This window comes from Gouania willdenowi, chromosome 16 (genome assembly GCF_900634775.1).
Source record: "Gouania willdenowi chromosome 16, fGouWil2.1, whole genome shotgun sequence".
In the NCBI taxonomy this organism is placed as follows: Eukaryota; Metazoa; Chordata; class Actinopteri; order Blenniiformes; family Gobiesocidae; genus Gouania; species Gouania willdenowi.
In genome coordinates, this window is record NC_041059.1 from 21,736,677 (window position 1) to 22,025,034 (window position 288,358).

The 288,358-nt window shown below is 37.2% G+C and overlaps 5 protein-coding genes across 5 annotated transcripts; 4 read left to right on the forward strand and 1 right to left on the reverse strand.

Moving 5' to 3' along the window:
* The first annotated feature begins 25,622 nt into the window (after positions 1-25,622).
* irx4a (iroquois homeobox 4a) lies at positions 25,623-31,477 on the forward strand. Its single transcript, XM_028471107.1, has 5 exons — positions 25,623-25,816; positions 26,494-26,742; positions 27,774-27,880; positions 29,424-29,734; positions 30,746-31,477. Exons 1-5 carry the CDS (start codon positions 25,772-25,774, stop codon positions 31,456-31,458), a joined length of 1,425 nt encoding a protein of 474 aa, XP_028326908.1. The 5' UTR covers positions 25,623-25,771; the 3' UTR covers positions 31,459-31,477.
* Positions 31,478-98,521: 67,044 nt separating this feature from the next.
* Positions 98,522-119,552, forward strand: LOC114477946 (lysophosphatidylcholine acyltransferase 1). The gene is made up of 14 exons (XM_028470680.1): positions 98,522-99,120; positions 104,580-104,719; positions 106,691-106,905; positions 111,413-111,525; positions 111,864-111,924; positions 112,277-112,335; positions 113,690-113,724; positions 114,314-114,368; positions 114,518-114,600; positions 114,851-114,976; positions 116,861-117,014; positions 117,186-117,284; positions 117,658-117,799; positions 119,177-119,552. Exons 1-14 carry the CDS (start codon positions 98,983-98,985, stop codon positions 119,404-119,406), a joined length of 1,650 nt encoding a protein of 549 aa, XP_028326481.1. The 5' UTR covers positions 98,522-98,982; the 3' UTR covers positions 119,407-119,552.
* Positions 119,553-134,444: 14,892 nt separating this feature from the next.
* slc6a3 (solute carrier family 6 member 3) lies at positions 134,445-160,341 on the forward strand. The gene is made up of 16 exons (XM_028470411.1): positions 134,445-134,751; positions 135,325-135,446; positions 137,198-137,408; positions 139,288-139,419; positions 140,836-141,052; positions 141,703-141,841; positions 142,030-142,164; positions 144,075-144,178; positions 144,702-144,826; positions 146,266-146,378; positions 146,544-146,672; positions 147,382-147,481; positions 149,216-149,316; positions 156,061-156,228; positions 156,324-156,395; positions 159,475-160,341. The coding sequence occupies exons 2-16, from the start codon at positions 135,390-135,392 to the stop codon at positions 159,496-159,498; spliced, it is 1,827 nt and encodes a 608-aa protein (XP_028326212.1). The 5' UTR covers positions 134,445-134,751; positions 135,325-135,389; the 3' UTR covers positions 159,499-160,341.
* Positions 160,342-166,759: 6,418 nt separating this feature from the next.
* LOC114478504 (doublecortin domain-containing protein 2-like) lies at positions 166,760-190,390 on the forward strand. The gene is made up of 9 exons (XM_028471612.1): positions 166,760-167,675; positions 171,578-171,632; positions 174,765-174,841; positions 175,047-175,181; positions 175,421-175,570; positions 176,098-176,152; positions 176,298-176,481; positions 188,576-188,646; positions 189,243-190,390. The coding sequence occupies exons 1-9, from the start codon at positions 167,389-167,391 to the stop codon at positions 189,924-189,926; spliced, it is 1,698 nt and encodes a 565-aa protein (XP_028327413.1). The 5' UTR covers positions 166,760-167,388; the 3' UTR covers positions 189,927-190,390.
* Positions 190,391-192,616: 2,226 nt separating this feature from the next.
* On the reverse strand, positions 192,617-202,757 carry nrsn1 (neurensin 1). Its single transcript, XM_028470920.1, has 6 exons — positions 202,650-202,757; positions 199,136-199,250; positions 198,956-199,048; positions 198,741-198,859; positions 195,194-195,381; positions 192,617-194,993 (listed from the first exon to the last, which is right to left on the reverse strand). The coding sequence occupies exons 2-6, from the start codon at positions 199,232-199,234 to the stop codon at positions 194,890-194,892; spliced, it is 603 nt and encodes a 200-aa protein (XP_028326721.1). The 5' UTR covers positions 199,235-199,250; positions 202,650-202,757; the 3' UTR covers positions 192,617-194,889.
* Positions 202,758-288,358: the final 85,601 nt, after the last annotated feature.

Genomic DNA, 288,358 nt, shown 5'->3' on the forward strand with positions numbered 1-288,358 from the left:
TTTTCAAATCCACTTAAACTTTTTCAGTGACACAAGACAAAAGGCCAGGTGCTATATGGCTCTGAGCAATGTAGCAACAAAAAAATCAAATAAATAAAGATACAAAAAAAAATTAAAAAAATATATAAATATAAAACAAAAAAAAACATACACTGTCAACTTACCATCATATTTCAATGTTACACCCAACTTTTTTACTGACTGGATCACAATTGAATAACATATTGTTGAGGCGTTGTGTTTTGGCAGTTTTATGTAAACTACAATGTTCTCCGGACTCATGTTGAGTAACACATGCTGTAGACATTATAACTCCCAATGGAAAAAGTTCTTGATAAGAGAAAAAATATTGCCAACTTGTATGTGTGCATGTAAAAGGGGGGGGTTAGCATTGTAAAGATAAAGCTGTCAACTGTATGGAAAATGGGTAATGTTTTTGAGTCTGCATGGGTAAAAGATAATTAATGAATCTAACGCTTGTACAAACTGTCAAATAACAAATGACCCTTTATTCCTTTAATACCTCAACCACAATGTGGATTGCTGTAAGAACAGAGTTGATTAAGTTAAATACAAAGTTAATATGTAGTCATAGTGCAACCATATTTCTCACAACACATTGATTGATGTCTTTAATTTCAAAAAACAATAAAAGAACAGTTTAGAGAAAAAAAGAAAAATGATGAAATATAACAGCAAAAATAGACCGATGATATGATCCACCAACACTTAAACATGAAGGAAGACACACACACACACACACACCCTTTCACACCAATGGTCAGTTTACATAAAGCTAGTATATACGTTTTTGGACTGTTGTGGGAAACCGGAGTACCTTGAAAAAAACACAGTCAAACTTCATACTGAAAAGCCATAAGTCATCACCTCAGGATTCAAACACAGCTCCATAACTCTGCTCAAAGTGCAGCATTACAAAATATAAAGAAAAATATCACCCATCCTGCTGGCTTATGTTTATGCTCTACAGAGTAGATTTGGTTGTTTAATTGTTCTCAGAATTATTCTATAAATATAATTAGGTTTTGAAAGGATTAGCAAATGATAGTTTTTAATTTCTATAAAATAGCATTTTTTTTTGTATATTCAATGTTTACAAAATAAGTTAGGCTGTTAATAATGATTTCACATCCAATTGACTATCAATCCCCTTATAATAATGATAGTAATAACAATGCAAATGTATTTGAGCCTTCCTATTCAGCATTTTGAATGTTACTTCAAGGCTTCGGATCATCTCATTTGAAAGCAGCCTAAAAATCAAATTGAATAAATCTCTTCCCCCAACATGGCCTTCATAAAGGGATTATAAAGTTAAACCAAAGACCCTTCTTACTGAGGCGACTCATGTATGAATATGATTATTGTTGTGCATCTTTGTGAAGTAGGGAGAGACTTCCTTGCCATCTTTATTGCGGGGTGTTAAGGCGAAGGTAATGTCTCAGAATAATGCATGATAAGGCAAACATCGGCACTCCTCTCAAAATATTCAAATGTGATCGCTGGGGTGGAAAATAAAGGAGCGTGGATGGGTGGAATGACTTCCCTTCTCTCCCTACGCCTTCATAATATTCATATCACCACTCATTTTCTTCTTTACTTTGTTTTTCAGAGTGACGCTGACACAGGAGGAAAAAAGTGATGGTTTGGATTGTTAATTAAGTGATAGAAGGACCCCAACCCCCATCCCTGTTGCTTACAGCATGATTGCAACGAACACATTATTTATTTTACTAATTATTACGATAATTCAATATACCTGAAGTAAAAGTAGTGAAATTAATTAATTTAGTTAAACTTAATTACAAAATCATTTTCAGACAATGATAAAAAAAAAAAGTGCTTTAATTTCTCTTGTTTCCTTTCAGAACATGCATATAGCCCTGTTAGAAGAAAATTTAAATACAATATAAAGGTCTGTGTAATGTTCTTGTTCAGAAGAACACTATCGCTAATTTATTCCAATAAGCTATCGAGATGTGTCTTATGGTATGCTTTATATGGTCTTTTTGAAAATCTAATAACTGTTGCCCACCATACACTTGTTTTCCCAATTACTGTGTGTGTGTGTGTGTGTGTGTGTGTGTGTGTGTGTGTGTGTGTGTGTGTGTGTGTGTGTGTGTGTGTGTGTGTGTGTGTGTGTGTGTGTGTGTGTTGGATTGTCAACCCAGCTGGGGCAACCACCATCCAGCAAAAGTCCTTAGGTATAACACACCTAATGCTACCCGCCTAACACAAAAATACAAAAAATGACAGAGCCACACTGGCTCAGACATCATCCAGCTTAACAAGGTCCATAATGGTGTTGGGGAACCAAAACACCTTGATGACAAATGGGCTGCTGGAACAAAATTTACATGAATGGTGGCTGAAAACATGGAACTGAAGGAATACTACTACACCAGCAATCCCAGAGAGACAGGATATAGCCAAAGAATGTGGGACATTGAACTTTGAAATCCATCAACGAAGCGAACCAAGAAACATCTAGTAGTACAGTTTTTCAACATCGGTAGCCGCCAGCTGCTATCACAGCTAGAGATCAATGAAATGCAACAATAATGCTATGGCAAGGGGAAGCCAGTAAGCCAGGTTAGCAGGAGAATGTCATCATCTCCCTCACAACAAGAGATTTGGTACCAAGCCCCAGATACAAACAGCCTCAATGAAAGAGCTGCTGACTTCAGAAGGCAAACCATTATAACAACGGAGTCCTGGCACTCCTGTAAACTACCGAAGCTGAGTTGTTGTGTACTATCAGATCTTCTAGATGATGTGAAAAGCTGCATTTCTATTACAATTGGAAATGCGCAAAATCTAAATAGCGCAATAAAAACTGGTATTGGAAACACTCAAATATTGCTAAAAAGATTTACCCTTTCATGAGGAGGTATTTCAGAGGTTTTGATATTGAAATGTGTCGCAAAAGCGGTATGGAAACACCTTTTTTGCAAATACACATCACAGGACTTGACGTACCTGGCCACATGACCACTTCTGTCTGAGTAAACATGATGCGGTACGTGTAAACAGAAGAAGAGACCGTGACATTTCTTAGCATTTATACTTATAAATTATTACTGCCACATTAGGCGTGAAACAATAAAGGAATACGGAGTGTTGTAAGGAGGTTTGGAGCATCCGTCTTACTGCAGTCTCATGGTATGAGATTTCACGGGAGTTGGGAGGCTCCTGCCCAAAACAACCTTCAATGGAAACACGTTCAACTTTGTTGACTTTTATGTTGCAAAAATCTGTAATGGAATCCCAGCTACTGCTGCCTTAAGTACCATCCTGACAGGTCTGAGACTAACAAGCTGATCTACAGTACAGCAACGGTGATCCTACAGATGCTTGGATATAAAATGGGAATGGTACATAAGAACCAGTACCCTCCATGGTAGAGCAGGTTAGAGGCTAAGATAAAGGCTACATGGAGAAAGGTCAGCCAGTTAGCAGAACTGCACAGGGGCAGCATAGTGAATAAAAAGTACAACAATCTCTCCCTTCCTGAAGTACTTGAAACTGCCAATGGCTCTGTCCATGCAGGGTCCACTTACTGTACATGGAGAGGCACAACCAAGTGGCTGGTATAGTGTACTGGAATATCTGTATCAATTATGGACTGAAACACCCAAATTACGATGAGACGCACCACTATAGGTGGTTGAGAACAGCAGGGCTAAGATTCTGTGGAACTCCATCTTCAAGACGGACAAACAGCGGCTTGCTAGCCAGCTGGTCATAATGGGTGGTTGACAAACACCAGCAGAGGGCAAGAGGGCAGGGGTCATAGATTTGGCAATACCAGCTGACTGCTAGCCTGGCAATAAGCCACACCCACTTCCCTAGTTTTTGTAAGAAAGTTGCCGTTGCCGTATCTGCTCACTTCATCGGCTCGAAAAACACTGAGCCAGTCAGAGCCGTACAGAAAGAACGTCCCATCTCCTGCAGTGTCAAAACAAATATGGCGCCCGCTACAGAGAAGACATTCAGAGCTACAGTATGTTCTGCTCTGTTTTAAAGAAAAGTCTTTACCGTCCTACACAGCATTTTCCTCTGCCGGCTCTGTTTAGGGAAAAAGATGCTTGTTGTGCTTTTGTCCTGAGGTCCACTCATCGTGTGTTTGTCCCACCTCAGAACTCAAACGCCTTCTGAGTGCTTCCAGAGTAATTGCCTATATTAAACATTGAATAATACAAGGAGATTAGTATGGATTCCAGGCTAGCTGACTGCAACATCAAGAAGAAGGAACATGAGAAAGTGGAAAAGTACCAAGGCTCAAAAAACAAATTGAATAGATGTGGAAGGTCAAAGCCCATGTGGTCCCTGTGGTAGTAGGAGCACTCAGGGCAGTGACCCCCAAACTGGGAGAGTGGCTCCAACAGATTCCTCGAGCAATATCAAACCAGTGGAATGCTGTTGAGTAATGACGGTATCAACATAGTAATGTCACTGCCAAGATGGTGAAACAATGTAGAGTTTATGGGGCAGATTCACTAGAAGTTTAGGGAATCAGGACTGCTCGTGTTCTGTGCGTCACAGAAAATGGGAGGGGGAAATGCAAATAAATTGATGCAGTGGACGCAATGCAATTGATTAAATCTACAACCCACAGGCAAATGCAAACAGACAAAGAGATCATGGCTGCAGTAAATGTTGACAATACACAGTGGAGATGGAAAAAAGGCTTCAGTTAACCTTTCTAATGTAAGAAAACAATTCAATTAAAACAATAGGCAATATCAACAGCCACTGAATGAGAAAATGCAAAGTGTGTGTGAGGAAGAGAAACATCTGAATGGCTGGCAGCCCGTGTGGAGTCCGGTACGTGTGTCCGCTGTGGTGCAGATGGTCGCTGTGTGCGGAGCTCCATGGATGTCGCTCCGGATGCACCGCTCCAGTAGGCTCCTGTGTCTTTCTCTCCATATTTTGACCATCAAACTCTCGTGTCACGTCGATGTCAGGCCAGAATCAACTGATCAGCTGCGCACTTTACGCAGTGATGGAACAAAGTTCACATCTGAGTGTGCGTGACACAGCACTGCTCAGGAGCTCAGGGCGGTCTCAACCACATCTATACGCGCAGCTATTAGTCCCGCAATGTTAGTACATCCCCCACAGCAGATGAGGAAACAGCACTACCAAATGATTTAGGGATGCACCTGGTTAGTGAATCCGCCCCAAATGTGGTAAACGCAAAGTAAATTATGGATATTTTCATTTAAAATAAACTTATTATAATGCACATAATGTACAACAAAGGCTCCAATAGACTTTATCCTTTATCCTTTAAATGTGTTGAAACAAAGCTAAAACTCAAATATGCAGGACTGCAGTGGACAACTGTACAAAATTATAGATGCTTTATTTACAAACAGATGTTTGTGACCATGGAGTACAATATGTTACTTTGCAAAGGAATAATTTTGTATCAGTTAGTTTTGGCCACATCAGATAGTCTAATTAGGTAATACTTTGTTACCAAAGGATTAGGGATGTAACGATTAATCGTAAAGCAGTTAAAAATCGATTCATAGGTACCACGGTTCACATCGATGCTCTGAAAATTGAATCGCAGTACTTTTTTTAACCAGCAGAGGGCGCTATATATTAATCCTTCCAGAAGCGGACGTGGCGGGCGGAATCTGCTACTACTTTTTTTCTGGCCGCCATTTACTGTTAAACATGCTCATGAATGATTCTTTAACCCTTTAGCACCGAAAGAATATCTAATAATACGTGAAAATCTGTAAAAATCACGTTTTTCTATTAGCTCTGTCTGCTAGCATAGCATCTCTTCTTCACTGGTGGAATAACTGCATGCCACTGGGTTACCAGCTCCCTCTGCTGGTCCAAACAAATATCTGCCGTAAATACAGTAAAATGACTGTTTTTTTTTTTTTTTTTTTAAGTCTAATTGTTAAGGCACAAAATACATTTTCAGTTGCACTTTTAAAAAGAAAAAGAACTATTATGTAGTTTTGAATTGTTTACTATAGAACCAGAATTTAAATTAATAGGCTTCTTCTTCATTTGTAGTATTCCTTTATTTATTTCATTCAAGATTTATTTTTAGTTAAATTGCATTGTTTTGAATAGTTTATCAAGGGATTCTTTTGAAAATGAAAAATAAAAGGAAAATAGTATAGTATTTTCCCCAAAAAAATAAAGGAATATTTCTCAGTCATCATTTGTCTACAGTCCCATTTTGTAAAATAAATCGTGAGAAAATGGTATCGTGAACCCAGTATCGTGAATCGAATCGTATCGGGAGTTGAGTGAATCGTTACATCCCTACAAAGGATGCATCATAGTGTATAAAATATTGTTTCCCCCCACATTGTTTTCTGCTGTTGTGATAAAATTGTAATTAATTCTGGGATTCCACATTAATATAAAACAGAAGACTAGCATCTGTTAATGCAGATTAATGGAAAACAGAGAGTACTCAACATAAATATAGAAATTCATCAGTATTGTTGGATTGAAGAAATGTTAATTTCATCAAAGTTGGGTGAGCAAAAACCTGTGCTATTTTCCCAAAAATTGGAACTACTTTAATTTGAACTACCAACATTGGGCAAAAGTGAAACTTAGCATCATGAAGTGCTGAATTATGGAGACCAAAGTACTTATCCCTGGCCCAATTTCTTGAGCACATTGAAGACAACAACAACAAAAAAGGAAAGTAAGCTTCCCCTGAATGAAAATAACAGTCCACTCTGCCAGTAAGATCTTGATGCAACGTTTAAAGTCAGGAAATACATCAGACATGTCTGGTTGAAAAACCATGTTATCTCCACAGCTGCCACAGTTACTCTTGCATTACCTGGCAGCTTTTTATGCAGAACTGCAAAAATGTGAGGCACAGAAAGCAGGCGCATGTTAAATAGGTATTAAAATTGTATTGTTTTAATATGTCCAGGTAGGGGAAATATTCATATGCACCCATTCCATCTTGTACTGGATTTGAGTGATTGAAGGAACTTGTGATTGGGTTTCCACATTGTGCTTCCATCTGCACATAGCAGCCCTTATCTGCCTTGATATTAACATGGCTATTTCATTAGAAACCCAACCCATTTTCTGGTTTAAGGGTAAAATAAGATGCACAATGAGACAATAAAGTGCATTTGTGTTTTAGTGGATGCATTATGAATAAATGATTGTAAGTGCCTGCCTAGGCTGCGTTGTCTTGAGGAAGATAATCACTGCATATAACACATTCTGTGCCCCTTAACGCAGCTATACTCAGTGTACTAGTTCTACTATGAAGGTGAATATTGAAAGAAGATCATGACTTTATAATAGCCATGTACACCACTAACAGCAACAGATGGAAGAATGAGATACTTCACAATGGTCCTTGGTTATTTCTAACCAATGAGATGGTAAAAAAGGGCAAATGTGATATAAATATCTTTATTAAAAAGGTATAGTTCTATACTGCACTTGCTAACACTAATACATGTCAATGACAGTTGGACATATTAAAGTTATCCAACTTATTTAAAACAATTGACCAGGAGACAAACTACATTTCCCAAAGAAAATGCAAGTGAAAATCCCTAAACTGAACCCCTCATACTCAGCACATTCAGTACAGTAAACAGTGTACAGTCAGTATAATCCCTCAGAGACAGTATTTTTCCAATATTTTCTATGCATTTTTTCCATCTAGGCCTTCAATGACATCAAACCTAAATTATCTATTCACCAATATCTTCATTATTCCATCAGTTTTTGACTTTCCTCTGCAGGCAACAGAACTTTAATGACCTGACCATTTTTCTCATTGATCACCAGTGGGGTTTAGCTGGTATCAATCCTTGGTAAGTCCCTTTGACTTCAAAACTACCATAATTTCCGGACTAAAAGCCGCTACTTTTTTCTCATGCTTTGAACCCTGTGGCTTAAACAATGACGCGGCAAAATTGTGGATTTTTCCCGGTTGTATAAGCTTCATGCCGTCACAAAGACCAGGTGGAACAATGACATTGTTAACATTAAATCATTTTTGCTCGTACAGAATCATTCTGATCACTCATTGTCATGATGCACACTGCCTCATCATAGAACATGCGCGGCTCCTAGGACCAGCGGACGCAGAGAAATGTTCTCAGAGAGAGAGAGAAAGTGAGCGCCCGCTGCAGAAGTAACATTTTTTCTTAAAAAATGACTAAATTAATGTAATGCGGCGAATAAAACAGTGCACTTTATAGCCCGGAAATGACAGTAAAAAATGAAATGGAAAAGAGCCCAGCATGGGAAATGCAGCTAAGTCCTTTCTCTCCTACTGCACAGCTTTGCCACCTGCCTTAATTAGCTTGAGTGTACTAGGTTGCTTACACCTGGAAAATGGAGGACTGTTTCCCACACCACACGTTCACCCATTCATTTTCTGACCCACTTGCTCTTTTGTTTGTTTCTCACATATTCACCCAAAATATACAGCAATAAGAAGCCATCACCAATCTGGTAATCACAATAAAGATAACTGGCAAAACTCTGACCCCTCTCACTTTCTACCAAATTGGTATTGTCCAATCAGATCATTGGAATCAGGTGCTTTCAGAGTCTCTCAAGTGGCCAATCCCTGAGGAAGCAGAGCAGGAAGTCAAGTCCCAGGGATTAAGGCCATCTGAATTTCAAAGTAAAACAACAAATCAAACTTCCTGTGCAAGTGTTTTTCTGTTCTTCTTCGGTGAGTAGGAAGCTCACACCATCGAACCAGAGGCTGAGAGTCATCAGCTGATGTGTATGCCAAAATCTGATTAGTTAAAGCAACAGGCTCATTGCCATTTTTACCATGTTTACCTATGTTTAACACTATGAGAAGTGCAGTATTTATGCAACATCTATGCATGTTTTGTTCTTGCAAAAAGATAATGCATGTTTTAGAAAAACATCTAATTTTAAAAAAAAAAAAAAAAAAAAAAAGGGGAGGTCAGTCTTACACCTGAGTGAAGGGGAAAATTCAAGGGAACGGGAGTTTGGGAGGGTCACAAAAAGAGGCGTAGCATCAGAACCATATTATGTTGTTGTCATGTTACTGCAGTTGTATTTATATCACAGTACATTGTGAATAAAATCTAACAGTGAACACTACTTTATATACAATGTATATATATGTATATAAATTGTATATTTGTATTATTATTTTACAACTGTAATATGTGTGTGTATCTGATCCTTATTTTTAAGTCTTTTACTTAATTATACACTTATTTAATGTTTATTCTTTCTTTTGTCTTTGTTAAATGTATTATTCTTTTATTTGTGATTTTTTTTTCTCAAGTGGGATTAATAAAGGAATTCTGATTCTGAAAACTTAGTATTTCTATACTAAGCTAATTGCTTGTTAATCACAGTAGATCATGTGAATAATCGGTTCATAAATTATAGTATTCACTGCACGATTAATTATTATTAATTATTGGTCCAAAATGTATGTGCACAAAGGTTGGAACTAAACACCAAACACAAATAAGTAAGTAAGCATGTAAACAAGTAACAGCATTTTATTGCTTGTCCAGAAGTCTGCGTGCACTGCGTGCTACATTTATTCAGTGCAAATTCAATTTGTTCAGTGAAAATTCAGTTTGTTTAGTGCAAATTCAGTAGGGTAAAAATGTATTCTTGTGGTTGTCGCACATGGCTGCAGCTGGGTGGGCTGCACCCTGATGGTCGCAGGTGTCAGAGGAAGACAGTTTCCTTTGCTGTGGTCTGTTGTGAGAAGGACAGCTGCCACCTTGTGTGTGTATGTGTCTGCGTGCGTCCATGTATGGTTGGTACATTCAGCCTGATTCCAGTGTTTGACATGATGACCTGCTGTTTGTGACACATAAAGGACAAGGTTACCAGATCTAATTGAAATATTCCAGCCCAAACATGGCGCACAACCCCTCCCAACAAAAAACCAGTACAAATCTCAACCTCTTTACAAATGCTAAATGTACAACAAAATAAACATATATTCAACATCAGTATAACACAAACAACTACCAGTTAAACAAAGAAAATAGGCTGTGTGCTTTGTAGCTGTTCAATTTAAATAACCAAAAAAGCCTCGTTAAAAAGAGTGCATTCAGACAGTGACACACTGATTGATGATGCCAAGTTGGACATATTCCCTCCATTTCAAAATAAAAGAACTCATCAGCAGTGTCCGCCAGCAGAGGAGACATAAACGGTGTGATCAGATGCAGAAGCGGGGATGCCGAGCAGGGCTAGCAACCAAGCTAAGTCTAAGTATTTTGTTTTCAGGTTGGATGACAAGGGGGTTCACCCTCAGCACCTGAACATGTTTGTTCTATAGCGGAATGAACAGAGTAAACTAGAAACTATTTGGTCCATTCTGTATGGTTTAACACTGAATGAAAACAGAACAGAATGAAACAGGGGGAGGCGGGGCCGCGAGCATTTTTGTTTACAAAGTTTCTAACTGGATTGGAAGTGTTACCTGTTACAGAATGTACAAGTATATACCTCTGTGCCTCAATGTTTAATATTTATTGTAAGTGCAATTTTGTTTTTGAGAGAGACTTAAATTTGATTTTTTGCTTTGGTTGTGTGAGGTTTTGCATTTGAGGAGTTGTTTTTCTTAACTTATTTTATTGTTTTTGTTTGTAATGTTTATTTAAGTGCAATTTTTTCCTAACAAAGACTGAGTCAATTTTATTTTAATTGTTTTATTTGTTTAAAATATTTAAAAGCTATTGACAATCCAATTACTATGGTAAAAAATACTAACGAGAAATACAAGTTGATTGCATTAGTCGTTAATTTGATCTAAAAAAAATGTAGACATTAATATCGATTATCAGCCATAATTTGTGAGACAATATGTCCCAGGCCTTACAATTTACAAAAACCAAATTACTATATTTCCTTCAATGTAAAACTTATTGTCCAGTATATCTCATCTCACTCCTCTTTGATAGCTTTGCTGTTAGTATCTCACCATTAAAACAGCTTGTATTGTTGAAGAAAGTAAATATATTTCACCCTTGCTTAATCCAGGGTTGGATTTGTACAAACATGGTGTCCAACAAAGTCAATTGAGATGTTAAACTAACTCGGTGTTGCCAACATCACTGTGAAAAGTCGTCGTTAACGGTCCAGGAAGTTGCTAGATGGCATTGCATATCTTTAAGGCGAGCCGATTTCTAATGGTTAATTTGTCACTTTTCACTTTAAAAAAAAAGTCTCTAGGAGTTTCTGAAAAGTTGCTAAATGTAGCAACAAATTGGCTAATTTAGTAAAACTGCTTTTACTTTTAGAGATTATACCATTTTTCTATTTTGAAATTTTACCTTACAGCATTAAAAACCTTTAGGAATTTGCTTTATTTGTCAATTTAACATGATGGCTGCATTTGAGTTAAAGTGGGATTCAAACTGTCAAAATCATAATTAGTATGACTTTGAGACAAAGTGTTCAATAAGCATCATTTAGTGAAAAATTTGCACAATGCAAACATAATACTGATGAGTGATTACAGACTCTCTCCTGGTCAGTTCTAGTCAAACTGCCCAAAGCAATCCAGATACTATCGTACTGATAACATTTACCAAGGTCTCTTTTCAAAGGCTCCTTCATTGTTATGGCTACTGCTATCAGCAACATACACAAATCCTGACAGCACAGAACAGCTACAGATTCATTGGACACACACACTGAAACCCTTGAATCTCAGACCAGTCTGTCCCAAAAACTCTTTGACCAAATTAATGCTGTGTCCGCATTTGACCCGTAACCCTTTAACTTGACTATCTCATTTCAATCAAAACCGCCACAACAAATACAATATATGGCAATAACCCGACCTACACCTATTTAGTTTAAACAATGATCATGGCGGATTAGGTCCAACCTCCAGTGTACCAAGTTGTATGGCATGTCATATCAAAGTCTGTATAATAGATTGACAATGCTTAGACATGCATACAGTCCAAATTACAACCAGAGAACAAGGCCCAGACACCAGAATTCACAAGACACATTGGGTTTAGGTTTTTTGGAGCTTGTAAGACTACATAGAGTATTCCAGTGCTTCGGTCCCTGGCTAGTTGCTAGGGGAACACCTGCAGATAGCTAGTTAACTAAGTGCAGCAAAGATGCGCCCGTTGTGGTAATCAATTATGGATGAGGCGAGAGAACTTTGACATGTTAAACCTCTTAGAGCGGCTGAATGAGAGTAACACCAAGAAAAGGGAGCAAGAAGAAGACTCGTAGAGAGGGAAGGACAACATAGAATTATATCAAGCATATTGTCATGGTATTGTTACAAACCAAAAGTTAATTTAAATAGTAATATATTATTTTGGCACTCTATTTGCATAACATGGATAATGAACATGTAATAATCGGTGTGGTTTTCCTTCTCTGCGTTGTGACTTGTGAAATAAAGACAATCTCAGAGCCAGGTCTGTCCTCTGGATCACTTATTTTATGTTTGAATGAAAAACCACACAGTACAGTAAGCTGGTGTGCTCGCAGCAGCATGTCTCCTCTTCCCCTCTGGCCATGTACATCAGTGGTTTCCAAACTTTTTGTGTCCAAGGCACATCAAAGGACAAGTAAAAACCTTAAGGCACACTTAATGTGCAAAAAAACCTTTATAACACGTGTTATCACTCAATATCACGGGCAACCGTACAAGAAAGCGTTCCCTTTTCCCTCTCGCTGTTTCTGTTTTAATGTTGTCCTACAGGCTTTGTCAGTCTTCTAATTCCCGCCAGTGAAATATTGTGTTCTCTTTTTTATTTTTCTAATTGTTTTTAGGAACAGTAGTCCCTCGCTATAACCTGGTTCACCTTTCGCAGCCTCTGTGTTTCGCGGATTTTTTTACAGTGCAATTTTGGATGCATTTTTTACAGCGTATGAACGCGCATTGTGTTCTGCGTCCTGATTGGCTAATGCAGCGTTCACCCACCACCGACACATCCAACTCCGTGAGTTTCACTGCCTGCTGAAGCGAGGAGCTGCGCTCCTTTTTCTCCTCTCATAAACATAAACCACCAGTGAAAAAAGCCGGTGTGATTAGCTGCTAATGCTATCCTAGCTCAGTGCTACAGAGATAACTTTTACCTCTGAAGTGCTGTATGTTTGAAAACAAGTTCATGTTTTGAAATCTACTAAGGTTTGAACTTTGAGAGTGTTTAAACAAGAGAGAAATGTTAATTCCTGTCTGAGAAAAGTGTATTAAGTGTGTGGTGAGGGATTTTACAGCCTTAAAACATGCATAATAATTGTAAAAAATAAAGCCAACTACTTCACAAATTTTGCCTATTGCGGGTTATTTATAGAATTTAACCCCTGTGATAAACAAGGGACTACTCTATAGAGTTTGCCTCTGTATTATGAAATGAGTGCATACAAAGTAGTAAATTAAAATATAATTATTTTTGTGTACTTGTATATTGCAATAATAATGTATGTGTTAAGTGTCTTCATAACATCATGGCTTCCCACTCTTTAAAAAGGAAGGACTTGAACAGACTCAGGATTTCACTCGTTCTTACTTTTATTCTTTGCAGTGACAAGAAAGAAGAAAAACCTTTGAACACAAAACATAAAGCAAATAAGTTCATAATTTTTCATCAAACAAGGTAAGTACAAAAAAAAACACAATTTCAGGTAAGTGCACTTGATTTTGTAAAAGTACATTTTAAAGTTTTTTTATGAAATCAATGCAGGTAAGTAATCTGTAAAATGAGGCATTAACCAAACAGCAAACTGGTTTCCTTATGTTTATATCAATTACAGATATTACAATTTTAATTTAACAATTTCTCAACAGAAATATTTTTAGATTATACAATTTTCATACACAAATGAAATATTTTCACTTTGAATTGTATTAAAGAGAAATTTTAAATTCTAAATTATTTTAGCCCTTAAATACATAAACAAGTTTCTAAGCAAATTTTAAGTCTTTTCCTATTCTCATATAAACAACTTAAAGGTGCAATCTGCAACTCTCAGATCCCTCTCTCTCCCTCTCTCCCCGCTGCTCTCTTGCCCTGCCTCTAAACTTTCCAAAGTCCCTCCCTCAGAGGAGCTAACAAGCTAACGTTAGTCCGACAGCAACATCACAGCAATATAACATGCTCTGTTAAAAGCATATTATTGCAGCACTTCTCTCTCAATGTGCACACACCTCAGCAGCAGCAACAACACAGTGTCACTTACAGCTGCCCACATGGAGGCTGCTGCGCACACATGAACACATGCACTACAGAGTTCTAGTGTAACAATTACAAATCAAACATAATGTAAATCAAGCAGCAGTAATTACCTTTCAAGCAGAAAAGTCACCAATGCCATCTTCTACTCCTTCAGACCATGCACAGTAAAAAAAAAAGACGGCGCTCTAGCTCCGGGAAAGGGGCGGGGCCTGTGAGCAACAGCTGTCAGACAGCCCATCAAGCACAATCCTGGCTCTGATTGGTTCTTTTTGCTCGGTCGCGTTGCATTCTAGGAATCTGCCAAAGGCTTCAGGAGCAGCAGGGGGGACTCAATGAGTCTGTTTTTATCACATAAACTACTAGTTTGATGTAAAGCTGTCCTTACATAGTGACAGCTTTAGCAAATATGACAAAAAGTCACTTTTATAAGAGTTACAAACTGCACCTTTATACAACTCAGCAAATAAATTGAGCAAATGAATTATACAATGAGTTCACATTTTAACAGTCCAGTCATTATGAGCTCACCAGGAGCCCTTCAACTGGTTTCAGTGCTTTTCCAATGCGTAATGTGCGGTGCACGTTTCAGTTGTTCTCAGCTCCGTTGCATACAGCCAAAGGCCGTTTATATGGTGACTTTCTTATCAGTGCGATTGCGTTCACCCGTTGAAGTGCGCCGCGAAGAATCATGCCCACACACGGAACAGCATGAGCACATGCCGGCATTTGGCATGGAGCGCCACATGCACCCAGCTGGTTTATGCTTGACGGGCGCGGGACGTCGCAAGGTGGGCGCGCCAAAAATGACGTCAACGTGCACCCCGCGCTCGGAGCACTCAGGCAGATCGCTGCAACAGTATAGTTGTCACAAAATCTCAAGGCACACCTGGACTTGCCTCACGGTACACCAGTGTGCCATGTGGGAACCACTGATGCAGATTACAGCTCGCCATACAATTATACATGTACGAAAATAACCAATGTCTTACAAAAAACACAATTATAAAACATAATAATCAAAGTAAATTGAGACAAATATAAATGCAAACATAATACTTGGAAAAATAATTTGAAAGCACCCAGAAAAGTTATGTTGTACACATTACTGAACAAGACAAGTAACATAAACAGCTATTCTTGTACTTGTTTGAATGAAAAACCATAGAGGGTTTTCACGGCGCCTCAACCCGGTAGTGGCCATTTTGGAGATAAGCAGCAGGTTTACAAACAGCAAAACAGCAACAAAAATCCCCAATTTTGAGAGGAAATGGTGAACTATTGCCATGTTTTTGGCTGTACTAATCTGTGAGACTGTGAAGAACATGTGGACTTTTATAGATTGCCAAAAGTTGTAACATATATACCAGAATCCACTGCTTCCTAGGCCACTGGATGTAGCCGGCGTAGCTAACCGAGTCTCGAGGTCCGGAGTACTCACATCTAACGGACTATGTTTGATTTCCCTAAATCTAAGATTGCCTGGCGGTCGTATACTATTTTAGAGTAACTACGCTGCAGGTTCACTGTGAAATTATTAGAACTGACTGAGTTATCTGCCGATATACAATATATCCGTTGCTAATGCAAGCCTCTACAGCTGCAGCCAACCTCCAAACTTCTAGAAGATTTAAGGTCTTCTGCTGTGTATGGGCTTGGTGAAATCCAGGTAGTTGACGATATCAAGATACATAATTGACAGAAGACTCTCCGGGTTGTCATTGATCCGAGACGAGGGAGCCGACTCGTATGGATCTGCACCACTAATAAACCATATTTTTTCCAAAGATCGTGTCCTATCCTGCGGCCTTTGCATCTATAATGCATTTTGAGAAGCTCTTCTGTCGCAGAGTACACCACTGTGAGCCTCCAACATGTAGTGCCAACATCCGCTTACCTCCAACATGGCCGCGCATCCGGGTAACTGCCCAGAAAGTGACGTCGGTGAAAACCCTCTATACAGTACAGTGAGCTGGTGTGCTCACAGTAGGTCTTCTCCTCTTCCTCTGTAAAAATACGCAACACATCCTGTACTGTCCTCGCTAAGACGTCTGTGCTTAGTCTGAGCTAGACGGCAAGCTAAACTCAGTCTGAATTGATGATGAAAGACATGTCCTCATGGTCATCAGCTTTAATGTACACACTTGACATCACTGTAGAAATAGTGAAACTGAAATAAAGACAAATAAACTTTCATCAGCTATATCTAGGGATGTAACGATTAATCGTAAGGCAGGTAAAAAATCGATTCATAGGTAACACGATTGACATCGATATTTTGAAAATTGAATCGCAGTACTATTTTTTTATATATTTATTTATATTTATCCCTTCTCTTGTCCAGCAGTGTACGCGGCGGGCAGAATCTGCTACTACTTTCTTTCTGGCCGTATTCTACTGTTAAACATGTTAATAAATGATTCCTTACTCCTTTAGCACCGAAAGAATATCTGTAATATTACGTGAATATCTGTAAAAGTCATGTTTTTCTATTAGCTCTGTCTGCTAGCATAGCATCTCTTCTTCACTGCAAGAATTTCTGCATGCCAACCAACCACTGGGTTACCAGCACCCTCTGCTGGTCAAAACTAATATCTGATGTAAATCAGTGAAATGACTGTTTTTGTTTTTTTTTTTAAGTCCAATTGTTAAGGCACAAAATAAATTTTCAGTTGCACTTTTAAAAAGAAAAAGAACTATTGTGCAGTTTTGCATTGTTTACTATAGAACCAGAATTTAAATTAATAGGCTTCTTCTTCATTTGTATTATTCCTTTATTTATTTCATTCAAGATTTATTTTTAGTTAAATTGTATTGTTTTGAATAGTTTATCAAGGGATTCTTTTGACAAAGAAAAAAAAAAAAGGAAAATAGAATATTTTTCAGTCATCATTTGTCTACAGTTCCATTTTGTAAAATAAATCGTGAGAGAATTGTATCGTGAACCCAGTATCGTGAATCAAATCTTATCAGGAGTTGAGTGAATCGTTACATCCCTAGCTATATCCATTGACAACATAAAAGGCCAAATATAGAAATGTTATTTAGCTGCTACTAAACATTACCAAACACAATGTTCTAAATAGTGTAACTCTATAAACTTGTCTTGCACAAAGTTTCATATGATAGCGGTTGGAAACCTTGTTTTACTTTCTACTCTCACTTCATTCAAAATGTAGCTGCTGCACTTCCCATTATGAGCCACTAGTTGTGTCAAATTAAGAATATGGTTTTCAAAATAAAAGTCTAAACCAAAGTAAAGCTTGCCTGAAATACACAACACACCCATTCAGACTGGTGGAAGAAGCTGGCTGCTATGCTAGCGTAGCAGTTAGCTTTAAACCCATCCCTGCCGTAAAAATACATATTAAACCGACAAAACCCTGCTAAACTGGGGTGAAATAATGTTCACACTGGTTAGAATCACCAACAACACTTAACGCCATCCTTAAGACACAAATAATAACTTGTAAAACTTTTATCAGAGCGCTCACACTGACTTACCTCCGGCCATGTGGATTACACCTCTGATCAGAGTACGCATGCGCGGAGCACATTGACGTGGCAACACGCGTACAGACCCTTAAAGGGACAGGCACGAGAATAGGGCACATGAACAGGAAACATAACAAACGGGGGATTTTAGTGAAATACAATCGTTATGTATGACAATCTGTTACACACTTATAATTTTAGATGCTAATTTTGCAAGACAAGGTTAAGGCTAAATGTTTTGATGGATATGAAATATGGAATTAGTTGTAAAAAAAATATATATATAAAGTTTTTTTGGGTATACCTGTTTTTTGCTAATACAAATTTACTACTAAAAGCCTACATTTCAGTAACTTAGTAGATTTGTCAATAGGGAAATCCCTGCCCTCTTGCCTACCTTTAATTTTAAAATACCTTTAATTTATTCTATATGCTCCTGTTCCCGTTTATATAATATATATATAAGTAACTTTTGTCACGACTCAACTTTTGCACATTGAAGTGCAAGTCTAAGTTTAAGTTTTTCCTTTTTTTATTTCCGATTTTAGTTTATATTCAACATTATCTATTTGGTATTGTTTTTTATGACTTTCCATATCAAGTAATTTATTTGCAACTTTTCTTCCAAACACACATTCCATCACTTTTTAGACAACGTTGTACTGCTGACGCATCCAGTAAAACAATGTACACAAAACAAAATAATGTTTTCGCTTTCACTATCTGTTCTTATCAGTTTGATATCTGATACGTGATACCATCTATTAAATTAATTTTTCGAACAGGAGAAAAGAAGAAAAAAAAAAAGCAAAACTAAAATAAACAATGCTAATACATTAGCAAGGCAAAGCAATGCAAATTTATTTGTATAGCGCATTTCATACACAAGGCCACTGAATGTGCTTCACATGATCAAATACTGTATGTACCATACACTAAGTCAAGCAGAATTAACAACTCAGCAGTCTGCACACAGTCAAGAACTGGAGGACAATAATCAGACCATAGAGCAATGAAATATTGCATTGATTATGATCAATGAGCAATATGTAAAAAAAAACTGGAGTCTCACAGAAATTTTAAATAAATCATAAAATTTAAATCATATTTCTCCTTCATTTTTTGATTCCATGTGTATAAAAGCACTTTAAAAGTACAGCCTATGAATTTAACGATGTAATGATTATGAATACTATACAACTTACATTACGGAATTGAAAAGTCAATTGATGTACAGCAAACGGAGGAATAATAACTTGTTCTCTTCTTTGAATATCCCGATGATGCTGCCACAACAGTTTTGTCCAAATTCCGTCGCATCATCTGTCCTGCTTTTCTGATTGTCAGCCTATTAAAATGTGGACAAAATGTGAAGAATAGCTACATGGATAGCATCTGTTCCATATACTCTGCCACTCAAGTTTCAGTCCATTGTAGATGGATGTGCCACTGGTGCAGTATGTAATGACTTTTATGTTGCACAGTTCATCACATCAGCAGAGGATGAGTTATTATGTACAACTGTGAAAATACTGGAGGAGATATGTTAACATTTTATTGCCAGTATTTTGCATCACAACTTTCATCAGAATTTTAAATGTGATAGTAATTAGTAGTGTTTTAGCAATTCAACAAAAGTATGATATCATTATGAAAGAATTAAAACACAGTTTTCGTGTCCAAAATGTTGTTTTCATTTTTACAAACAGAGTTTAAAGGAGACAAGTAAGAACCATTAGGGCTATAGAGCCGCAAGAAAGGAAACAAGCAGAAAAATCTTGTTCAAGAAAACATCTACGAAATACTTTGAGACGACACCCAAGGATCAATATTCCATCAATATTCCATTTGAACTCCAAGACTAGATTAGACAGTAGACTGGATAATGTAGTGCTGGATAAGCAGTTTGCTGTGTCTGCACATGTGTGTGTGTGTGTGTGTGTGTGTGTGTGTGTGTGTGTGAGTGTGTGTGTGTGTGTGTGTGTGTGTGTGTGTGTGTGTGTGTGTGTCTGGGTGTGTGTGTGTGTGTGTGTGTGTGTGTGTGTGTGTGTGTGTGTGTGTGTGTGTGTGTGTGTGTGTGTGTGTGTGTAACTACAGAAACAGAAACATTGTAGCTATTGGCAAGCTTGGAAGCTGCTTGGGGCTTCTTGTCACAGACATATTTGGTCTGTTCGGCTGTCTACAACTATTGAGGTCAGCCTTTGTTTTCCCGCTGTTGGCACTAAAAGCATGACCATAAAACAGTAGAGTGCCCAAGCATTATTTTTAAAACTTTGACCAAATAAAGGTTTAAATATATTGAAGATAAGATGAAAATAGAGGAAGAATAAGCACTCAAGTCAGGGCAAGGCAAGGCAAATGTATTTGTGCAGTGCATTTCAAACACAAGGCAATTCATTGTGCTTTACATGATTAAAAAGTGCAACAGAAAACATTTAACAGTTTAAAAAGCAATAAGAACTTTTAAATCATCAGTAAAAACATTAAATTAACAATTATATGATTAAAAATCTCCCTCTCAATCATAAGCAGTAGAGAAAAAAAGAGCCTTTAACTTTTATTTAAAAATGTTCACATGTGATGCTGACTTTAGCTCTGTGTTCCACTTCTTTGCAGCATAACAACTAAAAGCAGCATCACCAGGATTGCTGTGAACTCTGGGCTCCACTATCTGACCTGTGTTCATATATTTGAGAGACCTGCTTGGTTCATACCTGACTAACATGTCACTGATGTATTCTGGACCAAACCCATTCACAGATTTATACACCAGCAGCAGAACTTTAAAGTTTATTCTGAGGCTGACTGGGAGCCAGTGTAAAGACTTTAAAACTGGAGTAATGCGTTCTGACCTCTTTGTTCTGGTGCGTTCTGAACCAGCAATAGCTGTTTGATGAAGACCATTATAATAGTCCAGTCTGCTGGAAATAAAAGCATGGACCAGCATCTCCTGATCTTTCTGAGTCATTAAACACTTCACTCTAGAGATGTTCTTTAGGTGGTAGAAAGAGCAAACCTTTGCAAAGTGCCAAATATCATTTTTTCCAGAGTGATCCTCATCATGGTACCATGATCATTCACACTTTAAAGGCTTGTAAGAAATTTCTATCCTCAATAATAATGATACAGTACATCCAAATGGATGGGCAAACCCATTATTTATTTTTTTTAAATTGCAATGAAATGCGCAATCCGTAACTTATCTGGATGAAAGCTAGTGGGGTAACTGAGGAGCCAACCACACATAACTGAGTCAATTTTCATAAAATCGGTCAATTAGTAAAAAAGATAAAAATGTTTTTATATTTCCATGTTTGAAACTGATCCACAATGGGTATATTGGTCAAGACACACTCCAAGAATTTTCCCTGAAGTAAGATTTATCTTTGGTAAAAAAAAAAAAATTTGAAAAAAAATGTCAAAATCCTTTAGTACTTTTTACGTAATCCTGAGAACAGGCAATCATTATAAATAAAAGCCAGTGAATACATAACTTCATTGGTATGAAAGAAGGAAAATGAACAAGGGACAACTTTTATCTACTGGAATGGAGTCTCAAAATATTTGTGTGACCTGATGTGTTAGCCTTGTCATGGCCTGCTGCACAACAAGCCTAAACAAGATAAGAAGGTGATGGATGGATGAAGATGAATGGATGGATGGATGAATGAAATGATGGACGTTGGTGTTGTTGTAATATATAATTAAATGTATAACTCATCTAAATCTAATATGTTGTAATTAATAGAGTAAAACAAAATGCCACACGTTTTTCTTAGTTCAATAAATCCCACCCAAATGACTGTAACTAGTCATAATGCTGTGGCTGTTTGCTTTTGCAGCTTGTTTAAGCTTGAGTGCAACTACATTGTAATTTCCAGGATTGCCTTAGGTGTCCATTTAATATTCTGTTAAACTGTGTTTAAAGCAGCAGAATAAACACTCCTGGTTAACATATAATTAAAAACACATCTTTTAACACCCTGTTGTTGTCCAACAAAAGGCTTGGCTGATACAAACCTTCCCAATATGTCACTTTGATTATGACTAAAAACAATTGGGGGATGCATACTGTATATCCCATCACCAATTCAATCTCACTGTGTTATTCTATTGTTCCATCCCACACAAACGCACACATAAGCTCACACTCATTTACCCCCTCCTTCCCATACGTGGGTCATTATTCAAAGGCAGATTATCAGGAAAGTGACACTTCCATGATTACAATGTTCTCGGGGAAGTTTGTAGTTTAAAAAAAAGAGTTGAAAATGCAAATTAACCTGCTCGCTTTAAAGTGCAACTCACCGATGAATCTCATTAAAGGAGTTTAAGCATTGTGTCACTTTAGAAATAGTAAAAAGATCATAATCATTAAGGCATCTTTTATGCAAACTGGGGCATATGGGGATACGGTGGTATAAAGTTGGCGCTGATTGATGTTGCTCATTGAACATGATAGATGATATGGTAACAGATTACCACTCCGTATAGCAATCTATCCTAATCTCTACTCTAAAACCACTGTCAAATCAAATCACACATGAATCTGCGTTATCAGAGAGGAAATATTCTGGCTGATTATTTTATTTGCTTGCCTCGGAGTCAGGGTGAACCAAAAATATGTCCTTTCCGCTCATGTGGAATAGTTTCTTATCACTCATTTAGTTCTCTGGAGACACAGAGCAATCCCATCATCTCCACATCTGTCCAAAGGAAAAAAATAAAAAAAAGCAGCTCTTCTTTTAATCTTTAAACGCTAAACAAGCGTGAACTCCTGCTGTCGCCTTCGTTTTCTGTCTAAAAGCATACACTAGTGCACCTAAATATTTTAGTACAGGCGCCTGATAACACTGGGTAACCCAATGGATAATGAAAAGGTATGAACCAAGAAGGGGGAGCGAGAGATATGAGTCTTGTAGTTCGATGAACATGTCGATCACATCTTACCTATACTCACATCATTTCTTATAGCTACATGAGGATGGGAATGGCATAGGCCTCCACTTAAGAAAAATAACATGAAGGATTGATTGTATGGGTTCATTTTAGTTGGTACGTTTGTAACTTGGTAATTGCATCACTATATCAATCTCTGATTTTAAATTTCTTCAAAGGGTTCCTTTAAGAATGGTTTTTGTGATACTAGGGATATTGGTCATCAAAAGCATTGAGTACAGCTAGTTTGTTTCTATACACTCACAAGATTTGAATCCTACTACATCAGGAATTACAATATGTTGTCTCCATGGTTCCCATGAGTGGCGAGTTAGCAAACTTTTCTTATAAGGTCAGTGACCTCGCTGAAAACACTGCAGACTCGCATGAAACGGCTCAAAGACGTGCAGAGTCAATGGAATAAATGCTGATGAAGGTCTTTTGCTTCCTCGATGCTCAATGCCTCACCTGCTCTTGCTTCTTCATCAACATCTAACTTCCCCAAAATATCAGAAAAATGTTGGGCCAGGGATCTAATAGGATCCAGAGCAAACAAACAGTAAATCCATATAACTTTTTGATTTCATGGTTATTTGGTTTTAATCACATGTCCCTTGTCTTTACACACACACACACACACACACACACACACACACACATATATATATATATATATATATATATATATATAGATATATTATTTCTAATATAATTGCATCTTAAAATATTATTAAAAAAAGAAGACAAAATGAATTTGCTGGAATTAGAATAGCATCTCCTTTATTTTAATTTCCTTTGGTTCTATTTTTGCTGTTGTGTTGAATTATGATGAACAGAATTTTTTCTGGGCTTTAAAACATTAGTTACATGCATCCCTGCAATGGATGAATTTTCTTTATTTGGTGGGGGGCGGAGAAACAACCCTGACTTAAGTAACAGGATTACTTTAGTGAGTGACTGAGAGTTTCAAACTTGGTTTTGAAGGAGGGATTACAGTAACAATATATTTTTTATGTTACACATGACAAATAAAAAAATACAACAAAAACTTAAGAGTTACTTTAACGATTCTTTTATAAGCCAACATTTTCTACCAGTAAGCGTATCAGAAACCCAGATTAGTCTATATATCTGTCCACAGCCAAACACACACACATACACATACACACTGTCTGTGTGTGTGTGTGTGTGTGTGTGAGTGTGTGTGTGTGTGTGTGTGTGTGTGTGTGTGTGTGTGTGTGTGTGTGTGTGTGTGTGTGTGTGTGTGTGTTGTGTGTGTGTGTATGTGTGTGTGTGTGTGTGTGTGACATGCTTCAGTGGTTCAGTTGTTAATAGTAAGGTGGCATTAGAGTTGATGCAAATTAAAATGGGGCGGGTTGATCTTCTTTGACCCAGTGTTAATGCAGCCATTTGCTCAAAGGAACTAAACCCCCAATAATTCAATTTGTCAAAAAGAATGAGACAAGCAACATTTTTTGTAAACCCGCTGCACAGCACAGGCTTAGGTTCCTCAACAAAGTGATAAAAAAAAAAAAAAAAAGACTTAAGTCACTTATCCAAAACACGATGATCAGTGACTTTTTACCTCTTCATTATGGCTTTCATCTTTAAATGAAAGTAAGCAATTATTGCAAGGTGCCAGAATCATATTATTATGTTGGCCCTGGTCCCCTAGATAGTCATCAATCACTCTCAATCGACCTGTCACCGGCAGGCAGAGATCCAGCTGGAGTGCAAAGGGGGGCAAAAGGGAGGCGGAGGAGAAGGGAGGAGAAGAAGGAGGAGGAGAACATCATCATTAATTTGGGGAGTGACCCCTCAGGCTATCCACATGTCTCGACCCGGGATTCTCCAAGCAAGGCAAAACGCACCAGCACCACCAGCCCTCAGAGACAAATTTGGGGGAATCTGCCTCTTTTTTTTTTTTTTTTTTTTTTTTTTTTTTACACACAAACTGAAAAATAGACAGCCGGACAGTTAGATAGATAGATAGATAGATAGATAGATAGATAGATAGATAGATAGATAGATAGATAGATAGATAGATAGATAGATAGATAGATAGATAGATAGATAGATATTTAAAATCTATTTATTTTAACTTATATAAGTTCAAATCTATATTATATTAAATATATCATGTTTATGTATTTATTGATTTAAATTATTATTATTATTATTATTATTATTATTATTATTATTATTATTATTATTATTATTATTATTATTATTATTATTATCTAAACAAATAAACCGGATAGTTTGGAGATGGACCTATAGAAAACTAGTGTGTGTGTGTGTGTGTGTGTGTGTGTGTGTGTAGGTGTGTGTGTGTGTGTGTGTGTGTGTGTGTGTGTGTGTGTGTGTGTGTGTTATTAAATATAATTACACTGTTCATGCAGTTTAATGGGAGTTAGTTTTAAACTATTCAAGCAAACTTGCTGTTTTCATGCTGAATGTTTTCTATTTGATCTTTACTAATTCATTTTATATCTATTGCTCCCCAGTGTGATGAGCATCATTGTGAAGGAATGATGTGAATGTGACTAATTAGGACTAATGCATTTAACTGACGGACATCCTGCGTTTGCATATTGATGACACTGATTGGCCATGGTGGATTGGATGGCATTGATTAGGAGAAAAGTGACCTGCTCTTTCTTTGCACAAACCCTTTAAAACAGCCTTTCTCCTCGGAATATTCCTTAACTTTTTGTCGTCATCCTCAGAAAGAAATACATATTAAAGTTACAGTGACTGGGGAAACTTCTGACGTCACAGCCTCCGTCGTTTAAAACAACCAGCCCCATGCTGCTGACGTCTTTTAAACTACTTTTTTTAAAGGCAAAAATATGTTTCTGACATCAAAGTGATCGTTTCGTCCATAGATATTTCTACCACAGATTGGAAAAGAATAGATAGGCATCTGCTTTGTTTTGAAGGGGGTTTTTTTTCCCCTGTTGGGGGCATTTTACACAAATTAAACATGCTACTCTGCTTCGCCCTATAAGCATCCTGGGAGCCTGTGCTTACCAATCAATTGGTACAGTCAAACAGAGCCGCCAGCCTCAGAGTGGAGACCTGCAGTCTCGCTTTATTTCTGGACATTGGGGGACCTCTCTACCATGTCATATCCACAATTTGGATATCCTTATTCGTCTGCTCCACAAGTAAGTTCATATTCATTTTTTAAAAAAAACTTTTTCTCGATTAAATTGTTCTCTTTCAATTGATTTTCTCATCCTTTAACCCATATCACGCGTCCTTGCGGGTATCGGGGCGGTATCAGGTTTCAGTGAGTGTACCTGTGTTTCCACAGCAAAGGGAGGAAAAGCGATTAAAAGGAGAAGAAGAGAGGGGGAAACATAAACCACCGCGCTCCGACCTCTCGTTCATAGATTTCTGTGAGATAATAACCGCGCTGTATAATGTCAACCATGTGTTTATCTGCTGTGGAGCGCACATGGCAACCTGTTCGGCGCGCACTGAGCAATAATGTTCTACTGCTGTTTAGCTTTGGCTTTGAGCCATAAAATATCTTTGGACGTCACTTTGCTTACTGGAACGTTTCTGTGGGACATGTGTTTGCTTTTGGGTCATGGGGATGAGGAATGACACGTTTTTGGAGACCTTTTGGTTTTACGCACCAGCATCAGCACTGCTACAAGCATTTGATAGTGTTTATATTGTTTGATACCGAGTAACCTCTGAAAAATATTTCATCAAAATGATTTGTAAAAATTGCACTAATAATTTTGAAGATCACCTGTGAATATATTTGGTATCTCATCTAATTAAATACCTTTTAAAAATAAATAAATAAATAAAAAGTGTTTTTTCCCTGCAGTTCCTGATGACCACCAACTCTTTGACCACTTGCTACGAGTCCACAGGCAGATCCATAGCCGACTCCGGGGTCGGGTCCGGACAGACACCGGTCTACTGTCCCGTGTATGAGAGCCGACTGCTGGCCACGGCCAGGCACGAGCTGAGCTCCGCCGCCGCGCTGGGTGTGTACGGGAGCCCCTACACCGGCGGACAGGGCTACGGGAACTACGTTACATACGGCACGGACGCCTCCGCCTTCTACTCGCTGGTAAGCGCTTCATCTGATCCTTCTTGGCATTGATTTATGGACTCAGGAATATCTCCTGCTTCTTCTTTCAATACACTGCAGTGGTTACATGCGAGCCTATATGCTCCATTTCCAAAATAAACCTCACATTTTTTTTTTTACCAGCAATTCAGACTGTAATCATAATTTTGGTTATCTCACACCATGCATTTTAAACATTTACTTTTTTTTATTTTCAAATCCACAATATTAGCTACATATATGTAGATAAAGTATGAAGTCTTTACAAACAGGCTCCTTAAAATGAGTTATTTCTTATGATCAGATCTGACCTTATAGTATATTTATGCTTTATTTTTCAAACAATATGTCAAACTTTTTTTGACGAGGTACAAAATACATTTTAAAACTTGGCCCAAAGTTTGTAAAACGTCAACACTGTTAAAGTTTTATGTTGATTTTTATTTCATGAAGTATATTGCTGTTGTTCATGATGTCACTTTTGTACTGTTGCTGAGAAACTTGACTGTACTGTGCATAACATGTATTAATAATAATAATAATAATAATAATAATAATAATAATAATAATAATAATAATAATAATAATAATAATAATAATAATAAAATATTCCATTAAGTCACATTGTTTTAAATATGTTCTTTTTAAACATGTCTGTATAACTTTGGACTACTTTGCTAAATCTTGCACACAAAAAAAAGAGAAAAGAAAAAGAAAAATACTTGCCTTTACAATTTTTTAAAGTTTAAATTATAAAAAGTAATACATTAGTTGTAGTTTTTTTTTTTTTAAAAAAAAAAAAAAAAAGACTTGCTACTTTGTTAAATGTTTTAGCATTATCTAACAATTTTCTACATTCATTTTACATCAAGAATATGCATTTCTTGTAAAAAAATATAAACAAAAAAGATTAAAAAAAGAAGAAAAAAAAACAAGAATATATATGTGCACTCACTTCAACTTTAAGAAAACCTTTGCTGGACTGCTTTCAATGTTTGTTCTCAGTGCTTTGTCCTGATGTGTGACTACAGGGTGCGTTTGATACTAAAGAAGCCACAGCCTCTGCACATGCAGGAATAACACCAGCAACAGCCTACTACCCCTATGACCCAACACTGGGACAGTACCAATATGACAGGTTGGTTTTTTTTGTCATTCTAAGAAGTTTGTCACCAAATCCAACATCCAAATTTTAAAATTGTGAGACAGCATTCACAACAAAAATCATTGGCAGCATAGGAAGTTAAACTCAGAAGTTGGTAAGTGGCAATTCTTAAAGTGTTTTGCTGTATTAAAAGCTCAGCTCTCTGGCATAAAATCAATCATTCCCAGAGGTCAAAGCTCTTCTCGTCACGTCTGGCAACATTAGTTGATCACCTTCATCTCATGACACATTTCTTCTCTGATGAGGTGAGTTGCTGTAGAAGACCTCTCCTTCTCTCATCACAACATGAGGCTTTTTCCACTGCTGTGAAGAGCATGCCTGCCATGTTAAAAGGTCTTCCCAATACTCATGACATCAGATTATTGGCTATTCAACATGGTGAAAATAAAAGAGTGTGAATGATAGTTCTGCCTGACTTAAAACTTAAAACTGTCGTATAGATCCCCAATGGATAGAAACAAAATCTGGCTTTTAGCGTATTAGGGAGCGATTTAATCTGTAAAAAAAAAAAAAAAAAAAGACAAAATATTCTTTCTCATGATGAAATTATGATGTTTTCCTTTCCCTGTCTTTTGGAATTAAACCTAGGAGGTTAATCTCTGTTGATCCTAAAATGGCCATAAGCAATCTTCGTCAGCGCACACACAGCAAAAGACTAAACTTGTGGCACTCAGATATACAAGAAAGACCTACAGGAGTACTTTGCTGTCTGCACCCGACTTTTACCTGAGGGCTCTTCATTACACTCAATAAAGCAATTTTACAGTCTATTTTATCTGTGAGGGAACAACGTGGGGGAAGGAAAGGTACCAGCGATCCTCTCCTTTGGATTCCCTTAACAGTGTTTGACCCACACTATAGGAGCAATAAAGGCCTCGTAAAAGCCTCCCCTGAGGACTTTTAAAGCCAACTGCTGACTGAAAATCAACATCATGCATTTTAAATGTAGGTTTATGGTTGATATTTGTGGGGAACCTACGAGTGGTGAAAAAGCAATGTGTGCCCATTTACAGAAATATTTTTGAATCAGAATCGCAGAGAAAGGTAAACATTATGTAATCATTGCAAAAAAAAAAATGTTGATGAACTTGGAAAATGTGCACAGTGCCGGTGTTAGTTAGAAGTTTGAAGAAAGTTTCCTTTACCTTCATTATTGTTCGTTATAAAAAATAAATAAAAAAAATGTCTGCAGTTACAATACTACAGCTCTAGCTAAAAACTACAGTTTGGGACACTTTATTTATTTATGCAAGTTTATTTAGTTCTACACTTTCTTCTTTGAGCGAAAACCTCACAGTTTACACCTTTTTATTAAGCTTACTACTGTCTCTCAATATTTCCCCTTTATTCTTGACATAATTCTACAGTAATTTGTTGCGTATAACTGTGTGTGTAAAGTTTGACATTAAACAAATAGGTTGTCCGTGATTAGATGCTGTTAGCAAATTAAAAACAATATTAACTTTGGCTAGACCAGGTTTTCTCATTTTCCTTTTAATGTGCTCCTCTCTATCAGGTATAGTTCAATGGATGGAGGGACAAGGAGAAAGAATGCAACTCGTGAGACAACCAGCACACTGAAGGCCTGGCTGCAAGAACACAGGAAGAACCCGTACCCGACCAAAGGAGAGAAGATCATGCTGGCCATCATCACCAAAATGACCCTGACACAAGTTTCCACCTGGTTCGCTAACGCCAGGAGGAGGCTTAAGAAGGAGAACAAGATGACATGGCCGCCCAGAAACAAGGGCTCCGAGGAGAAAAGATATGACGATGACGAGGATGGGCCTCAGGAAGAGCAGATAAAAAGTGAAAACAATGATGACGGTTAGTTTAAAGACGTTTTAAGTTTTTCAATATATCCAACATAAAAGCTGGTTATACTGTATATAACTTGTTCCAACTGTATTTAACTCAAACTGTATTTATTATTATTTTTTTTGTATTACTATCTATTGCACAGTGATCACACCTGTCTATTCACATTTACATATTTGCAAAGATGCTAATTCCAAGCCTCATCATCTGTTATCTCTTGACCACAATCAAACTTAAAAAGTTTATATTGTTCTAATGTTAATATACTGTAACATTTGGAAAAACAAAAACCAGAAGAGTTTTAACGCAATAAGATTATGTATGGTTCAATCTTTTTTTTTTTTTTTTAACTTACTAAAAAAATGCACACTAAAGTGGTACAAGTTGTCTTTAAATAAACTATTCATGGGCGCTAAAATAACTTGTTTAGAATAACTTATAAGGTGTAATGAAAATGCAACATGGGGAAAACATTAATGTCTTGTTTTAGATAAAGTTCAGCAACAATTTAAAGTTTTAAATTGCATTGCACTGTACGAATGTGGGATACGAGTGCTCCCAAACTGGACCTTTTTTATACACTGTGTGCAATTCCTGCAATGCCCAAAAAACAAACTTGCATAATAACTATGAACAAGAAATAAATAAAAACATCATTATTATTATCATTATCAATAGTTATAATTATTTAAAAATTAATATATTCAAAACAAAACAAACAGAAAATAAGCCTGAATGTGCACTGTGGATGTGTCCTCCCATCACTGCAATACCTATGTACGACCATGGGATGCGCCCCACAGTTTGGTTACAATTTATGTGATCAAGTTCCTTTCTTACATAATAAACATGGGTGTGATAGTCACTGTTTTATATTTCTAATATCACTTTTTAAAAGAAGAAATAATCAAAATAAATAAAGCTGCAGCTGTATTTTCACGTCTATATTTTTGTATATCTCCATGATAATCCATAATTCCATAATGTAATTCTACAATATTGTATTTTTTTCTCTCATAGACACCAGAAGTCGGGCTGACAAAGACCTCCAGTTAAGTGACTTGGACGATTTCGACCCTCTTGAGTCTGAAAACTCGGAGTGTGAGCTCAAACATCGATACCACATGAACACACACATGACATTGTCGACGACAACAGCAGAGTGTCCCCCCGGGCACCTCATCAAGGACACGTCCCTGAAAATCCCCATCCCGGTGTCTCTGGGAGGGGAACAGGACTTGAGCAAAAGTTGTCTCAAATCAAACCCGGAGGACTTTGAGGCGGACATCAGACATCACGCAAAGGTGTGTTATAACCCCCAGCAGCAGCAGCAGCAGCAGATTCTAGACGGTAAGCCTCGCATCTGGTCCTTGGCTCAGACCGCCACGTCTCTGAACCAGACTGAGTATCCGTCCTGTATGCTGAGGTGCCAGCCCCCACCATCGCTCACCCCGTCCCCCGCTGCTACCTCTCCCGTCCCCGGGCCGGACAACCGGCAGGACTCGCCCGTCACCACCCTGAGAAACTGGGTGGACGGGGTTTTTCACGACCCCTTGTTCAGGCACAGCACTTTGAGCCAGGCTCTGACCAACACGACCGTCTCTTGGACCGCGAACACCAAAGGCGGCCTCATGGAGGCTGAGCGCGGCGCTGCGGCCTCGCAGCTGCAGGACTCTCCCAAAGACAGTAGCATGGCTTTCCCCAAAAACATCAACAAACTCTTCTGTTCCTAACAAAGCCAAAAGACATTCACATGCAAAAAGAGAAAGACAGTGCCATGTCCGTTCTCTTTATGTTCTTTCTTTCTTTCTTTCTTTCTTTCTTTCTTTCTTTCTTTCTTTCTTTCTTTCTTTCTTTCTTTACTTAAGGCCTATTGCCACAAATAACCAGAGCAGCTGGACTTATTTCAACGCACGCACAGAACTAATCGAAATGTAAAAGTTTACAAATTTGGAGAAATATAGACTGGCAAGTTTACGTGATTTCCCTCTTTTTTTTTTTTTTTTTTTTTTTTTTTTTTTTTTAAAAAAAAGGTTTTTCTTTATTTTTTATTTTATATGCGCATGCAAATGTAATTGAATATCATTTTGAGGTCTCAGCAGTCGAATATCACCATTGAAGAAGGAGGAAAACAAAACAAAACAAAAAAAAAAACCCTCACAAATGCACAGCTCTCTTGTTCACTGAAAATAAAAGCAGTCGGTTTCAGAAGTGGGGAGAGTCGCTGTCTGTGGTGCTGAAACGCTCCGCACGGGCCTTCGTTTCACCGCGTTGGACGGTTTACAGCCCACATGCAGGCACAACTCTTTATACCACTCGAAATTTAAGGCAGTTTTGATGTCAACATTTAATTTCCATCCATTAAAATGCACAATCTAACATTCCCTGCACTCTTTTTTCCTGAGAGCATTCACTCTTATTTAGTGACAGCGAGAAAATGAGGCAAATCAAGCCCCAAGACAGAACAATATCAGTGTCTAAGATCTGCCTCATTAATCCCCTCTAAACAGGCTGTAATTGGGATGTCCACAGTCATATTTCATGTCAGGCTATTGATTTCCCCTATCCTCTCTCTGATAATATTATCGAAGCCTCTCTTACCATCAGCCATGATGCAGCTGTCAAAAGGCTAAGTTATTCACTACGTCCATTAAACGGGTTCAAAACCAAGGGCCCCGCTGCGAAATAATGTGAAGTGAGGAGTTTAGGTTTTGACACCCAACCCTTCAATTTCCACCCCACCACAAAACAGGCTGGATGCGGATAACCTGTGTGAAAAGAGAGAGGGCTTTACCAGAGAGGCACTCGTCTAAAAGTGAAAAGGGCAAAGGAACTCGAATTAGTTGTTGTAGATAAAAGGGCAAAAGAAAGAAGTCAAGGGTACTTGACAGTAATGGCGAAAGTGGAACTCTCGGGGGACTCTGTCCTGCGAGAGAGGTGGGAAAGAGTGCATGGGAGGGGGTTCTGTGATGAATTTTAATGGGTAAAATAACCAACGATTGAGACCCACCTTTAAAAAAAAAGGGCTTTAGTGGACATAAGGGAATTTCTATACATCGATAGGATGTATGTTTTTATTTCCCACCTTTGATCAGGAAAACCTTGCCTGAAGCATGTTGGTGTTGGGTGAGAAAAATTGCTACATAATAAAATGAAAGTACATGGCACATTGGGTTGCTTTTTTATAGACTTGTGCATTTTTATACTGAGGCTTGTGTTGCTCGCATTCAAAATTGCGCAATAAATTTTTAATAGCTATTGATAGAGAACTGGCGCAGAGTTAAAGTCCCAGTAGATAAGATAGCCTCGACATTTAATTAATTTAGCGTGAAGACAGATATTATTCAACCTCTGAACCAAGTGGCTTTTATTTGAGAGAAAGCGACGTAAAGTGGAAGAGGAGAGAGAGAGAGGAGCCCAGTTTAACTAAGTCATTCAGCCATGGCAAATACGAACACACAGAGGGAGCGAGATGGTAAATTAACAGGGGCTTTTTACATGCAGACCAAATAAAAGTGTAATCGGCCACGCGTTACTTTTCATTAAGCGGCTCTGACAGCAGCATATTCAGCTATTCCGACACAAGTGCAGGAGCGCGGTCCGGCCAGAAATAAACCGCTCTCAAACACAGAGTCATAAGATAATTCCTTAAGCTCCATTAACAACTCTTAGCCGCAGGAAATGGGCTCCCACTGAAAACATCTCCAAATCTAAAAGCTTTATCGACCTGGCAAACCTCAGCTGATGGCTTCTCCTCTTTCTCCCCCATACCCCCCACCTCTCTCTCTCTCTCTCTTTCTCCCTCTCTCTCTCCATCACCCCCTCCTCTTTTCCTTTTTTCAACTTAAGGGACAGAAACCTCCAACTGAGGTAATAGACTTTGACACAACACATTAAATGGGAAATGAGAAAAGAGAGAAGAAAGGGCACTCTTAAATGCCTTTTAAACGTTACCAATTAGGTGTTTAAAACTTGAATAAGATGTAGGCCTTTGGCATATGTCTGGCTGATGGGACATTTAACTCAACGCCTTTCCCTGCTTGGTAAAAGCAGCACTTATCTGAACACAGTATAGAGCTTTCCTGTGAGACAGCACAGTCAAGGGGATTAATACAATGCTTTATCTTAGGCATGGGAGATAAGATCCATTGTTTTTTTTGTGTGTGTGAAAGACTCACTTTATAATAGTTTTTTAGAGCTACATCCCATAAACAAAGCATCCTTCTTTTAGATTGTTTGTTCTTTAAACAAAAGTCCCTTCCTGAGCTTCTAAAAGCTGACAAAAACTCCCAACAATGAGCAGCGTTGGCACTTCCCAAGAGAGAAAGCCAGCCACGGTCAGGTTAATACCACTGTGACCCTGAGCCATAAATATATTTACACATCATTACACATCAACATACACACACTTAAACTCTGTCTCACCCACTATACAGAGACACGCAGCCCCACTCCTAAACCAAAAGGCACACATGCGTGTGTCTGGCTTAATTGAATATTTAAACTATTCATTGACTAACATTAATGTGGTGAGAATAGCAGTGTGGTGATCAAAGCTCAAATGAAAATGTGAAGCATGACCACACACAAAGGGCATGTATATGTACATCCCTCCCTCTCATTGTAGCAACCGGCGTTTGAAGAATCAATGGAATGGCCTTTTATTCTAATTAAAGTGAAGCATAACTATTATGAGAAAAAGGGACTTTCAAAGTCACATTAACAACACAGCCTGTAGGTGTGTGGTGGTATTATTTCAAAAACATATTTTTTTATGAGAATTAAATCGCAGCTAAATGTCAGTTGATGCCTGGATATGTCTGAACCCAACAAATTAATATATTGATGTAAAGTCAGAACATAATATAAATAAAACTGAAGTTGAACACAGTCCGATATCTCAAACTTTGGTGACTGCTGGCTAATTTAAATCCAAGCTTCTCTATCTTGTCATCATTCATCTCCCATCACTCTGAGGTCAAGAAGCACTTACCTCACACTTGAAGATCTGAAGCGCCTCCTGTTATTCTTCCTGCTGTGTTTGCCTGCATGTGTATTGGTGTCTGTGTTGAGAATCCAGCTGTCAAAAGGTCACGTCTAGGATGTGCCTTCAGGCCCATTGACTGGCCTTTATCAGCCCCCTGCTGCCATCACCTCCCTGCCGTCCGTCTTCAGGTCAAGAGATTTTTGCTGGAGACACATTGCTCTTCATGATCCCTGATGGTTTTCATCTCACAGTACGAGGATAGAAAATGAATCTAGTGTTTTGCCATCTTAAAAATAGTCACTGATATTTTGTATTAATAAAAACAACAACAATTTCAAACCTTCTAATGATCAAAGTAATACGTTCAGGTTTGTATACTGTTGCCCTCAGAAAGGAGGTCAGCACGACCTAATCATGAGCCATCACTCTACACTCACACATGTCAGACAGTTTCAGCTAAGTCAAGCTTTGAACAAGATAGCTAGAATTTTTTGATCAGGCACTTGACTCCATTACTGTCTGCGGCAAACTAAAGATAATAATCAACTCATGTAGAGCATAATCCAAAGTATTTTGTTGCCTACATGGATAAATCCTCTCTTTTGCATTCATTGCTTGACAACTATTTATTCCGTACTGTTAAGCAATGCAGTTTTCCAAAGTGGCAAGCCTGACAGTTTCTTTTCTCTTCTTACAAGCAATGTTACCGTGTAGTACATGAATTAAGTTTACTGTGGCTAAAACTGACCAAGGTCTGGTAGAATTTGCATTATTGACTTAAATACAGAACATATCAGTATCAAAACTCATAATAAGGATAAGTCTAAAGTTCAGTGCATCCATTCATCCATCTATTCAGTACACCTTGGACACACCTCTAGTGATTCACAGGTCTAACTTTCAAGAGACACTCAATAAAAGACACATGACATCAACTTACATATCAATTTTAAACTGTAAAAACTTGATGTACATGGAAACACACAAAGGAAACACACATTGCTCAGATAAAACCCAAGTATGCCCGAGAGGGAACATGTAAACGTCATTTTATTTTTTTTAAAAATTTATTTAACATGAAATCCATCCATTTTCGGACCCGCTTGCTCCTCTTTTTTCTAGGGTCACGAGGGTCTACTGGTGTTTATGGTAAATGGTAAATGGACTTGATTTTATATAGCGCTTTATCCCCACACTGAAGCAGTCTCAAAGCGCTTTACATATCAGCTCATTCACCCAATCACTCTCACATTCACACACCAGTGGGACAGGACTACCAGGCAAGGTGCTAGTCGACCACTGGGAGCAACTTAGGGTTCAGTGTCTTGCTCAAGGACACTTCGACACATAGTCAGGTACTGGGATTGAACCCCCAACCTCTCGATCAGAAGATGACCCACTACCACCTGAGCCACGGTCGCCCATCTCCATCTCTCATTGGGCATTAGGCGGGGGTACACCCTGGACAGGGCGCCAGTCCATTGCAGGGCAGCACACACACACACACACACACACACACACACACACACACACACACACACACACACACACACACACACACACACACAACCACTCACACAACCACTCACTACTACGGGCAATCTAGAGACTTGAATCAACCTAACAATGATCATGTTTTTAAATTGTGGGAGAAAGCCGGAGTACCCGGAGAGAACCCATTAAAGCACGGGGAGAACATGTAAACACCACACAGAAAGAACCCAAGTGTCCACCCCAGGGCTTTAACCCAGGACCTTCTTACTATGAGACGGACATGCTAACCACAACCCCACCCTGCGCCCCTTAACATGAAATCAACATGTTTACTGTTTATGCATAAAAACATACAAAAAACTAAAATCAATACCATGTAAAAGTCAGTTTCTTTTTAATTCCTGTACACCTAAATAACACTTATACTTACTTTAAATGCTGTATATTCACACATATTGTAGTTTGGCATCTTGTTAATTGTCTTAGATTATCATCAATCTGATCTGCAGTGACTCTGTGGTATAGAGGAAATTGGGTCTTTTAACAAGATGCAGTCTGTAAGCACAGTTCTGAAATTTGTCTATCCCAGCTCCCACTGGGTGAAAGGTGAAGGAACTCCCTGTGCATGACGCAAGTCCATTTTGGCTTGGATATATATCAGACCATCACTTCTATGGGCAAATTATTTATCCCAATTTAAAAGCAGACAAAGTAATTTTGCTGGAATTACTATGCGGAAGTAAAAAAAAAAAAAAACTCCAAAGGTAACATCAAAGAGCTCAACAGACGCCTCTGACAAAGACTGGCAGTTATCAGTCAAAACTTGTCAGGAGATCAAAGGATTTCTTTAAGCTGATATCTGGAGTTTCTGAGAAATCTATGTATAAGTATGAGTAATGTATTTAAAAAGCGCTATTTGTAGATAAAATCACAAAGTGCTGTACAGAGCTGTGGTGAAAATACAAGTGCAACATCATAATAGAATGATAAAACATGGGTGCATATACATCATAACAGCAGCATCATAAAAGGATAAAAAAAAAAAAAAAAAACATTTAAAATCCAGTTAACTAAAAGCTTTGCTGAAAAGCAAAGTCTTCAACAGTTTTTTAAAAGTGTCCGTAGTTAAGCTCCCGGAGAGACTGGTGCAGATTATTCCAGAGTCTGGGGGCCACAGCCTGGAACGCCAGGCCTCCTCAGGTTTTAAATTTAGTTTTTAGGATCTTTAGTAGACCCTGATCTGAAGACCGAAGGCTTCGCCCTGAAGTAGGGGCACAACAAGTCTGAGAAATATTGAGGGGCCTGACCATGCAACGCTCGGAAAGTAAGAACTAAGATTTTGTATTCTATTCGAGACTTAACTGGGAGCCAGTGCAGAGTAGAAAGAATGGGGGTGATGTGGGATGTTTATGTATGATTCTTTTGAAATGTGAAAAAATACCTAACTAGTCTTTTGCTATGATCTACTGCCAGTGGTCATTCATATACATTAATGTATATAAGTCCCTCCTTCGTCCTATAGACCCCTTTACAAATGGAAACGATCGCCGAGTGCACCCAGCCAATAGACTTTGACTTCCACTTTTTGAGACTGTCAATCAAAGTGAATGCGGAACTGTGCACGGAAACAAGGCCGCGCATCACAACAGCAAACAGCAAACTTACCTGACCCATAGACCTATATCAATGCGACCCGATGCGACCTTGTTATGTTCCGCGATGCACATGCAGTAAAGTAGAGGGCGGGACATCGAGACGTTTCTCAGAAACTGCAGATAGCATCTTTAAGGACCAGTTGTCTGAATAAATGAAGCTTTAACATATTATTATAAGATCCTATTTAAAATAACATTAGGAGAATACTTCACATATCCTTTAACAGCACTAATACTGGTGGCTATTACTGAACAAAAAAAAAGTTCTGTGCATTCAATGATCATTTTCTAATTAAAATCATAAGAATTATCCTTGTAAAGAGCAGCTTCTCTGAAATTTACCAGAGGCCGAATATTGTCAAGGCCAAAGTGGGATAAAAGAAAACAATTTGGTGAACACTTTTCCATCTACGGTTGTGCTAAAGCCATGGTATAGTAATTGCTAAAGGTCAAAAGTGACTGTGTTTTACCAACACATTTGTGTTTATATCATTTGGGACAGATCAATAAGATATTGTTGTTTTAGAGAACAAAAGCTCGGCGAGACATAACACTGACCTTTGGTTCCATTTCCAATTGTGCTTCAAAGGTCCAACAAAACATACAAATGAGGTCCTGAGGTTTCTGTGAAAACAGAAGGTTTTTGACATTACACGGTCAAGGCTTAACAGCAAAGGGTATGACACCACATTTATTCATCCAATCCCTTTAAAAGTACAACAGGATACAACTTTTAACTGTGCCAGCAGATGACAATTCATACGGTGAGAGCAAGGTGAAGGCATACTAAAGCACAAACAAAGAAAAACAGTTTTACCTCTCGTCACGCTTGACTAAATATTTAGAAAAAGCAAAATGACAGATGCTGTTATTAAACAGAAAGATAACACTTACATAACATCTGATCTTCATCCTTCAAAGCTCATTTTATATACATATTCTTAGTTTTAAGTACATTTTCATTTCAACTGTAATCATAACATCATTATAAAAATGCTTTATGCTTTTGTATTGGCAGTTAAAGATTTAGGTAAAAGTTGTTATTTACAAGTGTAGTTAAACATACAAAAAATATTTATTTTTCTCTGCAAATATTATATTTTTGGTATTTGACTTATCCAAAGCTCAACCCCAATATTTGTCCCATCTTGTTTTACATGATTGATTAACAGCAACGTTACTGGAAGTGTCATGATCCAAAATACTCAGATTACCAGTAACCAACCTGATCCTTAAACTTGGATGGTGTTGCATACCGTTCCTGCAGAATCAAAATCTGGATATATGTTTACGCCACCAAGGAGTTCATTACCAAAAGTTGCATGGGTCAATAATGTGCCATTGTCCTTATTTTAACCTGTGTGCGGTGAACTTTGTAAAATCACTTTGAGTTGCATTTTTTTGTATGAAAAGTGCTTTTTTTGAATAAAGATTGATTTGATTTGATAATGTACTGTATGTCAGCCCTTCAGTGAACAGGTTACTTGTTCAGGATGTGTAATGCCTTGCCTTTAGGTGGGATTATAGGTTATAACAACTGTAGAAATTCAAGGGATTAATGAATGCAGTCAGTAGATGCTCCTAATTTTCAAATAAGCCTTGTTTGTTTAATATGTATTTATCGTTCTTGTGTTGATTGGCAGTTGTGTTACTGTTACTACAGTATATCCAGTAAAAAAAGAAAAGAGTGCTTTCTAGTACATGCTTTGTGTGCATGTAGTGCCAAGAGTGGATCAATCTGGGTATAAAGAGATAGAGAATATATGCAGAAGTCCAGCTATTTGCCTCGTATAAGATCTACATATCTTGTAGTCTAATGCTAGAATGTAAGATGGTCTGCATTGGTGCTGTGCAGAAGGGAAATGAAGGCAGAAGTATTTCAAAATAGCTTCTCTAACAAGTCCCGTAGAGAGGGAGAGGAGACACTGTTCTGGGCCCATTGCTCTTGGGCTACAACATGTAGTGTGACGACTCAGTAACTCCACCAGGTCGACTTTGGACTATTTGGAGAGTTTTGAGAGACAGCTCGGCCAACTGTGAGGATGTGCTCTGACGCGCTACGTGATTCCGCTTCTGCCATGCGTCTCAATCAACCCTAATGTCGGCTGCTTTGCCTCTCTATTTTCACCCTTCTCTGCTTTTTCTCACTAGATTTTCCCTTTGGCTCGCATTTCCTCAGATGGAAGAGAGGAGATTTACTTTTCAACCAAATTGTGATGAGTCAGCCAAGCGGTGTGTTTTCTACCTACCTTAGAAAAAACCAACTGCAGGTACAAGTTGTACAGTTCCTCTTCACGACCTAATGGGAAAAGTGAGAGACAGGGCCTTTGTTCATGAACTTGTAACTGCACTGGACTGGTTGTGACTTGTTGCATGAGTTTACAGTGTCTACAGGCTGTCGGGCTAACTGGGGCTCAACATTGGACAAAGTGAGCTTTTACAATGTGTATTTTTTCGTTTGAAAAAAAAAAAAAAAATCAGGTAACGCTGAGGGATTTCAAGATTGAAGGGCTAGTTTTTTGGCTGAACCTATGAATTTCACCACTTTTAAAATGTGTAAAAATGTAAAAAAAAAATCAATGTTTTTTTTAGTGCTGTCAAGAGATTAAAAAATGGTACGATTAATTAGTTATGCTCTGGAATTAATTAATTAATATATTTTTTAATCACACCTAAAAATAGCTGAGTAACGCTATAAACTTGAGGTATTTTCATTTAAATCACTTTATTGTGGCAGATCAAAAGATTGGTATATAACAAAGTGTTTTTATAAAGTCATATATTGTTTTTAACATACTTGTAGATATTTACATTCCACTGTATGTGCTCTGAGTCCGAAGGGCTACTGCCACCTTCAGTTTAGACCGACAGGGGGAATTGCTGTGTACTCATGTCAAATAATAGGAAATACAAATGAAATAAAACATGAGGACTTATTTAATTTGGGCTCTGAACCCTGTCATCTTGTTCAGTTTTGGCAACATGGCATGCTCGGAGCATGTCTGAGTGTTTGTAATTTTTGAAATGAACGCATATAAAGTTGAGAATCTCGGTATTCTCAGGGTGGTCTCCCGTCTTGTATTGTAGCCTGTGCCTCAGTATTATGGGTATACCGGGAACTTTGGAAATGAGAGGTTCTGCACTGTTTGGAGTGCAAAAAAAAGGCGTTCTTTTTTAGCGCGTTATTTTTTCCTGTAATCAATCAGTTAAAGTGACAGCCCTAGTTATTTTTACACCTTAAGTATCCTTTTTATTTTTCCCAGGAAATTAGTTTATCAGACACATGAGAATTAGACCTAAATATAGTCATGCAATATTCACATTTATGAAATAAAAAACATATAAATTACAAAGTGAGTAGTTTTAGCAGTGTGATGATTTGACTGACCACGTAAAGTTACTTTTTCCTACAATAAAAAAAAAGCAATGTAATGGTAGTATATTAAATGATTATAAAATATGTTGGTCTGAAACTGAAGCAACTAAAAGTTGCCCGATGTCTCAGTGACTCAATAAATCCACATGATAAACTCTTATAGGAACTTAAGAGTCTTGTAAAAAAAAGCAGCAAAAAAAATCACTATCTGTTTCTTTGTGTGTCTGGTCAAGGGTGTTGAGGTTCTCCCTGCATAAGCAGCATGTGGGACTGGTACAGTGGCTGCGGTTGACTGATCTGCCTGCTCATTAAAGCCCTGCCAAGGCCATTTGGCCTGCTCCTGTAATGGGAGCCTGTACAGTGTCAGAAACACTTATTTGGTCCACAGCCATCGCAGAACATTAACATTCACGACAGCCCATCACATGTACGAGGGTGAGGCGTGGGTCACGGGGGTGCCTGGGAGGGTGTGCCTGCTGCCATTGCCAAGTCAAACACACACACACACACACATAAGGCTCTCCCACATTTCATAGAAACACACGGTATCAGCACGTGTGTGAAAACTTAACACACAGAAGATATCATGGAGTTTTCATGCAGGCAGCTGTTATGTACAAACCCTTGCATGTTTGCATGTGTCTGCAAGCATAGTCATTGTTTCAATTTCAACACCTTTCAGGAGATCAGACTGTCTCAGACTTCAAAACCTTTCGTTTTCTCACAAACTCAAGGAAACAAGCAATCAGCCTTCTAAGTAAAGGTCACATTTGCAATGCAGGTGACTGAAGCAGTAGGAGAAGGTAATTGGCTGACGAGACGGGGCGCGCGAATGCCTTGTCTAAAAAAGATTATGTGATGGATGGGAAATGCTTGGCTTTGGCGTAATTAGATGTGTTTGGAGACGATGAGAGCAGGCCAAGGCCTCCACTTAAAACTCACTCACTTAAAGAGAGGAAAAGTGAGAGAAGGAGGGGACAGTAAGAGAGGATAAAACGGAGATGGGGTAGCAACGGTCATAAAAGGTCTAGGCTGAACTAATGTTCTTAAGAAGAGACTATAGGAACAAAATCTGGAACTGAAACAAAAGTTAACTGAGTTTTGAAGATTTTTCAAGAGTGTCGAGTTACTTAAGAATGAATCATATCTCCTGCTTCAAATTCTTGTAGAAATATAGACTAAATGTTTTTATGTTCATGATTTGCTCCTTTCTTACTGCAGGGCGAGTCCAAACACCTCCCTCCAATTTGATGACACGTTCCCACTTTGATGACGAATTTGATGTGGCACTGAGCTGGAGAAGCCACGCCTCCAGGAAGCTCTCAGCCGTGATTGACATGTAAACAGACACGCCCACAAAGGTGGGCATTTCAGCATTCTTCGTGCAGTGCTATGTATGTATTTTCTACAGTCTATGTATGTACCGGTGAATGCCCCGCCCCCACGCTCTGTCTCGTGTTTATAAAGCGGCATGAGCTGCAGCTACGGAGTGGGTGGGAGGAGGGCGGGTCGTCCTCTGGCCCTACGTCACCGTGGGGGGAGGAGGAAGTCAGTGTCCCGTCACGCCCACTCATGAATATGCAAAAGTAGGCCGCAAATCAGCCTGTTTGTGTAGAGTTGCTCAGAAAGTGACTTTTTAGAGGCTAAAACTCTGGAAAACAGGCGAGTTTAGGAAAATAAACCTCAAATACTATGTTTTTAGAGTCCTTAGAACAAATGGAGATGGGTGAAAAATAGCCTGACATGGGACCTTTAAGGAAAAACATAAAAATATACAGAAACAGGGCAGGAAATGAAAATATGAAGAATACAACATACAAAAAGTAACCATGAAAGGAGGTTAATAAAATAAGAAAATTATTGATTAATAATTGAATATTCAAATTGTACTGCATTAATAGATGATGAAGGCATGCTTATTCAAAACGTATTATACTATATATAAAACATATATTATCATTATATCATTAGCGTTCAAATATGGAAAGATCTTAAGGATCAATCTCAGTCATGAGAAGTCAACAGCTTCATTGAGGAGGGGCCGCGTATCCATCAAGGAGGATAAAACCGAGACTATGGAGCTATTGGTTGAAAAGTGACTGCATTGTGCAGCAGTTGCAGGCAGCTGATGTTGGATGGGGGGACCTCAACATAGAGTGTATCGCAGTAGTCAAGTTTCCAGCTGATGAAGTGGGAATAGCTTTACTAAGTTATAGCAAATGATGCCATTAGCCAAAAGGCAAAGATGAAAATAACAAATGCTTTGTCAAATGGATCAATTTGTCAGATCGAGAGTTTATGGTGTATGTCTATAACAGTAAAGTTTTACATGCATTGATGTCAAATGTTATGCAGATGTGCAGAAATAAAGATCCATATCATACACCCTAATGGACTTTTTAGATTAATGAAATTTACTGGGAAAGCAGAAAAAGGCGACGCGGGAAAAAATGAGACTGAAGAAGAAGAGAAATGGAGGAGGAGCACAAAGCATTCTAATTGAAGTGGGCCAGCTGTGGTGGGGTGAAACCCTTTAAGAGACATGCATTATTTACATAGTGTGTGTGGCTGCATACTGTACATCTATGTGTGTGTGAGAGTGTGTGTGCGTGTGTGAGAGATAGTCTGCATTATAAGGGATATATTCTATTATAGTGTATCCAAGTGGAAACAGAGACTGTGCTGTTAAATCATATGGAATGACCAAAATAGAAGTATCGCCATTCACACTACTATAGAGAAAGAATAGATCATGTGTATTCTATTGTCACCTTGTATAAGACAACAAACTACGTAAGCCTGCAGAGTTGAGAAGGAACAGTTTGGTACCACCTGCCTGTAAGCATCAGCGTTAGAGACACTGGTTGAATGGGACTGAATGGTCATTATGGAATTTGATAGGGCTGCCTAAAAAACAAATCTCTGATTTTTTAAAGAAAAAATCGAGTTTTGATTTGAATTTTTTTTTTTTTTTTTTTTTTTAATGCACTTAAAAATGACTGCAGACATCAGATATATTGATATATTGTCAAAAGTGCAACTTTATTGCTGTGATTGTCCTCAAGAGTTAAAATGCATAGAACAATCCAATAATAAAAAGTAAATGAGACTGTCGTTCAACAATTTCAAGCTTTAACCCATGTTTAAGCAGAAGTTCAACAGCAACTTCACAGTGGCTTAAATTTTCTGATTAAGAAATCAGATAAATACAGATTCTATAACATATAACATTACAATAAAAAAAATAATAAACTCTTCCCTCACCATAGTCTGAATAAAAAATTAAACATGCCTGCGGCACACATATAGCCAACTCAAAGGGTAAACAAATGTAAACAAAGAGGGGGCTGGCTCACATCGGAATGCAAAAAAGTAAAAAAAAACTGTGGTAAAAAAAAAAAAAAAAATTTCAAAACAAATTTGCAAAATCAAAATCGTTTTTTCCTACAATTTTTGATTTTTTTTTGCCCAGCCCTAGAATTTGAGTAAAAACACACCTTTGGTAGCAACCCATTGCCATCTTTAGAATATAAATTATCTACAGTGACTGTCATTGAAGTAATAGGTAAAATAGCCTTTCAATGCCAAGGCAAATGTGCAATGCATAGGAATTTGCTTTTGATTGTGTGTGTGTGTGTGTGTGTGTGTGTGTGTGTGTGTGTGTGTGTGTGTGTGTGTGTGTGTGTGTGTGTGTGTGTGTGTGTGTGGTTTTCCTGGTTATTACAAGTTAGTTGTATAGAAAACTCTCAATTAAAAAGCACTAGGCATTATTTTTAATAAGAACTGTCATGGAATGAGCAGTGACGTTCATTATATATATATATATATATATATATATATATATATATATATATATATATATATATATATATATACTTTTGCATACTGATTTTAAAAAATAAAGTTACAGTAGGTTAACTGTTTTTTTACTGCAAAATAAATTATTTATGTTTGAATGGAGTTTTATTATAATCATGTTTTTTTTTTCCAACATGTGCTTTATATTTATCCAATAATATAAAAAACTGCACAGAATAAATCATAAAACATTTGCTTTGAACCTCAGCTTTGAAATTCAATTTTTTTTTTTTATTTCAGCACGGCAGAAGTAGCATAAAGTAATTTTCCGGGAGTGCGCATGCTCATAACCGATCTCAGACCAATGTGAACTCAGACCGTGACACAGTAACTATGTTCGCAATGGGCGCTCCTCAGTCACAGACTGAGACTGAACACTGATCACTCCTCCATGTAATAATTCACCTACTTTTTGCCACCCTAAACTCTTAATTCCATGATGAGGTGCCATGATGAATTCATGTTGGGTGTGGGATACACATGTATGTGTATATACGTATATATGCATATGTGTGTATCCATAAAATGAAGAGTCCGTCCTTAAGACTGCTCTACTGTAAAGTGCCTTGAGATACCATTGGTTATGATTTGGCGCTATACAAATAAAGATTGATTGATTGATTGATTGAGTGAGCAGAACTGATAAAGCTGGCAGCAAAGCAAACAGAGGGGAAAGTAGATATGTTCAGGATTTGTAAAATGTAGCCTGGCAATGCCCTTTTCTTTTGTGTTTACTCAGTTTTTGATTTCCTGTTTTACTGTAAATATGTTACACCAGCCAAAGAAGAAAAATAAATTTAAAAAAAAAGTTTAAACTGAATTCGGCTCTCAAGTCTGTCTGTCCCCTCCGCTACCAGTCATCCTACCACAAGATGAATGTTTCTATTCATAAAATATTCAAAACTAAGAGGCATTCACTGTTTAAGTTATCTGGATGCACACACACAGAGAGAACATGCAATCTTCACTTAAGCCAAACTAGACATTTGGTTACAAACATAGTGCAGACACAATCAAAGCTGTCTCGATAGCCCAGGTTATTGCCTTTTAATCCAAAGATATGCAGTTCACTTCCAGGCCATCCTGGTCCATTTCCCTCAGCAGCTCAGTTGTACTTGGTGTGTGAATCTGTGAGTGAATGGCTGAATGCGGTCTTCAGTTTAGAGTACTTTGGATGGAGATGATTGTCTTTGATAACTGGGAAAAGAGGACTGCTGTGAGAGAGTATACCTTGAGTCTCGCTCTCTAAAAGTCAAGGCCAAGTTCTGATTGACTCATATCTGACATTCAGCAGTCAGATTAGATCCATTAAAAAACAGCCTTCTACCACCTAAAGAACATCTCCAGAGTGAAAGGTTTAATGACTCAGAAAGATCAGGAGAACCTGCTCCATGCTTTTATCTCCAGCAGTCTGGACTATTGTAATGGTCTTCATCAAACAGCTACAGCTGGTTCAGAACACTGCAGCTCAAGTCTTAACCAGAACAAAGTTTTAAAGTTTCTAAATTGGTTCACAGTCATCCTCAGAATAGACTCTAAAGTTCTGCTGCTAGTGTATAAATCTGTGAATGGGTTTGGTCCAGAATACATCAGTGATATGTTAATCAGGTATGAACCCTGCAGGTCTCTCAGATCTATGGAGCCCAGAGTTCACAGTAAACATGGTGACGCTGCTTTTAGTTGTTATGCTGCAAAGAAGTGGAACACACTGCCAGCAGAGCTGAAGTCAGCATCCACTGTGAAAATTTTTAAATCCAAGTTAAAGGCACTTTTTTTCTCTCCTGTGTATGAAGGAGTGGGAGATTTTTACCTCCGCCAAGAGCAAAGCACAGAGCGGTGAGGTTATGTTTACCCTCCGTTTGTCTGTCTGTCTGTCTGTTAGCAAGATAACTTGAAAAGTTATGAATTGATTTGGATGAAATTCTCATAAAAAAATGATAAATGGGAAAAGGAACATGTGATTAAATTTTGGTGCAGTTCTGCCTCCCAAAAGAAAAACAGCTCAATGTTGACAGATAGTCATGGTAACACAGCTCAATGTTGACAAGTAGTCATGTTAATCCTGAGTTTACCATGTTACTGTGACCGGAGCGTGTTAGTTGAGCTTGAGCTGCTTGGCCGAGGTCTACATGCGCTCTCCGAGTGCTTTTCTAGTTAATTATGTTATTCTTGATGTAATTTTTTTTTTTTTTTGTTGATCTTAAACCCTGTTTAATCATTTAATGTTTTTATTGATTTTTTTTAAATGTTTAATGTTTTCTGTTGCACTTTTTAATCATGTAAAGCACATTGAATTGCCTTGTGTATGAAGCGTGTAGTATGAATAAATTGGCCTTGCCTTGCCTTTAAAACTGCATGTGTGACATAAAGCGTCATACAAGTGAAATCAGTGTTTATTGTCTGAAAAAATCTCTAAAAAACAGAAAAGCAGTTGGACAGTTTTACTACAAACATAAATTTGTAAATGCTCAGTAATTACAAAATGGACGTTTACAACCTAATGAGAAGGAGACAGGAGTGTGTGTTTTGTTCTCCTCTCCTGCATAACCTCTCCTCTTTCAGCAGGATCGTCCTGCTGTGTGTAAATAAGATTAGCAGGTCATATTTTCTCAGGTCTCTGCGCTGAAACAGTAAGCCTGCCTGTGTATATAATTAGAGAGAGATTATGGCCACGCCACCACCAGCGACCATGGCCAGCTGACAATTTGTGCCCGTGTGTGTATGCTGGGGTAAACTGGCAGTGATTGTTTTGCTGTGGCCTCTCCGTAATCTCTGTGTGTATCAGTGTGTGTGTACAGGACCACAGGTGATGTTTGAGTTGTGGTGGAGGCGCCAGGACAGCAAAAAGGAATAATGAGAATCAGCACATCTAAGTTTCTATTGTGAGACTTGATTACTTCATCAAAATGGTGTAAAAGCTATAGTATAAACGGAAATGTCATCACTCTCCATCCCAATAAAAGACATGTGTCTGTTAGTGGTTGCCTTTGATAATGCAGGCTTCAAATTGGAGCACATAAGGCAAACATGCCGCCATCTAAACTTGGCTGATGTGTGCGTTGAGTTCCCTACTGATTGCCCCACTATATTTGACCATGATTTCATCAATATCCTGTTTGTTCAGTCTGCATAGGAATAATCACTTCAGTAAATGAATGCATTTTTGCAGGATTTATATGTTTGTAGGTCAAAACCTACATTTGCACAAACAATAAAACCTGTAAAAGAAGTCCATAAAATTATCCACTTTTTTATTTTTAGAATATAAAAATTATCATTTTATTCAACTGAATAATTTCTAATCAGAATCAGAAACCCTTTGTTAATCCCAGGGGGAAATTGCTTTTGTTACAGCCACTTAAGAAAAAAAAATCACAAATAAAAGAATAAAACGTTAAACAAAGACGAATAATAAACGTTAAATAAGTCTATGATTAAGTAAAAGTAATCTTTTTTTTTTCTTCTTAAATTTCTGTACACATGCTGTTCAAAATGAATTTCTTTCACTAACATTTTAAATTCCGACTTAATGGTTCCTGTTTTTATTTCTTCCCATCTGCTTCCCATCACTCCATGTTGCCTTGAAGTTACTAAATAATAGAAGATTTATGGGTATTTTATTCAGCCATTTTTCATACACAGTTTCACACAAATTTGCGCTCAGAGCGCTTTTCTAAGTGACTGAAGAATCACTGTGGTGTGCCGAGGCCTTCGCTGGCAAACTCTCTTTCCCTGCAATTAGTTTTCTTGAATACTATCGATTTTCACCCTTTTTCAATTACATGCACAAAAGTCAACCACCTAGGTGTTTGTAGTCATTAGGAGCTACTCTTTGTGTCTTCTTCAATACTAATTATGTCTAGCTCCTGGTGGCTGTTATCTCTCAGCTCTGCTTGGGGAAAAGAAAAAAAATCCAAGGGAAAGGAAAAAAAAAAAAATACAATCACTACATGCACCAGTGGAGATCTGGGGTCCTGTCGCATGTGTGTATGTGAGCAAGTGTCTGAGCACATGGCAATCCTTCCACCATGAAACCTTAGGAGAATACATCTAATAAAATAAATATGACTTGGATAAAAGAAAAAAAAGTGAAAGTGTTTGTCCCTTGGCACATCTCTCTCCGAGTGTGTAATGTTTTGTATTTTCTAGGTGGCCTGACATCTCTCCTTCTTTGTTAAAAGAATGTTTCCAGAAATGTCTCTTTGTGCTTAATTCTAAATAAACCCTCACAATTAAAGGGTCTTTTGTTTGAAATACTTTTTTCGGCCCTATGTGATAAAACTATTTGTGTATGATACGAACAGAAATAAAATGAAACAAAGGGAAGGAGAAAAAACTACTGGTTCATTTTGGCACAACAGTACATTTTTTTCAACAATGGATTTTGCTGACAGGTAACAACAATTATCCTTTGATTGCGATTACCTCCACTTGGTAGTTTGCCTTTTTCACCTGCTTTGTTGAGTAAAATTGTTGCAGATTATAGTAAAGGTTGCACAGATCTCTATGTTTGCATTTCCCTCAATCCCATATTTGCACATTCTCGACACAGACAGGCCATGCATATATACAGAACAGATTTGGATGGCATATCCACGTCCAACTACAATGCCCTTTCCTCTGAATGGTAGCAGTTCAATAATATAGCTCTGACAACAGGAATAGGAAGGGGTGCAAACGTGCGACCAAAATGATCAATGGATACATAGAAGTAAATAATGGAAGTCGGTTCCTGTTGGGGAACAAATTTGTTTTGGTTTTTCAGCATGTGGCTCCGTCTGGCTGCATCTTGGAGTAGAAAGGGGTGGGGCTACAGACACTGGACGGTGCACTGGCTGCACACAAAACAAGAAGGAGGGAGAAATGGAAGTGAACAATACAAGTTATATAGAGGTGAGGGAAATGAGTAAAAGAAAACCGAGTAAAGTTTGGACATATTTGAATATCATGTTTAGTTCCAGAGCAGAGTGTATAGGCTGAGCCATCTAAGCATGTCATATCACACATGCTCCACAAACAAGCTGCACAGATATGGGCTGTCAAATTTCTGGGAAAGGCAAGGCCAATTTATTTCTACAGTACATTTCATAAGGCAATTCAACGTGCTTTACATGATTTAAAGATCAATAAGAACATTAAAATCAACAATATGATTCAAAATCTCCCTCTCAGTAATAGGCAGTAGAGTCAAGGAGTGCCTTTAACTTTAACTAATAAGCGCTTCAAGATCAATTGTTGTAATTTGCGCTATATAAATAAAGTTGAATTGAATTGAACTTGGATATAAAAATGTTCACATTGGATGCTTACATCTAAAAGCACCATGTTTACTGTGAACTCTGGGCTCCACTATCTGACCTGTGTCCATAGATCTGAGAGACCTGCTGGGTTAATACCTGACTAACATCTCACTGATGGGTTCTGGACCAAACCCATTCACAGATTTATACACCAGCAGCAGAACTTTAAAGTCTATTCTGAGGCTGACTGGGAGCCAGTGTAAAGACTTTAAAACTGGAGTGATGGGTTCTGAATTCTTTGTTCTGGTTAAGACCCGAGCTGCAGCGTTCTGAACCAGTTGTAACTGTTTGATGCTTTTTTGGGGGACCCCCGTCAGAAGACCATTACAATAGTCCAGTCTGCTGGAGATAAAAGCATGGACCAGTTTCTCCTGATCTTTCTGAGTCATTAAACCTTTCACTCTGGAGATGTTCTTTAGGTGGTAGAAGCTGTTTTTGTAATTGATTTGATCTGACTGCTGAATGTAAGATTCAAATCAAAATGCTAAATTGAAATCTACATGTCAAATTTAGATCTACATTTTAAATGTACATGTTAAAAATAAATCAAATCTAAATCCTAAATGTCTTGCCATGTGTAAAGCTAATATTTAATAAATATTCAAATCAAAATCAATAAAAGACTTTTACTTCCCTTTAAACAGTGCACGGCTGATACTCCAGAGACTTCATTCACCAGAGACACCATTTCGTTGAGTTACAGATTTTATCACAACATCTATAACTTAAGCATAATGGCTTTCACGGTCTCTCCTATACAAGCCATTTTTTTCTTATAACTCATTCACTGCCAGCCCTTTTCAGAGCAGTCAACCCCTGCATATCGCCAGGTGTTTTAGATGATTTTCACTGATTTTTCAAGCCCCACAGAATAATTTGTACTATGACAATCTGAAATCCGAAAAACTACAAAAACAACACTGAGACCAGGCTTTTGATGGCAAAATTGTTATTATTTTGCTATCTAGGTTAGAGTTGAATGGTTTGCTTACTATATTTTGGCCTTCCTCCAAGTCTCTCCCCCGTCATTCTCCACACATGCAACTTCCTCCTTCTCCCGGACATGCAGAGTGTCAGCGTTTGCTCCGTTTTTTGATCATTTTCTCTCACAATCGCAACCCTTTCAATAGTCCACTTAGTTCCACACATGCTCCGGTCAAGTGTGCACTGCTGTGAACCTCTGGGAACTTCAGCATCAACTCTCGTACTGCCATTTTCTGTCTCGTAAACTCTTTTCCTCTCCCTCTGAGCTCTGACCATCGCGGGTGATCTCTCATCCAAAGGTACTCTGCTGCCACCTACATGTCACCAGTTAGTCACTACATCATGGTGCAAGCTTGATGTTCACAGGAGACCTTCGTCACACTGTCTCTTAGCAACTCCAGTCCCCAATTGACTTCTTTAGACGCTTTTGGCAGTCAAGGTTACTAAACCAAAAGACGTCTTAAGACGTCTTTGGCAGTCAATGAGTTAATGTATTTTTTGTGCATAATAAATTGATTATAAACAGAAAGGATCAGCTTTCTAATCTCACTCAAATTATTGAGTATGTGGGAGTTTACAGAATGACGTGGTTTGTAGACTTGGAGAAGGTATAAAGCTCTAATCGGAGGGGTTCATTCAGTATTCTTCACTGTGTGTCATCCACTCTATGCATCTGTAATGTGGGAGTTGTATGCTCAGTATTGGGTCATAGTTGGATTTGGACTTACTGCTGTGTTTGAGACCCTGAAATTAAGATAGTATTTTCACTTGTTTTTGTTATAATAGGGTTAGGCTTTATGAGGTGAGTCTCTGGTCTGTACCGACGTTTTTGCATGCTAAGGGTTATGCAGTTGGGATACCAACACACCCCTGGGTCTGAATTCTTGTGCAGAGGAAGGGTTTGTTTGCAAAGTGGGAAAAATGCAATGCGAAACTCTCAGTTTGCCAATTAATCAACTTCCATTGGCTCACTTATGGCTCCGAACTTTGGTTTATGACAGGGTGAATTAGAGGATGAAAAATAAACCCCAATGTACAGAGTTGCAGATAAGCAAAGCCAACTGAGTGGAGCCCAGAGGATTTAGATATTAACTCTGAGTCCAGCACATTTGTGCCATATTCTGAGTTTATGACTCTAGGATCACCTATGAAATAATATGACAGACTGAATTTTTAATTTAGACATAATTGATGAAAAAAAACCCAACAACTGCAATGTTGTATGCTGCTTCTAATTGTAAACACATTCTGGTTTTACATTAGAATTAGCAAGAGGGTCCAATTTAGGACAGTCACTTACAGCTATTAATTAATCCAATTACCATTTTTGTTTAAAGATTAAAGAGCTTTAAAAAAAAAAAAATTTTGAATAAAATAAGATACATAATAAAAAGCTTGCTTTGTTGTTGTTGTTTTGTCTCCTTTTAAACTATAATGTGGTCAATGCTCGATGGGGTAAAAAATATTATTGCCATCATTGTAAAAGCTCTGTTCGTATTCTTTCATTCACATTTTGACATCAACAATTTTTCGTTTGATTCATCCCAAAGGTCAACATTCTTCTTTTTTTTTTTTGACAGCTTATTAGAATCACTTGTTTGACAAGGATGTGTCTCAGGTAGAGGTTTATTATTTTAACTTAGTGAAGGAAAAAAAAAAGAAGCTTTTGATCAAAATCAGAGAAATCCTCCAATTATGACGACGCTCACAGTCTTACTCTCCCTTATCCTCCTGTTCCCTTGATCTCTCTGTCACTGACTCGGCCATCCATCACAAAATACTCCTTTGATAATTACATGCCAAAATGACTTAAAACTTCCCTGCTATTGTAAGTTGTTACAGCCTGAACGACAAGCCAACTTACCTTAAGGACTTTTTAACAAGCAAAGTCAGGTGTAAGCTATGCAGTCACTCACTCCTTTTCAAACAATCTTGTTCTGGAAACCCTAATTAGAGTCTCTCATAAAGCTTTTCTAACTAAACAACTTCACAATTAAAAGGACTTTGGATGTCTGCCATATTTTCCTTTTGTCTCTTTGTGTGTGGATGTGTAAAAGACACAACATGCAGTTAGAAATTAAAGTAGAGGTGGTTTGCTACCCCTATATAAAATTTACCTTAATTTTATCCAATTATCTGTTAACAGATAAAAGATTGATTTAGTGTGCATAATAGTGTTACAAAATCAAATTTGATTTAGTTATTTAACTAAGTCAGTTAGCTGGAAGGATTGTCTGTAGCCTAAAGCTATATAAGAACTATCCTCACAATTGGTTTTTGGCTTTCAATTCTAAAAGTCAATAAGTTATTTAATTATGAATTGTCTTTTTTACACTGTTGTAATATCAATAATTTGGATTATTCGTTAGTTTATGTTTTAACACTAATGTCTAAAAACCCTAAAAACTGAAAACTAAAACTAAAAACCACAGCCTCTTGTTTATGTTCCTGGAGTGGTTGACCATTAGGTTCATGTCTTTTTCTGCTGCGTAACTAAGTAATGGAATAATATGGAGGGGAAAAAAAATTGTATTTATAAAACAAAAAAAACCAAAACTTCTTTTGGTTATAATTGTATTCAAATGTAGCCAGATTACAATAAACCAAATCATATAAACCTGAATCAAACTTTTGTTTGAGTAGATATGAAAATGTTTGCATTTCATGCAGCATTCTAGTCTAAGCTAGCACACCACATGTACGCTGGAGACAAAGATGAGGTCAAGAAAAAGACTTTTCAAGAACGTGCTATGTTGAGAAAATGCAGATATTTATAGCTTTGAAATAAAATATTTTTTTCATTATGTGATGGCTGGAAATTGATTAAACAAGTTCGGATGAACTACGGCTGGGCCCATGGAGCATCTCCGCGCTGAATAGCACGTACCACGTTTCTGAGAATTAAGTCAAATGACTTGGTTCCACCGAATGAAAAAAGGTTTCCGAGAGGCTCTTGACATCCGCTCATAGAATATCCATGTCAAATTAAGGCCCGATTCAACGAGCATTAACAGAGGAGTAGTTATTTGAAAAATGGGGCCCCCTGGCACCCCCTTGTCACATACGGAGTAATGGGCCCCTTTTATATATTGGTACTGTATGTACCAATGATTTGGTACCACCAACTGTCGCAATATTTGACTCACAAATAAATAAGAAAACGACTTTAATAGAAATTGCCAAAAAAAGGGAATTGTGATCGAATTGTGCAAGGTATAATTGTAATCAACATTGAATTACATTTGAAACAATATATCACACAACTATGTTCCCATTAATTTGAAATTACCGGAAATGGGGGGTGGGCCCCCGGGCCCCATTTAAAAAAAAAAAAGGGCTCCGAGCGTCTCATCATATCTAACAAGAACTTCTTTGGAATCATTTGCCAATTTTACAAAAGATTCCCTTCTCGATTCCAGTGTAGGTGCGTAGGTTACGCAAGTTATGCAACGTGCTTGGCGACATCATTCACCAGCGCAGCCAGCAGGAAACATGGTGCAAACACTCGAAGGTTTGGTGACATTTACATGATAAAGGATAACAACAGGGCATCTTGCAACACTAACAAAGTAGATATTTCAAAGCCAGGAAATACGACCAATATGCAGCAACATTTGCACACAGGCCAGGAGAGATATCGCAGAACACTGTGCTAATCAACCTATTTGTTCTCTTTTTTCCTAATGAGAATCAATAAGAGAATCCATAAAGAACCAAATCGGAATCGGAATCGTAAAATTCTTATCAATTCTCATCATTGGTGGAACATAGTAACCATACAAATATGCAAAAACAAATTAGCTACGCAAACTGTTGGTGCTCCACGGTAGCTGTTTTACCAGGAGATTTTTCCTTCTGTGATTTCTGACCAATGGGAGAACAGCTGCTCCACACATGGCACACATGCCCTGTGAAAACAAATGACCCACATGAATTATGCAACATTTGTATTATTTAGCTTCTGAATCGGAACAAAGAAAAAGAGGCACAGGTGTGAATACAGTTTTAGTTTGTTGTGTTGTTTATCAAATCAGTGTCTGGATAAGCATTTGTGAGCAGTGGTGACCTAATGGTTAATGGCTTGTATCCGGAGGGTCATCGGTTTAAATCCACAGTGGGTCATCACTGTGGACATCAAGCAAGTCCTTTAACCTTAATTGTGTCCAGGTCACAATTGCAAATGAGAACTTGTTCTCAATGACTGGTTAAATTAGGTTAAATAAAGGTACAGTAATAAAAACAATAATAACAATATAGACCAGTATATACACCAGTGAACCTGTACAGATTAAAGCGGGCACAGAAGAATTAATGAGTTTGGAACTCATGATGATCTATTCAAATCAGAAAATACATGGTGTCTATCTTCTAAGTTTTTCAGGTTCTGGCTTTGTGGTTTAACTGAGCTTCTGTGGAGGAACAGGACATATTTTTTGTCCTGTTAAAACTTGGAAGTGTTTCTGTAACATGCTCGACCTCGACCACACAATATCAGTATGAAGTGCTTTGGGCTAGTTTGAGGTTCCGTCTTAAGTACCTTGGCTGCCCTCAAATTTCAGTGCCTCTTTTATGTATACAACACTTTCATTGTGAAAACCTAAATAGCTTATTGGCTACTTATTCCAGGATGAGGGGTGGTTTACACTGGACTACATGTGTTTTTGTTGTATTTAAAGCAACAGTGACCTCTGTGGTTTGAAATCAGAACTGCAATTCTGGAGGACAGTGAAGTTTGGGGCATTGTGGTGGAAAATATGGAAGTTGTGGCAGATTTCATGGGGAAACAATGGATTTCATGTATAAAAATAGCAGGGCGTGTGTGTGTGTGTGTGTGTGTGTGTGTGTGTGTGTGTGTGTGTGTGTGTGTGTGTGTGTGTGTGTGTGTGTGTGTGTGTGTGTGTGTGTGTGTGTGTGTGTGTGCCTATATTTGAAGGACACAAATGTTTTGTATGGTTTTTTTTGTCAGCTGTTTGTCCATCTTTCTATCAATCAATGTGCTTTTGTGTGCATGTGCCTGTGTTAGCATGTGTGTGTGTGTGTGTGTGTGTGGGTGTGTGTGTGTGTGTGTGTGTGTGTGTGTGTGTGTGTGTGTGTGTGAGAGAGAAAGTGAGAGAGACACCCTGTCAAGCTGTCTGTCTGTCACCACTGATACTACCAGTTTGCTGGAGGGGAAACATCTCGATATTTCTGCTTGACCGTACAGCTGCCCAGCCTGAGACGGCCTCTTTTCCAGCATGGCCCCTCTGCGGACAGCTACTCCTGTGCTTATGTGTGTGTGTGTGTGTGCGGTCAGACAGTGATTTTTAGAATCTGTTTCACCCTCAGGTGACTGTCAAGCTGTCAGAAAAGCAGGTTTGTTCCAGCTCAGGATGTACCTCAGCATGTTTATATTTGCAGTTATTTTCCCCTTCGAGTGCAAACATCTTGTTGACAACACAGTACACAGAGAAGCTGTACGGGTAAATAAGTTACACTCTTTGGATCAGTAGAGGAATTTCAAGGAAGGGGATTAACAAAATACTCCAGAAACAAGCTCAGTTTTGTACTTTGGGTGTGATTTTTTTTTTAGTAGACACCTAAGAGAAGTTTGTTCAAGATGAAATTGAAACAAAAGATGTAGATATCATGCACCACTGAACTTATACACTGTATTAGGAAGTTTGCATGTGCATGTATTTACACTGTATCCTCAACTTAAACCCTTAACCAGGGCTGTTAAACTCAGTTTAGTTCAGAGGCCAAATATGGACCAGTTTGCTGTACAGGATTGCAGATTTTAGGAGTGGAAAATGAACAGTTTTCACATAATTGTGGCCTAGTTTTTAATATCAGTCCCTGCAAATTGTATCCAATTTCTGTGTAATTTAATATAATTTTGTGGAATTGTTGGTGAGAAATTGCAAGATTTATGGCCATAATTCGAGTTCTTTCCACAATTTGCAGTCAAAAATGACTGCATTCATGTGATATAAACAAAGTAAAACTGCAAGCCCCTGAAAATATTTTCATTAAATTGGTGAATTTGAGATATCTACAACTGGATTATTTAATACACTCTACATCAGTGTTTCCCAAACTTTATTGCCCCATGCTTAGCTTTTATTTCTTATTGCAAGTACCTCCTAGCTCATGTTATATTTATTTATTTGGCTCGTCTAAACTCTTCCCTGTGTCTCGTCCAACAATAACCTTGAACTTAGGCCTTTTTATTCATTTATTTCTGATGTTTTTTGCTTGTTTTAAAATTTGAACTTCACCTTTTGGTGAATTTTAAAGAGTTGTGCCACAAAGCTGTTATCCCAGGACACTTGTTTGTTCTGACATACCTCATACTTGACGTTACATGATGTGATTAGCTGCACGAGGTAAATATACACTGTAAACCATTGCCGCATTTATTTACAACCCCACATGTTGATAATAAAGCACTGCCCAAACCACATAGCAGATGTGCATCCATGTAGTTTATCACCCTGGAGATAATAATGAGCCTCTTTGTTTATCACTGTACTCAAGACAATCGTCTCTGTTCATTGTCTCCTGTCTGTGAGTGACCGAGCTCGGCTAATCATTCCTCCATCCCTCTAGCAGCAAGGACAAAGTGAGGACCAGACACTCATTATCTATTGTGTCATGCTGGCTTTGCAGTGGTTTTCATTCAATGTAACACTATAAAAAGGTAGGTAAACTGAAAATGTGGACATACAGATCACAACAAAAGGATTAGTCAAGCAACAATCCAAAAAATTGTTCATATTATGATCCAGGATTGTAATGAACAAAAGTGTGTGAGATTAGTTTTGGGTTTCTTCCAGCCAGTTATCAAAGAGGAACAATGGTGGTGAGAGATGAAAAGACCTGTGTGAATTCAAAAAAGTTTTCAACCATCTGGGAGGGTCACTGGGGCAAAATATCACCTCGACACTGGTCCATTGTCACTGGGCTAGTGGAAATACAAGTGTCCTAATGTGTCTGTTGTTGGAGATTGTTGGCTTTCAGAGCTTGTCTCTAGGTGATCAAACATGGAGACGACATGATGCCAAAGTCATATCACAGAGAATGTGAGGATTTACATCTGCACTCCCCAATAAAGCCAGAGCTTTACAATGGAGCACCCATAGGAGTGTGTTTGTTTCCAATAGATCTCCAGCTGGTAATCAGCCCTTTGTTATTATCTACGATGTGATAAACACTTATGGGAACCTTTCACAACAATAACAGCCAATATCAACTATTTTACCCTGGAGGACCACATGCTTAAGAAACAAAAAAAAACAACCATGTCGCATGGAGACATTCACAATCTTACATGAGCATGTGCACAAACTTGTACAAAACATGCACATGTGAAATCACAGAGCATTGAGGGGATTACATTATGTCCCCTCACATCCAGATTAGACAAGATCAAGTTATTTCCCTTCTGTGATGCTGTCTAATGCCGGCTTTTCAAACAACACAAGGTTTATTGTGGGCGGCACATAATGCAGCAGATTTTAAATTCCTGTCAATTGTGGTATGATAAAATACAGCATCTCTTCATATATTCAGCAGCAGGAGGAGGAGGCCTGTGCAGGCCTCGCACACTGGCTGAAGCTAAGCTGTTTATGTCCCTCATTCAGCCGTTACACAGGCCGGCGAGTGTAAACACAACAGTATCTTTTTAATTGTGCTGTTTCAAGCCTGGCTTCTCTGTCGTATTAGAGAGCACAACACTCGCTGTGTTTCTCCCAGCTACTCTAGCAGATTAGGGCTCTGGCTGTAAGGAAATGCCGGGGTGGTTCAGTTTGGGTTGTCAACGAATCAGCTTAAACTTCCCTCAGCAAGCATGGCGAAGAGCGATAACAACCACGTGCTTGTTTGCCGTGCCGAGATGCCGCAGCGAGGGTGGATGGGTGAAGTGTGTGCATGCGTGCATAATGTTTGTACGTCCAGCAGACTTTTCTGCTTGTTCTTCTGTTATTTGTTAGAAAGGCTGAGATAAGGAGAAACAAAGTGAGCAAAGAAAAGAGGGATACTCAGACACTAGCATGTGGACTTGTGAACATGCTTTATTAGTATAGTAAAACACAGTGACACTATTAAGCCCTTAAACAACATGAATACCAATCGTAAGACAAAATACCACAGTATTAATAGTAGGACATTCAAGTATTACATATGGTGGGCCAAGCGTTATAAGGCTGAACTAAGTTTGACACTTTAACATTTTCATCTTATTTATTTTTACCCAAAAATACAAAGTATGTCTTGATTTGGTCCCTTTCTCCTTTAGATATTTAAATCAGGGGTAGACGTAGACAAAAATTCAGCCCTGACATTTTGTATCCAGACCAGCCCAGTATATTATCAGAGGACATCATGTAGAATCCGTTATTAAGTCAATGATTCTTAACATGTGGCTTTTTATGTCTTAATTTTAATTATTTTTACCCGAGAAAACCTTCAAATGGGGAAACTTTTTAACCACCTTTTTCCTTTGGCTATTTTGCAACATTTTTTTAAATCCCATTTTTGCCCTTTTCAAAAAATTCTGAGACTTTTTTTCAGAATTTAGCTACCGTTCGCTAATACATATTCCTTTTTCCATCCATTTCTGCGAGTTCTTTTAGCAAAATTGTGTCCTTTCTTGAATTTTTTTTTTGTCCACTTTTCATCCAAATAAGCTTACTTTTGCCCAATAAATACCACTTGTTTCATTTTTCCCCTACATTTTGCCTCTTTTAGTTCTACATTTTTGCCCCTTTTTCACCATTATTTGCCAGATTTTGCCCTTTTCACTATTTTTTTCCCATGTAAGCTACCCTTTTCCATTACATACCACCTAATTCCTCTTTATTTGCCTGTTTATTTGCCACTCTTGACTGATTTTGGCCCATTTTAGTCACTTTACCCTGTTTTCTTGCCACATTTTTGCCATTTTTGGACAATTTTTGGCCACCTGTTACAATGTCTGCCTCCACTCGCTCATAGACCACTTCGGGTCGATGCCCAATATGCCAGATGGCCAGTCCACCCCTCATTCAAATAGCAACAACTTACTGTATCTAGTGCTTCTTTTTTAGTGCCAAGAGTGAGTAACATTTTTATGTTTTTCATTTTATCAGTAACATTTTACTTAATTTTTTTTACATAAGGCATCACGCTGTCATAATCTGTCATTAGCATGCTTAAGGTGTCATGAAGGCTGTCACTGTCATGAAATGTTGTTTGCTAAATTATGACACCTTTGGAGCTATGTTGGCATTTTTAGGGTTAGGGTTAGGGTTGGGGTTAGGGTTAGGGTTCGGGTTCGGGGTTAGGGTAACGAAGGGTTAGAGCAACAAACAACACTTAATGACATCCTTCATGACACCTTATTCATGTGAATGATCGGTGTCATGTCATAATAATGACAGTGTAATGTCAGCCTTTATGTATAAAACTTCAAGGAATGTGTTTCCATCATTTCTAATGCTCAGGAATGGCTTCACTGTGCATTGGTGTCTACATTATTACATAGATGTCATCATCATCAGCCCCTTCATTCCGCAGACGTCCTCAGACAACGCAGACATGTTACTTGAGAACATTTCTGAGGTTTTTCCATGCCCTAAATTTGTAAGTATTCCTCATTACACCAGAATACAAAATACATTTTCTTTCCATTTCTTTCATGGTTTCTTCCCAGCCATTTAAAACTTGGTTGTGATGCATTTTTCATTACACCATGTGTTTCTGTAGAATGATCAACTAGAGTTAAATTGGTTAGGACGTGTACGTCGTAAAAAATTAACAAGTTGTCTTTAAAACACTAGTATATGGATTTAAGCCTGGTGGTTAAAATGAGTTACACTACAGACACTCATGGACTTCACCTTTTTATGTATTAAGGAGCTGCAAATAAAATAAAAGACACTTCTTCACAAAATATAGATCAATCACCATGACTCACAGGAGACAAATATACAAGTTTTAGATTAGATATTTAAATTGCGTATATGACACTTATTTTCCGGTTGTTCATTGTGACATGGAACATTCTGTAGTTTAAATTCCCATTACAAATTTTGTTGACAAATGGTCACGTGACTTAAACTTGGGAAAGTTGTTGCGCATTGCATCGCGGGATTGGGAATCCTGTTGAATGATATTTAAGAAGTGTTTTTACTTCATTCTTACGGTGATTTCTTGTGTTTCTTCGCCTCACACGGAAGACAATGATTCATTTAATGCCATTTTTGATCTTTTGTGTTAATGGTGTTCCCCTTGATATGACGTCACTCCGCGAGACATTAAATGTCAGCCGTTTTTGTGTTTCCGTGGAAGCCACATTACCAACATCTGCAAGTGTTTAGGCACAACTTTTAATCCAAGGAAATAACAGATTTGTCACTTTGGCAAGGTTTTTGGGGTACAGTGGATGAGATCTACTTTTGAATGAAATACAGGTACAAGGCAGTTAAGGAAGCAGGCTCGTAATCGGAGGGTCACTGGTTCAAATCCAATCACTGAGGGATGTTGAGCAACTCCTTTGTACACTGCTTTGGATAAAAACGTCTGCTAAATGAATTGTATTGTATTTGTATATCGGTATAGTTTAAAAAATCTTATCTTTAAGTTATTTGAGTTTTTTGTCTTTGTCCTTTGCCTTACCAAGTCTTCTTAAAATGCAACATAATATTATGTAATATATGGCTCATGGTTTAGACATTTATATTTGATAAAATAGGTGAAAGAAAACCATCTAAACTTCACATCTTTTTTTTCTTCTTTCTATTCCAAATCTTGAAAAATGAAAGACTAACAAGAAAATTGCATCTAACACCTTGATTGCTAAATGTAGGTGTTTTAAAATACATATATTCAGCTGAAAATTGATTTTTTATTTATTTTTTTTATTATTCATTTCAAAGGCAAAGAAGAAAAGTCAGGACTGAAAGGCAATGAGGTGATGCCTATTAATCCCCTTCTATTCGACAGCTACGTTAGAAAAGGTAGAATTGTAAAATGACAAGCCCCTAAAAAAAGTGAATGAGCACACTCCAATGATTTCAACTACAGCTCCCCTCAACCATGCCCGTGGTTTTGAAAAGGAAGCGAACGTGGCGAGTTCTGTCTGTAGACTGACGCAAAACCAATCGGACAGGCAGGTAATAGGAGGGTGAGGCGGTGGGAAAGTGAGACAGGCATGGAGCAATCATGAAAATGAATGCAAATGGAGCTGAGCATAGCCATGGGAGGTCCAAGAGTGGAGTGAAGGCTAGACCAAAAAAAAAAAAAAGCAGTTCAACAAGCACAGTAGGAACCAACCTTTACATCATCAAACAAACGCATTTAACAGAAAAAATCATTTGTGGTCAGACTATTTCTACGTTTGACACAGAGGTGAGAATCAATTATCAACACATGCTGTATATATATCTTCAAAATCCATAATTATGTGTTTTCCACTGTGGTCAATAAAGTTGTATAAATGTGCATGGAAGCTGACTGTGAGGATTAAAAATACATCTGCATATTTTGAAATATGCTCTGCAGTCACTGAATCAAACAAAATCAGAAAAAAATGTATGTAAAAAGCTTGTAAATTTAAGTGCAGGACCTAAAACATATTTCCCTATAATGTTACATTATATTACGTCACATTTCATTTATCCTTTGTTGATCTTATGTTTAGCTTTGATTTGTTTGCGCTCCACTCTTCCTCTGCCTCCCTTTCTCCTTCTCACCAAGCATGTCTCCCAGTTCGTCCACCTCTCTTCTCCATCATCCCATCGTTGCTCTCCCTTATTCCCTCCCTCGACCTCTCAAAGCAGCCCCCACCAGACCCCGCTCCCCCTTCCACACTTTGGATCGCAGGGTAACAGCTTTTCTGCTCAGTCGTCCCAGACTGACAAGTACCTTAAAAAACCCTGTCAGTTTAAAAACATGACACCTCGCAACCCTCTTGGCCTCCCACAGCCATGCCCTATAAATGAATGGAAATATACATCAAAAATGTAAGCGAGTCTATGGATTGCATGGGTGGGTTGTTTTTCTCAATGTGAATAAAAAAAAGGAAGGGAATGAATATATATGAAGCAGGGATAAATGAAACGCACAACTCCAAATGAATTTTTTATGCAGGGCCTTTATATCCAATTGCTTTGATGTTTTTTTTTTAATGAAGAATACACGTCACTTGGAAAAGTTTACAAAATGTAAAAAAAACATAAAACATTTTAAATATGGCATTGGCACCTGAAGGAAACACAAAATCTCCACTTAGGTACATCAACTCATTGTAAAGAGGTCCTTAATAATAAACGTCACAGTGAGAGAAAAAAAGACTGAACACAATTATTTGAGAACTTTTTATATCTGAATTGTGGTTTATAGGATTTCAACTCAAACTGGTCTCCAAAGCACAGACACAATAAGAAAGGGCGGAAACACTTTATTTGAAGTTTTATATATAAGGCTGACATTGTTCTGTCATTGTTATGACGTGACACCTGTCATTAGCATGAATAACGTGTCATGAAAGCTGTCATTAAAGGTTGTTCATTACCCTAACTCTAGCTAAACCAAACCCCTAACCCCAGCTAACCCAAACCCTAACCCCTAACCCTAACCCTAACCCTAGCTAACTTTAACCCTAGCTAACCCTAACCCTAACCCTAGCTAACCCAAACCCCTAACCCTAACTAACCCAAACCTCTAACCCTAACTAACCCTAACCCCTAACCCTAGCTAACCCAAACCATAACCCCTAACCCTAACCCCAGCTAACTTTAACCCTAGCTAAAGGGTTAAAAAAAAAAAAAGAATAAAAAAAAAAATTAGGTACTCCACTGTCTCTTATTCTTCTAATAATATATATATATATGAATTTTTTATCAGTGTTTATATATATATATTTTTTAATTTTTTAGCATAGAAATTTGAACTATTTATAATTCTTAACTTTTAACAAATATTAATAGGGAGAGATGGGCACGGGGGACACCAACCAAATAGAAACAGGAAAAAAAAAAAAAAAAAAAAAAAAAAAAACTCCCAAGGAGACCTATGCCTCCTTTTTTGTCCTTTTTATGGGTGTCTGGATGTTTTATTAATTTACTATTTTTTATTTTTTATTTTTATAATTTTTTTTTTAAAAAATGATAAAGGGGATATCTCACCTGGGGTGTGAAAGGATGTCCTGTACCAGTGCAAATTTTAAAGAACCCTAACCCCAGCTAACCCTAACCCTAACCCCTAACCCTAACCCTAGCTAACTTTAACCCTAGCTAACCCTAACCCTAACCCTAGCTAACCATAACCCCAACCCTAAGCCTAGCTAACCCTAACCCCTAACCCTAACTAACTCAAACCCTAACCCTAGCTAACCCTAACCCTAACGATAGCTAACCCTAACCCTAGCTAACCCTAAACCCTAACCCTAGCTAACCCTAACCCAGTGGGTCTGCAACATTTACCCTCAAAAGGAGCCATTTAGCCTAATCTTACCTGGATTAAAGTCCTCCTGAAGCCGAATAAAATACCTTTTCAATAAAGACGATACAGTGTATTAAATTCTATACTATTTGATTTAATTTGATTCGATTTTTATTGATCATGTACTGTAAATGGCAACTTAAAAACAGTCTAAAATAAAATGAAATAAATTGACATCAAGAAATAACAAAACAGTATCTTGCATCTTCAAATTCTTATGCATCTCAGTTTACATGAACACAATGTTATATAAAGAATATTTTTTTTTTTAGTTAATGTATTTGAAATTCTACAAAAAGTAACATGAATTTGAAAACACATGATCATGTCGGTCAACACATGCTAATTGCTAATTTCTTGCCACACATAAAGCATGCGTATTTAACCGGCACATTGGGGGTTAAGTCTATTTTCTTCCAAAATAGTGGTTTAGTTTTCTTACCAGAGATTTAAAAGTTAAGGTTAGCCACAGGTGCAGGAAAGTTGATGGTCTGTAGATGTTGCAGGAGGTGAAGTAGGAAGGTGCTGAGTCATTGCACAACGTGATTTATTTTAACAAATTTTTATATCTTGATTTTATTTGTCATTAACAAATAATAGCTTCTGTAAAAAAAAAACTTTTTTATTTCAATAGTTTTTTTTAAAGCCATAGGGAGCCATTGTATAACAGTCAAAGAGCCACATGAGGCTCCAGAGCCGCAGGTTGCAGACCCCTGCCCTAACTCTAGCTAACCATAATCCTAACCCCAAGCCCTACCAAACCCCACTAGATCCTTCCACCTTACCCAAAAAATGCCAACGTAGCTCCAAAGGTGTCATAATTTAGCAAACAATACTTAATAACAGCCTCCATGTCAGCCTTATGTAAGTCTTATGTATAAAACTTCAAAGAGAGTGTGACCAAAAAGGCTTATGTGTATGTCTTTATGCTTCAATGCAAAGGGCTGGTAGTTAATTTAATGATATTTTACATTAAAGGAAATTAATTAGTTTGCAGTGTTGGCCATTTTGACCAAGCTGGAGGTTCAGTAGTATTTTTAATGAAACTGGTCCTCTTCCCTCCTAAATGACAACCTCACACAACTGGTTTCAGACTGTTAATCTTCTGTTTTTGGTGAGAAGTATTTGACCAATTGGTCTTTTTAGTGGATATGCCAGAGGGTACATGGTTTGGCATGGAAAGCAACTTCTTTTCTTTTTTTTTTTTTGTTGCAGTTTTTTTGTTTTATTTTGTAAAAATAGTTAGCAATTTGAATATTTGAAACCTAACCTTCAGGCTCGTGGCTCCTTCAGGGTGTGCGTAAACAAGCGCACACAATATCTGTGTTTTACCTTGTCCCTTGTTTGCACTCTTTCCTTCCACCACAGGTTCTCTGCTGTCCTGCAGTTTTCAACATTTCAGCTTGTGCTTTCAGATTAATAAAGCAGCATATTCATGAATTTTGGATGGATGCTTCCCAGCTGGAGGTAGGTTCTGCCTCATTAAGCTCTATTATATTGATCAGATAAAAACGTCAAGTGTTTCTAAAAAAAAAAAAAAAAAAAAAAAATACAAAAACAAAAACCAAGCACTACATCCACCCATGATGACCTCACTCACATTATATATTAAAGTTTGAACATATACTCATAGTGATTTGACACTAAGATGAACATATTTAAAATGCATGAGGTTTGTCACACGTTGTTAGCCTGGTGATGAGGGAGAAAAGATTAAAAGGGCTCTAATAAAGTCAATGAAGCTTTACATTATTCACTGCAGAATCTACTGAGGCACGCCAAGACAATTGTTATGACTAGAAATAAAAGTGTAAAAAAACCAAAAAACTATTCTCTTGATATAATTATTATCTTATTGGATCACTATAACTATCGATTCATATACATATTTGTGTTCAAAGAACTTGTAAAATCACTGATTTTTGTTATTGTTATTGTGGAATTTACATTTTTCTTGATGTATTTGTCAAATTTAGGGCGATTTACAGCAAGTCGTAATCAAAAACTGAGGGAATTAATGTTTTTTTCAAAATGTATTTGTTTTATTCTAAGTGCCGTTTGAAATTGAATATCAGAGGATCACACAGCATGTCATCTCTAAATATGAAAATGAATGATAAACACAGATACATTGCAAGTTGTAATAACAAAGCAGGGAATATCCCATTTTATTTAATAACCCTTTAACAAAATCACAATTCAAAAAAGAAACTAAGACAAAAATGCTATTTTAAAAAGTAGGCCTACACAAAAATGATGTATTATTTCCATTTCCCTATTAGTAGGTAAATACAAAAAACAAAAACAGTGTTTTCAAATAGCTAGGTATCAAAACTTCTGATACAAGGGGTGATTTGTTTTGGCTGCATCTTCTTTTTATAAATACTCCACATTTGTTACACTATTCCAGTAAAAATAAATAGAATTGTACCTGTGTTTACAGCTAAAAGAAAGTGTTGCCCTACATTTCTGTGATGTGCCACGAGCTACATTTGTTTCCTTTTGTGTGACATCTGTATGTTGCCGCGTCACACGATTCCATTTTGTTGTTTTCTCTTTGATGACTATATTTTGTTCTCGGAGCAGCTTGGCATAAAAAATTCAACGGATGCTAAGTGACTAATGCACTTTCTCAGTTGTGTGTTAGGACAATAAAAAATTAACAAAAGAAATAATTAATTTTGGTTGGTGCCTGAAGTATGAAAAAAAACTTGTGTTGTGGCTCTATGATTTATTCATGTTTCATGCAAATTCTTTGCTTCATGTACATGCAAATTAATGTCGGTTCCATGTTCTATAAATTCTGAAAGACTATGAACTTATGTTCCAGTGTGTTTGGATTACAATATGCCCTTATGCACTGCAGCCTGGTTTGGAAATTTGACTTGCTTTTATTTTAAACTTCTTCCCATTCATTTAATATGCATTTATCCAGAGGTAAACATGGATCCCAAGCAAGATCTCATTTTGTAGCTATTAATTCATACCTTTTTCTCTGGCATGCTTTGCTGTCACACCATTTTTAAACATCTCTTTCTTTGTTTTCCTGTCGACTAGTTGTTGCACTGCTACTGCCACCATTCAGATTAAATGAAACTGTCATTTGTTCTAATGCGGCATCCACTTCTCCTTGTTTACATGTTGTTAACTTGCCTTTTACCACAATGGTTATGTTAGCTTGTGTGGTGAATAAAGTGATACAACAAATAGCACTTATGTTAACACAATACAAAGGGTACAAGTGAGAGTCAGCATCAAGGACCAATTTTTTCTCTTCTTTCTTTTTTTTGGTATCAAATCATTTTTTGTTTATTTGTAACCTTTTAGCATAATCTAAAGCAAACACAGCTTTTTTCTAGGCTTTATCCCTCAAATACTGCTTCCAAAACATAGAAATGTGTAAAGAGGTTCAAATGAACTCAATTAGCTTATAATTTTTGTAACATTATACAGTATTTGATCATAGAACTTCATGTCCTTTTTTGAACCAATATAGGATGCAAAATGAAAAAGTAGACTACAAACCTTATTTTGGCAACCTAAAATGCAGCTTTGCACTGCGTTTTGTTCAGTGCATCTAATTTCATGTCTGATTTCCCTACTTTGGACTTTGGGTTAAAAGCTATCTGCTATGTACCCTGCAGTTATTTGTTACAATACATGAATATCATAAATTAAAAAAACTAAAATTGTATGGTGCTAGTTTTATGTGTTTCATTCATCAACACCTCAATGTAACAGCATTGCTTGTATTTTACAGTGTGTACAGTTGCATCTTGTGTGTCGAGGTGTGGTCAGCAAGCTGCTACATTTAGGGGGTATGCTACGAAGCGAGATTAGCTCTTATCGCGCTAACTTCCGGGATTTAATCAGTGTGCACTGTCCTACGAAGCTCGCTTACGAAGCTAAATCTCCATGGTAGCTTCAGCTGAACGACTAGCCTGGTAGGCAGCAGGTTTTGTTTGGCTAGGATCTTAGCAAGTACTAAAGCCCCGCCTCCTGACCAATCAGCTCTCTTAAAAAACGACCTGCCCATTATTAGAAGATCCTGGTTGGTGCAGATCTGACAGCTGTGTTTTGGAAAGAACGATTATTCATGGATAAATATAATTCTTTCATTTACCGATGACATCCTTCAGGGAAGATATAGATTTATATCTGATGTATATCTGTATTTATGGTGTCTTTGTATGTGCGGACGGGTGAAGTCATTATGAATTCATTCATTCTTTCATACGCTATATTGAGGCTGACAGCATCAGCAGGAACATACTACAGACCGTGAAACAATGTGCTCTCATCAAAGTGTGTGTGATAAATAGGTCTACTTGAATAGAAAACTGTGTGTGCTGTAATAAAGGGAAACTGACCAGAACGCTGTACGTTTATCATCCAGTGGATTAATATCATAAATAATCTCACGCTTGTACGCATTAACAGTGTCAGCCACTTCCTGACTGCATGGGTTTTTTCAATCCTGCCTTTTCTGTAACAACAGCACTGTTTTTGGTCTGAATTATACATTTTAATGATTCATAGTTTTAAACTTAAGCAACACCTAATCTGGTCGGGGTCAGGATCAGGTTATGAAGTGGATCAGATCTGAGCAAGTATAAAAGCTCCACCTCCTGGTGCACGCTGCACTAACACTGTTGATCTTTGCTGTCATTATGGATTTAAATTCATTATATTTGTTTAGGATGATAAGCTGTTCCTCCATTGTAAAAAAAAAGGTCGTTCTGCCAGTTTTCTTCATTGTAATGATTGATCAGACTCTGCAATCTCCACCCCTTTTATGGGAGCGCGCATGTACCGAGACACAACAGCAAAAGCCACAACACACCAACAAAGAGTCGCAACACAAAAGGAGGATAATTTTCAAAATAAAAAAAATACTCTGTGTTCAAGGTGGATTGGCAGAAGGTACCCTGGTACCCTCACGATCGCAACACTCTCAATAGTCCACTTAGTTCCACACATGCTCTGGTCGAGTGTGTGCTGCTGTAAGGGGCTGGGACCTTCACTATCTTCCCTTGTAGCCCCATTTTCTGCCTCATTCTTGGCTTCTCCCTCCTCAGCAATGATGATAATCATGGCTAATCTCTCATTGACTGCTCCCACCTACATGGCACCAGTTGGTCACTACATCATAGTACAAGCCTGATATTCATGAGAGAACTTTGTCACACTGTCAGCTAGCAACCCTCGTCGAAAAACACAATTGACATATTTTTACATCAATGGCAGTGAGTGAGTTAACATGTTGTGTAATGTCATTTTTGACAAGTGGCAAGTGCTTGTTGAACTGGGAAGAGGCCAGTGAATATGCATGAGTGGACAATAATGTACAGCAAAAGGGAGATTTTCTCTATCCCTCAAACATTTAGGAACTATATTTAAACTATCAAAACATTATACACAGTCTGGTATAAACCTATATAGACCATCAAAGCTCTGAACTAACTGTAACTCTCTATAAAAAAAACTCACATGTTGAACGGACCCCGAAGGTTATTGTTGCTGTCAAACAACCCGACAAACTCTGAAGTCGGAACCAGTTCCTGAAGCAGTCAGTAGTGGTAGCGCTGAGCCTCAAAGCTTTGCTCATCATCATTTTAGTGTCCTTTCCCAAATGAAGCAAGCCTCGATACGCACTTTGCAGAAATGCCCCCTCCATTACTTGACACGTTTCATGGCCTTCGCACATCCTTCTTCACTAACTTAAACCAACGAGGATCTTGTTTTGAGGCAGACATGCAAACCACTACATTAACTCTACTCTAATTAGATGCATTAAATCTGCATCTTCTACATGTCACTTTTTTTATAGCACTGTGTCCTGGGTTTGACGGGTTCAGAAGGGGAACAGTACTCTGCCATGTTGGGAAGTCCAGAAATCACAAAGCATCTCACCCAGGTCAAAATAGTCCAAAATACCACAGACCAAATATTTGTAGTGTAGTCATAGCACCCGACAATTTGGTTTGTTTTTTCCAACAAGAGACAACAAAGTCCTTCTTGTTTATTATTGCAATGTTAAAGTCTCTGTGACTGTGGACCATTTTGTAAGCCTCAGCAACAGACCTCAGACGTCTGGAGCTATCACTGCCACCAACTGCAAAAATGCGGCCCATATATTTAACGACCCAAAGTCTATCCCAAGGTGTTCCCATGGGCGTGATCCGTGTCTACTGGTTGGCGTCCAAGGCCAAGGCAGGCTGACTTGATAATACTGCATCATGTTTTTCTGCAGTCAGTGCCTTCTCCTCGCCCTTCTCTCTCTTCTCTGTTTCAGGTGTCGTGAAGCTGATGATGGAAATTCCTGATCTGTTGTTCACGGCTCAACTAGTCTGGGACACTCTGATGTTCTATCTCTATATCCTGTTCTGTTGGTCCTTCTGTCCACTAACCCCAACCAGCCGACGCAGATGGCTGCCACCTCTGAACCTGGTTCTGCTGGAGATTTCCACCTGTTAAAAGGGAGTTGTTTCTTCCCACTGTCGCTAAATGTTTGTTCATGTGGACCTTGCTGGGTTTTTTCTTTCATATTATGAATTTTATATTTTGAGAAGCGCATTGAGATGACTTTGTTGTAAAGTGCGCTATAGAAATGAAGTTGAATTTAATTTAATAAATGCTCAGCAATATTCAGGGCTTTATCGGGATTCTATCCTTTGCATATGTACATCTTGTTGTTCAGTGTGGTGCAGCTGGCGTCGCTCATCTCGTCATTCATTGATGCAATGAACGTCCACTGGTCATTGTCGGGCTGGTAATGTTCAGCAGGTCTGATTGAGGTACCATGACAGCAGGCTCCCATAGCTTAGATGCATCCCTTTAGCACGGTAAAACTCCTTAAGGATCGTGACTCGTGCTTTGGTGACACCTTCTGCCAAGTGTGTGTGTGACTAGGTTAAATCTACTTACCCTGTCAAAAGTTGCAGTGCATGTAGGGAAATCACACACATGGTAGGGGTATCTACCATGTACTTGACTATGTGTCAAAGTGTCCTTGGGCAAGACACTGAACCCTAAGTTGCTCCCAGTGGTTGACTAGCGCCTTGCATGGCAGTCCTGTCCCACTGGTGTGTGAATGTGAGAGTGATTGGGTGAATGAGCTGATATGTAAAGCGCTTTGAGACTGCTTCAGTGTGGTTATAAAGCACTATATAATATATATATTTTACCGATGAAGACAGTGCAATGGAAAACATGGGATCTACCAGACTGTGATAAGTGTAAACTGTGAGCCAGCTGTTAGTCCTTTAGTCAAAGGCCTCTATGCGTCCAGGATAATATCTAACCATCAGTAAGCTCTAGCTCTTGGTGCGTTGGGTGGGTTACGCTATGCTCTTAAAATAGTGGTCTCTGTGTTTTAAAGGTAATGAAAATTTGATGGTTATCCCTTTCTTGCTCTGAACCAAAGAGGTGACCATGCACTCACACACGAGTAAACCGATGCTAGATAAACTACACCTCGATAGATGTGCAGAGTCACAGATCTCAAAAACAGCTGACTCACCATCCCTGATTTGCTGCTCTGAGAAAACAAAAAGCTACAAAAACTAAATCCTTTGGTTGGAAAACATGTACAGTCATCCCTACAAGGCTCACTTCACTGTTTGCCTTGAGACTTTCTCAACTCATTATCATAAAAGAATGTTTAATTGGGATTATAAAATATTTTTTGTAAATCATACATGGAAATGTTTGTAATTTTTACACCGAATCCGATAATGGTAAATATTAGCCCTATTGGAATAAATGGAAACTTTTCTGAAAGCTGAGATGGTGTACTTTTGAGCCAAAATGACATTATGAGAGTAATTTCACCAACACATGTGGGAGGCCTTTGTTTGGAAACAGCTTTAGAGACAGAGCAGAGGGAAATACAGGAGAATGAACAAAAGAGCGAATAACATTGTAATTTCATCAAAATGTTTACAGGGGAAAAAGCTGAGCTTTCAAATGTTACAGAGGAAAGCTGATTATCTTAAATACTGAATATTTCTAGTGCAATAGATGTTCTCAATGTCGGGGTTCGGACCAAAAGTTGGGTGACAGACCCATTTCCAGTGGGTTCTAGATAAAAAGCAACAATAATCTAAAAGGCTTTTTCTCTAATTGTGACTTCTCTCTTCACATCCCTGGAGGCAGAAGTTTAGTTTTAATCTGATTAACAAATGTTCTTTCTCTTTTATTTACTAGGTTTTTTTGTCATAACTGCTGTGATATTCTGTGTTATCTCAGCTAAAAACTGCTCCATGTTTTTAACTATTGGTATTCAAATGTAATGTTTTCCTCCTTTTGGCTTGTAGGGCTCGGTTTTTGAAAGTAATTTAATTAAGAACTACTGTATCATAAGGTGATTTTAAATATATGTAGAGTATGCCGAGGTCGGCATATAAAAATTTGCATAAATTCAGGATTTTTCAAAGTTTTTTAACATTGAACCTTGGTCCTTGATAGAACTTTGATAGACTTGGACCCAAACTTACTATACCTTACAGTTGATGATAACGGTCTCGAGATAAACGCTAGATAAACGCTGTGCACAAAACTAAAGGACGTATAATCACAGAACAGAAACAAAGTGGTCAAGATAAAAAAAAAAAAAAAAGGATGGACCTTTAGCAACTGAAATAATGCATCAAATAAATAGTAAACATTTGAAGTTGTTCATTGTTATGTATGTTTTTCCTTAGCCCTCCACATCTTAAACTAACACAATTATAAACCATAAGTACACACACACACACACACACACACACACACACACACACACGTGCACCACCATCTCTTGCTGAATGACTGAATTCAATCTGACAACAAATGGAATATAATAAGACAAAGAATATGTTTCACTTCGTTCCTGTGTATTACTAATAGATAGACTGTTGGGTTGCATGGCATAAATACTTTAACCACGTCGCATCCATTTGTAACTGTGCGGCCTAAACAGATTCAAACAGGAACATATAAAATATAAATTGCCATTTTAAAATGGCCTTTTGTGTGCGAGTATATGTGGCTGCCTGTGTGTGTGTTGTATTCTCTGTAACTAGGTTCTGCAGAGACTTACCAGCACTGGTAGACAAAGTAAAATGAGAACCCAGTGAGGCCAGCTTTCCTGTATGAATATGATTCAAGGTAGCAGGCAGCTGTCGCTCGTCTGTACTGGGAAAAAAAAAACCTTCTAGTCCTTTTAAACTTTCTAGTTACGCCCAACCTGCCAGAAAGCATTTAAAATAAAGATAAAGGTTAAATCCAAATATGATGAGAATAGACAGGAATTATGTACTTATGAGTACAGGTTGAGTAAATCTATGTCTGCACAAACCTAGTAAGCCGATGTATATTCATATAATACATGTGCATTTTTGATTAAATACTAAAATTATGTCAGAATGGAAAACCAATTGAAATCTATGTTTTATAAATATTATAAATAAAAAAATAAAATAGAGAGTGCTATATTTAATGTTTATCATCGAAAATAATTGTCTAAAACTAAAAATGTCATTATGGTTTTTCCAATAAAATGCCTTCAAAATAAAATATGCTAGAGTGAAAGGGAAGCGACCCAAAGGGGGGATGTGCTGCTTGCTTACCACGAGAGAAAAACCTAGTTAGCAGAGCAAATGCACAGAGCATGTAGACCTGCAGCTACATGGTTTCTTAGAGCTTGTACAACACTTCTGTTGGACATCATGTCAACCCAGGGCTGATCCATCACACTCAAGAAAACACACATTGACCGCAGATCTGTCATTGTAAAAGCTGTAGAACATCTTGTCTTTCCAACCCACACGTTACACATTGCAGTCTAACTGCTGTACTACATCTTAAATCACAGGCCCATCGTTGCACTGGATGGGGAACATCTAGCAGCACTTGTTACAACCACAATTCTGCAAATTGAGGCATTTATAGCTTACAGAAATCAAAATGTACTTTTGACACCACAACACAACAGGAATACAAATCACATGATATAATGAAGACTGTGCAATTGCTACATATTTAAACATATACACTTTCAGTATATTCTTGTGGTTTCAACATACTTTCAAATTATTATCATTTGATATTTTACATTTGTTCCAAGACACTTGTTTTTCCCACATGTTTCCCATTTTTCCATATACATAATGTCTCTGGCACCCTGCAACTCTTTTGACATGAACATGTGTTGTGACTTTCACAGCATTGTATCACGAAAAATAATGTTTTTCAGAGACAATGGGAAAAAAAATATGCAGAGACAATATAGGATAGCACATTGATGCAATAATGAAAGAACTGCATATTAATTTGAAAGAAATACTCATGCAAGAACTGCTCAATAACAGCTAACTTCAATATTTTACAGGATAAAGGCTGTGTGGGGGTCCTATGCAAGATGCTGTTTGGAGTAGAGATTCCTAATCCATTAAATGACAATCTGTTACACTTTACCAGCTAAACGGGCTACCATCATTACAACTACAGTTAAATTTAGGGATGAATATTGATGAGGCAAAAACAAAACAAAAAAAAAAAAAAACACTTTTGGCTGCCCCCTATTGGCATATGGCAACCTATGCCATTGCATAGTCCGCATATCGCCAGAAACGGCTCTGATGTCATGCACAATCCCTTCTAACCATCTATCCCAACAAAGTGGAATGTTTTACGTAACTTTGATTGACCACTACACACAAAGACCTGATGAGGAAAAGGGTGAAAAGTAGAAGCAAAACAATTTCAACAAACTAAAGTAGGTCAAAGCGAGAGTTATTGCATTTAAGAAGTGGAGAGAGTCCTTGTCGTTCCACTAATCCCCCTTCAGATAGTGGCCTTCTTGGATTTGGAGATAATCTTTTCATCGTCTTCTTTGTGATAACTGGACACTTACTGACTTGTTGCAATCTGTGTGTCTGGTTGGTTCCTCTGCATGTCTGGCACACACACAGAATCCCACACTGTAAAGTTACACACTTGTTGAGATATTCTAACCTTTTTGTATTTAGAAAAATATGGATTCTTTAGACACTGGATTTCAGATAAAATACTTAAAACCTTATTTTACTCCATCCTAACTGAAATGATACTAACAAACACTGTTTTTCATGCACACACACACATTCTATGGACCTGACAGGGCTCCCTTGGGATGAATAGCATCACATTTAAACACTTAACAGGCTGACTGGCTGTCTTAATGTATCTCACACTCAGGGCTCTCCATCCTACAGCTGCTGGGAGAGATAGAGCGATACTGCGAGTGTTCCTGCAAATGGACCAAAAGACAAATGGGATTTTAAAGGCATGCTTGCTTCCTGAAACAGCACAAGGAGATTATTGTTAGACAAATTCTTTGGTCACAAGTTAAAAAAATATATATATTCAATTAGTTTTGCTCATAATGTATTTTGCATCAATATGAGGGCCATTTCTCAGTATATTCTTCTTTTTTTTCAGTGTCATTCAAAAAACATGTTTCTCAACGTTAACTTTGGATTTTATTTTAACTAGATGTTGATTGTTCATGTTTAATTCAAACATGTGGGATTCAATTGTTTTAAAGTGAATCATTGAACAAAAAAAAACTGTTGCATCAAAGAAAAAATGACCCAAAACAAAAGGCTTGAGTCAAAAAGTCAAAACAATTTATACATCAATAAACAGGTAGCAGTCAATGCCCTGATGTATAAAAGTGATTGAGAAAATGAATAAAAACACAGACATAAGAAGGTGATATGTATACTATATATGTATATAAGTGTGTGTATACATATATATGTATGTATGTCTGCGTGTGTGTGTATATATGTATACAGTGTACATTTCTATGCACACATATGGATATTTATACATAATATTAGCAATTATATAATATAAACCAAAGAGTTAAAAAGGTGTAGGGATAAAAACAAACACTTGTTTTTCAAACTTGTGTCAAATTTGTTGATATTTGTTTGGAATTTTTGTGTTTTCTAAAACATTTTCATATACACGTTCGAAAATATGAAGTTCATTCATTCAAAACTATTTCAAAAGATCGTAACTACTCACATTTTCATCATACATTTAATGAGGTAATGGTATACTGTATATAATGTATATGCATCATTTGGAAATTCATTCATGAATTATCTACAGTTTATTGCTATTTTGCTCTTATCTGTTGAATAAATCCACACAGTAAGTAAGTACATTTTATTTGTATAGCGCTTTTCACAGATAAAATAAAAGTGCTGTACGGGCAAAAATGAAACTAAAACAACAGCAGCAACATCACAAATGGACAATAAAACACAAGATAATTGGTGCAGAACAAACTCCTGCTTCTGGGACTCAAACTCATCACCTTTTCGCTGTAAACACGACTGTGTTACCCGATATTTGGAAAATATTTTGATAATTGAATAATTTAATTGGAATATATATTTTTGATGTAACAAATAATATACATAATAATATCTGTATACCTATTAGGAAAACAACTGAACAACAGGAGAAAAAAGAATCATATGACAGAGAAAGAATGCAATACAAGTTCCAGTAAATCATTAGTCAAATGTTATTAATGACTCGCCAATATGCATGTAGGGGACAATTAACCGTGCACAGGTGAATGTAACCGATAGGCACGTTGCTCCCTCTGCAGTAAATCCAATGACGCTTGATAACATCAGTGGCATCCCTCTTTTTTTGCTGCACTCGTTCATTCTTGTGCGTTTTATTATGTTGTCCACAGGATGCTGGTGTCCCTTTGGTTATCAAATTATCACCAAAATTTGCTGCCCATCTACCGAATGAAGAAGAATAGGGAAGGAGAGCAGATGAGGGAACGAGAGAAAAGTCTAATTACTTTAGCCCATTTTACTGTCAGGTCATTAATAAAACCAAGTTATCTTCCTGTGAAGCCCAGCCAGGAGCCTTTCTCTTAGCCATATCTTCTCCTTATCTACTATAGAATATTTGGGAATTTTTCTTTCGAAAATAATTCAAGATTTTTGTCTTGGTTGGATATTAGGAATAGAGACAGAAAAATAGGGACCTGCCAGCAGATATACATAGCTTAAGAGAAAACACCGGCTAAGTGTGTGTGCTTGTGCTTATATGATTCCCAGTGCATGTCTACATGCACGTGTGTGTTCCAGGTGGATAAATGTCCAAGAATTACACCGGCCTCGGCTTCATAAACATTGATGGATCTGGGCAACCTGCAAATGCAGATAAGGACTGTGGAAAAACCACTAGGCCAGTTATTTTTCTAGCTTCATGGCCAATGTGTATTTAAAAAAGACTTTATATGCTGTAGGTTACACATGCATTACTTACTCCTTTACCCACATGCATCAATGACAAGCGAGGAAAAATGAATAGTCAATAATAGCATGTCCCACAGAGTCTATCTGTGCATATTTTACAACCAGCTCTTTTAAACCGTAAAAGTAATGTGAAATGGGGTTCATTTCCTGTGGTGTAACCTCTCTGACTCATTGCTGAGAAGTCTGGTAGATAAAATAAACAGTATGTTTAAATTTGTTTTTGGGGGGGGAAAGGCCACACACTTTTTCATTTTTTTTTTTTTTTGGGGGGGGGGTTGCAAAAACTTAGTTTCAAATGTATTATAAACACGTGCCCGTTTATTTGTGTGACTTTCCCAAACGTTGTGTATCACAGTTCACAATTCACACAACATGTGCGTGTGTTGAATGTATGATGTTCCGAAGCTTTCAATTACATCTCATAATACGCAGCCATTATCTTCGTCTCTCTGTTCCGATGACAGACTGTTTCCAACTGCTTTGAAACAGTAGCACCCTCAGCTGTGTACCAGTCTCTGATCACACAAGAGTAGCATTCAGTGGGAAACTGGATATGGATTATAAAAGACAGTGTTCACTCAAAATGTCCCATGTCTCACTGAGAGCATTCCATCCCTCCTCTCAGCAAAGTCGCTGTGTCGAGTTCAAACAAAGTGTCAAATGATTACATGAACAGGTGTTCTCTTAGTTCAACTGGGCAAAGAGAACAGTCAACCAATATGCAGTCTACACATAGTTTGGTGGATGTTGTAGTTGAATATAATAACTACACTAACAAAGTAACAATGGAAAAAGACCCAGGCTTTTTGGCTACGTTAATGCTCAATTTGAATATTTTTGAAAAATCAGATTTTTTGCTTGGTCGTTCATATTTACACGTTAAATACATCTTCTATCAATTTGGAGTATGAACGGAATGTGACCCTGTAGTGACCTGCATGTGCAAAAGAGGTCCTGAGGTACTCCATGAGCACACACGCAGGCACACGCTGTTTATGGAAGTAAATATGGAGGAGTCTCGTCTCGGCGTGTGTGTGGCACTGCTAATATATTTATAAACTTTAAGAACTCATTCTCTTTCCACCGTCTACTTTTCTACGTACATCCTCCACCAGGGTTTCCCCCATCCCCTACTGCTCCGTCTGGGACGCAGAACAATGAAGCGAACGCATTTTGATGACGTAAACGTCAGATAGAATGCGACCTGACCGTTCAGACAGCAGTCGCATTGCAATATATCATATACGTATTGGATTTATGTCCACATCAGTGGGTGCACACTGTAGCTGTTCCCACTCAACGTTCTTGAAGCCAAAATACACCGCTTAGGGGCGCTGTGCAGTAGCTTACTGCCAAGCTAGTCCAGCTACGCCAAGAACATAAATATCTTTAGTGCAATTTTTAGTGGAAATTCTACCCAAGGCTTGTTCAGATCATAAAGTACAAAACCACGATATATTTCAACTCAATATCTAATTCCAGCTTTCCTTCACAACGTAACTGCTATTCACAAAGAGAGCTACGCAAGAACCGCAGCCGTCAATCATCTTCATATGACACAAAATCACGTTTCTCAACCTCACGTAACTTATTTAAGACAAATGTCACCGAAAACTGAGCACAATGTAGGGTCATACTAGCTAATGATCACAGCAAAGTTTTGTCAGGGTTAGGTGATGGTGTGGACCCAAAAGCAAAGAGAGATGGAGGAAGCAGGCAGGTGTAGTGTTGATGGTCGTCCATTTGATAATGAAACCCAAAAAGACACAAGGAAGCACAGGGAAAACTGGGAGCAGGGAACAAAATGCTGCAGGACACGAGGAGGTTGACATTAGACAATGACACAGCAAACATTCAGTGTTCAAGCACTCAGCTAAAGAGTGGAGGAGGCCTGATTGGGAATGGGCCACACCTGGGTGGAAACATGAGCGCGCTAATCAGTCACAAACCAAGCACAAGACATCACTGGGGGCGTGGAGCCACAAGCAGGAACACCTGAAACACAAAGACAAGAGTAAAACACAGGAGGCCAGACTCAAACAGAATAAACAAAGACACAGTAACTGAAAGGACCACAAGGTGCAGTGGCTGATAAGTGCAAAACACATTTACAAATACCACAAAACCTTTACAAATGACTGCAACACTTTTACAAATGACCACAACACATTCACAAGCAACTGCAACACTTTTACAAAAAGGTCACTACAAATGAACAAATATGGAAACGGAAAAGTTTTTTCAAATATAATTATGTATATTTGTTTTCAAAAGTGTAAATTTGTTGTGGCATTTGTAAAAGTGTTGCAATAATTTGTAAATGTGTTGCGGTCATTTATAAAAGTTTTGCAATAATTTGTAAAAGTTTTGTGATATTTGTAAATGTGTTTTGCACTTCTCAGCCACTGTAACAAGGGCTAAAAAACAAAAACAAAAAAACTGAACAGAACCTAACCCCCCCCTAGGAGGCGGGGTTTATGACCTATACTGCAGCCAGTCAGCAGGGGGAGCTCTAAAATAAAAGCTTCACTCCACCGGGGAGCCTGTCCCGTACATTCTTTTTACAGTCTATGATCCACATTGTTGGGTTCTTTCTTTTTTACTATGAACTTTATATTTTGTTAAGTGCACCGAGATGACTTTGTTGTAATTTGGGCTATATAAATAAAGTTGAATTGAATATGAAAGTGGCCTGAGGTCAGATTTGAAAAAATCAGACATGGGCAAAAATCGACCTTGTGTGAACATTTGTATCTGGCATCTTTTAGAATGGGTGGACGTTTGCTACTTTTCAAATGCACAATTGTTCTTTGTTCACTTAAACCTATACCAAACCAAACAGAAATCCAATAAAAAAAAAAATAGAAAAATAAAAACCTGTACCTGTATGTCATCCAGAAGTTGTTCTTATCTACTACTGATGCCTGTGTGACCCCAAAGGGAAAGTTTTGGTGTTTATATGAATTGAAAGTTGTTGGCGGATGATGATATTGTGGTTCAGAGTGTGACATCAGAGTGACCACATCACCGGTGAAATGATGAAGAAAGCAGGACTATAATGACATCAAACGAATCACTGTCTTGTCTCGCGAAGAAACACAAAACAATCCAAGAATTAAGTAAAAACACTGCTTAAAGAAACTTTTCTGCTTCAAGGCCGTCTTTGCATTCTTCTATGGGGCTCCGAATCCCACAATGCAATGTGCAGAACTTTGCCAAAGTTTAAGACACATGAACATTTGTTAAGCTATTCCAGTCTTTTCCCGCAAATTAAAGATGTCACTGATTCTCAAGCAGAGGAGTATGTCAATAGACCCTTTTATTCGCAAACCTTTTAAAGTGGTCTTGATACATAATGCCTTTTATCATCACTTAAGTATTTTGTTTTGCATTTTCTACCACTTCTAATATAGCCTTACATACCAGTCAAGGAGCTAATCTAGTCCTCCATTTGGAGCAACTCAAATGTTGAATAAGTGCGCCTTGAAAATGATCTGGCAACATCTTGATTTGAAGAAGTCCAGAGTCATTGGCAATCTCACATAATGAATTATAGTCCACGTAAACATAAGAATGAGCTGTGTGTGCATGTGACAAAAACGAACGAATGTCTCAATTTCAGCCAGCTCACTGCTTGACTCCTGCCCAAGCTTTAAATCTGTTATTGACCAGTATTGGCCATGCTCCATGAAAAAATGGTGCCCAAATTTTGCTATCAGATGTTAAATAACTAACAAACACCAGCAATTACCAGACACCATTATCTTTAGTGCCCATCCCACATCTTATTGGATTTGTTTTAAATCAAAAGTATTAGATTAACATATTAGTTTCATTCGACAAGTTAAAATCTAGTGACACACACCTCAGTCCTGTCATTGAAAAAAGGCTTAATGAAATAAAGGGACCAATAAATGAGTCCTAGCACATACTGACCTTAAAGATTTTGATATGTACTCTAAAATAGCAAATGTAAAACTAAATATATTTCAAACAAACTTAATATTTATATATATATGTATATAGGAGGAAAAAAAAAACAAAAACAAAAAATTAAACTGATATAAAACATATTATCCTTGCTCACATGAAATTATGCTGACTAAGTGTATCCAGTTTGGGTGATTATATATATCGCAATGGAAGAAACCAAGATGACGTAAGTGCAATTAGAAAACAAATTCAAATTCGGCTTACCAGTGAATACATTTTTGACTTAAAAAGCCTCATACCTGAGAACTTAGCCACTCATATGATTTCAAGGTTTTAATAAGATTTTATTTGATTTTTTTTTCTTTATTTTTCTTCATGTTAAACTCCAAGAAAGTCCGGGTCAAGTCAATTTACAAAATTTTACACGTAAATTGTAAATAGGGGAGCCATCTCAGTAAAGAAACGTAAGCTTCCTAACATTTAATAGCTTATTTTAAATGATTTAAAAAACTGAACTAAAGCATATTTTAATTTATTAATACAGAGATAAAATTAGTATTATTATTTGAAAAAACTAAATGAAATTTTGATCATGCATTTTGGATATTTGTGTAGATATATTTATAACCACAGCTGGCACACTAAGTTTGATTCAATCCCACTGTTTCCATCTGATATTCCCCACAAACCTCACATAGATTTTACCCACATCCCTCATCCTGTGATTCAGGGTCAGCCATGCCCATCTACTCTGCTCTGCATTTAGGACTCATGAATAAGTAATGACATCTCTCATCACCTCAGAGCACTGACAGTCAGGCCAGGAGCTTTCATCTGCTCCAGCTTGTGTTCAATGTTAATGTTTTTTCTTCCTTCTTGATCATGTGACAGACAAGCAGCTGACCCGAAACCACCATAAACAGTGACGCTCTGTAAGTGCATGACTGTGAGCAAAGGGATATTCTTGACTGGTTTTATGATTTCATTTTAATGTTGGAGTCAGTGAAAAGAAAATATTGTGAATGTTGATTCTATGCATGTGGAAAAAAACATCTTTTTTTAAATATATTTATGGAAGTTACAAAACAGTCCGTTCCATTATTCGTCCATATCCTTTACTTATCTTTCAAACTTAGCATTAAATAATAAATTGCTTATACCTGATGTACAGAAAAAGAGTTTCTGGAAATGAAATGTTTGCATCAAAAAACACACATTAGAAGATTACTTTAATGTCACATATCCATACAGTCCATACATAAAGTCCATACATAAAATGTGTTCTCTCAATTAACTAGGGCCCTATAGAATCCATTTAATTTTTTTTTTGCTGTTTTTCATATACATTTTTTTAAATTCAGTTGTTTTTTTTCAGAAAACATTTTATAGACGTTTTAACTCCTGTGAAAAAACTGAATAAATAATAAAAAAGAAAACAATGATTAATGTATGTCAAAATAAAAATGTAATTCAAAACCATGTGTGATTCCATGATTCCATTAAATTTTATTGAAATATAGCGCCCTATTTAACCCATCCCTTAAAGGTGTAGTCTGCAACTCTTATAAAAGTGACTTTTTGTCATATTTGCTAAAGCTGTCACTATGTAAGGACAGCTTTACATGAAACTAGTAGTTTTTGTGAAAAAAAAAACAGGCTCATTGAGCCCCAATGCTGCTCCTGCAGCCTTTGGCAGATTGCCGGAATGCACCGCGACTGAGCAAAAAGAACCAATCAGAGCCAGGATTGTGTTTGATGAACTGTCTGACAGCTGTTGCTCACAGGCCCCGCCCCTTTTCCAGGCTGGAGCGCAATCTTTTTTATAGTGTATGGTCTGGAGGAGTAGAAGATGGAATTGGTGACTTTTCTGCTTGAAAGGTAATTACTGCTGCTTGATTTACATTACGTTTGATTTGTATTTGTTACACTAGAACTTTGTAGTGCATGTGTTGTTCATGTGCGCGCAGCAGCCTCCATGTGGCTGCTGTAAGTGACACTGTGTTGTTGCTGCTGCTGTTGAGGTGTGTGCGCATAGAGAGACAGAAGTGTTGCAGTAATATACTTTTAACAGAGCATGTTATATCACTGTGATGTTGCTGTCGGACTAACGTTAGCTTGTTAGCTCATCTGAGGGAGGGACTTTAAAAAGTTTGGAGGCAGGGCAAGAGAGCAGCGGGGAGGGAGGGGGGGAGAGGGATCTGAGAGTTGCGGACTGCATCTTTAAGCCGGGACTGTGGGCAGCCAGTGTGGCACCCAGATAAGATGTGGGTTTAATAGTCCTTGCTCATGGGCCCACATCAGATTTGAGTTCTTGACTCTTTAGCTACAAGTAGGCTTTTTTAACCATCAGGCCACAATTGCTGGTATCTTAGATTATTGTGAGTCAAGAGCAGTGATTTCCCACCCCTGAGCAGTGGTGTATAATGAATAAACATTTTCACTAATCTGCAATTTAAGTTTCTGTCCGTCTATTTTTTTCATATACCATTTTTTTTTTTTTTATTACATTTTATTCTTTTTATTTAAGTGTATTGCAGATTAGCACGTTTGCCTCAGACTAAGAAAGTCCTGTGGTCAAACTCTGCACTTGGGTCCTTTCTGTGTGGAGTTTGCATGTTCTCCATGTGTTTGCTCGTGTCGTTTTCCAGGTAGTTCAGTCCAATTTTAGCATCCATAAACATGTACGTCAGGTTAATTGGAGTCTCTCCCTTTGAGAGCTGGAGATAGGCACCTGCAGACCCTGCGCGACCCTGAACAGGAACAAGCGTGTCAGACCACAAACGAATGAATAAATTGTAGGCAGTGTATGAACAAACTTCTAATATTTCCATTTATCTGTTGCATTTAAAATTGTCCTCAACGTCTTAAAATACGAGCTCCTATTGTGCTTATTGTGCACGTTATTTTTTTCAAGATATTCCTTAAGTTTAATGCATTTAACCTTAAAAACACAGTGTGTAATTAGTCCTCCGTGTCGTTAGGTGGCAATAGAGATGGAAAAATTAGATTACTTTTCTTTCGAATGTGAATTGGACTTTATATTATTCTTCACTCTCATTGAATACATGATTTTACATGTTATTTCACTTTTAATTGACACATTTTATCCCAGATTCCAAATTAATTGTAGCATGTATAGCCTTTCATCGTTACAATGGACCACAATCCTAAGCCAAAGAAAGGGAGGGAGAGGGAGAGACAGAGCGAGCATCCAGATACTGATAAGGCTCAGGCCCATTATATGTCATTTTAAACAAAGAGGCAAAGCAGCCTGTGGAGACTCCCTATCAGCTATTAAACAGAGACGTAGCATGGAACCGGAGATTGATGATTAGCATTTCTCCTGGTGGAAGAAAAATGCTTTGCCTGGACCAGTGATAATAAGCAAGAGTACAAAGATGCTTCCCATCACGTCCCCTTTTAATGCGTATTTATTTCTCCTTTTTTTGTTATTCACTTTTATAAAATTACTATAGATAAAATATTTCCCCTGATAGTTTGGATTATTTTACTCACTCTCTTTCCATCGTTTTTTTCCTCTTCCATTAGCCTTATAGTCCCTTCCTGTTCCCGTCTGTCTTTACGCATTCAAATAAATGCAGGCTGTGCTGCTGTACTTTTGTCTTCCAGTGTAATCTGTTAGGAATGGACAGCATGGAATCCCTTATGTCACAGTCGGAGACTTGTAAGTCCTCGCCAGATACAAGGCGGAATGACACAGAATGTAAGCAGGGTAAGAGGGGGATTTAGGTACAAGTTTGATAGGACTGTTTCAGGCCATTGTTTTCCTTGCTGCGTGTCCAATGTCAGTCTTTGTTCTGCAGCAGGTTTTACAACATGTAATGGCTTTGCTTTTAATGAGGGAAAGGATTGGTACGTGCAATGGTTTCACACACAAAGGGAACTTGGTTTGGAAACTTGTTTATTACTTTAACTAAATAATCTATCTCCTAGTTTGGGAATAAGTCAGCTGACCAAGTAAACTTTCTACCTAACCTCATATAATCCTGAGTATTTTACTTTATTGATTGACCAACAAAGCTTTCATAATGAACACAACAAATATGTACAGGATTTAAACCCACAGTGTTTGTGATCAGATGCATTTATTAAAGGGCATTTAGGAGTTATGTAATTTGCTTTAGGGTAAATTTACAAGTGTTGCTTGGGCCAAGAACAACCATTCATATTGATTTTCATTTCAAATGTAATTCTGTTTTAAACAATGGACAAACTGCTACTTAATTTACATTTTCCCACAGTTTTATTAAATTCTAAGGGCTACAAAGATATGGATTTGTGTTTTACGACCCTGTAAATTGTGCACCTTAAACTCAAAAATGGTGTATTATGAATTTAAACTTGCAGACACATGAGATGCACATAATAAGACAACCACTGAACCACACAGATGAAAAGAAAAAATAAATATTAATAAGTACATTGTGCATGTAGTGAATGTTTGTGCTGGTGTATATGCATACATGCTATACTGTATTTCAACATAGACATGCCTCAGTAGATGTCCACTAATGGTTGTTGATCCGAGTGGTTGCAAGAACATCACTAGAGCTCCTCCATTTGCTCACTTGTAGTACTGCAACTAAGGTTTAAAGAGGTGGAAAAACTGTTTATTTATTTATTTTTTATTAATTTGACTAAAAAAAACTTTCATATTTCACAATTTTCTATTAATTTTATTGCTTTTTAAAAAGTATTTTATATTGCTGTTTTTAACTTTCAATTGTTGTTTTTAGCACTTTTAGATACATGAATTCAAATGTTACCACAAATAAAATGCACACTATTATTATTATTATTATTATTATTATTATTATTATTATTATTATTATTATTATTATTATTATTATTATTATTATCATGAATAGTACCACTGTGTCTGATACCATATATGGAATGTGTAATATTTTTAATCTTACTGATAGTTTCAAAAAAATAATCACAATGTTAGGGATTAAAAGATATAGATTTTTGCTCCAGGGCCGTTACCAGAAGTATGAAATGTGAAACTCTGAAAAAGTGACAAAAGATGTCTGAGAGGAAACGAGTTTGTGTAATAATTCAAATCCACAGATTTTTTTTTTTTTTTTTTCTCATCACTGGAGATGCTTGTCTCAACTTTTAATAATCCATCTTTCAGGACAGAACAATAAAAGCGGATGTTGGTGAGAAGGAGAGAAAAAAGAAGTGATGGTAGATGCAGGAAAGGACACTTTCTTGTCTCTTTTTATCACTCAATTAACAAATTCATCACTGAAAGTGTCCAAACAGCTCATATTACCAGAGTCCCACTTGTACCTATCAAAGTAGAGTCATTTTGCTGCAGCCTGATCTCAGCTTTTCAAGAAATGAACTTCCCCTTCACTAGTTTTCTGACCTCACACCAGGCTTATGTGCTCATTGCTCATTTGATCTGTGGAAATGTCCCTTTTTTTATTACTTCCATGAACAACACATACACCAAAATCTGTTGAGAGGTGGATCATAGTGTATAATTGACTCAGTGTTTCAATATAGGAGTTTATATTGTTAATTGTTTGTTTTTACCTTTTTACAGTCACCAAGCTGCCATGCATAAGGTATTTAAAATACAAATATACTAAATGAGTACAATAAAACTAAACAATAATTATTAAAAAAGCACACAAAATGACAACAGAAATGCACAAAAATAGAGAAAAGTCTCCAAAAACACACAAAATGACTTAAAAAAAACATACATTACAGAAAAATACACCAAACAACAACGAACTATGAAAATGACTCAAAATACACAAAACTAAATATTTATACAAAAAAATACACACAATGACTCCAGAAATGCACAAAAAGACAACAGAAAAATACAAAAATACACATAATGACTTGAAAAAACATACATTACAGAAAAATATACCAAATGAAAAAAATATCAAAATGAGTAAAAAAAATAAAAAACACATTTATCATGTTCATGTCCCATTGAATTAAAACAGGGAAATCAATCACTATTTTACTTTGCACCCACAAATAAGACCCCTTTATAACACTACAGAGTACAGAATATGTACACCTCTTTGTACATCCAACCTTCAAACACATACTTATTTGGCCATAATTGACAACTCTACTTAAGCTCCCCCCACTATATGAATACATACTTCTGACAGGCACTGTACGAGTATTAAGGAATGGCAATAACTAAATACCTTTGCCATGTATATTTAATTTAGGCATGTGAATAGCAATATTTGGGTTTTAAATAACAACCTGCACCATTAATGCAATGTAAGTTTCCTCTAAAGTACTTGTTAAGTGTGTGATCACATTTTGAGTTTGGCTAATTTACTTTGAACAAAGCCAAACAAAACCTCAAATACACACACAAGTTGCTGATATCTTATCATCTTATCATTGTTTTAGCTCAGAGGCTCTAATCTGGTGTCTATCATCTAACACTCGACCGCTTAATGTCTTTGCAAAGAGTGTGTTTTTGCCAGTTTAAATGTGTGTTTGAGTGTACAAAAGCAAAGTCTATTTTTTGCCTTTTCTTCCATTCCAAAGACACAATGACCTCTCCTTTCATTTACCTGTGCATTTGTTCTCTGTGGTAAATGAAAAATCGACATAATTATTAAAGAAAACATGGGATTTGGTTATACTTGTTATTCATATTTGTAACATTCTCATTACGTTTGAAGGTCAAAGCAATTCATGGAATATTGTATTGCAACAATGGTGATAGTTATTCTGGTTTTTATCTCCCAAAGGACACATTAAGAAGATATTTTCTTTGCCAAAAAGGTTACTTTAAACTAATGGCGTAGCTTTTTCTTTTTTACAAACACACATGCATCTCTACAATTCCTCCCCGCACTTTATCGCTGCAACCTTCCTTTTGTTTTACCTGTGTGAAATTATAGTTAAACAGGTGTACCGCCAGCAAAAGAACACTGACAGACAGGCATGCAAGAGGACAGCCAAGCACTTGTGTTCACAACAAAGATCTTTCTTGTCTTACAACTGGCTGTCCTGCCCAACATGTGGCTTTGGTTACAAAACCTACTGTCGGAGCTCGAGCTGCCTTCATCTCAGCGAGGAACAGAGGACGATGGAAGGTGCTTTCCAAGATGAGCAGCAAAAGTGGCTTCCTTTTTCAAAGGACCGAGGATGTACATGGCTCAGGGACTCCTGTGTTAGCCGTGAGATAGCACAGCACCTGGAGAGGAATGGTGGACAGGAAGAGAAAGGGAGATGAGAGGGGACAAAATGATAGGAAGCTGCTTAGATGTGATTCCAAAGAGCTCGCTCAGATTTCAAATGTTCGCCGTGTGAAAATGGGATTTGAAACCCTCCCAATCCGACTGACTCCACTCATCAACAGCACATCATCAAATGTATGGATTACTTTCCAAACACCCTGCTGCATAGAGATGATTGTGGTGAATTGTTGCTAACTTGTATGCTTTAGAATGGGGGGGGAAGAAATAAATTAAAAATTAAAACAGCACAGCACTGTTTGCATCACTTACAGGGACAACAATAATGAAACAATAGGAAAAGTCTTTGTTCATGAAGCTCAGGCCTGGGTAAAACAAAGGGTGTTTGCTGAGTGACACATGCAAAGAGTCACTTGCCAATCTTGGGCCCAATCCATCTCCTGGAGCTAAAGTGTTCTCTTTGTGTGAATATGTTTTGGAACACGCTGACCATTGATTGACATGAACGCGAGGGCTAGTAAAACATTTCTGTGGTGTGAAGCAAACAGCAGTCCGTCTGTCACTGGGCCTCAGATGTTTAGCCTGGAGGGGGGGCGGTTACTGATACAATGGTGCAACACAAATCTGGACATTGTTCTCAGGCACTCGCTCGCTTTGCCTTTGGCTTTTTGTAGCTGCTTTTAAACTAATATAACGATTTGAGATATTCGGCCTTTAATTGACTTTAGACTCTGAACATATTTTACTGGCTGTCCACACAAGTCTTCCAGCATCATTGATACATGAGTCTAAAGCCTCTGCGTACATACAGATCAAAAAAGGTCATTGTTTTTTAAAGCAATACATTGTTTCTAATTATATAATAGATATTGTCGTAATATTTTACACATAATTATTATCAAAGACTTCATTATTTGCCAATATTACAAACTTTCAGCTCATTGTTTTGTTTCCCCTTATTGACAGATTTTTGTATTATATTGGCAAGGCATACTGTAGGTGGTTAAGGTTCCAAGGGTAATCTAAGTCTTTCTTTAAAATCCAAACTCAGGCAACAGATTTAGAAGTAATAATAGCTAAACTGACTAAATGTACACTGTTAACTTCCACTGAAAGTCACTGATAGTAATAATATGACTTATTGCAGAAAAGCCAAGGGAGGCAGGTGTACAGCAAACACACTGTTTTGTGCTGGCACACATTAAAGATGGGAAACAAAGCAATAAAGTTAACGTTCCAAAACACAAAAATAACAACCAAAAGCATGGAATCACATTAATGCTATATATCAATAATCCAAGGATAAGATAAAAAGACTGTACGGTACTCAAATGAAACCTGAAATAAGTGTATGCATATACTCCCTGTTGGTGGGAAAACTGTGGGGCATGGGAGCGGGGGGTCATGAAGACATCTTGACAGTTAATTTACCGTTTACTGTACGATTATATATAACATGGACTTACACGTCTAGGTTAAACAGAAATAATGTATATACATATCCATAAAGACACATTTACATACCTATACATGTACACACTTACATACACATGCCTATGCATACTGTATATACACTATTAGTAGTTATTGCACTGCCATGTTGTCATTTAGTATTGTGATTGCCCAGTTGTAGAAGCCGTCCCTGACTCTATTTTTCATCAACTTCATCAGCCTGTAATGAAGGATAGTCACAGTTTTTACCTTACAAGGTTAAAAACATTTTTTAGCCATTTTGTTGTAATTTTGAGGGACTGAAAATGTTTCATTCCTCTGTGGGAGCACAACAGAAAAAGTTTAAGAACCACTGCCTTTAACCACTTTACATTGAGAATTAGTCAGATATATTCTTGGGCACAGTTTTACTTTTGTTTGCATAGCAAGTTGGCAACAAATCATAGATATAGTACTAGCGATAGGCTTGGTCCAGTAAAGAGGTGGTCTTACAGAGGATTTACAGTGAGTTAAATAACAGCTGGCAGGGTCACTACCACCACCATCACCTCAATCAATACATTTTACAGTTTAGATAGTTCAGTTCACATTGTTTTTACTCACTTAAGATCAAATGGGGATAATTAAACACATTTCATACCTAACCAAGGAAGCTGAATAAAGCTTTTATCCTGATTTGATGTTTAGTTAAAACCAATTTAGTGCTTACTAATCTATACAGTAATAATTGTGTGAACATGCTGTTCTCATCAGTTGCAAGTTGAAAATTGATCAAATTGTCAAGATTGCACCTTGAAATGTTTTGTTCTTACTGTATTTGTGCCCTCTGTGGTCAAAGTAAGGTCCTGGTTTTTTTTTAAGTGAAGCTAAAATGTCTTATTGATGTTTGAGTAAAAGATCAAAAATCTTTATGTAATGTTCATCAACATGTCTACATTGTCGGGACATTTATAATTGACTCATTTAAGCATTATTAGCCAGCACCTAAACATGTGGGTGAACACCATGTATAATGATAACAACGTATTTGTACTTGTTCCTGATGTCGAGACTTCCGTTTTCTCCTCAAACAGTTTGGAGGCATAGTGCTGACACCCAGTGAGAGTCACCACCTTTCACTTTTCCAATGAAAACAAAAGAAAAAATCTGCTGTATATATAAAATGTCCTGATAGTTGTGTATTTCTAAAATGTCATATGGATTGATTCAACACCAGAATTACAATTTTAATCAGTGGTGTAGAACCAGGTGTTAAAATGCATGCGGCAGCCCTCCAGGCCATAAGAAATTGGACAAGGCACCAGGAAATTGTCTCTCTCCTGGAAACAAGTGTTTTGTGATTGTTTACCCCATGTCTTTAAATTGCATTTCTTCCTTTTTAATTTAAGCACCTCAGCTGTGGGATTGAGGGAGGAAAAGAGGGAAGGAAAGAGCTGTAACCAGACACACGGGAACCTTTTCCTACTATTTTTTTTTTCCCTGTTTCCAACGTTCAATCCTCTCCAGTATTAACCATGTCTGATGTGATTCCTGTCAAATGCAAATGTCACGACCTGATATGGTCAACCCACGGGGCACTCTGGCTGCACACCCAAATTGAAAAATGAAGTTGTGTGGGGTGAGTTTGTGTGTCTGTGACTGCAGAAAATATGAGCTCCACTGTAAATTTGGGCTCATTTTGCTGCTCATTCTGTGTGTGAGGTGGTCCTTGGCACAAGAACAAGCTCAAAAACATGATTGGTGTAAGAACAAAGAAAACCAAAGGTTGCAAAATTACACTTGTTTTAAATGTCTGCGACAGTTTTTCTAAATTTGAAACAATAATCAAATAAACTTACGTCTTATAAAAGCAATAAATACACACCAAATTGTTTAAATGAAATGCGTTTTAGCAGTAACACTCTCCAGGGAGCAAATTATCTACATGTAAAATTACTAGAAACAACATTGTAAAAATTTTTATCATATACTGTCATGATAGACCTTCTAAACTCAAAATTATAATGGCAGAGGTGCATGGCAGGTGGACCTAATATTCTTTGTCATTTTTCAAAGCTTAATGTAAGCATTCCTTAACTGTCAGATTTCTATAGTTGTTTCATTTTTATTACTTAAAGCTGCAGTATGTATAAATGTGAGACTTTTATAGAAACAACCACACCCCCCCCTCCCCTCCCTGTTTTGAAACCTATCGTCGCCCACCGGTATCCTCGTAAACTGTGTAGCTCTTCGTGACTTTTTTCTCAATAAAGACTAGTGACAAATCTAGGGTCTTAGTTTTACAAGCTATTTATCCCGTCTGTTATCACACTCCATCTGACTCTGTATACCGTTGTTTCTCCATATCAGTTTTCCTTTTTCTGCTTGCTCTTCCGTGTAACCGTTGTGCTTTACGCTGCAATGGGGACTTCTGCTGGAATGTCCGCCTTTGTACTTTTACTATCGATGGTACGTGAACGCGCATTGACTTCAGTCCAGCAGCCAAAAGAAATGCCCAAAACAGCTCATGGAGCACTCTGTTTGTAGAAAGATCTCTGATGGCTGGCTGAAATCCATTGCTCCTAGATTTCTAAAGCCTAAATATGAAGCCAAAGGCGAAGATGAATGAAGATTGAATTAAATTATGCTCTAAGATTATTATGGATTTTTAACCAAATGACACCAAAAAAACTTACATACTGCAGCTTTATGTTGAATAATTTTTTTTTTTTAAAAAGCAATGTAAACCGCAAAGAAATAAAGAAAGAGTTTTTATTTAGTGAAATGTGATCTCACAAAATACAAATATTTGTATTTAAGTGGTAATACCTTTGAGTGGTTGGGTTAGGGTCCCTGGTGCTCCTCAAACTTGTGTCTGTTAGGCCCTGAAAAATACACTGGTGTCCTAACCTAACACTTGTTTATAATAATAATAATAATAATAATAATAATAATAATAATAATAATAATAATAATAATTGAAGCCACAAGCGGTGTGGTAGGGTCCAAAGAAGTGGCCGGGTCGGTAACCCAAGGTTGCGTATCCCAGTGTTGGGGATTAGGGTTTGGTCTGATCAAATTTGGTGCTAATTGGTGGAAAAACAGCACTTAAAATATTTTAGCATTAGGATTAGCCTAGCAATAGCATTAGCCTAACAATAGCATTAGCCGAGCAATAGCAATAGCATTAGCAATAGCATTAGCCTAGCAATAGCATTAGCCTAGCATTAGCATTAGCATTAGCATTAGCATTAGCATTAGCATTAGCATTAACATTAACATTAACATTAACATTAGCATTAGCGAGCAATAGCTTAGCATTAGTATAAAGCTAGCATTAACATTAACCCAACATCAGCAATAACCTGGCATTTGCATTGGGCTAGCAATAGCATTTACCTAGCATTAGTATGAAGCAAGCATTTCCATTGGGCTAGCAATAGCATTTACCTAGCATTAGTATGAAGCAAGCATTTCCATTAGCCTACCAATAGCAATTATATTGCAGTAGAACAGTCCATCAAAAAATAGCCAAGATATAGTATTTTGAATGTGATGGTGAGGAAAATGGCGCCAGTCAAGAATGCAAGGCATGATGGAAAATGAGAATTTGTGTCAAATTTGAGGCTAATCAAACTTTGTGTGTCAGAGTTATAGGAATTTTTAAATTGTGGCGTGCTAATGAAATTTAGCATTGCGACTTTGCGGCGGCGCCACAACCAAACCGTTAGAGATACGCAAATTCCTTTAATGATATTTTATCTTCAGTGGTTGCTAAGTGTAGTGAATCAGTTGAAGCCCCTCAGACTAGTTTGCGTAAATGCGTTCCCAGGGCGAGACGCCATTTTAGACCTTTGACCCTTTGACTTTTTTTTGGATTGTGGGATGTAACCAGAGTATCCATAGGAAACCCATACAGCAAGGGGAGAACATGCTAACTCCACACAGAACTGACCCAAGTGTCCACCCCAGGGCTTAAACCCATGACCTTCTTACTGTGAGGCAGACATGCTAACCACTAAGCCACCATGTGCCCATGAGGTGGGCATGCTAACCAGTAACCACTAACTAAAATCTGGACTTGGTCTGGAGTTTGAGCCAGCTGATATCTGGAGTTTCTGAGAAATCTATGTTTATGTATCTTTTTGAAATGCAAGAAAATACCTTACTAGTCTTTTACTATGGTCTACTGCCAGTGGTCATTCATATACATCAATGTATATAAGTGCCACCTTAGTCCTACAGACCCCTATACAAATTGCAAATCGCGCCACAATCGCCCAGCCAATAAGCTTCGACTTCCTGTAGCGGAGACTGTCAATCAAAGTGAATGTGCATGCATAAACTGTGCACAAAAACAAAGCCACACGTCACAACAGCAAACAGGTATCACTCTGAGCAGCAGGTAGGAGCGCTCCAAAACTCCAAGACTTCTACTAAAAAAACAAAGGAAAGGTCCGGGTACCAAGCTTGCGAACAAACGTCTTTGTGACCACAACAGAATTTATCTCGGAGCTGCTTTTCAAAGGTGGAGGGACTTGTTGCTTTTAAAAGGATTCCGAACGCACCCTGAGTTGGTGATTTTTCTAATGGACAGGTAATAAACATGTTTTAATCAAACTACCATAAGTGTTTTATTAGCGAAAAACATTACACATGTGTTTGTGTGTTAAACATTGTTGTTATGTTCTGTGATGCACGTGCACAAATGTAGAGGTGTGGCTTCTGGTGGATTGGCAGAGGCGGGGGGAGGAAGTGGAGCTGTTTAGGGAGGGACATCAAGACGTTCGTTTTTGAATTTTCTCTCCCGCTTTTCATCCTCCGAATATCAGCCTTAAGGGTGCTGCCCCCACTACCCGACCATAGTAAAGTGGCAGAAGATGGATCGATGTTGCTGGAGATTAGTTTAGTATTTGGAAGAAGTTGCCGATTGTATAAACATGTGTAAAGGACCTACAAAATGAAAGCGTGCCCTAATCTATGGTCGAGAGGATCTTGTTCAAAGTTTTTGGGACATTTAAAGGCTGAGACGCGGCACACTCGGCCAGCTATGAACCCATCTCATTGTAAAGGGCTGTAAGGTTGTGAATGCTGCCGCTGTAGGTGGAGATGCCTAAAAGGCGCCAAAGAAAGTGCAACACTTTTTGCTTCACCACCTGAGGCTTTCGATAGTGGATGTTCGAGACGATATCTGGACACAGGAAGAGAAAAACGAAAGCTAGATTTAGTCAGACAGATTCATTTTGAAACTGTATAACTATCAGTTGAAGGATAAGATTCCCCAAATTGACTGGAATAGAAAACTTCATATATCTTGAATCTCGATACATCTCCAAGCCCTACTAACCAAACGTGACCTGTGAACTCTCAGCTTACACAATTTTGTATTTACGTTTTCAGAGTGAAAATAACATGTGGCAAACTGTAAGGAATAAGACAACATAGATAAACAATGACAGGTGCTATCTGTATTAAACACCAAATATTTCTAAAGCAAAAACACACATACCTGCAACCTTTTGAATGAGATCAGCCTTTACGTTGTCATTCAAAAACTAGCCTTATTGCAGAAGAGCTGACCCAGGTGAGTGCTGTCTATGGTGAAGAAAGAAATCTTGATTAAGAATTTCTACATACAGTATAATTCACTTCAAAAGCTTAAACTGTGCACCACAGTCAGAGATAAGTGCAACAATGGCTACAATAGCAGTGCAGTAGATGGAGTTATTCTTGGAGTTGAGGTGATTGTCCACAATAGCTGGGACCAGTGTGTTGACCACTTGGACGTCTAGCAGCCTTGCTTTTATGGCATCAAACACCGGAAAGAAACGAGAACCGAAAAACCTTCAACTTCAACGTTGGGATTGTTTTGTGAGTCATCTACAATCTGGTCGATGCCCTGGATCCTGTCTTTGACATCCTTCATTTATTTATTTATTTATACGCTGATGAATATCTAATGGACCATTTATTTTATTTTTTTACATTTAAATATTTTAAACATACATTTTCAACATCTACACAGTCTGATATAGAAAGTCATCAGACTATGCACAGTCTGATAACTTTCTATGTAAAAGTGCCACTGCAAATAATTGAAAATGATTTAGAAGCAAATACCAGCAACTTAATAAAATGTGTGAATTCATTTCGTGGCTGGTTCCAATTGGTCACATTTGGACAGTGAGCCTGGAGATAGACAACTTGGTCTTGAAGCAGTGTGGTGTAGATACCACTAGAGAGCAGCATCTAACCATATTTATATAGTCCACTGAGAGCAAAACCATTCTGATTGGGGATGTTACAGTGTTGTGTGCTATAATACTATCACTGAATAAATTGTTATACAAAGAGGCAACACACCACGTGTGACTGATGCTATTTTGCTTCATTAAGACCTAAACAGTCTATTTCAATTTGCTTGTAAGATGGATAACTTTTTTATCTCCATTTGTTTTAATGATGCAGAGACTGTTTTCTTCTCTTTGGCAGCCAAAGGATCTGAGAATTTCAACTGGAAACCACTACCGGAATCCAACCCATCAAATGTGATTTTTTGGTCACTTTTTTTGTTTCTTGCTTAAAAAAAAAAAAAACAAAAAACAAAAAAACAATTAATAATATTGATATTGGTTACGTAACACATAGGTGTCCAGATCCGATTTTGATATCATATATTGGGCTGATGTCAGCAAAAATCTGATATCGGATTTGATTATTGCATTTAAAATTTCCAATATATATATATATATTTTTTTTTTAATTATTAGCTATTTATTTAAATCGTTTGACTATAATATCCCTTGATCAAACCTTTTGATTTTGATTTGATTTGATTATACTTTATTAATTCAGTTTCACTTACATCCCGACCAAGAAACATAAAGGACAATAACATATCACATGGGGGACAGATACTGGAGTACTGGGGAGCAGCCAGCAAGAGCAGTGTTTCCTTTTCTAACATTCCACACTACAAAATAAGTAATACAAGTATTTTAGATTCACGCTGATATCGGATTGAATCGATTTCGACACATAATCACCAATATATCTGCATTATATCAGAAGTGTAAAAGTTGAATCGGGATACCCATAAAAGTTATCTTGACTATTTTCTGTTCAATCCTTGGGTTTTCAATATTGTTATTGGATTTGTTAAAAAAAAAAAAAATCTGAAATTGTTGTAATAGCTTTATGTTTGCTTTGAATAAATACATGAAGTGTATGTGTTTGTCAAGATTTTCAGAAACGTTCATGCAACACAGGAAAGCTCGCTCATAGTTGTGAAAGTTTCCTTTTGTCCTTTTGCAATTCTATATTGACGTAAGAATTAAATGGACAATAGTCAGAATTTATATAACATTTATTTATGTATTTTTTTCTATCTATCTATCTATCTATTTATCTATCTATCTATCTATCTATCTATCGACTTTATTATTTTTTATTTAATTCTATTGTATTTTTTTCTTCCTTTATTTAATTATTGTTTGATGCTGTTATATTTCCTGTTTCCCTGTTTTTTGGGAGCTGCTGCAACATCCAGTAATGTTTTATCTTATCTTATCTTATCTTATCTTATCTTATCTTATCTTATCTTATCTTATCCATCCATCCATCCATCCATCCATCCATCCATGTATTTTATAAATAGCAAATCTGCGAATGAATATTTACCAGCTATTTACTCTAAACATTTTTGATGTCATCATACATTCTATTTGCAGGTACTGCTTGCAAATATTCGACTGTAAATGTAACGTGTCCAAATTCTAGCTTGCAACGGGAGGTTTTTCTGCAATTAGTTTTCAAAATTACGACATTTGAGTGGGGGGCTTGAAAGCAGCATCACATCACAGTCCTCGGGACAAGCATCAGCAGTGTGGACTGGGTCAACGGTTGTGCGCATGTGCAGTACGGGAGCCGAGGGATCGTGGTTCGAATAGAACTAGCATTGAGAGCTAGCGAACGGCTGTGCGTTGGTTGGTAATCACGGCGTGAAGGAAGACGTCTCGCGCACTACAGACGCACAGACACTGGCTACTTGAAACGTCTTCAGCTAATCCTTGAGCTAACGACCATCCCTCCATGCTGTCCAAGAGGGGAAGATAACAGTAATAGCCCTGCACTGCCTCCTTAATTAGTCAGCGAGCAAGAAGGACGGGATAAACTGCTTTTTGACAGAGCAGCCGAATCGGATATATATATATATTGTGTTCTTTAATAGATATATACAATGAGATTGCCTAGTAATAGACAAAGTGTGATGGAAGTGGACGGGAAGAAGATGGACGGGAAGAAGATGGACCAAGCGCCTCCGATCAGAAACCCTTTTGTGCACGTGATGAAATTCACGCATCTGGAAAAGGCAAAGGTAATGTAACACAAGCTAGTGACTAAACTGTCTCCATCACTTGACGGGAATCCCCTGTTTGCGTGTGGTCAGCTGAGCTAACGTTAGCCAGAGAGCTAAACTAGCCTCATGTATGTTTCCTTATTTCCTCGCTACGCCGTTGCCCTAGTTACGGCCGGACTGTAGCATTCCATTGAAGACAGCGTAAAATAAACATTAAGCTAAACTTCTGCCGCTGTATGTTTTTCCCCACACGCGTGTTTATTTACGGCGTGACTGTGCGTGTGTGTCTCCATACTCAGAAATCCGCTAACACCTCCAATGGAACTGTTACTTGAGCATGGCCGCCCACCCAGGAGGGGCCTAGCTTGTTGCGCTTTGATTGTTTCTACTGGAAGCAATTGTAGTCGTGTGTTTTCTGAGGTTATATGTGCTCAGAATGCAACAAACGCGGGAGTTACTGTGCACTTTTCCTGCTTCCCTTGCATTTTACACATGCAGCTCTGCACGCTTGTTTACCCAAACAGAACCAGCGCATGTGTGGATGTGAAGGGGTGGGGGTCACTCAAACTCATCACTTCCAGCTGTGTTTTTTACCTGTGTTGTAGTTGACATATCACTGTAAACACCAGACACTGTGCTTGCTTCCCAAGCCCTCAGTCATTGGCGTTGATAATCAGATTTAAAGCTTTAAAGCGTCTCTTAAGGTGTTATTTGCTGCTGCAAACCTCCAGCCACAGGCTTTTCACGTTTCAGATGCATTATTATTGCACAATAGATTTATTGAAATGGTGCCGACAACATGTGTTTACATTGCAAACCACGTGTTTGTGCTACTCATGAAATGCTGCAACATGTTATTAACCACCCGTGGTGCTAAACTATAGAGTACAAGGGCTTAATCTCCTCTGTCAGAGGGTGGACTGATATGGTGTTTAAAGTTTATGAACTAAAGAATAATACTTAGTGGTAGAATACTGATTTCTTTGTATTTCCCCAAGATATAAAGAACACAAAATGAAAATAAATTTAAAAAAAAATAAAACAAGAGCCCTCCAGAGTGCAAAACTTTGCCAAACACCAAATGTCCATTTTGCCAGAAATTTTTCCACTTAACTGGATCAGTGGATCTGATAATGGTGCCATGTTACCAAATTTGTATCCCAATTAATAACTAAATGTATGGGCACTCCTATTTTTTTCAAAAAGGAAGTGTTTCCTAGTACACAATAAGTATCCATATACCAGCATTCTATCCGTACGAAAAATGACGTTACCAGAAGTCACTTGACCATTCCGTGCGGTCAGGATTAGTTAGTTCATAACGTAGTTTAGGGTTAGAGTTAGGTAGTGTGTAAAGTAGGTTAGGGTTAGTTAGTCTGTAACGTAGTTTAGGGTTAGGTTTAGTTAGTCCGTAACGTAGTTTAGGGTTAGAGTTAGGTAATCCGTAAGGTACGTTAGGGTTAGTTAGTCCGTAACGTAGTTTAGGGTTAGTTTGTCTGTAAGTTGTAGTTGACGTATTAATACAAACGGAAGTACAAGTGCGTAGCGTCACGAGCTGGGTCAAATTTACTAAACATCTGTCAATCCTGAATCGAGATAGGATTTTTGAAACCGGTGTCATGTACTGAGTTCACATCGTACTGAGATTGTATATGTGAATGCGCGCACCACCGGAAAATGAATTTTTGCTAAAAAAATGTTTTGTTTATTTTTGTTGTCAAAGTGAATGGACATGTGTTTTATTTGTTTATTGGATTATGTTAGGGTTAGGTTAGGGCAGGGGTGTCCAATTCCGGTCCTCGAGGGCCACTATCCAGCATGTTTTAGATGTTTCCCTCTTCCAACACACCTGATTCAAATGATCAACTCCTCATCCAGCTCTGCAGAAGCCTGATAACGATCCTAATCATTTGAATCAGGTGTGTTGGAAGAGGGAAACATCTAAAACATGCTGGATAGTGGCCCTCGAGGACTGGAATTGGACACCCCTGGGCTAGGGTTATATACTCAGTACGTGACACCGGTCCAGAATCAGTATAGTGATACGGATCCCCCTCACAAAATGTATGGAGTCTTATGTGCTTTTAGGTCCACCATTGGTTAAACGTTTTTCCAAATTCAATAGGTACTGTTGACGTAATTTTACTTGCAGAAAAACAAATAAATACCTGTGAAATAATTATACCTCCTTGGCGAATGTAAATATTGTTGAGTTTACTCTTTCAAATTTCAGGATTTACATGGTTAATCAAATTCAAAATCTGAGTGTCAAGCATTCAAAACCTCTCCAATAATAAATTATTTTTCTACTTTTTATACCTCAAAACCAATTGAATTTCAAAACATTATATTTATACAAATAGGCTCTAAATTCGGTGTCTAAAAAAAGTGCAACAAACAGGCTGAGGTAAATGTCATGTCTATGGTTTCAGTAACAGTTACAAGATTGGCCCTGCACCACAATTGCGGTATGAGAAAGTATCTTGTTCCATTTATGACCGGTGACCCAGGAAGGTTCACACACATCTACTTCCTATTGAATCATTTTACTGTTGCCACAGGGAATAGTTCAAATATCAAGGGCGTCTATGAGAAAGAAGTTAGCTTCCTCTCTGGTCCCTCCCACAAATCTAGGTTAAACATAAAATCTGTAAAGTTTTAAACAGTTTAAACATACTCAATTTCTGGTCAATTCAAAGCAAAAGTAATGCCTTTTGTTTTAATTTAGTGTCTCTTCAAGCAGTTGTTGGATAAAAAGCTTCTTTAGTAAATACTTTCCCCACATACTTTGACTGGCCTATAAAATAAAATAAATAGAAAGAAAAACAAAACAAAACACAGAGAGCTAATATTTTTTGATGATGTATTGTAAAATCAGTGGTTCTTTCCTCTGTTCACCCAATCATTTTTTGAAGCATAGCCTTACATTCTCTTAGCTTTAGTTACAACTTAGTTTTTCAAAGTAAATCTGTTTCAGGCTTAATGGAAAGAAAACCAAGGCAACTGAGGACAAATTCTGGTTTCCACTGACCCTAGTCTTTGTAACAGTATATGTTTTTCATCTTATATTAGGTTCCTGATTTGGTTTTGTTTTTCTAATGTTAAGTTGCACAACATTTATTGTGGCTGATTGAACTAAATTCAACCCAAACTATTATAAAGCTGACACTGAGACCATTTATTAGGTTTGTTTGTTTGTTTGTTTGTTTCTGATCTCATTTCCAGTGATCAGTTCCCCTGGTGTTTTAAAGCAGCTTTTTATCACAAGGTTGAATGCTACTTTTCTTTACCTGAAAACTTTGGTACATAATGCTTATTCTTCTTCAGGAAGATGAATTCACTTTTTGTTGCTGGTTGTTGTGGGCTGCTTGCGATCCATTAAACATGCCTATAATATATTTAATTTAAAGTTACTGCATGCAATTGTGTTTTTATGTGATATTTTGGACTGCGGGGAGATGCATTAATGCAGAAATTTAGACCCTTGTTTTGCTTTAAAACAGTCACCCCTAATGCAGCCTTTAAAGAGAAAAAGCTTATTAAACAGTTTTACGTTGGACAAGAATAATTACCGTCCTTACATTTTATTGCTGCTGATAAAGAGCGTAAAACTCAAATGATTATAAAAGTAACTCTTGTTTTATTGTTTGCTGATTTTCAGTTTAAAAGGTGAAGTTGAAAGAGTTACAGCTGCTAAAGCTTACAACTTTCACCTGATAAGATATGTAAAGATAACCCTCCTATTTCAAAGTTAAAGAGCCTACCAGGACAAATATAGACTAAAGATAAGAGCGGCCGCCCCTGTGTCAAAAAGCTCTAAAATAAACTAGTACCAGTGTTGAACTCATACAATCAGAGGGGTAATTCATCAAAGTGTTGTTAATGGAGCCAGGCCTACGGTTTAAACCTGGTTTACCCAAGCCGTCCGTGACCATGCTGGCTTTTCCCATTTCATCAACCTCTTCCCAGCTTGGAGCTCCACAGCTCAGCCAATCAGCTGACAGTGTTTAGCTTCAGTGAACGTCTTCATAAGACCCACAAGATCCATCACAGATTTATTGATTAAAGACGTGACGGCACATGCGCAGCAGCTTTTACAATGAATAAGCAGCCAATAGAAACCACTGCTGAGACCAACAGGACCTGACATCATCCGTTACTGAGCAGCAAGAATAAAGAACGAACACGTTTAAGAAGTTTCAGTGGTTTGAACATTTTAGAAGTAGTAAAGGATTATTTCATTCGTACGCACAGATTCATATATTTGAATTTTTCTGGATTTTGGCATACGCTTATTTCTACGTCATTTTCCAACTTCCAAGTCTTTGTACTAGGGATGTCCCTATACAACTTTTTCACTTCTGATTTGATACCAATATTGCAGCCTTGTGTAGCCCAGGTAAAACACACCCATTAGTTGAAGTCAATAAAATAATATTTATTTTATTAGTTTATTTGTACATGTCAGCAAAGTTTAAATGTCCTGAGATGACTTTGTTGTAATTTGCGCTTTATAAATAAAGTTGAGTTGAGTTTAAACATCGGCTGAAACATCCTGTTTCGGACACGTTGTTTTGCTGAAAAGTGTTTCAGCCGAAAATGATTTTTGTCCGAAAAGTCATTTTCGGTGCATCACTTCCACAGAGCACAACTCTATTTGTCCTGAAAAGAGGCTAATGCAGTCACAGTTATATTAACAGTGATTTATCACAAAATGTAAAATGCATTCATGTGTGAACGTACAATTACTGCTGATAAGATTATGTTCCTCAGTACAGCAGCAGGTTTATTGGCATGGCATTTATTCCAAAGTGATTATTTGGTTTATGACAAAATTATTGAATATCTTTATTTTATACAAATATGATCTTTTACTCTTCTGAAATTACAGTATGCTGAATGAAGTGGAGAAGTTGCATCAGTAAAGACTTTTTGAATATGTTTTATAATTAGCAAATTACCTTATGTTTATACATGGCAAAGTATCTTAATGATGTAGTTAAGTGCCTGTCTAGAAAAAAACTGCAAACCAAAAAAAAAAAAATGCCCAAACAATCTTTCAATTTGTTTTTTGACCAAATGGAGATGGTTGTAACATATTTCAGCAATTATTTTGATGTATTTTTTCAATGTTTGATCCAAGTTTTTTGGTTGTTAGAGCGATCTGTCTACCTCTATCTTTTCTTTCTATGCTCTCAATCTAGTCTAATGGTTCTAAGTCTTAAATGATGCTGTCATTTTCCAAAACATGCAAATAAAGTGCTTCAGTATTTTCCAAGACAGGAAACCAAATTTAATGGAGTGATTCCTTTGATCTGTATATTTAAATGTGGTGCTTTTCTTTTTAGTGAATAGTGTTCACTGTTTATTATTAAATTAGTGATAGATTGATGTTTCATATCTCTGCATAGTTAATGCTGCTGAGGAGTGGCTGGCATTTATTGTAAAACTTTTTTCTTATCTTTCATCTCTCATAGATTGCGCTGATGACATTCACCCTGTTTCCCATCCGTCTGCTCATCGCTGCATTCATGATGCTGCTAGCTTGGCCCTTTGCCTTCCTTGCCTCCGAATGGCGCTCCGAAGCTACCGTCGAACCCCAGTGCCTCTGGAGAAGGTGAGTGCCTTTTCACACGTGCACTTGACCAATTGCGTGTCTCAAGAAGCACTGCCTGTGCAATAAATAATAACAGAAGTATTTTTCTCGGAAATCCTTGCGCAGCATGTTTGCCGCTGACACTCAGCAGCTATAATTTAAGGAGCAGAGAGGGAAAGCCACTGGGAGTTAGTCATACAATCAGCAAAGCTGCTTTCAGGGTCAATGGAAAACCACACAGCTCATTGAAGCTGCCGCACATTTACACAAAAAATATTAGTAAGACTTTTTGCACTGTTTTTCATGCCTTTAGTGTAAATTTTAATAATAACATAGCACAACACAAATCTGACGTACTGTGACAATTTTTAGTCTTTACATGTATATATCTGTATGTTGGCCCTATATTTATAATGTATGTGGTGTGCGCACAGTCAATGACAATTCAATTCCCTATTGGGTTACACAACTCTTATTTAGCATTAAAAACCCCATCCATTATCCAGTTAAATACATTTATCAAGAAGTAAAGTTAGATGATAAAACAAATCTGCACATTTGACCCACTTTACCTCTCTGTGTTAATGCAAATGCAGCCACAAACGCATTGAGTCGACAGGCTGCACAGTGTAAAGTCAAGGCATTTCGGCCTGAACCCATCATGTATTTGTGTCCTTTTAACAGGTGGACATATCACTGGAGCAGGAACAGCCATACCAGTAAACACTGGTGTTGGCATTACAGAAATAAAAGTACTAACATGGGTTAAGTTAGTAGGTTTTCCTTTATTTACTTTCTATCCGACATGTAGAATGTTGGATGCTTTTTGCTGACACTGAAAATAAGCAAACGATGAAAACACTGCATTCCCATTATGTGCTGCAATGACAATAAGGTCTGAGTGGAATCAGGGCTGTCACTTAAATGGTAACAGATTTGCCCCCCAAGTGATTTTATGAGCCTTTATAGTTGCTGTTGTTTTTTTTTTTTTTACTCATTCTGTCACAACTGTGTAGCAAGATGTAAGCTTTAAGCATCATATTGTAAACCAAATACAGTGTTTCCAACATGCTGGTGCTGGTGATATTCAAGGCAGGGTTGGGGTCAATTACAATTTTCAGTTGCAATTCCGTTTTCAATTTCAATTGAATTAAGATTACAGTGGCCAGCATTTTTTTTTTTTAATTACCGTATAATTATTTTTTATCCTCAGAAAGTCAATTACAATTACGTTCTCAATTACTAAAGCTCAATTACAATTAATCACAATTACTAAGCCCGAAAAAAATAATAACCTAATAAAAGTTAAAATTCCTCTTGTAATAGCTTTCTGTTAGCATCTCTAATGATAACAGGTCCTATATCAGTTGTAAAATACACACTCTTAAAAAACTTACTGTATCATCTAATTTCTTTGCTATCTATTGGTTACGTTGTTAGGCTTTCTAATCAATGAAAATATAGGTTTTAATATTTTTTGTGTGGGCGTTTGAGCCTTTTTTGTTTTTTTTTAAATGATTAAATGTGGGAAAGCTTGATATCAAACATATTTTAATAATTGTTAACTACATGTGTAGAACAACTGTACATAGAACTGTAACATTGTTCCCTAGTTTTGAGTTAAATTATAATTGACAACTTTTATAGAATTTTCATGGCAATTACAAATACAAAGTCAATTACTTAAGCTCATTTACAATTTGATTATGATTACGATAGCAACAGATTGTGAAAATTACAATTATTGTTACACCATTAATTATAAAATATGCAATTACATTTATAATTTACCCCAACCCTGGTTCAAGGTGTGATATGCTATGCTTTTGCTTCACCTTTAATGCAAACTTTTTCTAGCCCTAATATTTAATGCTTTTAATCACAAGTGAGTACATTTGCAATGTGTTTGGACAGTTTTAGATTTCTAATAAACACATTGCATTACACTCATTGCATAGAACTCCTCCAATCAGTATGTATTTTTGTTTCCAGGCTGGTGGACATCATTCTGAAAATCATCATGCGGGTCATGTGGTTTGCGGGAGGTTTCCATTGGATGACGGTGAAGGGTCAACGGGCACTACCCAGAGAGGCTCCCATCCTCACGCTGGCACCCCACTCTTCCTACTTTGATGCCATCCCAGTTACGATGACTATGTCCTCAATCGTTATGAAGTCTGAAAGCAAGGACATACCACTCTGGGGCAGTAAGTACACCTGACCCTGACTTTAAAGTGATTGAAACCTGGGGCGGGGGAAACCATTAAGGCACCGCTTTAAATTTTAACATATTGAGCAAACCTCAACATAACTGTTACGGCTGGTGCCTCCTGGCCTCTCAGCCTGCCCTTCCTCTCCTCTCCTAACCCACCTGGCTCACATCAGTAATCAGGTAGGAGAGGGAGGAGGAGCTGTATAAAGGGCTGAGAGGACCAGAAAGCAGGAGGCACAACAACTGACCAGCAGCAGACATGTGGGGAGAGTTCTTCAGCTCCCCACTGGACAGTTCTGTGTGGCGTCTTGTTTGTGTTGCGGCCCCTCAAGCCTTGATATCCCATCCTAGAGGGGGTCGTAACATAAATTGGGGGCTTGTCCGGGATCACTTTTGGGGGCCCTCGTCTCAAGTGGGTTACCCTCCCAAAAGTGACATTTGGATTCGTGTTGATGGGTGCAGTATTCCATCCCTGGCTTTGTGTATGTGGTAAATTGTGCTGCAGTGGCATTATGTGTTTAGTTCGTTATAGTGCACTGCAGTACTCTGTTTAATTTATCACATGGTTCGTAGTTTGTGGCACAACATTTTTGGTTTTAGTTCAGCTTGGTGCTGGTTATGTTGCTTTGCCACTTTGGGTTCGTCGTTTGCCAGTATTTTGCATCATCACTTTCGTAAGATAAATCTTTGCTTTGTGTTTCTGGATTTTGGCCATAACACTTTCGTGAAGCACTGATTTATTTCATTTCCGGATCTTTCGTTTGTGTGCATTAATTTGGCACACTGTTTTGGAAGCCTGAGTTTAGTTCTGTCGTGTTGTGTTCTATTATTGTCTGTTTACTCACCCTTTGTTTTGTTTTTCAGGTGATTTTAAGTAGGTGTGTTAAGTCACCTGAAATAGTTTGTGAATGTGGAAGCAGGGCTCCCCATTCACAATTTTAAGGGTGGGGGTGTTACGGCTGGTGCCTCCTGGCCTCTCAGCCTGCCCTTCCTCTCCTCTCCTAACCCACCTGGCTCACATCAGTAATAAAGGTAGGAGAGGGAGGAGGAGCTGTATAAAGGGCTGAGAGGACCAGAAAGCAGGAGGCACAACAACTGACCAGCAGCAGACATGTGGGGAGAGTTCTGCTGCTCCTCACTGGAGATGTTTGTAAGTTTGTTATTTTAGTTTGGACTGGAGATTTCTGGTAGTCCTGTTTTCGTGCTGCGGTAGTTTTAGTCTTTCGTATGTTTTTGTAGTTTAGAGGGTGGATGCTGGGACGACGGCCCTGTAAAGGGTTGGCCCAGTGTCCTCCCTACTTTTGTTCAGTTTGGCCAGGGTCTCCAGTCCCTTTTAGTTTGTTCTGTTGGTACTTTTATTTATTTTGTTAATAAATACTTTTGATAATCGTTGAGGTTCTGTGTGGCGTCTTGTTTGTGTTGCGGCCCCTCAAGCCTTGATATCCCATCCTAGAGGGGGTCGTAACAATAACACTTTAATGGTTTAAATCTTTGTTTTCAGTACAAGTTTGTTTTGAATTGCAAAAGTTGAGTTCTCAAACTGGGTGGCGTGTGTGCGTGCGTGCCTACATCCATCTCCTCCATGCGTTATCTTCACACACACGCACGCGTCTTGCTAAGAGAGACACGGAAGTACCACGAAAAATAAACGTTTTGCAACACCAATGTCGCAATTCTCTCTAAACGGCTCTGTGTGATCCGCATCAGCCGTGTGTGTGTGTTTACATTGTAGCTGCTAGCATCTTTCTTAGCACATAGAATATATAAGAACACTTACCCTTGCGCAGAACAAACAATAATCAAAGTAGAGCTGTGTTTGAACCCACAAAAGCATTACATTCCTCTGTCTGAATAACCGGATAGTTTGTGATAAGGTCGACTAACGACCGTCAGCACAGCCACCGTCCACAGTCATGAGACGAAGGAGGAAGTGAAGTCCGTGACCGGAGATTTAAAGGAACTTTGGAATCACGGGACTAATATTAAAAAACCATGAAATATTAACTCAAATGACTTTTAGCGGTACAAAATTCATAATAATATTGACCTTTTTTCTTTTTTTTTTTTCTCCTTGTTTGCCTATCAGCTTTAGTTTATATGAACAAGAACATGTTATAAAAACTGCTTGCACACACACATCATGTAGCCCAGCTCTTGTATTTCTTTTTAGTCAAGCTCAATACATTTTTTTTCTGTTGAATTACATGTCTTTGCTTGCTTGAGACAATGTTTACACTTTAATGGTGGTTAAAAAGATGGCTGTTGCTCAATGACATGCCCAATTTCTCATTTAAATAAAGAAATTATGAATACAAATTAGGGATCGACCGATATGGGTTTTTTAGGGCTAATGCCGATACCAATTTTTGCTTTCACTAGCCATAGCCGATGACCGATACGGACTGCTGATTTTCTTGAGCCGATATTTGGAGCCAATACTACTTTTGCTCCCTCAATTTACATCATAAAAATTACACAATGATAATAACAAATGGTACAAGTCTCAATTTTTTTTTAAAAAAAAAGGAACATTTATTGAAATTAGCAGAGGTGAGGTTGAATGACACCAATTAAAAAAAAATGTAACAAATAATAAAAGTGATGTAGAACAAGAACATGCAAAAAATAGAGAGACATCTCATGAAATATTATGAAAGAGAACTGTTCGTCCTTGTTGTGAAATTAGCTTTGACAAAAGTTGGCCTGACTGAAGATATATTTTATTAACAGTATTATTGAGTATAAAGATATATAATTATAGTATCAAACACAAAAAGAAACCATGAATAATAGTCCATTCCAACACAACCCAAGAACATAAATTAGCAGAAGAAAATAACGTGATGTCAGATGTGCATTAAGCAACAAACTGTTCAAGTTTCTGTTCTAAATTGCATCAACATTACAGGAATAAATATTCAAACAAATAGTAAACTGCTTCTCAAAGTTAAAAACTTTTTCTCAGCGCTAAGAGAAGCAGAGAGGGGGAGAAACACACATACACACACACACACGCGCCAAACCTCCAGCCAGCTGCTCGTTAAATACAAGTGCAACGAAAACAACACACAAAACCACAGAACAATGCTAAGTTAAACAGTTAATAGATGCTTTGAAAGTTTAAAACTTGCCATTAGGGTGGAAGAGCTTGCTTAACGCTCTGCTAGTGGGGGGAGGGGCTCTGCTCTCTGCATCCTGTCTTCAGCAACACGGAGCAGCCTGTAGCAGCCGATCTGTTAATAAAGTGGAGCGGCGAACGCAGCAGCGCTTATCGGCCGATGCCGATACATGTAAAAAACACGCAAAAATTGGCCGACTATATCGACCGGCCGATGAATCAATCGATCACGAATGCAAATCTCCTGGCCCCTGGAGAAATGCGAGTCCAGAGTTGGATGACTTTGGTTAGTGGATACCAACAGTAGCAGTAGTTAAGCCAGCAAATAATGAACTCTGATTTATTTTGTTTTTGTTTGCATTTGATCACAACATTGTTTGAGGTGTAAACAAGATGTGTCCACATAGTTTGTGTTGTTAGCCTTACTGGTGGTGACACAAGGCTGTGTAAGTGGATTGTATTGAAATATTGATCACCAGGAATAAGGAAGATGTATGTTTGTCCCTATGAACTGCTACTTAAACGCATTTTACTCTGGTTGATATTTGTGTGCCATTAGTATAATGACCCCATTTGGTAACTGAACAGGTCTGTGTTTAAGCTCAGCAATATGCATGTTAAAACGCATTGGTTTAGTTACATTTACTTCCATAATTGTAAAAAGTAGCACCACGTTGATTTTTCTTTTTTTGCTAACTCTTGAATCAGAACTTACTGCACCTTCAAGGGTACGTTCACACAGGCGAATCCTGGAGCAATTTAGTTGCTCTAAGATTCGTTTTCCCGGAAACTGCTTTATTTGGGCCAGTGTGGACACACAAATTAAGTCTAGAGTGGATCAGTCAAGCAAATTCTTCAGCGTTTGTTTTGGCCATACTCAGAATGTTTCCATTCACATTCACACCTCCCATAGAGCTGACTAACAGCTGCAAAGTAAAATCAAAAGATAAAATATTAAACTGCTCAAATGCTAATGGAAAGCAGTGAATAGTGGCAGGCACATGTGGTTGTTGAAGGAAATTCACTGGAGAATTAGGTTTAAGCATGTTTAGGATGGATACTTTAGCCTAGAATGTAATAATTACTTCACCAATCCTCGAAAGACTTTTGAATAACAAAAATTGATATTCATTATTTTGGAATTTTGAAACAAATGGTACAAATAAATCCTAAATATTATTGTTGTTGATGGTGTTATTAATATTATTACTTTTAATATTTTTATTTTTTTTAATCATGTACCATTTTGTATACTGTTTCTATGTTACTGCATGATAACGCTTTGTTTGAAAACAACTCCTTCTAAATAATATTACTACTTTGTGATGGGGTTAATGATATATTTCTAAAATGAGATATTGTCTGTTTTGTTTTTTCCTTTTAGCTTTGATAAAGTACATCAGGCCGGTGTTTGTGTCGCGATCTGATCAGGACTCCAGGAAGAAGACTGTGGAGGAGATTAAACGGAGAGCCCATTCTGGAGGGGAGTGGCCTCAGGTGAGCAGATGAAGAATGAAAGTCGTATAAACACGCACAAACTAGAGTTCAGTTGCAGTTTTAACATCTTAAGATGCAACATGTAATTTGCTGGTCAAACAAAGAACCAAACAATTATTTGGAAACATCTGCAGTTTTCATCTGACATGTCTAAACATCAGCTAAAAGTAAACGGCACGTTAACCAGATAACCTTTGTTTTTGTAGCGTTGTTACTACTTCTTTTCCATAATCTATATGTTTACTTCTAAAAATGTCATGGATAATGTCAAACATGACATATAATAACATTGTATATACTGTATTAATATTTTTTCATTCTTTGCATTGTTCTTGCAGATCATGATTTTTCCAGAGGGAACCTGTACCAATCGATCATGCCTGATAACCTTTAAGCCAGGTAATTTATGATTAAGATCTATTTGGTCTTAATAATTGCTGTGTACACAATCATTAAGCGAGCGAGTATTTTATTATATAATTTCAACAGAATTCATCAAAAATTCAACTTGCCTAATGATTACGCACACAATGTGTGTATATATAAACACACATTTTCTATTTGATTATGCTCTGCTGCTACTGGTGCACTTTGTCATTCTGCAGTATAAATATTCATATTATTATGATTTATATTGATTCAAATGAATGTTTCTTTATTAGAAAGCAGTGGAAAGAAGAAGTTAACATATAAATGTAAAGTTTACACAAAATAAAGCTAAATATTTCATTTTCTGTTTTCACTCTCTTAGGGGCATTCATTCCAGCCGTACCAGTGCAGCCTGTGGTCATCCGCTACCCAAACAAATTGGTAGGTTTGTTTGAAAAATGGAAGGTTATGCTGACAACTCAGATGTCGGCTGTTGCTGTTAGAATTGTTTAATGCTCATTTATAAAGTTTTGCAATAGCAAATAAATATAATGCCAGACATTACTGCTGTGATCAGCATCAATGGTTTGATGTTCTGCCTTAATGCTTACACAATGCTTTACTTTGATATTTGTTTTAGTGAAATGGCAATTAAACTATCAATATGTGTTGCAGTACAAAGTAAAACAATGAGTTAATTGTGTGCGTAAAGCACATATTGTCATGAATTTATTTGGCAAATGTCTCTGTTTCCAGTATTCACTACTTTATTGTTGCCTTGTAATTCATCGGTGACATCATTGACATTGTGGTTACATGGACATTCTTTTATTCAAGCTTTTTTACTATGTTTTGTGACTCCTGCAGTGTTAACTGTGACAAAAAAGATTGCTAAACCATTTTTAATTTGCCCAGATACAATGACCCTAATGGATTTTTAACTGTGAGCATCAAAATCAGAGTTTTAGAGTTCCTATTTTTCACACTGTTATTGTGGATGGCATATGACAGCTGAAAACGTCCGATCTGATACGCGTCTAAGTGTGACCGTAAAAGTAATTTAGAGAAGCAAGTAAACATCCGCCTAAAGCCTGCCTCAGTGAGAATCTGTCAGATAGAATTGTCTGGAATCCATTAAATCCAGAAAAGCCATCTTGTCTTCTAATGAGGGGATGATGCATTCATATTTTTTCATATTTGTGAAGAAAAAAAAAAACAAGTTTTCTTTTATCATTTGTCAAAATGTCAAAAACCATACTTCTCTCCTGTCTGCAGTTAAATAATGAGTGTGGGTTTTATTTTGACCCTGTGGTGGTGCTGTTCTCTTACTGTCATCAAACCACAAGTATTACCAAACTGCCACATATACAGCCTTGATGACATCAGACATACTGCAATCCCACATGTATGTTTGTTCACAATATAATTGTAGTAAAAATTATGAAATATTATCAAAGCTATATTGTGGGCAAACAGACATGTTTAATCTGATGAATAGAAACACATGGACTGCTAGAAGATATATAACAGTGTACTTAATAATATAGCTCTACTCACTGCTTGTGGAAGTGAGGAAGCTAGTTATGATAATAAAATTCTGGAAGAGAATTGTCTTTCTGCTCACTCAAAAAAAAAAAAAAGAAGCAAAAATTATGCACATAATGAAAAAAACATGTTCATTATTTTTAATGTAATTGTTTTAAGAAATCAACATCTATCAAAATCTATTTAATTGTAGAAAACTGTAATTGTTGCATCATTGCATTAATTCTTTTTATGCACTTTTTTCCTGAAGGACACAATCACGTGGACGTGGCAAGGGCCAGGAGCGTAAGTACATGTTTCACCACCTTTGTCATCATATCCTGTAATTACAAAGCTGTTTAAATATTCTGTAATCATCTAGTTTTGCCTGTTGAACACTACTAATGACTGTAAAACCCTATAATAAAGAACATGACAAATGTTTAAAGCAGCTTCGTCCCAAATTGGATGAATTAGATTCTACACTTCGGTCGACCTGCTTTTTTTTCTTTTTCTTTTCTAATACCAAACCACATTTAGTCAAGTCAAGTCCTTTATTTATGTTTTTAGGTCATTTAGATTCTCTGCTTCATTGTGTTGTAAACTTTCACCATATTTAGTTTAAAGTGTTACAAACAAAAGGAAAGCCACTGCATATTGTAACCGTTATTGTGTTTTACTGTGAGTGCAGTGCACCTGATTAAAATACCACAAAGCTGACTAATATAGAGATAAAGCATGTTCTCATATTTTCAGAATTCTCAGAACTGTTTCCTACAAATTATGCTTTAGTTGACCTTTTTTAGTATGTATGAATTAAAGCTGTTCTCTATGAACAATATCTGTATTTATTCATTAAGCTTACAGTAATCTTTTGCTTTTTGTTATTGTGCAGGTTTGAAATCTTGTGGCTGACGCTCTGCCAGTTACACAATGAATTTGTGATAGAGGTGAGCATATATATATCTCTGTTTGCACCTGAAAGTTTGTCTACATTCAGTTTATTGTTTCTGATCATTTGTACAATAAGAAGAAAAAAAAGACGCTTAAAGTTACATTTGTTTGTTTTTTTTCCCCTTCATTGTGGTTTTCTCCACAGTTCCTTCCCATCTACACTCCGTCTGAGGAGGAGAAAAAGAATCCCACTCTTTTTGCCATCAATGTCAGACGTGTCATGGCTGAGTAAGTATTGGATATTCTTTTTCATTCAAACTCACAACTTAATGCTGAGAAATATTGGAATACGTTTTTCAGTTTAATTTGACAATTGAAGAGGAAGCAGTATTTTTGGGGTTTGGTGTTCAGCTCCGTTGTTCAACAGTTTTCTACTCTCACAAGCATATTGCATATTGTTTCCATCTCTACTGTACTGTACTCTACAGCACTGTAGTTGTAAACGTAACCATTTTTCCCTCCTGTGTGTTGTGCACAGAGCTCTGGGGGTCCCTATCACAGACTATTCATTTGAAGACTGCCAGCTGGCCATGGCTGAAGGCCAGCTGAGACTCCCGGTGGACACCTGCCTGCTAGAGTTCGCCAAGCTTGTCAGAGGACTGGGGTGAGTGTCCTAACAGTTTGTAACACAGCGTATCCAATAGGACTCCATATATCGAGATTCAAGATACTGTATATCGAGTTTTCCGTTTTGGTGATACGTTTTATACGTTAAAAATGACAATATTTCCTATATCGATACTTATATATTTATATATTGTGTATTAAAATACTTGTTTTAGGAGCCACTGCATTCACTACTTCTCAGAACAGCATTAAACGCTCAGTTAGAAGGGTTCCTGAGTACGTCCTAATCCAGACCTTCCCCTCAACACCTTCGCTACAGAACTCACTCACACGTGCTGTCTCTTATAGTTGTCTGGTCTGTGAGGGGAAGAATTGTGCAAACTTGTCTTCAAGCATGAAATTTGGCATACTTGCAGTTTTTGACCTACTCAATTCAAATCTGGTGGGAACGTGAGCCAATTCTCAACTTTGGGGTCAATTATAATTGTAATTGCGTAATTGATAATTACAATTATGACATAATTATAATTTTAATCGTAATTGAAAAAATCTGTAGCTGTTGTTATTATAGTTTAATTGTAATTGAGTTCAGATAATTGACTATGCAATTGTAATTATCATGGCAATTCTATAAAAACTGTAATTTACAATTTAATTAAACAAACCTTTGGAACCATGTTATAGTTCCATGACTTACACATACGTAGTTAATTATTAAACTATGTTTCATATCAACTTTTCTTCTACCTGTCAGTTCTCTTCAGCATCATTTTACTATACATATATATATATATATATATATATATATATATATATATATATATATATACACACAGTATATAGTGGTATATTGACAGAAAAAAGCATCAGATGCCCACAACAAACATATTAATACCAATATTTTCTTTGATTAGGAAGTCAAGATATCTAAGAGATGAGAAACAAATTAGATGGTTAATATTAATATTATTATAATTAGATGATAATATTTTTTTTGTGTATTCTACAGCTGATTTAAGATATGGGTCAAAATTGACTTGCTATCACAAGAGATGCTAAACACAAGAGAAGGTACAGTTTTATGGGCTTATTTATTCAAGGCTTAGTTATTGTGATCAATTGTAATTGAACTTTAGTAATTGAGAATGTAATTGTAATTGACTTTCATGGGAAATGTATAATTTTAATTTTATATTCTAAAAGATGCAGGTCACCGTAATCTTAATTGAGTTGTAATTGAACATGGATAATTGAAGACGTAATTGTAATTTAAAAAAGTAATTGACCCTAACCCTGGTTACTAGCCTACCAAAAGTCACATAAGTAAAATTAAAAACACACATCTAAGGTTCTGGACCTGTGAATATTTAACACTGAACACTTGTAAAATAAAGACATTTTTGTTTCCAACATAGAAGCCTGACATCCCAGATCAAGGTATCCTTAATTGATCACCCAAATCAACCGTTTGTTAATAAATGTGCATGTGTGGCCTTTTTGCATCACCAAATATAACCCTGATATAAAAATATCGAGATACGAGTTTTGGTCTATTTCGCCCAGCCCTAGTATCCAACACAGAGTCCTCAGCAATAAGTTTAAGGATTGAATTCAGTGGAAATGCTCTCCTTAAAGTGCAAGGATTTTGGTGGTTTCGGGTGAGTTTTAAGAATTATCTTGACTAAAGAGAAAAAGCAACTGGTACTGAGGAACAACCAGTGGTGCAGGAAAGGGCAGAGGAAAGGCAATATATGCGGCGTTACAGCCCTATAGGTGGAATGAATGAAAGGTAAAGGGTAATAATCTGGACAGAGCAGCGCTAAATGCAATAAACCATGTTCTTGTATTACCAGATCGTCAAACTTTTTCATGTTCTAAAGCCCTGTGTTTCTCTGGGGTTTCCTTGTTTATGCTTTCTCAGACTGAAGCTACAGAACTCTGAGAAGACCCTGCAGGATTATGGGAACAGAGTGCGGAAGCTGGAGAAAAAGAAGCTGGGCTTCGATGACTTTGCTCATTTCCTTGATGTGCCCGCCTCGGATATGCTGCGAGATATGTTTGATCTTTTTGATGAGGTAGAACATGAAAGTTCTTTTTCTACTTTATTATCTTCATTACAAACATAATCTTAAGCATCCAATATTATAGGTCAAATATTTTGCACAGACACATCAGTAAACACAAGCTAAAAACATCTGAAGTCATCCTCCTGACAAGTATTTTGTTGACATTTTGTTTTTTTTCAGCATGAAGATAACAGCATGGATATTAGAGAGTTTGTGATCGCACTGTCAGTTGTATGCAGACCTGCCAAAACTCTGGGGACAATGAAATTAGCCTTCAGGGTAAGTTCTGTTTCACATTTGTTACATAATGATACCATCAAAAAGACAAGCTCTCTGTGTGTGTGATCCATACAGATGAAGTTCTTTTTGAAGCACATTTGACTGTTCAGTTGAATTCCCTTCCAGAGTAGCTCCTCTCACACTTATCATAGTCACCCAGAAAAAGAGAATTTAAAAGTATACATTTTTAGATTTAATGATATCTCCTTTTTTTTTACTGTAGATCATTGGCAATAAGGATCTACTGAAATTCTTCTTTCTTTGTTTCCGCCAATGCTGACTGAATTTGATAATTGAATTATGTAGATGTGAATACCCTAAAAAGCAGCTCCTCACCTTGATTTTACTCTTCATCCCTTTTTACCTGCTCCAGATGTTTGAGACGGTAGAGGACGGTGCCATCACAGAAAGAGAGTTGGCCGTTATACTAAAGACGGCTTTGGGCGTGACTCACCTCAGCGTGTCCAGCCTGTTTGCCGCCATTGATGCTGAAAATACGGGGAAGATGACATTTGGTAAGAAGTTTAGTGTAGCATTAGATTTTCTGGTGAAACATTGAGTCAGTGATGATACTCTGTGATCACTTTCCCAGGCTTGATGGGAAAGCATCTTTAGTGGTGTACACACGTGGATTTTCTAAATCTGAAGAGATATTTTAGCAAACAGTATTGGGAACCTTACTTTTAAAGAGTAATTAGTTATAGTTACCACTTGTTCCAAAAAATAACTGAGTTAGTAATTGAATTACTCCATAATAAAAGTAACTCATTCCCAAGGAAAGTAACTTTTTGCATTACTGTTTAAAAAAAAAGTTGCTATATGTCAAAGAATTCAGATATTTTTTAGTTACGTGTGTCGCCGTGAGGTGCTTCATTAAATTAGAGTTGCTTAAAACAGATGTAGACAAAGTCTTCTCTCCTGGATGTAATGAACACTACACATGTACGTTCTTGCCTTTGACCACAATTCATTTAAAGTAGTGTTTGTATCGCCACCTTAAAAATGCTAACTTTTCATCGGACTGCTCAACGCTCACCATCTCTGCTGCTTCATCAAATCTGTAGTGGTTGTGTGTGTGTTGCGTGTGCTGGCACATGTGTAAAAAACGCTGGCTCTGATTGGCTACCACGAAACATGACGCTGCCTTAGCCAATCATGATCGCTCACCTTGTTTTTAACCCACCTCCTCACTACAGCTGGGCATGAAGCCAGGGATGCTTTTGGATAACAGTTTATTCAATCAATGCATTTAACGTTCAGTAACATTAACTGCGTTGTAACGGCGTAAAAAGTAATTAGTTAAATTACCTCGTTACTGAAAAAAAAATGCCATTACCTAACGCCGTTATTTTAAATGCCGTTATTCCAAACACTGGTAGTGAACAACACTTAATGACAGCCTTCATGACACCTTATTCATTATAATGACAGTGTAATGCCAACCTTTATGTATAAAACATCAAGTAAAGTGTTACCGAAATTTCAATGTGTTGCCTCTGAACTCGGTTGAGATCGGAATTTTTTCAGAACAAAGGGTGAACACAGCATTTCGTGTTTCTCAGTCAACTGACTTTTTGATTGGCTACATTCTGTTCCACGTCACAAAAGACGGTGTCATGAGTGTGGAGTTGTCATTTTCTCACACACGTGAGGAGTTTTGGTCGTATTAATGAACAGATAGTCGACCCGTCTCAGAGTCAGTTATCAAGACATAAGACAATCTAGCATTTGTCATCCTTCATCAGAATGAGAGGAAATGGTGACAAAAGCAGAGCAGGATTACTATTGCAACAACACGTCATCAGTAGGTTAAAACTAACCTGTGTGTTTCTCTGGTATTGTCCTGTCTAACAACTTTGTCTCTCTGGCTCCCTCTTGTGGCTCTTCTTTAGAAACGTTCTGGAGCTTTGTGGAGGAGCACCCAGACTTTGCTGAGGACTACTTGTACCCGGAGAACACAGGGCTCCACAGTGCCCCCTGCCCAGACCACCACCACACACAGCCCAGCCCGTTTACAGCCAACCTGCATGGCACTGCCACTAAGAAAACAGCCAACGGGATCTGTCCCGACTTCAGCCCCAGCGACTGCACAAGCGATGGGCAACGTAAGAAACACAACTGAAAGGATTTGGAGTCGTAAACGATGAGAAGAGACTCCTCTCCTGGTGAGAGGAAGGTGGAGGACTTGCACCTCAGCAGACCACAGTGACTCAAAGTTTACCCTGTTTGTTTGTACTGTGTCCATTAAAGGTCAGAGGTTATTTTCAACCTTTATTTTGCTAGAAATTATTCATTTTTTTAAGGTTATTTTCAAAATAAGACTTTTCAAAATGCCAAACAGTGGCTGTTACAGATAACATGCTTAAATACTTGAAGGGCAAGCACCTAAAAGGAAAACTGGGGCGTTTATTTGTCTTCTTTTCCCCCCTCCAGCATCATTTGGACTGCATGTGTTTTTATAACGCGAGGGAAGGAAGACAAAAACCAGCCCGGGACCTTTAAAACCAACATACTGTAGTTTAAGTTGACCCAGTTGTATTCGCCCCAGTCTTTTATGGTAGCTGCCTTTTTGAGAGTGTTAACTGCACAGGCTCTGGTTTTTCGGGGCAGTCTTGCGGGTTATTGGTGTAAAGGATCAGGACCTGAGGGGACCAGTGACAGTGATGCCACTGCAGTGACGCTACAGTGGGAACATTAGAGGTTAGCCCAGGTCTCTGCCAGTCGATGGTTATTACTGCTGTGAGCCTGCTGTCTGTAAATAAATACATTTGATTTAGCTCAGGGTTCAGTGACAAAAATTAAAACTAAGTCATATGATGTCATCATTTTTGACACTCAGTCAGTAACGTGCACGCGAATGCTAACTTTTGTCCATTTATCATAACATGATATTTTCTTCATTTTACTGAAACTTCACATTTTGGACCAAAAATGCATTGATTTTCTGTTGCCGCTCATATTCGTATTGTCTTTTCAAGTTGATGCTATTGGTTTTAAGGGAAAAGTAGTGATAACTGAAAGCACATTTGGGTTTTTGAGTATTTCAGAGGGAGGTCATGCTTCTTTTTGGAGCTACACTGTAAAAAAAACTGAAATCAAATCCCACTTTTTTTTGTTTTACATTCGTTTGTGTAACTAGCATCAGAGGAAATGGTTTGAATGTGATTTGAGTTTTTTAGTTTATCCAATTGCTTTACCTACATTCAAGGAACTAGCTTGTTTTTTTAGCCTGTGGTAATATTTAGCTCATTGAAAATGTTAAAATTGGCACAAACTCAAATGCAGGGTTGGGGTCAATTAAAATTGTAATTGCGTAATTGATAATTACAATTATGGCGTCAATTTAATTTAAAAAAATGTGTTGCATTATATTGAAAATGTAATTGAGTTTAGATAATTGACTTTGTAATTGTAATTGCAAGTAAATTCTATAAAAATTGTCTATTAACGAAACTGTTCACTGTACAGTTCTACACATGTAGTTAACAAATATTCAAATATGTTTCATATCAAGCTTTCCTACATTTTACTATCGAAAAAAATATATATAAATTGACGGGTATAGTGACACAAAAATATTAAAACCTATATTTTTATTGATTAGGAAGCCTAACATGGTAACTAACATGATAGATATTTGTTTTTAGTGTATTTTACAGCTGATTTAGGACCCGTTATCATAAGAGGAAGTTTCTCTTATGAGGTTTTTTATTTTAAGCTCAGTAATTGTGATTAATTGTAATTTTTTATTAATTAATTATAATTCTGACTTTCTGAGGATAAAAAAAATAATTGTAATTGGAAAAAAACGCTGGTCACTGTAGTCATAATTGACTTGCGTTTCTCAAGGATAATTGAAGACGTAATTTTAAATGTAAAATGTAATTGACCCCATCCCTGCTCAAATGTAACATAATAAATAACCAAGAAGGTTTTGTAAACTTAACCTTGGTTTTTGGGTATAAATGGTATGTTAGTCAGTGTTTTGAATGTTATTTAAAATGAAGGAATATTTAAAGTTACTTGTTTAGTTTCTTATAAATAATTTAGATTTAGACTTGACATTGTTTTTAGTATTTTCCCCCCTGATTGTAATTCAGGGATTAGCCACTACCGTTGTTCCACTTCGCTGATATAATGCACGTTTCTTCCTAACAATCAATCGGCTGCTTCTTTTTGTTTTCCCATTGAAGCTTGCAAGGCAGAGGAATGAAGGATTATTTTACTTTTTATTGTTAAACTGTATATATTTACTGACCCACTGTTTCTGTTGAAAGGGAACATTCTGTCTTTTTCTGTCAGTTTTCTGTAAATCTACAGAAAACTACATTTGTCTCATTCTGACTTTCGGTGAAGCAGTATTTCTCTTTTTTTTTTTTTTTTTTTTTTTTGGCCTCTTCAAGGCGTACGCTTTCCAAGAGTTGAGATGTGTTTTGAATATTCCAAATGCAGGACATTTAGTGAATTTTTCAATACACGTGAATGAATGAGTTTTCTTTTCACTGCCATTACAAAGTTCTGCGCTCTCCTTTGCAGATTGCAATCGATGGTGAAAAATATGAGCCACACTGTTTTTGTGTATGTGCTGTGTTCCCCCTACACACCGTGAAAAGGTGTATTTACGGAGGTAACTGCTTTAAGACAAATTGCAGATTTCACAGGGAAACCTTGAATCTATAGAATCTTTATGCTTAAAAAAAAAAAAGAATGTATAGACAATCTAGTCACAATCACGCGCTGAGGACATTTTTTATTTTTACCTTTGCTTTTTACCCTTTTAAACCTTATTTCTTTTCTTTTTTTTTTTTTTCCACTCATGTTTTATTTGTGGAGATTGAATTAAACAAATCGTGAGTGTGTTTCTGTGTCAGGCCTTGAGGTGAGGAGCCACCACATGACAGGCAACGACACGCAGACTGCACACGCTCACATTTTACATCGTTCTTTAACAATTTGTTCATGTTTTACTACTTTAAAACCACCCTCAAATAAGTTGTCATTTTGCTTGCACTTTAGATTTTTTTTTCTAGTTTTTTTTTTTTTTTTTTTTTCCAAAGATGTTTCACCTCCAAGCATGTTGACTATGTAGGTTACAGTATTGTAGCTGCAACCATGTATTTGTTAAGAAATTAGGAGCACAGAAGAGGTCAAAGTTCACAAAGTAGAGCTGTTCCCACTTGGGTTTGTTTGTCTCAGGGTTGTGGAAAGGGGCGGGGTTTAGCATTAACAACATAGGAATGACTTTAGTCTTTGCACCGTGATCGGTCGCAGTGTTAAATGTACACATTAGCAAATGTGATTCCAGTGTGATGCACCTGAACGCAACTGAGGTGTTCAGGTTCAGAGTCAGAACCGTAGCCGCAGTAACCCCCAATGTTCTTCATCAAGCATCTGCAGGTCTAAGATGTAACTTTTGATATGCAGTATTTCCATTCAGCGTAGTCAGTGTTGGAACTGTATAAATATTTTGGGTTTATTCTTTTTTGAACTTGATTTCAATACCTCAGCTCAGTGAGGCTGTTCTTTCTACCAGTTATCAAACAGACCAATGGTTAAGCCTGCCAGAGACACTTGTATTTATGCTGCTGCTCGCCTGCCACGTTTAGTTTAGCAGTGAGCCGAAGACGAAAGACTTGTGTGTACTCTCAGTGAGCGATGTGGTCTTTCTGATGGCTCACTGCAACAGGACAAGAACTGTTTTCTTTTGGGTTTTTTTTCTGCAGCTTTACATTGTGTTTTTCTATACTAAAGAGTCTTTTTATGACGATTAATGCATTTTGATGATATAGTCATAATTTCAAGCTACCTTGAATTTGTCCAGGACTGATACAGTATTTGTTCACGTGACTCTTGGAAAGAATTAAAGGAAGATTAACACATTGTCAATTTTTGTGTGCGTTTTTATGCAACTTTATATAAATGTTATTTAAAAAAAAGAAAAAAACAGGACAACATTTTAAGACTGGAACAGCGTTGAGTTGTGTGTTTTGTCTTTTGTTTCAATGACAAGATTGGGTTTATTTATTTTTTTTATTTTTCTACACATCCAAACAACTCCCCCCCAAAAAAGCAGGTTACCCTTTTCTCTACTATTGTATGCTAGTTGATACATTTGGACATCTAACTCGGTGGTATACATGCCTCACACAAACTAATTTACTGTTGAAGTAAGAAGATTAAAATATATGTACAATGTGTATATATTGCTTCTTTTTTATTTTGATTATTTGGAAGGGACCATGCATATTAATGAATGTAAGAATATCTAAACACACTGGAATTAGCACTTTAGCTAATCTGTAGTCCCAATGGAGTCTATAAGAAAACACACACACACAAAAAATTAAGTCAGTTGCATCTTTTCTTTTTTTCTTTTTTTCTTTTGCAACTTGCAAGGCAAAGAAAGAAACATATCTACAATTAAAAAAAAGTTATATACAGTCCCTGGGTCTCAGATCAAAACATGAATATGAGACAAAAGTTCAGAATCCCAGCTTTTATTTCATGGTATTTACATCTAGACGTGTTAAACAACTCAGGACAGAGCACCTGTTGTTTGAATTCTCCCACTTTTCAAGAGAGGAAAAGTATTTGAACAGACATTATTAAATTAACTTAAAGTATATAACATTTAATATTTGGTGGCATAACCCTTACTTTCAATAACTGCATGAAGCCTGAGACCCATTGACTTCACCAGACTGTTGATTTGTCATTTGAAATGCTTTTCCAGGCTTTTACTGCAGCCTTTTTCAGTTTTTGTTTGTTTCTGGGTTTTTTTTTTCCCTCGGTCCCCTCTTCAGGATGTAAAATGCTCTGTTGGGTTAAGGTCCGGTGATTGACTTGGCCAGTCTTAGACCTTCCACTTTTTCCCCTGATGAATCCTTTGTTGTGTTGGCAGTGTGTTATGGGTCATTGTCTTGTTGCATGATGAGGCTTCTCCTGATTAGTTTGGATGCATTTTTCTATAAATTTCCAGACAAAATGGTTTTGTAGACTTCAGAATTAATTCTGCTGCTGCCATCATGAGTTATATCATCAATAAAGACGAGTGAGCCTGTTCTAGAGGCAGCCAAGCAAGCCCAAGCCATGACATTACCTCCACCATGCTTCACAGATGAGCTTGTGTGTTTGGGATCATAAGCAGATACTATGTTTCTCCATACTTTGGCCTTTCCATCACTTTGGTAGAGGTTAATCATAATCTCATCAGTTCATAACATTTTATTCCAGAACTTTTGAGGCTCATCTCTGTACTTCTTTGCCAAATCCAATCTTGCCTTCAGCCTTTTGCTGATGAGTGATTTGCATCTTGTGGTATGGCCTCTATAAATCTTCTCTCCAAGTCATCTTTGAACAGTGGATTGTGATACCTTCACCCCTGCCCTGTGGAGGTTGGCAGTGATGTCACTGACTGTTGTCTTTGGGTGTTTCTTCACAGCTCTCACAATGTTTCTGTCATCAGCTACTAGGGATGTAACGATTTACTCAACTCACGATACGATTCGATTCACGATACTGGGTTCACGATACGATTCTCTCACGATTTTTTCATTTACAAAATGGGACTGTAGACAAATTTTTTTTTTTTGGGAAAAAAACTAGAAAATACTGTATTATTTTCCTTTTATTTTTCATTGTCAAAAAAATTCCTTGATAAACTATTCAAAACAATGCAATTTAACTAAAAATAAATCTTGAATTAAATAAATAAAGGAATAATACAAATGAAAATGAAGCCTATTAATTTAAATTCTGGTTCTATAATAAACAATGCAAAACTGCATAATAGTTCTTTTTCTTTTAAAAGTGCAACTGAAAATGTATTTTGTACCTTAACAATTGGACTTGGACGGAAAAAAAACGTCATTGCACTGATTTACGTCATATTTGTTTGGACCAGCAGAGGGCGCTGGTAACCCAGTGGTCGGTTGGCATGCAGATATCTTGCAGTGAAGAAGAGATGCTATGCTAGCAGACAGAGCTAATAGAAAAACGTGACTTTTACAGATATTCAAGTAATATTACAGATATTCTTTCGGTGCTAAAGGGGTAATGAATCATTTATTAACATATTTAAGAGTAGAAGGCAGCCAGAAAGAAACTATTAGCAGACTCCGCCCGCCGCCAAAACTTCCGGATAGCGGTTAAAAAAAGGTACTGCGATTCAATTGTCAGAAAATTGATATCAACCGTGATACCTATGAATCGATTTTTAACTGCCTTACGATTAATCGTTACATCCCTATCAGCTACTGTTGATACCCTTGGCCGACCTGTTTGATGTCTGTTGCTCAGTACACCAGTAGTTTCTCTTTTTTTTTTCAGGACATTCCAAATTGTTGTATTGGCTATGCCTAATGTCTGTGCAATAGCTCTGATTCATTCTCTCTCCTCTCTCAGCTTCTGAATGCTTTTCTCCCATAGACAGCTCTCTGGTCTTCATGTTTGCTCAACAGCAAATGAAGTTTTCACAGGTGAAACCCAAAGCCAAAAACAAGAACTGTTTAATGTTTAAGCAATCTATATAAAAGGCAACACCTGAGCTAGAACTAGACACAGTCATTAGTCATGCTTTTGAAGCATTTTGAAAAGTGGATGGGTTCAAACAAAAGGTGCTCAGATGTAAATAATATGAAATAAAAAAAAAAAATTCTGAACTTTTATCTCATATTTATGTTTTTCTCTGAAACTCAAATGTCTTCAGTATATAACAAAAACAAAGGAAATCACCTTGCCATTCCAATACTTTTGGAGGGGACTGTATATATAATACACCAATACATCACTTAATTTGCATTAGGAACACTAGTACTGGTCCTGTTCACAAGAACATTGACTAGCCAACTTTTAATTTTGTGTCAATTTTATTTATTTCATTTTTTTAAGTTTTTTTCAGTCGGAGTAGAAATGCAGAGCAACTTTTTATTAGTTCATATAATATAGCCCACATGGGGGCAGCAAAGCTAGTTCAAATACATACTTAGAACACAACAATTGTATAGTAGACAACAATGGGCCTGTGCAACGGACCAAAAAAAAAAAAAAAAAAACATTTTTTTGTTAGCATTTCTATGAGTTTTTATCTATGCTTGTTTAGGATATTTGATTTGTTTATTCATTTGTTTATGAAATAATATTGCAAAAATGTCTACTTAATGAAGTGTATCCATTCAGCCATCTACCCTTATGTTCTTCCAGCCTAAATAATAGATATTTATTGTTATCAATAAGGACTTTTTTTTTTTTTTTTTTTTTTAATGTGAATTAACATTAATAAGGCTATACAAGTGACACACTTCATAAAAACATTTATTAATGCTATTATGGCATTCATTTTATATTAGTAAGCCTCTTAATAAAGACTTATTAATGCTTTTTCAACATTAATAAAGCTATATAGGTGCAAGTTACAATTTTTTATAAATACATTTATTATTGTGATTAAAGCAGTAATTTTATGTTCATAAGCCTCTGAAGAAGTACTTATTAATTCTGATTAACAATAATAAGGCCAAATAAGTGTTAATAATGACACTCAATAAGTACATTTATTATTGCTATTCAGTACAATTCAACTTTATTTATATAGCGCAAATTACAACAATAGTCATCCCGAAGTGCAATCAAACTATAGAATTCTTAAGAAAAAATGCAACAAATCCACATGAACATGCAAAAGCTACAGTCATAACTCCCTTTTGACAAGAATACATTTCTAGAAGTAATTTTATTATTTATTATTTAACCTCTCAGTAAGGACTTATTGATGTTTATTACAAATAATAAGATTATGAAAGTGTTAATAAAAAAAGCATTATAAATGTATTGCAAATGCAGTGTTATTAAGCTTCGGAATAAGTATGTATTAATTCTTAATAACATTAATAAGGCTATATAGGTGTTTATGAAACAAACTAACATTTTACTTGAAGACTTATACGTAAAGACTGACATTACGCTGTCATTATTATGGCATGACACCAGTCATTAGCATGAATAAGGTGTCATGAAGGCTGTCATTAAGTGTTGTTCATTACTCTAACCCTAACTCTTTGTTACCCTAACCCCTAGCCCTAACCGTACCTAATCCCACACCTCCACTTATTCTCAATGACACCTAATTCATGGTAATGACAGATATTGATAAAGTAATGTCAGCATTGCGTTAAAGAAAAAAAAAAAAAAATTCAAGTAAAGTGTATCCAAAAAAAACCAAATACATGTATTAATGTTATTCAAGCAGTAAATCTATATTTAGTAGGATTAATAAGCCTCTTAATAAGGACTTGGTAATGCCTATTAACATAAATCAGGCTATGTTAATATCAGTCATAAAGCTTCATCCGAGTGCTGGAGGGGTGCCAAACTGCACCCCCCAATTATCATTATTATTTATGTATTTATTATATCAATTTAAAAAGGTATAAGTAATTTTGCCTTGGGCACTAAAAAGGCTAGGGCCGGCCCTGTCCATTAATGCTGTTGAAGCAGTAATTTTATGGTAATAAGCATCTTAATATGCTAGTTTCTAATCAAATGTGATACTGGTGACCCACAAGTTGACTGAAGAGACATTGACCACAGGTCTGTACCTTTAAGGGAGAGAGGTTGCGTATTGTGTTTCCGGGTTTACGGGTGTGTGACACTTTTGATCTTTCTCGCTGCTGATTTTGTATTCATGCATAAAGTAGAGAGTAAAGTGATTTGACTCAACTTTGTCTCTTATCTCCTCACTTATCGCACTCCACAATTGGTGACCCCCGACGTGAGTTGAATACGGCTGTATTATGTCACACAACGACGGTGGTGGAGATGCTGTCGCCGTTGCTAGCGGCCTGGCTAATGTCGGTGCTATCTACGCTGCCACCATTAAGCTGCCGGACTTTTGGCAGCACAATCCACGGTCGTGGTTTCAACACATCGATGCACAGTTCCAGCTGAGAGGAATAACGCAAGATGTTACAAGATAATTCCACGTTGTAGCAGCCTCGGATGCCTTGACAACGGCCAGGGCTATGGTGCTGTTAGAGGCTCCTCCGGCTGACGGCAACAGGCACGTGCCGTCAGGGTAGGCAAGGTAGGCAGTGCCTACCCAGGGTGAATTTAAATGAATTACATATTCATTTAAAAAAAAAAAAAAAAATAATAATTTTTTTTTTTTTTCATTTTCCGATAGCCTACAGTACCTATAAATTTGAAAGTGTCAGCATTTTTGTGCTTTTCATAGCCCAAATGAGTGACTAAACATCGCTATGCGCCTATTTCCTGGAACGGCAGAGACGCTGCACACTCCTGTATTACGAGGAGGAGGACACACCTCTCCCGAAGGCACACTGCTGCTCTGCCTTTAGCGGCTAAAGTTTAGCCCCATATCACGTGAATGGATGTTTGCGCATTCGCAGTCAGTTCCCCACGGACCCACTATGAAAAACCGTTTACGCAAAAAGGCAAATCGCTACCGTGCCTTTGGACGTAACCGTGCTATGTTAATCCAATACGTACGCACAGTGCATAGTGAATACAAAACAGATATCACGTGGCCGCATCTAGTGGGCGGGATACCGCCCGGGCGGGATTACACTACAGGTTGGATGACAGCGATGGAGAGGATAAATACATTTTCACAACTTTCTTTTGAAGAAAAGCGACAGCTTTTAAAAGATGGGAGACCAACACCTGAGCTACCAGACCTTCAGCAAAAAGAAAGGTCAGAAAAGTGTGCGGACTTTCCAAAGTGAATGGTACAGACGGAAGGAATGGCTTTGTGGATGCGCCTCACGGAACCGGCTGTTCTGCTTTCCGTGTTTGCTGTTTGGCGGCCGTGGCATCACCGACAAGGTCTGGTCTGCTGAAGTTGGTGTTGACAATTCCAGCCACCACAGCATCGGTGGAGAGGTCATTTTCTGCTTTAAAACGCATCAAAACTTACAGCCGCAACAGAACAGAGCAAGGAAGACTTTCATCACTGGCTCTCATATCCATTGAGAAAGAGAGACTCATAAAGCTGAAGACCAAGACAGCGGACTTTTACACTGCTGTGATCGACATCTTTGTCCAGAAAGACAGACGCATGGACTTCATCTTCAAATAAAGTAAGTCTAAAGTTTAATATCTCTCTCTTTTGAGAGTGTTACGTGAATTTGGGGTGCAGACGTGGTTTCAGCACCGCAGACAGCTCCGCCGTCTGAGTCGTTGTCATTTTTTCCATGTTTCCAACACAAACAACGGATGCGCTGCTGTGACCTGAGATATATCTTGTTGGGAGAGGAGGCTATATTGAAAATTGTCATTGCTGTCTCATAATGATTGCACTTCTTGTAGTGTTGACTTTTGACATCATGTGCAGACAAGGGGGAAAAAAAGTCATTTGTGGTCTTGATTTGCCACGCCGTGCCTACCCAACCCTAGTGGTCACGGCACGTCACTGGACGGCAAGTACGACGCGCTCAAATCTTTCTTATTGAGCCTCTTTGAAATGTCGGAGCTGGAGAAAGCCAACCGCCTGCTGTCCGTAAATAGCCTTGGCGACAGCAAGCCGTCCGAGTTAATGGAGCGAATGCTGGCTGTATCGAGTGTAGCAGATCCCTCATTCTTCTTCGCCCACATTTTCCTGTGGCAGCTAACAGCACCCGTACGCACTGCACTGGCTTGTTCCACCCTCACTCCCTCAAGAAATTTCTGGGCGCTGTAGAGACGGTCAGGATTTTCCTTGCCAACCGGCAGCATTTAGTGCGCTGTTGCCCCCACAACAGCTGTCTGCCCCGTTTCCACCCCTGGAGGATGACCCAGACACCACAGCTGTTGTGATGGCCTGCTGACAGCGTGAAGATGGATGGTGTTATTACCATTTCAGGTTTGGAGCCATGGCCAAGCAGTGTCGACAACCTTGCAGTTTTGGGGCCCAGGAAAAAGCCAGGGCTGGCGCTTATTAGCAGCTATGGATGCTGGCTGTGACTGCAGGCTGTTGTTCATCACTGACACCATGGCCGGCGGGCATGGCCCCCTGATGGATGCCGCCAATGGCACGCTCATTCGTACCTACAGCACAAGATATGTGGAAGTGCGTTTCGGCTGGTGGCGGTATGGTTGGTACTTCGTCACCATCTTTTTGAAGGTGGACCTGGTGCGGGGTTACCACCAGGTGCCTGTCCACCCACAGGATGTCCCCAAGACTGCAGTCATTATGCCCTCTGGTCTTTTTGAAATCCTACGGATGCCTTTCGGCCTCAAGGGTGCAGCGCAGACGTTTCAGCACATCATGTACTCTGTGCTGCGGGACATGCCGTTCCTATTTGTTTACTTTGACACCATCGCAAACGACCACCTGGAGCATCTCCGGCAGCTGTTCGGCCCGCTCAGCGAGCATTGTCTTATCATCAAGTGCGAGTTTGGCCGGTCGTCCATCACCTTCTTCGGCCACCACGTCACCCCAGCAGTAGGCCATCCCCCTCCCTGCCAAGGTGGATGCTGTCACCAGCTTCCCACACCCACGCAGTGTGAAGTCCCTGCAGGAGTTCCTGGGCATTGTGAAATTTTCTTCCGCCATGCGGCCCAACTCATGCGACCCTTGTATGACAAAGAAATGTTACGTGTTGTTGTGTTTCCGGGTTTACAGATGTGTGACGCTTTTGACCTCTCTCACTGCTGAGTTTGTATTCATACATAAAGTGGAGAGTGATTCGACACAACTCCGTCTCTCATCTCCTCACTTACCGCACTCCATAATACCATATAAATGTTTACACTCCTGACTCCTTGGGACATACTTGACATAATTCCCAAATAATGCTTTGCTGCAATTAGGATAATCCTGATTTGGGTGGCTCACTACAACAAATGTACTGAACGGAAGTAAGGAAGAACAGTTTCTCTCTTATTGTTTCTTAAAGACTCTTTGGGACCCAAGCTGCTCTCATCCTAGGTATGTGGGATTCAGTCCAGACTGGTGAATAATCAAAGTCAGCCAACAAAATGTTTTCTTTTCATTAAAAACTGTTCATTCTTTCACATCTTATTAAATGTGACATAGTTTATTAGTGAAAGGGACTTTGTCAGGTCTTAAAGCAGCACTGGTCAAAAGCTGGACGAGCAGAGTTGCAATTGTCTGAAATCAGTGTTTATGGAAATGACAGTGAGGAATGTGACCTCATTTCTCCTTCTTTGTGATTTTTTTTTTTTTTCACACTCGGCAGGAGTAAGTAGAGTGTGGCCAAATTTAAGAAACGTCAGAGTAGGTTGTGACGGCATCTATGTTGTGTGATTGATGGGAGGAGGTGCTTACTTTTCTATATTTCCCAACAGTGTCGACTTCTAAGCTATTCCTCACCACTTTTCCTTCAGCTCCTCGCTCACCTCCCCGTGCTCTGTGCCCCTCCTCATAACCACCCATCTCCTCTGTGGGCCCCAGCTGTTGCATTTATGAAAACAAGACACTCGATTATATTCAACTCATTGTCGCTCTAGCTCCAGTCGGAAACCTCATAATTTCAACGCGTCTGACATCGACCCAGCATTTTCAGATATGAGGCCTGGGTCTCGATGGATGATTGCACTTCAGAGGTGTGTGTGCATTGCAGCTGTAGCAGAGCTGACCCATTGATCACAATGACTGGCTTACAAACAACAAGCCATATATCTGTCCGTGGGGAGCAGGCTGATTCTGTTATTTGAGGGCGTGTTTCTGTGGGAGAGACATGGGTGTTGACGAGACTGTTTGTGTTTAAGCTGTATGACAAACAGGCTGGAATAAAATTAGGTTTATAGCAGGGGAAGTAGGTGGAGCCTCTTTAGGGTGGAGCAGGAAGAGACGAAAAATGGGTTACACTTTAACACAGATTACGCTGTCATTATGTCAGCATGAATAAGGTATCATGAAGGCTGTCATTGAATGTCGTTCGCTAAATTATGATGCCTTTGGCGCTATGTTGGCATATTTTGTGTTTGGTGGGTGCAGGAGTGGACTGGGACCAAAATTCAGCCCTGGTATTTTCTGTCCAGACCAGCCCACTACATAATCAGCGGACACCATGTAGAAACCGTTATTAAGTCATTGATGCTCAACATGTCGCCGATTTAAGCTACCATTTGCCATTACATACCACATGGTTCCTCTTTATTTGCCCATTTTTTGGCCACTCTTGTCTGCTTTCAGCCATTTTTAGTGACTTTTCACTCTTTTCTTGCCACGTTTTGGCCACTTTTGGACCATTTTTGGCCACCTGTTACCATGTCTGCCTCCACTCGCTTGTCAAAAAAAAAAAAAAAGTAGGGGACTGGACCGGCCCACTATGGGTCGACGTCCCACCGGGACGATGTCCCGTATGCCAGATGAAGGGACCTAGTGGGGTTAGGGTTAGGGGTTAGGGTAGCGAACGACACTTAATGATAGCCTTCATGACACCTTCATGACAGGTGTTATGTCATAATAATGACAGCGTAATGTCAGCCTTTATGTATAAAACTTCAAGTAAAGTGTCATGGAAAAATGTGTATTTTTTTCTGTTCAGAAAGAGAATTTCATTCTTTCTGTAGAACTGCATGATGACACAATCATGAGATTCAGTGTGTTGAAACACTGAAATACTGGAGAGGAGCTCTCTAGGACTGAATTCGAGCACCGATGTTCCATAGCACATGTGTGAAACTCAAGGCCGGGGGGCCAAATCTGGACCTTGGAGCATCAGATTCGGCCTACAAGAGAAATTTTAAATAATTGTGTAATTTACAAACTCACTTGTAGATACATTAGCCCACAAATTCATTGATAAATGAAAATTGTGGACTTTTACAAAATCCTGCAATTTTCCTCAAATTATTCTACTAGTCTTAATATGAATCAAATTTAAAGTAAAGATGGAGGGACTGGTATCTGTCACTTATTGCTTGGAGTTTGCTTGTGCCTTATATACTCATTTTCCTGCCTAAAACAGGCAGCCCATTTGTAATCAAACTGGTCAGTATTTGTCCACTGAACTAAAATGAGTTTGACACCCAGTGTTCTATATGTATATTCAAGTTTTCTCCCACACTGCAAAACAATATTCTTCGATTTGTCTCTCAAATGATCAGTGAACATGTGGATTGTTACACGTGTCTCAACCCTGTGAGGGATTTTAGGTATACTGGGATAGAACTCTGCCTCCAACACCAACAGGTACTTTGAATGGATGGATGGATCTACTCTGCTATTCTCTGCTATTCACGATCTTAAAATATTTAGTTCATTTTCCCAACCAAGGACTGCCGTGCATTAATCAGCAATGGTATTAGGCCAGGGTTGGGGTCAATTATAATTGCAATTGCGTAATTGATAAATGATTACATACATGATGTTATTGTAATTGTAATTTAAAAAAAATCTGTTGCTGTTGTAATCATAATTGAATTGTAATTGAGTTCATAAAAATGAACATTTGATAAAAACTGTCAATTACAATTTAATGAAGCGCAAAACTGGGAAACAATACTACAGTTATATGGCTCAAGTTTTATAACGACCCTTGACAATCATTTTACCATTTAAAAATAAATAAATAAATAAATTGAGGGGTATACAGACACTCACAACAAAAACAACATTAGCTGATAAATAATGTTCATTAGTGTATCTTAGAGCTGACGTGGGTCAAAACTGACCCGTTATCAAAAGAGATGCTAATAGAAAGCTAACAAAATATGAGGTTTTTTATTTTAGGCTCAGTAATTGAATTTGAACTTTAGTAATAGGGAACCTAATTGTAATTGACTTTCAGGGGAACAAAATAATTGTATCATTAATTGTAAATGGAAAAATTGCCAGTCATAATCATAAATGAAGATGTAATTGAAAAATGGAATTGACCCCAACCCTGTATTAGGCATTAATATCAAATAGTGAGTGGGGAATGCTAAATAGCAACTTTGGATAAATACAATGTACCTCAGGTAGAATGTCAGTATAGGTGGTTTACTCTGTGCAAAAATGTTGAAACATTGTTTGTTTATATACAACGTATGCATGAGAAAATGTTAAGCCAGGTGTGGTAATGTTATAACATTGGATGAGGGAGGAGAAGAAGAAGGAGGAGGAGGCGCAGATGAAGGGCGGTAGGAGAGAAACAGTGGTGGGGGAGTGCTGATGATTGTCCCTCATATTTCAAGAGTAGTCCCATACACAGACAGATCACCACTCTGGTCTCAGACTGTCTGTCACTGGCTAAGGAGAGTGGGAGTGGGAGGGCTTTCTCCAAATCATTGGAGGGTGTCTGTTCCCTTCATCTTTCTCCTTCTTTCTCACTGTGACTCCATCAATCCATTCTTCTCACTGCTTTTGGCTCACTACTTTGTTTTTTTCCCCCTAAACTGGGTCCATTTATAACCTGAGTGAATATGGTTTACATTAGTTTCCAGCACACCGACGAAGAGAATCACTGGATTTAAATCATACAAGTGAGAAGTGGAGGATATTCACACACTTTTTCCTAAGGTAAGTATTAAAAACTCATTTTCAGTATCCACGTTGACCGTTGTCTTACTTTTTCCATTCAGACACAAGCAAGCATTTTTTTAGTGACTAAATGATTAAAAAAAATCTGTTAAAAACACAGTTGTTGCAAGAAAATATTGATTTCTGGGCCCGTCGTTAAGTTTGATATTTTTTTTTTGTTACATCTGATGTGCGAGTGTTTTGACTAGCTGTGGAGACGATGGTGTGTGAGGAAAATGGCGATCAACAAGTGTGCGAGGTTACAAACATACAGCAGTGGAGATGCTCCTTTCTTTTTTTAACTGACTCTTTTTAAGTAGCTGGCTTTTGTTTTATATTATGGTTTGTGAAATTTGAGGAAAGGAAGGTTTTTTTTTTTTTTTAAAGATAAAGTTAAACTAAAAGTTGAATTTTTCAGGCTTTTTACAATGTATTTTCTCGTCGAGTTCTCTTATACTCATCTATCTTTGCTGTAGTAACTCTGTTTTGCATCAGGGGGGATAACCTGTTTCCCTTATTGTTCTCTGGCTTGCACTTGTCAGCCTTTTCCTGTAATCTGTCCCCTTTCGACAGCGACTCATTTCCCTCTCAAAGCCTGTCGACCGATTCCTGCTGACAGAGAGAGGTCTACAGTCGTGATGTCCTCAGTCGTTGCCCCGGAGAAAACTGCCTCCAACACAATGGGTCCCAAGGAGGTCAGTAAGACACCTGTGACACATGCAGTGCAGTATCAATGACATGCAGGTAATTAAAAAATAGCTCATTGGATGACAGGAAGGTGCAAGGTGTCTCTAAATACATCTCATAAGAATGCAGAGTTATTTTTTGGAAGGCGCTATGCTTAGGAAACCCATCCATTTCCTCATTCTGACTTTTGGAAACACATACTGTACTTTCCTTAGGGGATAGACTCCAACACCAATCATTTTATGTATTTATCTTTTAATCTATGCAGTAATTTTTCACCGTACGTCATTGCTTTAAACTTATGAAAAAGGACAGAGCTTATCATAATTGCATTACTGGTGCAAGACAAGGAAGAAGAAGTTTGATGTTTAGCAAAGTTTCAATTACCCATGTTCAATTACAATTCAATTATGATTACAGTGATCAGCCTTTTTTCCAATTACATATAAATTACAATTATTTTTTATCCGCAGGAAGTCTATCATAATTACGTTCTCAAAGTTCAATTACAATTAATCACAATTACTGAGCCTGAAATAAATAACCTAATAAAAGTTAACCTTCTTCTTGTGTTAGCTTCTCTAAATAATAATAATAATAATAATATAAACAATAATAATGGCTTGAATTTATATAGCGCTTTTTTCGAGGGGACTCAAAGTGCGTACAGAAACCATTATTCATTCACAGAAGTCACTTACACAGTCATACCGGTGGTGGTAAGCTACAATGTAGCCACATACTGACAGAGGCGTGGCTGCCATTTTCCCCCTATGGCCCTTCTGACCACCACCAACATTCATGCACAATTCATACCCATGCATACGAGGCAATGTGGGTAAAGTGCCTTGCCCAAAGACACAACGACAATGACTTAGGTAGAGCGAGATTCGAACTCCCAAATCTTCGGTTACTGGACAACCCACTCTACCCCTGATCCACATCATCTCTTATGATAACGGCTCCTAAATCAGCTGTAAAATACGTTAAAAACAAATATCTATTATTTAACTTCTTTAGGCTTCCTCATCATTTTTGGTGTGGGCATCTGAGCCTTTTTTGTTTCAGAATATGCCTCGATTTAATTTATTTTTTAATGGTAAAATGTGGGAAAGTTTGATATAAAACATATTTCAATAACTGTTAACTAAATGTGCACATAACTGTACATAAAATTGCAACATGGTTCCCCAGTTTTGCATTCAGTTATAAGTGACAATTACTAAAGATTTTTCATGGCAATTTCAATTAGGAAGTCAATTATCTAAACTCAATTACAATTTAATTCCGATTACAACAGCAACACATTTTTTCAATTACGATTTCAATTCTAGTTACGTCATAATTGTAATGAATTACCAATTATGCGTGTACAACTATAATTGACCCCAACCTTGACATTTAGTTTCACTATAGTGTTAAGTCTATGATTTTTCCAGATTAATTTTTTAATTATTTTTTTTAATCTTATTATAGTGATTTTAATGTAAAACCTAATCTCTGATGTAGCTACTTTATCTTTTATGTAATTTAGTCAACACTGGTAATTAATGGTACCAAGACATTGCGTTTCCCTGGTAAATACCACTCTTAAGGCCACCAGTAAAGAGATTTTTCCAGATTTAAATTATCTAATGAATGTAAAATGGAGAAAAATTTATTTTTTCAGTGAAATAATCGGAATAAAAAACATCTTTTTCCCTTATTATCATTTACCACCTCTTTCCTATACTGTATTTTGTGAAACGTGATTCCTCAGGTTGAGCTGATCCTCGTCAAAGAGCAGAATGGGGTTCAGTTCACATCCTCCACCCTTGTGGCTTCTGCTTGCAACGAGACAGCTGCCAGTGTGAGCGATGAGAGGGAGACCTGGGGCAAGAAGATCGACTTCCTCCTGTCGGTGATAGGATTCGCTGTTGACCTGGCCAACGTCTGGAGGTTTCCTTACCTTTGCTACAAAAATGGAGGAGGTCAGTGTAATAACAGAGGAAACGTACAAGTTCTAAAAGAGCAGGACTTCTTTCCTTTAGCTCTACTGGCACACACATAAAATTTACACATCTACTGTATGCAGGTGTGGGTGTGGATGCCTTGATTTGGTTTTTTTTTTTGTGTTTTTTTCTTTTCAACCCTTCGCCTCGATCAAAATAAGGGAAAGCCACCACAGCTGCTCTGAATAGATTAGCTCTAACAATCAGTGTCACTAATTATGGCTGTTTAACATAGCACTCTCATTATGTTTAAAAGCTGTCACTGATGTAGCTGGAAATAAAACAATGCTGTCGCCATGGTCAAGGCAAAGACTCAACTCCATCATTCCGAGAATGATCAAAGTTCTTGTTTTGATATGTTCAAGTTTATATTTGTTGTCGACAACATTTTTTAGGTTGTTTATAATAAATCAAACATGGGTTACAGGTCAGAACTGGCTTGGAGAATCAGTAATGAAAGCTTTGTATAAATATAATATCATCCATTCATTTACCAAGTCACTTGCTCTTTCAGGGTTGAATAAATAATATCAATGTCCCCATTATCAATGATGCCAAATGGGCACTCCCGTTTTTTTCACAAAATGAAGATAAATGCAAAGCCTAGATCGGATCAGGATGAAACTTTGTGGGTTAGTTGGGGAAAAAAACTGACATAAGTAGAATTTCATAAAAATCAGTCAATTACTAACCAAGATATTACACTTTTTCAACTTATAACACCACACACAAAACAGTCTTAACTGTATTCTATACTTTCACTTTCTCAAATATAAATCTAGTTGAAATAAAATGGCGTATAAAAGTATCTGAACTGGTGCATATTGTCACTTTGTGCACTAATCTTGGCAACAACGAAACGTTATCAAAAGCTAATTCTAGAAAGAAAAAAAAGAGTCTCTGGAGACGCCATAAATTTGTGTTAATAAAATGTGGTCACAACCCAAAAAAGTTCGGAACCACTGTCGTGATGTCACATAGAATTTATTGAACCTTGTCTCTGAATTTGACCAATCCTGTTGAAGAAAAATGCGTATTTAATTGAAAAAATAATTAAAAGAATAATTAAAAAAAAAGAATAATAATCTGTAACCATGGTTACTCTTACATCAGCTAATCTGTGTAATTTGTGGCAATGCATGGAGGCTCCTGACTGCAGGTGGATTTATATTTAATTTTTAATACTTTACCCCCATGGCAATTTGTGGGGGTACCCGTACCCCACTTTGGGAACCTAGGGTGTAAGGTATATCTTTAAAAAACATGTTTGGTCAAAATCAGTTGAAACATAATCCTATGAACCACCAAATAAATGCTGGTTGAAATATGAATTGGGATATTCAAATCAATAATATCATCATGGCCAAGATTCTCTTATTTATTAATGGGATTCTCTCGGTAAAGTACAATTCAATTCAACTTTATTCAGATTGTGCCAATGACATAAATAGTCATCTTGTAGCGCTTGTCAAAATATTATAAAATTCTTTAAAAAAAAAACCCCAACAATTCCACATGAACATGCATCAGCTACAGTGGTGAGAAAAAAACTTCCTTTTATCGGGAAGAAATCTCCAACAGGACCAGGCTTAGAGGTGGATCAGAGCAATCTGCTTTGACTGGTTGGGGTTAGTGAACAGAAAGAGCAGATCAGAACAGGATAGAGAGGTAGAACATCAGCGTCCCAGACTAGTTGAGCCGTGGACTATCTGTCTAGACATATAAAAACAACTAAATACTTGCACTAAATCTTTGACATCTAGGCATTAAAACATTTGCAAAATATTTGTATTTCCATTATCCCCATGCGTGTCATTACTGTATATGCATCTGATCGTATGTGTTTTTGTGTGTCTAGGAGCATTCCTGGTGCCGTATCTGTTCTTCATGGTGATAGCAGGCATGCCTCTCTTCTATATGGAACTGGCTCTAGGACAGTATAACAGAGAGGGGGCTGCAGGTGTCTGGAAGATATGTCCTATATTTAAAGGTAAACCGGTCACCAAATACTAAAACTAAGACAGTTTAATAAGCGTACATGTAGTCCACAATGGCATCTGTAATTTGTGTGACAAAGTCGCCCCCTTTTCTCCTCTTTATGATAATCTGCCCACATCGCTGTCCGTTCTGACATGCTCATGTCTCGGCCCACATGCCTGCCTGTCCACATGCCGGTCTCTTTTGTCTACTTGTCTCGGCATCGAGCAGTGACAGGCGTTGTTTATCCTCCGTGGGACATCAGGTCGTGCTGGCACTCAAATGGAAAGCAAATGAAAATTGGGCTTTTAGACTTTTCCAAGTCCCTTCTGTCAAACTCGTGCGGTCAGTTAGTGCTTAGTGCTTTGCAACACGTCATTAGGCAAAGCATTGAGGTGAATGGACTTGAAGACAAGACAGACTAATAGGGAAACAAACTAAATGTCAAGTTTTCTAACAATGTCACTATTTTCTTGAGTTTTTGCTTCTTTGTTCTGCTCCTTACACACCTTTTGTCTTAGTTAAACATATTCTAATCATTAAGTTGAGTTGCATTCATGGGGAACCTTTTAGACACTGTTAATACCAGCGGACCATCTCTTGCTTCACTGTGTAAACCCTTCGCTCAGCCGCGTGCCACATGATGTCCTTGCCTCTCTGAAGGTGACTTCTAGTGCGTACATTTCATTCCATGTCTCTGCATGCATACATGTCTCAAAGAGCATGTCCCTCTGTGTCAGTCAGTCAGGGACCACACTGAGTAGGCTGACACTGTAATCACACGCTTCACTTTCTTGCAATCTCTCAGCGGGGGAGAACAGTAATTATTCAAATCCACATTCACATGCCCGTATTGACAATAATTATTCTGATCAACAAGCTTGCTTCCTTGTAGGATCAATGCGTTCGAAGAAAAGGGCTGGGAAAGGGAAGATAGCCTGGCCACCCGTGGTGAAAATAAGAAACATCGCACCCAGGATAAATATCACATTTATGGTCCAAAGATATCGATGAGAAACGGTTGTGCTTGTGCTTCTTGGCAAAGGTTAACGTTTGAAGTTAGCTGAATGGACATTTTTTTAGAATCAAAAGGGCAGATGAGTTGATAAAAATGAAGGAAAAACACTTTATTGGATCAGTATAAGGGTATAAGGGACTTCACATCCCACAATGCAACAGAGTGTTTATGGTGGAGATGAAAACAAACTTTTGAGCTAAAAACAAAGACAACCAACCATTGACCCATTTAAAGTCATTGTTGAACCTTTGGATTGATGAAGCAGAGAGAACACACACAAATTCAACACTGAAAGATCTCGTTGTTTGGCAGATTCAAACCAAGAACCGTGTGAATGTGTTTTTTCACTATATTAGTAAAATCACCCCAGTGAAACATGTCTGACAATGGTGATTTTTGTTCTGCTCACAGGTGTCGGCTTTACGGTGATCCTCATTTCCCTTTATGTTGGTTTCTATTACAATGTCATCATCTCCTGGGCCCTGTTTTATCTGTTCTCCTCCTTCACTGATGAGTTGCCATGGGTCCACTGCAACAACACGTGGAACAGTCCAAACTGCTCCGACTGGGCTGACAACAGCTCCGTCAACGACATCTACAAGGTCACTCCAGCTCAGGAGTATTTTGAGTAAGCTGACTAGATAATCTCTATTAACTTAACGGGTACTGTATATTAGGAAATAAGAAGTTTTTCAATTCAATGATTTTGGTAGATTTTTTTTTTTTTTTTTTTTTTTTACAGATTCTTGAAATATGTACATCTTTTTCCCTCTATGCTAAGCTGACCAGGTGTGTCCTGTTTCAGTAAGTGTGGGGTTGTGCTGTTGTGACATGTGAGGTATACCATCTATGGTGGCTGAAATAGCACTAAGCTATTCACATACAAGCACCTGCAGACAATTTGACTGTGTCAGCTGATCATATTTCCTCCTTTCTGGTGAGCTTCCCCTGAAATTATCTGAATCAAAATGTCATCCCTGTTCAGTAATTTATTACCAGCCCTTCTGGTGACATTGATGTGTACTTAGGGCAATTTAACCTGCTATGTCCACAACAGTTCTTGTGCGTTTACAAGTTCAAATACATTTTTGAAAGGTTAATTTCACTAACATCATGACATGAGATTGCTATATTTTGCATTTTTGGTAAAAGGTTTGAGGAGCGTTATAATGCAACAATGATGTTTGCGTTGGACAAACGTTTCACTCACCTTGCACGTCACAAGTGGTGCTGTTTTCTCTCCATAGTGTGTCTTACCTGGATGTTTCCTGTCCCTAGCCGTGGTGTGCTGCACATCCAGGACAGTAATGGTATTGATGATCTGGGCCGACCACGCTGGCAGTTGACTTCTTGCCTAGCTGTGGTGATTGTTGTCCTCTACTTCAGTTTGTGGAAAGGTGTCAAAACCTCTGGCAAGGTAAATTATCAAGTAGATTTGATAATGTAAAGCAATGACCAAAAAAAAAAGAATTATCTATAAACTGACCCTATTGTTTTAATATATATATATATATAATCTCTCTTTTCCATTGTCTTTATAATTGTGTGGGTATTTTTTCTACTTGTGTAATAGTGTGTGTAACTATCTGTGTGCACCTCTTGCAGGTTGTATGGGTCACAGCCACCATGCCCTACGTGGTCTTGACTGTGCTGCTGCTCCGTGGAGTCACTTTGCCCGGAGCCATTGATGGCATTAAGGCTTACCTCTCAGTGGACTTTCTGAGGCTCTGTGATGCCAAGGTGAGCATCAGTAGGATGGGAAGAAAACAGGCTATGGGGGGGGCGTAGGGGGTGGTGGGTCACTGTGGGCAGCTCGGGGCAATTGCAAACAGTCCCTTTGATGAAATGCTGTGACATTTTATAATTTCTGTAGCAAATATGCAAAGACAGCAGATAGCTTATTCCTGTTTGTTGATAATATCATGTTATTATGACAAAAAAATGAAGCAAAGCATTAACTTGATTATAGGGGCACAGTGACCATGAGTCATTATTTTTTTAAATGTAAAGTGTAAAACTGAAAAAACTTGGAATTAATCATTTAGGACAGTTTTTTTCTTTCTCAGAACCAAAAGTCTTAGTAAATTGGTAAAAAAAAAATGTACATAATGATGTAGGTATACTCCATATCTGTAGCATAGGCTTGGTGAAATGACCAATGACCAATGACCATCTAAATCATAATAATTTGTACATTTGAAGCAAATCTTTGCAACTTGATCTTTAATGTATTTTTAAACTTGCAGAGAATGAGATTCCAAATTCAGCCAGTGAGAACGTCTGGTAAATCATGTAGGGATTTGCTTTGGCAGGGTTTGATTGCCTTTGCTTAGCATTTTTGGGAGGGATGGTCTTGACTTTTAGTTGCTTTGTTGGTTGGTTGGTTGGTTAGTTGGTTGGTCATACCATTTCAATTATCAATCAATCAATTTTTATTTAGATATCAGTATTCATTATTTATACATTACATTATCAGAAAAAGTGCTTTTTAATTGAAAAGCTTTGCACAATTACAACATTAGCAATAAAAGCTAGGTCCTACCAGACATAGCTAGCAATCTAAATAAATAAATACTTGACCTAAAGCCCATTGAGGGCTGGAAATAGGCACCAGCAGATCCCCGCGACCCTAAAAGAAGATGCAAGCAGTGAACTAGATATAAGGACTAGTCATGGAGCTTAAAAGATGTGGCTGCGTTTGGTACCATCATTGGCTACCAGCTGCCAGCCCCATATGTCCCCCAGCAGAGAGAGAGGTCACCCCGAAGAGAAGGTTACAGTCACCCCGCAACCGCAACCCTACTGGGTGACCATACTCAGGCCGCAACCATAGCAACAGGACCAAAGTCCATCTCCAGACAAACTAACCATTTGGTTGGTTGGTTAATTGCTTTTTAATTAGGTTGGTCAAATAGTAAGTTTAAGGGTGCTTTCACACATATAGTCTGGTGGACTCGTTGCAATTCAGGTGGTGAATCTGCAACATCGTTGCATTTTAATTTGGTCCGGTCCACTTTCACACATTCTATTTGCCAAGCGCACCAAACTTTCTGAACAACGTCACGCAGGCGTTTGTGTGGTTGATAGGCAGGTACGATTGAGGTGATTGGTTAGTTGGATTATATATTACATTTTTAAAATTTGATTTGGTTCTTTTGGTTGGTTATGTTTGTTTTTGGGTGTTTGTAAGACTGGTCCAAACTGAATACTTCAAATATCTACTCTTCCTGAGAAGACACAACTGTAATTAACATGTGACTTCCACCTCAATGTAAATTCATAAATATAAATGACATAATTGTTAATAAATTGTATGAAACTTGTGTGAAATGCACATTTTTTTTTCATATATTTACAATATTCTAACAGAGCTTTGAGGTAAGTAGCCACACAGAGCTTAAAGATTCACTTGTGATGAATGATATTTGAAGCAAGACGAAGGGAGAGTGTTGCATAGGTGCAATTGGAGAATTAGATTAGATAGATGCATGAAGCGGTAATTTGCAAAATTACCCCTGTATTCACAGGCGTCTTTCATCTACAGCTGTTGAATGAGTTTCCTGCAATTATCTCTAATAATGGCCTTTTTTCCTCTCCTGTGCCTTTTGTTTGCCGCTTCTCACAAGTATGCTTGTTCTGTCGCTCCCCAGGTTTGGATTGAGGCAGCAACACAGATTTGTTTCTCGCTGGGAGTAGGGTTTGGTGTGCTAATTGCCTTTTCCAGCTACAACAAATTCAGCAATAACTGCTACAGGTAAGATCATGCACACACACACACACACACACACACACACACACACGCACACACTTGATTAAGATGGGTGGGGACACAGTGGAGTCACTTCTGCATGTATCCACCCAACCTGAGCGGCTAAATTACATAAACCTTTGAAGCACCTGAAAAACCTTTCATTTCTGTAACACTGTGCTGTGAAAACGACAGCCATGATACAATTCAAAAGTGTTGCTCTCTTTGAAGATTTGACTGAGCCATCAGAAGGCTATGCACACTTTAGCTTTTTTACTGACACAACATAGTCAATCAGCATCCTTTTTCCCATACACTTATTTAAGACGGCTGTAAGTGGGACTGGTTTTGCCATTCCCAAAAAAGCCAGAATACAGAGGCAAAGTAAAATCACAATCTAACAAACAAAGCACAACAGTTGGGTATGAGAAAGCTAACTACATTATGGTTGTCAGGTGATTTATAGGTGATTGCCAACTGTGTTACTTACTTTTCTGTTTTTTCTCATTTCTTCTAATTATCTATTCAGAGATGCCATCATTACCAGCTCCATCAACTCTCTAACGAGCTTCTTCTCTGGCTTCGTGGTCTTCTCCTTCCTTGGGTATCTGTCACAGAAGCACAACGTGGCTCTAGACAAAGTTGCCAGAGATGGTATGGCATTACAAAGAACTTTATCATTTGTTTGAGCCCATTCACAAAATGTGAACTTAAAGGTCCAGTATTATGCAATTTTTCACCCATCTCCAATTATTCTAAGAACCCCAATAACAATAGTACAAGAGTTTTAGCCATCTGAAAAGCAGTGTTGTGCTAGTTTCTGAAAAAATGTAACTAGTTACCGTCACTGGTAACTCAGTTACTATTTTGATTACTTACACCAAAAAGTAATGCTAGAATTAAACTACTTACTTAGAATTAAATAATGTATTTTTATGTCATTTGTGTCCGTATACTGTAGCTTCATATCAGTGCTGTATCAGAAAATAATCCACTCTTGATCAACTCTGTGGTGGAGGAATAGTGGTTAAGGAAGCTGACTTGTAATCAGGAGGTCAGTAGTTTGAATCCAGCCTACCCCAAATGCTCCTTGCTTGCTTTGGATAAAAGCCTCTGATGAATGTTGTATTGTATTGTATTGTATTGTATTGTATCCAACCCTACAGTTTCTAATCATTTACATTCACAGTACTAAACTCTGCTCAGTCTTTACAAACACCAATCTGATTATTATATTTTTTACCTGAGACCAGCAGAAACTGAAAATATTACAAGGAATTCTGAAATAAATAACACAAAATAATTTACCAGAAACCACGCCTCTACTTTTCTACACGTGCCGATGCATGTATTTTTTAGAGGCAGATTGGTAAAATAATGTGCGTTTTTCCACTTTGAGAGGCTCGTCCTGCTCTCGCATTGACTCGCCCAGATTAGCACAAGCTATAGTAAACAGAGACACAACGAAATGCTTCTTCTTCTTCTGTTTTACTGTGGTTGGCACGACATCTCGCAAAAATATGTAGTGCCACTGTAAACAGGAAGTGTATTGTAGCTAGCCAAGTAATGGACAAATTCACCATATTGTATTGGAACCTGAGTTTATTTCTTTAAAGAATATTGTGTCAGAGTGCTAGTTACTCTCAAAAGTAACGGTGGCTCAGTAACAGCGTTATTTGTAACGTGTTATTTGTACCGCCCAAGACTGCTGAATAGTCACTTTCATTACTATTCAGAAAATAGTTCGTTTTTGGGGCTTCATGCATACTGTATGTGTGAGCAGGCGTGTCTGTAGACGCAGACTCCCATTGACTGAGGTTACCCCTGGTAGAGGTAAACACCAACATTTTATGAGTCATAAGGGGGCAAAAAATCAAACTCACCCGTTTAGGGCTTCCTAAAAAAAAAAAAAAAAAAAAGGGAGGGAGGAAACAGAACTCTTTCAACTTTGGCCCTCTGAATGTGGCTAAAGGAATCACTGTGGCAAAACCGTTATAATGTGATTTTTTCATAATACTGCCCCTTTAAGACCACATTGGAAATACAAAAGGTGGAGCATTTTGTTTACTTGTATCAACCTTTACTGACTCCAGGTGCAGGGTTGGTGTTTGTCATTTACCCAGAGGCCATTGCTACATTGCCAGGATCATCAGTGTGGGCTGTCATTTTTTTCATCATGTTGTTGACCCTTGGCATTGACAGTGCTGTAAGTAGGCCCCCACACACTTGTGCACGTTATGCTCCAATTAGGTATGTGTTTGGTGAAGGACATAATATCAAATATTATACATCTAAATGTTGAAATGTTTTATTCACGAAGAACAGCTTGATTTTTTGAAGCTGTCTTTGCCTTTTTCTATTTCCGTTGCAGATGGGTGGCATGGAGTCGGTAATCACAGGGCTCATTGATGAATTCAAATTCCTCCACAAGCACAGAGAGCTGTTCACCCTCTTCATTGTCGTATCAACGTTTCTCATATCCCTTTTCTGTGTCACAAATGTAAGCTCTAAAAACACAAAAAAATATGTGTGTGATGTGTGCTGGTTTGCTTGGAACTTTACAAGCCCTACACTTCCTGATGCTGTTTATTTACTGCACCAACATAATCTGTAAACATGCACGGATGCCACATTTAAAGAACAAAGTGTCTAGAGATACGTTAAACATAGCCATAGCCCCCGGGAATATGGGAACAACCAATGACGTTGCCGGACCTTTTACGGTCCTTTTCTACATAAGCGTAATGTGGCTGTGTTTTCACCTTGTCAAGATGACCGAGTGGTCTAAGGTGCCTGACTCAAGGATTCTTCCTTCTGCTGTCATAGGTTCGAATCCCACTTTTGACATATAGCATTTTGCATTTTAACATATTTAACATGGCAAATTCCACCTTTAAAAATACATATACGGGAAAAATAAACATTTTAGGATATTTCCTGGGTTAGGGTTAGGGCTAAAATAAAAGGGTTTGCGGGATAGCTAAAAATAAATATGAGCTAAAAAACAACTGACAGAACTTTAAGTCACGTGGTGCACCTATCACGTGACCTAAACTGGCCAATGAGGTGCATGCGTATGCATAGAGTGGCAGTCTATGGGTACGTTTAACGTATTCATAGCCACAGAAAAGCATGTAAGTGAATGTGTTAAAACCTATTGTAAGGCCAATATTATACATCTCTTACCTGCTTTCTTTTCTTCTCCTCAGGGAGGAATGTATGTGTTTACTTTGCTAGACTACTTTGCAGCGGGGACATCGATTCTCTTTGGAGTGCTTATTGAAGCCATCGGCATTGCGTGGTTCTATGGTGAGAAAGACACACCGGAGCAAGATGATGATTTTTTTTTTCATGGCTGGTAAAGCTGATGATTTATTAAGGACTTGATGAAAAATCTCTTGGCATAGATATTCTGTGCCTCGGTGTGACACAGCTCTTATTAGATGTAAGAATGGCACAGATAGAAGGCTTGTTCCCAATAATGGTTTTGGCCTCTTCAGTTCCCGGCAGGATTTTGATGCATACACAGGTAAAACATAACGAAGTCCTGTAGCTGTGAGGCTCATACAATGGAAAAGTGGGTATTTCTATCGCTGCCTTAGTCAACTGGCACTTTGTCCCTTTATTTCCATTCTGCAGAGGAAACAGCTATCAAATGAGATTGAAACTAAGAGCATGATGGGAAAGCCTCATTGACAACAAGGAATGTGTTCTGAAACTAGCTTGATAAAGCTCAGATTTTAGGCTTGACATGAATGAAATGTGTAGGTTTTCTTTTTTTGGAAGGATGTTTAGCTGTCGGTGGTACCTGAGTGTGTGTTGTTTAATGGGTTCATGTGTTAATTGCTCCCAACTCTAAAATGATTTGAGAAGCACAACTTTAATTCTGTTTTTTATTATATTTCTTTAACATGTTTACCTCCACCAAAGAGATAATATTATTCCCCAAATGTATTTATTTGTTTGTTTGTCTGTTAGCAGAATAACATCAAAAGTACTAGAAAGACCTTACGCCATGGAAGATTCCATTACATTTTCAACGAAATCCGGATCAGTATAAATTAGTTTTGGATCAGTTTCAAAAATCAAAAAAAAATCCCCGTCTCTCATTGTTGACGAAATTTTGAAAAGTTTATATGAGCTTGGCGAAGGTTTGCACTCTTATTACCTTTTCATCAGATTTGAGTAAGGTCTGTGCTTTATACCTCATTCACTAACACTTACAATGTGTTGCTTTGTTGTTCTCTTATGCTACTTTTTTATGCCTCCGTTAATATTTCTAGATATTTTTGACAATATCAAAATTATCATATCAGCCATAAAGTTTTCACTTTTACTCCCGATGACCCAATCTCCACTTGGGAAACACAAGCAGCCATTAATTATCATTAAATATGGGAACCAGTGAGAACTTCTGACACAAACTTGCGTTTTAAGTCTCCTGGCTCTGACATTGCAGAGGTGCATAGAAGACCTGAAACTAACCAAGCCCGAGGCAATAGAGTCAGCATATCAGACTGCTTTGGAGGGTCTTAACCTTGGCAAGTCAGATGAATCAAGCCTAAGGCTTCAGGGAGCCTTTTGTAGCTCTTTTTTCCCCATACTCATAATTGCTGACAGAAACCCCTGACCCTTGGCAATGGTGGTCTTTCGTTCTGCCGTCTACTGCATGAGTACATTTTGCTGCGTTGAATACCTGCTTGTCAGTTTGGATAGATGTGTCAGTGGTGAAAAACACCCTTAAGGCGGGAAGAAGGGTTAAATATCTATCACAAAGCAAGGTTTCAATTTTTAAAATATGACTGTCTCTATTTGATTATTTTGTTCTTATTCAATTATAGATCCATAATGTTTATTATTAGTATCATCATTATTATTGACATTTCATGTTGTATTTAGCCTTGCTGCTTACCTAAAGAGGAAAGGCCTGAACTGAACACAAATTAGAAGAAAGAGAATTCAAGACCGACATTACTCTGTACCGATCAGTGTGATCTTTAATCATATCCTAGGAGTATAACCGACTGTTTTTGTGCATGTTAGGTGTAGACCGTTTCAGTGACGACATTGAAGAGATGATTGGCCATCGACCAAGCAGATACTGGAGGCTGTGCTGGAAGTTTGTCAGCCCTTGCTTTCTTTTGGTAGGTTGTATCATCCTCCTTCAAAAGTACACAATTCTTTTTAAATCTAGGTCATAAGATCATGGTGTTTATAATTCAGGATGTGAAAAGAGTTATTCATTACTAACATGCAGAAAAACATTTTTTAATGAAGTGTAAATACAGCTGTTACAGTGAAGAAAATAAGTATTTGAACACCCTGCTATTTTGCAAGTTCTCCGACTTAGAAATCATGGAGGGGTCTGGAATTTTCATGGAAGGTGCATGTCCACTGTATGAGAGATAACCTAAAAAGAAAAATCCAGAAATCACAATCTATGATTTTTTAACAATTTATTCGTGTGATACAGCTGAAAATAAGTATTTGAACACCAACGTTAATATTTGGTAGAGTAGCCTTTGTTTGCAATTACAGAGGTCAAACGTTTCCTGTAGTTCTTCACCAGGTTTGCACAGACTGCAGGAGGGATTTTGGCCCACTCCTCCACACAGATCTTCTCTAGATCAGTCAGCTTTCTGGGCTGTCGCTGAGTAACACGGACTTTCAGCTCCCTCCAAAGATTTTCAATTGGATTTAGGTCTGGAGACTGGCTAGGCCACTCCAGAACCTTGATATGCTTCTTACGAAGCCACTCCTTGGTTTTCCTGGCTGTGTGCTTTGGGTCATTGTCATGTTGGAAGATCCAGCCACGACTCATCTTCAATGATCTGACTGAGGGAAGGAGGTTTTTGGCCAATATCTCACAATACATGGCTGCAGTCATCCTCTCCTTAATACAGTACAGTCGTCCTGTCCCATGAGCAGAAAAACACCCCCAAAGCATGATGCTACCACCCCCATGCTTCACAGTAGGGATGGTGTTCTTGGGATGGTACGCATCATTCTTCTGCACTGGCTTCGCAGACTGCAGCCTCAACATCAACTCCCTTGTCTGCCCAGGCACAAAAGTGGACATCTGCTAAAGGCAGGAGTATCACCAAGTCACAAACCCAGTTTCATGTAGAACTGGGTAATCGATTCGTCCCACTGCTGAATGACCTAGGATCTGGCTCTAATGAGGTCAACACACAACCTTCTGGAACTGCGAAGACTGAAAGTGCTTCAGGAAAACAAAAGCGACATGGTAGGCCAAAGCAACAACCTCACACACTGATAGTGGGAGACGTTTCTGTTAAAGATGCTCAGAAGATGTTTAGCAGCAACGTGAAAGTGATCTGCTTACCTAATGACACAGTATCAGACCTGGCTGACAAAATCTGGCATATCGTTGCAGATTACCCACATTTGAAAAATGTTGTGATTCATTTTGGGTTAAATGATTTAGCCAAGGAGGAGTCTGAGGTGTTAAAGCAGGATTTCACCCATCTGCTAAAAACTGTGAGCTGTATACAGCCTAAAGTGTTCATCAGTGGCCCGATACCTCCAGTCCGCAAAGGAGATCTGAAATTCTCAAGGATTTACTCTTTGAATAAATTTCTGTCTTCGGCTTGTGCTGCCCTTTCACTAAATTTTATAGAAAATTTTCCTATTTTTTGGGAACGTCGTCATCTTTTTAGAGCAGATGGACTGTGTCTAAACAAGGCTGGAGTAAAACTCTTCACATCCAACTTGTTTTACTTCACCAGTCACACTGCTATCAGTTCTGATAAAGACAGAGGACAACATGTACCATCGGAGAACAAAACAACAAGGAAAGAACATGGAGTCAATAAGCTTCCAGCAAGAAATAAAAATCGCCAAAATGAAGAGGTCAACCCAACCCCCGCATCTCAGGACCCACCTGCTTCACCCCAAAATTCACCTACTTCCACCTCATCCAGCTTCTCTCCTACCCCTGCCTTCTTGGATTTAACTGCCCAGATGAACGAGCTGGTTCTGGCTGGCACAAGACTAACACCCCACCCTTTACCCCACCATGGTCAATCTGCACCACCCATCCCTCCTCGACGATACCAGGCTCAGGATCACTCTTCTCCTCAGGCCAGCTGTGTTCAACTTAGAGCGACACAGGTCTGATGTGTGCTGGGTCCAGACTGCAATAGCTCTATTTTTAGGAACAACCAGAAAAAGTCAGGGCCCTATGGAGTTAATGCAGCTTCTTTAATTCCTGTGGTGACAGGTAACACAGGTAAAATTGTGAAATTAAAGAAAAGCAAAAAGCTTTATAGAGATAAAAATTTGACTCCTATAACATGTCATCCAAAAAGTCCACCAGTGTCTCCAGTAAAGTCTTTAAAATTAGCTCTTCTTAATGTTAGATCTCTTGTTAACAAGTCACTAATAATTAATGATTTTATTTTGACACATCACTTGGACTTTTTATTTCTTAATGAAACATGGTTGAATGATGGTATCAGTAATACTATTCTCAATGAAAGTGCGCCACAAGACTTTATTTATTTAAATAAGTGTCGTACTTGCAGGAAAGGTGGTGGAGTTGCTGCCATTTTTAAATCAATATTTCAGTGCAAAGAAATAACATTTGGTGATTTTATCTCCTTTGAATATATGTCATTCTTACTGAAGGGTGATTCAAGAGTTCTGTTTTTAGTCATTTATAGACCCTCAAAATATTCTGGAGAATTCATGGATGAGTTCGCTGAACTGCTGTCAGTTGTATGCACTGAATACAACTTTTTAATAATAACAGGTGACTTAAATATTCATGTAGACAATAACATGGACAATACTGCCAAAGAACTGTATGCTTTAATGGATACTTTTGGTCTTACACAACATGTGACTGGTCCGACACACACTCAAGGTCACACTTTGGATCTGGTTATCTCTAAAGGTGTTGATATCTCTGCTGTTGATGTAAGAGACTTAGCTCTATCTGATCATTTCTGTGTCTTTTTTGACCTAGAGACTGTAACATCTGTTCCCCCTAGTTATGTGTGTTTAAAGAAAAGGTACATAAATGAGAACACAAGAGCACAGTTTATGGAAGCCATAGCAATGACACCAACATTGAGTGCTGAGACAGTTGATGATCTTCTGGATGAGTATAATAGAAACGTCTGTAATGTCATAGATGTGGTGGCTCCAATCAAAACTAAGAGAAAACCAAACACACAGAAAACACCTTGGAGGAGGACTGAGATAATGCAGAATTTGAAATCTGACTGTAGAAGAGCTGAGCGTAAATGGAGATCAACAAAACTTCAAATTCATCTAGAACTGTACAAAATAAGTCTGCGAAAATTCAATGATGGCTTGTTCAAAGCAAGGCAGCAATACTTTTCTGAAATTATTGCCAAAAATGTCAACAACTCTCGCACGTTGTTTTCTGTAATTGAAAAGCTCACAACCCCCCCAGATCAGATAGCCCCTGAATTACTGTCAGCTGGAAAATGCAATGAATTTGCTGTATATTTCAATGAAAAAATACAATCAATAAGGTCAAACATCAGAACAAACCAGCAAAATCACAAAAAGCTTGAACAGCTTCAACCACTGAGGGATGAGTCAATTACAATGTTAGAGTTTATTACAGTGAACCCAAAAACAATAGAGGAGACTGTTCAGCAGCTGAATCCATCAACGTGTTGCCTTGACACAATACCCTCAAACTTCTTTAAAACTGTTGTAAAGTCAATTGTCACTGATTTGTGTCAGATAATTAACTGCTCATTCCAATCAGGCACCGTACCAAAATCCCTGAAAGTAGCTGCTGTGAAACCGCTGTTAAAAAAGAGAACACTGGATGCCTCTATACTGGCTAACTATAGACCAATCAGCAACCTTCCATTCATGGCCAAGATCATTGAGAAGGTGGTCTTCAACCAACTGAGTCAATTCTTAACATTCAACAAAATATTTGATAAATTTCAGTCAGGTTTTCGTTCTCATCACAGCACTGAAACTGCTCTTATCAAAGTGATCAATGACATAAGGTTGAACACTGATTCAGGAAAAGTATCTGTTCTCATTCTGTTGGATCTAAGTGCTGCATTTGACACTGTAGATCATACAATTTTGTTGCACAGATTGCAAACATGGGTTGGACTAAATGGAAAAGTAATGCAATGGTTTAAGTCATACTTGGAGGAGCGAAGCTATTTTGTAAGCATTGGAAACTTTGAATCTGACAGATTACCAATGTCCTGTGGGGTTCCTCAGGGATCTGTTCTTGGACCCCTTCTGTTTAACCTTTACATGCTTCCTTTAGGACAAATTTTACAGAACTGTAAGGTTGATTATCAGAGCTATGCAGATGACACACAACTATATCTATCACTGAACCCAGATGACCATGGTCCCATTGAGGTGTTGTGTGACTGTTTAGAAAAAGTAAACTGCTGGATGAGTGAAAACTTCCTTCAACTAAACCATGACAAGACGGAGGTGATTGTCTTTGGTAACAAGGAAAAGAGGACTGCTGTCAGCAATTATCTTGAGTCTCGATCTTTAAAAGCTAAAGACCAAGTCAAAAACCTTGGTGTTCTGATTGACTCAGATCTTACATTCAGCAGTCAGATCAAATCTATCACAAAAACAGCCTTCTACCACCTAAAGAACATCTCCAGAGTGAAAGGTTTAATGGCTCAGAAAGATCAGGAGAAACTGGTCCATGCTTTTATCTCCAGCAGACTGGACTATTGTAATGGTCTTCTGACAGGAATCCCCCAAAAGAGCATCAAACAGCTACAGCTGGTTCAGAACGCTGCAGCTAGGGTCTTAACCAGAACAAAGAGGTCAGAGCACATTACTCCAGTTTTAAAGTCTTTACACTGGCTCCCAGTCAGCCTCAGAATAGACTTTAAAGTTCTGCTGCTGGTGTATAAATCTGTGAATGAGTTTGGTCCAGAATACATCAGTGACATGTTAGTCAGGTATGAACCCAGCAGGTCTCTCAGATCTATGGACACAGATCAGATAGTGGAGCCCAGAGTTCACAGTAAACATGGTGATGCTGCTTTTAGTTGTTATGCTGCAAAGAAGTGGAACAAACTGCCAGCGGAGCTGAAGTCAGCATCCAATGTGAACATTTTTAAATCAAAGTTAAAGGCACTTTTTTTCTCTACTGCATATGATTGAGAGAGAGCTTTTTTGTCATGTTGTTGATGTAATGATGATTTTACTGATGATTTTAATTGATTTTACTGATGATTTTAATTGATTTTACTGATGATTTTAATTGATTTTACTGATGATTTTAATTGATTTTACTGATGATTTTAATTGTTCTTATTGATTTAAATGTTCTTATTGATTTAAATGTTCTTATTGATTTTAAACAATTGAATGTTTTATCATGTAAAGCACATTGAGTTGCCTTGAGTATGAAATGCGCTATATAAATAAATTTGCCTTGCCTTGCCTTGCCTTCTTCCTCCAAACACGCATAGTGGAATTATGACCAAAAAGGTCAATCTTGGTCTCATCTGACCACAAAACTTTCTCCCATGACTCCTCTGGATCATCCAAATGGTCATTGGCAAACTTAAGACGGGCCTTAACATGTGCTGGTTTAAGCAGGGGAACCTTCCGTGCCATGCATGATTTCAAACCATGACGTCTTAGTGTATTACCAACAGTGACCATGGAAACAGTGGTCCCAGCTCTTTTCAGGTCATTGACCATGTCCTGCCGTGTAGTCCTGGGCTGATTCCTCACCTTTCTTAGCATCATTGAGACCCCACGAGGTGATATCTTGCATGGGGCTCCACTCCGATTGAGATTGTCCGTCATGTTTAGCTTTTTCCATTTTCTAATGATTGCTCCAACAGTGGACCTTTTTTCACCAAGCTGCTTTGCAATTTCTCCGTAGCCCTTTCCAGCCTTGTGGAGTTGTACAATTTTGTCTCTGGTGTCTTTGGACAGCTCTTTGCTCTTAGCCATGCTGACTGTTTGGGTCTTACTGATTGTATGGGGTGGACAGGTGTCTTTATGCAGCTAACGACCTCACACAGGTGCATCTGATTCAGGATAATACAGTGGAGTGGAGGAGGACTTTTAAAGGCGGACTAACAGGTCTTTGACGGTCAGAATTCTAGCTGATAGACAGGTGTTCAAATACTTATTTTCAGCTGTATCACAAATAAATTGTTAAAAAATCATAGATTGTGATTTCTGGATTTTTCTTTTTAGGTTATCTCTCATACAGTGGACATGCACCTTCCATGAAAATTCCAGACCCCTCCATGATTTCTAAGTGGGAGAACTTGCAAAATAGCAGGGTGTTCAAATACTTATTTTCTTCACTGTACATATTAATGAATGTAGCATCATGATTTTCTTGTTATGAGCTATTTATTTGTTTTTATTTTTGTATATTTACTCAGCCCTTTAAAAAACAACATTTATGCAATGTGCACTCAATAAGGTTTATGTTAATGTGGGTTTGGAGCTCAAACATTCCAATAGGAGCAATGCCTTATTAAGACTCTTTACAAAAGACCTTTTAAAACTTTACTTGCAGTACATAAAGGCTGACATTACGCTGTCATTATTATGACATGACACCTGCCATTAGCATGAATAAGGTGTCATGACGGCTGTCTAACCCCTAACCCCTAACCCTAGCATCACTAGATCACGCCACTTAACCCAAAAAATGCCAACATAGCTCCAAAGGTGTCATAATTTAGTGAAGGATGCTTAATGACAGCCTTTATGACACCTTATTAAGGCTAATGACAGATATTGACACCATAATGTCAGTATAAAACTCCAAGTAAAGTCTTACCGATCAAGTCAACTAAAGATTTATTCCTAACTTCTGTTTTTTTTTTTTTTTTTTTTTTCAATGTTCCTCAAAGGTAATGGTCATCGTGAGCTTCGCCACATTCCACCCTCCCACTTACGGCACCTACACATTCCCCCCCTGGGCCACAACAGTTGGATGGTGTCTAGCCATGTCCTCAATGGCCATGGTGCCTCTTTATGCCATCTACAAACTTTGCTCCCTGCCTGGGAAGTTTTGTGATGTAAGTTGAAGATATTTCTGGCTGACTGATTGTTCCTTTTCTTGACAATGTTCTAGTTTGTGCAAAAGCTCTACTTGCTTATCTCCCATGAACAGAGATTGGCTTATGCCATCACCCCCGAGACAGACCACCACCTGGTAGACCAAGGAGAAGTGCGGCAGTTTACTGTGAGTATTGAAATGATTATAGTTTTGTACAGTGCCAAATATTTTTACACAACCACTTCTGAAAGGTAGTAATTGAAGTGAGAAAAATATAAAATAATAAATCATTTAAAATATAAATTGAAGTTAATATTTAGACTGAGAGAAGAATAAGATTTTAATATTAACCTTATTCATTTTTACTACTATATTGTATTAGATATCTTTGCTGATGTACAGTATAGGCAGTGTTGGGAAGGTTACTTTCAAAATGTAATCAGTTTCAGATTACATGCCCATACTCAATCTAAATACTGTAATCTGATTACTTGGATTACTTCCACATTAAATTAGATGTTTTTAGGTTGAGGAATGCAGCCGTCAATGAAAAAAATAAAGGACTATTGTAAATACATCCTCTATATCTTTTGATGATGACATCACACTTCACAGTAATAACGCACACTAATAATAATCATCTGTTTTAAATGTAACGTGTGAAGTCTACTCGTCTATTCAACAAACCATGTTACCACATCATAAAGGACTTGGTTTGTAAGGGAACATAGACAGTAGCCTAATACTAACAGTAGACAGTAGGCTATCTGTAAGTAAATGCACATTAATAAGTAAATAGAGATTAGATGTGTTACTAACTGACTATTATCCTTATCAACCACACTGACACTTCTTTATCCACTAGTGACTAGTTTGCTACATGACGTTTTTCTAGAACAGTCCAATTTAAACACAGAAATTATCTACAAGGTCAATACATTGTCTTTAAATATATTGTATGTATTTAATATTTATCTTAAAACATCTCCTGTATAACTAGTTATTAGTTTCAATACTAGTGAGATGTTCACACTGTGAGAGACGAGCAGCTGAACATCAAAGTATCTCCTCAATATTAATCAAAGGAAGGAAAACAAACCAATGAACTCAAGCATTTTCTTTTAGTTTAAAGCTTTGACATATTCGGACAATAAACAGTTCAACAGGCAGAAGCAATAATCTTGATTAATAAATAATGTGATCAACAACCACATTAAAATGAAAACTATACAAAGGAAAAACAGATAATAAATCAGTTATCAGAATTATAGTTCAACTCTCATTAATATCATGTTCAGGCATCACATTTTAATTAAACAGTGAAATGTAGAATGAGAGAAGTGTGGGATATGTTACTAAATACAAAATAAAGCTTTGACTACGTCATCATACAAACAGAGCAGCCATGGAATCATTAGCAGGTAGTAAACCATCACGTTAAAAACACCTGATTCCCATCCCAGAATTATTTACAGGAGCGCGAGAAATTTCATGTACTCACAGAACTGAAAGTAAAACTGAGCACGAGTGAGGAAAATAGGGAGAAGTCAGGCCACGCAACGTCTAAAGTGGGATTTTTAGAATTGTGTCTTGGCAGCTTGGAACACTGTAGAAAAGGCTAAAAATCAGTTGGATTAAAAAAGCGTTAAGCCAATAGTGAAGCAAAGCCTGAGGTAATTAAGTTCAAGGTCGTTTCTGTGGAAATTGCGGAAAAGAGCAGTAGTTAGCGTAGCGAGTAGCAGCAGTGAGCGCAGCGAGTAGCAGCCGTTAGCAGCCGTTAGCATAACAGTAGAAGCACCTGTAGCAATGATGCCAATGCAGGAGCACCGGCCTCCAACACACAGGACACGGGAGGAGTTTTTAGTTCTAAATTAGCGGTGATTTGAGCTGTCCTTGGTGATAAAACGTGGCAGATTTGACAGCTGTCACTCAGAATGAGAGACAGATGTGCTCCGTAATGGGCGATTGTCAATTCTTCTCCAACGCTGATTCATCATTCTCCCATCAAGCATTTGTCATGTGCACATGACGCCACTGGTCCGTTCAGTTAGCAAAGTCTCTTTGTGTCATTATGATGCATTTTAATTAATTTATTTATTATTTATTCCATGACATTTGTCTCTCTTACTGCCGGACAAAACATGGCAGGTGTTCCGGGTGATTTACAGATTAAGCACTGAGCATAACTGAATTGTCCCCACAGTCCAGAAGACATCTGAAGCAGGATTTTTAAACTAAATGAATGTCATTACCTGCAAGAATCTGATATCTTATCTGATTCTGAGAGATAGCAGCAGCTGCACAGAAGAACAGTCCAGCTGAAATTGGGACTGCGCTTCCCAGAGATCTTTACAGGATAGTGACGCCATTACGGAATGCCGGAGTGACATCATCTGTCGGCATTTAACACGTGGGACATGTAAACAAGCCGTTGGGCCCGAGAGGGAAGCTGTTGAAGGGAACTGAAGCGGTTTTAAGGCTTGGATGCGTGATTTGATGCTCGACTGAATGTTACCCAGGGTCCAGAGGAAGGGGCATCAGCTGGGACCTGAGTTGTCGGCCAGCTGTGAGCCGAGCACCGTGCACGTTTAGCTTGTGCACCCGGAGTTGGGGCTTGTACTGCAGCGAGGATGGTGGAAAAATGCTTCCTTTTCTCCACGGCTTTCCTGTGGAAATTTGTTGTGTTTGTTTGGGCGATGATTTTGCAAATACTTGGCTGGCGCGCGCTTCCTTTTTTCGGGGGAACACGGAGCATGCTTGTAGATGGCTACATCTGCTCGATTTGAGCTGCCATGAAGCCTTGTTGTGGCCTGGGATCTTCTGATGAGCAGCAAGGTAAGCTGAATGATGCAACTGATGATCTGAGCGATAATGCTTGCTGAGTAGGTATGAGGCAGCTGTCACGGTTTATCTAGTGCTTCCTGTATGCTTTGTCCAATGGGGAGCCAATCTGGGTCGTTGGTTGATTGGAGGTGTGGCTGCCTGAACTAACGCTATTCTCAATTTGAACTATTTTCAGTTGACTAGGGAACTACAGTAGAAAACGTGGCTACTTTACAAACTCCTAAACTTAGCATCATGCCTTTGTGATACAAAGACAATTTATGGCTGGATCTACAAGATGTTTAGAACGCTTCTCCACCTGAGAACCTTTAAAAACTCGGCGCCACTCTACTACGAACAGTTTTGTTTGATTTTTTTTTGCATTCAAGTTGGTTGTCTGTACACTAAATCATCTCTTCTTGATGTTTTTTTTTTCCCCCAGCTGCATCACTGGTTGGTAGTTTGAGACCTTCGTGTAGAAAGAAGAATGACAGAAAGAGGACAAGAAGGTTACAGAGATGATCCATGCACTCAGTGCACGACCTGAAGAGCTCCAAAGGACAGAACCATTTACAAATGACCAGAGTTAAAAGTGCCAACACATACACACACACGAACACACACGCACATGCACACAAACACGGAACACGTGGTGTCTTTTGGTTTTAGCAGTGGTTGTGTAAAGCTGTGCATTGGCTCTCTGATGGAACATAAATGAAATTCAACTAGTCAAGTTGTGTTCAGCGTTTTACGTTCTTTAGCCCTTGAACACACATTGTTACAGTTGGTATAATTATTTTGCTCCATTACGTTACATTAGGCAATGAACAGGAGGACACAACTGTAAAACTACTTTTACAAAATTTTTGCTTTATTTCAGTAAAACTACACACAGTGGCATTAGCCTTTATGTACTCTTCTCATTTTCTTCTAGATTTTATTGATTAGAAGTATTTTAACGTTTCCCTAGAATCAGGAACGTATTGCGCCAAACTGTAATTGCTCTGTCGTCATATCTGAAAGACTGTTAAGACGAAGACTTCTTCAGTATTTCTTACTCAATACTAATAATAATTACTGTTTTTGTCAAAAAATACAAAATGATTATTTTCCTTTAGAAAGTAACACGTTTTATTACTCAGTTGCATAAACTAACTGTTGGAGTTATAGATTATTTTCATTTCTGTTTTCATGCCTCACAAATTTTTGGGGCCATTTGTGCTTATCTGTATTCTAAAGCAGTGATTCTCAACTGGTGGGTTGGGACCCAAAAGTGGGTCGCGGACCTGTACTGGATGGGTCACGGACAGCTGGTCAAAAATAAATTAATACTTAATATCGCTCATGTTGGACTTGTCTTTTATTTTGAAATAAACTTTTCTTTTGACAGGCATGCTGTGAAATGTATGTTACACAGGAAAATATATAGATTTATGTTTTAAAAAAGATTATATACATGTGTTTTCGACAGCTATTTTAGAAAAAATTAATTTGGTTGGTTGAATTCTAAAAAAAACTGGGTCACGATTTAATGACGATGGTAAACTGTGGGTCCCAAGGTGAGACCAGTTGAGAACCACTGTTCTAAAGGTTGCAAAAAAAGTTACTATTATTCATACCAGCTACCTTCGTATCTAATATTTAATAAATGTAATGATTGCTGGTAGAAAATATGATCTACTATACAGCATATTTTAATCAACCAAAGAAAACAAGCTCCGAAGTCCAGATTTCTCTTTCTGAATAAAGAATATGTGTCAAAGAAATAATCTTTCTTCTAATCGATGACCATGTGATTGTTTTGTTTTGCAGTGTCATCGGCCAACAGTGCAATCAGTCAGCACAACAAGAGTTTGTTTTTGTTTTGTTTTTACATATTTCTAACACTTATGCTTTGTCCTCCAGAAAGAATAAAGCTTTTTATTTACGGTTTACATGATTTATTCAATAATTCAAGACTGTTTTTGAAAAAAAAAAAAAAGCTGCTTCTATTCAACGTGTAATGTAACAATTGATGTATTTTAAGAAATAAATGTACATGTGTGTCTAAGTAACTGGAAAGTAGATGACCTGATATTGTACTGTACTGTTTGAAATTTAAATATAAAATATAAACTCTATAGTAGCCTCAATGATCTTGATAAATATTGAATAGATAATCTATACAGATTTTACTATTTTATTTATTAACAAAGAAACTCGAATGAACTGTATAATATCTAATTTATGGAAGATTACTAATGTCCTATGTTGTATAGCTGTGCTGCTGTTCTGTGCCATGTGGCGATACTGACTGTATGATTCTGTTTTGTACTGTCTAATAAGTTTATTAAAGTCATAAAATTTAAAATGTGGTGGGTACAGATTACATTTTTTATCACATTATTTAGAGACTTTTTTTTCAATTCATCTAAATGAATAGCAAAGCAATATGACACGAGAAACAACGTTCTACCAATTTAAAAGGACTACGGTATGTAATTGAATCCATGAAAACAATAAATGAGCTTAAACAGCACATTTGTTTTATTATTGTTATTTTCATCACTGAGTGCAAAGATAGTATGCAATATGAATAAAGAACATTATGATTGCACAATCATGGTTTTCCACATTTTTTGTAAAGCTTCTAAAAACAGCACTAAGAACAGAACATTCCAGAGAAGTGGAAATTGATTATTGAGAAACTTGCCATGAAATAAAATGACCAACTGATGAGGTTGATCATTTTTTTTAGGGGGCGTCATTTTTCTGTAATTAATTAATCGCCCCAGCCTATACACACACACACACACACACACACACACACACACACACACACACACACACACACACACACACACACACACACACGTATACATATATATAAACTTCTGCTTTGCTGGGAAATCCTTTAAGAATTATAAAATCATAAGATAACATTAGAAATTACTTCTTAAAATATTAGCAATCAAAATGGAAAACAGAAATAGTCATCTCAAAGCACTATCAAAATTTACAATTCTTAAGAAAATTTCCTGGATCTCATTAATAGTTGCTATTTTGTATTTTAATACACTTTTTAGTAAAAACTGTAATTGCTCTTTCTTTGGGATCCATTGTGTGCAGAATTAAGGGTAATGATAGTGATCTTGACAACAGCCATTGCTAATCTGCCTTGTGTATGAAATCAACAGGTCAGCATGACCCAGCAAAAAGCAGAGCAGTGTTCTTTATCCCTGGCAGATAATCACATTGGTAACTTAACTGTTGTTGAGAGGCAATGCACATCGACAGAAGACAAAACGGGTGCAGCAGGCAGCACCTGCGGATGATACAGGGAATTAAAACACATGCTTCCTCAGGCTGCACAGCTTTATTAAGGAATAAATCACAGAGCTTTATAGTTCATATCCTAAAGTTTATCATTGACAACACTATGACTAAGAATTTAATACAGCCTTTCATAAAATCTTCTAAAGGGCTTAAATTCCCATCTGTGTCTATTCATGCCATAACATCCTTTGACAAAACACCCCCATTAGCTATCAATAATGCAATGGTGTGGCAGTTATTGTTTTAAGTAGTACATGTGACTAAAGTATTCAGTATTTAGTACTTCATATAGTGCATGAGTAAAAGTCTAGTTACGTATACATACTATACGACATTGACGGGACTATGGTGTTAATCAAGTCTAGTAATGTTCCAACCAATGATCAAAATAGGTATACAAATAATATAATTATAAGTATAAAACCTTTAAAGCAGTATCAGGAGGTATAACTACCATAGGTTCACCCAAATGTAGTTGCATGGTGGATTAGCCCAATGTTTTCCAACCTTTAGTGAGACAAGGTACTAGTACAGGTGCTCTGTGATGGCGAATGTCTGGTTAGGTGAAATTGGTAATAGAGATATATCCCGGATTATCCAGCTTCATAGTACAGCCCCTAAGTGTAACTAAACCCACACAGGTTTTTTTCTGACCTGCCTTTTTTTGTATTTCACCCCTATCAGTTAAGACACGCCCAGTCAATACTTTAAAATTGCTAAAGAACAATCTATGCTATACTAACTACCTACTCAATACTCACTATACCTCTCTATTCACAGATCTCTCAATTCAACCTATTCACCACAGATTGCAGAGCCCACAGGTGTTAGTTTTTGTAACACTTTATTGTCAGTTTTATAAATAAGGCTGACATTACTCTGTCATTATTATGACAAATCACCTGTTATTAGCATGAATAAAATGTAATGAAGGCTGTCATTAAGTGTCGTTAATTACCCAAACCCTTAATCCTATCCAACCCTAACCCAAAAGGCCCACATAGCTCCAATGCTGTAATAACTTAGCGAATGACACTTAATGACAGCCTTCATGACACCTTATTCATGCTAATGACAGGTGTCATGTCTTAATAATGGCAGCTTAATTTCACCCTTATGTATAAAACGTCAAATAAAGTGTGACCCTAGTTTTTATAGGAGGGGCGGAGCTAACAGTGCTTGTTTGTGACACAAGATGGTCCCAAAATGTCAGAATCTTGTTCTTAGCCAATAGCAAAATTTCAGATCTGAGAGACCTGCTGGGTTCATACCTGACTAACATGTCACTGATGTATTCTGGACCAAACCATTCGCAGATTTATACACCAGCCAGGTTTCAACCCATAGAGGGTCATCACTGCAACAAAATTCACTAAATTGAAATACTTTGACTAAAATGTCAAGAGTTGGACTATAATACAGAATACTCACGTATTTAGAAAAAAGTGGGGTTTAGTGAATTATTCTTTGCACCTCAGAGCATTGGTGAAATTCCAACAAATTATTGGAGTAATAATTTCAATTATACATATTTAGACCAACAAAGTAAATGTGGACAGATCATGGCACTCGGCATGAGCTACTGTATGTCTCCGTACTTTTTGAGTTTCTTCATCACCAACAGGAAGCTGACTGGAGGTCTTTATTTGTTTTTATCTTACTGACAGCTTCACTCCCTCTCTTCCCTCAGTGCAGCCAGAACCTCAAACTACATCACAAAGCTCCTGACACACGTCCACACCCCTCTCCATCAGGTGTCATCTCAGCTTTTGATGTCCTGAGTCAGAAATGATGGGCTGTTCGGAGGCCAACGCGCTACCGATCAATATTGCATTAAATGTCTAATAGAGGCGGGCACAGGGCCACTTATCTGTTAACACTGGCAGTGAGCAGTGGCAGATGCTTGCTAAACTATTACACAGAACAGTTTGATAGTGTCAGGATAGTTTATGAGGTAAAGGAATGAAAACCAAAAACGATCTCACAAGTTATCAGAGGAAAGAAGGCGCTTGTGGCTAGCAAAGCTAAACCAGGATCTACAAGGTTATTATCATCACACTAGAAAATGATTTAAGAGCTACTGCAAACAACAATTTACTTACCTGACAAGAAATGGGCTCAACAAATTTGGATGTTGTCCAGATTTTTGCCTCGTAGATCCTGTTCACCATTTCGTCTCGAAAATTGGGATTTCCTTGTCTGCGTGCTGATTGTAGACCTGCTGCTTTATCTCCAAAATGGCGACTTCCGGGTTGATGACGTGCCGTGAAAACCTTCTATCGTACTGAAAACTTAACTCTTCTTATTTTCTGTACCTGTTTATCACATGCATGTAAAGGGTTTGCAGGTGTTACTGGATATTATTCCACCCTTTAAATAAATGAACTGTTTTTTTTTTTTTTTTTAAATGACCCATCATATAGTTGCTATACTGGCATCTGCTGTTATTGTTTTGCTCAGGCTTTCATTGAATTGAAAATACATCCGCATTGTGATTTTTACTAAATTACACCGTCTTCTTGATTGATTTTTGCAATTTTATTGCGTGTTTGTTTTCTGTTGAGCCAAATAGGAGGGAATAAAGTCCTGGGACCAAATTATCTTCCTATCAAATATCTAAACATTAGTTTTTGGATTAAAACAGCAAATTATTATTCTATCATAGTGTAATTTTTTTTATTTATTTGGCATTTCTAAACAGCCAGAAGGTGACCAAGGTGCTTTTCAAATGGTCAAGCAACAATAAAAACAAATTACATTAATCAAAACAAAAGCATGAAAACAAAAAGCAAAATAATATTTGATATAAAATATTGTTACACTATGGGTATTAAAAGCGTGTTAAATGTGTTTTAAGTTTTGATTTGAAGAGGCTCAGGTCAGAAATAATACGCAATTTAGTGGGGTTGCAACTGGCTAAAGCTATGTATATTATTATTATTATTATTATTATTATTATTATTATTATTATTATTATTATTTTATTATTATTATTATTATTATAAAACACTGTTGGAGAATACCTACATCTACTGGATGAACCAAAGAAATACATCTCTACTTGTACGTCTTGTGTCTCTTATGCCTACTTCATTCCAATTTAATTACTAAAAAAAAAAAAAAATGTGTTTATTTACTTCATTTATTTATTTTTTATTAAAAAAAAAAACAAAAAACAATTTTGTCAAGATTAAATAAGCGGTATAAAACGATAAACCTTTGCACTGTGGAAGACACACACACAAAGTATTTAATATCAATACTCTGCCACCACCTAGCGGTGTAAAGGAGGAACATGTATATGTATTGATTTGGAAAACACATCCGTTTATAAACTAAACACAGGAGAACGCAATTATTTTTTCTGTTAAATGTGGTTTGGGTTTTACCTGCAGATGAAGTAATCGTCACTCTGCCTCTTTAAATTAGTTCCTATCGATCATTTTTTTATTGCAGAAGGCAGTACGAGAGTTGTTTTACCTGTTAATCAGGTATGGTTCGCAAGAGGGCGCTGTTAAATATGTGATGCATATAAATATATACAGTATACAATATACAATACACAATATATATATATATATAGGAGTCAAAGGTAATTCAGGAAGAAAAATACCTGATGTGACACAATAAGAATATTTAATGTGAAATTGTAAATACTGTCAATGTGTGAATAATCATGATGGTAGTGATTGTATTTATTTATTTGTTTGTTTGTTTGTTTGTTTTAAAGAAGAACTCCCCTGCTTTTTGGGGAGTTTAATTTTGTGATTGCTGGTTTTTACCCACACGAATTCACTTCAGAATAACTAACCTTTATTTTGGAATGAATGGAAAAAGTTATTCCCATGCTTTGTTTGGTTTGGCCACAAAGGCATATCATGATGGAAATATCTTATTGCATTGAAATTCTATTTGAAGACATTTTTTCTGTAGTTAATTTTTTGCAGACGTGTTTCAAGTGGTGGCTGTTATACCCTGCTTACCGCCATTAATCATTAGCCTGTCATGGGTGGCTTCATTTTGAATTCAGGCCTAGTCAAGCAACTAAAACGCACAAAAGAAGAAAAAAACAGAAATAAGTGTTCAAGGTTTTGGAAGTAGCTAAAGAACACGCAAACAGCGTGTGTTTACTGGACTGGACAAGTGCTGAGAAAATGTGCGTGTGAGCAGGGAATTAGATTAAATGCACCAAATTAATCCGAGGACTGAGTATTTATAGCCTGTTTTGAATTCCTGGAGCTGTTCATTTCCCTATCAGAAATCTTGCCACGTGACAATATGTACCAGAACATACAGTCCTCCCCTGTTGCGCAAAACAAACATGTTTTTTGTTCTTTTTCTGGGTGCCACCGGCAACATGGCTCTATAAATGCTGTCTCTGGATGCCCAATTAACTTCATGTTGCAGTTTGAGAGGTTTGCGCTTTTTACGTACTGTTCTACATGTTTTGTTTTTAATTACATTTTTTTTTTTTATCAGAACTTTGGTGCAGCTTTCTGCACATTTCCCCACACATGTGACTGCGTGTTTTGTAGAATAACTGCGTTTCTTTTGCTTTATCTATGAACTACCTGATGCTCACTGTTGTGTGAAATCCCTGCTGAGGGAGAGTGTGCAGGCTTTGTTCCCATAGATACGTCCCAACAGATGAAATCCCATGATGCCCAAATTGGTACAGGAACATTGCATGAGTGCGCATAACCTGGTTAGTTTCACCTGTGGAGAGAGGGGTGCACACGCAGTGCAGATTATTCCAAACTGGGGTTGTTTTTGTTTTCTCCTGTTCATGGGCAAATCCTGGACAGTTGACTTTTAAAACCCGAGGAAAAAAAGCGTGAGAATATTATTATTCAGATTATTACTCCTGCTGACTGGATCCCTGCGCGCAAATCTCATCATTTGGCAGGGACGGACCAGCACTAATGACATTATAATGGCTTGCACGAGTTTGTATGACAATTTAGACCAATCGGCTTCTCCAAAATCTCTTTAACAGAAACCTTCGCTCCGCTGTGCGCACTGCGCCTTTTTACGCACAAAGATGACCTCGGACAGACCTAACTTTTTATCCCAGCCCGTGGTGAAGAACCTCTTCATGTATCGGAACGGTGATCCGTACTTCGAGGCTCGCAGGGTTGTGATAAACCAAAAAAGGGTGTGCAACTTTGAAACGCTGCTGAGAGAGGTGACCGCGGGCATACAGCCTTCATTTGGAGCGGTGAGGAACATCTACACACCGAGAGGAGGACACAAGGTGGACCGCCTGGATAGCATGCAGAGCGGGGAGCAGTACGTGGCAGCAGGGAGGGAGAGATTCAAGAAGCTGGAGTAAGTACACAGTGTGTACTACACACCTATACTTCAATACTCAAAAAAAAAAACAAAAAAAAAAAACACTTCAGCAAGTTTGTTAAGTTAGTTTAAGGTCAAATAAATGAAGTTAATTAGAATTAAACTTGGATAGACTTTAATGATCCTTTAGGAAGGCTCAGTCAGGGAAATTACAATTCCATAGCATTACAGAAAGAAAAGAAAAGAAAAGAAAAGCAGCACACAGGGTTGAATTAACATATAAATACAGAAATACAGAAAATAGTGAATATAAAATATAAAAGAAGAAACCACAACGTACAGAAATAAATATTAAACTATAGGCATGACCTGTATTTGTAAGGCGAATACGTATTTGGCAATTGAAAACTTAAAAAAATTGGCAAAAATGACAACCTGTATCAGGATTTCTTGACAAGTTTGTTCTTTTTACTAATTACATTAAAAGTAATAATAGTAGTAAAACAGAAGACTGACCTTCACCTTAAATATAATCTTGAGTGAAGCTCATGGTCACACATTGAAAGGAAATGTTGTTCAACGGTATCACTCTGAGCCTTGTATGTCAATTTGTGGCCAAGTTATAGGGAAAAAAGTATTTTTTTTTTGTGATGTCATGAACTTTGACCCCTACTGATCTTTTTACTGGTAGGCCGTACAGCTTCGGTCTTAGTAAATAAAATGCTCCGCTTGAAATGAGCTTTTCATAAATGTAAACATCAAACTTGTACAATAAATAATTGCAGAGATATGGAAAATTTTGGTTTTTAGTACTTGACCTTGAACTTGACCTTGATATTTGGTCTCCAAAAAGGTCGACTGCTAGGGATGTAACGATTCACTCAACTCCCGATACGATTCGATTCACGATACTGGGTTCACGATACGATTCTCTCACGATTCATTTTACAAAATGGGACTGTACTTAAATGACTGAAAAATATTCCTTTATTTTTTTGGGGGAAAAAAAAAGAAAATACTGTACTATTTTCCTTTTATTTTTCATTGTCAATGCAATTTAACTAAAAATAAATCTTGAATGAAATAAATAAAGGAATAATACAAATGAAGAAGCCTATTCATTTAAATTCTGGTTCCATAGTAAACAATACAAAACTGCATAATAGTTTTTTTTTTTAAAGTGCAACAGAAAATGTATTTTGTGACTTACTGTAACAATTGGACCTTAAAAAAAAAAAAAACAGTCTGCACTGTATTTGCGTCAGATATTTGTTTGAACCAGCAGAGGGCGATGGTAACCCAGTGGTCGGTTGGCATGCAGCTAAGTGCAGTGAAGAAGAGATGCTATGCTAGCAGACAGAGCTAATAGAAAAACGTGACTTTTACAGATGTTCACTTAATATTACAGACATTCTTTTGATGCTAAAGGGGTAATTAATAATTTATGAATATGTTTAAGAGTAGAAGGCGGCCAGAAAGAAAGTATTAGCATCGATGTGAACCTTGATACCGATGAATCGATTTTTAACTGCCTTACGATTAATCGTTACATCCGTATCGACTGCACATCCTTGACATTGCCCCTATGAGATGACATATGTGTCGTTAGTGCTGCAATAATAGCCTTGGAGGAGTTCCACGACAAAGCAGTTACGGAAGAAAAATTATTAAAAGAACTTCTACGAAAACAATGTATTTGGACATTTTCAATTGCCAAATACAAATACAATGAACAAACAAGGTTGGTGCTACAGACTTCAGTTACTGCTCCTCATCTGTCTATCTGTAATAAGTTAAGTTAGTTTAAGGTCAAATAAGTTAAGTTAGTTTAAGTAAGATAACTTAAAGCTGATATCCGAAGTTTCTGAGAAATCTATGCTGATGTATCATTCTTTTGAAATGTGAAAAAACACCTAACTAGTCTTTTACTATGGTCTACTGATCATTCATATACCTTAATGTATATAAGTTCCGCTTTCGTCCTATAGACCCCTATACAAATTTAAAAAAGCGCTGTGATCGCCCAGCCAATAGGCTTCGACTTCCTGTAGCTGAGTTTCTCAATCAAAGTGAATGTGGAACTGTGCACGAAAACAAGGCTTCACGTCACAACAGCAAAAAGGTAAATATGATTTTGGCTCTTACCTCAGAAATGTTCATCGCCAAAAGAATAGCGATGACCCATAAACCTACAGTATATCAATGCGACCTTGTTATGTTCCGCAATGCACGTGCAGAAAAGTAGAGGCGTGGCTTCTGGCAGATTGGCAAAGACGTTTCTCAGAAACTCAGGATACCAGCTTTAAGCAGGGATGTCCATAAGCGTAGGTGGTGGGCGGAATCGCCTACTACTCTCTTTCTGGCCACCTTCTACTCTTAAACATGTTCATAAATGATTCTTTACCCCTTTAGCACCGAAAGGATATCTGCAATATGTCGTGAATATCTGTAAAAGTCACGTTTTTCTATTAGCTCCGTCTGCTAGCACGTAGCATCTCTTCTTCACTGAGCAGAATAGCTGCATCCCAACCGAACACTGGGTTACAAGCTCCCTCTGCTGGTCGAAACAAATATCTGGCGGCTGCAACTGAAGGAAAACAATCATTCTCTCTCAACATTTCCCCAATAATATAATAAATCTTAACATTCACAACATTACTGAATTCAACTAAATTAAATAAAGCTTATCTTTAAGATAGATTCAACAAAGAAAAGAGTCACTGGTAAGAATAATTCAAGGGTAACTTTTGAAGGGGTTTTTAATTCTTCTCTATGGAATTGAATATGTATTTTTTTTAAAACATTCATGATCAATATCATCATGATTCATGAATTAAAAGTTCAGCGTCCAGGGTACTAGGTTACGAAAGTCACAAATGTAAGGAGATATGTAAGATATTTTATGAATATTAATGTGCTTGTGTTAGATATATTATGAATATTAATGTGCATTGATACAACTAAATACATTACCAAAACCAACTACAAGCAAACCACACAAAAATTATTTTAATAAAGCAGCTATGTTTCAGTGCCAGAGAGCATTCCACAGAGGACTACTAAGAGACCAACTTAAAATAACTTAAGTTGAGGTAAAATATGACAAGACATTATAGGATAAGTTAAGTTGTTGGTTCAAGAAGTAATTTGTACAGGATGAGCTTCACTAACCAAGTATGCTTTTCATGTGACTCAACAGTTTTGCAACAGTGCTGAGTCACGGTATCAGGTAAATGAGATCAGGAGCTGTAGCTGGCATGAAGAAGGCCATGCCTTGCCCTGGACTAAAAATAAGATGAAGCTTCTTCAGCAGATAATGAGATTGGATCAGAGGCGGTGCATAGCGTGGAAATGAATGAAGTGTTGTTACAGTTGGCATGCACATGTTTTTTGTATCACACAACTGGCCATTATCACTTTCCTTTTTTCATAAACCGTGAAAAATGTTGTTTCACTTGTGCAATCTTAGAAGTAAAACCGTTTTTTTCTTTTTAAAAGTCAGATAAGTGTAGTTTCTTCTATTTTGTTCTCAATAGCATTTATTTTATGCTATAGGTCCACAAAACTGTCAGTAAAATGTACCATATATATGGAAGCCTATTCCTGCCAGTACAATCAAAAACCTAGGAAAAGTAAAATAATAGTAATTTTTAAAAAACCAAGTCATAATAATGAGATACTAAGTCGTATCTCATAATTATGAGATAATAGGTGAGATTAGGAGATTATAAGATAATAATTATGAGATAGTATCTTATCATTGTGATTTAGATCTTTTTCAATTAATATTTTATTTTTCCAAAAAAATGTTTTGGGAATGGGCTTCCATAGTCATCTGACAAATTCGGATGACAATTTCAAATACAAATCTTTCTTTTTTTCTTTTCTTTTTTTTTTACAGCAAGTTAAATAACTCAATGTTACTTTTGTTTTTCTAGCTATCTACAGATTGGCTCAAGAAAGAAGAGGATGCTGCAGACACTTCCCATGCCGGTAATACAGATTAGCATGTTCTGTTGAATGTGAATATGATAAAAATCTAAGTTAAACGCTTGGTCAAAGTTGTAGAAAAATAAATGGCCATAGTGGGTTCCAACATCCTACACAACAGTAGGACAACACAAGATAAACTGTCCCAACATGCATTGCAGTGACTGAATTTCATCTTTTAAATTTAAAAAAAAAATATATTCCACATATGGTCAATTTTAAACCTGCAACAAAACTATATTTGTGAAAGTGTTTTTTTTTTTAAAGTCACAAAATCAAAGAGCTCCTTAAATGATTCAAGTTTAAGGTTATACTTAAATAATTTAAGACAAGAAAAAAACCCATTAGAATTAAAAATTGAAAATAAGATGTCCCAGATACAGAATGCTGTTTTGATCAAGAAGTCCATTTTTAGAAATTGTGTTAAACAACCTTAAGCCTTGCATATGGAGAGAGGTTTCAAACTTCAAACATTCCCACACCCTCCATGCCGAGTATTTAAACCTGAATACACTGGACACATGAGGATTTGGAAACACCGCCACTGGAAACATTTTACAAAGGTCATTTATGATGGTGTCCTGTTAAGTCTCCCACTTCCATTGTTCTCTCTAGTAATCACTTTGCTGTTGCCTCAGTAGCCATGCATTATTGATCATATAGTCACCTCCTATCAATGCATCTTTAATCACCAGCTGTGAAGTCACAGACTTAATGCTCTACAGCACATGTGTCAAACTCAACATTTGACACCGGTGCAGTTATTCTTAATGTTAAACTGTTGAAAAAACTCCAAATTTTTACAAAATCCATCAATTTTTCTCAAATATTACATGTATCCCTTAAATAAATAGAAATTGGTTACAAAATCTAGGAAATTAAGTGAAGATCCTGTTGGGACTGATATCTATCACTTGTTGCTTGCATATGGTTGGTTTATTACATATTTTGTATTTTATGTATACGTAGAAATGTAAATTAAGGCACAATATTGTTGAAATGACTCATTTTTTCACATAAAAGCTGTGGCCCTCTTAAGATCAAACAGCTCACTATTATTTGGCCCCTGAACTAAAATGAGTTTGACACCCCTGCAATACGGCTTTACAGACGTTCACCGTGTGTAGTCTGTAGCATCTTTCCTGCAAAATGAAAACTTTATATATTTGCCCTTTTCATGCATGTGCTTGTAAAATGTTTGCCTTTTAATTCACGCCAACCTTAATTATTTCTTGCTGCCTCTGTGATTGCTGTCGAGCTTTGAAAGAGCCAATTTGGTTTACAAGGGCCCCGCTCCCCCTCACTATTGCACTTCACCTGGCTGATTGCCACAGGTAATGATGGAAAGCTTTGCAGAGGAGAATATAAATTCTAAGAAATCATAAAAGAAGACCTCATTTTAGTAAAAGTTCTGTATATCTGTTACACAATCCACGTGATGTGAAAAAATATGATTTTTTTACTGATTCACCCTTGATTTATTTTGTCTATCGAGTTTGATTGGATACCTTTGAGGCTATTATTATGAACAGCCTCCTCTCTAGCCTGAATAAACAGTCCAAGTAGTAAGCCCATAGAGAGTATGTTAATGAAAATTGGTCTGAGTGATTGCTTTAACAGTCAGTAATCAGGTCTAATCTTATCCATTTTATTTGACCATATGATGAAACACTCTAGATGAAACTGTACGCCTCTTTTCCCCCCTTGTTAAATTTGTTCAATCACTAAAAACTGAGCTTCATATAATTACTGTCTACAGTGCTTATACCCCTTTAAAGCAGAATATTAAACTAATTTATAACCAATAATCGATTTTTGCTTAGAGTAGACTAAAAAGTTGCGAACTTTTCCAATAACAGGCTTTGGTTAGCAGGACTTAATGTACATACAGTGTGTATAATCATTCTCATTGAAACATTGTCCAAAAACTCTATATTTATCTTAAATCACCCTCAGTTTTCAACATTAGACAGCTAAAATCTGCAGAAGCTATGAGTTATTACCCATGTATCATCATTATGCAACGTGTGAGGTAAACCAACAAATGATATATATATTCTTAAGGCTCTGTATTTATGGATAATGTGATGAATAAGCAGATACAAGTGGTGGGGCTTGCATGCATAGATATAAAAAGGCAGAATAGATATTTGGCCATTGCTCGTAATGTCTTTTATCAGAGGCTAACTGCACACAACAGACCAGCTTCTGTCCATGTGAACGATGAAGATCAAATTCGTCACACTAAGGATTCATTTTGTGAAATGTAATACTATTCAAGACTTGTAGCGTGGTAGTAAATAAAGAACAAGTCAGTGTCTACTATTTTTAATTTTTTTTGAATAAGTTAAAATGTTATTACTTTTAAAGGTAGGGTAGGTGATTTTCAAAAGCTAGCATGATTTTGAATGTAGCCTCCCTGATGGCTCCGCCTTTACCCCCCTCGCCCCTCCCCTCTGTGCTCCGTCTCACATGCATTCGCACAGCTGTTGCAGTAGAGGAGCTCAGCTCAGCTCATCGCTTGTATTGTGTAGAAACTTCGTTGTCTCATGTCTCATTCAGCAGTAAGTAAACAATAAACTTTACCATCATATACTGTATGTTCAAAAACGTTACCAAAAACGCGCTTTCAGTGTGTGCTTGTGGATGCCAGGGGTCGAGAACGAGCAGGGAGACGTGATTGGTTAAAAAAGCGTTTTTGTTTTTTTTTCCATTGGTCGAAATGATTACAGATTTACAGCTGCTACAGATGACAGATTTTCTTTGTTCCTTTTTCAGAGCACATAAGATCTTAATTTCCATCAGGACAATTTCAACCAAAAACTTAAAGTGTATCTGGAGAAAATCGCCTACCCTAGCTTAAATTTAATTTATTTACTAACATCCTCCAAGTCTTACACGTGACCTCATTTCAGTTAGTCACGTTGGTCATCATGTTTGTTTCTATTATCTCATGCATCTTAAGGTAATCATGTTAGCTCACATAATTGTTAACAATACTAACCAGTGTAGCCAGCATTGAATTATCTTTAACCTTAAACTTAACGTATGTTTGTAAGTCGAAGTGCTGAAATGATTTTGTTGTTGCATCTAACTTTATAACGTTAAAACTTCATGACGATTATTATTTTTCAGTCCAAACCACTTCCACAGAGTAAAATCATTGTCTCAGCTCGATTCCTGAAGCCCATCAGGGAGCCATGCACAATATTGTGAGTTCTTTTCTTTTCCTTGCACTGTTTTGGTCCCTTTCCAATATTAAAAGTGTATTGTTATATTCCTAGTATGTCTTGATTTGTTGTACATTTAGTCTATTTTACATCTAAACAGAGTAGTTTCTAAAGGAGGGCTGTAGTTTTGTTATATATCTATTTTGCTCCTTTTTTTTTGTCTTTTTTTTGTTCTTTTCTTCTTCAGCATTGCAGCCAATGGAAACCTTTTGGATCCTGCAGTGAGGCTTCTTATCCACCAGAAGACGCTATATCAATTTGAAAGAATACTGGAGATGATCACAGAGAAGATGGGTTTGCGTGTCCTGGGGGGCGTACGAAGGTACCACTCAATGAGAAACACACAACGTAACATGCAGATCATGTGTAACTTCTCACTTCAAACTTTGTGTCTTTCTTAAATCTGTAATATAGTAGAATTGATTCATGTTTTTTTTAAAAAAACATTTTGATCCTCTCGCTCTATAGATGGTAAAGTTGTGTTTTGGATGGATTTTATCTCCCTTAAATGTGTCTTTCCCAGACAGAATCCATGACGTGTTGCTTATGTTTCTGTTCCAGTCTTTATACCTGTGAAGGTCACCAGGTGACTGATGGGAGTCAGTTGGAGAATGGTCAGCTGTATGTGGCTGTGGGAAGAGACAAGTTTAAGAAGCTTCCCTACGGAGATTTACTCTTCCCCAAACCCAGAGGAGCAAGGCGGGTCAAAGGGTAATAAACTATGAGCTGTAACTGCATAGCATACCATCTGTATAGTGTCACCATAGTTCAAATTGTGCCTTTTATAATTCACACTGCAACACAAACAATACAAAATGTAGAAAAAACTGGCGTCATCTGGTCTCAAATGAATACGTGGTGAGCCTACAGACAGGAATCGAACTCGCAATCTCTGCACTAAAAGAGATCGTGACCCCATAGAAAGTAATGTGAATGAACTTTCTTTTTTTTTGCATATATCACAATTCTACCCAGTTAATATCAAAATTAAACATAGAGATTAAAAATCAAGTTGCTGTATATGTTCATCAGAAGATATTGATCATTCAGAGGACAAATTGAGTCAAAACTATTTGCTTCAAAACAACCTATTTATTATTTATTATTAGTGTTTTGGCACATTTTCACTGAAAAAAACAAAATGCAGTTTTTATAAACTGTTTTAAAGTCTTGACTTTATTACAGAACATCATATTACATCATTGTATCTCTTATTGTTCTTTTGGTTTGTATTTTAGAATGAAAGCCAGTTCTCTTCCCCCCATCTACCGATTCCCAAAGCAAAGTGGAAACGTAAGATATTGCACATGCATGTTTACTGCATTGATAGAATGGAGATTTGCAATAATCTATATTTGAAACTTGTAGAAAATGTCTCAATTTTTCAAGATCGTGGTATGTAAACCTCACTAAAACACTGAATTATCACTTCCTACAGGGCAAGCCTGTTGTTCGGAGCAGTGAAAGTGGAGACAGGGGGTCCAAGGCCTCTCCTCTCATCCACAATAGCAACAGCAAGGAACAGCTGTCCTCCATTGTGAGAGAGATCTCTCAGGCCAGACTCCTCTCCCTGAGGAAAAGAAAGAGCGGACAAAGCCTGAATCATGGCACGCCAGAGAATGGTAATAAAATAATCAAACTAATGATAATGAATAGAAACAACACAATTTAATAGCTCAATTAATGCCTTATTGTGCTAAAAGAGATGTAAAGGCTGTGGCTGTCTATAGAGTTCAGATCATACCTGTCAAGTTTTAGATTTATATATATATATATATATATATATATATATATATATATTTATATTGATATATGCTGTATTGCAGTTTTCTATATTGCCAAAATACAAAACTCAATATACTGTATCTTGAATCTCGATATATCGCCCAGCCCTAATTCCTAAATTATAAAACAGCCTAAATTAAAACATAAATGGGTATATGAAGCACATTTGTTTATTTAATATACTTACAGTTCATATACAAGTCAACACATTGTATATTTACTGTTAATTTCAAGTTGCTTGTCTTTAAATTAGACATTAACATTTTATTTTCATTACATATTTTCTTTTAATTTCTCATGCTCACTCATGTGGTTCTCTGGTATTCACTAATGACTTATCAGACACATTTATTGCAGACTTTACATCCTTTAACACTTTTTAAAAGCAGTGTATTTATGGTGCTTGTGATTGGCTGATTTTTCATGCTGACTTATATCGTTCCTTCCCTCGTGGGAGACGCTAAAATCTCAGTTACTAATCTTATAGAATGTGTAACTGTGTCCCATCCTGCTGCTCTTTAGGAAGGTAAACTCTCTGTCCCATTTCACAAGGTATTTACACCAGTTCTTTGTTTTTTCTTACATCCATCCATCTCTCATCAGAGTTGTTTCCGTGTTTATTCCCGCTGTCGGCACTAATCTCACGAGAACTGTCACTCAGGCCCTTTCAGGTGGCAGTTCTCACGAGGCCAGTGACAGCGTTCATTTTAGGCAGAAGAATGTTCATATTGATTTATCTTTCAATTATTATTACATGAAATTACAGGATATTTACAGGAAATTACTATACGGGACAATGGTGGGAAAGAGGGGTAAAATACGGGAGTTTCGCAGCCAAAACGGGATACTTGACCGGTATTTTTCAGATCAAACAAAAACAAAAATACAACATCCACAATGACCACCTTGAATATGGGGAATCTAACAAATAGATTTAACTCTGCACAAACATGTTTGATTACATTTTGAAGCTTTTATTCACAGTGAACTCTGTTCATGCTTTCTACGTACTGTATATGACCCGTGGTTATTATCAGGATGAATTTTGTCCTCCCAGTGATACAATGTAATTGATGTTTCCCTGACCTTGTATTCTATTGTATTAGGATCATAGATGAGGTAATGTCTATAAGAACTTATATAAGCTGCTCCAACCCTGTTCCCCCACACAGTGGCACTGTAAGTCTGCATATCATCGAGTAGAGCATGAATTATTGAAAGTAGGTCTGGAATGATGAAATTCCTCCTTACAACTAGAAACACATTACATCATCCTCTATGCTTATAATTAGCACATTATAAAGTAATAAAAATACTTGATACAAGCTTTACTTCTGTGAATAGCGTTTATTTTGATATAGGACATTTTGTTTCCCAGGTTTTAGGGTTGTTTTTGTGTGTTTCACAAGTGTTTTTATGATTTAGAGTCAGTGACAGGTTGCAGATTTTTGGCACACTGCTGCACCTTCTGCGGTACAAACCGCATTACGTCATCTTGTGGCTCCTGATAGATGTTACTTGTTTGCTCCTCGAGCAGAGGGGTTGACAGCTGAAGCTCAAAGGAGCGTGGAGAATTTGTGACTGTGGTTCAGGGGAGCTGGCATTTTGCATCAAAAGAGAGGATTGAGGAGTGTGCGTGCCTGGGTTTGTGTATATATGTGTAGGCGGTAATGTCACTCACAAAATCCCTGGCATCAGGTTTTGTTGATTGTCATTCTGCAGGCAAAGAAAACCATGTTGCATTATTGGCCCCCTTGGGTGACATTGACTAAAAATTGAATTAACAGACGGACAGCTTCCAAAATAGAATCAGGCGTCGGACACAAATGCTTGAATGGCTTTGAGAGCATTTCACATTGCCATGTTCTATTCATGGTCTGACCTATAAAGTCTCTTTAGATGTCTGCCATTCTAACAAAGGCACAATCATTTGCTCATGTGTTTTGCTTTTGTAGGGCGGCATGCGTGGATTGCAGATTTTGCTGTGGTTTCTTTGTCCATGGTGTTGAGTTGACTTTCCTGAACATTCTGGACAAAGCACTTTCACAAATCATGGTGTTGTTTTTCCAGACCAATCGAATCTTCAAAAGCAAATCAGTTGTTTCCAGTTTTTAAACATGAAGATAAGCTATTTGGCATTTTAAATGGCCGATGTACCCCGATGTTTTTTTTTTTTAGTGTACATCTCCCTTTTAAGAGGCATTGCTTTTGACTGGGTAAGAGGGTTATTGGAGCAAAGATACAGGGTTTTAGGGGTCATGTCATTAATGTGTTGTTAAAGTCGAGCTGAGATACAGACAGAGCAGAGAATAGCAGAGAGGAATAAGAGGGTGACCCTGTATTTTCACACCCTAACCCTTTATTTCATTTCTGTCTCTGTTGTGACAGGGAGGCTATTTTGTGTGCTTTTGTGTGTCGACGTGCGCGTCAGTATCCCCATTATTCATTGTCGAGCAGCTGCAGGGAGCCTGGCTGAGGATAACTCCAGTGGTTTCTTTTCCTGGTGTGTTTGTAAAGCCTCTAACTTTTCTGCTTCATTAGAGTGAACACAGTGGTGAATGACAGCAGAGACGAGGGGGAGGAGGGGCCAGAAGTCATGCAGCAAAGGTCGCGGGATGAATTTGAACCTAACTACAGCAAAGACATCAGTCTTAAAAGAGCCAACCAACAAGACACATTGCCTGTCATACGCTCCACACATCATAGTTCTGCTTTGTGTAAGCTCCTTAAAGTTCTGTGTTTGTCCAATTTAGCTAGAGCTGTTTTTTTATATATTTTTTTTTTTTCAAAAGTGCATCAGTGTGTAAAAGGGCAATTATCAGATGCTGCTAACCTTAAAATCAATATAGGATGTTTATCAAAGTGCCTTTGTGACCAGCACAGTTAATGGCTCCCCTGAGTGGAGAGAAGTAAAAAGCAGCAAGAGAGAAAAAAAGAGAATTTAATCAAAAGTGTTCCAAGATGCATTTGGACAGGAGGCAGGAGATGGAAAAAAAGGTTAAAGAAAAGGGACAAAAGGTTGAGATGTGGTAAAAAGAGAGACATTAAGGGCAATGTGAATGGAATAAATGCAGGTATGAGAAATTGGTAAATACGATGAATAGTCTGCATAAGTATGAGTGCCCAGTCATCAGGGAGGGGGGACCCCGAGGAGCAGAGGGATAGGTGGAGTTTAGGTAATTGCCTTTCATTTTGATAATCTCTTCATTTAGAGTCATCAAAGGAGATTTTACAGGCCCAAGCTCCTGGTTTAGACCAAATTGCTACTCTGAAAATCAACAAAAGAGCCTTGTACTTAAGACTGACTGACAGATGTGCACATGAGAAGAGCAAGAGTGATGGCAAAGATTACACGAGAGAAAGTGTTCATTATCTGAACTTTCATGTGCCCTTTGATGTCCTCTGCACATAGTTATAAATCATGCAAGGAAATAACTGGTTGTTGTGTAATTGGATCTGTTGTTGTGTGTTGTTGTTTCTGTTGTTATAAACGTGCTAGGATGTTGCCATAGTCTTGTAAAGATGAGCTACTGATTAGAATTGCACAGTTGACTAAAGGTTTTAACCCTTACAATGCTAATGATGTTGTCCGGATTATCTCTCCAATCACAACAAAAGCACAAATTAAAAGCTGCTACCCCTCATCATTTTAATGAGATAAAATCCTAGTGTATGCCTCATACATAGACTGTAGAAAATACATACATAGCACTGCGCGAAGGAAGCTGAAATGCACACCTTTGTGGGCGTGTCTGTTTACATGTCAATCACGGCAGAGAGCTTCCTGGAGGCGTGGCTTCTCCAGCTCAGTGCCGCGTCAAATTCCTCATCAAAGTGGGAACGCGTCATCAAATTGGTGTGAGGTGGGCTCGCTCTGCAGTAAGAAAGGAGCAAATCACCCTCTAACTAATGATTGAGGGAATCAATGAAAAAACACTTTGGGCATGTGTATGAAGCCTAAATATCACTTTTATGATGTTTAAAGTACAGAAAAGTCTATTTGGTCTAACACGTGCCCTTTAACAACGAAAAGATGGAGAGTGCTTGTTGAAATGCCAAGGGCATAGAGTTTAAACAAATAACCTGGTCTCTGAATGGAGTGTTGCATCTTCTCCATGCATTGACAGACTCCATCTTTGCAAGCAGCAAAATCCAGTTCAATTGACAAGTGTAGCCTACAGAAAAGATTTGAAATATTTTAAACCCCAGAATGTACAGTATTTATGCTTTTTACATCTTCAATGTGGGAGAATAGCTTGCCACATGCTGATGAGTATGTGTCTGTTGTGTGTATGTGATCATGTTGCATTAGCCACAATCCATCCACACAGATCAACATTCTGCCTCTGGGAATTAGCTCTGTTAGCGTATGTATTTATAATACTTGTCAGTGTGAAATAGGGTTCAAAACAGAGTTGGGAGGCAGTAGGCGTGTACACAAAGAGGTTGTGTCGCTTAAATCTAGTGGTTCTGTCAGAAACAGAAGCTAAGCAGAAAAGGATGAGAGGTGACAACGCTTAAAGGAAGATTTTTTTTTTTTTCCCCCGTGCAAAGTTCCTAGAAAGTGTATTCTGTGAGTATTTACATATGTTATGTGTATCCCCAGTTCACGTGCACGCACATTTTAGACAAGCACATTGTCTGTTTCTCACTCTTTTTACTTGAACATAAAAAGGTTCCTCGTGACCCTTTGATGGAGGATTACTGGATTAAAATGCAGTAGCTGTGTTAATCTGCCACATTAATCTGTGGACAGGGGATAAGAACGTCTCTCATGTAACAGCTACAGTATTGGTTGAGGCTAATGTATGACACCTGAAATCTATTCCGCTTATGGGTACATTTTTAGAGGTTGAGCCTTTTATCAAATTAAATCAGATGATGTATGTGACAGGAGCTGGATTTTGATCAGACCGTGAATCACAACGGATATAAAGTATATAAAGAAAATATGAATTAAAACCTGATATAATGTATAGCATACAACATCTATTGTTTTTTTGTTTTTTGTTTTTTTTTACTTTATTTGCCTCTGATGGGGCAATTGAAAAAACTATTTCAAATAACACAGATGTATAATGACAAACGTTGCTATTTAAAAAAACAAAAAACAAAAATCAGATTATTTGACACTCAAACCATAGACTTCAAACAACTTTAAAGTTAACAATATCACTCAGAGAGTGCAAACCTCTACCAAGCACTAAATATCCTCTTATCCAGTTCTTTGGATCAATAATCCTGATCATGGTACCATTATCATTCACTCTTTAAAGGCTTTGAAGACATTTCTATTCTCATTAATAATGATACAGTAGGTCCAAATGTATGGACACGCCCAACAACAAAAGTTGTGATGAAATGCTCAATCCAGATCTGATCTGGATGAAACTCAATGAGGTAATTAAGGAACCAACTTGACATAACTGAGTCAAATTTTATATTATGAAGAGACATTTCACCAAACAAGAGACAAAGTACGTCTTATCAGTGGGTAAATACTGTAAATCATTGTACTTAAATAAAATAATACATAGCTGACAAGCCTTTGGTCAGATGAATCACCTTCAAAATAAAAGTGCAACAATGTTTTTGGCCTCCCAACAATGCCCCCAACCAAATGACATTGGTTCATGCTAATAACTTCCAAACCTGGCAAACCAAACCAATCCACAACCTGAACTACATAAAAAATCTTATTTACTGTATATTGTGTATTTGAATCACAATATACAATCATATTTGTTCTCATCACTGTTACCTACTGTATATCTAGTGTTGCAGTGAGCTGGAGCCTATATAGTTAGTGATAGTGAGTAGCTCAGTGGTAGTGTGGTCCTTTCATGTGGTGCTACGGTGTTTGCATGTTCTCCCTGTGCTGGAAGTCACCTCCCCCTGCATCTCTGAACAGAATAAAAATGCTACTAAAGAATAAATGTGAGTATCACAATAGATTTTTAGCTCCCCATCCTTTCTCTTCACATTAACTTTGCCCTTCCTCGTACTTGGTCTCCTTGGTCACTACTCTGCAGGTTTAACATCACATCAAACCCTAAAGGTCACTATAAACTTCACCTTCAGGGTTTCATGGGATGGGACTGGGAGGACTTTTATATTTTGTCCTCTTCTTCTAGCAATGTCAACATTAGAAAGCAGTTTAGTGCTCCGTCTTTAAAACGTGTAATCTTCACATGCATTTATTATCAGTACGCTTCAGTGAACAAGTGTCTGGTCATCACATTTCCCCATTTTAATATTAACCAGTTGGGTTGGTTTTGTCATTTTGCCACATCACAATAAATTTAACAACAGCAGGGCCATGCATTCATTAGAGGTTTTAACAAGACCCTGGTTGGTGAGTGGCTCACACTTACTGAGTGGCAACATTTCATAATTACCATTCAGAGTTACTACCTAGATTGTTTTACACCCTACTATAACTCAGACATGTGCAGGATTAAATCAGATGGCTGTAAATAAGCAATTTCCTGTATAGGTTCTTTTCACAAAGTGATGCGTGCAGTGATTTATGTCCATTAGGTTGTATTTCAAGACTTGAGTGTTAATTAACAGCGTAGAGTTAATTTGCTGTGAGTAGAATTGGCTTGTCACTACTATATCAACAGTCTCTCTTTCTGTGCTTTGGTTTAAACTGAGACACAGAACAACGTGTGAAGTGACTTGTTTTTTTATGTTGAGCTGCAACTACTGTCATTGAAACATTGATTTTCGCTGTTCTTTTGCAGCTGGAAAAACAGTCTTGCCAACAGTATAGACCTCGTCATTTAACAAATGTCTCTTTGTTGTCTGCATCAAAGGCAGATGTTTGGGTGCCAGTGGCTTTGATGCCTGTATCTGTGGATGAGAGGTTTATCAATTTAAGGCGTAATTTGTTCTAACTATGATTTTTTCTAGCTCTCATTGAAACTAGACAAAAAGATTTGCCCAACAAAAGACGTACCGTAGGGCAGTGGTTCTCAAACCTTTTTTAGCTCAAGTACCCCTTTCTCTTATTTCTGAATCCATGTACCCCTTTGTCAGACTACTACATTTTGCTTAGAAAACTATTTAAAAACAACATAATGATAGAATGAACGAGTGATAACAAACATTTTAAAGAATCTAATTTTATATAAGTGGAAAAAAAACAGTATTTAATGCAGTGGTTCCCAACCCTAAGGTTGAAAAACACTGATTTAGTGGCTCTTGTATAGATTTTATCATTTCCGCTCATCTCACACATGGGGTAGGACCAAGACTGACACTGTATTCGTTAATTTTCCTCTCTCTCTCTCCCTCTCCCTCTCCCGTAGTGCCATCGCGTACCCCTAGGGGTACACTAGCCCCCATTTGAGAAACGCTGCCGTAGGGTATACACATCCTGATGGGACATTTTAATGGATCCTTTCAACCAGAAAAGAAAACCTAGCTCTACCCTAGTCTGTAAAAGATATCCTGTGGAGTTAAGAACTTAATTGCACTGTGTGGCTGCAACTCAAAAATCCTTCCCAAAGGAGGGAAAAAGCGACTGCGCATGATATTAGAGTGTGGTCTTTTTACTATGTTCAACAGAGAACAATGTTTTTTCGCCCGAGGGTTCATTACCTGAGTCCCTGCTAAGCTTAAACTGCTTTGACTTTTGTAAACAAGAGGTGATTGCAGCAATCCTATATCCAGCAGTAGTCAGAAAATGACAGTGCAGGGACTTGGAAGTGGGACAAACGGCTCTGTAGTGGATTTTTGATGTACAGTATTACAGGTTCATATTGTGGTCAATGCCTGTGTGTGTTACAGCTTGACTGATATGGGATTTGTAGGGCTGACGCTAATACTGATATTGTTTTTTTTTGTTGTTTTTATTTTTTTTATAAAGCTGATACTCAATTTGTCTATCGATAATTGATATATCGACCAATATGTGAAATATACAGTATACTTTACATTAATTTCTTATAATACCCAAGATTTGATTCAAGACAATGAAGCAAAACACTACCCAAAATAAAATAAGGTACTTTAATTAGTAACACTGTAAACATAAAGACTGTAAAGTGGTTAAAGAAGTGGGCCTGTCCCTGAACCCCCAACTGCTCCACGGGCACCATGGCTGCCCACTGCCCCTCAGGGATGGGTCAAATACAGAGAACAACATTTCGTATATGTGTAAACATGGATGACAATATGACAAATGATTAATTACTAAAAAAAACAAAACAAAAAAATAACGTACAAATCAAAAAAGTCAAGACAAGGCAAGGGAAATGTATTTCTATAGCACATTTCATTTACGAGGCAACATGATTAAAAAGTGCAACAGAAAGCATTTAACAGTTTAATAATCAATGAGAACAATAAAATAAGCAGTAAAAACTTTAAAACAACAATAATGTGATTAAAGGCAAGAGGTAACTATTAAAAATGAACGATATGCACTTCTCCCAGTGTTGTAATCTTGTAATAAAAAAGTTAATACGTCAGTTATACGTATTATTGACCGATGTCGATTAATTGTGATATTAAAATTGGCCACACTCTTAATCAGTCGGGCTCAATGTGTTTAAACACAGATTGAGTTTGGCTGCTGTGAAGGGGTCGATCATCCCTTTATCTTCTGTTGTGTTTTATTACACGTCCCAAGAACAACAGTCATTCATACTGTACATTTACCTTCCAGTATAATGGCAGCAATGGCTGTTGAAATGAGTAATTATGGCCACTTACAGAAGCATCCTTGCTTTACCTCAAACTGATGGATGAAAGGTAAAGCTCTCCCTTGCTTTATCTAAGGACATGTCATTGGTGTGAGTGGCTCTGCATATGCTGCACAGAATGACAGTCACTGTATAATCTTATGGCTGAAGGAAGAGTGAGTGAAAATTACCCCTAAAGCACTTGAAGTGTGTGTGTGTGTGATTATACAGCAGAATTTAGTTAGACCTACACTTACATTCAACACAAACTTGACAACAGTTATACACAACTGTCTGACAGTTTAGAAAGCTACAGCCCAAATCTGGTGGATTTAATGAAGACTAAGGAGGGGAGACTCAAAATATTGTATTTAATTTGATTTAGCATTTTCATGAGCCGGTGTCTCATCCTCAAATCACGTTAAGATGTTTAGAGTCAAAGCAGCTCATCCACTGCTCACTGCTCGCACTCGCTCGCCCAGCCCTCGCTCTTAATGAATGCGGCTGATTTCCATAAAATATTCTTAAAGAGGTCTGTTATTATTACCATAACGTTTCATATCCCACCATGGCTAAACTTCAATCAGTTTTGCATTTGAAATGCATTAAATGTCTCCATAAAACTCTTCTAATCTCTGCTCGAGCCATTTTTCTTCTTTAACTGGTTAGTGTGGAAAGGGAAACTAATACTAAAGACATTAATTACAGTGATGCCTCTTTCCTAGCGCTTATTTCTGATTAGAAATTTTAGTCTCATCCAGTGTTTCAAAACAAGTGTGTAATTATGTTGTTTATCAGAGCGTATAGTTGTGTTCCTTCTCTGATGTTTAGGGTTAATTACTCCACAGGCTTTGATGCAGATGCTCATATGAAACTCAAAGCTTCACATTTATTTTGCACTCCAACAAACCTGCCATACGAAGGAAGAGATTGAGTGGGCATTGGATGTTGATCGTTACTATGAAATCCTAAATTTGAATAACACTAACTTAACGCGGTAGTTTTTCTACAATCAAAGGTTTTTCAAAGTTTTTTTCTGCAATTTTAAAAAAAATATTTTAATTTTTTTTATTTGTTTTTCTTTTTTTCTCTTCTTTTCTTTTTTTCTTTTCTTTTTTCTTTCTCTTTTTTCTTCTTTTTGTCTTTCTTTTTTTCTTTTTCAGGAAAACTGATGTATTAATAGTTTGGCTTCTGGATGCTGGTTTTCACATGTCTTGTGTTTTCTTCAGCAGTACAAAAAGAAGGAAAGATAGAACACCTGCTGGTGCTACCAGAAACAATCATTACTACACGATTGATAATAAAACTAGTATTGATGATGTTTGACACTTAGGTCTTTAATGAGTCTGTAAAACCTTTGGTGGATCTTTTTTTTTGCTTCATCTCCATTGTCTGGAGGAAGTTGTTTACTTGCTTTAAAAAGAGGTTTTCTCTTCTTTACCAGCAGGTGCCACTGTTGCCCTGTAGTTGCTCTTGCATGACTGAAAGCCCTGATTCAAGCCTATCAGAGGGTGAATAAATGCTTCCTTATTGGGAGGTCAGATGTTGCTCTGAATAGGTCTTAGAATAATCAAGGACAAACAAAAATATACTGAACTCTTTAAACCGTGTAAAGAGGTGGGTAATAAATGATTAATTTCTTTTATTTTTTTTTTCATTTTTATTTTTTTGAGGCAAAGCTGTATTATTTTAGTTTCTACATTAGAAAATGTGTTTTTTTGTTGTTGTCCTTTTTCACATTGATTGAGAATTTGATTTTTCCAGTTTTCAATTGCATCAGTATGAGAGACAACATTGGGTGCTTTATCCTGAGTCAATTGACCATTGACACCAAAGACACCAGAAAAAGAACTAAGTGGTCAGTGTTATTGCTTTACAACCGCTCTCTCATCATTGTCATAGCAAGTTAAAGCCATGCAATAAAAAAATTTTAAAATAAAATCACTATCACTTATAGAGCCCAATCATTTTACTTTGCATCTATAGTATGTAATTAGTTCTCCTTAATCTGGCTGGGATCCTTATTACTATTAGGATACTCCCTTGAATATGCAATGACAGGTGTGCATGTATAAAAAGAAGTAATCATCCAGGCACAAGATGACCGTTAATTCATTCAGTTATGGATGAAAGCATGGTGGTAAATGTCTTCAAACCTAAATAATTCATCTCCATATATTTGGATCTCCTGTTATTTAAAAGGTGGTAAAAGTCCCAATTTTATTGTTTTTCACAGATAAAACCTAGATTTTAGTTGCTTTTCCTATCAAGCTAATCAGGTAATTGAGTTTAGTCTACACTTAAATGAAGGTACATCATGAAAAACTAGATCACATTTCCAAGGTGAAAAACACTTCTGCTTAAATTATGCATGTACTTACATTTTACAGATTTTTATTTTTTTTTTTCACGATTGTGTTAGAAGTATTATTATCCCCCACCTCACAAGTGTGGAAGGTGTAGATATAGGTATAAGATATAGGTTTGAGCTCCGTCCGTCCGTCCGTTCGAGTTAAATGGGACAGCTTTTCTCAGAAACATTTAAGATATAATAACCAAATTCCATGTGTGGCTTTAAGGTATCAATACCTTGATGGAGTTCGAAAATGAGAAACGCGCAAAAAAAATTTTCCGGAGTTATTGTCCTTAATCCGTTTTTCTTTACTCTTTTCGAGGCGTCTTCAAAGGGGACAGCTTTTCTTAGAAACTGTTTAAGGTAGGATAACCAAATTCTGTGTGTGGCTTTAGGGTATCAATACCTTGATGGAGTTCGAAAATGAGAAGTGCGCAAACAGTTTTTTTCTGGAGTTATTGCCCTTGTGCCATTTTTTTAACTCTGTTCGAGGTATCTTCAAAGAGGACAGCTTTTCTTAGAAACCATTTAAAATAGTAATTTTATATTCTAATGCGATAATATTTTGTTATGTATACATCTACATTCTTAGATTTAGGACATTTAGGAAAAAGGTTGAGAGTTATAATGACAACCAATCTGGCGGGGGATGTTGATGACTATGTCTTCATGTTTATACTCTTGCCTTATGAATCTTATGGATGATGACAAAACACTAATAAATGCATTACAGAAACATATAATAATTAGTAGCACTGAGAAAATGTAATCAAACCTGTAAATCAAATGACACCAATAAGTTGTTGTTTCTGCTTTTAGCATTTATTTCTAACATTTGCAGAAAAATCTGTAATTTTAATCATTTTTACACATCTTATTTACTTTCAGACGACCTGGAATCAAAAGCTGATGACAGAAACCAGGAAAGCAGTACCACTCAAGACCAACCAGATAAGCAGGTAATCACATTTGATGCTGTTTTATAATATGTATGTGCAACTGGATCAATGGTCATACAGTTCAATGTCTGGTAACTGAGGATCAAACGGAGACTCTAGCTGTGATTCAGAAATATCACACTCTGTCTACGAGGTGGCATCATGTTTTGAGCAGGATTAAAAGTTATGGTATGCACTAAACATTTGTACATCCAAAACTAATGTACATTTTGACAATATTACACCAAACAACACAGCATTAATTTTGTCACAAATACGGTGGTTACTTGCTTATACAAATTGGGAACAAGAAGAGCATTGTTGGCTCCTTATTCTGATTTGCACATGATAAATAATGTTCAGTAATAAATGTCTTTACATTATATACTTACATATTTTGCTTTTTTATATTCTTGATAATACCTATAATTCTAGGGAAATTTACAAGTATTATATATTAAATGCTTGATGTTTCTTCAATGACTACAATTTACCTTTGATTGAATAAAATATCCTTTCCTTTGCTAATAATTAATTAATGGATCTTCAGTTTTTCTTCCTTTTCGGATATGAATAACTACCGAATTAAGGTTTTCTGTGGTATTGCTGCATTACAGCAACTTGATGCTGATGAAGGCAACTCAACAGAGGAGATGGGAGAGAAAACCAAAGACAAGGAAGACTCTGCTTCTGAAAAGTCTGGCAAGGAAGACACAAATACAAACCAGGAGACAAATGGGGAACAGGAGGGTGATGCTAAAGCGGCAAATGAGGAGAAGGTGGAGGGGGTGAAAGAAGAGAAAGAGGAGGTTAAGAGTGAGGATCAGGGGTCCAACAATAACAGTGATAAGAGCCAGGACGGCGAAGACGATGGAAGCCATACATTTTCCGAGGGTGAAAAGGACCAGAACGAAACTCTAGATGAAGAGAAACAAGATAAAAACAGCGGTATAGATGAGAAAAGCAGCAAGAATCTCAGTAATGATTCAGGTACCGGTGAGAAACCCAAAGAGAGCGATAACTGCAGCGACCTTGGTAAACCTCAGTCAGATAACGAGGCAAAGGAGACAAAAAATGATGAAAGTAGCTCGAGCAATGATGACCATGAAGAAAATTCTGGCAAAGTGAAAGAAGATGTGGCCAAAGATTCACAGGAGGAAGAGACAAAGGTGAATGGGGAGGTCTGCGGAGGTGATGGGAATGAGGTAGAGAGTGAGGCAGAGCTGAACACAGAGGAGCCGAAACCAGCACGAATAGGGAAAGATGTCGAGGATAACAAAAAACACACTGAGACCAATTAGAAAGAGGGCTGCACACTAGTTGTTGGGTTAGCAATACTAAGAACACCAAGCCCTTGTATGGCTTGCTGCTAAGTGCTATATTAACAATATTATTAATGGGAAAACTTAGGGTAGCCATTCAAAAAGTCATCTTAAAGTTGGAGCAATAGAACACCACCCATCTGAATACTCAGATATAGGTATAAACCTGATGTCAAAATAAAAAATAAACACTTATTTGGCATGTTAAAAAAGTTTTTTTTGTTTTTGTTTTTGTTTTGCATGTGTAATATGTGAGTGAATAAGTGAGTACAATAGGCTATGATGATTGCATGTATATTGTGTGCCAGTGCAATGAGTTATTCTACACACACAAAACAAAGTCATTTAAACAAAGTTAAACAATAATGTGAAAGTTATCCAAGAGCATCAATTATCTGTGTATGTATCACTGTGCCTGTGTTATTTTCTCATCGATGTTTATTTATATTGTATGAAAAAAGAATAAAAGTGCATTGTTTTCTTTTTCTTTTCTTTTTTTAAATTAAATTATTAAACTACATAAAGGATCATGGGCTGCTCACTGGTTAATTTTTCTGCCTCTCAGGACTCAATTTATGGTTTTGATTCATGCTGTAGGTACACTCGAGTCCTACATAAATGTTTGCATGCAATGTCAAAGTTTCCTTTTTATTTTGGGTTATGTCGCTTTGAAATTTGCTACAAATATCGGTACAAGGCAAACATTGTGATTTGAATCATGTTTTTGATCTTCTATAAAATGTAAGTTAAGTTTGGCTTATCCTTCAAAACTATGAGTTTGTACCATAGGCGGAGTTTGATATTCTTGCCAGTGGGTGCATACGAAAAAATAGAATTAAATATAAACCGTCTCGAAATTCACGTCAACCAAAAATTGCAAAAATTGCAAAAATTATTAGTAACATACTTGTTAATGTTGACTAAAAAAAAAAAAATTGCATCGACGGATCATTTGATGTTGTAAATTTGTGATAAAATCAGGCCGGCGGCAACTTTCTGCTTAATTTTTGCTGCAGTTCCATACATGAACTGCTGGGTGCAGTGTCAGTTCACCATTTACATTGTGAAGAAGAATTGAAGAACCAACCTAAAGTCTCAAAAGTTCTGGACCATTTCAATGAAAAAACTTTGACAGTGAAAACAGTCACTGTGTTTTATGGCACTCAAAATATTTCTATATTATGTACATTATGATAGGAATTTATTTTTTTCTATAATGAATTTGGGAAAACTGCGATGAAAACTTTTGACAGCTAGGAGGGGCAAAGCTCCCTCTGCCCTTCACAAACTCTGCGTATGGTGAACTGATGTCATTCAGTTCATGTGACTATTTTTTATTTTTTTATTTTAAATTTTTATTTTAATGCCAGCTGTAACACTGTAATTGATTTATTTATTTTAATTTAAGTTGCCATAGCTGCACTTAGATATTATACTATTTCTAAGCTCCTGAAGTAATTGCTCTGTCTAAACTACACACTGTTATTTCACAACAGGTTTTTTTTATTTATGTATTTATTTTTGTCTGAATCAGTGAAAACCAGAGAAATTTAATGAGCCGTCATCGTACTTCTGACACCTGTGACTGATTCAGCACCTTTATCTGCTGCACAAAGCTGTCAAACTGTCAACTGCAGCAAAAGGACTTTGGCTGAACACAGAATTTCAGATTCCCAAACTTGAAAACTTCAGCATTTCAGATGTCACGATGTGCTCATTAAAACACTACAGTCATGTAAATGTTTTGAGCTATTTATTTAATACAATGGGGGTGACCTTTTTGGTAAGTTGGTTTGAAAAAATGTTACAAGATTCGCAAATGTGTGTGTATACATCGCATGTTGCATAAATAATTTATTTATGTATGTTTTTATCTTCTGTCTCAAAAATGTATTAGATCTAAGTAGAACAAGTTATATATCTAATTACTTTTGTCTTCATTTACAGTAGTTAATTTGGTTAATTCTGACATATTTACAGTATTGTTTTTAATATGCACTGTCCCTGAAATAAATAAAAAATGAAAATCATGAAATCCAATTAGAAGACTGTTTATGAGGAGTGTCCTTATTATAGCAGCAGGACAAAGCAGAGAAGGTGACAGGAAGATGAGTCATACATCTCTTCCTGACTGGCTGTGGTGAGTCTTCCATGATGCTATTTCTGGAGCCTCCAACAACCTGGTCAAAGCACATTACTGAGACAGTAGCTATAGAAAGCTCTACACATGCACACTCACGCAAAACACAACCTTATTAGAGGTGTGTTGCCCACCCTCAACATGGATATCTTTCCCCACTGGAAAAACAACCTGATTCCTGCAGCAGTGGCTGCTTTAATGTGTTATATTAGCTGTTGTTCATTTGGTTTTATTTACATATAGTGTTGTTTAATATATAAAATATATCTTGTGTATTATACTGGGAGAAGGAATTTTACCTTGGGGATTATAGTTTACAACAGAAATGTCTACGGGTACAGCTCGGCTTTTATTTTGAAACCAAAAAGACTTGCAATGACTCTTGCAATGACTTCCTGTTCTTTCACACACCGATCACTTGTAAATCATTTGCAAGTTTTATAATAATTACTTCAAGATGGATGAATCAAGAATGCTAAACCTATACTTTTTTGTTCCCACACAATACAAACAACACTTGTCACACATATTTGAGTAGTGAATTCATTGGTTTTATTGTGTTCTTTAAAAAATAGACATACTGTATATACATGTTTAACATTTATATATATATTTGTTCTTTGTCCAAAAGAAAAACCCCAATGTCACACAAGGGAGCACTAGAATAATGCACCGTGAGAACTATAAGTAACAAAAACACTATGAATGTGTTTGAAGTATGATAAAGCAGGTTGAATTTACAAAACAGCACATTTATTTTATTTCATTTGATCCCTGTTTTTGTACTAAAGAGTGGCAACTTTTTGTTTTTTCATATATGTTCCTTGAGAACATCTTATTTACTCTTATGCTGTTTCCTAAATAGCAATAGCTGCTCGTTTTAGCTTCTACACAAGAACGAGGGAAAATGATACAAAAAAAACCCAACTTATACATGAATACATTGGCATATAATTCTACTATCCTATTTAATAAACATAGGACCTGTAGGAATTGCAGTAAAAGGCTCAAAGCCTGTAGGAAGTGCATTTCATGGGCTACTATAACTTTGTTCTGAAGTACTCAGAAATGACACCAAGTAATCAAAGTGTGTTGAAATTGTATGATTTGGAAATACATCAAATCCACCAAATTTCATTTCACTGTAATATGAGCTTTGAAAAATCTGATTATTGTTCAGTGTCCTGTCCTGTGAGTAAAAAGGCTGTAAAGGCAGAAGTGGAAATTAGTGACTCACAGTGGAGAATCATTTTGACCCTAAATATCGTGCTGGTTTTAATTAGCTGTCTGTCATGTAACGTGTTTGTCATGTTTGAGCTGCTATAATCAAAATATGCATATTTCAGGCTAAACATATGGACATCTGTCAGGGGCACAGTGGGAAGTATAATGGTCAATTTGAAACAAAAAAAAAAAAAAAACATAATTACTCGTTTATTTACCATCGGTTAATTTGACGGACTCGTCTTTTTCTGCATGTTCACTTTGGTGAAGTGCATTTTTCATCAGTTTGTCAGATCTCATTTATTGATCCTGAAGGGAGTGAGCAAAACCCTAATGAGACAGATGAAAATGTCAGAGTGAAATCTGCCCTTTCGCTGCTTCTAATTTATACTGACACCGTGGACCTTGTAGCCAAGTATCAGTGAGGACGCTTTAGTTGTCATATGTAAACTGGATGTAATTGAAGTGCTAACACGTCTATCTCCTCCTAGTCATAGATTTCATCGTTTCTGAACTGATGTAGCGTCTCATCTTGGTAAGGGTGAGTGCTTGAGCCTGATCCAGGTTACTCTGTACGATAAGCATTGTACACTAGAGATTTAATCAGTTGTCCTGCACCACAGGGCTACAGACGGGGACAGACGACCACAGACAGCCAGCAGGGTTCATTTTACCTTCTGGCTGTAATGGCAATAAACTACTGCACCAAGCTGCTTTTGAAAAACACTTTACTTGAATCTTTATACATAGTCTGTCAAATTAACCAATGGTTAATAAACGAGTAATGATATTTTTTTTTTTGTTTGTTTGTTTGTTTGAAATTCACTGTCATTTGCATGAATAAGGTGTCATTAAGGCTGTCATTGTTTGATAAACTATGACACCTTTGGAGCTATGTTGGCATTATTTGGGTTAGGAGGAGGGTTCTAGTGGGGTTCAGTAGGGTAAGGTACTAGAGGTGAGGGACAGGCAACAGGACGTCTCTATTATCAAATAAACGTATTATTTTGTTCAGCATTCTCTTAATAAGTGTATACTCAAAAACCAAATTAAAACTCAAAAGAATATAAATGTTAACAAAATAAAAGGTTTGAACACTGAATGATAGCCTTCATGACACCTAATGACAGGTGTCATGTTATAATAATGACAGTGTAATGTCAGCCTTATGTATAAAACTTCAAGTCAAGTTTTACTTTTATTTCTAACTAAACGCTCTTTACTCTGAAACACTTCAGTATAATTGTCAAATCTATGAATGGCGGAGGGAAAAAAGTAAGTGTGATCCTTGGATTATTATTATATAGGAGGGATTTGAGCAGTGCTTAATCTGCTTTTCACCATTAGGCAGAAAAAAACCCAGATTATCAAGGTTTTATAAGGATAATTGTGATTTTTCACATCTGAGTTACCTGAATAAAGATAAGGAATGGACATATAAGCTGACCTTTTAAAAGAACTGCACATAGAAAGATGCATGACGATGCGGACACACACACACACACACACACACCCACCCACAGTTTGCACATCAATCACACCCCATACACATTTATTACACCTTCATCTGGACATCACTCAGGTTTCTGACTTTGGGGTTACAGGCTGGATGTTCTGGACTTTAGACAAGGTGACTGGGACTTTTCCTTCCCCGGGTGTTGGTGCTCTCATTACTGGGGTACCTGTTAGAATATTACAATAATCAGATCATACACACCAGCATAACTTGAAAAGAAACTTTACATTACACCTGGTTTGGGTAATATACTATAACAAACAAACAAGCTTCCAAATCAGTAAATCTAATAAATGCACATTTATTATTTGACTTTATGGATCACTTAGAGGCATTTCCAGTGGGAAGTAAGGAGTTAATTCTCACCGACTGTTGAATGCATGTCTGCCAACTTCTCCTTGAACTTCTGCTGCAGATATAGTTCTTCTTTTGAGTAGCTTTTAGCAAAGGCAGACAACAGGAGACCCACAGCCATGGAGGTGCCTCCCACACAGAACAGCACAGCACCAGTCAGCTTGCAAATGTCCAGGGCACGGTTGAAAGTTACAGCGTGGCTGTTAAAAAAAGAACAAACAGTTTATAGAGTAAAGTTGTTAAGGTAAAAAATATATTGTAAAAACTTAGGAGGAATAAGAAAGACCGTATACAGTATATAATATTTTTTAAGATATTCACCCAAATGTAAGATCATTATAATTAAACCTTACCAAAAAAAAAAAAAAAGAATATTTTCAAGATTTGTTTGCTGAATTTCTCAACATTGCATTACTCATGCCATGTTATATTAAAGGGCTAATGCTACTGATGGGAGAAATAACCAAAGACTGCAATAAGTTCAGAAATATAACTTATAAAAGATAATAAATATGCGCTGAATAAAAATGTGCATGTCAACGTTTTTTCAGTGCGTGATGAAAACAACTTTAGTGCTTTCTTTAGTTTAATTAATTGTCTTTATTATACGTGTTTTTGAACAACTTAATATAATCACACATCACATCTACTTTCTTCCCTTGTTGTTGGGTTGTCATCTTCTCTAGGTTTCCACTATAGCCCATAATGTGATATGGTTTTGCAATTGTCTCTAGTCTCTCCTACCACCTGGTTGTGTGTCCTTCATGTGCCACAAACCATGAAGACTGTCATGACCATTATTAACATAAAGATACATAAAAGTACAGGAGAAAGGAGGCACTGTTGAATCATCAACCAAATGTTTGAAATCAGTTTCCAATGGATCCATGGTGAATAACTAACTGCACTGGTGGCTTGTACTTGTGTTGAAAAAGCTTCAAGTTGATGTTATATTTCATCACTTTAGTCCAAGGTCCAACATGACACTCCAAGAAATGCTTTTCCAAAGCTAATTGATAATTTGCTGATATCAACGAAGACTCTTCTTCTGTGGTTATTACTGTCACATTCACGTTCACGATTTGGTTTTTCCCGGTTTCATTTTGACACTTCCTGTTTTGATTTCTAATTTACTATATCATTTCAGGCTACTACACCCTCCTGTTCAGCCTGCCCCATCAGTTTCACCTGGGTTCCCAGCTGCCACTAATCAGTCATTAGCAGTGGCGGCTGCTGGTCTTTCATGCAGGGGAAGCTCATTTTCTGCCTACTTCAGAAAATGTATCTGTTTATTTAAATGTGAATTCTAGTAGAATTCACATTTTGTTGTCAACAACTATTTGTAGATTATCACACACGCACGCACGCGCGTAGCTGCTGCGCGCTGGAGTGTGAGTGTTTGGTCAAAAGTCTCACAACACAAGCAGTAACAGTCTCCACAAACACCAAAAACAGACACTAGGTTTGTCAGAAGTTAATTCGCTATGAGAGGATCAGCAAAGTCTCCGTGTCAACACAGAGCAACGGACTGAAATATTTGAAAAACCCGCCTGTGTGCTTACAACGTCATACTCTCTGATTGGCTCATTTCGCTGTCAATCAAAATTGAATTAGCCTAAGACAGATCATCCAATCATCATCCATTATTCCAGCGTCCGGAACAGACAGATCCAGCCCACTGCTCCATAGACCTCCTGTGAAGCCCGGCGTCCGATGGGCGGGACTAAGTGCGTCATAACCGAGCATTTATCCAATGAGCGTCTAGTTTGACTGCAGTGGATCAACCCCTAAATCCTGTCCCATTGAAATCAATTGAAGCTGAACTTCACCACTGTTTATTAACACTGTGACGCTGCGGTAATGAATGAAGAACGTCACGCTGTCACTGTCAGTTTCCTGTTATAAGAAGCTGATTCTGAACTAAACATACATGTGTTCTGTCATATATTTAGTCAATGAAATGTACACACAACACTACATATTTGACCACTGATTTTAGGGGAAGCTGAGGTTCCCTTGTAGTCTTAAAGCATCCGCCACTGGTCATTAGTCTGTCTATTTAGTTCAGTTCCTTCAGTTTGTGTTGACCAGATTGTCTATGTTCCTTCCTGACTAGTAGTCCAGCGGTTTCCTAGTGACTAGTTCTGACTCTGTTTTTTGCCTCCTGGATTTTGCCTGAGGCTGCTCCTTTTGTTCCTCTGCTTGTGCTGACTGATCTCCTGTGTTTCGACCTGTTTTGGAATAAAACTCTCAAACTCTGTTTCTAGGTCCCGCATTTCAGTCCTGTTCTGTCTAGTCCAGCATAAAAATTACTTCACGTCATGATATTCTTATTCTAAGTAGGGGTGTAAAAAAAATTATGAAAATATTGCAATTTTTTTGGGTGCCAATTTTAAATCTTTTTTTTTAATTTTTTTTTTAATAGATTTAAATAATCAATATTTTTCACATTTTCATGGACGTGTGTTTTCTACTGCTGGAGACATTGTCACTTCTCAATGGAGCAGCCTAACTGCTGGGCATGTTGACCAGCTCCTGTTCCTACATAAAAACTTTGAAAATTGTGCCACTTCCGCACCTCCACTCTGGTAGATGGCACCGTAGAGCCACTTTGCTGTGGTAGAGGAAGTCACAGTGGCAGAAGCGGACTGAGTCAAGTCCCAAACAACTTGGCTAACAAAATAACGCCTCCACAGTACAAAGCTGACGTTTGGAAGTACTTTGGCTTCCAACTTAAAGGGAGTAAAAACGAGCTTGATAAGGACAACGCTGTCTGCAAGATTTGCCTCGTTCCCTTGAAATATTGTGGAATACGACTAACTTACGCGCTCACCTAGCAAGACATCATGGCGAGGTAGTGGAACACCCGCATCTCTGCATTTAATTTTGATATTAACTGGGTAGAATATTGTGTGATATCGCGATAATATTGTATAGTGATACGTACCCTGATAGCACACGTTGCATCGGCGCGACGTATTATGGAGAGCATTTGCTCATTGGGCAGACGTCGCGGAGACATCGGCGTTTGGACGATGGATTAAAGATGCTCAGCGCAGCCTCTCTACAGCTTATATTGACCTTTATTTAGCTTCAATTAATATAAATATCTCCATATCCATAGTCGAGTATTTACTTAAATCTGATAGGAATATGGCAATATCACAACAAAAACAACAAAAAAACATTATACTATCACTAAATAGCTTGTTATGTGTGGACAAAATAAAGACAGACACCGTTCATGATCATAAATGTATTTTCAGCAGCATAGCCAAAAAGAGCCCCAGCACAAAAACAGCTTCATGGAAGTGACATTTTACAGTTCTACAATTTTATAAGTGGTATCACCGATTTTGGGGGAAAAAACACACAAAATGACTCATTAGGAGTAGAATGCTGGCGCACAATCTGAGGCCGACATTGGCGAGATGTATGCGCGCTATCTGGGTATTGTTGTGCAACATCCTTGGCAATACTCACCTCTAATTCCAAGTAGGCAAGAGTTCTGTTACATCCACATTTGTGTGATAATAAAATATGGTGTCTTCATTCATACCTGTCAACAAACAGTAGATCTTCCTCTCCGAATGCTTCAATCCTGGCTGGAGTGGCATAACCCACCATAACAACAATGAAACCGGCAAACATGATCAGGGCACCAAACGCTAGACAGACCTAGAAGACAGAAGTCCGATATGGAGGTAAATCTACATGTTTTAGGCAAACAATGCTTTGATTTGATTTCAGAAAGTTAAAGGTTCAATTCCTTACCTTCCAGAGTAAAGAGCTCCACCTGCTAGGTGATCTCTGAATCTGAAAATCCTCATCACGTTCCCAGATAGAAGCTGTGCACTCCTCGTAGAACTAGAAAGGAGATCAAATGTGTTTTGTACTGACAGAATATTTTTTTTGTGTGGATTGCGTTTGTTTGAGTTATTCTTTATGCTGCACCTGGTGAAGGTAGGAGCGGACTCCATACTGCTGGCAGCTGCTGCTGGCCTGAGCTTGCTCACCGTAGTCTGACCCACAGATCTCTGAGCATGAAGTCATCCTTCACATCTGTCTCCTATACAGACATGTGCAAATGCAGATTCTTGTTAACAAACTACACACACCATAAACCCATCTTCACATTTTACTCTTGCATTAACACTGAGCACGGACACATCTTTGTGCAGCACTCATGTATTCAGACACACAACCATGTACCCCCCACACACAGTGTCTGAACGTTGCGTAACACAGTGCTGATGCAATGAATGTCCCAGTACATTTAGATTAATGATGCATTCCCCTTGTCTTCTGTTATGAAATAAGTCATGATCGATTGCTCTCAAGATTTAATCTAGTCTCAACTGAATGCGTGCAGTGCTGACATGCACATTTTGCCCTTTGAGATACTGTGTGATATATTAACATTAGGCCGTGTATTACTCATATAAAGCAATATGTTTTTTGTTAATGCGTGTAACTTAAGACGTGTTTGTCATTAGATAGATATAATTTGTATTACAAAAACCTAATGAAAGATGGAACTACCTAAGCTATCAATGTTTTTTTTTTTTTTTTTATATTGGCAGTGACTATCCGTGCGGTTGCCATATCAACATACCGACATTCTATCCGTACGCAGCGCCCCTATTTGGCCAGTTTAGGTCCCATGATAGGTCAGTCATTGGACAGTTTAGGTCGTGTGACTAAGACTAAACCTTACCCTAAACCCTAACCCTAAAAATGGTTGCGATATTGGGTTATAACCTATAACCCTAACCCTAAACCTAACCATAAGACGCTATGTACTTGTACTTTGGTAACCGTACCATTAAGGCGTTGTTCGTACTGCAACCGTACAAATAGACACTTTCTTTTTTATTTCAGTTACCAACATCCACAGTATCATATCCTCCCCCCCACACACACATACACACACACACTTCTCTAATATAACATTGACGTAGATAATACATTCTCAGATGAAGCATCGAATTGGAATCTTGAGTTTTGATGCAACTCAGTGAGAAATAAAACAAACACTGCTAATCTTTGTGTTTGCTACAGGTAAAGAGGTAAAGCTGTCTGACCACAGAAGTAAATCAAACTGACAGATAGTTATTCTTACATGCATGAGGCCTGGCCATGGAAAGGCTTACTGATAACATCATAGAATCATTGTCTCTCTCCCTCTTCATGTAAATTGTCAGGAAAAAAATTGGTAATCATGAGTGTGTACATTCTTCTCCATCATTTAAATGTATTGTTTTTTTTTATAGCTATTCAGGCTACGTATGTAATCAATATTATTGATTTCAGTGCAGCCTTTCATCTACTTATCTTTATATCAGTCCTTTCCATCATACAATGTTGTTCAAGTTATCATTTTATAAGTAACTGATTACTTTCATCTGTATTTTTGTTCTAAGATCTCTTTTTTATTTTCCAAGAGTGAGAACTCTTGGTTCAATCTTAATATCTAGCCTAATATTAAATGCTCATACCCCTATGTCCAAACAGAAATACCTTTGTGTGCTTTTAGCATTTAAAATGTGTATTATTTGGCTTCATAACTATTCTCAAAAGAGTTCTCCCCCATTTTTAATCTAACGTGTATTTGTTGATGTATGTATAATTTCTGTTGGAGTGTGACAAACGGACAAATATGTCCAATTCCGCCCATAATCATGTTTAAAATTTTGCCACGTGTTACGATAAAACCAGTGATTTTAAAATCTTGTGTCTGAAAATGAATGCAGAACTTAATCTGAAGTGTGTTTTTAATTTGTTGTAGTGAACAAGCGGTTCAGATTATTATGACTGCATTTTAATTTGTTTGCCAATATGGACCAATGTGCCTATGGTTAACAATTTGGATGGAGTCATGTATATATGTGTGTTATTACCTCTTTCTGGAACTTATTTCAACTAATAAAGCAATTAAGTTAAAAAGAAATATTTTACTGAACAAGGACGGAGAACCCAAGAATAAACTAAAATTGCAACAAATAGCAGCGCTGAGTCAAGAGTGATAAAAAAACAGCCTTGGGAGTCCTTCGGCTATTCTAATATCCCCAAGCATGTTTGGGTGATAAAAGTGATAAATCTGCAGTTGGTGAAAGCAGGCGGATGTCTGGAGAATATGAATTACCGAATATCAAAAAAGAACAGCATCTATGAAATATCGTGGCTGCAGTCATAAAAAAAAGTGTCACCAGTGGAATAGAGCACTATGATGAGACCTAGTTTGTGCTTAAATCCCTATAGCTATATTAATTTGCACCTCCTGTGGATTCTGCACCTTTGATAAATAAATATTTACCATTCATACTGATAGTAAACATCAAGTTCCACATTCCTAATTAAAAGCACTTATGAAACTAGTCAATCTAAGTGAGTCAGTAGCCCAAACCTTTACAAAATCACATCATTGTGGATGGTAACAGTCATATTGACCAATTATTGGGTAAATTGTTTAGTGCAGTTGTCAAAGTGTGTGTTATTCATTTAAACTCTAAACTCTATAGCGCAAATTACAACAAAAGTCATCTCAAAGTGCTATCAAAATATAAAATTTGTAAGGAAAAAAAGAGATAACAATAAAAATCCGCATGAACAAGCATGTGGTTATGCTTCAGGAAGTTGCACACAGGGGCATCCTTGTTGCCCGGAGGCAACATGCTAGTAGTTGTTTTTTTAAACTACTATCACAATTTAAAATTGTGGTATTTTTTATTTTTTATTGTTTAGATTAAATTGGAAATTGGATGGATGGATGGATGGATGGATGGATGTAATTGTGCAATAAATTCACTTCAATGTCCCCTGTTTACAGAAGCTATCACATAGTGACTTGCACTAATCCAACTAAACAGGCGGAAGTAATGTTCTGTGCTGCAGCTGCAGCTCATTGGTAAACTGCTTCCCAGGCTCTGTCCATGGTGCTGAACGCCATTGTTGCCTTCCACCCTCGCCACAGCAGAATAACACAGACGTATTGCGTGACGTCAGTCAGTATGAAAAAAATAATAAAGAAATGAACCTTCGTCCTCATTGCCTCCCTTGGGACTGACACAGTGTTTGCATTTTAAATGAAACTCGAGCAGATGTACTAACTGGCGAAAAAGAGAAAAAGGTCATGGATTACAAGGGGAAAAAAAGCACCTCGGGGTGACGTTTCTATTATTTCACTTCACCAACACTGACAACGCTCATGAATGAAGACACAAATCAGTTGAATAGATTTAGTTTATCTTTTTTTTTTTTTTTTTTTTTTTGCCTATTTTATATTTATCTCCAAATAAAAGCTACTTCCATGATGTGCCAGATGACAGCGTTCTGTGTTGATGGAGGCAAAGACAACATCATTGTGTTGTAGGCTACTGCGCAGACAAACCAACGGATCAGCTCTTTATCCAACTAGTATCACTAAAGATCACATCACATTCAACAATACATAATCATACTTATTTACCTGTCATTACAAGCCCGGAGAGTGATCGCTCGCTGCCTTTCCCTCAGCTGGTCCCATCACTCTACAGCCCCTCTCTCTCTCTCTCTCTCTCTCTCTCTCTCTCGCTGGATGATTTACGTCTCACGCTGTCAAGTGCGCATGCGCAATGCCCATGGCAATACTGACTAAATCTGTGTTGAATATACTGTAAATAACACGACAGGCGATAGGCGCACAGCTTTCATATGAATGGATACAACTGAATAGAAATTAGATAGATAGATGGATAGATGGATAGATGGATAGATAGATAGATAGATGGATGGATGGATGGATGGATAGATAGATGGATAGATGGATAGATGGATAGATGGATAGATGGATAGATGGATAGATAGATAGATAGATAGATTGTACATTTGCAGTCTAAATATATCACTCGTTGACGCAATTCATGGAGGGTTGTGTTAGTCTCCATCAGCGAGGTGAAATTGGTTTTATATTCGACATTCGCTTGTTTTTCCTTTTTCTAATCTTAATAGCGCCATGAAAACTGCACCATTCTCATCAAGGTTGGCATTATTTTGTAGAGAAAATCAAGCCACACATTTCACAGGTCTCACCAACTCCCCAACCTAAGCGGTTGTGGCAGAAACTCAAAAGAACAACGCTGAATGTCTGTCGGAGAACCGTGCGGCAGCCGGAGCGCTTAGGGACCGTCGTAAAATTACAATCCCTGTTTTTTTCAATTCAGACAACTGAAAAAATAATGACAAAAGCACCAATTTAAAACAAAAAAAACGCCAATCTACTTCTCATCTGTTTGTAAGGTGAGTATAAATATGTCCCAAAGAAAAGTATTAATTCAAAATTGTTAATTGACATTTCTTTATTTTATTCTAAAATAACTAAAAATATGGAATTTCAACCAACCAACACCATTCTACTTCCAAACCATTATCTCCTAAGAAATCTTGTAAAAATATCTTAGAATCAATTAGTATTCTTTGAGCATATTAAAGGAATATTTCTCGGTTTAATTTCTAAACAACTCTGGAATTTCAACCTACCAACATCATTCTACTTCTCATCTGTTTGTAAGGTGAGCATTGCTCTTTCACAACCATTATCTCACAGAAAACCTTGTAAAAAAATATCTTGGAAACAATTAGTATTCATTGAACTTTATATATGAATATTTCTTGGTTTTATTTTTAAATAACTCTCTGGAATTTCAACCTACCAACACCATTCTACTTCTCATTTGTTTGTATGGTGGATATTAATATTTCACAGCCATTATTTCCCAGAAAATCACGTAAAAAAAATGTGAGAAACAAGTAGTATTCATTGAATATTATTTATGAATATTTCTTGATTTTATTTTGAAATAACTCTCTGGAATTTCCACCTACCAACACCATTCTACTTCTCATTTGTTTGTATGGTGGATATTAATATTTCACAGCCATTATTTCCCAGAAAATCACGTAAAAAAAATGTGAGAAACAAGTAGTATTCATTGAATATTATTTATGAATATTTCTTGATTTTATTTTGAAATAACTCTCTGGAATTTCCACCTACCAACACCATTCTACTTCTCATTTGTTTGTATGGTGGATATTAATATTTCACAGCCATTATTTCCCAGAAAATCACGTAAAAAAAATGTGAGAAACAAGTAGTATTCATTGAATATTATTTATGAATATTTCTTGATTTTATTTTGAAATAACTCTCTGGAATTTCCACCTAACAACACCATTCTACTTCTCATTTGTTTGTATGGTGGATATTAATATTTCACAGCCATTATCTCCCATGAAATCATGCAAAAAATATCTGAGAAACAATTACTATTCATTGAATATTATTTATGAATATTTCTTGATTTTATTTTGAAATAACTCTCTGGAATTTCAACCTACCAACACCATTCTACTTCTCATCTGTTTGTAAGGTGGGTATTTATCTTTCACAGCCATTATTTCACAGAAAATCACGTAAAAAAAAATGTGAGAAACAAGTAGTATTCATTGAATATTATTTATGAATATTTCTTGATTTTATTTTGAAATAACTCTCTGGAATTTCCACCTACCAACACCATTCTACTTCTCATTTGTTTGTATGGTGGATATTAATATTTCACAGCCATTATCTCCCATGAAATCATGTAAAAAAATATCTGAGAGACAATTACTATTCATTGACCATTATTTATGAATATTTCTTGGTTTCATTTTGAAATAACTCTCTGGAATTTCAACCTACCAACACCATTCTACTTCTCATTTGTTTGTATGGTGGGTATTTATCTTTCACAGCCATTATTTCACAGAAAATCATGTAAAAGATTCTTCGAAACAATTCTTGTTCGTTGAACACGTTTTAGGACTATTTCTCGGTTTAATTCGAAATAGCTCTCTGGAATTACAACCTAACAACACCATTCTACTTCTCATCTGTTTGTAAGGTGGGTATTTATTTTTCACAGCCATTATTTCACAGAAAATCATGTAAAAATATCTTGGAAACAATTAGTATTCATTAAGCATGTTTGATGAATATTTCCTGGTTTTATTTTGAAATAGCTCTCTGGAATTTCAACCTGCCAAACACCATACTACTTCTCATCTGTGTGTAAAGTGGGTATTGATATTTCACAACAATATGTTTTCCAGCAAAACAATTATAAATAACCTAGACAGACTAAGTAGTCAGTGAACATTATTTGTTAAAGGTCTAGTGTGTAACAAATTCACCTTTTTCTTAATAAAAATCAGGTATTGCTTTCATAAATATGTATTTTACCGACATCTATTCACAATCGCATTCTCATCAAAGCGTTATCGTATCTTAGAAAGAGTTGTTTATAGATACATAAGGTGCATCGCCCCCCCACTAGAGGCGGCCATGTTGCATCGCCATATTTGAATACTTTAGCTTTCAGCTGTGAGTCCCTGTGTGTTTTCGGGTGGAGGGGGAGACGAGAAACAAGCAAAGACGATTGTGGATCATTCAACTTACTGTTTTCAATTGAAATGGAGGACAATCCGTACACTTTGCCCCGTGAGAGGGAGGGAAATATAAGAAAACGAATTAACAGGGAGAAGACAACAGTCTACATTGGTATAGTGTTATACCAGATAAATAACAATCCTGAAGCAGATTGACTATAACAGAGAGGGTTAATTTATTCGGCCAGCAGAAAAGTTGTGACACTCCTGTTTTGAAGTCCCTCTGTTTCACGGCAGAGAGCCACTCCATTAGATGATCTGAGTCTGCAGGCCACGAACAACGACATAGAGGAGAGCTTATAAACTATCGGCATCAATAACAAAGCAGAAGTATCGTTATATAGTGGTATAGTATAGTGGTAATAACGTGCTTAAATGGCAGGCGTTAAGAGAGCACTACTCGGTTGCTTGCATTCAATTAGCGCACCACTAGATGGGGGTAATTCTTACACACTGGGCCTTTAATATTTCAGACTTTTATCTGACTTTTATTTATTCTACTGTTTTTCAGGCTATTGTTTTAAGTTCTATTTGTTTTAATGATTTGTATTAATGAACAATTTATTAGTGGTCATGTTTTTTAATATTATTTCATGGTCATCACACACATAAAAAAAACAGTTCAACACGTCATGTCATTTATTTAAGTGCAAACAAGAAAACATTCAAGAAATAAAAATCCAGCATTTTTACATGTGTTACTTTTTTGGTATAATAAGTACCGTTTGCTCTGTGATTTAAGTACACTATATGCAACTCTATCCATGGATACTGTACAAATAAGTAAATCAAGTGTCTGCCTCAACACTGTACTGTGTAGTATCAACATAATCATTCAGCATAATCACTGCATTGAGCATAACAGAAGAAAACTTATCAGCCTCATTATTTTGCTGGTAATAAAAGTATGGGAAAAAAGTAAAAAGTATGGAAGATGTGCATATTCATCAAAATGAAGAATGATAGAATAGTGAAATATAATACAGCATGACAAGACAATTAAGTTTTTTTTTTTTTTTTCGCTGTAATGGAACTTCACCCTTGTGATCCTTTTCAACAATGCTCTTTGTTACACCTGTACATGAGTTAGATAGTTTGCCTAAATGTTATATTTACCTGGGGAAGGGTTATATATTTATAAATACATTTTCAATTTCAATGTTAAGTTTTCTGACACAAAATACCTTTTTGAAATCAACAGAGGCCACATTGCCATTTTGATGATGTTGCGGTTTTTTCCTCATCCCATTCAGCTTCGGACATTGCTACACAACATGGATGGTACCATCTTCGGCATTTTGTGCATTCAATCTGAAATATATTTTTGAAATCACATATCCAACAGTATTAGATTATGATCTCTTTAATGTAAAGTATCCATTTTAGGTACTGCTTTACACTGCTACTCTGCATCATCTAAATGTCGAACTTCTTTTAATATTTTATTTTTTAAAGTATACTGACCCATCTTGTTGTCTGGTTCTGTCCTTTTGGATTCTTCAGACCACAACTGGAGCAATGGTCTTTTTCGCTAAAGACTGAAAAATTGTTATTTTAAAACTATCTCACAATTGATTTAGGAGTTGGTAAGTAATGCAGTATACAGGTCTATATAATTAAAAAAATATTCACAGGAGTTGACACCAATGACTGTATTAGACATGTACCCCCATGAACTCCCCTAAAATGAAGCTGAAACATCTCTGTTGGCTGGATGCAGTATAGGTCATTAATCCTAACAACAACAACAATAATAATAACAATAATAAGAATAATAAGAATAACAATAATAAGAATAAGAAGAAAAAGAAGAAGAAGAAGAAGATTAGAAAATTAGAAAATTCTACAAACCAGAGCACTGCAGAATAGTTTTACCCATGCTGATCCTGAGGTCTTTTAGGTGTTTTCGCAAGATGGGTATTTCAATGTCTTGGGGGACAAGAGGAAAAGCCACCACCACATCTTCAGCCATCTGTTTTGTCATTTAATTACAGAGTAGACATAAAATTACACTTTTTAGATGATAAAATGAAGGTTGTCATGTAAAAAGAAAACAAATTTTACCAATGTTTTTTTCCATATTCAGACAATTGATCTGTGGATCAAAAGCTCACCTTCATGACAAAAACACCACAGCTATAACCATCTTTTTGGATGCTGTGGTTGACTGTAGCCGGCTCCCACTTAATACCCACCCAGTCAGTCTTCTGGTAGCGGTTCCTTCGCATGGTGAAGTACTGGCTGTGGTGATTGTTGAAAAATGTGATCAAATGTAGCCTTATTGTGATAATGTCATGGATACTTTGCTACAAAAAAAGAAAAAATGCTTTGACATTATTAGTACATACAGAAAATTAGATATTTGGGGTAAAATAAAAATTCTAAATTACATAATATGCAATTGTGTATACAGTTGTTCGATATCAGGTGTTACATAATATACTGTCCATTAAAATTACCACACCCTACCGAAACCGTGATGCAGCTTCTTCTGAGTCATTGTCCTCAGCCTGCCCCATGGGATCCATGACGTACACCTTTTTGTTCAACTTGTGCAGATACTAAAAGGAAAAGTTACCATTACAATTCCACTATTATTTTATCATTTAATTTGAGGCAGAGTATGTATTTTATATTACTTACCAGGAATTTCCAGTGGTTCTGTCCGACATTGATGGCCCCTATCACTCCGTGATAGTTGTCAAAGTCAACCTTACACAGTAATAGCAAATAAGAGCAATTTTTAAGATAATGTTTTATGTCCCTTATGTTTAATAAGTTTTTATTTATACAAATTAACTATATTTACCTTGCGCAGTGAGTGATTACTCATGGCAGACCGTGCTCCAAAAACTATTACTCCAGCTGAGTAATGGTTTAAGAGGTAAATTATTTTCCCCAAACCATTCGTGTTCAGGATGGCTCTGAGGTAGCACTCGATTGTCTGAAAAATAAATCATTCGATCAATTATTTCTCTGAAACATTATGAATGCAAAAGTGATGGTTGTTATGTAATAAATATTTACCTCACCCAGCAACCACTTGTGTGGTGCTAGAGAATTGAATTCACTCTGACGCAGTATGTAAGTGTTAGTCTTGTCAGGGGATTCAATGACAGCAATGACCACTTCACTGTCCTTTTTGCACCAAATTTTCTGCTGTTAATTTAGAACAAGCATCCAAGTTGTTATTCAACCATGAAACATACAATCTTTTTCTTTTCGTAGACAATTTTCAGTAGCTGAAGCAAGGTGAAAAAAATAACTGTAAGTGCTGCAGCCATGGGTATGCATCTATATTTAACCTTAACTGGTGATGCTTTCGAAAACAGAAAATTGAAAGCACAATTGTGACAAGCAATGTTGATGGGTTTGAATACCAGGAGCAGCCTTTGTCTTTAGTTGAGTGTAGTAATATATAAAAAGTGCTGGGTAATAATGTAAATTGTATTGCCATTTATCAGCTTTATGTGGAATCATGATTGTTGATTTGGATATAATTCTGCTACAAGAATGAAACAGAACAAGGAATTTTATTTTTCATCTTTTTTTGTTTGACACACATATCATCAATTTTTTTTTGTTTGTTTTTTCACCAAAAATACTGTTATTTGAAAAAAAAAGGCACATACCAGTTGGGCTGTTGATGTTGAAGTGGTGAATGTCTGGTCTCCCCCTTTTTGATGGCCATCTTTAGCTGCAGACGTCTGTGATATGTAAGAAGTAGATCTGATTAAGTCAGAGTGTAAGGGGGAGTTGTAAACTGACCAAGAGAACAGACAACTTTTGAAAATATAATGCCATACCTGTCCAGTGTCTCCTGTGTTCTGTTGTGAACCATTTTTTGATTTTTTAATGACCTTTTGAAAAGTAAGTTTAAGAAAAATCACATGAATTCAAAATAAAATCAATCAAATCAAATAACATATACAACATTTACACATGAAGATTAAATATGACAAACTAGTGTCAGCATTTCACTTACATATGTCTATATTTAATAAACATCAATGAATCTTTAAATGGAATATTACATTTTAGACAAAATAGTTTCAGCATTTCACTTGCAGAAGTCTTATCATTTATCTATTTTTTTAGAGTCTGTCAATGCATTTTAATGACATACCTTTTTATTGGTCTTCATTCGTCGTCTCTGGATATGTCTTTTCACTCCCATAGGAGTTGGGATCTTGTGGGGAGGGTGGAAATATTTTGTCCTTTTAGGGGCTGCATGAACACTACGTTTGCCCCATTGTTCCTCAGCGTGCTCCAGACGCTCTTCTCTCAATGGTCTGCCTAACAGCTCCAGATTGAGACCATACTGCAGGACTTGCTCCTTGTAGCGGCCACGCAGAGAGGTATGCATCTTACGAATGAAGGAGCCAGGCCTGAGGAACCGTTCCTTGCGCAGAATCTGGTTCTTTGTTATTGAAAACCAGTTCTCCACATGGCAGTTGGTGAGCCTTGTTTGTGTGTCTGCTGGTTCATCTCTGCTTGAATCTGCATCACTTCCATATCTGCAAAGATCCCCTAACATCAGGCCTGACCACAGTGGGAAGATCCCCATGTAATCCTGCAGCAAAGCCTGGATAATATCAGGGCAGTAGTATGGGTTCTCCTCACAATTTCCATTAAATCCTGGCACACTGGACCGGTCATTTTCCAGGACAGCTTCAAAAAAATGCCGAAATGGTGAGTTGGCCAGAACTGCCTTTGCTCTCTTTGGTGGCTCAGGTTGTGTCTTTGTTGGCTGAGTGCTGGAAGCATCCAGGTTGGTCTTGTTCTTGATGCAGTCTTTGATGATGTCCAAGCTCTCCTCGACGTCCTGAGAGGAGAACCTACTGCCAAATACCCGTCCCATGTGGCCAAAAAATTGGACTGCAGGATTCAGGCTCGTGCTGTTTATTAGATGTGCCACGCAATGATTGGCAAATTCCTTCAGACCTTTATCTCTGGTCTTCCTAGAAAAGGAAACAGAGACGGCCTTCAGGATATGTGCTGAGCACAGGTGTAGCACGGTGATGCTCTTAAGCTCCTTTTTTGTAAAAGAGCCGTGGATGATTTTACACAGCAGCTCAAGGTATCCCAAAATATCTTGCCTGTTGAAGGCCAGCAAAACACCTTGCATTAGGGCCCAACTGTAGTCAGTTTCCACTTGTCTAACTTTATTGGCAGTGATTTTTCTGACTTTCGTCAAAAATTTCATTAGCCAAAAGGACAGGTTGGCCACAGTGTGGTCATTGGTGACCATTTCACAGACAGGAAGAGGTGGTTTGTTTTTGCCATCACCTGACAAACAGAGGGCATAATATAGAACCCTCTTGGGTTGGTTGGGAAGCCGGCGCACAACGCCACCTGTGGCATCAAGGAAGAGGGTCACTGGAGAACGTTGGCGGAGATGATCTGCAAGAATTGCAATTCCTTGCTCGGTATACAAATGGACGCCAAAGGGATCCACTTGCAGATGTTGGATGTACCCTGGACAGAAAATGTAACCTGCATCAGACTCTCTCATTATTTGCTGTGTCAGTATTAGCTCCAGCAACATGTCATCATGAAGCCTTGTGCTTCTACTTATCTCTGCTGACACAACTTTGAGGATGTCTTTTGACAGTGCTCGAGTGAGGTTACCAGCAAGTAGCTCCAATGATGGCGTTTTCCCCAGCCTCTGATAAAAGGTGTTACTCACACCACCAGTGATTGCCTTCGCAATTTTTCCTCGCTTCTTATTGCTGGCTGGCCTTGCCCTTGTCTCATCACGTAAATGTGTAACTTTACCACTTCGACACACGTGAAATGTAATGTTCTTAGCATTCTTTGAGGGTTTTTTTGGCATTTTAAAGAAGTATTTGGCTTTGCATGAAGAAAACATGCACACTGCTTTTATTTTGAGATAAGGTGATGAAGTCTTTCGGCTCTTAGGTGCTCTAAAATGCTGGTACTTGAATGCAAGCGAACAGGAAGGGTTGTGCTTTCGAAAGCTACTGTATAGGACATGTGTCCATGATTTCCTGAGTTTTGACAATCCCTGACATGGCTTGATCTTGTCCCATTTGTCCCTCTTAATGTGCATTTTAAATGTTTTAGGTCCAGGTTGTGTAGGTCTGTACTGATCTTTTTCACTTGTACTTTGGATCTTTTTTAAAGGTGAGGTTTTTCCAATTTTGAGTCCCTTTTTAAAGTGCTTCTTAACTTTACTGAGCTGATGTTTTCCACCAAGGCAAGAATCAGTCACAAGGACGGCATTTTCTTCACTCTTCACTTCATCAAAATTTTCATTGTCTGCATCTGTTTCTGTAGCTGTATCAATTGCTGCAGCTATATTTGTTGCAGCATCTGCATTTGACTCCTGAAGGTCATCATCATTCTCATTTCCTCCACCCAGGTAGGTATCATACGTATGAATGGCACTCTCATCACTCCCCACTTCATCAAAATTTTCAGTGCCTGTATCTGTTGCTGTAGTTGTATCAATTGCTGCAGTTGTATTTGTTGCAGAATCTGCATTTGACTCCTGAAGGTCATCATCATTCTCATTTCCTCCATCCAGGTAGGTATCATATGTATGAATTGGACTCTCATCACTCCCCACTTCATCAAAATTTTCAGTGCCTGTATCTATGGCGGATGTAAGCACAGATTCACTGGAACAAACTTGGTCTCCAACTTGTACATAAGCATGTGACGTTAGTTGTTGGACTGCTGTCCTAACCCCTCGTCTGTCTTGCAGCCATACAACATGTAGCCATTTCTTTAACCTCTCTTGATTAAGAGCAAACAAACGAATGGAAAGCTCTGGCCATACTTCAGAGTTCCAAGATGTTTCCCTTTTGATTATTTGCAAATGTAATAATTCCCTGATTACGCGCTGTTCACCACCAGCCCTCACCCATAGATCCTCCCTTGGTATTCTACCACCTTTCCTTGTACGTCCCATGTTGACATTGCAGGCCCTTCAAATATAAACATAAGAAAAACATGTAACGAGTAATTAGTTTGTGCTGCTAGGAGACTTTATGGAACCAAGACATGTAAACACATGGTAAATGAATGCCCCGTAAAAGTTGGTTTCAAGCTGGTTGCTTACCACTCAGAACACTCAGCTATTTCGAATTAAACCGAGAAATAGTCCTAAAACGTGTTCAACGAACAAGAATTGTTTGGAAGATATCTTTTACGTGATTTTCTGTGAAATAATGGCTGTGAAAGATAAATACCCACCTTACAAACAGATGAGAAGTAGAATGATGTTGGTAGGTTGAAATTCCAGAGAGTTATTTCAAAATAAAATCAAGAAATATTCATAAATAATATTCAATGAATAGTAATTGTTTCTCAGATATTTTTTGCATGATTTCATGAGAGATAATGGCTGTGAAATATTAATATCCACCATACAAACAAATGAGAAGTAGAATGGTGTTGGTAGGTTGAAATTCCAGAGAGTTATTTCAAAATGAAACCAAGAAATATTCATAAATAATGGTCAATGAATAGTAATTGTTTCTCAGATATTTTTTGCATGATTTCATGAGAGATAATGGCTGTGAAATATTAATATCCACCATACAAACAAATGAGAAGTAGAATGGTGTTGGTAGGTGGAAATTCCAGAGAGTTATTTCAAAATAAAATCAAGAAATATTCATAAATAATATTCAATGAATACTACTTGTTTCTCACATTTTTTTTTACGTGATTTTCTGTGAAATAATGGCTGTGAAAGATAAATACCCACCTTACAAACAGATGAGAAGTAGAATGGTGTTGGTAGGTTGAAATTCCAGAGAGTTATTTCAAAATAAAATCAAGAAATATTCATAAATAATATTCAATGAATACTACTTGTTTCTCACATTTTTTTTACGTGATTTTCTGTGAAATAATGGCTGTGAAAGATAAATATCCACCTTACAAACAGATGAGAAGAAGAATGGTGTTGTTAGGTTGTAATTCCAGAGAGCTATTTCGAATTAAACCGAGAAATAGTCCTAAAACGTGTTCAACGAACAAGAATTGTTTCGAAGAATCTTTTACATGATTTTCTGTGAAATAATGGCTGTGAAAGATAAATACCCACCTTACAAACAGATGAGAAGTAGAATGGTGTTGTTAGGTTGTAATTCCAGAGAGCTATTTCGAATTAAACCGAAAAATAGTCCTAAAACGTGTTCAACAAACAAGAATTGTTTCGAAGAATCTTTTACATGATTTTCTGTGAAATAATGGCTGTGAAAGATAAATACCCACCTTACAAACAGATGAGAAGTAGAATGGTGTTGGTAGGTTGAAATTCCAGAGAGTTATTTCAAAATGAAACCAAGAAATATTCATAAATAATGGTCAATGAATAGTAATTGTCTCTCAGATATTTTTTTACATGATTTCATGGGAGATAATGGCTGTGAAATATTAATATCCACCATACAAACAAATGAGAAGTAGAATGGTGTTGGTAGGTGGAAATTCCAGAGAGTTATTTCAAAATAAAATCAAGAAATATTCATAAATAATATTCAATGAATACTACTTGTTTCTCACATTTTTTTTTACGTGATTTTCTGTGAAATAATGGCTGTGAAAGATAAATACCCACCTTACAAACAGATGAGAAGTAGAATGGTGTTGGTAGGTTGAAATTCCAGAGAGTTATTTCAAAATAAAATCAAGAAATATTCATAAATAATATTCAATGAATAGTAATTGTTTCTCAGATATTTTTTGCATGATTTCATGGGAGATAATGGCTGTGAAATATTAATATCCACCATACAAACAAATGTGAAGTAGAATGGTGTTGGTAGGTGGAAATTCCAGAGAGTTATTTCAAAATAAAATCAAGAAATATTCATAAATAATATTCAATGAATACTACTTGTTTCTCACATTTTTTTTACGTGATTTTCTGGGAAATAATGGCTGTGAAATATTAATATCCACCATACAAACAAATGAGAAGTAGAATGGTGTTGGTAGGTTGAAATTCCAGAGAGTTATTTAAAAATAAAACCAAGAAATATTCATATATAAAGTTCAATGAATACTAATTGTTTCCAAGATATTTTTTTACAAGGTTTTCTGTGAGATAATGGTTGTGAAAGAGCAATGCTCACCTTACAAACAGATGAGAAGTAGAATGATGTTGGTAGGTTGAAATTCCAGAGTTGTTTAGAAATTAAACCGAGAAATATTCCTTTAATATGCTCAAAAAATACTAATTGATTCTAAGATATTTTTACAAGATTTCTTAGGAGATAATGGTTTGGAAGTAGAATGGTGTTGGTTGGTTGAAATTCCATATTTTTAGTTATTTTAGAATAAAATAAAGAAATGTCAATTAACAATTTTGAATTAATACTTTTCTTTGGGACATATTTATACTCACCTTACAAACAGATGAGAAGTAGATTGGCGTTTTTTTTTGTTTTAAATTGGTGCTTTTGTCATTATTTTTTCAGTTGTCTGAATTGAAAAAAACAGGGATTGTAATTTTACGACGGTCCCTAAGCGCTCCGGCTGCCGCACGGTTCTCCGACAGACATTCAGCGTTGTTCTTTTGAGTTTCTGCCACAACCGCTTAGGTTGGGGAGTTGGTGAGACCTGTGAAATGTGTGGCTTGATTTTCTCTACAAAATAATGCCAACCTTGATGAGAATGGTGCAGTTTTCATGGCGCTATTAAGATTAGAAAAAGGAAAAACAAGCGAATGTCGAATATAAAACCAATTTCACCTCGCTGTCACCATCAGTGTCTTCCTGCGGAGCTTGTCAGACATTGTGACACAAATATGTGAAGATTTTATCAGAGATGGAATTACATGTCCTTTTTTTATTTTATTTTTTTGTATGTTTTGGTATTGGAAATGACAAAATAAATTGATGAAAACACTGTAGATGACTGTCTAATCATAGTGTGATTTAATTATTATTATTAAATCTAATAATAATAATATTAATATTAATAATATTATTAATAATAATAATAATGATAATAATAATAATAATAACAATAATAATAATAATAATAATAATAATAATAATGAATAACTACATAAATAACATTTTGTTAACACAACCAATACTATCTAAAATGATCAAAATGTATGTTAAATAATGCTGCAATTGTTTTAAATGAGCTAAATCAATTATTATTATTATTATTATTATTATTATTATTATTATTATTATTATTATTGTTATTAGAAGTAGTAGTAGTAGTATATTATGAAATATTTATATTATGAACCTAAGTAAGATTTTTTAATAATATTCATAGATATGTAAATTCAAAGTATGTTGTGCTATTTAGCTCCTTTTCAGGGGAAACCTTATATAGCAGATTTTAGACTTAGCTCTGCTCAACCATACTTCAAAACATTCTGTATCACAGATATCTTAAAGAGTTTCAACTAAATGGAGATATGTGATTGGGAATGTGTATGAGAGCGTGTGTGTGAATTGTATTTAGCAATAAGAGTCTTAAGAAATTCACATGCATTCCTCTTTGCTTTCAGTCTTTATTGATGACAACTTACAAACAGTTAAGTGAAGGATTCAAGAAACAATGCTGTCTTCAACCATTATCCAGTATGGAAGTGTAGAGCTGCCACAGGGACAAATATATGGATCACTATATTTTTTTAACAAAAATTATATCGTACAAAGGTGATATTATGTCGTATTGTTTGTACAAATGAATGACTGTAATTCATCTGAAAAAATCCAGAAAATCCTGCACTGTGCTGCAGCTGGACAACCCTTTATCATCCGAGCCACGTAAGCACCGCCCATCAAATGAACATTATTCATGAAGTTATTGCACTGATCAAGCCAAATATATAATTTTAAATGTTTGATATATTGTATAATGTACACATACACAAGGAGGAACGGTTCCTGCTTATTTCCTGGGTTTGCTTCATTCTCAATTTCTTTTATTTTGGTTGGACGTCGTCCTGCAGAAAACGTAAATAATGTCTATGGCTGATTCAGCAGTGATGTCATTCCCAGCTCCGACATCTGACTTCCGACTTCCGCAATGTATGGAACGCAGCTTGAGGACCATATCAAATAGCTGCAGCATCAGACAGACAAGTAATGGCAGTATTTTTATATAATTTAATATATGCAACTTTCAGACGTCGTTTAGTGCTAAATTATCCACAACACAAGCACCGCTGGAAACATTTTGTCACTTCTGGCTCAACGCTTTCAAAAAACAAACAAAAATGAATCCAAAAAAAAAAAAAAAAGACAGAGACAGACAGGGATGCAGGCAGAAAAATAAATAAATAAATGGTAGTATTAGATAGTATTGGTTGTGTTAACAAAATGATATTTATGTATTCATTCACTATTATTATTATTATTATTATTATTATTATTATTACATTTCTTTGTTTATTTTAGGACAAATTTTGGCAATGGGTGACCTTTTTTTTGGGCTTGAGCACTTGCCCCCAAGATGTCTATGCACGTGTCTGCTTTGAGAAGATAAAAATTCTGAAGCAATGTTTTTACCATACTTAAAAAAACTATGTATTACAGTAAAATAGCATGCTGAATCAAGACATAATAATATGCTTTTACTCATGAGATATAATTCATTGTGATTGATGATGATTCTGGGTATCCAGGAAAACAATGCTTTGTGTCACATCAGAATCCCTTTCCTTTCGGTTTATTACTGATGAACACAATAAACTCCTGCAATCACATAATGATTTATGGCCGTGCAATTACGCAGCAACATAATAATGCACTCTTATTGAGGGAACATGTTGTTTTGTCACCCAGTTTGTGTCGCTGTTCCTCCCATGTGCTTTTGCACAGTGCACAAACCGTGCATCTCTGCTGAGGAGAGAGGGAGGCGGTTTCTATGGTGATGTGAAAAGGTCACCTTCAGGAAGTTCCATGTGAGCGTGCACAGAATGCCAGTCGGATAATCAGGCTTCCTGTAATGACTGATAACAGAGCATTGCTCATTAGAGGGTAAGAAGATGGTAGAGAGAGAGTGTGTGTGTGTGTGTGTGTGTGTGTGTGTGTGTGTGTGTGTGTGTGTGTGTGCGTGTGCGTGTGCGTGTGCGTGCGTGCGTGCGTGCGTGCGTGTGGTCTTAGTGGACAGAAACAACAGGATATATACTATAGTGTTATGCATTGAAACAAATTTGGACTTATACATGCAATTGTTGTTTTATAAATGTTTGAATATAATCTGATGACCAGTACTTTTATAATTGACAATATTGTGAAGTTTTTCATTCTTTGGACTATGACACATGACATAAGAGCTGCAGTCTCAGAAATGCTCCGATCCATTTGATACAAATGCAAAAGCTTACAAATGTGTCTGTTTTCATCACATTTTCCATTAACAGTTGCTATGGAAGCGATAATCAGTGTTTTTTTTAATTTTTTTTTTTTTTATCTTGTTTATGGTCATAAAGTTATGTGTAATGTGTGCACTAAATTATTGTTTGATCTTGAGATGGGAAGCAGCATTATGTGACAGGATTGGGGTCAAATACATGTTTCAATTATATTTACGTCTCCAATCATCCATGATTGATTACAATTCAATTATAGTTATTGTAGTCGACTTTTTCCCCAAATACAATTAATTAATTAGTTAATTAGTTTTCGTCCCCTGAAAGTCAAATACAATCATGCTCTCAATTACTGAAGTTCAATTACAATTAATCACAATTATCGCATCTGAAATAAATTACACCATAGAACTCAACCTTCCTCTCATGTTAGCTTTCTTTAGCATATTTTATGATAGGTCAATTTTGACCCATGCTTAAATCAAAATAAAAAAAAAAAAAAATACACAAAAAAATTCCCAGTAATGTTATTTTGTAAAATGTATCGTCCCAATTTGAATACAATTCTATTATATCCCAACTCTAACCCACTAACCCCTAACCCTTACCACCTGTATAAGATTCACTGACAGGTAGTAGGAAAACTTGATATGAAACATATTTTAATAATTGTTAACTACATATGTGCTAGTCATGGAATTGTAATTTTGTTCCCAAGTTTTGCATTTGATTTTACAGAATTGTCATGCCAATTACAGTTACAAAGTCAATTATCTAAACTAAATTACAATTAAATTATGATAACAACAGATTTTTAAAATTACAATTACTATTATAAATATGCCATAACTGTAATGAATGATCAATTTCGCGATTAGACTAATAATAGACCCCAATCCTGTCATGTGACATGCATTATCATGATACAAACACATTCAACATATGCACAGCTTTTGTCTCAGTTGTTATAAACAACTCATCACACTGTTGACCACGTGGCCTAAACATGTCTGCTGACACGACTGACATCTACTGGACAGGATGGGAACTGCACCCCAATCAGAACCAGTGAACTGCCTCAGTGAGTCACTACCTTTGTCCATCCAATAGATTCAACAAGAGACGAAGTGGATTTATTCTTTCATAGGTAACTATTTACCAAACAGGACAATACATCTTGATGCATTCAAACCCCTTTTTATGACAGCACAGCAGTTAAAGATTTCTCCCTTCTTTTGTGGCCAAATTTCACATCACATCTTTGTCTGAAGTCTAATTGGTTTCTAAGCTGCCTTATTGCACCCCCCCCCCCCCCCCCCCCCCCCCAAACCCCCCTTCCCAACTCTCATATGTTATGATGAATGGGAGGAACAAACGCACGACCCATCCATCTCTAGAACCTTAGCCTCAGTGTTGTTGATCATTTGTCATCCTATTGATTCCTGTGTCACTCCACCACACCAGAGCTGGAAGCTTGGACTTTCCACTTAGACTTGGACCATGAGGTATTTCATAAACCACTGACTAGAGGGGTTGAAAAAGTGCAGCATTGATGGAAGTGATCTTTCTCCAGGAGACAAAGCTGTCCGAGTTAAAGCTGTGCAAACTTGGATCCATGGTGATAAGGTCGTGTTGAAAGTTGCTGAGATCATCACTGTCAAGCAAAAAAATAAAATCAAATAAAACCAATATTGTGCGTTGTCTACACAAAAGTATATATATATATATATATATATATATATATATATATAATATCAATATTATGTTTTAGTGACATCATGGTACAGAGCCACCATTATGAGCTACATTGCACGTACATACTAAAGGTGCAAGAAAAAAATCGATTCGGCGATATATCGTAATATTTCACAAATCGATTTTTTTTTTATCATGATTTTTATAGAGAAAAATACATTTAATTGTGCTAACATATGCATAGCACGTAAACGCCCAGTCACTGGTGTCAGTGAACCACATCACACCTTGTTAAACTACCTCACTCCTCAATGCATTTTAGCTTGGAAGTTACAATTTATTTTCATAAAACATACTGGGAGCTTTTATCAATGTACAATTTAAAAACGTAACAGAATCAGAATCTGTTTAACTTTTTTGAAGTAATTTGACAGTTTGATAAACATATCACTTGTTTTTGATATTGGTACTTGAATTACAGTTTGTCATCATTTACTTGTTCTCACAAGTTTTGAAAAAAATGCAATAAATTGTATTCCATATCATTTTGTACTTGTTTAGCATTGGGATATATTGTATCGTGAATCGTGAATTGTGTCGTATTGACAGATTCATGGCAACCCACACCCCTACACTTCTATTAATCAAAATGTAGATGGGTTTTTAATGTAAAAATATTTTACAAATTGTATGGGTTATTTCACTCTTTCAGTCTTGATTAAAGAAATTGCACACATTTTATGAAGACTTATTTTTTTTTCTTTCTTTTTTTCTCTTTTCTTTGTTTTTTTTCTTTTTTTTACCTCAAAAAAAAAAAAAAAAAAAAAGAAAACCATGGGGGAAAAACATGAACACAGTTCTTGATGTCATTTCCTTACTTGTAGATGAAAGTTAGACATGTGATTTTTTTAACTCTCTTTGTAAGAAAAAGCTTTGAAAGTCTAAAGCAACAGGAATAAGTGCATCTCTTATTGGCAAAAGTGCCAAGTATGATTCATACATTGTACATATTTAATGCTGAATGATTTATCCAAACCTACAGTATCAGCACCTTCCCCACAGGCCATGCTGCAGCTACACACATGTTCAGCTTCTTGGGCTCCAGCTCTGTGCGCTCACTGTGAGCTGCAGTTACACTCATTTTTTAATTGTACCTTTCCAAACATTGGCACAGAATGGTCATCTTTCATTGGTCTATCTGGTGTGATGTATGAGTCTGAGCTGTAATAGTCCCTTCTTTGCTCTCCAGGCACAACATCGCTTATAGGAGACACACTTAACAGCAATTAATCATACTGGATCACATAGTGCAGACTCCCCCATCACACACACCTCTCCCCATTGTGTTTTGGAGCCGTTTGGGTGAGCATTGCCAAAAATTAAATGTCAGACAAACTGCAAAATAACTAGGTTAGTGTAATGTCCCTGAGGTTAAACCAGATATCTTTTACTTTCTGAGGAGGAACCCAGTGTGGCTTTGTGAGGAGTTACTGTAGATTTTGAACTTTGGATTGTCAGGAATGACAGAAATTACCGCACAGTTCATGAAAGGGTAGTCCTTGGAACACATTTCTCAAATCATTACATTAAAACGTATAATCATACTTGCATTGTTCCAATTTAAACATGTCTAACTGTGAAAATGGAAATAAAAGTATATACTGCAGAGACTGACATACTGAATCACATAGATTAACACTCACAGGGTCTCACAGTCTGATTCCTTCCCTTAGAGACTTGTTATAAACTTGACTTCATCATTTTTTTAAAGCTGCTAGCCCTGATATTTGTGGCATCATCCCATAAACGGATGCATAGAAGTGTTTTTACTTCATTGTTATCGTGATTTCTTGACACCATTTATGTTCTAGTTCGTTCCAAATATTCTATGTCCTCGGTTCCCAAAGTGGGGTATGGGTAACCCCAGGGGTACGCAAATTGTCATGGGGGTACTAGTACTAATGTTAGGCTAATGCTGATATTGGGCGAATGCTAATGTTAGGCTAATACAATGTTGATGTTAATGCTAGGTTAATGCTATGTTAATACTAATGCTAGCTAATGCTAATGTTAGGCTAATACTATGTTGATGTTAATGCTAGGTTAATGCTATGTTAATACTAATGCTAGCTAATGCTAATGTTAGGCTAATACTATGTTGATGTTAATGCTAGGTTAATGCTATGTTAATACTAATGCTAGCTAATGCTAATGTTAGGCTAATACTATGTTGATGTTAATGCTATGTTAATGCTAATGCTAGCTAATGCTAATGATATTGCTAGGCTAAAATGAATGCTAGCAAATGCTAATGTTAAAGCTAGGTTTATGCTAATGTTAATTAATGCTAGCTATTGTTAATACTAGGTTTTTGCTAATACTATATTGATAATAATGCTAATGATAATGGTATGCTAAAATGAATGCAAGCAAAAGCTAATGCTATACTAAAATAAATGCTAGCAAATGCTAATGCAAATGTTAATGTTAATTAATGCAAATGCTAGCTAGTGTTAATATTAATGTTAGGCTAATGGTAGCATATGCTAATGCAAATGTTAATGTTAATTAATGCAAATGCTAGCTAGTGTTAATATTAATGTTAGGCTAATGGTAGCATATGCTAATGCTAATTTTAATGCTAGTTTAATGCTAATGTTAATTAATGCTAGCTAATGTTAATGATAGGATAATGCTAAATGTAATGCTAGGCTAATGCTAATGCCGTGTTCAATGACGCGGGCCAGCACCTACATCCTCACTTGCATTTTCTTCAGGAAATGCAAATTATCTAGTTATATACGCCACAGGACAACTGTGGGGTATATACTGTGGGGTACATGGCTACAGGTTAAATGTCTGTGAAAAGTTTGGGAACCACTGTTCTATGTGACATCAGAATGAAGTAAAAACACTTCTATCTACCCGTCTCTGCAACCCCACATCCCACAATGCAATGTGCAAAAAATTCAACAGACGGATTGTTTACAGTGGTGACAAGAACACACTTTCTATTTGACCTTTTTTTCTTTACTTTTGGAGTAAATTAGGCTTGATTGATTGATCTATGAGGACTACACTATATTTACCTAATAAAAAAATTTACGTAAGTAGCAGCTTTAATGAAGAAAAAAGTGGAAAATCAAGATTTGCTTAAAAAACCAAGCCATGTCACATAGTAGACATAGGTAAACATTTTTATCCACTGGTTGATTTTGGCGAATGCTTAAAGCAATCAAAACCTGCCAATTGATCACAACTCATCAGGTAAAAATGTGATATAATGATGGAGAATTGCTCTGCCTTACAGTGCCGTTCCTCTGAGTCAGCTAGAAAAGACTCTAGCAACGTCTGCTACCCTGTATAGATTATAGTGTATATAAGTCGGCCTAACTAAGTCACTCTGGTCTCTACAATACTGCATTTTTATCCAGCTGCATTTCAACATCACATTACACTTTCAAGTACTGCTCTGCTCTTTTATTCAAAAACTTTTTTTCTTTACTTCCATCTGCCCTTCAATTTACACACACCCACACACACACATGCACACACACACACACACGCACACACACACACACACACACACACACACACACACACACACACACACACACACACACACACACACATCCCCTAAGCATTTTGTAATTGGTCATTTAAATGAAAAAGCTTAAAATTGGTGGATTAGGGGTGTGCAGCCCTCTTCCTGTTTGTGTGTATGTGTTGTATGAGAGAGAGAGAGGGAGAGAGAGGGAGCGAGAAAGTGAGAGAGAGAGAGAGAGAGAGAGAGAGAGAGAGAGAGAGAGAGAGAGAGAGCCCCATGTTGATTTGGCAGACTGTCTCCAAGGGATGTCCTTAGGAACAAAAGCATCTGGAAGAGGCCTCTTTTGCTCTCTCCGTTGCCCCTGGTTACCGGCTGGCAGCCTGTGTATGTTTGTGTCGACTGTGGCCGGTTTCTGATCAAATATAAAGCTGGTTCTAAGATGTTTTTATTTGTTGTTTTTCTGCTGATTCTGATGATGATGATGATGATGAGGAGGAGGAGGAGGAATTTCACTCATTTTACAACAATAAAGGTTCATATTTATCTGCTAGTATTACTTTCATCTTGCATGTATTTGCTTTCAGACAGGATGCCTGGCAAGCTGTCAGCATAGCCAACCACGCTTCCCTTCTGGCAACGCCAAACTCTCCAATTACAAAATCCAGCCCTGCCAAAAGCCTCCTATTCCCTCCTCTGAAAAGATAGGATGACTGGGCGGCCTGGTCTGACACACACACACACACACCCTCACATGCGTGTATAGTCAGACACACACCCCTCTTATGGTTCCCCGCTCTGCTTGCAGTGCACCTGCCTCCCTGCTCTCCAGGCCAGCTCTACTCCTATCAAAGAAGCTGAGCTCTTTTCTTTCAGAGGGCTAATCCAACACCTGTTTCCAGGCTTTGGAGTGGGACTGTACGTTGTGCGGGTGTGAATGCAGGAGTACAGCACGTTTGTGTGTGAGGAACAGTAGAAAAACCTGAATGTGCTCTTTTGAAAAAGAGACAATTTGTGTTTTGGAGGAATCACACACAAAAAGAGAGAGAGAGAGTGTGTGGATTTAAGAATGGATGTATGGAGACCAGTGGTAATGGAGTACCAGAGGCCATTTGGGAAATAGCAGAGGTCTTATTTTGGAGGTTGGACTACAGCTGTAACACTAAGACCAAAAGGACACTTGTTATTTACAGTGAATAATGTCAACTGTAACTGTTGAATATCAGCGGCTGAAGATTCCCAGTGTCCTTCATCTATTATTCAACGAATAACAGTACAAAAGCAATTTAGCAGGCATACATTAAAGAACATAAAGGCCTTGACATCAAATGCCAGTGAAGGAATACACCAGTCACGCGATGACAGTTCAGTTATGAGTCTTCAGCTGATGGCTCCAGTCTCATCTTAGTTTCAGCTCCTTTGAACCATCTTAACGTTCATGTGAGGTGGGAACTCAGCTTTAATGAACCCTGAATCACATCCCCCCGAAACTGATTCTTTAACCAGGACATTGGTGGCGTACCGGTTCTTGTTGCTCTATTTGGAAACACAGGGTGCCACAGAAACATTTTGCCATTTTTTACAGACTTTAATTTAACAGGACGACTCACATCAGGCCCACTGAAGATTCGCCTCCAGCAGCAGCAGGGGTCTCTCAAATTGGAAATTGGAGGTAAAATAAATCTAAGATTGCTTCCTTCCCTGTAGAGTTCCGAAAATGGCTGCAGGGGAGATATTAGAGAGAGGGCTTGGAAGCAGAGTTAGATGGATAGAAGGCGGGGGTTAGGAAGAAAAGAGGGAGAGAGAGAGAGAGAGAGAGAGGGAGGTGGTGAGTAGGAAAAGAGATAAAGTTAATGGAGCTTTATTCACTTGAGCCACCAGGCCCTGAAATAGTCATTTTTACCAGCAAAGATCTCTGTGTGAGTACGAGTGTGGGACTTAATTCACATCTCTGCTTGTAGGTGTGCCATGGATTTAACAGCGTGTGTACATGTGCATGGGTTCATTCTCTTTATGTCCCTTTGGTTCTTTGTGTGAAGCAGTGATTGGATTGAGCGAACGAAGGCTGACTTTGTCACAAGATTGAAGTAAAATCACTTAACAAGGAAGCCAGTCTTGGAGGAATCAGCCTAACCACAGAGGGCTACTTTCCTCTTACAGTTTGTCACCCTGAGAGAACAGTTTTGAACACAATGTAACACAATTGGACACGTCTTTTTCAACTGAATACCTGTAAATAGGCAATCAACAAATTCCTCAGCCGTGTGACAAAATGTGTTAAATTAGCGAAACGACAAAATAATGAATCCCAGCAGGAACTGACAAAATGTGAGATTTTCAAAGTTAAAAAGCACACTCAAATATAATTTAAAAGTACAATCAATAACGTGCACATTACGTTTTCTATTACCAAACATAGAAATGTGAAAGACAGTGTTTGTTCTGCCAACTTTCTATCTAAATGTGCATTCACTCCTACAGCGGTGGGACTTTATTTTGAATACAGGTGAAAATGTGGGATGGTTTGTCATTTTTCAAACGCAGAATAGCTACACTTCATTTCTGTGATAACATTTAAAAGTGATCGAATAACAAGAAGCCAAAGGAAGAAATGCAGTTTTGCAGACTTGTGCATTGATTTTAGTCTGAAGTCAAAAAATGAAACAAGTTGAGCATGATTACGAGCTAAATTACAAAATTGCCACCAAACATAAACAGCGTGAAATGTTATGTAATGTTTTATCAATTGAAATAGAAAACACAACATACAGTAATTGATTTACCTAAATGTCACTACTTTGTTTCATTTTATGAAAATGTGGTACAATTCTGTTCAGGTCACTTTATTGTTGTTTTACTGTCTTACTAAAAATGTGTTTTTTAATCTCAGCCGGGCTCATGCACATAGATACTTCACGGCATAATTGGCATACTTTGCCAGAAAAAAATAATCCCTCTTTGTTTTGTTCTTTTATTTTAATGTTATCTATTTACAGATGCTACTAAAATATGCTGCTCAAATGGAAAATCCTTTTATTAATACCCAAAGATTCAAGACAGTTTTATTTAGTGCAGTTCTGAAAAACTCTAGTAAAAGAGTTAAGACTTTAAAAAAGTTAAAAAAAATAATCAAACTACTGTTTGTAATATTTGGCATTAGACTAAGAACTACAGTGATTGTACTGTACAATGTAAAATTCAGTATATTTTTAAATGAAACTTATTTTATTCATATTCTGTGGGTGACCTGATAGGATACCTGTAAGTTTAGGATGTAATGCAAAAGTTCAGCTGTAGTTCACGTTAATTTTTTTCTTTGATTCATCCTCCAATCCAACAGTACACACACACACACACACACACACACACACACACACACACACACACACACACACACACACACACACACACACACACACACACACACACACACACACACACACACTTACTTTTAAATGCCTAAGTGCCTTAGAGGTAATTTATACTCACTTTTCCACAGCAATGAGATTATACAGTAACTGTGTCAGTCTATAGGGTAGACAGAGCTGATACGACTGGGAGCTGGAAAAAAAAAGGGACAACTGGGTCTTTTCTCACTCTTACTCTCAACCTCACACACCACACACACATTACACACACACACGCACACACACACACACATACACACATCGACAAGGCTGTCCTACTCATATCAGCAGAGGCTCAGTGGATTAGCATATCTGGGTGAGATAAAGAAGCAGACGCTGGTTACTTAACTTTGACTTAATGTCCTCCATCTGCCTCTTTCCATCGCCTGCTCCAGCCCTCTGAATGTCTTTGTCATGCTTGCTGTCTGCAAAGCTGAATAGGCTTTTTTATTTTCCACGGTGGTCATTAGTTTCAGTAATTGTCTTAGCATCAGTCCGTCTGTCTTTTAACAATTATGCTTTTTTTTCTTCTTACAATTTGGTGGACGATAATATCAGTAAAAGCACATTGGAACGATAATACATTTCTTATCATATTATTTCATCAGAAGGCAGAGGATTATCTGTTAGGGCGTCTGTCACTGCATACAACTGACACTGGCAAACCAAAGACATCTACCGTACCAAAAAGGTAATTTAAAAATAATGTGCCGGCACACATAAACACTAAATAAAGGGAACGTGTATGCAACATACACATAAGATTACACAGGCATGCAGCAGCAGCAGGGAAATATACAAAGTTTACCCTCAATTCTCAAGAAATGTCATGGCTATGCTCATGAGATAGAGGACCGTGACATTTTATCCCCATTTTTGGGGATTTTGGATTATCCAGATAGGGAATAGATGGAAAAATGTTCTATGGTGTCTACACAGCATATCAGCTATGGCTTAAATTTGATAGATTTTCCCTTCCTAGTTTCCATGAAGGTGTAAAATACCAACTTTATTTTTTAGAATTATGAAATAGTATTTGAAATCCAACTGTAGTTGCATTGCATCTTAACAACCCTTTCCTTTATCACATACAGAATTTGATTAGAACATGTATTTTGGTTAACTACATCCAACTGTTAACATGGACAGTCTCTCTCATTAAAAGTAGCATAACCTGTGCCTGTGAATTTACTATCTCCATATAAGTTAGCTCTACAGGGGTTTTGTCAATCAAAGCCTAATAGAATATCGGTATTTGAAAGTCTGAGACAGTGTAAAGTTAACCATGCCTGATTGCCTGATTTGATTCAGTATTACATCTACACATTTCCAATCACCAATGATAATAAAATCAGCCTGAATTACATTTCACAGTTTCATCTTTTTTTTTTTTTTTTTTTTGCATTGTGACTCAAGGTGATCCATGGACATTGAATCAATTGCAGTTCAAAATGTCACAGCCATAGATGATAATAAAATTGACCCCAGAGTTAAGAAACCGAATGCACTGAAACGTATGAATCGCCATTTTAGACTAAGTTAGTGTTTTCATTTGTCAGAGCCTAATGGAGCAATTAGGGAGCTTCCTGGCATTTGCTGCCCTGCAGAATGAATTCATGCATACGGCTGTTCATCCCAAAAGAGGACACACACACACACGTGTAAAGGCCTAACATGTTGATACACACACACACATGCATGCACGCACGCACACACATAGAGGCGATAATACATTTGGTTCTACTCTGCAGGCATAATGACAATTTATTCAGCTCACTGTCACCTGTCAGTGTAATTGAGATTTGCTTGCTAGTGACCACCCATACTGTCTGCCTGAGTCCCCAGGGTGAAATACTGACTATAGATGCTGCTGTTTACAGTAATTTAAATAGATAGTTACTTATTAAAAATGCTTTATAGGGAGGCTCTGCACATGCACACACAAATGTGCTTCCAGGTAGACATTATTAACAATGGATCCCCAATGGTCCACAATGATTTTACTGCATGGGTTTAAGGTAAATAAATAAATAAGAAACAAATACAAAATATCCACCGCAAACACAATAATACCCCTTTTATCATTTTGATTATACAAGGAGACACACATAATGTGTGGTTACTTAATGAATGTTCCCAGAAGAGACACATTGGATTAGGCACGCATTGTGTTGGAAAGTACATTTTAAAACAAGTTTAGCTCTATTCACTGAAGCTGTCGATGGCTCCACATGTGCTTTGCCTTTCTTCGTTGTTTGTTTTTTTTTTTTTTTCGAACAACACCTCTTGTCTTAACTCCAGTTTCAGTTTAACAGCTTTCCCCGTTCTTCATTATTTGCTTTCCTCTCTCACTGTTTGGTTCTTCCTTTTCTAATTTTCCTCTATGACGGATCCCCCACCTGCCTTGGATAATAAGATACTCCCACTGGCCTGTGATACTTATTCCTGCTGCATCCATCACTCCCAGAGTCACATTACTGCCCTTTACAAGCACCAGGATGTTTTTCTCCTTAATTGTGGCCGTATACATACCTCTCCCCTGCTCCCTCAGCACCCCATGGTAATAATAAATGGTCTTGTCCTCCATTATGGCCATTAGGGAGCTCACACTGCGAGCAGCATGCTGCCAACAGTGAGGACTGCTTGTTTGGAGTTGAATGCTGTGGCTAAGCAGTGGAGGAATGGCCCAATGATGTAGAAACACATGTTTGGACTGTCTATTATTTGATGTGACTGATGTTTCAGGCTGATATCTAAAGGACTTCCTCTGTTATACCTTGTTTTCCTTTATTTGGTGTTCCAAGCAAACAGAGACACTCGGTGGAAAAAAAGAGTTGAGTAAAGAAAAGTCACCAGAGACTCTGCCAATGTGTCTCTGACCAGATGTGTCATACATGGTGCCAGGTTCTCTTCTGCAAAGAGCAGTAACCAGTCTGGCCAGGAGATGGCACTCTTTTCCCACCACATTACAGTTGCATTACACACATCCACTTTATACAGAACAGTGAAAGCACATTAGGGCAAGAAAGAAAGTGTAGAGTTCCAGTTATTGTAATATTCCAGCTCAGGCATTTGTGTTGCAATTGAGGGAAAATATGTTGTGTTTTGCCCCACAGAAGAAGGACAGGAGATCATGCCCCACATGTTTTACACATGGGTCCTTTCTGGGTTGAGTTTGCATGTTCTCCCTGAGCTGGAATGGATTTTCCTTGGGCACGCTGGTTTCTTCCTACCATCCAAAAACATTCATATTGGTTTGACTGGACTCTAAATGACCCTTAGGAGTGAATGGGAGTGTGTGAGTACCGATAGTGGTCTGTCACTTTGTGTTTGCCCTGCGATGAACTGGTACTCTGTCCAGGGTGTACTCTCGGCCAGTAAATGTATAGAGCTGGAGAATGAGGTATAGTCACCAGCAGACTCCAATGAGTCACAGTCTTAAACAGGAATAAGGAATGAATGCAGGTTGGGTTTTGCATTAACATTTTCAGAGTTTGAATTTGGATGAGATACAGAACAAAAAAAAAACAAAAAAAACTTGGTTGAACTTTTTTTTAAATTTATGATTGTTTTTTATTAACATTAAATGTGGTATAAGAACATCCTTAATTGCACTCTGAAAAATAAAAAAAAGTTATACTTTCATTATCCATTATGTTCTGTTGTGACCTGACCCATGAAGTAGTGAAAAAGAAAAAAAAAAAAAAAAAAAAAAACACCTAACTGTAGCTTTTTGGGGCTTTACACAGTTTTTTATTTATTTATTTTTTATTTTCAACTACATATAAGTATCTCTGTATTTCTCTGAGCTGGGCTGTGGGTTTAAATCCAGCCCAGCTTGTGAGCATTATTATTATTATTATTATTATTATTATTATTATTATTATTATTATTATTATTATTATTATTATTATTATTATCTAATTTTTAATTTCATTATATTTAGCACCTTCTCAGGCATCTAGAGACTTTTCTTTCAAAAAAAGTGACTCGGGACAAATCCAGCAACTTATTCTGGCATCTTCCTGTCACTGTCTCATCCCATGTATATGAGCGGAGCTGCAGTTCTCTCTGTCTGTGGCTCTGACTGTGGTGCAGCCCACAATAGTATTTGGAGATCTACAGAACATATCTAGTAATTCAAGTTTTCACTCCAGTAAACAAGGAAAAAATGTAATTAAAAACTGTGCCAATTACAGCAGATTGCTGTTTTCTAAACAGGGTCATATAACATTTTAAAGTAAGTTATTTCAGAGACACTCAGGAACTGGACTAGATTATGGAATCTACAAACTCTGCCAATGATTTGTATCTACTATTTACAAAAAGTCCAAGGGGTAGCACATTTTTGGTGACCCCTGGTCTAAATAATTCATAGAAGTGAATGTGTGTGGGACTGTAATTATCTGTTTTTGTGTTCCTTAGTGCTATAAGTCAGGGGTTCTCAACCGGGACCCATATTTTGCCACCATCATTAAAGGTGCAGTCCGCAATTCTCAGATACCTCTCTCTCCCTCCCTCCCCGCTGCTCTCTTTCTCTGCCTCCCTCCCTTTCTAAAGTCCCTCCCTCAGAGGAGCTAACAAGCTAATGTTAGTCCAACAGCAACATCAGAGTAATATAACATGGTCTGTTAAAAGCATATTACTGCATTGCTTCATTCAATGTGCACACACCTCAGCAGCAGCAGCAGCAGCAGCAGCAACAACACAGTGTCACTTACAGCATCCACACGGAGGCTGCTGCGCGCACATGAAAACATGCACTACAGAGTTCTAGTGTAAAAATTAGAAATCAAACATAATGTAAATCAAGCAGCAGTAATTCCCTTTCAAGCAGAAAAGTCACCAAATCCAAGTTCTACTCCTCCAGACCATACACTGTAAAAAAGACGATGCTCTAGCTCCGGGAAAGGGGCGGGGACTCTGAGCCACAGCTTTCAGATAGCCCATCAAACACAATCCTGGCTCTGATTGGTGCTTTTTGCTTGGTCGCGGTGCATTCTGGCAATCTGCCAAAGGCAGCAGGAGCAGTAGGAGGGACTCAATGAGCCTAGTTTCATGTAAAGCTGTCCTTACATAGTGACAGCTTTAGCAAATATGACAAAAAGTCACTTTTGTAAAAGTTTCAGACTGCACCTTTAAATCACGACCCACTTTTTTTTAGAATTTAACCAACCAAATTAAGTTTTTCAAAAATAGCTGTTGAAAACACACATATATGATCTTTTTTAAAACATAAATCTATATATGTCTCTGTGCAACATGCATTTCACAGCATGCCTTTCAAAATAAAAGACCAATCCATCACGAGAGACATTAAGTATTTGTTTATTTTTGACCAGCTGTCCGTGACTCACCTTTGGGTCCCGACCCACCAGTTGAGAATCGCTGCAAGAAAGAATTGATGAACAGTTCACGCTGAACCAGTCACCAGTTTGAATGAGGGCTAGTGAACTAGATATTGGTTCAGGCTGTAGCTTACATGGCATTCTGGGTAAACTGGGCTAGACTCCATCACAGTGTTATTAATGTAGGGAATGGTTTACCAGCTAATTTCTGTCAAAATGTCCACTACCTAAATTGATTAAAAGGTGATAAACATGTATTTCCTTAGCTTACAAAGGGTTTTCTGTTGTTCAGTTTGTTTTTGTGTGATTTTCTATCTATGAATGATTTAAAAATTCCATCTACTCAGTGCATTTCTCCATGTTTGTTCTCCTTAACGGCCTACTTTCTTTATTGATTGATTTCATGTGTTACACTGAAACATTTCATCTCGTATCCAGCGCCCTCCTGTCATGTCTGTCGCTATGTGTGCCTGATACCAACAGCCCAATTTACAGATGGCGACACAAGAAGCGGACAAGGAAATCATTACGGACAGATTCATAAATATTGGCTGCTCTGTTCTTTTAATGGTCAGCAGTCAGAAGTTTAAGGTATGGGAGTCCTGAAGCTAAAAGACTCAAGGATAGATCAATGTCAGTCGTCAGGGGGAATGAAAGCCAGTCTGGTGGAAAAGGGGGTAAAAGAAGGAGGGAGCTTCAGGCACTGAAAAGTCATATCATAGAGTCGTCAGGGTGGGCTGTGGTGGTTTCAAATCATGAATTCTTTAATGTACTAAGTCCAAATGGTCCCCCGTGCCCCTGCAGTGCCTTGCCTGGCAGTCGGAAAATAATTGAGGACTTGAGCTCGAACGAAGGGAGGGGTTAGTAAAGAGAGGAAGTGAGCATACGGGACAGGAAGAACAGGGAAAGAGAGAATGAGAAAATGTATAAATGAGAGAAAGAGTGAGATGGAAACTGCTTTTTTTTTTTAACAAAAAATTACCCTACCTTTACACTCAAACTACTCTCTTGTGATTCAGGGGGCCACCATTTGTTCAGTCCTCCTGCCATAGTGTCACTCACACCCTTGATAAAGCTCTGGTGGAAGGTGAAAGGTAATCTAGTGGCGTTTCGGCGAATGGACCTCAGAGGAATACTTCTTTCATCTGAGGTCATTAATCGCAGCGCCCAATCACAGTACTCATAGATCAATATTACACTCCTGTGCAAAAAAAAAAGTAGTGTTAGATATGAAATGGGATGGTAAGTGATAAACACGTGGCATATGTTGGTCCTCAGCAACTTTTTCAGATATAGCTGTGTCAGTAAATTGGTGCCAAATGACCTTTAGGATCATACTGAATAAGCTGATCCAGGAGGTTTGGCAATACATTAATAACAATCATGCACACCAATCTGATTCCATCATCGGTAAGAGAATATAGAGACTAAATCTTTACACTGTTGATGTGTCCACGTGTAGTTGAACTTGATTTTTCATGAACTGCTCTCACAGATTAAACAAATGCACTAAAAAAAAAATTATGGAGTTTGTTTATTGTGAAATAGTTTTGCATGGATGCACCAAACAAACCACAGTTAAAAAGAAATGGGTTAAAAAAAAAAAAAAACACTGCACTGTCGATCAGTGCTGTTTGGAAAACTTGATAATTGCCTTTCCTGGTTTCTCAGTTCACTGCATATTGGCCACCAACTCTCTGAGCTGGTTGGATGTTCATTAGAAGTCCTCATTCAGTACTTAGAAAATATATGAGTTTTCAGCTAGCCCATTAAAGGCCAAATGTCACCAATTTCACTGTGTGCAAGGCTCATAAAAGAAGTCATGCATGCTATTGATGTTCAGTACCTTTCCATTCTTCATAACGAGCTGCCTGCACTGAAATGCGGTATGTAAAATAGATATTTGGATTTTAAGTGGATGAATAATGAGAATCCCTATTCCTTTACAACTCTGTGTCCGTCTGCAGGTTAAGAATTCTTTTAGTCCGTGTTTCTTGGATTGGTACTTACTTGACTTTCTCCAAGGTAATGTGGATAAATCCTGGTTTGTACCCCCATTAACCTAACTGTAATTATATTATATAGTATTTATAACAGATTTAGTCTTATTATTGTTTGACACCAAATATTTGTTGGTCTCTCATGTAATATCTAACAATTGAAGTCTTTGATTCATTAAATAACACCACTACACTACGCAATACAGTTTGTAACTCCAAAAAGAATCAATTCCTCCAACTTGGTAGGCTCTCATTGGTTTGTACCAGTGTGAGCACCGATGTATGATGTACTGTACATTGGTACATGTGTACCTTTCCTTTATCTAGCCAGAAATTAACATAAGACATTAGATAAGATGGACCACAATAAGATAGAAAAAGATAAGAAGAAACAACTTTTATTGATGCTCGAGGAATTTCATGTGTTACAGCAGTATAAATGATAAAAAATAAAGGTAATACAGAAGAAAGAAGAAAATAGTGCTATATAATAATAATATTAACATGTTGCCTTATCCCTCACTTGAAAACTGGTTATTAAAGGAATTGGAAGCAATATGAAGCATCTATTGTCAAAATAAATCTGCTGAAGATTTAGAAACGGTATTTATTGCATTAACTATATCGTAAAGTTGAACAACATAACATCATATTTTGTATTTTAACTTTGATACAAATAAAACCATTACTTTTTAGGTCTGTCAACAGTCTAGTAAAAATAATGTTGCAAGGGAGTCACTTTGTCTTAAAATAAACCATTTGTTATGGTCGTAAATGTGAATGAGAAAACGTATTGATTTTTACTGCTAAAGCATAATTAGCAGTATGAAATAGTTTTGTTTTGTTTTTTTAAATTTTGTTTAGGTATCGTCTGTAATAGATAAACTTCTTAATATGTTCGATGATAGTTTGTTCCTCAACAACTTCCATTTTAGTTTGTGTGATGTGAAGAGTCACTTCAGGTGGTCAGGATTTGCCTACAATTACATACATTTTACCAACATTTCAACAACACAAGCCCAGCACCGTGTGCAATTGTGAAGCAGCACAATTTCAGAACCATATACCTACACCTCAGAATTAGCCAACCAGCTGGAGATACCAGTCACAAAGACAAGACACTGCCAATGTTTTAATTTACTTCCCCCAAATATACGTTTTCCACCATTGAATAGATTGTAGCAACCCTATCAACCCAAGTACACTTATCCTCAGAATGAGGGGTGGGGGGGGGGGGATAAACCACATCTGCAGGCCTCTCAGTATATCCACAAATGGGTGTGGGGGAAGGGGGGTGGTTGGGGGGGGGGAGAAAGAAAGAAAAGGATTGGGTTATTCCAAAGATGAATGTGCCTTCCAGCTTTTGGGCAAACAACACAAAACCACTGAAAGGGAACATCGGCATCATTTGATGAGGCATTCCAAATGTCTCGAGGGGGCTGGATTGCCAAGGGCTAAATGATAAATATATGTTGTTGGTGGTAGAGAGTGATTTTACTGGATGCCCTGAGGTGCTCTGTGGCTGCCAGTTGTATTCCATTTGTCCTTGAAGATGTTGGCTGAAAATGCTGTCATCTGCTCAGGTTGTTGTTTGTGTCTTTTGTGAGTTTTTTTTTTTTTTTTTTGGTACAGTATCTGCTCGGATTCTCTCTTTCTTATGGTGTTGGACTTGAGAGTCTTACTCCTTAATTCTCTTTCACGCTACTCATTGCTTCTGCTCTCTTTACTCGTGCCTCGGTTTATCGATAACTATTGGGTTCTTGTACACTATCATGTTTTCCTCTGCAAGGAATTGACAAAGTACAATCCCAAATAAAGTCTTATCCTGTAAATCTATAGAGAAAACAATCATAATCTGCATAGTCTGAGATGCAAACACACATTGTGATCAATGGTTGATTCAAAAACACTAATTGACAAAACATATGAATCCGTGTATCATTCTTTCATTCGTTTTTCATTAAGTAACAAAAACATCAAAACGAAAAAAGAAAACCCACTAATTATTTGATATTTGTTTCCAAAACCAAAATGAAAAAATGGAAAACGCCTCGTTTTTCAAATTCAATCTCTTTTGCTTCAGTACAGAAAACAAAAACGGAAACAAACACCTTAATTACCGATTGGCCAAAGTACATGACCCGGAAGTGAAGTGTTACACATTCCGCAATATCTTTAGCTCTCTCCGAAAGGTCTGTAAGGAGGTTCTGTGCCCAACACAAGCTAAAGCGAAAAAGGACACGTTTCGGATGCACAGTTGGAAGCATTGAAATGCCGTTAGCATAGTCGGATTAGAGTACACTTCCGGGTCATGTACATTGGCCAATCGGTAATGGAGGAAACGAATAAAGGTGTTTGTTTTCAGTTTTTTTGTTTAAGGTAGCATTTGAGCTCATAATATCTAAAGCAAGTAAATTACGGTCAATTGACGCACTGGATGCTAAGAAGAAAAGTTTACCACGGATGGTATTTATAAGTTAACACGTGCATCAGAGACGCTATAATATTTAATGAGAATAGACTTATCACATTGTAACAAAGGAGCAGAAACATTTACCATGTTCACAAACTGCACCTTCTACACTATGCAAAACATTATTCCCTCTTTAAAGTTTTATAATTCACCAAAGCTCACACAAAATGCACGGGAATGAATAATTCTAACATAGGAGAACTTACATGTGCCAATAGCTTTATTTTATTTTTTTTCTCCCAACCTATATGCCTGAATTATTGATAGAAGTCTCAGAGAATTTTCCTCAGCGCACAACGTGGATTATCTATGCATATGCCTAAAGACAAAACAACATTGTAAAAACCTCCATCATAGAGTGAGCGCGAAAGAGATGGGGTTTGAATATTTACAGTCAGTTAATGACATTTCCATTTTGCGGGCTTGTCAGAAATAACAAAGCCTTGCATTTACCCTCTGCATCTGCTTAAGTCTCTTTCCTCCTCCCTGTGCCCCAAGTGGCTCAGAAATCCTACTTTATAGCAGAGAGGTGTCAGAATTTTAAACAGGCCCTGTCTTTATCCTCTGCTTCCCCAAGCTCTTTCCCTTTAATTCCTAGAAGACTAGGCTGCGGCCGCCTTTTAACCCTCACCTGCTCCTCTGCTAGAATAATGTAGGCTTCTCTCTATTTTGTAGGAAAAGAGGGCAGGGGAGTCTGTAGTTGATGATGGAAGGAAAATTCACAAAAAGGGAGTGGACTTTAGAAAAAGATAGAGATACAGCATGTGTGCATACAGTGTGTGTGTGTGTGTGTGCATGTGTGTGCAAAAGTGAGGGAAAAGGAGTAAATGGAAAATCCTGGCAGAGGTAGAGACAGCAGACATGGGCAGACAGCAAAAGCTGGAGTTATATTATTCTCTTGTGGGACGCTGACTAGCCATTTATCATGTCTTACTGTGAGGAAAAAAAGAAGAAAAAAAGAGAGAAGGAGCGAGATGGACAGTGAACACTTTTTTTTTCTCCTCATCTCTCGTCAGACAAACCTGATGACAAAGCACAAACCCCACAGCAGGTAAAGTCCCTATTGTCCAACGGGAACAACTTCATACAAAAGCCAGAATATGGAATGATAATATTGGCTCACACAAGAGAGCTCCTTATTTCTCACAACAATAGTTGCAATTTTTTCTTTTTTTTTGTATGTGTATATGAAATATAAGTGAGTGCAATCTTTCCGTTATTGATAAATCTTGTCTTAACTTTATTTTAAGAAGGTAAATATATTCAAAAACTGCTCTGATTTCACTTTTGTAGATAATAAGTGATATAAATATTGATAAAGCTGATACTCTTTACAAAGTTTTTTTTTTATTATTATTATTAGCATTTGTCTAAAAAATCTACACAGGCATTAGAGGAAACAGACTGGCACCAATTTCCAACTGAATCGTCTATAAATGGTATTCTGCCGCATGAGTAATTGCCTGCTATTCACTCCCCTTTGAGTCAATCTCATGTGTGAAGCCGGCGCTGTTAATTAGACCTGTTTTTATGTTCAAGGAACCAGCTGAGCCTGCTTCTTTTCCTTTTGCTCCTTCTCGCTCGCTCTCCTTCTCTCTTTAGCATTTGTACTAATTACTGAGGGACCGCTGTCTGCCACAGCGAGGCTTAACAAAGAGCTGTAAATGCCATTAGCAAACCCTCTAAAAGAATCGAAATTTAATAATTTCTCTTATTCTCATGTCTTAAGAGAGTCTAACATACATTTGGTCGCCGACAAAGAAATAATGTTATGTTTTATGCATTGAATTAAAATTCACCATTATTTGGCAGAAATATGTTTAATGCATGTATTAAATGTGTAAAAGTGGTACAAGCTAGTAATGACAGCTAATTATTTCATGCATAATGAGAAGAAATTGAGTCTAAACTATAGAAGCAAACTCTGATCTTTTAAAAGTGGCATTTTTATGGAACATGGAGCAATATATGAAGATTAATCCAGTAATGATGTTAAACACGCTGATTAGTATATCACTATAGATCTAATCGCTGATGATATTTCTGTGACTCTTTTACTTGCTGATGATAATGAAGCTTTGAAGAAAAAGAAGTGTTTTCATTTTCGGAACATAAATGGAATGAACACTGGAGAGATTGACATAAGGCACTCAATGACACCTACTGGGTGTTGAAAATTGGATTCACACCACAGCGGTTGGTTGCATTTGTTGTTCAAAGAGCAGTGAGTGACAGTGCGCATATTGAGTGGCAAGTGCATATACACACACACGAACACACATCCTGCGTGCACACCTGCTCTCAGACACGAGGTGAGAGGAAGTTTTACAGATTTTGACACCTTTGATTGCAATTGACACGACCAAAATCCACAGGACACGAAACGTGGAAATTGCCCATTGTTGACAGGCCTCCTGTCCCTGAGTTTTATAAGTAGTGAATTGAATCTGCTCTGGCTTTGCTAAGCTCAGGGATATGAGAGGGACTTCATAATTTAATGTAGCCATAATGAATTTGAACAGCATAGCAAAAACACATGTATCATCTAATGTATCATTGCTGCTCTCTGTGTTCCCAAAGGCCCAAAACAACAGCTTGATTTGGTTGATTATGGTAATCACATTGATTCTTAAAGATCACAGCTTTCCTTATTGTATCTATGTTACAATGATACAAGGTAATGCATTTATAAAGGATGGACCTATAGGTCAGTGATCATTTGTCACTGAGCTGTGTGTATAATTTTTCGGGGTAGATATAATCATTTCTCATGATATATTTAATTTGATTGAAAAGCTAGCTCAGTTCAAGCTGGCTGACGTCTAAACTGTGCATTTTTGTGTGTTATCCTTTGATTATGAGATCTATGAGTTACTGGAAGATTCTTTTAAAAATGACTTATACTGTGCAGGTTTAACGACAATCAGCTTAATCAATATTGATACAAAAAAACTAAAAAAAATGATCCCATTCACTCACATTTGGCAAAGCTTTGATTTAATATTCAAGATTTGAGGGCAATTTGATTCCTCGAGGGCTGCAGTTCGACGTATTCTAGATGTTTTCCTGCTCCAACACAGCTGTTTTTAGTGAGCAACTCAGTCTAAAGTCCTTTTCTTGCAGGCTTTCAGGTTCATAAACAAAGGGAACTTTAACATTAGCAAGAGTGCAGCCCTCCAGAACTATGGCGTTTCATTTCATTTCATTTTATTCGCTCTTCTATGATATCATGTACAATATGCATTTACATAAAGGACGTGACAGCATTCTTGATACAGAATCCATCAGTAACAAATATTTCCAAAACAAACCGCTTTGTTTATTGGGACTTATTCTAAATGTTCCTTTTTCACAGGTTTTTAGTTTTTCTTTTTTTTTTTTTAATTGAAGCTAAATTTTAATCCACAATTTTGTCACAACACAAAAAAGTACAGAAAATCCTAATAAAAGCTGAGACACATTTTGATAAACTCTAAAATCGTTGACTTAAAATAAACAGTAGCGACTTGATACAACATAGATCAAGCGTATAGTGCTGAAAAGCATTTCATTCACATATCCATAGAAATACATACACTTATGCAAGTGAACATCATAATAATTCAGTTAGATATAGTCATATCATCAAAATACCTCCTGAATTTAATGTTTCTATACCTTTGATTGATGATCTTGGTTTGAATAAAGAGGTTTCAATGTGAAAGGCCCCATACAAACTACACCGAGAGTAGCCATTTCGTTGATTCGACGAAGACAGTATTTTCAAACACATTTCATTCATCCTTCACCCCATTAGAAAGCCTTCGTCCCACTGAGCTTGGATACATTGTACATTTTCAAGTAGTTGACAGGTCTCCATTCATCAAAAGCTAAAATAATATAATCTGCCATTGGCAACAAAGGATGTGATAGATCAAAGTGAGCAGAGCTTTTATAGAGAACTTAGAGTTGCTCAATGAATTGCATGCATATTAGAAATGTTAAAGCTGTTCCTTTTTGTTTCCTGTATCAACATTGAAACAAAGTGATTTCTTTCAGCCTGATTAAAGTTAACACGTTAGTTCTGCTAGTGATGCTTTGAATAAAAAAAAGAAAAAAAGGACAACAAACCAAGAGGAGCCTGTCAGGTGACATGACTTTAATGGCCGAGGGAGACACCAAGATCAAGGCAGACTATACGGTGATCAGGGGTGGACTGGCCATCTGGCAAACCGGGCATCATCCTGATGGACGAGATGACAAAAGAGTGAAAAGTGGCTAAAATGTGTCAAAAGCAGTCAAGAATAGCAAAACTGGACAAATAAAGAGGAACCAAGTGGTATGTTATGGCAAAGGGTAGCTTAAATGGGCAAAATGTGGCAAATAGTGAAAAAGGGCAAAAATGTGGAACAATAAGAGCCAAAATGTAAGGAAAAAAGAAAAGTGTTATTCATTGGGCAAAATTTAGTTCATTGGGATGAAAAGTGGCCAAAAAAAATCAATAAAGAATGGACAAAAATTGGATAAAAGTTTTAAAAAAAACTTGCACAAATTTACGAAAAATAGGAAAACAAGGATATATTGGGAAATGGTAGCTAAAGTCTGAAAAAAGTTTTGAAAAGGGGCAAAAATGGGATGAAGGAAGTTGCAAAATGGCTAGGGGAAAAAGGTAAAAAGGGGTTAAAGTGTCCCCCTTTTTAAGGTTTTTCTGTGGGAATAATAATTCAAACTAAGACATGTTGAGCATCACTGACTTAATGAGAGCTTTATCATGGTGTCTGCTGATAATGTAGCGGGCTGGTCTGGACACAAAATGCCAGAGCTAAATTTTGGTCCCACTCTACCCCTGACGGTGATGAGGTTTTTTGAATCAAATACTTTTATGCTTAAATGCTAAATACGTGCCTAAATGTCCAAAACTCTTGTCCTGCATACATACATCATGTTGATTATTTACTTAACTCAAAAATTCTAATACTAAATTTACGTAATATGCCACCTCACCTAAAACTTCTCAAAACCTGTTTGAACAAACAACCTTCAGACTTGCACACAAAATAATATCTGATGCATCTTACTGTATGTACTAGTGAATATGTTCTGGAAAGAGGTAACGAGTTCCTTTAAACAAACACAACAGATACAAACACTTGTTTATTCCAGTGTCAGTGAAGCTCATTAATGAGCGGAGGGCTCAGAATGTACAGAAAAGGGAATCTGAGGTTATATAATGCTAAGTTTGCCTTTACCTGAGTTATATTCAGGCATTACTCGACCACAATTTACATTGTTGATCCTACAAAGCTTTACAACCCCTGTTTATTTCAAACTAACATTTCTCCATCTTTCAGTAAACATGTTAATCAGCTCACCCATTGACAGTACCATTATATTAGCTCATATTATAATGGTTATGGTCAGTTTCTATTGGTAGGCCGTGGCTGCTAATGTATATGACACACCTCATTTTTCATTTAGTAGTTTTTAGCATGGGTGATCTCTCACTTCAACCCACTACCAGCCGCTTTGATTATCTAGATTGCATGATAATTACAGTGAGAATTAATGACTCTGTAGTAAGAGCATTACATCATATACATACAATAGGCCCAGGGAGATGCATGTTTTATTAATACAATGCCATTAGAAGCTGTGGTGTTATTTGTTCTATTAGGAAACTCGTAGCATAGTAAGTGATATTAAACTATTTATCATTGCTTTGTTGTTATAGCAGGAAATGTGTCAGTTCAGCGAAGTTATACACAATTAGTTGTTTTCAATTCTGCTAAAAATATATTTCACTCTCAATAACAACCTTGCCTACTAGTGTCCATAGTCAAACATACTGCATGTTTTCAGTGTTTTTTTTTTAAAAAAAATTGTATTTGTTCGCATATTCATTCATCCTGGTGAAGAGTCAACATCAATGCATCAAATAGTGACGTTGCTATAAACGCTTTGGTCACGACAAGCCAGTTATCCCTGTAGTAACATTTCTGACACTTCCTTCCTACAGAAAAATACGGAAGAGGATTAGGGCCACAGTAAAAAAAAAAAAAAAGTGAAAGAAAAAAAGAAGTGGAAGAAAAAAAAAGTCGGACAAAAAAAAAACACAGCCAATGGCCAATTATTATTATTTTTTTTATTTTTTTATTTTTTTTTAATCCTTGATTTATTTATTTATTTTAGTCATGTTTTTTTTTTTTTCTTCTTCTTCTTTTGGGAAGCCTGCAAGCTCCTCCCACACAAAACACAGGTGGTTTGTTGTGTTTCTGAGTGGCTGGAGGAAGAAAACAAGATGAAATGACCGATTTTTCAGATTTTCTCTGTGAGTAAGGTGTTTCAAATGAATGTACGAACCCCTCGCTCAATTTCACTCATGTATAAATAAATATATATATATATATATATATATATATATATATATATATATATATATATATATATATATAAAATTACACTATTCCCTTATGCAAAAGAGCACCATTACACAGGGCTTCCTTAAAATGTGTCTCTGTTATAGCAACACAATCGCACAGGTAAACGTTTCCCTGTCACAAAAAAAAAATAGTTTCACTTTTTGTGTGTGTGACCATGATTTTTGCACTTTCAACCTCAATGTGTTTTAGTTGGAAGTTATTTCCTGCGATTGCGATTCAGGGTTATGGTTATGGCTATGGTTATGGTTATGGTTAAGGTGATAGCTCCCATTAAAATGCATTGCTTTGCAGTCACTACCAGGAAATTCGTGTCACGCAGAACGCAACACGTGACACGTAATAATTACGTGCTTTGCAACACATAAAATATGCAGAAATGGTTGTAGTTGATGTCCCAAATGTGACTGGGCAAATAATCTGAAATATAAACACAGTATCACATTATTGCAGGTAAGGAATAAATAAAGCAGTTCTGTTTACATTTTAGACAGTTTTTAGAGATTTATACTGTATAGCAGTGTTTTTGCTAACATTTCATACAAAACATAGTGAAATACGTCTCCAACCAATTTACTTAAAGGTTTATTGAAAGTTAAACTAAAAAACAAACATTCTGCTTGGTCAGACTACTTGCTCATGGCCATGTAATGTCATGTTGCATAAAGTGACGCTAAAAGGCATCCTGAGGAGGGTATCTTAAGGTCATCACCATCCCTTGCAGCTCACTGGAGCCACAAGATGATAAATTCATAGGGGCATTTGCCCTTCAAGTCACACAATTTGCTAGCAGCCCTGCCTCTGTTAGGCCTGCCCTAATCTAATGCCAACTGTCTGCCTGTGAAGAAAAATGAAAAAATTGTTAGTGAAAAATGAGCATCAAACTGCATCCTCAGCCCCCCTAGCCCCAATCAGAAATATGGTCAGCAGGAGCATTTATTGGGCCAAGGGGAATTTCTTATATTAGGGCCTCTAAGGAGAAGTAAATGCAAGCAATTATAGATGAAATGATTTAACATGCCAGCGTTCCTTTTCTACATAAGTGGCCCATTGTAAAGAGCAGTCAAACAGGGCATTGAACGCTAAGCACCCAGTAGGCTGTGCTGCCGGGGGGCAAAGCAATAATTTTTTACTATGTTTTGCTGAAATATGTGAGGAAAACCTACAGTTTATCTTGGAAATATGAGTAGAAATATGAAGAGCTGCACTGTGCTTAAGAAAACCTTTCCTAGTTTATTTGTGTGAGCAGGCTCCATCTGTCGTCATGTGTGTGTATGACCCAATGTCTCTGTTCATGTTGCCAAAGGACGGAAAACAGCTCAGGAAAGATTAACTTAATGATGTTTCAATCAATAGTAAGTTAGTAACTAATATTAATAAAGTCATAACGACACTTTCAAACAAGATAGAAATTTCTTTGGGTGTAAGTTATGTGTCAGGGGATGTGTGTTCATGTGTGTTTGTATGAGAACAAAATCTCACAGCACGGCAGTAGCGTTGCCTCATGTCAGCTTTGGACAAGCTTCATACAAACACACTTACAAACACATGCAGACACACTGGGATAGAAACAGATACACCAGGCACACAATCACAGACTGTACAATCTTACACATGCACACACATAACCTAACACCCCCCCATAAGCGCCTCTTCTGCATGCCTCTGCCATAACTAACTGGATTAGTCAGCCACAATCGATTTGGCACATGCTATCAAAACCAAACAGCCAATCTCCTCTCCCGCGTCCATCCCAGCACCGCGTTTTCCTTCCCCTCCTTCCCCACCTCTCATTTGCTCAATGCTTGCTCTCTTTTCTTTTTTTCTTTCCTCATCCCCTGCTCGCCCTCTTTCCCCATCTCACCCTGTTTCCTTGCTTTACTCAGCTCATCCTTTTGTTCCAAATTCAACTAAGCTTTCAATTTATGCAGCACTGCTCCTTGTACTAATCGTCCTTCTTTTTTCCCCCTTTTTTTAATATCTTGATTCATGTATTCCTTTCCTCGGTTTTCTATCACTACTTCTTCCATCATTAACCTAATGTATTCATCTTTTTTTGAAATATTCACTCATGTTGTCACTTTGCTTCCTTTCTCCCTCCCTTCTTCCTCCACACATCTTCTACTCACACCTGCCCTCATTGCTTCCTCGAGCATTTCCCAAAAAACTTTCCTCCTCCCTTCCTTTTTTTTTCTCTCCCATCCTCCTGTCCTTCACTGTGACTTCTCCTCCCATTCTCTTCCCTCCATGCCAGAGTGAGGCAGCGACTCTCCTCCTCGCCACACATTCATCCATCCTTCCTTTCATTTCACCAGCCAAATCACTCTCTAACAGATGCCACACTCATTCGGCCCGTCTCCCTTGTGTATGGGTGTGTGTGTGAGTTAGTGTCTGTTGTGTCGGTGTAATCATGCATGTGTGTGCGAGGGATCATGCGTGGGCATGTGTGCATGTGTGTCTCCATGGAACAGGCCTGGCCAAGGCTAATTGCTGCCTCCTACCTGGTGGTGACAGGCCTAATCAAGGATGATGAGCTCACTGTTGGTCTCTCTCTCTCTCTCTCTCTTTCCCTCTTTCTCTCTCTCTGTCACTTTAACACACACACACACACACGCTTACACGCACACATCTTTCCTGCCTATTTTGGCAGAAAAATAGATAGACAGCCTCCAGTCCCCTATTATGGGTTGTTTTTGGAGAGGAGGATGATGGCAGGGAGGAAGGAGAGCGAAGAAAGAAGGACAACGCTTTTCATTTTAGCTCTCTCCTCTTAAGCGGACAGCATGGGAGCAAAAATTGGCCAGAGTGCTTGAGGGTTTGAGGCACACAGGTTGCAGTACAATGGGCCTATTCACCTCCTCTCTAATCGTTAAGGGGTCCAAAATGATTGGATGAGCGAATAAATGAATGAATCAGTTTTGTTTCAGGGTGTTGTGGGGGTAAAGAAAGGAGATAATACAAGTGGGGTTGGATATTCACATGTGCACAGACTTGACGGTATGTCACCCTCTCGCAGGATATGACTATCCAACAGCTATATACCTCTTGTCATTCAGACCGGCTTGATTCTTGAAATTAGAATATTGGCATTTGGCCCGAACAACAACATAACAGATGTGTGCATGCAGCCTGGGTGTGTGCTTATGTGGATGAGTGTGTATGTGCACGTGTAAAGCTGATTGCGGTAAGGGCGGATGATGTGATCGCTCCAAATGACCTCTCTAAATAACACCATTTCCCATTTTCTATCAACACACACAATCTCTCCATCCCTCGCCCGCACTCAGCTTCACTGTAAAGAATTTCACACTTTGAGACATGAAATTGTCGATTTGTTGTGATGCATACATGCAGTAATCAGCGTTATTGATTGCCATAGAATTTGTCATTGTTGTTGTCACCCTCTCATGCCCACAATACCCTTCTACGGAAGGTCGAGTGAAAAATTCAAAAAGTTGAATTCAACCAAACGTGCATTGTAGTTGTAAAACTTGTTTGTGGTAAAAAAAAAAATTAAAGCATGACGCAATGGATGTGAAATGCCTGATGATCGGCTTGTCATAAAAGACTAATCTTGACACAAAAACAATTTTTTGGGGATTTGTTTACAATAAAGGTACGATCAAACCAGTCTGGTTTATTCCCATTTAATCATGCAAGAGTTTGTCTGCTTAGTTCGGCATGGTTTAAATGCTTCTCTGTTTAGCATGGATCAAAGAAGCTTGTTCCAGTCTACTTACAGACACAGGTGACAGGTCTAGAAGCAGTGGTGATGGTTAATGAAGCAGGTTGTAATCGTAGAGTCGTGTGAGAGTCGTTGAGCAAGTCCCTTAAACCTCTAACTGCTCCCGAGGCGTTACGCTGTGGCTGCCCACTGCTCCTTAGGGATGGGTTAAAAGCTGAGAATTGTATTTAGTGTTTTTATGTTACTGTTGATATACAGTGTGTATATTTATTTCCATTATGGAAGTTTATTGTGTTGTGTTATTCTGGGTTCTTGATTAGAAATTTATATAGCTTAAAACATTCATATCAATATTCATTCTTGGTAACACTTTACATTAGGGAACACCTATTAACCATTAATAAGTTACTTATTAGCATACACATTAGTAACATATTGACTCATAATTAGTCATTATTTAGTACTTATTAATGCCTTATTCTGCATGGCCTTATTATACAACTAGTAAGCCATTAACTAAGAGTTTTCCCCCAATAACCTCAGAATTCTTACTTTTTAGTAGTAAGTAAGGAAGTTGTTGCACATGAATTATGATCTCAATATGCTAGGGTTAGGGTTAGAGTTTAGACTAAGGCATTAATAAGTACTTAATATGGCATTCATAAGTACTTAATAATGACAAATGTACAGCCAATATGTTACTAATGCTATTAAGCAACTAATTAATGGTTAATAGGTGTTCCTTAATATAAAGTTTTACCAAATTTGGATATATATGTATAAAGAATCCTGTGACCCTGAAAAAGGAGCAAGCGGGTTAGCAAATGGATAGATATATAAAGAAAGAAAAACAAAACACAGTATGATTCAATAACATAATATTTCTAAAACAGACTTAACACATTCATTTTTTTGTTCATTAAGAATAGACGACCACATTCTCCTGAATACGCTATGTAAACGCTTGAAATAAAAATAAAAAAAAATTAAAAAAAATTGAAAGCAACCACTGAAGTCGTCAATTATGTGGAAACTGTGAAGATATCTGGAGGTTTCATTTTAATTATTATTATTATTATTATTATTATTATTATTATTATTATTATTATTATTATTATTATTATTATTATTATTATTTATTTATTTTTTAACCAGAAAAGGACAGAATAAGAACACAGTGTGGCATGGCAAAAGGCAAAGCATTTTGAAGGGAAGGAAGAAGGCAAAATAAGATTGAAATAACACAAAGAAGACAATCTAAATAAAAAATTAAACTGACATACAATATAGAATACAGTATGGTCAAAATATATATATAAGACACATTTAAAAAAAACAAAACACACACAATGCAACAAAATTCTCAATCAGCTAGCAGTCAAAGCATATGTTGGGCTTTGTTTGTCACTTGGCATTGTGAGTTAGTTTTTGTTTCTCACTTATTGTGTTCTGATTAGCATGGGGCTCTTTTACTGTTGAGTTTCTCCTCCTCATGGACTGTTTTTTCGGGTTATGGCGGCGTTGTACATGGCACCCCCTGCCCTGGGAGTGTGTGTGAATGCAGAGATATTGTATAGATTTTCCCCCATGCCTCCACAAAGGTGAAGCTTATCTCCCTGATTGCTTTCCCTCACTTTTTAAGACCTGTTTGAATGCTGAGGTTTTGCTGGAAGATTGTTGTCATGGATTCTTTGACTTCCAAGTTTTCTCCTTGTGGCCCAAGATATATTGTTTCTTTGGGTTTTTCCTCTTGAGTACCATTGTTGCTTTGGTACTCTTGTTGAATTATAAGCTCTATTAAATTGAATTTGCTTTTGCCTGCTGCCACATCCCTCTGTATTTGGGTCCTCCTTTGCTTCCACACCTCACCCCCCTGACAGCTTTACCATAAATATAATCAATTGTGACCTTTCACCTCCTTTAAAATTGCACACATCCAACAAATCCAACCCAATTATAAGAATTCCCTTCGATAGATTCCTTCAACATCAAATCTACAACATCAAAAACCAAAATCCCATTCCAGCCTGGAAACGCGGTTGAGTGTAAGATGTTGAGACCTTTAAAATGATAGCCATCAAAGCTGCTTGGATGTGGAGGCCTTCTGGTGCAAAAAGGAATTCCATCATGATGGATTTGGGAAGAAGCTCTTCATCCAAGCAAATTTGTGCGTTATCTTCTTTTTCTTTTATTTTTCCCTTTCTCACGTCTTCATTTTATCTCCCTGTCTGCTGTGTACTTGTTGATCTCTTTACCTCCAATACTATTTTTCCATCTCTCCTCTTCGTTTGCCTCTGCACACTCCCACAATTCACTTTCACCTTTTTTCCTTCCTCAGTTTTCTACAGATATTCTCACTTTCTAAGATGTCTGTTTTTAAGTAGAGACCATGTTGTCTTATTAAGTATCATATGGCCTTTTCTTTAATCAAAAGTAAGCTGAACCAATTTTCTTATTTGTTCTTCAGATCAGTTAAGTATTCTTATTTTTTTCCTGTGCAAGTTTCAGGATTGCCTTGAGAGATATTTTGTTTTTAAATACCATGATCACCGTCCAGATCCTGCCTTTTACTTCTCTGATCTATTTGTGTTTATACTGTGTGTATCAGGACAAACAAGATTTATCAGAGAGAGCTTCCCCTGCACTCATCTAACATTCATACCAAATAATTAACTAAGAAGTACATCATCAATGCCACTTTACTTTTGGTCTGTAATACATTTTTCTTCCTTTTTTTTCTCTTTAGTAGAATGATAAATGTTCCCCCAGTGGAAGTTAATAATTTCTAGATGTAGAAACACAACAAAGTAATGTTTATAACCTAATCAAAAAATATGAATATAGTGTAATAAAAAAAAAAATAAAAAAACAAAATCACAGTTTCCCTTGTGTCGAACATTAGAGAAGCACCCACAACCATAATTTCTGGCTTGTTTATGAATTATTGCAGCTTCAAGGGTACCCACAAATTCATCAGAGGGTTTACAGGAGACCAGACTTGTGGCAAAAAAAAAAAAAGAAACGAAAAGAAAAGGAGTTTATTGCTGGTATAAAAATATGCTAATAAGAAAAATTCATAAAAAAATATTAAGTGAAATGACTAATTATGTTTTAATGCAGAATACATTTTCCAAACAGTGATCATTTATTTACCCTGGTTGACAAGTTTGGAGCCATTGTCATTGCTTGAAATAGACAGTTAACTCATTTTCACGATTGTTCTTAATTATTTGTAAAGGTAAAACTCAAAAGTGATTTTTCCTTATTTTTACATTCATTAATGATTTTATCTCAATTGACACAGACAAAAAAGTATGTAGCCTATTTAATATCTTTCAGGAAAGATTTAGCACTGCTATTTAAATTACCTTGTGAACCATGTCACCAGTTCATTTCTGAAATTTAAATTACATCAGTACCAGTGTCAGTTGGGCACATTTTAACAAAAGGGGATGGTGTGTGCAATTTAAGGGCACTTTGATTGTCAGTCTCTCTTGAATTACTTGTTTGCTCTCTACGGCTATCAGCAGACATGTAGTGACAATGTGGGATGCAAGCAGGGTTTGTATATTTTCAGGGTCAACATATCCATCTAATATCCATCTCATGAAGCATAGGGAAAATGTATGAAAGGTTGCATTGCAGCAACACTCTCCCCATTTGCCACACTTCTCCTCACAGAGGGACACAATCATAAGAGTGTCAGTGAAACAGGAAGAAAAAGTGTAAATTGATCCAAATAGGATTTTTAAAGTGCACTTTACTCCACACGTTCCACCAGGTTATTTTTGATGCCTGTAAAGCTGATGGTTGACGACACAGACTGCAATGAAACAGGCCTTCATAGCAGTACCGAACGCCTCTCAAATATTGCATTATGAACCACTTTAGTGATAATAAAACTTTCTTTTTTTGCTCTCACAGCAATAACGGAATCTAAACTGCGGCGCACATGAAAGATCACGACGTCAGGTCCATCAAAACCTAATTGCTTCCACTATGTCTTCATTTCTAAGGAAATGTGTTGGACGTGAGAAAATGATTGTGAAGACAGAACAGAGTCATTTTGGTGTTGCACACTCTAAGAAAAATCATGTTGGATCGAACTTTTATGCTGTCAAGATGAAGCGGAAGAAAGCAGAGGTGTGCACTGGATTATGTTTATGGCTTGTGTCTCAGGAGACAGCGTGAGTGGGGAGTGCTTGTGTTTCAGTGTAGACTTGGTTCATTTGTTTGGCTTTAATCAGTGGCCTGGGGGTAAAGTAACCCTGAATTGTCATTGTAAACAAACAGCAATGGTTTACAAAGATGATTTTACCAAAGTATCATCAACAAATTAAGGCCCAGTTACATTAAATTGTGATCGTTCTTATTTAGAAAATTGGTTATTCTATGCATACATTGTCATAAATAAGTTTAGCTTTTTGAGCAAATCACTGATGATTATCGCCCTTAACTTTACAGTTCTTAGAAGATGTACATTTGTAAAGATATGACAGATCCCAAGGAAGAACTTAAAAGTAACTATACCCTGAGGTTTTGGCTAACATGCAAAAAAATAACTTGATTGTGGGTGGGGCTCCTGGAGCAATTAAGACACGTTCAGTTTGATCTATGAAATCTCCAAGGAACAATCTATGCTATGCTAACTATACCCAATCAATACACACTATACATCTCTTTTCACAATTCTCTCAATCCAACACTCACCACATATTGCAGAGAGTTAACAGGTGATAGCTTTTATAGAAGGGTTTTTTATAGAAAGGGCGGGGCGAACAGTGTTGGTTCGTGACATAAGAAGCCACCAAAACACAAACCACCAATAGCACCAATAGCACAATTTGATTGTAATAGCTCGGTTTCAACCCATAGAGGGCAGTCACTCTTACATTTTAACAACAAAATACACTAAATTGAAATACACTTTGACTAAAATGTCAAGACTTGGACAACAATGAATCAACAACACAACTTTATACCAAATACGTTTGTGTTTAGGGGTTTAGTTACACTTATAGCTACCACAACCTTCCATCTGATGTATGTATTGCCTCTGGCTGTGCTTTGTATGACTAAAACCAATACAGCTTTGCATAGAGAAATATACTATAGGAATCGTGCATCTGCTTTTCAGTCCTGTCCTCTTTGCTGGGCTCAGCCTTTGTGTGTGTCTCAGGTTGTGGGATGTGATAACTCAACTTAATTCCCGTCAAATTAACCAAAATTGTCCTTTGCCAAAGTCCAAAAATTGTCTATTTTGTTGTTAAAGATAAAGATCTGAACATTTTTTTCAGCTGAAAGGCATCATCTAAGCTAGAAATATCTTCTATGCATTGCTTGCTGACCTCTTTGCTCTTTTGGCGCTTTATAAAATTATATAATTTTTTTTTTTTTTAATTTGTTTAGCATGAATAAATGTTACCTTGTGTCTTAAGTTTGCCTTTGTGTCATTACATCATTGAAATCAGTGTATTTATCTCATACAAATTGTATTGTTTTGATGCCATAGTTTGCCTTAACACACTATGCATTGTATCAATTTTTGAATCGAGAATCGGTTAAAACAAGAATCAATTTTGAATCGAATCGTGACCCTAAGAATCGGAATCGAATCGAATCGTGAAACAACCGATGCTTCACACCCCTATTGTACGATATACTTCCAATCTTTCGTATTTACCACCAAGCGGCCTTTGATTCATAGAGACATCAATGAAAATATGAAGGGTATGGTATTTTTTTGGAGAAATTCAATTTGCAAACTGAAATAATGTGAATGAAGAAGACAGCTTGTGTGTAAACACCTAATTATAAGATCCTAAGTATCAGCAATGCCATTTACCCTCTTGTCTATGGGATGAGCAACTCCACCGAAAACACAGAAGAACTTTGGTTCTGGGGACAAAGATTTGTGTCAAGGTGATGCCGACTATGTCTTGCCTGTTACACACTCAGTCTCGCCTGCAAGGTTCTTCTCCTTCAATGCCAATAAAGATAGCTTCCAGCCAGAACCTCATTCTAAAAAAAAAAAAAAAATATTTATATATATATATATATATATATATATATATATATATATATATATATATATATATATATATAGTGTTGTCTGTTGCTATGAATTGATCTTCGGTAGGCAGCTGTGATCATGTACTGAAAGAACTTTCAGTGCCGTCCCCAGGAGCAACACAGAATAAAACGTGTTTGTAATGTTTGCCGAGAGTTTTATTTTTATTTTTTAAACTTAAATCTGGAATAAAAAGACAGAACACATTTATTGCGTAGATTTACGTAGGTAGTATGATTTGTTTTTAAATCTTGTCTCTCGACCCAAAACATAAAAAAAACCTATGCTGCATGTACAATGTGCAGAATATAGACCTACCTGAAATACACGACTTCACTCATCATTTATCTAACCTTAGCATATGGAAGGACATTTACACTAGGATATGCCGCCAACCCAAGCTGTCAAATAAAGAGTCAACTTGAGTTGAAATATCAAGCGTCTATTATTGGACCCTGTGTTCATTAGTGTCTACGATGATTGAATTATGTGAGACCACATTGTCGTTCAATAATTAGCTTATTAGCATGGAAACCGCAGCACTAGAAGGCCAAGCAATCAGACCAACAATTAGCCATCAGCATAAAGACAGTGAGATTGGGGCCGTGCAGGAATGGCTGTTTATGACAATACTGGTCAACTCATTTCCATTACAATCAATTAGTGCTTGGCCTAATTTGATCCCAAGGAAAAGAAATCATTACACCCTGATCCATTGTGGATAACAAAGCCATCTATTTGAGTTTCTTCATTGTGCAGTGATTGATGAAACTGGTTACTTCACTTGGTGGATTGAATTAACAATGATACTAATTAGCTTGTTTTAGATTAACATTAAAAGTTTTTAATCTTTTATTGCTAACATTGGAAAAGTTTGTCATTCAAACTTTCAGGTATACCAACACAGGTCGCTTATAGTAAATGAAGAAGTCAATTATTTGCATACTTACTTTAGGTGCAGATGTCGTAATGCTAAAAGTCTTTATTTATTCAAAAAAGCTTTTAAATGCCTCCGCTTAATAAAATATATTGTAAAGTCTATTTACCCATTTTAGAACTTCCTGCATCCAAACTGTAAATATATTATTTTTATATATGTATTAAAAAAATAATACAGGTATTGCTCATTATTTCTTTGAGTAAATCTAAAATGTCTTGTAAATGCAAAGTTAGAGGTTTTACAATTTTTTGTATCCTCTTCATCTCTGAATGTTTCTTGAAGCAGTATTCTCTATATATGCAACATCACACTAGCTTATATAGCATACCTGCTATATAAACTTTAACATTATAAACAAAACTATATCTGAAATGTCCTTCATTGTTCAGGTTACCAACATTTGCTCAGTATCTAACACTTTTCTTGACGTCTGCTTCAAACAGCACAATGCACTTTTTCCAAGTAGTTCATCTTATACTTTTATGTCAAATAAAACTCACATGAGGCTTCATGCAAATGTGATGCGCTCGGAGGTAGAGCTTGCACATATCCCAGTCTCCTGATGATTGTGAGGGATGCGTGACAACATGTATTAAAAAATTCACAGCCAAGGCATTTACTTTGCCCAGGGTGGAAGGAATCAATAAAGGAAGCAAATACTGATTAGTTAGCAAGTCGTACAAGTCCCTGCATGTGACAGTATCACCAATCCAGGAGGGAAAAGAAAGTACTAGTATTACCACAGAGAGAAAATTGTTTCAAATTGTGCCAAACAAAACTCTAACTGATATAGTTTTGGTTTTAGTTTAAATAATGCAGACATATTGCTGTCAGGTTTGGTTTTTGAATTTGAAAAATAATACAATTTTAAAAAAGGCTCCTGACCTAATTGTCTTTTCTGAACCAAATTGGTTTATACTGTAGGTGTTTTTTTTCTTCTATTTTTTTATTTTTTTTATATTGGGTTAGCTTGTAAGACTCTTGTTACTTACTGTATGTGATGGTATCCATCATGTAGTCAGGAATACTCTTTTTAACAATTTCTGTTTGTTTTCTTTCATTGTCATCAGTTTGTCATTCGTCTGTCTGTCTCTATGTGTGTGTGTGTGTGTGTGTGTGTGTGTGTGTGTGTGTGTGTGTGTGTGTGTGTGTGTGTGTGTGTGTGTGTGTGTGTGTGTGTGTGTGTGTGTGTGTAGAGTGGTGTAGGTCTTTTAATGCAATACCCAACAACCATTCTCACACCAAAACATTGGTACTATTGGGGGATTCCAGGTAATGAAAAAAAAATTGTGGTTGGTCGATTTTTAGTGAAAAAAGAGCGTTTTTTGAGGATTTGAAAAAAAAAATTTGTCGTGGACTGATTGTAAAGAAGGAAAGGAGGTGGACCATTGATACCTTGCTGTAAGGTGACGTTCACGCAGGGCTCTTGATTAGCGGATTTTTTTTATCTTTGTGTTTGTCACAGAAACCACTACGTGATAAAATTCTATGCATACACAGGTGAGTAATCATATTTAATAATGTTTTACTCCCATACCAGTATTATAAATGTAATGGATGAACCATTTCCAACTATAAATTCACTGAAGTGCTTAGCTTGGTCACAGTAAATCAATGTAAATTATTTTTCGTGACAGTTAATATTTTGAGGATTTTTCAAATGTCAGGCAGGGGGTTTTCAAATGCGGGCACGTTATGTTTATTCATTGATCTTCTATACTTACTGCATATCCCTGCTGACTCAGCGCAGTGGGGCAGGAAAACAGGCTTTAGCAGGGCTAACAACAAACACATTATAGGGACACATAGTGTCCACTGCTGTAACCAATAAATATATTTTTAGTGTGTTATGTTAAAAAACGTCCCATTGTGAGGAAAACATGTAAACATAGTTGACCAAACAAGGCTATGACCATTGTACCATGGAGGGGCTTGTTGTTCTTTGAATGTTTGTCTTTATCTTAACAGTTACATTTTTGTTTATTTAATTTTAAAGGCAAACCTTGCTAACCTCACTGTTCTACGAACTGTATAACTTCTGTATGTCTAAAATTACTTGTTTTACAAACACAAGACAGACCAATTCATGTAGTAGTATTCAAAAACCATAATAAGTGCATCATTCAAACTATAGTTTGTGAAAAAATAAAATAAAATTTAAAAAATCCCCAGATCCGTGACAAAAACAGATCCTAATAATTCTGGGTTGTCTATAGATTATCTCCTGTTTGGTCTAGATTTCTGTCTAGGGTTGATTTGAGTAATGCTCCTTGCAAAAACATGCCACTGTTTAAGTTTCCAAACTCAATGCTGTGCTATTTATCTTCAACTTGTTGTTTCCTCACAAAAAAGGTCAGTTAATCCAACTGGCAAAACATTACTGGGTATTCAGTCAAACACAAGGAGCTTAAAAATAGACACAATAAAAACACAGCTTGTGAAATATGAGCTTATTCAAAAGAATAAAGTGAACTTTTCCTGACATTGTAAAATAATCCCTACATTACCCATACAATCATGTTCCCAGCCAAGATTCAGATGGTGAGCTAAAGCCCTGTTCATTCTAAGTTCATTCAGTTACTGCATTAATTCCCATGCAGTGCATTGGGCTTTATCGGACCAAATCTAAAACTATCACGTCAAAATGTAAGATGTGAGAGTGTAAGCAGTCTTTGATATACACATCCACCTTTTCTTTTTATAAGGTCACAATTTTATTTTGAAATACTGGTACTGATCTGAATCAATGCAAAGCTTATACACATAAGACTATTTTAATGCTCCCATCAGAGATATCAAGGGGATGTTAGTAATTCCAAGAAATTGTATTACAAGCTGCATCCTTCAGGGTATAAGTGATCAGATTGAGAAATATATTGAAATCTAGAGTCTTTAATACCACATTAAACCTCTTGCCTTCTTCTGTTCTGTAAAAGCTTTCCTTAAGCTTTAACAGCGTCTGTTAATGGCGATGGACATAAAAAGGTCTAACTCTTTGATGCTGCTTTAACCTTAAAAGGTACCTGTAATATAAAATGTCTTTAATGTATTACTGCCCTAAACAAAATGAGTACACAATTTTAAACCTTAAAAACAATCCATGGGAAGCAGCCATGTGTGATGTCAAGTCATCAATTCCAGTGCAGTGTCTACATTGGCTTCTACCTGATTTCTTTGACTTTTCTTTTTCTTTTGTTTATTTTGTGGTGCTTTTCTCCACATTTTATTTAATTCAGTGTCATTTATTTCTACATGCACAAATGTGTTGAGGCTACTTTGGACGTGTCTGAAGTTGTTATTGCAAGCTTTTTTCTTTGCGCATCTGAGCAACCACAGCCAGTAGTCAGCTGCAATATTTACATAAGAGATTGCTCTGCCCGGCGCAAGTGAATATCGGAAAGAGAGTGGATTTTACCAGGAGGTAAATTAATCCTTGAGGGCGTCATCATATCACCACAAGGGTCTGCGGTGTAGAAAATTGTGTCAACCCTTTCTCTCTGATGACTTTTAAAGGGCCCATGTTACGCTAAATCAACTTTTCTGTGCTTTAAACATGATAAAAGTGCTATTTAGGCTTCATACACATGCCCAACGTGTTTTTTTCATTGATTCTCTCAATCATTAGTTAGAGGATGATTTGCTCCTTTCTTACTGCAGGGTGAGCACAAACACTCGCTCCAATTTGATGACACGTTCCCACTTTGATGACAAATTTGATGTGGCACTGAGCTGGAGAAGCCGCACCTCCAGGAAGCTTTCTGCCGTGATTGGCATGTAAACAGACACGCCCACAAAGGTGAGCATTTCAGCGTCCTTCGTGCAGTGCTATGTATGTATTTTCTACAGTCTATGTATGTACCGGCGAACGCCCCGCCCCCACGCTCTGTCTCGTGTTTATAAAGCAGCATGAGCTCGGCTACGGAGTGGGTGGGAGGAGGGCGGGCCGTCCTCTGGCCCTATGTCACCGTGCGGGGAAGAGGAAGTCAGTGCCCCATCTATAGACACGCCCACTCATGAATATGCATAAGTAGGCCGCAAATCAGCTCGTTTGTGTAGAGTTGCTCAGAAAGTGAGTTTTCAGAGGCTAAAACTCTGGAAAACAGGCGAGTTTGGGAAAATAAATCTCAACTACTATGTTTTGGGGTTCTTAGAACAAATGGATATGGGTGAAAAATAGCATGACATGGGACCTTTAAAGAAATATTACAGCCTAAACCTCAAGTGGTATATGATCTTTCAGTTAAAACTCACTACACCTTTTTTTAAAGGGTGTAAATGTGTTCTTTTGAATTTTGGCCAGGTCAGCTCCTAATCCTAGCCCTTACACTGAGAATACCCCCATTTACTGCCTCAGTTCTATATATAAGACAACAACCATTATCTTGATAACTGCCAAACCCAGCCTCAGAAAGAGACACATGATTATCATTACAAAAGGCCATCATTCTTTGCTCTACAGAGTCCATCAGCAGTGTGGTCTTTAGTATGGACACCTGACTACACCCTGGGGATCAGCTTGTCAAGTCTTGAGACTAGCATCTAGGACTTCAGGATGGGGCAGAGCGTCTTGCCTTGAGCAGAATAATATCTCACGGATGTTGTAAACCAGAGATGGTGAACTAGTAGAGTGGGGATGAATAGGCAGGGATCTGAATCATTCAACCTCAACTTTACAATGGTAGTGCTAAACCTAAGCTAACGCAAAGACCCAGCGATTATCTCTATCTTTGTCAAAACTACAACCATTGTCACTAGATTTAAATTACAAAACTAAAGGTCAAGGCTCTGATGCTGTGCTGAACTTTGTAAATAGAGTGAGGATTTCTACAGGGTGACCACAGGTCTTTAAAAAGTCTTAAAAAGTCCGAAATATTTTTTTTTACAAATAAAAGGCCTCAGATAGGTCTTAAATGTGCTTAAGTCACGTCACCATGAGAATTTCTGGTGAGCATGGACATCCCATTCCATTTCTCCCCTTCATTTAGATCACGTGACGCTACCTCCTTGCTAGCTAACCTGACCTTTTTGATTGCACCAAATGGGAAAATGCCAATTTAATGACAAGTGGCTTGAAACCCCAGTCTAGACATTTACATTTTCTTAGAAGGCCTAATTTTAGATCAAAGCTCCACATATGGCATTACACGATGAAGGATCTGATAAAAGCGCTTTGGCGTTGGGTTTGGTCACAGGTTGCAGTCAATTTTGATTTCTGGGTTATAGTTGATATTTTTATCTTTCCACATTAATAAACATATTTGAAGAATGTTCTTGAACAACTGATTATTTTTCATTTTTCCTTATTGTACATTATTAACTGACATCAATGCCTTTAATTGTAAAATAATACACTTTCTCTTTGGTCTGTATTTCCATTGTAGGTTTGGTCTTAAATTTTCTTTAAAGCTGATATCAGAGTTTCTGAGAGGACGTCTCGATGTCTCTCTGGTGCCCGAGGTGAGATTTTCTTTTGGCGCCCCCTTATATGCAGCATTTTTAAACCAAGTAATTGATATTTACATCATTGTTATATTATTATTGTCAGAATAATTTCTAACACTTACATGGCGGTTTTCACCATATCCACAAAGATGCTTTATATGAGGAGAAAACATGAGCCCAGCGCCCAATGAGAGCCGGAAATTGGCACCGGCAGACCCCCGCAACCCTGATAAAAACGGGAATTAGCGGGTTTGAAGATGGATGGATGGATGGATGGTTTCACATACACATAAATGAACACAAACAAGTACATAAAATCCAATTTAAATATCTTAGCAACACGTTCAAAATACAAATTATTAATATTATTAGAGTAAGGCATTGCACAAAACAAGATACAAATAAAAGATAGATAGATAGTGGTGGGTTGGCTCATCAAGTATTCTTTTTAATTTAAATACCAAATTAAATATATATATATATATATATATATATACACCAAGTTTAGTTTGCTAATAATAACAGCGCTTTGATTGTTTAATTAATGTAAAAAATACACAATAAAGAATTTAATAAAATGTTTTAGTTTTTTTCCTCCAATTTTGCACCCTCTATGATGGCCGGCGCCGCTAGCATTTGCCTATACTACCTATGCCACGGGCCGTCCCTGCTCGATGTCCCACCCTCAACAGCCTCACTTCCTCTCCTTGCCTCTGCCAATCTACCAGAAGCCACGCCTCTACTTTTCTGCAAGCGCATTGCGGAACATAACAAGGTCGCATCAGGTCGCATTGGTATAGGTCTATGGGTCAGGTAAAAGCCAAAATCATATTTACCTGTTTGCTGTTGTGACCCGCGGCCTTGTTTCTGTGCACAGTTCCACATTCACTTTGATTGACAGTCTCAAAAACAGAAAGTCGAAGCCTATTGGCTGGGCGCAGCCGGCGATCATTTCCATTTGTACAGGGCTCTATAGGACGAAGGCGGGACTTATATACATTAATGTATATGAATGACCACCGGCAGTAGACCATAGTAAAAGACTAGTTAGGTTTTTTTTCGCATTTCAAAACAATCATACATGAACATAGATTTCTCAGAAACTCTGGATATCAGCTTTAAGATGGTATTAAAAAGGTCTTAAAAAGTCTTAAATATAACTTTTATCAACCTGTAGTCACCCTGTTCTAACATCTGGAAAGGAAGCTGGTGCTAGTTTCTCTTGATAAGTGCAAGAGTGGTTTGTGCATCTGGTGGGGATTGGGGTCCCCGGTTTGTTCTTGTGCCATAAGACTGACCCAGGACCATTGGATGGGTTTTTACCTCAATGATGGCTGGCTGCAGTGTTGGGATTTCTACACTTATTTGCTGAGGCTGCTGCCCTCATGGTTCTGTCATGGTTGAGTGAACACATAAATGTATTGCATTGGTGGCAACCATCCTTTCCACAAAGCTCACAATAGCTGTTTAGCATGATTTTGGGCTTTAAGACATTATTTAACCCTTGTGCACTCCATTAAGTTTACATACACTTGTACACCTCGTTTACACAAAAAGTCCATCTCGTAAAAGTGCAATAAAAATGTACTCCATGAATATTTTTTTTTTTTACTTCCACTGCATCAGATATTTTCATCTACTTCAGACCTATCCATAGATATAAAATTAAAATTGTTTATAATTTTCAAACTCTTTTTATGTTTCTATGGACTTTGTCATGAGAACCCATGATTTTTTTTAAACAGCAAAAACACGAACAATGCAGTATCTCCAAAAAAAAGGTGCAAAGTGAAATATTTTTGATGAGGATATTACAGCCTTGACCATGACAATAATTGATAGCAGAGTTGATTTGAATGCATTATTATTTTTGGCACAAGGACAGTTTTAAAGAAAAAATAACACATGTACACAAATGGTCCGTCTCATAAAAGTGCAATAAAAAATGTACTCCATGAATATATTTTTTTTACTTCCGCTGCATCAGATCTTTTCAACTACTTCCTACTCATGCAAAGATATAACATTTATTATAATTTTCAAACTGTTTTTATGTGTGTATGTAACTGCAGTATTATCTGGGAATTCCTTTATGGTTCAAATATATTTTTGCTTAGTGGTTAAAAAAAACCACACACAACCTGTATGACAAAGTAATAACGGCTTTATCACTAATTTACTCTGCAAATTGTGAAGGAAGACCACTTTTTGAAATTAGCTTTGTATTCAGTATGCTGCATTAGGCTACACAGTTAAATGGGATAAACCCTTTTTGCCTCTTACTGTGTAAAGTGTATAGAAATATGTTTCTCAATTTAGAAAACATTATTGTTAGCTTGTCTATTACAGCGCTTTTGGTGGCAACAACCAATTTTCAAAGAGCATAATTGTAATAGCAATTTACTTTTTCTTTATTATATGCTGGCTGAGAAAGCGGAATTATAAACAAAATTGCTTGTGCACAGCAGGGCAGCAACAAACCTTTAGCACCGTTCTTGCACACAAAACAAAAAACATAAAATTAAGCAAGTAAGCATCAAATATAATTACGAGACACAACCACATAAACCCTGGATTTCTTCGGTTGTTTTGTCAAAATGTTAAAAGTCTCGTTAAAACATAGTGAAACTGTTAATTGCCCGGAATATATTTCCTCATGAGAACCAGCTTCCAAGTTATGGCCCAGGATGTTTGAGCCTCCAAATTAGCAAATCTCCATAGTGTAGGCCACACATCAAGACACCCATAAAACACTGTTCTAATTGCACTGTCACCTCGCAAACTGGGTCCCTGATGTATTTTTTTGTTGCTTATTAAATGCTAATATCATTCCAAGAAGTTTGCAATGATGCATATCTCTTTGGAGCCAAAAACAAAAACACAAGAGGAAGGAGCAATTAACTTAAATATATCATCCCTATAGATTTCAGACCATTTTTAATGGGCCTATCCACAGAGGCGACAAAAAGAAGGATACTGCAATTTATTAAAAAATGGCACAAAAAAAAAAAAAAAAAAAAAACAAGATGTCCTTTAATGGCTAGGAGACTGATTAGCATAATTTAGCATTCCCCTCCTATTAGCAAGTGTTATTTTCCCCTTGCTTTTGACACCCATGGGTTTTCACTGGGCAGAGGAAATAAATCCCTGATAACTTTGACAAATTTGCAGCCACATCTGGGTAAAACATTATTGATCTTAATATGCGGAAACAGTTTGTGGTTTTGTACGATTCCAGAAAGATGTTACTTAATTTGTGTATTTTCTAAATATGTTGAGACTAAATACTGTAGTTGCTTTGGTGAAATGCAGGCATACTATCACTTTAAGTAAATCCCAGTTGATAAAATTAATAGCCATCTTAATGCCAGCTCATAGATGCATTTAACTCTATTTATAAATCTCAAAACCAAGTCTAGTTGGTTATGAAAGAAAATATTCACCAATTCTATATATTTCCACCTATTTACTTTGGGGGCTGCTGCTGCTTGATATACTAAATATGATATTCGTTGATCTTTAATTCAAAATGTATTTAACAGCTATGCTGCATTTTAAACTTCATTTTAAAATCAAAAAATATAGTGAGAGCCACAAATGTACTGTTTGAAGCTGTGAAAAACAGCAGTTTAAACTTGTTCTTTCGTCTCAGTGTTTTTTAAGGGAAACTTTCACATTAGGAAGTTAGAAGAATATTGTTGACAATCACTTAAAAAACTGAGAATCAACAACAAATCAACAAAAAAAAAATAAAAAAAAAAAATCTAGTAAAAACCAATAAAACGGGTGCCTATATAATATATATCCAGCCCTCAGAGGGCACTAGGGTGGTTACACCCTGGACAGAACACCAGTCCATCACAAGGAAAACATAGATGGACAACCACTCACACTCTCATTCACTCCTATGGACAATCTGGAGACTCCAACTTCCCTAACAGTCATACTTTTAAATGGTGGAAGGAGGCCAGATTACACAAAGAAAGCATGCAACCACAAGGAGAACATACAATCTCCACACAGGACCTTAGGGTCCACCCCTGGGTTTGAACTCAGACTTTCTTGGTGTTCGACAAATGTGCAAATCAACCATTCTAAAACAATAAAAGGCAAATTTTTCTTTTCTTATTATTTATTTACATCTGTCTGCTTCATAACTTGAGGTAAAGATAATGATTTGTACACTTAATTAAAAAATACAAAGCTACTGTAAATACATTTTTAAACACCCAGAACATTATCAACAAGCTGAGGTTGGTCATGTTGTTTATTATATAAATTAAAAATTTCCCTAAAGTTGACTTGAATATATGGGCTTTCTGTTTCTGTTTCTTGACTTTAAAGCACAAAACATACGTAACATGCCTTGTCATATAAAAGTTTATCATTGGATGCCTTTTTAACTTTTCATGTTTGATTTGTTAATAAAGTAATTAGTACATTTACAAAAAAAAAAAAAAAAAAAAAATTAAAAATAAAAATAAAAATAAAACCTGCAACGTTTTTTAGAAGCCGTGTGTGTATCATTTTTTTTCATGGGGTTTATCAAAAGTTCATCTTCATGTTTGCATTTATTCCAATACATATATATTTTGTTCCTGCCACATTACATCTTCTGAAGCTGTATGTTCACACTGCATCCAAGTAAAAGTGTGAATAATAACACAAACAGCCCAGTGCCATACTCATGGCTATGACATCATCCTAGTGCTGAGCTACATAGTGAAACAGTGGGGTGTAATTTCTCAGACAGCCTAAGGGGGGCACACAAGCCCTTTGGAAGATAACAGACATGGACATCCTTTCAGCACTTTTACAACGATTTGCAAAACTAAAGGAAAATGTAAACCAGTATTTTACTGTTTTTGCTAAGCAATGCAATACATGACTATAATAATTACTGCCTTGTTTTAAATCATTTTTTTTATTTATTTATTTTTTTTTTTTTTTTTTGCTGTGTGATTAAAAAAATGCATTGCTGACAGCGTTCTTCCTCATAGAGAAATCCCATGATCATTTACTTATTCTGGAAGTCCAAACCTATAGTTTACGTAACCATTTTTTTGGTTCATATATTAGACTTTACTCATTATTATCTTGAACTGTGAATATCACAGAACTGTGATATTCTGTGACTATATATATATATATATATATATATATATATATATATATATATATATATATATATATATATATATATATATATACACGGTTGATGTCCTGCTGATGACTGAAATAATTAGAGTTATAGTAGCTCTCCTCCTCTTTAATCATATTGCTCGTTTCATCTTTACCATCTACACACAGACATATACATGTTCCGTTCTGTTTAATTATTGATCCACCATGTTTATGCAACAAATTGAACCACATTCACCAATCAAATGCCACAGACTGTAAGGAGATATCACGTGACTGCCCATTGGGGCCAATAGGCTCCTGTAGGGGAATAATTGTGGTGATTACTTCCCTTTGCATCTGTGTGGACTCTATTACCTTCATCGTTTCACTCAATCTCATCTTTGCTTGCGTCTATGTGTATGTATTTTTGAGCAATGACATCACTGTGTGTTCTCCGAGGTCAATGTGGTATCCAAAGAGCACCTGCAGAGTTGCAAAGCCTCTTTGTTAATCAAAGCTACAGCTACTGTAGAACACAGACCATCATAACACATCTACACACCCTGAGGAGATACCATTATGGCATGCACACTATTTTTATCTGCTGCTTTTATTCAAAGGGAACAGTCTCAGATGTAAATAGACATAAATATATAGACTTAACCTTCTTTAATAGGGTTAAAAGGATAATACATTTAGGTAACATCATTGGTCAAGTATTTAGAGATTTTTTTTTTTTTTTCAACCACGTTTGCAAGAATGTTGTGGTTGTAACTTAGAAATAGGCCATGTCAAAAAAAGAAAACGCCAACATTGTCTTGCGAGGTCATTGTGCACCTTCTGAAAAAAGTTTAGTTTACTGAATGATTTATCCTGGGACTGAAAATGATTCAAAAATCCTGGCTGAGATAATTCATCAAACATCTGTTGACATACTGAAGTTTAGACCTAACTGGGGTAGTGGGTATTCCTGCCTTGCATGGCAACTTTCTGGCAACAAATCGGGGTAAATCTAGGGCGGGGCAGAGTTTTCTGAAAGCATACTTTTTGATTCAGTTTGTAACTTCCAATTGTACTCAGATCAATCTACAACATGAAAAGCACACAAGAAGGACTAGCCTCTTTTAAAAATGTCATCTTTGTTTAAAGGCAGAGATGGGCAACTTTAATCACAGTGCACAAAAACTTCCTGATGGGCCACATTATTAAAATTCAATCAGATTCAGATTCAGATTACTTTATTCATCCCCGAGGGGAAATTCGGTTTCAGTTACATCCTGTCCAAGAAAACATGAATAGACAATCACATATAACATGGGAGTACAGGAGCTGTGGGTCTGTGATACTGTGCGTCACAAGCCACAAGGCAGCGTCCCGTATGTCTTAGATGAGAAGTGGGAAACATGAGGTAGGAAGAGGGAAAAAGGCAAGTCCCAAACTGTGCTCCTTTAGGGCCGTATTCTCCCATGAGCATAGGTCAAAAAAGCCATGACGCTGGGCTGTTTTTTCATCCCAGTTACGCACTCTGGGTGGAGCGGCCCTGAAATGTGGGCTTTCCAATTCAAATCTGGCCTTGCGCGTATTCTCCCGTCTGCTTAACTTCTTTTCCCCTTACGCGCTTCTAACCTGGAATAAGTGCAGTGCCCTGATAAGGTGAAACAATATATTGCGCAAGAAGTATGGACTTAGTAACAATTTATGTCACACAGACTCAAAATATTGCAGAAGAGACTCCCGGAAAGGACCTATCCACTGTCACTGTCACGCTGCACGGGGTGAGGAGCGTCACACAAGCAGAGCTTAATTTGGGCCGGATCTGGCACCTCCCAGATTTTGACTGGCACTTGTTTGATTGGATCCAGCACCTCATTAAAAAAGAAAAAATAAAAGAAAAAAAAAAAAATCCAACCCCTTTTTCACTTTTAGGTGTTTAATTACATTTTGAAGTGTTATGTTTGGACAGCTGTGTCTTTTATTCAGTTAAAATCACTGGAAATTTCATTGTAAACACCAGTGACGTGCAGTCACGGTAGGCAAGGTAGGCAGTGCCTACCCAGGGTGAATTGATATTTTCATTATTTGTTTTACTTATAATATAATTATAAATTATTTATTTATTTATTATTATTTCCGGTAGCCTACAATACCTATAAGTTTGAGAGAGTCAGCATTTTGTGCGTTTCATAGCCCAAATGACTAAACATCGCTATTTCCTGGTACGGCTGCAGAGTCTATTTCTGTTTCTTTAATGGTGTTTTACGATGTTGATTTTGTTAGATTAACACTTGCCAGCAGAAACATATGAAATTGTCATTGGTGGTCTCGATTTGCAACCCTAGTCACGGCACGTCACCGGTAAACACAAAATTGAATGTAGACACACTCCGCAAATAAGGAAGAGAGTGGAAAGTCAAGCCACGCCCCCACGCTACATCTGTGATTTTGCGCAAAAATATTTTCTCCGTCAGCTCTGAAGATGGCAGGAAATGGCTACAAACAATCTTTTTTTAAGCCAATACGTGAAGCTAAGCCTGAGGTAAAGGTTGTTTTTGTGGAAATCGCGGAGGAGAGCAGCAGCAGCAGTTAGCTTAGCGACTAGCAGCACCTGTAGCGATGATGCTAATGCAGGAGAACGTGCCTCTAACAGACAAGACACAGGAGGAGAACTATCCAGTGCACATGAGGAGGACTCAGGGTGGACTCAAGATAACCTGCTTTTCGAGGTTTATGAAAGACAAGGCAGGCCTCCACTGTTAAATGTTAAAAAGTTGTGAGGATACAGGCTATTTTGACAAAAATATGTTCATATTTACCAGTTCTATATGGGACAAAATGTGTTACATTTAATAATATTTTACTCGTGTCGTCCACTCCTTTTTCAGGGAGGGGGTGAGAGCAGCGTCACAGATTTGTTTGGCTGTGTCGGATGTGCGTGCATCAGCTGCTGCTCGTTACAACGAAACTCTGACAGATGTGAGACTGATGCTCGACTATTTTAACACTGCGTATAATGTAAAGCCACAGTTTGATCCACTACAAGAGTAAATAACAAGTGAAACATTGATGACAGATGATGATGATAATAACCTTTATCCATTTCATCCATTTTCCGATTGGCCAAAGTACGTGACCCGGAAGTGAAGCGTTCCACATTCCGCGATATCTTTAACTCTGCAACACTCAGGAGTCTCTAAATCCTCCGAAATGTTTCCGTTTTTTCATTTTGGTTTTGGAAACAAATGTCAAATAATGATAATGTTTTTTTTTTTTTCATTTTTCATGTTTTTGTTGTGTAATGAAAAACGAATGAACGAATGATACACGGATTGATGATGATGATGATAATGCGCGCTGATCATTTCTGAATGCAGGAATGTAAGAAGTTAATAAAATCAGGCTTTCCACACAAACAACCGCTAATTTGGCGTTTATATGAAGGGAAAAAGAGAGATTTTAACTTTGGCTCAGAAAGAAAAATGTTTCTGATCCTCACACTGCAGTAATCTGATCAAATCAACCTGTTACATTATTTATCAATGAAGATGTTTCAAATTAAAAGTGCGCTTTATCATTTTCACGGATTTCAATGACATTTCCAAGCATTAAGCAAACTCTATGTTGCGTGATTTCTAGAAGGTCCAAAAAAAATGACATCATGGCCCAGTCCACCTCCTTTGCTTCAGACTGCCTTCATTGACAGACTAGCACTTTTGGTTTATTTAAGCGCGGTGGGCGTGTCAGGAGCCTGGACTGGAGAATATGCGCAGGAGAGAGGTGCGTAACTGCAGGCACATAAATTAGCGCTTAAGTCGAGACGGGAGAATAGGGCCATTAGTGAGGGGCACAGTGTGGGATCAGGAAAAAAACTCCTCGGCACATACAGAAGCCAATAAAAACACAATTACAACAAAATTCGAGGACATAGCATGTATGGTCAGGAAGGGAGACTTGTCATAATTTAATTGGGCGTTAAAAACGGCGAAGAATAAAGGCTTTTTTATATTTTTGTGGTCACGTTGTGAGTCAAGAAGCATGTTGTGCATTTTTGTTGTTGTTTTGTATGTTTTTGGAGTCATTCTTTGTATTTTTGTTGCTGTTTGTATTTGTTTTGCATGTTTTACTCTTATTTTGTAGTTACAGTGTCTTGTTTTTTTTAACCTATGTTTTAAGCATTTATGTTGCCTATCTGTGTACTTTTCAGTTATTTTGTATGTTGTTTTTTAGACAGGGCACCAGTTGCCCATGTATGTCTGTCTTATGGTGTAGAAAAATGGTCCCCTTTTTCTTATTGACTAACCATAACATTACATCCACATACCTAATATTACATAGATTCCAATTTTGCTGCCTCATATTGTCCCAAATTTGTTTTGCTGTGTATTTTCCCTGGATCCGTGTTTGCTTCTTAACCCATTTTATTATCAGTATAGCTAGTTGAATCAGACCACTTATACAAGCCTTCACTCCCCACATTCTACACGTAAATCTTCTTTTAGTGCACTGCGTTTCCTTACAGATATAGATACCGATCACAGAAGAACAGAGACCCCCTCCAAGAGCCGGAATTATGGACACACTCTGACTTAAGCAGCTATGAAGATGCTGGGCCAAACACACTGACCCAATCTGTATTACAAATACAAAGTGGAAAAAGGTTCTAACAAGCCTTTAATGGTATATATACAAAATAATAATAATAATTTTAAGAGAACCACAATTATGAACAAGAAGATTTCATGTATTCAGTACACCCATTTGACGTAAAAAAAAAAAGAAAAGTTAGAATGGAGTATTTTTTATTATGAAGGATAGCTTTAGGGAGTTTTACACATATTATGTAAGAATCAGCATGAACTGTCACATCACTTGAGGTGCTTTACCTTTATTATAACACTTAAGCTGCATATGCTGTGCCAAGGTTAGCGGCGCTCCATCCCAAGTTTGAAAAGTGTTCAGGAGATAAGAAGGAAAGAATGAGAGGGAATCAGAACAAGTGCAAAGACGCAGGAGAGCTGCAACAAGGCCGTACAGGTTGGGAGCTCCTGGGGAGAGGAGGGAATGTGAGACGCAGGCTGAGGAGAATGATGGAAAGGCGCAGCTGTCTGTGTGGGTGAAAACTTCACTCTGTATTGTGTCATTATAGAAGCAGAGTTCATGCATGGCTGCGCATACAGTTATGTGACTGTGGCTATGTGCGTGCGCATGTGTGTATATGTTAATGCTCCTGTCTGTGTCTCCCTTCAGTAATATGGGCAGGAGTTCAGAGCAGATCCATGCTGAGTCTCACCAAGCTCTCACACTGCTCTTAAGCTTTTATGTGTCTTCTCTCTTTTTTCACAGCCTGTCTAGTGTCGACTCTTTACCTCTTTTACCACATATCTCCTACTGTCTCTGAGCCTCTGTTGCCTTTTCTTTCTGCGTCTCTCTCTCTCTTCTCAATCTCACTCTGTTTTCGCCACATCCTTTCGTTTCATGTCTGGATGGACGTTGCTCATGAATTTATGGATTTCTGCATGGGGGGTTCTCCTCCAAGGGGGACCAAAATGATTTCACAGCCTACTGTGTGGAATATAGGCTGGTGGAGGAACAGTGTGGCAGCTCAAAGCAACACACAACTGTTTTGCTCTTGTCCATTCTCCACAAAGGTGGGAGTGGTCCACCTGAAATAGAGCATAAAGTGGCTTTTCTTGCAGCAGACATGTGAGAGACATACTAACATGCTTGTGATTCCCAATTATCTGTTGTGGGATTTAGGGCATTAAAGGGTTTCTTAATTTACTCTGCAATCATATAAAATATAAGATTTTTCATGTATTTAGTACTATATAAGAATTATGTATTGTGTATTATGTTGATAAATCTAGCTAATAATTAATACATTTTATCAATATCAGCATGACATTTTAATAGGTTTTTGAATGAAGCTGATTTCATAACCTATTCCATAAGACAAATCAATACCACAAATGGAAGTAAAAGGCTGTTAAAGATCTTCATATATTCCCCATGTGTATACATCAGTAACTCACTATTAAATGGTTTAAACTGGGGGAGGAACAAAATGAAAATTCTTGGCTGAAACCGAAAACCGAAAATGAGAAAAACCAAAAGAAATGACCATGACAATTATTAGTACCATTGCATTTATGGATATGAATGTGTACTAACCTCACTAAAGAGAAAGCATTGCAATTGCAAAAATTCATATGAATGCTTCAAAGAATAATCGCATGAAAAATATACAAAATATTTATATATTTTATTTTTATTTTTATTTTTTTTTATTCAGTTTATTTCCGACATGGTTACATTCACTTTTTTTTTTTTACAATTTTTTTTTTTTTTTTTTTTTTTTTTGTACATGCAGAAAAAGGAGACGAGAGAAGCAGTTTGCTTATCTGGGTCCCGTCCCCTGTTTTACCGTCGCAAATTTACATGGGTTTACATGTCTCTCTGGTCAAACATTCTTGAGTTGTTCTGAACAGTCCTTTTTTGTGTATTCTCATCTGTAGTCAGTGTTGTCTTGTTTTTATTCCTCCTCCTCTCTATCGTTGTTCGTGTTGGCCTTGTTCCCTGCCAGACGTTGTTAGCATTCCTCCAGTGCAAGAATAGTTCCTCTTTCGAAGGTGTTTGGAAGTTTTTTTTCCCTTTTAATCCATAATGTCACCACTCGGGAATGTCTCTTTTGGACACACAAGTTTGCAGCTTGTTTTGTCTCTACATCAAGGTTAATCCAGCTGTTGTTAGTTCTATTGGCAGTGTTGTATTTTCCACTGTTAGATTTACCTTGTATAAACACATTATTATATCTTTGTTCATAAGCAAGGTAGTAATTTCATTGTACAGGAAAACGTGTTTCTAACTGCACATATGACAATAAACACTTTGAATTTAAATTTAATGTAATCCTTAATCACCCCACCACCTAGCAATTGAAATGAATAAATGACAGACCTTTTTTACTCTTGGTTTCCTTATTTAATTCAGTCTCCATAAAATAATCACAGTCTGAGTTTTGTTTCCAGTGTTTATATAGATCTGGGTCCATATCCATGATTACCATCAGTAATGTTGTTGTTTAGGTGCATCTTTCGTTTTGATGAGGATTTGTTTTCCGTTCTCTTCTCCCAGTGGTGTGATGTAAATTCTGCAGTTCCTTGTCCACGTCTTTAAAATCTTTTCTCCTTTTTTTCATTTGGCGTGCCTTCTATGCGATGCTTGCATTTTTTTTTGTCAGGCTTTCATTAATAAAAACCTTCGTTTCCTTCAGCTTTCTTCCTTGCTTCAGTAGTTCTCCTTTGAATTTCATATTCGTGAAGGTTATTTTTACAGCTCTGTTATCATTTTTCTTTGGCAGGAGATGGCAGGAGTTGATGTTGTCAGGGTTCAGGACAATGTCCTTCGACTCCAGGTAGTCAATGACCTGTTGTTCAATCGATTTTGTTTCTTCGTCACTCGCGTAACTCCTGGGTTTTATCTTTAGGCCTGTGATGATGACATATTTCTCTCTTTCCTTTTGTTCCAGCTGTTCAACCCTGGCGTTCAACAATTTTATCTCTTCAGCATTTCTTTCATTCTTTTCTTTCAGTACCTTTGCTTCGCTTTGTAGGTTTTCCAGTGAGTTTTCCAGCGTCTTTTCCAACGACTTTATCTCGGCAGATAGGTTTCGTAGACCCTCGCGTATCATCTCCTTGACTTCTTCCAAACCCGAATTGGGTTCTGAAAGACCTCCCTGCGGTTTTTTCACCATTTTCTATCAGTCTTGGGCCCAATTTTTCAGGCTGTTCAGCTGTAGCCAGCTGTAGCCAAGGTCGTGTTATCGGAGCGAATGAAAACACGTCTGCTCTCTCCAAAGACCAGAGACATACTGATATATATAGCACTGACCTTCCAACAATGCACAATGCACAATATAAGATCAAATAAAATACTAAATACAATGTTTAACATAAATAGTAATGTACAGGCCTACCGTATAACTGATTGGGCTGGTGAAAGAGAGTAAATTAAGTATGTTCTCATAAAAACGCAAAGTGCATTTATGTTCTTGATGAAGAGCAGCTTCTCTGCTTTATTAAAGTGAAATCTGTTCCTGACAGTCTCGCACAGCTGGGTTTCTATTACAGATTTTCGCAAAATAAAAGCGATATTTCTAAATGTCGAAAAAGTATAATTGCAATTTGAATGTGTTTCCACTGAAGGCTGTTTTGGGTAGGAGCCTCGCAACTCCCATGAAATCTCATCCCACAAGACTTTGCTGTAGGAAAAAGGACGCTCCAAACCTCCTTATAACACTCTGTATTCCTTTGTTGTTTCACACCTAATGTTGCAGTAATACATTTTTAAGTATAATGCTAAGGAATGTCCCAGTCTCCTCTTCTGTCTACAGGTATAGGTGTCACGTTTACTCAGAGAGAAGTGGTCATGTGACCATGTATGTCACATCCTGGGATGTGTATTTGCCGAAAAGGTGTATCCTTAGCGCTTTTGCGACACATTTCAATCTCAAATCATCTGAAATACCTCCTCATGAAAGCGTAAATACTTTTTAGCAATATTTGAGTGTTTTTATGATACAGCTCAAAGTGCTTTACATAGTTAAAAAGCAGTGGCTATCCGTACGGCTGCCGTATCACTATACCAACATTCTATCTGTACGCAGCGCCCCTATTTGGACAGTTTAGGTCACGTGATAGGTCAGTCATTGGCCAGTTTTGGTCGCTTGACTAAAACTAAACCTAACCCTGAGACGCTACGTACTTGTACTTTGGTAACCAATAGCACCGGGGGTTGTCCGTATGGCAACAGTACGAATAGACCCTTTCTAGTTAAAACTACACACAGATGCACACAGACACAGGTTAAAATAAAGACACTTGCGCATGCTACTTTATTCCACATTCAAGTAATGATCTTTATAATGCGGATCAAGTACAGTTGTGATGACGTGCAGAATGTTTGGTTTAGCAGTGTCTTCTTTTTTTTTTTTTTTTCCTGTCCTCATCTGTGTGGGCGACACCTCCCTCAATCAACTCACCTGTGCCATCTACACACCTGCTCAACATCAACCCTTTAGCCACCTGCTTTTCCTGCAGTATAAAGGGTCTGTGTGAACCTGCATCAGATGCCAGTTCATCAGCTTGATAACGACTTGAACAAAACGTTTGCCTACCTGTTCTTGAGTTGTACTCTGTCTGCCCTCTAGCCAACCACACTCATTCCGACCCCACTACAGCGCCAGCCCACCTGAGCTTCTCCATCGCCGGTCATCTTTTTGGTTTGGCAATAAATATCTGTCTCATCAATTTACCTGTTGTGGTCTGCTTTTGGGTCTTACTTCCATTTGGAGCTTAACACAACGTGTGCTGACAGACTCTAAAGACAAATTCATGTTTCTGATGTGTAGTTAGGCGTCAATGCAGAGGGCAGCATGAAACATAGGTGTCAAAGTGACACAGATTAATAAATGGGGGTTGAGAGTAAATTTTTCAACGTTTTCACTCTATGCTTTAGTGCTTGGATGTATTGAAATACCGCTGCTCCGTGGGCACGTTGGCCCATATCCAGACAAGCGTTTGCTGGCCACAGTATTTGTTTACGTTAGGGCTGGGCGATATATTGGTTCATACCAACTACCGGTATATGTTTCTGTTATGGTATGAATTTTTAATATACCGCCGTACCGATGTGTTTGATTACACAACTTTCGGAACGCTGCGCCGCGTTTCAGACCGAACCCTTTTCAGCATTGCACTTCTAAATAGGAAGGTAAACAATAGAGCTCTGGTGTTGTGGTGTAAATCATATGTGTAAATGGATAAGAAAGACACTATTGAAAGCTCTGAAGCTGCATTTGCCTGCGTGCGCATGCCTCTGCTACAGGTGAACAACACTCACGGACATAGAGGCACAGTTTGCTTAGCATGTCGGCAGTGATACACAAAAAGAGAGCATAGGATCGCAATTTGTAATTCCTATAATGCAGAAATAAGTCCTGGTGGAGCTGCAAACAAAGCACTACCTTATTCATCATAAGAAACCACCACACCACTGAGTATGCAGCATTTAAAGCTAGTAATCACGTTAAAGCTAAGGTACTGCGGCAACGAGCCATTGAGCTGCTGTTGCAAACTTGTATTACTACTAGTGTGGAATTATTCAACAATATTTACTCATCATGACAGTAAAATAGACCATCCGAAGTCAATCTACTGCAGTAATTCCTCTCAACCAGTAGAAAAGGCTGTGAACACCTGATAATGCATGAAAAAAATAAATACCGTTATATACCGTGAAACTGTTATAATTTTGAAAAATACCATGAAATACATTTTTGGTCATACCGCCGAGCCCTAGTTCACGTCATCACAACATCCTGTTTTGGTCGGGTTTTTTCAGTGAGAAAAGTGTTTTCGGCCAAAAACCGATAATGCTCATTCGGTTGCCAAATTTTTGGTGCATCACCATTTTAAACTATAATTCCTATTTTATGAATCAAAAATGTGTATGACATTTGCCCACCACAACAAATGACACACATTAAGTCTTCAGAAGCCAATCGTCTTCATTGTTTCATGCCTTGTAATACTTTTAACAATACAACAAAGTTGTTTGTGATCTGGCTTCTTGTTTTCATGTACAAAAACACTGCCATTCTTGCATTGTAGAGATCAGATCACTGTGTGAGATGCTGTTTGAAGGGGACCAGTTTGCAAACTACTACCATGAAATGGTCCGAGATGCTGAATGATGAGTACCTGTCAATTATTCCAATAACAGTTCAAAAGATTATTGTTCTTGTTTTCATTCACCAATGGATGGATATAGAACGGACATCAATGTAGTTAAAAACCAGATTATTGTGATCACCTAAAACAATTGAGCGTCTTTTTTATGGCACATGTTTTTACTGCTATACTCTGTAGGCAATTGTCCTTCAAAACTATAATGACATCAACAGCATGGAAGACCAGGTAATCTAATTTGTTTAATTCTTCAATCAATAGGGGGTCAGAAGAAGAGAGATTGAGCGATAGAGGTCAGAAAGCAGAAAATCCAAGCAACAGTGAAAGAGCACTGATTATTTGCATTGCAGATAAGTAATAAAGCATGCATTTTAATAAGAATGCTCGTCCATACTATCAATATTTATCATTAATACGTCTTTATAATATTAACTATGGTAATAGCAAAACAAACATTATATGAGGAGATCTATTTGTGGAATCCTTACATATCTAACACTGGAATACAGTATATATTTTTTTTCAAAAAACATGTGTATTATTATGTAGACATATGTACAGTAGATACAAAAGAAAACTAATTCAAAAATTAGTATACACAGGCATGCATTGAAATAGTTTATACAATATTGTCTTATCGCACAACACATTTTATAATCTTACAATAAACTGTGAATGTATGGTAAATTAGTTTGAGGAGAGCAGAACAAGACAGATTTTACAATTCGGCAAAAATACAACTTAGGCAACTTTGCTATGAGGCTGTAACGATATAGAGCGAGAAGATAAACAATACATTGACAAACACCCCTTGACACCCATAAAGTAACATCTATCATTGCATTATTTGTTTCTCTGAAAACTGAATCGACTGTTCTTTATGGTTTCATTAAACACTGATTTATTGTGTGTGTTGCTAAAAGCCAAATGATACAATGGTGTAAAGATTACATGGTAACCTGTAACAATGCAATACAATATGGGGATAAACAATAGGTTTGTTGCATGAGAAAAATATTCTTTAAAAGAAAAAAGGAACTTATTTTTCTACAGTGGGGATATTTATCTAATGGATAGATATTCACTAACAGGTCTGAGCTGGGCCAACAGTTATTGTTATTATTGTAATTACCATTGATAAAAAGATGTTGAATAAGAATGTGAAATCGACTACTCCAGCTTTGGCATCAATTTTTTTCACAATGCACAATTCTTTAGAGTTGATCCTTACCTTCAATCTGAACGGCTGTATTGTGCTTTAATTTAGCACGTTGATGATTAAAAATTGAATTGCAACTCATAACAGGGGGAATGGTAGTTATGTGTTTGGTTTCACCTTTTGTATAGTTTAACCACTGCTTCAATATATATAAACTCACTATTTTCATTGGAAAAACCCAATTATCACAATTTGAAAAAATAAAAATGTTATATATATATATATATATATATATATATATATATATATATATATAATAAAAAATTATGGTAAAATTTTACAATAAGGGTCTCTTATCATTAGTTAAGGCAATATTAATCATTAATTTACAGTTTAATGTTATAATAATCATGTATTAACAAACATTATTATTCAGTTAGATAATTAATGCTTAGTAATTCAAACATTCCTAAGCATTAATACATGTTATATAATGTAATTAGCTATTCTTATATATCATTAGTTAACAGTTAAATAATATTATTGTTTATTATTATTATAATTATTTCATTATTATATTATAATTATAGATGATGTATGAGCTAACATTAACTAACAAACCAGTTAATCCATTAATAAGCCGTTAATGAATGCTTAGTAATACAAACATTACTATATGTTGTATATTGTAATTATTTATTCTTATGGGTGCATCACTTATTACTATAAACGTAAAATGTAATGCCTCATAATCATTTACTTAGTGTTTATTAAAGTTTGTCAGGTTACTACATATACACAATACCTTAGATAAGGGCTAGTTAATGATGCCATTGACTTACACTGTAAGTAAATAGTTATGAGGAATATTACATTTTACTATTATAGTAATAAGCGATGCATCCATAGGGATAACCAATTACATTATATAACATTTATTAATGCTTAGTAATGTTTGAATTACTAACCATTAATTGACGGCTTATTAATGCATTAACTAGTATGTTAGGGAATGTTAGTTAATACATTATAATGATTATTGTAACATTATTCAACTGTTATTTAGTGTTTATTAATGCCTTAACTAACGTTAATTAAGGGACCCTTATTTTAAAGTGTTACGAAATTCTATATAAGCCATTATATAAGTCTGTAAAAGCCTTATGCACAGAAAGCACTGAGAACACACATATTTGAAAGAAACTAAGATTAAGTCAGAGAACCTTGTTTCATTCACAACAAACAGTTCGACCACAGCGAGACCACCTCTGGAGCACCTAGAGGCCAGACTTCCACTGAGAAGGCCCATCTCTATAGTGTACTGGGTTGCACATACATGAAAGGCCCACACAGTATGCTATGCCACTGCTGCAGGGGTATAGGAAATGTATTCAGAATATGAAATCAGAAAAGGTAAATGGCATCACTATATATACTGTCCATATAAATGGCAGAAACTTCCTTGGAGACTTTTTTTAATGTATGAGGAGGAGAATGAGGAGGGGAACCATGGAGGGACTCTCAAACCTCGCTGATGCTGCAGATGTTTGAAGTCACAAAAGAGCGATGGAGAGCTTTTGACAGTGACATTGTTTATTTGTTCCCCAGGCATTATAAGTGCACCTGCCATATTGTCAACGATTTCTCAACAGCTGATGCAGCTGCCTTTTAAACAAGTCACAGAACTTGTAAGTGCTCCTCTTATAGTCTGCCGAGGCTGAATTCACCATGAAAATAAAGAACAGCTCAACTGCGGCTGGATCAGCGTGTAGGAATACCAATGTTGAAAATGCAGTAAGAAGATTTTTCTCTTCTCCTTTTGTGCATTAGCATCCATTTTCTCTTCTGAATCCCTGTTACAATATTGCAACGAATGATTATCCCCTGCCTCGTATTGTGCCAAAAAACCTTAATGATATCGACCCTTATCAAACTTGCTTAATCCCTTTCCTTGCTTATTTTTCCTGCATCCATGCTGGTTTAAGAAAAAGCTCCAATTTGTTGACTCACGTATCTCCCCTAAAGAAAGGGACTTGATAAATTGCAGTGGTGATAAAATGCCTATGTGACTGATTAGTGTGGTTACTTGGGTTTTTTTTTCTTTTGTTAGTCTATTAGTCTGTAAAAGTCCCTGCACCTCCATCCTCGTCCCTTTTTCTGTTTTAGGTTTAGAGCCCTTTTATTTAAAGCTGCAGAAGACTATATATATATTTTATCAGATAAAGACCAATGTAGGCCTCATGGATTAATAAATCAAAAATCACCGAAGTAACACTCTTATAGACATTGTTGAAAACGTTTTGTGCATTGCATTTTGAGATGTTGAGTCCCATGTACAGTATTTACTCCATTCATACTGTGATTTCTTGTTTGTCCCAAAAGCTCTGCCAAAATGACTTCCCAACACATTTCTGGTGTTTTTATGGACTGAAAGTTGCAGCAAAACAATGGCAAATGATTAATTTGGAGCTGACATGGAAAGGTCCGATACACCTTACCCCTTGAGGATTGAGGTGATATCCAGGGGAATACTAGGAACAAACATAAAAATAAAAAAATAAAAATGTGTAAAGCTAATCACTGTGGAAAGCACTGTCCTCCTTGTCTAATAAGTAAAGTAAATACACTTCTATGCACTGTTTATATTTTAATACCTGTCAGTGTTAAAAAAAAACAAAAAAAACAAAAAAAATGTGTAATTTATGACACTTGTGAGTGCTTTGATGTATATATTTTTTAGAAGTCAGCACTAAACATTAAATTTACAGCTGTGCTGTTTGCGCTGTTGGATGTGATGCTGCTTCATGTCACATCCAACACTGCAGCCGCTCCCTCCTTGCAGGTGAGCAGTACACAGGAGATGTGAAAAGCAATAGTTATGCATTTTGGCATCGGGGAGCCTTAGTGGTCTGACCTGTCCCTGAACAGCATCCCTCTCTGTATATTAAGTGCTTTCTCATTATGCTAAGAGAAAACCAAACACACAGAAAACACATTGGAGGAAGACTGAGATAATGCAGAAGTGGAAATCTGATTGTAGAAGAGCTGAGCATAAATGGAGAACAACTAAACTTAAAATTCCTCTCGACCTGTACAGATTTCTGCGTAAATTCAAAGATGGCTTGTTCAAAGTGAGGCAGCAATACTTTTCTGAAATTATTGCTAAAAATGTCAACAACACAAACACATTGTTACCTGTAATTGAAAAGCTCAAAACACATCATACTGACAGTTTAAAACACATAGGAGACTCAACACGGAATAAGAAAATCATTCTATCATTTGTGTTGATTCAGAAGTCATAATTAAACATTTCCCTTGATTTTCTGAAAATGCCCTTTCCTAAAGCAACAGATGGTGAGAAAATGTATAACAACTCATTTTTCCATTGGCAAATCTTTATTGGGAGTTTGAAAGGGCCTCAAAATGAAATCTTTCAAAATGATGACGTGGTTTCATATGAGTGCATCTGCAGCCTGCAGCAGGTAAACCAAGCCTGCTGCTCAAACCTGGTTGGGAACAGGTTTGATGCACAGACTGTGTTTCCATGGCAACTAAGGTGTTTTTTCTGTGATGAAACTTAGATCCCGGTTTAAATGAGTCAGACTCTCAGGTTAAACCTAGTAATAACCCTGAGCTGGGTTTGATGAAAAATGACTTGATGTTTTTTTTTTTTTTTTTTTTTTTTTTTGTATAATTTCCTTTTTTGTAACAAGAGCCCCAGTTCCTTTTTAAATTTTAGAATCATTCTTGTGAGTTATCCCTCTATTAGTTTGATCTTTGACTTTTGTAGAATCACGTTTGTATAAAAAGCCATTGCAATATAATTGAAAGGATTTGTCTACTTGGAAGACTGAGGTATTTTTCAGTCATACTCACTGATATGTCCACAGAGAGAACACTGTCTCACGCTCTGCTGTTCTGTGGTCCGCTTGCCGTCAGGTTGCATAATAAAGGCACACAGAGAGTGAAAACATGTCACCCAGACGAACCCAAAAAATGCATCATACAGACAGGTTTTTCATATCCTCTGTCCTCTGTGTGATACCTACCTTGTCTTGTCTCTTGAACTGTAGCTGTGTTGTATAATAAAACCATTATTACTGAGTTGAAATATAGGTCCGTAGTATTCCTATGAATTTTGTATGTCAACATGACTATAAAGATGTCAATTTAGTTGTCAGATTAGGATGGATTTTAGATAAACCTTGGAGTCAGCCTAATGGGGAGTAGAGATGGGGTCAAAGGTTAAGGATGTTTGGAGAGGAGGAAATGGCTTTCTAATTAAAAAAAAAAAAAAGTTAGCGTTTTTAAAAGTTTACAACAGTTTGTATTTAACAGCACCAACAGTTGTGTTATTGTACAGAATGTCGTATATAAATGATCTGTTTACTAAAATAAAATTAAAAAAATACTCAACATAGAAAAGAGTGCCACATTTATAAATCATACAATATAAAAGGTCCAGTTTTACATATAGCTACATGTAGCTACATGTAAAACTAAAACAGTCAGGAGCCAACTACAATCTTTCACTGTACTATCATCCCCAAGGTGTGCAAATATGTATATGTTTTGCAGGGCGTTTTAAATGACATGATAAAATATGATGAAAGCTTTACTTCGTTTTCTTTCACTTGTTTCCCTCACCTCTAACGTGTAGTCCCTGAAACATTGCTCTCTTTTTTCTCTCTCCCTCCGGCTCATCTGCGTCCATTTCCAGACGGAGAGGAAGAGATGAGTATTAACTATATGTAGCTACATGTACAACTAAAACAGTCAGGAGCCAACTACTTTCTTTCACTATTCTATCATCCCAGAGGTGTGCAAATATATATGTTTTGAAGGACATTTTAAATGACATTATTCACAACTTATGAATTGAATTTTGCTCTTGCACGTAACAATGTGATTAATAGTGAGTTATTTACTATTTAATCACAAGTTAATAAGAAGTTATTCACAAAAGATCATGTGTTTAACTCTATTAAAAAATGTAATTACCATCCACCACTACTTTTTTATAGACTCTTTTTTTTTCAGTTGTTCAATCAATTTTTTTTCCACGCTCTCCATCTCTTTTAATCTCCAATCCCTACAAACAATTTTTTCAATTTCCAATTTTTCCAAGGCCTTTTCTTTATCAGAAGTAAACCTGTATTTGTTGACCTTCATCAGCAACCTTGATGTGATCAACTGCACATGCATTTGGAAAAGAACCAAACTCCAAAAACTCCCATCAGCAAAAATAACCCTGAAATGCTTTTTTGCTTGTTTTGAACTGTACCACAAACACAAACAGAAGAAAAAAAGTTCTATTATCCAACAAATCCTTTACAATCCTTTGTATATGTATCAAAACAGCACAGTCCTAATGTGAGGCGTATGTCAGATGCATCCACTAGCATCTTTTTTCTCACATGACTAGTTTTTCCCACATCAAAACACTCTATCATGTCTCAGCCCAATGAAAGGAAATCTACACTCTTCATTCTCAAGCTGTAGTTTATGCATTCAAACTTTCAAAAGCTGTCCACAGTAGTCAATGCATCAGCTCCTCTTTTGTGTGAAAGAATGTCAAAAAGTGACTGAGAAGGAGAACGGATCAGTTACGGCTGAATAAATTCCTCCCTGATATACTTTTCTTATATAACATTTCACTCTCGTTTGATGGACACAAATCCCCGCAAAAGAAACATGATCCCGACATACCCCAAAGAAAAAAGGAGCGTTTTCTTCCTCAGACATAATCTCATATATATCAGTCAAACACAGAGAAAAGTTTTCTATGAATATTTTCTAAAAAAACTAATATAATACATCGTTGAAACTGTAAAAAGAAAACACGCAAAAAGCAAAAATAAAATTTTAATTATTACTTGTGAAATGGAAAAACCCTGACGATCTTTATATTATGGCACAAGTACTGCACACATTACAAACAGAACTAGCATCTAAGGTTGTCCCATTACATAAGCAGTACAAGCACCATACATAGAGCTTTCAAAAGATTAGTTTCCAAAACAAAACAATATATAAGTATGTTTTCTAAAGGTAAGAAAACATATGACCACCTTGAACAACATAAATAAAAACATAAACTAATAATTATATGCTTGTTTTCCTGAATGAGAAAATTAAACTTTAGTAAAAGAATGAATAAAGAAAAAAGAATTTTTTTTTTTAGTAAAGAAAAGCTTTACTTTACATTTTTATTAGTGGCTGTGACATAAGTCTTATGCAAATATGCACAAGTCTTTTAAAGGTGCAGTCCGCAACTCTCAGATCCCTCTCTCTCCCTCACTCTCCGCTGCTCTCTTGCCCTGCCTCTAAACTTTCGAAAGTCCCTCCCTCAGAGGAGCTAACAAGCTAACGTTAGTCCGACAGCAACATCACAGTAATATAACATGCTCTGTTAAAAGCATATTATTGCAGCGCTTCTCTCTCTATGTGCACACACTTCAGCAGCAGCAACAACACAGTGTCACAGTGTGTGCAGCAGCTCACACGGAGGCTGCTGCACGCACATGAACAACACATGCACTACAGAGTTCTAGAGTAACAATTACAAATCAAGCACAATTTAAATCAAGCAGTAGTAATTACCTTTCAAGCAGAAAAGTCACCAATTCCATCTTCTACTCCTCCAGACCATACACTATAAAAAAGACGGCGCTCCAGCCCGGGAAAGGGGCGGGGCCTGTGAGCAACACCTGTCAGACAGTCCATCAAACACATTCCTGGCTCTGATTGGTTCTGTTTGCTCGGCCGCGGTGCATTCTGGCAATCTTTCAAAGGCTGCAGGAACAGCAGATGGGACTCAATGAGCCTGTTTTATCACACAAACTACTAGTTTCATGTAAAGCTGTCCTTACATAGTGACAGCTTTAGCAAATATGACAAAAAGTCACTTTTGTAAGAGTTGCAAACTGCACCTTTAACAGAAAAGACTTGTGCATAGTAAACCGGATGCCCCTCTCATTATTCACCCAAAATGGCCTACGGAACCAGATTGGTTAGGGCCAGCAGTAAGCATACAAATATAATAGTGACTATATCAATTATTGACTGTTCCTGTTCTTCAGAGATCAGAATCTATTAAACATGGTGCAAAGACAGAGAAGCAATGAACTGGCAACATGGTGATGAATAGGCAAAGCATATCTGTGCTATTTGTAAGAGTTGAACTCAATATTGACATAAAGAACCATTACAAAACTATTCACAACACATTTTTACCCAAGATTTGATGTATAAACTTATAGATGAAGCTTTCCTTGTGTTTTTCTAAAAATATATCTATGGGTGCTGAACTGTTTATTGTTGTCTCCGGTATCTGCACAACTCATTTAGTCCAAATGTTTATGAACGTTCATGATGCAATCATTTTTGATGACATGAGCTGTTTTTTATGGACCAGTATGAAAGTAACATTACGATCATAAGATAAAAGCTTCTGAGTCTATCAACATTTGTATGTTGCACCTGGTTGATTTCATTGTTTCTCCCAGTACTTGGTTTATGTTAAAGTGCCAATGCCTTTATAATACACATAAAATATAGGGTGCAAAATGTATATTTAATGCAGAGTAACAATCCTTTAACAATGTGTTGATACATTTCTAACATCTCAATATGCAAGATCAACTGTCTTCTATTCAAGATGGAGAAATGTAATTTACAGTGCTGGCAGGTGCACCAAATAGAGTAGACAAACAAATCCTCAACACAAACTGGTTATAGTGGAATTAGGATTCGCTCATAGACTTGGTGGACCTCAATATGACCATATTGGTAAACAAGCCTTTCCAGGAGCTTGAGTAAACTCAATAAAACTAGCCTCTAAACCAAATGCTCTCCCAGATGACAGCTGAAGCCGAACAAAGGGTAGAAGGAGAGGGAGAGAGCAAAAGGAATAAATGGGGAAACAGATGGGGGGAGAACAAGACAGTGAGATTGGGAGTGACTGGGAGGGAGGGAGTAAAACAGGAAAGAGAGATCAAAGACCAAGAGAGAAGCAGCTGAGACAAGTGGAGAAACATTGAACGAGGGAGAGAGAAACCCGTCGGTGGAAAAGTAATTCAGCGCTGGAGGGAGAAGTTGTGTTCCGTTCCTGCTCGTGGCCTCACCAGCTGTAATGAGCCTCAGATTACTGCCAGCCCTCGACCCTGACATGTGCAAAAGGCATTACAGCACAGGCTGGCAAAGCCGGGGTCTACGTTGAGAGAATCAACTCATCATTAAAACATATCACCATCGGCCAGAAGAATTGAAAACTTGGAATCTTCACTGTAGCTCCTGCTGATTATTTCTGAACAAGACTGAAGCAAAAGGGGCAAACAGGCAGACAGAACTGACACAACTGTGGGAAGTTCATTTAAAAATCATACATTTGGCAACCAACGTGCTTTTAAAGCAGACTGTGTCAATATGTTACATAAAGACCTGCCAACACTTTTCTAAAAAAACTATAGAAATATAATTCATGCAAATAGTGTCCTTGCTCTGAAGTCTCTGTTATGTTGATATGTTGTCCTTCAAAATGTGTCTTTTTACTTAGATTGGAATTACAAGAATATTTCTTTAATAAAGATTCTCACAATAAATACCTGTATTGTGTCTGAATACCCTCTGATATGTTTATTCTAAGACATATTTTCACATGGAGCCATATCCAAAACACTTTCATCTGACACTGGATGCCCACTATTAGACAGGAAGAGACACACAAAGGATTTTGCTTTAGTCATTGAATACTCCTTTGGATTTTGGTTGACTAAAGATTTGAGCTTTTCATGCCACATGATCACCACTTACTTTATTGGCAATCCATTAAAATGTCAAAACAAAAACCAGCAAACCAATATTAGTCAGTTACAATTCTAATAGAGAGCACTCATTGAGTGCAAACCTCCGCCAGGCACCAAATATCCTTTTTCTCCCCAGATATTGGCAGTTATCTGGATCAGTGATCCTGATCATGGTTCCATTCATGATCATTCACACTTTTAGAGCTTGGGAGAAATTTCTACCAACATTAATGATACAGTCAGTCCAAATGTATATGGAGACCCCCACATTTTATTGCAAAAAATCACAATGAAATGCACGTAGGGTAATTGATGAACTAACCTAACTTAACTGAGTTAAATTTCATAAAGATTGGTTAATTATGACCCAAAAAAAAAAAAATAAAAAAAAAAAATATATATATATATATATATATTTTTTTTTACATTTTCACTGATGGGAGATTGGAATTTTTCAGTTTTTGAAGCTGATCTAGAATCAGTATATTGATCCGGATCCCCTTCAAAAAATGTAAAGCAATCTTTCATTCCTTAAGGTCTATCATTGATTAATATTTAGTCAAAATCTGGGAAGTGCTTCTGACAGACAAACAAATAAATAGTTAAATACTGGTGAAATTATTATCTCCTTTCATAGGTGATTATGATGTACTTTGTCAGCCTTTCCATATTTTAGCAAATGTACTATAAAAAGTTTTTTTTTTCTCTTTTTTTTTTTTTTAAACATTGTATTGTGTAGTCCAAATTAACACATTGAAATGGGCAATACAAACTTTCATTTCTTCCCATATTGCTGGTTGCTGAAATGGAAAGGCCCCATCACAGCAATAGATTGTTAGAATGTGTCAGCAGCTTTCTCATTCCCACCCAACTGGAATCCTGGCTGTCGTTTGGCCCCACTATTTCACTGTGCAATGAACCACCAATGCCATGCCATCACACCACAATTCACCAACAGCGAGGATTGTTTCTCACATACACAGCTGGCGGAAATTCTCAAAAATGTGAAATGGAGCTAATGCACAAGGGAAATGTAACACAATTTCAACAAGCACTGTAGCACGACATTTGCGGCACAGACAGAATACTGAAAATATATTCCCCTTTTTCCCCCTGCATGTTGAAATCTTTTCTTGCAGCTCTAATGATATAGTGTGTTCATACTTTGGTGTGAGGTGGACTGAGTTTGCCTGGTAAATGAAGGGTGAACACATTCAGGACACTGGCTCCTGTCTCCTTTACCATTGTAGCCCTTTTTAATATAGGCCACACACCGTCACCATTCCATCCAAATATATTGTCTTATGTGTCATGTCAATAAATCTCAGGGTTTTCTGACTTGTTTTGTCTGTATTCCTCTTGAAAATGCATTCTAGAAGACAATATTTCATGGCCTGTTATTCAAGGAAAAAGAGGGTCAACATTACATGGGGCAATAAATAAATCAGCAGAAAAAAATGTGACAATAGACAATACTAAATATGATACTGATGATTCTGATACATTAATCCAGGGGTTCTCAACTGGTCTCACCCTGGGACCCACATTTGGCAACGGTCATTAAATCCCGACCCACTTTTTTTAGAATTCTAGTTTTTCAAAAATAGCTGTTTTTTTTTTTTTTGTTTTTTTTAAATAGAATCTTTTTTTTAAACAAATCTATATATTTTCCTGTGCAACATGCATTTCACAGCATGCCTGTCAAAAGATTTGTTTCTTTCCAAATAAAAGACAAGTTCAACATGCAATATTAAGTATTTATTTATTTTGACAAGCTGTCTGTGACCCACCCAGTACAGGTCTGCGACCCACTTTTGGGTCCCGACCCACTAGTTGAGAATCGCTGCATTAAACTACAAACAGTACAGTATAGTACAGTACTGTAAAGAATACTGTAAATGGTTACACTTTAGTTTAATACATATTAGCCATTAATTAGTTGCTTATTTGCATGGAAATTAGTAAAATACTCACTCTAAATTAGTCATTATTAAGTATTTATTAATGCCTTATTCTGAATGGCCTTATTATATGACCAGTAAGCCATTAACTAAGAGTTTTCCCTCAAAATCCTCAGAATTATTAATTATTAGTAGTAAGTAAGGAAGTTGTTGTATATGAATTATGATCTCAATAGTCCAGTGTTTGGACTGTGAGACTGCCATTAAATGTAAAATAAGGCATTAATAATAGTTATTATGAGCCAATATGTTACTAATGCTAATGAGCAACTAATTCATGGTTAATAGGTGTTTCCTAAACTAAAGTGTGACCCAAAATGTATTATACACATATTACTATTATTATTATTATCAGAAATTTTGAAACCCCTATTAGCATTTTGGCCATGTGACTAAAATATGGAAAAAATATCAGCATTTTGTTTAACAAAATATACTAAAACTAAATATACTAAACCCCATTAAGCAATATATTTACCCATGACATACACATTTTATGACATAATGGGTAAATGCCTATAGGTTTACCTCCTGTGCAGTGTTAATGTTGCCATGCATCATTTTCTTTTTACTGCTTTTTCACTCCCTTTTTCTACACCTTGCAAATCTACAATTAGCTACGATGATATTAATTCACATTTTCAACATCAAATATAACCTCGTAAACAATAATCCTAATGAATCAAATATATATTCAAAATAATGAGGGGTTTTGTGGTGGTTGAGGTGAATTACGAGGGTAACCAAGCCAATCATATGTTATCGCTTACTTGTCATTTGTCTGGTAGAAAGGCATTAATTGCAAACAGAGACTTGATTATATGGTATGTGCTTCATGTCAAACATTGTTCAATGATGTATGACATGATGGTGATCATTTATGTATATGTCGATGCAGTTGTTATATATATATATTTTTAAAGAAATATCAGTTATAAGTTGTTCGTTAGGTCTTTAGTAGCAGGTGAAACTCCAATATTCCTGCATAAATATGTCTTGAGGGCTAGTATCTGATTGATTATTTTAAATATCTTCCTAAGAACCAGGGAATTTTTGTTTTGTTTTTTGTAATCACCTGCCATTTTGAAGCTAAAAAAACCACTTCAAGTTTATAATTTCCTAAACATACCGGTATTTTATTTAGTATTTTATGACATGTTTCCCACAGTGGACAACTGCAGGGTTTTAATGAAATATAATAGCCCCATCTGAACATGTCAAATTTCCTCTCTCTCCTTCAACAGTGAAATCGAACTACAGTTTATGTTGTTAATTTAGCAATTATTTCATAGAAAATATATATCAACTCTTTACCCATCAAATTATAATAACTGCTGTGTTTGAATTATTTGTGTTAAAAAACATTCATAATAACAATCATCTATAAAGGGTAAATAATGATACATAGATAATTAATGAACCTTCAGTTAATAGTTATTTACTATTAAACAATGAAATGATAGTTAATGTTTGTTAATGATTTGTAATGCAATAATTGATGTTATGTTAACAGTTTATTGATGCACACATTATAACATATCATACACTTTATAAAGTGTTTGT

Coding starts and splice junctions, on each gene's coding strand:
- irx4a (XM_028471107.1), top strand. CDS start 25,772: ATGTCATATCCACAATTTGGATATCCTTATTCGTCTGCTCCACAA. Junction 25,817..26,493: donor CTTATTCGTCTGCTCCACAA/GTAAGTTCATAT, acceptor TTTTCCCTGCAG/TTCCTGATGACCACCAACTC. Junction 29,735..30,745: donor AAGTGAAAACAATGATGACG/GTTAGTTTAAAG, acceptor TTTCTCTCATAG/ACACCAGAAGTCGGGCTGAC.
- LOC114477946 (XM_028470680.1), top strand. CDS start 98,983: ATGAGATTGCCTAGTAATAGACAAAGTGTGATGGAAGTGGACGGGAAG. Junction 111,925..112,276: donor CCTGATAACCTTTAAGCCAG/GTAATTTATGAT, acceptor TCACTCTCTTAG/GGGCATTCATTCCAGCCGTA. Junction 112,336..113,689: donor TCCGCTACCCAAACAAATTG/GTAGGTTTGTTT, acceptor TTTTTCCTGAAG/GACACAATCACGTGGACGTG.
- slc6a3 (XM_028470411.1), top strand. CDS start 135,390: ATGTCCTCAGTCGTTGCCCCGGAGAAAACTGCCTCCAACACAATGGGT. Junction 147,482..149,215: donor CGGCATTGCGTGGTTCTATG/GTGAGAAAGACA, acceptor TGTGCATGTTAG/GTGTAGACCGTTTCAGTGAC. Junction 156,396..159,474: donor GAGAAGTGCGGCAGTTTACT/GTGAGTATTGAA, acceptor TTTTTCCCCCAG/CTGCATCACTGGTTGGTAGT.
- LOC114478504 (XM_028471612.1), top strand. CDS start 167,389: ATGACCTCGGACAGACCTAACTTTTTATCCCAGCCCGTGGTGAAGAAC. Junction 175,571..176,097: donor GGAGCAAGGCGGGTCAAAGG/GTAATAAACTAT, acceptor TTTGTATTTTAG/AATGAAAGCCAGTTCTCTTC. Junction 188,647..189,242: donor AAGACCAACCAGATAAGCAG/GTAATCACATTT, acceptor GCTGCATTACAG/CAACTTGATGCTGATGAAGG.
- nrsn1 (XM_028470920.1), bottom strand. CDS start 199,234: ATGACTTCATGCTCAGAGATCTGTGGGTCAGACTACGGTGAGCAAGCT. Junction 199,049..199,135: donor TCCGCTCCTACCTTCACCAG/GTGCAGCATAAA, acceptor TCTCCTTTCTAG/TTCTACGAGGAGTGCACAGC. Junction 194,994..195,193: donor AGACATGCATTCAACAGTCG/GTGAGAATTAAC, acceptor ATATTCTAACAG/GTACCCCAGTAATGAGAGCA.